Source organism: Caretta caretta, chromosome 2, assembly GCF_965140235.1.
Source record: "Caretta caretta isolate rCarCar2 chromosome 2, rCarCar1.hap1, whole genome shotgun sequence".
Taxonomy (NCBI): domain Eukaryota; kingdom Metazoa; phylum Chordata; order Testudines; family Cheloniidae; genus Caretta; species Caretta caretta.
Window position 1 is genome coordinate 228,302,948 of NC_134207.1, and position 241,888 is coordinate 228,544,835.

The following is a 241,888-nucleotide window of genomic DNA, read 5'->3' on the forward strand; positions in this document are numbered from 1 at the left end:
ACACAGAACAGTGAAGACACCAGGGAAGTCGACCTAAGCTACGTTGACTCCAGCTATGTTGTTCAAGTAGCTGGAGTAGTGTAACTTAGGTCGATTTACCCCCGTAGTGAAGACAAGCCCTAAGGCCCAGATCCTTAAAGGTATTTAGGCACCTAGCTCCCACTGATTACAATGGCAATTAGATACTTAAAAACTTTTGGGGATATGGGCCCATATGACCTGCTCAGTGTCACATAGAAAGTCCGTGGTGGAACGAGGGAATTGAACCGGAGTCATTCAAGTCCCAGGTTAGCATCCTAAACCTGACCATCCTGCCAAAAATCTTGTCTACAGTAAATAATGTGTACAAGCAATAATAATTTTTGAGTCTTGGCTGCAGCTACAATTTTTTTACTTCTTTAACTTTTTACTTGCTTATAAGTTAGGTAGAGAAATTATAAGACGAATGGCCTTTAACTAGGGATGAAAGCAACTTAAGGGAGTTCTTGGTGTGCAGGGTGGCCAAGGTCCTGCGTGGGGGGCGGAGGGCTCAACCGGAAGAGGCGGGGCCTTGGGTGGAAGGGGCGGGGCAGGGGGCTGATTCCCCCACTCAGCCCTTCAGCACAGCCCGGCAGTGGGCCGGCAGCGATTTAAAGGGCCCGGGGCTCCTGGCCGCCGCTAGTGCTACCCCAGGGCTCCAGCGGTGATTTAAAGGGCCTGGGGCTCTGGCTGCGGTAACGGCAGGTGGGTGCTCCAGGCCCTTTAAATCACTGCCAGAGCCCCATGGTAAGGGTAGCAGTGGCTGGGATCCCCAGGGCTCTGGCCGCTGCTGGGAGCCTCAGGACATTTTAAATTGCTGGGCCATGGGGAAGCTGCTCCTTTTGGCCCCCCTCAGCAGCCCTGCTGGTACGGTCGGCTGCGTACTGGCTCTTGCCAGTACGCTGTACCGGACTGTACCAGCTTACTTTCACCTCTGCCTTTAACCTAATTTCTATCATAAACATTAGTTACAGGACATTTTAAAATAGGTTTGCTTAACATAGTACTAAATTTATGAGAGCAGTTAGTGATAGTGAGTATTGCCTTTAATGTGCATGGCACCTCTGCCCATTAGGACTACAAATTGTTTGGCAGAAAAAAGAGATGATCTGAGTAAATAACTGAAAGGTTATATGGATATGCTGTTCCTGGTTGATAGGAACTCGAGAACTGTGTATTTTTAAGATTTAAACTCGAACATCTGTTAAGAAAAGGAAAAAAAAAAAGAGGTTACTAAAAAAAGTAGAGATTAGCTCAGACATTGCCTGTCAAATGGGGCCACCATGTGGCAATTTAAAGACATATGCCACAAAGGGAAAATGTACGGGTGGCTTTTCATAATCTAACTAATTACAACAGAATATGCTCAATAGTTTAAGTTAATTTATTCAACTAAGAAAATCAAAACCATGGTTTTGCACTAAAAAAATATTAAGTTTACACTTTCTATTAGTGTGATTTTAATCAAGTTAAGGAACAATGACTGAAGATGAACTACTAAAATAGCTTTTAGAAAGATACAACATTTTAAAGGAAAACAGAATAGGAACATAACACAAAATTGGGGTCCTGCATGTAGATTCTTGTGGTAACTAACCACGAAACTAACTAGAAATTCACAGAAAATATTTACTGCAGCAGCACAGACAACTCAGTAAAACTAACATATTTTTACTTTTCCATTACTGTGTGGATTTGAATCACTCCCATGGTATGTAAGCATGGCATTCAAGAGCTGTCTGCAAGAAAATACTTCAGCCAGTTTGTCATGGTACATGAAAATGTGTAAATATTCCTTCTCCATTCCTTTTAAACAAACAACTTCAAACTGCAATTTGAAATTGTAAACTTTTAGAACTCTTAGATTGAACTTTTTTATCCCCCACTTCAATTGACTGGTTTTATATGGTTCATATATAACAGCTAGTTTCAACTTCAAAATCGCCTGATTCTCAAAATTCAGGTTATGTATCTTCTGTCATTTGATCTGGAGATGTCTAGGCTAAGATTGAGTGCTGTAGTCAAATATGTACAACAAGACAGACTTAACAAGAACAGGAGAAGAGGAAAGGCTTAAGAAACTCTAATATATGATAAGATGATCTAAAGTCATTGATACAAAGTCCAGATGTCTTACACGCTAGGCACAGAGCGGCCACATCCTATTCACTTCCAGAGAAAAAGGGGATGCTGAAAAAAACCACAGGAAAAGAGAAGTTAGAAAGAGATAAGAAAAGAAAGATGAAAGGTGAACTGACAACAGGCATTGTTCAAACTCTTTCCCCCTTCTCTTTGGTTTAAAAAAGAAAACACAACTGAATATACTTCTACCATATTTCCATAATTTATTATCTTTCATCTCTAATTTATCATCTTTCAGTCACTCATTCTTTTTCTGTTACTCTTTCACGTTCTTATTCTCTTGCCTTCCCGTTTTTCATATTTCATTTTCTGTTCTGTTCTTCCCTGATTCTGCACTCTTCTTGCCTTTATTCCTTTTGTAATATTACTTCTGCATGTGCTTTAATTAGCTACCTGGAAAAAGGATAATTTTTCCTTACCTGTATATTGGTTTTCTTGAGAGTGAACATCTGCCAATTCTAGGACTCTATCAAACCAACTCCTGTCTCAGAGGCAGTCCACCTAAAAACATTTCTGTGTTGGTGCCTAAATCTGGCTTCAGAGAGCATTTCCGAAGTGTAATACCAAGATTTACAAAGAGAAATACCAAGAATTGGTAGCCCTGAATAAAGTACCAAGAATAGCCCTGTGGTGGTCTGCTTCGTCCTGTAACTCAGCCGTATGTCTGGGAGATCTTTAGTCCTACCTGCTGGGATTTCCTCTGAGACCGCTTCCCAAACATTCAGATCGACTTCAGATTTTGTCACTCAGATATCTTTATTTGGCATGCAGCAAGGCTCCGCTGAGTTGATCAGACGCAAATGCTGGGAGTGGTTGCACGGTACATCACAGATCCAAAGTTACACAGAAACTTTCTTCCTTTATATACCTTTACATGTCACATTGAATTTACTATATATTGTATCACATGTGTTTGGAGTAGTTTGGTTACTTTGTAGGAATCAATACTTGTACAGCATCCTCTGGCCACGCACTGTCCATGTACGATCTACTCTTTACCTCATCTTTATGTTCCTAACCTCTCTGGTCCATAGTTATCTCGTTCATTGTAAATAGTTCCCTGGATGTTCCCGCCCCTTATCTTAGCTAGTACAGATATTGTGTCTCTTAGTTTACTGCCCCATTTACCTATCTCACTTAGCACAGCCATTCTGTTTTCAGTTGCTAATCTATTTACCTCCCTAATCCTGCCTCCCAACAAATGAGAACTCACCCATGTCTAATTACTCACCTCAATCTACGTTTATGCTGCCCCTTCTGAGGAAACCTGAGTTCAGCACACCACTGGTCTGGCAGTATCATGCGGGAGGTTTGTCCCAACATCAGTCCTTGGCTCTGGGGTCTTTATGCCCCTACCCCATGTGAGCTGGTAGGGGAACCCAGGCCCAGCTTTTACTCTGGGTTCAAGCCGAAGGACCCTGCATGAAGCAGATGAGGTCTGTTCTCTGGGCTACTTCCTACCATGACCTGCAGCTAGGCCACTATCACAGTCTCTTCCCCAGCTGACTTTTCTGCAGGACTCAAAACAAAGGGGATCCAAACTACTTGAGGACCTGTGTATGCAATCGGCCTCATTAACTCCTTCAGGCCCAGTATAGAGTTGACATACCCCAGCATACTGAATATCTGGTGTTCCTGGGCTGCCAACCATTGGACTATTGTGTCCACATTTACTTTGTAACAGTGGGAGAGCAAAGCCCCATTTCTTTGTGGATAAAAGTTGTTAGCTGCCCACATACCTGAAAAGGAAATCTTAAAATTAGGAAATGATTCCCTGTAAGCTGCTTAAATGGATGACAAAATACTAGCTTTAAAAGCCCTTGCCACCTATTCTATCTTATATATAAATAAAAAGGCATCCTATTTTCAAAAGAAACCATCCATTTAAATAAATCTTGATGGTTTGGTGACATGAAGAGAATGGAGAATAAACTCTACTGGGCAGGATAGTTTAAGAGAGAATAATAGAAGAGAAATTTCCTGATGGAATTCCATTTTCCCTTTAATTTTTGTATGGAATTCTAGAGCTGTTCTAAGGGCAACTTCATTGATAAAGAATTGCAAGAGTAATCTTGATATAATTTTCAGCATCCGTTACCAGTTACACGATAGATTAATCAGTAGATCCAACACTATTCAGGGAAGTACAATCCAGGTACTGATCAGTTGAACTCCCACATGGAAAAAACTGAACTCACAGATTTTCCTTCAATTAGTTAGATCACATAGATTTGTTTTAAGATGATGGAGATGAAAGAGTTCAAATATGAGCATTGAACTATCAGCTAAAGAGATGGTATATGATGTTCAACTACTCCATGATAAAGTAAACCTGCAGCCCAACAAACTTGGATAACATTTTCCAATAAACCAGAATTGATTAATATGATGTAATGGGTGTATAGAAGAGTGTGTGAACCTGTTTGTATCATAGGACTATAGCTTTCTCTGAGTAATCATCATCTATGAACTAAAGTCTGGACTGGTCGCTAACAACTGCATCTAAAGTAGCAACCACCTGATTGGACTCAGACTATCAGAGTTGGAAGGGACCTCTGGAGATCATCTAGTCCAACCCCCTGCTCAAAGCAGACACAATCCCCAATTTTTTTTGCCCCAGATCCCTAAATGGCCCCCTCAAGGATTGGGCTCACAACCCTGGGTTTAGCAGGCCAACGCTCAAACCACTGAGCTATCCCTCTCCCCCCCATGAATAATCCTAGAATACTCAAGAAGCTGACAGAAGAAATATCTGAGTCATTAGTGATCATCTTTGAAAAGTAATGAAAGACTGGAGAGATTCCTGAAGACTGTAAAAGGGCAAATATAATGCCGATATATAAAAAAAGGAAATAAGGACAATCTGGGGAATTAGACGAGTCAGTTTAATTTCAGTACCTGGAAAGATAATGGAGCAAGTAATTAAGCAATCAGTTTCAAACACCTAGAAGATAATAAGGTGATAAGTAATGGTCAGCATGGATTTGTCAAGAACAAATTCTGTCAAACCAACCTAATAGCTTTCTTTGACAGGAAAACAAGCCTTGTGAATAGCGGGGAACTGGTAGATGTGGTATATCTTGACTTTCGTAAGGCTTTGATACTCCATGAAGGCATGACCGTCTCATAAACAAACTAGGAAAATACAACCTAGATGGAGCTACTATAAGGTGGGTGCAAATCTGGTTGGAAAACCATTCCCAGAGAGTACTTATCAATGATTCACAGTCAAGCAGGAAGGGCATATCAAGTGGGGTCCCACAAGGATCAGTTCTGAGTCAGGGTCTGTTCAATATCTTCAGTGACTTAAATAATGGCATAGAGAGAACACTTATAAAGTTTGCAGATGATACCAAGCTGGGAGCGGTTGCAAGTGCTTTGGAGGATAGCATTAAAATTCAAAATGACTCCAAGGGATATTGGCCCGCCAAGCTTTGTCTGGGCAGGTAATTCGCCAGGACCAACCAGCGTCCTAGGCACACCACCTCAGAGTGCCTCGGGCACTCCGCCCTACTCTCTGCTGGCACGTGACCCTCATAGCCCGCACCTCCCTCCTACCGACGCCCCGCCCCCGCGGCGTCCCGGCCCCGCCTCTTCGCCTAATTCCCCACGCGCCCCAAGCCGCATCTTCGCGCACTTGACAGTTGGCTCTCTTAAGAGCACGCGCCCCTTTAAAGCATCTGCCGCCCTGGGCCCCGCCCCCTCCTGCTTTTTGATTGGCTGGCGGAGCCGGTGCTCTGCGGTCCTGGCAGCTGCGACTCAAAGGCGCCGCGGTTGCTCCGGCTGCCGAGGGCGGGGGACCCCGGCTCCCTCCCTGCCTGTGCCGGCCGGATGCGCAGCAGCACCTGCCGCTCAGACAGCGGCACCAGGAGGGGGAGACACGGGGGCCTCGTCCTCCCCTGGGGTGGCGGCGGTGGCAGCCCGGAGAGCAGGAGGCCGGGAACAAAGGCTCCGCGCCAGCCCCTGTGGCTCCACCTGCCGCCCGCGGCGATGGCTTCCCTCAGCCTGGGGGGGCTGAACGTCTCGGCCCGTAGGAAGAGCGTCCAGTCCCGCAACGCGGCGGTGGAGAGGAGGAACCTGATCACCGTCTGCAGGTGACTCCCCAGCCCCGCGGCTCCTCCCCGCTCCGCCTCTGTCTCGTGCCCGCCCTCTGGGGAGGCGAGTTCCCCTCCTTCGCTGCCCCCAGCGCCGGGCTGTGCCCGCCTCCGTCGGCGCGGCTGAAATCGCTTTCCACCCCCGCGCCCCGCCTTGGGCAGGTGAATCCCCTGCTCCGCCCTCTGGATCCCAGCCCCTGGGCGCGCAGCTGGCTGGTCCCCGTCGCCCTGGGCAGCGTGTCCGCCGGGCTGAGAGGGGGACTCTGCGCGTGGCCTGACCCATGGTGGCCCCTGGCAGCACGGCAGGCTGTGCGCCCGCCCTCGGTACGGGGAGGGGGTTGCCTGGCTTTGGGGCTGCAGTAGGATTAAAAACGAAGGATGGGAGTCTCCCTCCTGACTCAGCGCCTTTAAAAAATGGCTGTTTAGCAGCCTCCCAAGGACCCGGCCTAAACTGCTTGCTGGCTTTCTTCTTCTTGGCTTTGACAAGGCGGTGTGTGTATTTACCTGACTATAAAGTTAACGCTATTTAAACAAAATATTGGGACTAGTTCAGACTGGTAGCTTGAGACAAGAGGTTTGTTTTTTTGGCAAAATGTACTTGTTAGAGATTTTGCTGTACAATGTGAATATTTGTCAGTTCTATGTATGTTCACAACAGTTGAAGCAAGAACCAAGATGGTTTTTAAACTCTTGAGGATGTTTAATTAAAGTCTTTTTTTCTTCATTCAAGCATGTAGCATCTTACAACTTAAGATATAATTTAGTTTCTCCATATATATGCCAAATTAAAAACAAAAAACAGAAGACCAAAACAATGCCCCTAAGGATAAACAACAGAGGGAAAAGGGCAATTAGAGACAAAACAAATCATTACAAAATTGGAAGTCAGTCCTGTTGAGGAAAATTGAAATGAGCATAAACTGTGGCAAGTAAAGTGTAAACGTATAATTAAGCAGGCAAAAAAAAGAATTTGAAGAGCAACTGCAGAACACACAAAAATAGCACATTTTTTAACTATATCAGAAGCAGGAAGCCTGCCAAACGCTCAGTGGCGCTGCTGAACACTCAAGGAAGAAGAAAAGGAGTACTTGTGGCACCTTAGAGACTAACCAATTTATTTGAGCATAAGCTTTCGTGAGCTACAGCTCACTTCATCGGATGCAAGCTGTAGCTCACGAAAGCTTATGCTCAAATAAATTGGTTAGTCTCTAAGGTGCCACAAGTACTCCTTTTCTTTTTGTGAATACAGACTAACACGGCTGTTACTCAAGGAAGACAATGCCATTGTGAAGAAGCTAAATGAATTCTTTGCATTGATCTCCACTCCAGAGGATGTGAGGGAGGTCCCCACGCTTGAGCCAGTCTTTTTAGGTGACAAATTTGAAGAACTGTCTCAGACTGAGGTGTCAATAAAGGAGGTGTTAGTGCAAATGGGTAAATTTATCAAGACTAAGTCACCAGGACCAGGTGGTAATCCCCCAAGTGTTCTGAAGGAATTTAGACATAAAAGTTTAGAACTACTAACCAGTGCTGGGTTTACAATGGCACCAGTATTGCCATGGAGCTGGGCCCATGGAGCTGGGCCCATGCTCAGAAGGGGGCCTAGCCTACTCCACTTGTACTGCACCCCGAGACCCTGCTGGCTCCCCTGTCCACCACTTGCTCCTCTCAGCCTGCCCGCCGGCTGGCTGAGGGCTCCTCTCTGTCTCCGTCCCCATCCCCACCCCCCTGCTTCTCTCTGCCCCCTGGACAGACCCCAGTGCACCTCCGGCTTCGAGCAGTCTCTGCTCCCCACCACCTGTGGGGCCTTTCCGGAGATGAGCCACCTGGGACTGGTGCAGAAGCCTGGCCGGTCTCAGCCAGTGGGGCAGGACAACGGTGCGGGGGGTGTGTGTGCATTTGTGGAGGGGTCTGGGGTGGGTGCTGGGCATAGTGGGTCCGGGGGGCTCTGGCCATAGGGAGTCGGGGGAGCGTTGGGGTCTGTGTGGTGCAACATGGGCCCACCCCCCGAGGGGAAGGGGTATGCTGGCAGCACAGGGCCAGGCGGACCACTGTGCGTCTGGCAACTGCCGGGTTGTAAATAGTGCCCTCGTACTGGGCTGGGCATAGTGGGGCTGCCCATGCCATGCCCCATTGCCCCTGGCTGGCCCCTTGCTCTGGGGACTGACTTCCCCGTGCCATGCTACATTGCCTCCATGGGGGCCCACAAATGTTTGGCATCAGGCCCACAAAAGGTTAATCTGGCCTGCTACTAACTGGTATATAACCTATTGCTTAAATCATCCTCTATACCAGATGACTGGAAGATTGCTGATGTAATGCAGATTTTTTAAAACAGGCTCCAGAGTTGATCCTGGCAAGCCTAACTTTGGTATCAGGCAAATTGGTTGAAATTATAGTAGAGAACTGAATTACAGACACAGAGATGAACACAATATGTTGGAAAACATCAACACAACTTTGGTGAGGCATGATTTCCCTTTACAAATCTACTAGAATTCTTTAGGGTGTCAACAAGCATGTGGATATACTGTACTTGGACTTTCAGAAAGTCCTTGACAGGGTCATAGAAGATTAGGTTTGGAAGAGACCTCAGGAGGTCATCTAGTTCAACCCCCTGTTCAAAGAAGGATCAACCCCAACTACATCATCCCAGCCAGGGCTTTGTCAAGCCAGGCCTCTCCCATACAAAATAAGCAGTCATGGGATAAGAGGGAAAGTCCTCACATGGATCAGTAACTGGTTAAAAGATAGGAAACAAAGGGTAGGAATAAATGGTCAGTTTTCACAGTGGAGAAAGGTAAATAGTGGGGATCTGTACTGGGACCAGTGGTGTTCAACATATTCATAAATGATCTGGAAGAAGGGGTAAACAGTGCAGTGGCAAAATTTGCAGACTATACTCAATTAGGTGCCTACTAGATAACATGATGTGAGGGTTAAATTAGATTAGTATGTGCCATGCTGTTGCTGGCAACTGCCATACTATCCTTGGCCAATCCCACAATTGCTCTGGAGAGCTCCCTGTCTGTTTCTGTCTCTGTCCTCTAATACAGCCTCCCCCTGCCCACTATTTTTGAGGGGTTTGGGGACTCTGCAGTGATATCCGCAAACATTTCATCATGAATTTTCTCTCTTCTCCCCCTCAAGTTAGCCAGCTGCTCAACCACAGATAACAGGCCTGGTCCTTGAGGGTCTGGCTGGCTGGTCAGGTGGTGTGGCTGGGTTTTTTTCCCTATTCCTACAAAGTGGTGATTGTTCATATTCCAGCATTTCTGACTTTGCCTTCCTAAGATTCTTCCCAGTTTTGGAGAAACCTCAGAGATAAGTGGTGTGTGCATGAGGAAGGATGCACTGGGATTTTTGTCTATGCAGTATATAATATTTGACTTTGCTGTGGTACTTTGGAGGCTGGGGGTGGAGTTGTGAATTTATGTTCCTAGTCTAGCTTTGCTTTGGAAGTGTTTAAATATTGTTGGAAGAGTTAGCAGAGGGAATCTGGGGGCAAGCTGGGTAGTAATCCCCTCTACATCCCCTTTAGGCTGTCCTGACTCTCAGTGATATTGCATTGAGGCAAAGAACTAGGAGGAAGAGAATGGCCTTTTTCAAAAAGGCAAAAGACAGACCAGTGAGATATGCTATGAAGTTACTCATCAAGATGGTCACCCAGAAGTGCTGCAAGAGTTGAAGGGAGTTGCATGCTACACTGGGAGGAATGACCATAATTGAGCAATTTTTCAGTTTTAGATTCTGCTTTATCTCCCCTACAGACATAGTGAAAGAGCAGTAGCGGGGGAAAGATAGGGTTCTGCAATGATTTTGTGAAGCATTCGCTCTTCCCAGTCTTTCTCTATGTAAGCCTGCCAAAAGCCATTAGGAGCTTGGCAATCCCAACGGTAAAGCTCTTTTCCTGTAACAATGCATTATTACAGGACACTTTTACCGCAATGGGGAGTGTATAGTCTCTAACTTTCCGGCCATGCAATTTTCATGTCCACTTCATGTAAACAGAATACTAAGTAAACTTCTTTTCCTGTAACCATTTTCTCAATAAACTTTTGTGTTTTGCACAAAATGTATGTTTTATTTTTCAAATCTGCCACATGAAGGTGGTGGGGTAGATGTACCATTTTGAGCTGAGAAGCAGTGTGTGTTTCGGGGGGTGGTGGGAGGGGTGTTCATGGGCAAGACCACGTGACAGGGTGTACCAGCCGCACAGTGGTTCAAGAGGGATTAATCTTACTTTGTGGGCTGAGGAGGTTCTGCTGGGCATGCTCCTGTTGGAACATAGATCTGAAAGGGAGCAGCTCAGCTCATTCAGGGCTAACTGCCAAAGGGAATGGAGATGTTCTCAAGGTTCCTGTGGAAGGACTGCTAGCACTTCAGGATGAGGAGACCAGCCAGACGATGACTACCTACAACCCCCAGGCACCCAACACTGCAGAGGGAGGAGAGGCTGTGGGAACCCCGAGACACAAGTCAAGTAGGAAGTAATCCAGGGGAACTTAATGGGGAATTGGTCATAGAACTGGGGCTTAGCCTGATGTGTTTAGTAGGCCATGCAGTCCTAACCGAGAGGGCAGATTTATGGACTCTGGCCATTAGGCCACAACAACCCCCGCGGCCAGAGCCCTGAGATCCACTTGCCCCTTGCACCCGGAGCCCCAAGACCCCCTCCCCAACCCCCCCGTGGCCAGAGGACCACCTTGCCCCCCACCCATGTGGCTGGAGCCCTGAGACCCCTTTGTCCCCCTCTTCTCCACCCCTCCCCTCCCCGCACGGCTGGTGTAGTGTGAGAAACTATCTGTAGGAATTTGTTTCATCAGATAGCAGTTTTTCACAATCTTCTACATATGAGTAACTGCTACAGGTAGCAAATTCCTACAGATAGCAGTTTCTCACACTACACCAAAGCCCCAGGGTTCCCCTGGCCCAGCTGCAACCCCTCCCCCGCCCAGGAGTCCCAGGCTGGCCGCCCCCCCGCCCCTCCCCAAGAGGGCTGTTCTATAGACTCTGGCCATTAGGCCACGCCGCCCTGGTAGAGAGGATAGTTATATGGACTCTGGCCTTTAGACCACGTAGTCCGGCATAGGAGGACTATCTTGACGGATCCCCAAACATTAGGCCATACTACCCCGAGACTAGGGGCAGTCATTCAAACTCAGCCATGGGGCCATAATGCCCCTTCACCCCTTCCTCAAAAGGTGACAGAGTGTACCAGCCCTGCAACAGACACATGGGGAAGGGAAAGGAAAATAGTTAGATGGGTGTGTGCCCTCTGTGGCACGGGTCTAAAAAAGCTGATAATCAGGGCTTTAGCAAAAGACAGAGGCTGACGGCTTGGTTGAAATAGCTGCCATTCTGGAAATATGTATGGGGGCTGAATGGCCAGCATGGGCTGAGGGACGCAGAGAGGTGGGGACCTCACAGTCAGAAAGGCTCCTAACTCACATTGTGCCAGCAATGCCCCTTTGCCATGTACGTTGGCCAAACCGGACAGTCTCTACGTGAAAGAATAAATGCACACAAAGCTGACATCAGGAATTATAACGTTCAAAAACCAGTAGAAGAACACTTTAATCTCTCCAGTCACTCAATAACAGACCTAAAAGTGGCAATTCTTCAACAACAAAACTTCAAAAACAGACTCCAACTTGAAGCTGCAGAACTGGAATTAATTTGCAAACTGGATACAATCAGATTCGGCCTGAATAGAGACTGGGAGTGGCTGGGTCATTAGAAAACCTCAACTTAATTTCCCCAATACTAATTTCTCCCTACTGTTACTCACACCTTCTTGTCAACTGTCTGTAATGGGCCACTCTCTTACCACTTCATAAGTTATTTTTCCTCCCTTGGTATCCTGCTGTTAATTGATTTATCTCATTAGACTGACTTCACACTTAGTAAAGCAACCCCCCATCCTTTCATGTATTTATACCTGCTCCTGTATTTTCACTCCATGCATCCGATAAAGTGGGTTCTAGCCCACAAAAGCTTATGCCCAAATAAATTTGTTAGTCTCTAAGGTGCTACAAGGACTCTGTTTTTGGTTACACTCTGAATGTGGCCCTGAGACCTGAATATTAGTTTGTCTCGTGAGGTGCCGGCAGGTTTTGTGCCCACCTCCTCAGTCTGTGGGGGCAGCCTAGAGAGGGCCGCTTCAGCTCCCTGCAGAGCAGGTCTATCCTTAGGTGACTGGGAAGGAAAGCATCCCAAGGTCACCAATCTAGATCCTTTGGAAGGGGTACCCTGGGCCTAATGGTAAGCCCAGGGGTCCAAAAAGGCCATTGCGCAGGGGGTTGCTACTGTGGCTGCCAAGCTGCATGCACATCCCTTTGGTGCCTGCTTGACCTGTGCTGACTGCACCTTGAATAGTAGGAGTCTCTATCAGACTCTAAAGAGCCTGAGGACGAAGACCATGACAGTGCCAAGGTGCCATGGATTGGCCATCGGTGCCTCAAAGAAGCAGCAGGGGACTGGTGCTGCAACGATCTTGCTGATGACCGGCGCCGACCGTTTGGTGAAGGAGACCAGTGCCGGCTATAGGCTTCGGCGCTCTGGTGCCGATGTGTGCTCAGTGCCAGGGAAATGGAGCATGGCGCTGCCGGTGCCAGGCATGTTCCCGCTGAGCACAATGCTGGGGAATGATGTGGCGGTGGCGATCAGGAGCAGGGCCGGGCACGATGTTGGTCTGGCGGCTGAGAGCACCACATCATTGTGGGCCTGCCTCTGGATGGTGCTGGTCTCACCGGAACTGGAGACTTGTCCCTGATGACCGGGGGCTGGGCTGCAGTCATCTCTAGGAGCTCCCTTGCGGCCTCAAAAGCGTCCGGGGTGGAGGGTGGCTCCAATACCTCCACCTGGCACTGCCTTTGACAGTGCCTTCTGTGGTGCCGGAGTCGACAGCGCCGACTCTTGCTGCCTTGGAGCTGGATCGTTGCATGGATTCTGTGAAGTGTCCCCTGGCAGTCTGGGAGCTCTGTGAGGGGAGCATCCGCTCTCAGGCTTTTTGCACTTGTGAGGCACTGGAGAAATGGAGCATTGCCAGGGCGCTGCGCCTTGTTGTGGTGCTGAGAATTGCTGGTGCCGAGGGTCTCCTGCAGTAGAGTCCTTCCTCGGCACCGAATTGTGAACCGACAGTGGAGTGCTCCGCACTGAGGCGCTCAGTCCCAAGCCATGGTGGTTCGCAGGCACTGGGCAAAGTGCGAATTCCCTGAGCAGCTGCCTCAAACAGAAATCCCGCTCCTTGTTGGTCCTGGGTTTAAACGCCCTGCAGATCTTGCAGCGCTCGGACCAATGTACTTTCCCCAGACACCTCAGACAAGTTGTTGGGGATCACTATTTGGCATAGGCTTAAAGCCTTGGGCTTGTGGCATGCCCCAGAGCCCCGAAAGGGGTGAGGAGATGGGAACTATCCTGCTCACACCCTCTATAATAACTAACTATAACTACGCTAATACTACAACTACAAAACAATAAACCAAGAAGAACAAGTATCTAGGCTAAGGGAGCACTTGTGAAGCAAGCAAGAGACTGTTCCAACGCTGCCATGGATGGTAAGAAGGAACTGAAGGAGGGTCAAGTCGGCAGGTTCATATATTGAGTGCCATAAAGACACCACTCCAGGGGTTCCCTAGCCATCCCGACAGGAGCTGCTAAGGGAAAAAGTTTCTGACGACCATGCACGTGGCGCGTGCACACCTGATTGGAATCAATGTGAACAAGCACGTGAAGAAGAACAGGTACATTTCCCACAATGTGATAATATCAGCAGCCTACCTGCTGGGCGTACACAACACACCAGTGGACAACCTCAGCTGCAAGTTCCCACTCTACCACGAATGGGAAATAAATTCGATGTCCTACACGACATATTCCAGCAATGAGGGACACCGACAGTAGACCTGATCGTTACTTACCAGAACAAAACCTGGTTTCAGAGTAACAGCCGTGTTAGTCTGTATTCGCAAAAAGAAAAGGAGTGCCACAAGAACAAAAACTGTCTTCAGTACTGCTCCAGAGTGGGGATTGGACAATGCTCCATGGGGGATGCTTTCCTCTTCCCATGGGACAAGGGTCTTCTTTTCACCTTTCCCCCCATTCCCTCTAATACTGAAAGTCCTATTGAAAGTGAAAAGAGAGAAAGCAAACATCCCACCTTGTTCCCACCTGGCCCAGGCAGATGTGGCACCCTAACCTGTCACAACTGACACTATGTCCACCGATTACTCTTCTGATCACTCCATACCTGCTATCGCAGAACGAGAGACACACACTCCTTCCCAACCTGTGGATTCTTCGACTCAAAGCCTGGCTCCCTAGTGGTTCCAGCACATAGAGAAATCTTGCTCTGAAGAAGTACAGGAGGTGTTATTACACAGTAGAAAAGGAGCTACTCATCTTACCTACCTTCAAAAATGGAAAAGATTTCAAATCTGGTGTCAGCCCAAAAGCATCACCCTACCAGTAGTCCTGGACTACCTATTGATTCTCAAGAAATCGGGTCTCTCTATCTGCTCGCTAAAGGTTCACCTAGCAGCAACTGCAACCTTCCACCAGGAAGTAGAAGGATATTCAATCTTACCTCTTCATGGTCAGATGAGAAGTTTGAAAGGCATAGCGATCCTCCTTCCCCAACCCAGACTTCCCACTCCTCAATGGGATCTCAACCTAGTGTTCAAAGGACTGACTAGACCACCATTTGAACCCATGGCCACTTGTTCATTAACTCACCTTTCAGTGAAGATGGTGTTCCTGATCCCTATCCTTCTTGCGGAGATAATGGTGGAAATAGCGGCCCTGCTGGCACGTCCCCCCTTCATTGTGTTCTTCCCCAACAAAGTCACTCTTAGACCATATCCAAAATTCACTCCTAAGGTGACTTCCGCTTTTCATATAAATCAACTTATTCAATTTCCAACCTTTTATCCCAAACCTCATCAGGATAATAGGGAAACCATCCTCCATATGCTTGACATGAGGAGAGCCTTGGCCTTCTATTTGGACAGAACAAGAGCTTTCAGAAAATCTCAGAGACTCTTTCTCTCTGTTTCAGATACAGTAACTCCTCACTTAATGTTGTCTCAGTTAACGTCATTTCATTGCTGATCTATTAGAGAACATGTGCAATGCTCCCTTATGACGTTGTTTGGAAGCCACCTGCTTTGTCCACTGCTTGCAGGATGAGCAGCCCATTGGAGCTAGCTGGTAGGGGCTTGGAACCAGGGTGGGCTGGCAGCCTCCCTATCAGCTCCCCTAAGTTCCCTGTGTGGCAGCCACCCAGCAGGCTATCAAGTGCTGGGCAGTTCAGGTGTCCCTCCCCCACTGCCCTGTGTTGCTTCTGCCCTCTCCCGGGAGCCTCCTGCTTGCTGTGCATCAGGGTTGGGGGAAGAGGGATGCTGATGTCAGGATGTCGCCCTCCCCCGGCTCCTGTACCCCATCTCCACAGAGCAGTGGGGAGTGTGCGGGGGGGGGGGGCAACACGACAGGGCTCAGAACGGAGGGAGCTTGCTGGCAGCAGCTGCTGTCTCAACTTGCTGATATACTTAAAAAGGCAGTGTACTTAGAGTGGAGTCAGCATACTTAAAGCAGCAATGCGTGTCTGTCTCACACATTCTGGTTCCTTCCCCACTCTGAACTCTAGGGTTCAGATGTGGGGACCTGCATGAAAGACCCCCTAAGCTTATTCTTACCAGCTTAGGTTAAAACTTCCCCAAGGTGCAAACTTTGCCTTGTCCTTGAACAGTATGCTGCCACCACCAAGTGATTTAGATAAAGACCAGGGAAAGGACCACTTGAAGTCCTATTCCCCTACACCCCCTTTCCTGGGGAAGGCTTGATGATAATATCCTCACCAATTGGTACAGGTGAACACAAACCCAAACCCTTGGACCTTAAGAACAATGAAAAATCAATCAGGTTTTTAAAAGACGAATTTATTTTATTTGTTTGTTTGGTAAAAGAATCACCTCTCAAATCAGGATGGTAAATACTTTACAGGGTAGTCAGATTCAGAACACAGAGAATCCCTTTAGGCAAAACCTGAAGTTACAAAAAGACATAAAAACAGGAATATACATTCCCTCCAGCACAGCAAATTTCACAAGCCAAAAAAACAAAAGAAAATCTAATACATTTTCTAGCTAGATTACTTACTAACTTTACAGGAGTTGGAAGGCTTGCATCCTTGATCTGTTCCCGGCAAAGTTATCACACAGATAGACAAGCCTTCCCCCCCGCCCCTGTCCAGATTTGAAAGAATCTTGTCCACTCATGGGCCATTTTGGGTCAGGTGCCAGCGAGGTTACCTTAGCTTCTTAACCCTTTACAAGTGAAAGGATTTTGCCTCTGGCCAGGAGGGATTTTATAGCACTGTATACAGAAAGGTGGTTACCCTTCCCTGTATGACACATGCACACACACGGTGTCTCTCTGTCTCACACATCCATGCACCACCTGGCACTTTGGAAAGTGGAGGGAGTGGTGTGCTCCAGTGGGATAGCATGGGTTCATCATCATGTTCAGTTTCTGCGGGGAATGTTTGCAGCCACTGCCATGCATCTATTGTGTCTCCTCCCTCCATTCGTGCTGCCTTATAGAGTATGAGGCTACATTATGGATGAAGGGAAAGCAGTGGATGTATTGTTTCTTGACTTTAGCAAAGCTTTTGACACGGTCTCCCACAGTATTCTTGTCAGCAAGTTAAGGAAGTATGGGCTGGATGAATGCACTACAAGGTGGGTAGAAAGCTGGCTAGATTGTCGGGCTCAACGGGTAGTTATCAATGGCTCCATGTCTAGTTGGCAGCCGGTATCAAGTGGAGTGCCCCAAGGGTCGGTCCTGGGGCCGGTTTTGTTCAATATCTTCATAAATGATCTGGAGGATGGTGTGGATTGCACTCTCAGCAAATTTGCGGATGATACTAAACTGGGAGGAGTGGTAGATACGCTGGAGGGGAGGGATAGGATACAGAAGGACCTAGACAAATTGGAGGATTGGGCCAAAAGAAATCTGATGAGGTTCAATAAGGATAAGTGCAGGGTCCTGCACTTAGGACGGAAGAACCCAATGCACAGCTACAGACTAGGGACCGAATGGCTAGGCAGCAGTTCTGCAGAAAAGGACCTAGGGGTGACAGTGGACGAGAAGCTGGATATGAGTCAGCAGTGTGCCCTTGTTGCCAAGAAGGCCAATGGCATTTTGGGATGTATAAGTAGGGGCATAGCGAGCAGATCGAGGGACGTGATCGTTCCCCTCTATTCGACATTGGTGAGGCCTCATCTGGAGTACTGTGTCCAGTTTTGGGCCCCACACTTCAAGAAGGATGTGGATAAATTGGAGAGAGTCCAGCGAAGGGCAACAAAAATGATTAGGGGTCTGGAACACATGAGTTATGAGGAGAGGCTGAGGGAGCTGGGATTGTTTAGCCTGCAGAAGAGAAGAATGAGGGGGGATTTGATAGCTGCTTTCAACTACCTGAAAGGGGGTTCCAAAGAGGATGGCTCTAGACTGTTCTCAATGGTATCAGATGACAGAACGAGGAGTAATGGTCTCAAGCTGCAGTGGGGGAGGTTTAGATTGGATATTAGGAAAAACTTTTTCACTAAGAGGGTGGTGAAACACTGGAATGCGTTACCTAGGGAGGTGGTAGAATCTCCTTCCTTAGAGGTTTTTAAGGTCAGGCTTGACAAAGCCCTGGCTGGGATGATTTAACTGGGAATTGGTCCTGCTTCGAGCAGGGGGTTGGACTAGATGACCTTCTGGGGTCCCTTCCAACCCTTATATTCTATGATTCTATGATTCTATGATTAACAATGTGTTAACCCTTGAGGGCTCAGCTGAGTGTTAGTTCATCATTTAGCACCAAGGCATTCCCTGGGAAATATCTCACCCTCTGACTCCACCACCTCAACCAAGCTTCACAATCATCATTGCTGTGTACAGTATTAAATTGTTTGTTTAAAACTTATACTGCGTGTGTGCGTGTATATATAATGTCTTTTGTCTAGCAAAAAATTTTTCCCTAGAACTTAACCACCCCCGCCCATTTACATTAATTCTTATGGGAAATTGGATTCAGTTAACATCATTTTGCTTAAAGTAGCATTTTTCAGGAACATTACTACAATGTTAAGCGAGGAGTTACTGTAGGTCAAAACATACAGCGATTTCAGCTCAAAGACTCTCCAAATAGGTCTCAAGCTGTATCAAGCTCTGTTACCAGATGTGTAACGTTGCACCCCCATCTTCAATATGCATGCATTCTAAGAGATGGGTCTCCTCTTCCATCGCCTTCTCCAAGGATATCCCTGTATTAGAAATCTGCAGAGCAGCTACCTGGGTATCGGCACATACCTTTGCAGAACATTATGCCATCCTTGGGGACTAGGCTGCACATGCCAGATTTGGTGCCATAGTGATATAATCTATAACGGACTTGACTCCAAAGCCCCAGCCTCTAGGGGTGGGCACTGATCAGGAGTCACCTACAGTGGAGCACCCATAGGAGGAAGTTACTCACCTTGTGCAGTTACAATGGTTCTTCGAGATGTGTGCCCCTATGGGTGCTCCACAACCCATCCTCCTCCCCTCAACTTTGGAGTTCTTGGCATTGATTCTGCCAAGAAAAGGAACTGAGGAGGGTTGCCCGTGCATGCTGGCTAACCTTGTGGCAGGTGAGGAGCAGTGTGTGTGCGGTCTGAATGGACACTGCCACCAAAGTTCTCTGATCAGCAGCACAGGGATGCACACACCTACAGTGGAGCACCCATAGGGGGGACACATCTTGAAGAATCATCATTACTGCATAAGGTGAGTAACTTCCTCTTCTTAACTGTACTTACTGCTCATTCCTTCCTCATGTTTCCTTATGGAGAGCCCTCTGCAAAGTCCAGTGAAAATGGAACAATGCTCTAGAGGCAGCTGATTCCCTTTCCATGCAGGAGGAGAAGATCCATGCATGGACATTGGAAATACAATCCAAGCCTGTATTAACCCTGTAAAATGTTTTGGATTCAATTTGTATGCAAGATGCTAATAATACATACTACTGTTTTATCTTAGCCACAGGTAAGTACAATGAATCAAGCCAAGCATCACTCAAAGAGGCAGACAGGAAGATAACCTTTCAAAATATTATTTATACAAAGACAAATGGGTACATAGCATTGCAGACAAAGATGGGCAAGACTTTGCTCCAAGGAACTTACCATCTAAATAACATATCTAATTTTTAAATAATGATAATGAAGTGTCAGAAAAATTCTGTTAACGTTTACCAGGAATCACGGGTTTGACATGCTGATTGTCTGTCTGCATATACAGTAATGATAATTGTACTGTAATTTAATTTGAAAAAAAACTTTAAAGCAGGATTGCTTTTGTATGCAGATCAAGAACATCAAAAGTGACTATTGATATTTAGTGCTTAACTTGAGACTCTTAAAGGGGCCTAATTTACAGAAAGTGTTGAACACCCACCCTCTGGAAATCAAACCCTTTAAGGGGATCTGAAGCTGGGCACCCAAAATCACCACTACTTTTGAAAAATTGGCTTTATGTTAAAACTGGTGTGAAGTAGAACTAGCAAAAATTTCAGTGTTTCCAAACTAGTTTTTTTACTCTGTTAATTTTTGAAACTCACAAAACGGGCAAGATCATGGTGGTACTGAACTCAAATGGCAAAACTCACATTGATTTAAATGGGAGCAGGATTGGGCCCATTGCTAGTTCTCTGTACGTTGTTTTATGCTCTGTCAGAATTCCCCTAAAAATTGATCAGATGTTACTATTTCAATTATAGGAACTATTTGGTGGCAACATAGCATTCAAAGAAGTGATGTTTAACTATCCAACTTGACCAGATGTTCAAGTGCTTCAAGGCTTGAATATTAATGTAGAAAAGGGACAGACCCTGGTGCTCATAGGCAGCAGTGCCTGTGGAAATAGCACTGTTATTCTATTGCTTGAGAGATTCTATGATCCTCTTGGTGAAGAAATGGTAAGTGATTCCTTGTGAGAACCTGATTAAATGTTAACGTATCTATCCCATTCTTGTTAATATAATAGAATGTAATAGGTGATTTTTTGAATTGTTTGTGAAGATTAAGGGGAGGCACTAGTGAATTTTTAGGGTTCTGTATATATAATCATAGCAACGGTAGGCAGAGTGCAAAATCTTCCTTACCTCAAAATGACAGGGGAAGTGTGGAAACACAATCTATGAATGAAAATTGCAACCAGGGCTTCATCCAAAGTCGACTGAAGTCAGTGGAAAGACTCCCATTTAATTCAGTGGGATTTGGATATGGCTAATGAATTATTAAAAATCCATAAATGTTTAATTAGTAATGCAGATACTTCTTTTGTGACCGGGGTAGTCTGTCCCTTTAAGATTAGTTGGGCCTATGGGTCAGCCCACCCTTCTCTCATGGTATGGCACCTTAAGATTTTGGAGGTCTGTTGCATGCAAAGGCCTAGGAAATAGCAGCTATTGGTAGAGAGGAAGTGGCCTCAGGAATTGGTAGGATTTGGGAGGGAAAACACGATTACTTCTTTCTTTATGGAACCTGGACAAGGAGCTTTGAAGAGTGGGCAGGGCAAGGCTCCCCTCTCTCTCACGGCCAGTAGTGTTGAGCTTTAGGAAGGGGATCAGCATACGTGCTGCCTTCTACCTCATAGCAAGAGACACACCAGCAGGAGGAGCCTGCCTGCTGAATCTTGAAAGCCTAAATGTGAAAAGACTGGGGGTGGGGAGGCAGCTAAAGGAGAAGCTGGCTGAGGCCCTACAGCTGGCCTGATGTACAACCCAGCTCCAGGAGGACGGCTGAGGGTTCCTGCCTTGAGGAGAGAGTCAAGTACCGGGAGAAGGGCTCAGGCCTCCTGAATGTGGGCAGGCTGAAGCCTGCCTGGGCTCTTATATGGACCCTGACCCTGTGTGAAAAGAGACCAAAGAAGTGATTGCACTCTGTGAAAAGAGTGGTAATGGTGGGAGGGGGGGGGGTTGTTTTAAGTAATTTGGTTTGGGTAATTGATTGGAAGAACCCAAGCAGGCGCTGAGGATAGCACCCTGTCCCATTTACACTATCCCAATATAAATCCATCTCCATCCTGTGTCTTAAAACTATGGGCAGCAGGGAAGTATGGTGTTTTTGATCCTCTTACTTTTAAAGAGCCATTTATGCCATTTAACCCAGTGTCTAAGACAGATTCAAGACTCACTGACTTTGTCAGACCACTCTGTTTATTAGCAAAGCGCTTTGCCAATGCACCCAGATATATGTGAGCCCCCTGCAAAAGCTCAAGCTAACTTATTTATACGGATAAGCCAAAGCCAGTTTAACATAGGAGACAAAAGGAAGCAGAAACTGACAAATATACATACATATCTTATTTGCATACCAACATTTACCAGTCTCCTAGCTCAGTAGGAGCTCTAAGTTAATTAGTTTGACGACCCATTATCTCACGCTCCTTAATGTTTCTCTTCCTGACAACTATATTTCAACAAACCTTTCAAGCAGCATTTCTTTAATGAATTATAATTTCAATATAATTCATTCTACTTTCACACCAGATACCATCAGGATGGATGCTTCCTAAATGCTTACAATAATCTGGGTTTGGAATAAATGCAAGGTGAACAAAAAGCCTCACACTACCTACTTAACATTTATAAAGCACTTTTATATTAATTTTTATGACAGCACTATTGTTTACCACCATGATGCTCTGGAATTTTATCAGATTTTGGTATTTTGATTTTTTTGGCACTTTGATGTAGGTAATGAGTATTTTAGATGTCTATCATCAGCTTTCAGTGACCATACAAAATTGCTATATCTAATAAAGACTGTTATACCCCTCTGCGTCAAAGGGAACTTTTTCAAACTGGCTATTATTTATAAAGCACCCTGCCCCAAAGCTAAGAGCTTGACTACATGGGAAAGTTTTATACTAGTATAGTTAAACTGGTGTAACTGCCTGTGTGAACACTGAGTGCCTTTTTGCAGTTCAGCTTGTGTGGCTTTGGAAGGGGTTTAAGCTAAACCATAAAAAGCCACTGTGTGTCCACGTGGGGCGTTATGACGGTATAACTAAAGTGGCTTACATTAAGACCATAGCTTATTCTGCTGTAACTTTCCCTTGCCCAAAGGCTGTAATTTTACTCTGTTTTGTAGGGTTTGCTTTGTGTATCTTTTTTTTTTAATTAATATGCAAAGTGTTAGCAAGAATAAAGCTCATGATTGGAAAGCTAGTCTAAGGAAGTGGGATTGGAGATTTGAATTGCCTTCTTTGAGGAGATGGCCTTACAGATAAACTGAAGCCACCAAAATCATTGTATATTTTGCAAAGAATTGGTAATATTTGCTATACAGAATGGAAAAGTTGATACTGTGATATTTTTCATGTAAGCCAAAGCCTCACTGCATCTGAAATTTAAATATTCTTACTTTTTAGCTGCTGGATGGCCAAAATGCAAAGGTATTAACTATCCAATGGCTTAGAGCTCAGATTGGTATAGTCTCACAAGAACCAATCCTATTTGTTTGCTGTATTGCTGAGAACATTGCATATGGAAATAACAGCAGGGAGGTATTACATGACGATATTGTAAAGGCAACCACAGCAGCCAACATATATTCCTTCATTGAATCTCTACCAAATGTAAGTTAAACCTTTGTTTCGTAAGGAAAATAAAAATGGGTTGTGACCTTTTATGCTTCTCTGGGATGTAAAAATATCTAAAGGTTTGGGTTTTTTCCATACTTATTTATAACATTAGAAATTGAAGTCTTGTTTACCCTGTTGTTGTTTTTTTCTGGAAGACTCTAGGCAAGCGGAGAACTAGAAGGTTTTAAGTGAAATCTGAGTAACAGAGGAGGGAAGCACTTTTAATTGACTTCTTAAAATATTTTTTTTGTTTTTTGTTACCCCCTATTTTTCTCAAACATTCAAACAATCTTTGTTAAGGATTCAGTTAAGGGCTCAGAAAACTGACAATCTAAACTGAAGTAATCCTAGGGATCCTTGCTAAACCTGGCAATCCAAGAAGACTTGACTTTCAGATATTTCTAAGATTACAACAACAAAAAAGAGAGCAGGTCTTCCTTATACAGTCGCAAGAAATACCCCGCCCCCCCAAAAAAACCCCAACTTTTACAGGTCACCTTTAAATTCCATTGTGAAGAATCTGTCCCTAGACCTGCAATTTCCTGAAGCTATATAATGAAATATTGTAACAAGATGATCTCAGAACATCTAAAGCAACATTTTTTTTCTTCAGATGTTCTAAATTAAGCAGCAAGATGTAGTGTGTATCCCACATTACTATGCCCTCCAACCAGAGTTTGCATTAGTGTGGATTGAATGAACCAAGCTTTACTCTACGTTCACAGCCCCCCACTCCACCAGCCACATGAGCAGTGAGGAGGAGAAGCTGCAGCACCTCTCAGGGCTGCTGTTGTGCTTCCCCAAGACATGTCCCTTAGACTCCCCAGAAGCACAATCAGAGCCTCGGAACATGCTGATATTAGGGTGTATGCTCACCCTAATATCAGCAACGTTCTGTTCAGGTCACAACACTCCTCCAATCATGGAGTCCTAGAGCATCATCCCCAACCCTACTCCTTTCCCCACAGAAGAATGGCTAGAGTGACAAACTACACAGTGCCCATGTCTATATATCTCTATGGCAGCCAGCAGGTTGGGGCTAGTACTATAGAAAGTATCTCTGTAGCTACAGTCCTCCAGAATTCTAATCAGAGTAGTGGATCTGAGAATTGAATCAGGAAATTGAAGCAGCTACTGTGGAGTATGGGGGAAGGTGCTAGAAATCAGGAGTCTCCTGTGTAATCTGGGAGACTGGGCAGCTCTGCCACGTTTATTTCTGTGAAATTTTAAGTCTGTTTTGACAATTCTTTTTTTCACTGTACTCTTTGCTTCCTTTTTTCCATACTTCCCAAGAATGATCATGGCTGCCAATCAAATCTGCTATAGCTCTTGATACACTGAATTGCTTGTGGCATCATCAGTACAATTTGGCCAATGAGGTACAGTTATTACCAACCCAAAATCATGAGTCAGGCATCCCCCTAAATCATGAGATTGGCTTAAAAATCATGATTTAAAATAAATTCCAGGTTCTTTTTGTTTGCTTTCCTATTTTTGTGCCTTTACGATGCATTTGGGTCTCATTTTCAAGCTTTTTTCCCCAGCAATGAAGGCCAGACACTCTCATTTAAAAAAAGCCAAACTAAACCAAACAACTTTGTGAGAATCTCATCTTAATCACTTTTCTCCAGGAGCTTGGGCTTTAAGAAAAACAATCATCACAAGACGTGCCATGTTTCTGAGTTACTCACGTAAAACAACAGGGAATTTCTTAACGAAGGGTGAGGCACTAACATCCTTGGAGATGTTAATTTTGCATTAAGCCACAGTGAGCATAAGCATAATGCAAACTTTTCTAATCTATTCTCAATGGGTACACAACTTCAGAGTTCTAATTGAGAAATTTATTTTTTTAACTTCTGTATGGGAAAAAAAATAGCTTGAAAGGCGGCTAGAAATGTCACTTTGGGAACTGTATAAGATAAAACAGAATAAAGCATTCTTATTCCAGAATAAGTGTGTCCACATGGTGAGTTGTACCAATATAACTCTGATATAATTATACCAGTATAAATTTCCCCATGTAGACAAGCCCTACATTTTCACTTGTAACCCCTATTTTAGTCATTTTCCCCTTTGTGGTGAAGACAATGCAATTGGGTACACCGCACAATTCCTGGGACTAAAATAGGAGGAGTTTTGTAGGTCATGAGTCTGGTACGGTAGAAGAGGTGTGGAAACTTTTGCCACCCCCCAAATGCTCTCTGCATAATACACCCAACAAGTAATATTTGTTTGCCAGGAAAGATTTGATGTTTTCAACTCTCACAATTGTATTGCAAATCTTTCAGTATTTGTTCTTGATCTTTTAAGGTCCAGCTTCTGGAATCATGCAATTATGTGAAAATTCAGCTGTCATATTTTTAGAAAAAAAGAAGGAAAAAAAAAAGCTTCTAGCTTCCATGGTTGGGGAGAACAGCTTGAAAATGTGACCAAGTGCACCCTAAATGCTCAGAAACCTCCTGACAAAAAAACTCCCAATATTGAAAAATCTCATGAATGATAACTTCATGATCAAGATTTTTGACCACTTGGAGTTGGCAATATTGAGATGTGGCCCACTGCTGTCAAGACAGGTTTCTATGTTGTTTTAAGGTGAACTTAATGCTTGTGAAAGATATCAGCCTGACTTCCTTAGAACAATGGCAATGCAAGCTTTCCATCACTTCTTAAAACTGTCCTAGAGGAACCACTGAGGTTTGGTCAGTTGCTGTGACCCTACAATACTTGGTCACTCTGCCAAGACTGCCAACAAGGGTGCAAGCTGTGATGATGATTTTGGTGACATGGACACCTATGCACTAGCAATTGGCCAGAGACAACCACATTAGTTCAAAAGTTCAAACATTCATCAATATTAACAGCTCTCACTCATCATCAACACAGGCTAGATTTAAACCAGGAAGCTATACATTCATCCCATTGAGCTATCCAGCCTCACATTTCTCACTGGTATATTTTAATTAAATTGTAAAATATCAGATTAGATACCTCACTTACCGACAGTTGTATGGGGTTTCTTTGCACTACATTTTTAATTTATTTGGCAAGTATGTTCTGCTTTGGTAATTGAACAGGTTGTCCAAAAAGCACTGGATAAAGCAAGACAAGGTTGCACCTGTATTGTAATAGCTCATCACCTGTCCACTGTCCAGAATGCTGACAAGATAGCAGTAATCCAGAATGGAAGGATTGTAGAACAAGGAACACATCAGCAACTCTTGGCTGAAAGAGGTGTCTACTATTCTTAGTTCAGTAGTTTTCAAACTTTTTTTTTCTGGGGATCCAGTTGAAGGGCAAATGGTTGGGGTGTGGGCTGCAGGGTGAGGCCAGGGATAAATGGTGCAGGAGGGGGTTTGGGCTGGGGCTGAGGGGTTTGGGCTGCAGGAAGAGGTTCTGGGTTGGGGGGGGGGCTCAAGGCTGGGGCAGGGGATTGTGGGGCGGGTTTACCTCCAGCGGCTCCTGGTCAACAGCACAGCCGGGGTGAGGGAGGCAGGTTCCCACCTGTCCTGGCACCGCAGACTGCTCTGCGCCCCAGAAGCAGCCAGCAACATGTCCGGCTCCTAAGTGGAGGTGCACAAGCAGCTCTGCATGGCTCTCGCCTGCAGGCACTGCTCCCCCCAGCTCCCATTGGCTGGTTCCCGGCCAATGGGAGTGCAGAGCTGGTGCAACACACAGATCCCTGTGGCCCCCCTGCTAGCTGCATCCGGGGCACAGTACAGTGTCAGAGCAGGTAGGCCCTAACCTGCCTTAGTTAGGCAGCACTGCCGACGGGACTTTTAACATCCCGGTCGGCGATGCTGACCAGAGCCACTGGGTCACTGAGGAAGGTGATCCAGTGCTTTACATGCTGCAACCCAGTACTGGGTCGTGACCCAAACTATGAAAAAAAAAACCTGCTCTAGTTAATGTTCAAGCTGGACTATGAAACATGAATTAAAGGCAGTGCCATGTTTCTGAAGTGTGATGGTACATTTGTTTCAGTACTTTACAAATTACAGTATTACCAATCAGTCTTAGTATCTTTGTTTGAGGAAAGGCCTGTAAACAGAAGAGGTCCTGTTAAACCCTGGAAATCCAAGAAACACTGAGCTAAGCATATACCAAAGTCCTCAATTATTTTATAATCTAAACATTTAGGCCGGCAGCTCCAGCCACTAAGAGTTCTGTTACTGGTTCTGTCACTGTCTTAACCTGTTGTCACAACCTGGCCCTGTTTCCCTCTGGATGGACACAAGTTTGTTGTGAATGGATCTGACTCCTAAATAATATGTGCTTCTAAGCCTCCCTGAGTTGGGTAGTGACTGATCACTGTTCCTAGCTCTGGATCTCTCCGGCACACTGCCTGGTACAGACCTTGTATGTCACTCTTCCTGGACAGGGGGACTGCAATCTGGCCACCTAAACCTCAGAACCAGTGCCCCAGCTCTCCCAAGCCTCCTGTTACCTTCTGAGTGCTCTGGTTTTCTAGTTTTCAGGGACAACCTGGCAGCAAAGCAATGAACACAGGCTTAGCAAAGGAATTCTTAACCACAACCACTTTATTCTTGAATTTAAAAGCACAAGCAAATTACAGATCTATGGAAATCAACAAACAGTCCTGAACGCAATCCCCCTGGTCCAATCTGACCCTGGCTGGGAGTCCTGGTTCTGGTCAGCGTCCTCAGGCAGATAATCTGCTGCCGTCACTCTCTCCAGCAAGTTCTGCTTACAGGTGTGAATGGTATGGTCTTTTGTTAGCAAAGCAGCCACCTTTTCAAAATTGTCTCTATCCCATTTCTATCCATGTGTTTTGGCTGGTGAAGTTCCCAGCTTCATTCCCCACACCTCCCCCAACTTGTATAGATAGTCAAAGTCAATGGCCTTGCTGATAGAAACCCATTTTTCCAGAAAGGAAAAGCCATTCAACATTGATGGCTCTCACTGTTTACCCTTTTGAGGTGTCCCATAATCTAGCATGAGCACAGAACGTCTACAACAGCCTGATCTTGTCAAGATTAGATTGGTTTTCAACACCACCTGGATTTCTTAACCCAGTATGGAAGTTACAGTACAATAACAGTTGCAGTAAAGGTTACAATCACAAAATAGATTCACAAAACATAAAGTTTTCAATTTGACCGGGATAAACACTCAATCTGTTACACCAAGTATTCTAGCAATTGTAGTGTCTGCTTGCAAACAACATATGGGTATGAACATATCACAGTGGTCTAACGAATAGGCACTGAACTGAATGTAAGGACCTGGGTTCTGCTCGTGCCTGATTGTTGATCTGCTGTATAAACTTTGGCACGTCATACACCTCGCTTTCTACACAACCATTTTGTCTGTTTTGACTAACTCCTCAGAGCAGGGATAGTCTCTTCTAATGTTTATTTTAGAGCACTTAGAAAAAATTGGCTATTAAAGAGTAAGTTAGTGTCAATGTTAACTAAAGTGATGCTAACTGCAGCTTTGTAATATGGTACCTAGCACAATGAGGTTTTGATCTCAGTGAGAATTCTAGTTGCTCTATTGTAATACAAACAATAATAATTCCTGACTTCTCCAAGGGCCCCAATACCTCCAGAAGGGCAAACAGTGGGGATTTTAGAATCTCTGCTAAGTCTGTTTCATCCTCTGTACACAAGAAACTCCCCTTTTAGAAAGTTTGGTTGAAATGCATCAAGCAGTATAGATATAAACAAATCAACCGACATGAAACGAACTTTTTGGACTGTTTTATTTCTAAAAGAAGAAATTACAAAGTTTATCAAACAAAAGTCTTCTTTAAAATCCAAAGAAGGCTTAAAATCCTGAGAGTTTTATCAGACTATACTTAGTGCCAGCTCTAAATTTGCACTTTATTTCTGTGGAGCAGCAGTGATATTTGTAGTTATTTCATCACAAGTATGTCATCCATTGGAAACTTGCAAGTAGCCATCCTAGTTTTGTCTCTTTATTTTGAAAAGGAACCATCTTGAAATTAAAAGTATTTTTCAAACTATAGTGCCCTCAGCCTTCACCTGAGAAACTAGTCTTTATTCACGAATAAGCTCTTAATTTGAAATCATCCCAATGGTGAAAATGGAAGACAGCTAATAATAAAAATCATAACTTGAAGAGTCTATTGTTCTAATATTTCTCCTTGATTCTTTCACAAATGAAAAATCATAAAAACTGTCACCAATGTCCATTGCGAAAGCATCATCATGTATTAGCACTGGAATGGTTACTCTGAACTACAGAATAAGTGCACCACAGAAATAAACTTCACCGGATTATCACATACGTTATCAGCTACCATTAGGAAGATTATAAAAACAAGCCATCACAAATTCTCCAGTTTCCAAAAATCATGATAGTCTGATACATTTGCATTGTTGAGGCATTGTTTAATATTGCATAGTTCTACACTGATCATTTGCCATAGTTTGCATTGTTGGTGCAAATGGATATATTATTCTTAAAAGAAACTTGCATTGCTGCTGCAGTAAATCTCTTAAAATGGACAGGTTTTGCATTAGTTCTGCTTAGCGTCTGTGCTGAAGTATCATTAAGTGTTCTACATAGAGTTTAATGCTCTTTGTGACAAGCATTTCATTTAGCAAGTGCCACATACAATAATGCACAATATGTGAAGGCACAGTAATGTCACTATCAACTCTACAGATGCGCTGTGGCCATTAGTTGTATCATGTCCTGAAGAGACTGGAACAAGTTCTTACACAGCATTTCTGCATCGGTCTCTGGGCATGATTTCCAGGCAGTGCAGGTCACAACAATTCTATCAGTACAAAGGTTAACTAGTTATTTTAGATCATGAACTTTATGCACATCATCCCCACACAAACTGTAAAATTATTCGCTGAAATTTTGAAACACGGGTGTCTAAATTGGGCACCTAAATAACATTGTCTTGATTTCCAAAGCATCAAAACATCCAGAGCTCCCATTGACTTCAGTAGGACATGCAGGTATTCAGCAATTCTGAAAATCAGGCCACTGTAGTTGAGATGGATTTAGGTACCTAACTTTAATCACTTACATTTGTTGTCCAATATCTTCCTTTACTGCAACTAGCTTTAAGATTCTGGATATTCTCTCTCTCTCTCCCTCCTATTAGCCTTTACCTTTGTGACACTGATACAATCGGGCAACGTAAAAATGGGGAAGTTCAGATAACAGCTTTACAGTTTTCTTCTGAGTGATGCCAGGCCCAAGAAGGTAAGAATATATCCTTACCTGTCATCTCTGATTCTATAGAAAAAGCCATAGCCATGATGTATCATGGGGACAGCAGCTCCACCAATGTTAGTGTAGCCAACCAGGCTAGTGGAAAGCACAAAATTTCCACCTCCCCCACTGTAAAGTAAAAAAAAGCAAATTGTTTGATTTAAATTAGTATTAAAAAGTGGAGCTAAGAAATACATCGTTATTGGGATCAAGAGATTGGCAAGATGAAGGCAAATGTGATAAACCCATCACCACCCAGAGGTTTGACTTGCAAATAGGACAAGACTAATAATTACCTTCTAGTGAATGCAGGGTCTGTGAAGAGTTCTGGCACAGGGAGTCCTTCCTCTTTTGCTATAAGTAGGAGACCCAGAAGATGACGGTCAAATCCTGTCAAGACAAACAAGAAACGTCATCACTGAGAGAAATGTCTAGTTCTTCCTGGTCTGGACAATGGGAATTTCAAATGCTGGACCCAGAACAGATCATGGGAGAGTCCTAAAAAGAAAGGGATCCAGACTGAAGCACCCTGAAGCCATCTCCAAAATGTGGTGTCCAAAGAGGCCTTTGCATTCAGCCTACAATGGAGATAAAATACAAAGAGTTTACCTCATTACTAGCCCCATCCAGCTCCCGTGAGAAACATCTCCCCTATCACGCCAGGAGGCAACCAGTACCATCTGGGAACGGGCCCAAATGATCGAGAGCACAGACATGCTTTTCTGCACATGATCTGTTCTGACACTCCCTTCATCCATCTAGCAATGGATGCTTTGAAGGCCACAGCACTCTAGTTGAGTCCATCATACAGATGGAAAAGACTATCAAGAGCCCGCAAGCTGGGCTACTGAAAGGCTGTATCTAGAAAGGATGAGATTTCAGACTAGGCAAAAACTATTGTGCTGCACAAACCCCAGAAATCTACTTTGGGCTTCTGCTAGGTCTGGGTGGCTTTTCAGGCCTGGTGCCTGGCTAAGAAAACTAAAAATTATTGCTGCTGAGCATGTAGTCACTTAAGCTAACCTGTAGGAAATACTGAGGAGACTGGGATACTGCCCAAGCCATGCCCTTAATGGAAGTTAGGTGCCTAGCCTCAGGCCAGCACCATCAGCTCCTCCTCTTCTATATTCTGTGTGGGTCTTGACCTGGTAGGCACGCTCTAAGGTGGCCTCTGAGCATGCCAACCAGATCAGGTCATGAGCTAGGCTGGGGGCACAGCTAGTTTGAGCGTCCCACCAGGGCTTAGGTGCTGAGCAGGCTGATGGCGTCAGGATTTAGGCAGCTGTGTGCATGCCCAGCAGTGGATTTTCAGGCACCCGGGAGAGTTTACCACAGAACTTAGGCACTTACAGGGTTAGGCAGCAGCTGAGCTGGGTTTTGAGGATCTAAATCTTGGATTCAGGCACCTCCATGGCAGTTAGGTGCTTAAATCCCTTTGTAGATCTAGCCCCAGGGCACTGGAGTCGCTTAAACGTCCATAATTAGGACCCTCGCTCTTGCTCTCCTCCACCCCACCCCACCCAGGCACCACTCCCCCTTGCAGGGAGAAGAGAGGCAACACGTAAGCTAGAAGGAAATGCCAAGGGATATAAAAAGGCAGGGGCTCCCAGCAGAAATTCAAGATATTTCTGTTCCCGTGGGTGGTCTTAGATTATTCAGACTGACCCAGTAAGGAGCCAGAGAAATCATATTAGCACAAAGTAAAACTCCTTTTTCAGGCACAAGAGAAAATTAGTCGTTAGAAAGAAAATACCTTTTCCATTCTCGCACTCTTTCATCATCTTGTTGTGCTTTGCAAATGCCTTTAGCATCTGTTGCTGCCGTTTATGAGACTGTGTTAAATAAGAAAAACAAAACCAACCCAGTTGAATATTACACCAAGAGACACAGATAAGCAAGTTCCTTCCTTCCACAAGCTTTAGAGCTTAAGAAGAGACAAAAATGTAGGAGCATGGAAAAGCTACATTTGTGCCTTATGTCTCTCTCATTTTTTCAAATTCCCTGTGATTTATTTTTTTCTTGAACGCTGTTTCTTGCACATGAGTTCTTGATAATTTGTTTCCTAGGTCTTAGCCAGTCACCTTCTGTGCAGAACAGTTTTCTAAACCTTAAGCCCTTTCTCTCTTTTTCCCCACAAATGACAGAAACTGAAGGAATTGAAAATGGTCACTTTAAACTAAAGAGATTAAATACAATGGCTTTCCTACACTAGCACCAACTTAGAAATACATCAGACAGTAGCAAACATGACTGCATTTCACAGACATGGAACTGCATGTGGAAATTGCAAAGTGAAAAGAGAAAGCCATTCGGAAATAGTGAAGTGTCTCACTTCATTGCTCTTAAATTAAACACACGTAGCAACTAGATGCACAAGGAGGGCTTAAGCACCAAAGTAGCAGGCAGCTAAGTCCAATATATGGCTGCCACTGGCATTCACAAAACCACTGTTCAGCTGCTGCCTAATCCTATAAGCACCTAAGTTTCCATCAGTGAAGTCCTTAGACGGAGGGGGAGCCTGGCCAAACCTGAGAGGTGCTGTGACCCCATGCGCCAGGTTGCAATGCCCAGAGAGAGGAGCCAGGCCCAACCCCATGGGACAGGAGCCAAGTTGCCACTGTGGGGGAGTGCTTGGTCTCCAAACCCCTCACAACCACCACTCGCAGTGGTAATTTTTTTGGAAGGGTGGGGAGGACTCAGTTTCAGATTTTGCCTCAAGCACCAAAAACCTCTGTATGGCCCTGACTATGCATTCCCTTGCTTATCTCGCCTGGGGGCCCAATCCCATAGGCATGCTCAGAGACCACCTTATAGCACGCCTACCGTAGCCGACTCCGCACAAAATGACACTGATGGTGCCCCTCCCGCATGATACCCCATAGTTAGAGTACTCATCCAGCACATAGGGAACCCGGGTTCAAATCCCAGCTCCCAGCTGATTCAGAGCAGGGACTTGAACCCAGTTCTCCCTCATGAGTGCCCTAACCACTGGGCAGTGGGTTAGTCTGCAGTGGTCTCCCAATTTCTGCTGTTGAAGCTGTTCCACTATCATTGGGCCTGAGAGACAGAGAATGATTCTACAGCCTGGTGGTTCCACGTTCCAGTCCCTGCTCCACTAAATATTTAAGTCTTTCATACAAGTGGAATAGCTTCAACAGGAGACATTGAGAAAGCCACAGCCCAGTGCTAGGGGCACTCACCTAGGAGATGGAAAAACTGGGTTCAGGTCAGGCACAGCAGGGATCCAAACCCAGGATCCAAATCCACATCCTGGTAAGTGCCTTAACCACTGGGCATGGGGGAAGAGGGGCACCACCTCTGTTCTTCGGAAAGGGCTGATCTAGCCTAGGTGCCTAACTCCAGGAGAGGATTCATGGCTGAATCCCAAGCAGAGACTGGCACCCAACTCCCTTTGAGGAGCGGTGTATAGGCCACAGCCCTCACCTCAGCATTCCCTACTGGCTAGTTTATGCAGTGCTCAGCTAAGCATGCTAGCACCTGTGAATCAATTTTTTAGGCACCTAGCTCTCCCCACACACTGTAGAGGGAGCCTGGACGCCTAAATTGGAGTTTGGAGCGTTGCAGTGCTCTAGTCCCCCTTGTGAATCTAGCCCAGAGGTGTCGCTGTCCAGGTTAGTGAGACACTGAAAAGAGCTGCCATAAAGCTGAGTGTTACAGATTAAAAGGGGAGTAGATTGAGCTTTTAAATGGATGAGCACTAGGGAAGCTCTTAGCTTTATTACGTTATTAAAGATTGTCAGATAGACTGGCTCACTGCTAGGTCCCAACTCAATCTGCCTAGGCAAAGCCCTGTTAATGCCAATGGAGGATCAGATTGCAGGATCCAGGCCTAAGCTGTTGTAGTTAACAATGAGTAAATACAGAAATATAATAAAATACAGGGGGCAAAAGACAACAGCATTAGTAGAAGGAATTTACTGAAAGAAGAACAGAGAGGAGTAAGAACAAATAGCTAGAGATTTTAAAAAGTGTTTTGAGAAAAAAGAAAAGGAGTACTTGTGGCACCTTACAGACTAACAAATTTATTTGAGCATAAGCTTGCGTGAGCTACAGCTCACTTCATTGGATGCATTCAGTGTTTTGAGAAAGAATACTATCAAATTATATCAGAGGACAGAAAAATAAGAGAACCAATGGGCCCATTAATATGATAGCAAAGCAAGGTTAACTTGGTTATTGAAAAATAATGACTTCTTTGCATCAGCAGAATATTGGCAATGCATCCATAAGAACGGCCATACTGGGTCAGACCAATGGTCCATCTAGCCCAGTATCCTGTCTTTTGACAGCAGCCAGTGTCAGGTGCCCCAGAGGGGATGAACAGAACAGGCAATCACTAAGTGATCATCCTCTGCTGCCCACTTCCAGTTCCTTGAAAACAGAGGCTAGGAACATTCAGAGCATGGGGTTGAATCCCAGCCCATCCTGGCTAATAGCCATTGATGGACCTATCCTCCAGGAACTTAACTAGTTTCACAGATGGATTGCGTGTTGTGTGAAGAAGTACTTCTTTTTGTTTATTTTGAACTTGCTGACTGATGTACTTCTGAGTATTAATGAGAAAAGACTGGAAAAAACTGAGTTTATTGAAACAATGGAACAGCTATTTAGCTGTCATGTAAAATGAGGGGTTACTTTCATGGATTATATGAAATTAGGAGTAAGTCAAGGAGCTGGAACTGTTCAGTTACTTTTAGAAAATCTTTTCATACAAGACAGGTGTCATGTGACTGGAAAACAGTTCAAATGTTTGCAAGAGAGGGTTCTAGGAAAGAGGCTGAAAATGACAGATATGTATCTTTAACAACTATATAAAGAAAAGCTAGAAATTACACTTTAAAAATGCATTTGAAAAAGTTCAGTTCAGGAGTGAGACAGCACGGATTTGTGAGAGGAGAGTAACTTCAGAATAATCTAATTAGTTTTCCAACAATTATTGGTTTAGACAGATGAGAAAAATTAGGGTCAATATACCAGGTCTTTCTGAAAGCTTTTGACAATGCGATGGGGTGAGCAACTGCAAAAACACTCTAAACACTGTTTGACTCTAGTGATAAGTACCCCAACTGCATTTCTCTGGTCTTTACTTATTCTTCCCAGTGCAGAATTGCCCATTTGTAAGAACTTTTCCCCCAGCATGCATTTTCTGGAGCTGGCCCTTTAAATTTGGCAAAGGCAAACAGCTGTAGCCCTGACCGGGTTAGTTTGCAAATGGCTGCTGCAGCTTTCTGTTATTCAGTTAGTAAGTACATGTTGTTTTGTACACTCTCTCATGGGTTGGATAATAAGTGTAAGGGTAAAGTTAAGCCAGCCAGGGGTAGGAAAGAATTTTTCATTGATCATGCTCTCTCCTTCCTCTAGCTAGCTATAGGTTTGTTTGTTTGCCAATTAGTGTTGTTGCCCATCATCATGGTTTTAAAAGTACAAGAGTTTTGATTATGTTTAACCACAGATTTTAGAGAGAGAAATTCTACTAGTTAGTCTATTCTCCTGGCAATGTAAGCAAAAATATAAGTTAGAGGTGGCACGGTTGTCAGCAAACTGCTCCAAACACTAAGCCTAAGATCTGTTTCTACTCTGATGCTACATTCCATTTATTTATTTATGAAGCCCCTTTGAGCAAATATGGTGGATAATGGTAACAGAAGGATACAAACTGAAATGGTCAATAACTGATGGGCTCTTAGCAACAACAAACTATTAAACTTACAAGGAAAGGAAAAGAAGGGATGAGATAGTAAGGCTCTGTTTTTGCAAAGCTCTTAAGCACATGTTTAACTTTTAAGCACCTACTTAAGTGCACCCTATTCAGCAAAGCAGATAAGCATGTGCTTTAAGTCCCATGAAGTTCATCAAAAGTAACAGCATTCAGAAGTAGAAGAGACAGCAGCTGGGATGAAATTTAAAATGATGAAGGGAATCAGAAAAATGGAGAGGAAGACAGATCCCAAGGGATCAGTGCTAGAAACAGCAAAGTTCAATATTAATTGGCTGTATGAGTCTGACTGTAAGAAGATAATTGAAGACAGCAAACGGAAAAGCAGGGAGGAAGATAAGAAAACAAGGGGAAGTCAGATTTGAGTGATGGCATTAAATGTCAGAGTTTTAAAGCAGCAGCACAAATGGATAAGAAGCTAATGAAGTGAAGAGGAGAGAAGAAATAAGGATAGTAAAGCGAAGCATCAAACAGATGTGGTTTGGAGGAACACTGCTATGTAAGCCCAGTATCCAAGATGAAGAACATGAAGAGAAGCTTTGGATTTTTTCTAAAATATGTAAACACATCTTGCAAGATCCTTTCCCTGCTCATCTCCTCAGGCTCCCAGACAGGTGCAGTGGGAGAAGCAGAGAAAGAAACTTTCAGCAACAGCCTGCACCTGGGGAGAGAGAGAAGCAGGTTCTGCTGGTAAGCTAAACCTTTTGAAGCTTGGGGAGAGGACGGGACAGGGGGAAACAGAAGAGAAGAAAGGTCAGCTCCCCAGCTCAAGTATTCAGGAGATGAAAGACTCTTAGACTTTAGAATCAGTCCTGCTGACAGCAACTTCCCCGTGCAGATTTCACACACACAGACGAGTGCACCTCCCAGACTCCATGCCTCACAGTGATGAGTCTGCAATTGGCATAGCACTGACCACACTTAATTGGGAGGGGGGGAGCTGCATGTGTGGGAGGTATGACATAAAGCTGAGTTACAAACAAAAATAAAATTTAAAATTAAAAATAAAGTGGGGTCATATACTGCAGTTCACCTAAGATAGCAAAATTCTGAGAGCCAGCCCTGGTGGTGACATCCCCACTTGAATTAACTAGCAGAAGATGACTTCTTCTCCAGTTACTGACACAATTAATGGCATATTCTCTTATCTAAAGTAGATCAGATGGCAAGTCTTTTAAATACATTACAGCTAAAGCAGATTTTCAATACTTACACTGCAAGATGGATCCAGCATGGATTTGCACCACTCCACGGCTTCCACTGTACATGGTCTCATAGTCTCTGTGCGTCCATGGTAGAAACGTCTGGTCATAGCAGTTTCATAACAGCAGCCTGGGCTAAGAAGGCAAATTAGGACAGAGTGTCTCACTACAATGATAAATCTTTTCTCCACTCTAAAGGAAAAATGTCATATAAAAGATATTCTATCCCATTACACTCAATTACAAGCAAGAGTAAGCCACTCATTTTCTTTTAAGTGTCTGAAATGTAATACAGATTACTCAACCATAAGGAAGTTTTCAAGAGGCAAGTTAGGACTAAGAAAATTCAGATGCCATTATAAAAAAAATCTGGACTGTTTTATGAGCTGCTTTTTGTAAATTCTAAGGCTTCCATACCCCATTATGTAGGTGAGTGGAAAGTAAGCAAGCTTCAATTTCCTATGTATTCTTCCATCAAAGTTAAAGGAGAGAAGGCATCTGCCCCACACAAGTCTCACAGATTGGGAGAATCCACTAGTAACAAGAGGCATCTACAAACAAGTTTAAGAAGGGTCCCTACCCAGATTGTTTTTGTTGGGCAATTAATATAACCCAGTGTTCAATGACCTGTGCCAGGAATGTGCCTTTTTGCAGATGACACCCTCGGGCAACTATTTGCCAGCTTTGTGATGACTCACTTTTAAACTATTTTAAATACTAACAAATGGTAGTAAAGGCACGGGTAAAGGAGGGACATAATCACCAGCAAAGAGAGTCTCCAATAACCTTTAGCTGGGAGTACAAAATAAAACCTTCCTCAGCCACCTGCCTAGTGTGCAAGGACAGGAACTTGGTTGTATGCTATCTTTTCGTTATGCCATTATAACTTTTACAGGGAGCCTTTGTTGGTGATGGACAGGATGACAACAGAGAGTCTGCTAAGGCTTTTTACAGGATTGGGATTTTGGAAGAGAGAGATTTATCACCACAGAATGATGTTTAATTATAAGACTACAGATGAGGCTTTCATCTGCACCTGGGCCAAATCCCCTTATATAGGAATGAGCAATTAGTGAGGTATGCTGTGTTGGTCACAGGATATTAGAGACACAAGGCGGGTGAGATAATACCTTTACTGGACTAACTTCTCTGTTAGTGAGAGAGACAAGCTTTTGAGCTTACACAGACCTGAAAAAGAGTTATGTGAGTTAAAAAATTTGTCTCTCTCACCAGTAGAAGTTGGTCCAATAAAAGATATTACTTCACCCACCCTGTCTCTCACTTAGTGAGGTAATATAGATCCTTGTGGCCAAGTCTTTGCTTATCATTTACCCAGTACTTCCTATGTGTATGTTTTATGGAATGTTAATAAAGCTCTGGCTGGCTGCCCTCCATCTTACAGTACTTGCAGTATAGCACCTACCACACCGTGACATAAAGGACTTGCTCCTGCACCTTTTGAAGTCAATGGCAGAAATCCTGCTGACTTCAGTGGAAGAGGATCAGGTCCTGTATAACTAAATAAAACATTATAATGACATATTTCTTCATTCTTCTGTGGCTGCAGTAAAACATAAAATGGGATGCAAAGCCCTTTGTATTTGCCCAGATTTGTCAGTTTGTTCAACTATACATTTAATTGCTAGCCTGGGTAATAAACTTTTCTTACTGTCCATGAAGTTTATAATAGGCCAGCTGGAGGCCAAGCTGAACAAATGTATCAGGATGAAGTCCCTTCTTCTTGGTCAGTGCTTTGCCAAAGGATGTAAAGGCATAATTCACTAGCTGCAAGTCAGATACCTGACAAATAAAAAATTTGTTACCATAGGAGAATTCAGCAACTGCTCTAATCACAACCTGCTTCAGTTCAAATATAATGAACTGCACATTCACCTCACAAAACAATGGATCAGGTTTACCCTGATGTAACTCCCCTGGCTTCAGTGGAGCTACCTCAGGATTGAATCTGTCCCAGTGGTCTTTGTTCTCTGGCCTGGAGCAAGGCCAGCTACTAACGTTTAGAAAAAATGAAAGTCTCAGTCATCACTAAGAGATAGAGAAACTTCACCTGCTGAGAATACCGTTCTTTAGCATGTCCAATGTCATTTAGCACATTCTGGTTCAACGTGAAAACAAGTTCTTCTGGCCATGGGATGTCCCGTACTTTATCCGATCCCTGTTTTGTTTTTTAAATAAAAGAGGAATCAATATCCGTAAGAGAGGAAATGCTAATTAATAAGGATGGAAACTTAATGGATACATACCTTCCACCTTCCCTCACTTTCAATAATCCTCTGATCAACATAAGAGCACAGGACTATCATAGCCATGGCATCAAAAGGAGAATGCTAGAACACATGAGACAATATACTGTGATGGTTGCATAGCTAAAAGTTGATCGAGCCTCCTTATTTCCACCCCCATTCCTTCTTAATTATGCTGAAGGTTTTCCTGTGTTGTGTAGAATTCATTAAGAGATTACACTTCTAGCCCTTCTATCTGTACAGATAGAGCCCCAGTATTTATCTACTCTCTTGATAGCTCTGCAGCCAGATAGACTGGCTGCAGAGACACCGGGTAAGGCACAGATCTGGGCAGAAACAACGTCTTCCTATGTGAGAGAGCAGTGCTTAGCATGTTTTGGGCACTACTGTCATACAAGCAAATAATAAAGCTACTAACTTACAAATTTTTTTGCATGATATTTCCCTTCTCTTTGAACTCCTATTGATCAAATTCAAGAAACTCCCTCATTAAAAGAAAAGGAGTACTTGTGGCACCTTAGAGACTAACCAATTTATTTGAGCATGAGCTTTCGTGAGCTACAGCTCACTTCATCGGATGCATACTGTGGAAACTGCAGAAGACATTATATACACAGAGACCAGCAGGAGAGTGGGGTGGGAGGAGGTATTGTTTCATGGTCTCTGTGTATATAATGTCTTCTGCAGTTTCCACAGTATGCATCCGATGAAGTGAGCTGTAGCTCACGAAAGCTCATGCTCAAATAAATTGGTTAGTCTCTAAGGTGCCACAAGTACTCCTTTTCTTTTTGTGAATATAGACTAACACGGCTGTTACTCTGAATCCCTCATTAAAATATTTCTGAAAGTAAGCACTGCAATATCCTCTTCAGAAATGTACAGCACCTATCCTGGGATGCTTGCCAGATAAGGTGCCCTATATGTGAAACTTCACTAAAGAAAAACAAGTTTAAACCTGTAAAAAAAATATTCCATTGTGGAAGGGGAAAAACTGACAAAGGATCCCACTGTAAATAAGCTAGGAAAAAGGGAATCATATTTTACTTACATCACAGTTTGAACCAAATGTCCCATTGGAAAATAGTATGCTGTTGTAGGATTTGTCTCCCCAGCGTATGGTTGGATCTCCTGTTAGAGCCAACTTGATGATCTAAATCAAGAATTAATATCATGGGGTTTAGAACTATCTAAATGTGCGCCAGAGTCCTGTCACATTACACTGGAAGTATCTGGATCCTTTTTTTAATGAGTACCAACCTCCACACTTGAAAGCAGCTATGATTTACTGCACTGGACAAGACACTGTCCCTGCCCTAAGGAGTTTTTAGATGAGCCATGACTAAGAAGGCTCTCTGCATGACAGCAGACATGCCGAAAATGGAACAAATATATAGCCATCCGAATAAAAACCATCTGTACAAGTCTGGTGTTAGGTGTTTAAAAATAAAAGTCCAGATCCTGGTGGTCAGAGCTTCTGTGCCCTGTGAAATTCATGGGGGTGCAGAGGGGTTGAGGGTAAATGTATACCACATTTACACCTCCAATATCCTAGATGTGGCAGGCATTGGTCCAGTCCTGACCATCAACAGGAGGCAATGAATCACGGCCATGCCCATTTTCCTATGCTAGAGGGGCCAGGACACAATGGCGTAAGACCTTTTAGATTGCTAAGGGAATCTTCAGGCAGATGGTTAAGATGGCTTTCCAGAATATTTTATAAAAACAAATCACATATACAATGAGAGACAAAAGTTGGTTAAAGGGAGAAGTAAAATTATTCTGAAATCTGTAACTACCGGAGTACAATCCTCAGGGGTTCCATGGGGACTGGAATCATCCAGGGAGATCACAAACAAACTGCTCTGAATTTTTTCCAGTAGACAAAAGTTCTTTGGATCGAGATTAATTAAATATTCACGTGTCTAGAAGACAATGAAAAAGTGATTAAATAATTCAAATGTTGCAAATCCAGTCAATCAACATTTTTCTGAAAGACCACTGAAATTTTCCAACCTCTGCCCATTGGGTTCTCTCCCCACTTGTTAAAGCCGCCAGCCCTGGTCCATCAGGTTCATTATGGCACCTCTTTTGGATGTAAGCAAGTTGCCTTTAAGAAGATTTTTAAAATTAGTAAAATAGAATGAAGACAGACACTGGATAAAAGTTGTTCACTTTAGTAGGCCAGGAGTCTGGTTAATATTTCTTATTCCATATCTAATAATCAGATTAAGTGAACTTTCAAGAAGTGTATCAACCCTGCTCAGGACACATGACTTTTTTAATACCTTTTCTGCACTGGGGATTTGCCCTGATTTCAGCTCTGGGGACTGCTGCACCAATGCAAACCCATAGTTTAGACAAAGAAAAACACAATTTGCACCACTGACACTTAACTCCGTTTCAAACATGGTACACCTCTAATGGTGCATGTCACACTTTCCATATCCACACTAGGGGTTTGCATGGGTACAGTTATATTGGTGACTAGCTACCAGTAGCTGAATAAGGGCAAATCTCCAATCCACACAAGGCCTGAGAATCATAGGAGGGAATCATATTCCACCCCAGCCAGCTGAGATTGTATTATGCACCAAACCTTAAACAATGTAACAAGGTTTCTCTTCTTAATCTTTGCTTGCACCAGCACTTCAAAAAACTTCATTCAAAGCTTTGTACTCTGACAGTTTTACCTGTAAAAGTGACTCTTCACATACTGTACTTCATGTTCTCTGTCTACCTTTTTCCCCCTTTTAAAAAACCTCTCTCTGAATTTTTAAGAATTCATATGCAGTTATTTGGCACTTTCACCTATTAAACACTAGTACCAATCAGTATTTAAACAACATCTATACAGATGTATTCATCTATAGCAAGTGAAGCGAACCAGATATACCACCCTCAATATCAGGTTATCTGTAAACCAGAACTGTAATACCCATAAGTAGCAGCAGGTTTTTGTGTATCATTGAATTAACCTATTTGGCATTTCTTGTTAGGAACTTGTTTGATTTCTATTTGTTCCTTCCTTTAGTGTTTGCTTGATCCACCACAACTCTCAGTAAGTTGTTCCAATAGCTAATTACCCTCACTATTAAAAACTTGTGCCTTATTTCAAGTCTGATTTTTGTCTAGCTTTAGCTTGAAGCCATTTGTCTCTAGACAAGAAGCCATTATAAATATTTTTGTTGTACAGGTAGGTACTTATAGTCTGTGATCAAGTCCCCCTTCAACTGTCTTTGTTAAACTAAATAGACTGAGCTCTTGGAATCTACCCATGTAAGATTTCCAATAATTTAATCATTCTTGTGTCTCTTTACTGAACCCTTTCCAAATTTATCATCAACATCCTTTTTGAACTGTGGACTCTAGAACTGGACACAGTATTCCAGCAGCAGTCACACCAATGCCAAATACAGAGATAATATAACCTCCCTATTCGGTATTTCCATTTGTACATCCAAGGATCATATTAACCCTTTTGGAAACAGCAGCACACTGGCAGCTCATATTCAACTGATTATCCACTGTGACCCCAAGTTTTTTCGTAGTCACTGCTTACCAGGACACAGTCCCTCATCCTGTAAATATGGTCTCTATACTTTGTTCCTAGATATACAACTTTAAATTTGGCCAGTAATGACTTGGATAAGGACCAGGAATGGCTTGGATTGACTTGAGGAGTTACTCTAGATCTACACCAGCAGAATTTGGCCCATAGGGTAAACCAGCATGTGCACAGTCTAGTAATATTACCAGTCTGTAAAGTTAGCATCTTCACCTATTTTTCGGATTCCTCAAAACACTTCTGAGAAATGTGTAATGATTATATTAGTGGTAATCATTAATAATTATTGAGGAAATTCAGAAATTTCATGTGCTAAGAGGAAGTATACATATGGCAGCTCCTTGGAGAGAGAGAGTATCTGTTTTGACAATAAATACCTAGCAGTGTGCTCTAACACCGAGGCCTACAATATATAGGGCCACATTCTCTCTCACTCTCTCCACCCCTCTTCCCACTAATACAGCTCCTTTGCATTCCCTTAGTGGCACAAAAGTCCAAAAAGCAGGTCAGACTTTCCAGGCCTTGGTGTAGGGGTGAGATATGTGGCTGGAGTGCCGCTGTATTCCAGAAATCCCCAACTGGCAAAAAAGGCCCTTAAACATGTTACCAGACAACACATGTTACGGCTCAATCCTGCCTCTGTGGAGCTCAGCAGCAGGAAATATGGCCAATGTATCACTGCCAAAACGTGACTTCACATGCACAGCTTCGATTATGTTTAAAATGTGGTCAGGAGGGAACAAAGGGAGTGTAGTGGTGGGTTTTGTTTGGTTGGCTTTTTGTTAATGATTGATGAATATCTCATTGCTACATGGATTGGTTCTCAAAAAAAGATATCACATATAATCCTGATACAGTTTCATGAAATGAACCCCAACATGTAATTGATATTTGCTACCCAAACACCTTCACGGTATACTTTTAGCATCCTACATTTGCTTGTTGTTCCAGGCACCTTACCATATTTTGCAATGCCAAGTGCAGGTTCATTTTTCATGCCTATTACAAGCTTTCCTTCACCTTCCAAAACACTTTAAAAATGTATAAGATGTTCAGCTAAAGTTACTTAGTTGCACAGACTACCAAAATACAATAATGGAGGGAAAATTCCAATCCCGCCAAACTTCAACAGAAAATGTTTAAAGGGATTTGCTCAGCCTGAAAAATCGCATTTTTATCTGAAAAATAGGCACCTACTACAGTTTACAAGTAACAGAATTGGAGACGAGCATCCTGCCATGTTAAGCATTCCAATTTTGTACAGTCTGGACTTTCATGGAGTGCTGTTCTTTTGTATTTCATTGTGCAGCTCAATTAATATGAAGTAATTTAAAAACCTGAAAATCTCTGGGGGGCTCAGTATATGACCTTCATGTACAGCATCAAAAGCAAACACTCGACCTTGACACAGGACTATTAAGTGGGATGGGCATTCACCTTCACTCTCTGAAAGGAAGATAAAACAAATATGAGAACACAACACTTTTTGGAAAAAGTTATAATGTGAGTGAGAGAGAGAGAGGGGAGACAAGTTAGAGACACACTTAAGTGACCAGGTACAAATACAGCACATTATTTTGGCCTTTAACATTTAAGACTTTGTACATTTAAAAAAAGCAACCAAGACCAAACTGGTCATCTACTTTCAGAGAGCAATTCTATGTTTTTTCTGCAGTTTGGAAATAAGTCTTGAAGGCTGCATTTGCAAGATTATCTGACAGAATCCACAGACGCATGAACCTTGATTATTATTAACCCTCATCAATGTTTACTGCCATGTTCATAACTTTAACAAATTTATAAGTGGGGAGGCTATTCTTACATCAGAGAGCAGAAATACTAAATGGAAAATCACCCGCATACTGATGAAAGAAAAGATGACACTGGGTGAAGTTTTAGAGGGTGGGCATAGCAAGTGGCTCCAAAGATAAGCAAAAACACTTCACAACACGTTGTACACATTTTTGTCTATGCAAATCAGGAGTTAATGCACAAATGGATCAGCTAGTACCCAATTTGCATATGCAAATTTGAGCATTTGAGCACTGATACATGGATGTTTAACATTATGGAGAGATGTAGTTGTTGCACACACCACTGGAAGTCCTGCCCATAATTGCCTATACAATCTTATTAGTTATGCCACACACAAAAATTATTAACATAAAGTTAAAGTTTGACCAAGTTCAAGAATGTTAAGACAAAAAAAAGGTTAGAATTGCAAGGAACACAGAGCTAGCATTGCACTTCTCAAACTAGGCCTCTACACAACCTTAACTCTGCCCCATAGCTCTGCCTTAAAAAAATGAGAAATGTAAACTATATCCATAGAGCTCCATTTAACAAATGCCTATAAAAATGTCTTAATCTTAGTCATATAGTAATTTTGTTGGGTTACGTCTTTCTTCATGATCATATTGTAAAATACACAACGAAATTTATAAGTTCCTGATTTAAATAAATAGCAAAATTAAGGAAATCATTCCCCCTTAAGAATGTCATCTACAGAGATCATGAAATTACAGCACTTACATGAAAAGAGCAAAAACTAGTGGAGTGACAAATTATCACATGTATGAAAACTTACAAAAACAAGGTGCTGTCGTGAACATCTGAAATACACTACACGCCAAAAAGGGAGATAACAGGTTTTCATCTTCACAGGGACACAGCTGAGGTTCTTCGGGTGCTTTGAGAAATGCAACCATAACTCTGCATTCTCTGAGTTTCTATTGTTTGGATTTTCTTCTATGTTTTATTTTTAAACCAATGTTCTTGAAAGGTCATATACCCTCAAACCATTGTTATGTGCCTGCAACCTTAACTTTTCTTTAAAAAATGTAAGAAATTCCCATACATAAAAGTTTATTACAGTCCTAACAAGGGATTGGGAAGGGAAGGAGAATAGGGAAGGCCTCCCACTTCCTCTTGACTTCCTGAGCTCTGGAGGAGAGGCACCTCACTAATCCCACACCTCCTAAGGTCTATAGGAGGGGGGCTCCACCTCTGAGAACCTTAAGAGATATATAGGAGTGTACTGAGGTAAGTGCATCAACATCTTTCTGAGCCTTATGAGATTTCTCGGGGAATCCCCAATCTTTACAAGGCGCATTAAGCGGAGCCCCATGGCTCTTATGCTTGTCAGTTCCACAAAAGCAGTAGGAGTTTAGCGGGATGGATTACATGGGCCACTGGGGCAGGTGGACTTCTGACAAGAAGAAGTGAGAGCTGGATGGGAAGCTGAGAATTGGAGGGAGGGGGAAACATATCAGAACATATGGCGAGCATGTCCCTGAAAAATGGGGACAGGGATAGGATTTACAACTCCATATTGTAATTTTACAATACATGGCACGCATATTTACTATTGGCATATGTAAGTGTGATTAAGCTACAAACAAATAATTTTGAAATAACCCCTTTCATTCAACAGCAAGAAGGAAGCACTAAATACTGTACCAAAAGGGGCATGAGGGCTAAAGTAAGTTAGTCCATTCCTGATGCTCTAACTCTTTATTTGTATCTGACCTGATTCTTTTATCTTTGTCTGTATCCAACCTAATTATAAAGATCAATTCCAGTTTAGAAGGTGCCACAAAGGCATCACCTCAGCTGTGGGATGTACAGAGTGCATAGATTAGCAACCCTATAACACCAATGTATAGCTAATCAAAATGCTCTTCAGCTACAGGCAGGTTTTTAAAACAGACAAAAATATAGTGTTTGTTTCATGATTAACATGGCCACACTTTAGTCCTGCAACATAAAATCAGTTGTCTGTTATGCTAGGAAAGTTGTATATGTTTACCAGTTCTAAAATAGTTGCCTAAAGAATCTCTAGTAATTCCTGGAATCTTGCAAGTGCAGAACAGCATTCGGAATTGGTTCATGTCCAGAGGCTTATTTCCATGTCTATGCACAACCAATTTTTCCCTGCAGTAAACAGAATATACAAAAGCATAGATTCTGATTAACTTTTAAGCATGAGGTAAAAATTACACCAACAAATCAAATATGGCAAAATTCATCCCCGAGTACAGTGGAGTTACATCAAGGAAGAACTTGTCCCATATTGTTCATGACTGTAAGCATGCACAGTACACTGATATTTAGAAGCAATTATATTTTTTTTAAATGTCTTACGTTCTTATTAGTTCCCAGTATTTCAAGGTATGCCATATTGTTATGCATCCTCTTTCTATTTGAGTTCCTTCTTTTGGTGACCAATAGTGTTCAAGATAAGGGCCTGCGCCTCCAAAGTTATAATATATTTGTGTTGGTATGCGAGCATCAAGATAAGCCACATTCAGCCACCATTCTTCTAGCTGAAAAGGAATAGAGATTAGCATCATAATATATTTTAGGCATACCTCTATAATAATCACTTGATTGTTCTACTGTACCTATCTAATTTTTTGTTACTTTTTAATACTCTGAAATAGTTCCTGAACTGTGAAAGGCAGACTAGTGATCCACAAAGCACTTACTGATAGTACTGAGACAGCTACGTTACATTTCCAGGTGCTATGTTACATTACTTTCTTAATATTAATTTTCCTTGTCACCAGTTGTTGTAGCTGTTGACTGCTGCAGTTGCCAGAGATTATTTTCTGATGAGATTACAAATTTAGCTGACAAAGCTAAGTGTTAATGTAATAGACTTCTGTAAGATACCTGATTTGGTACTGCACAATATTTTGATTAACAAAACTAGAACAATACAAAATTAACATGGCACAAATTATATGTATTAAAACCTGGCTAACTGACAGGTCTCAAGAAAACCTGAAGACGAACTTTGTGTAAGCTTGTCTCTCTCTCAACAATAGACATTGGTCCAATAAAAGACATATTATCTATTATCTAACCCACCTTTTCTATCTAGCTCTCAACATATAATTGTAAATGGGCAATAATCATTGAGCAACTGTGTTTCTAGTGGGGTTCCTCAGGGATCATTTTTGGCCCTACACCAGTGGTCCCCAAACAGTGGGGTGCACCCCCTACGGGGGCACGGAGGAATGTTCAGCGGAGGCGCAGCGGGGCTTGGGCCAGTCCCTACAGGGTGCGGGGAAAGAGTGCCACCCAGCCCTGCTCTGTCCCCATCTCTGCTCCAGCCCTGGCCCCGACCGCGGCTCTGCTCCCAGCCCTGGGCCCAGCCTGGGCATAGCCTCGACCCCCAGCCCTGCCCTCAGCCCTGGCCTTGGCCCATGGCCCCACTCCCAGCTGCAGCACCATCCATCGCCATGGCCTGGGCCTCTGGCCCACGACCGCAGCTTCGGTCCCTGACTGCGGCTCCTGGAAGCACGGGCAAATTACATTAGCGGCAAGGGGGGCACAACTTAAAAAGTTTGGGGACCACTGCTCTACACTATTTAACTTTTTTATCAATGACCAGGAAGAAAACAGTTTGCAGATGACACAAATATTAGGGGTATGGTAAATAATGCAGAGGGCAGGTCACTAATACAGAGCAATCTGGATCGCCTGGTAAGCTGGGCATGAGTAAACAATGTGCATTTTAATAAGGCTAAATGTAAATTTATACCTCTAGGAACAAAGAATATAAGCTTTAGTTACAGGATGTATCCTGGGAAACAGTGACTCTGCAAAAGACTTGTGGGTCACAGTGGATAATCAGCTGAACATGAGCTCCCAGTGTGATACTAAAGGGCTAATGCAATGGATGAATAAACGGGAACACTGAGTAGGAGTAGAGAGGATATATTACTTCTGTATTTGGCATAGGTATGACAGCTACTGGAATACCATGTCCAGTTCTACAGATCACACTTCAAGAAGGATGCTGATTAATTGAAGAGGAGCCCCGAGAATGATTAAAGGACTGGAAAGCATGCTCAATAGTCAAAGATTCAAGGAGCGCAATCTCTTTAGCTCAACAAAGAGAAGGTTAAGAGGGTAACAATGTGTAAGTAGCTACACAGGGAACAAAAACTTGATAATGGGCTCTTCAATCTAGCAGAGAAAGATATAATAAAATCGAGTGGCTGAAAGATGAAGCTAGACCAGAAGTTCTCAAACTGGAGGATGGGCCCCCCGGGGGGGCACAGAATGTATTCTGCTGGGGCGTGAGAAGCTTTGGGGGGGGGAAATTAACTTACTGCACACATTTTACCCACAACAATGAACAACTAGCAAAGCCGATTCCTCCAGACTTATGAGGTCCTCAGATGGCGTTGTGCATTCCGACAGATTTCTGTTAAGCTTGCATAGCATTATACAAAGTCGTTGCCATCTGCACGTTAATCCATTTGCTATGGAGCGGTGTGCACGTTTAATTGTACGCATGGACCACAATCGCAGTTTTGCTTTTGCTTTTATTACAATGTATCGTTGGCTCATTTGTGCAACAGAAAAAAAATAAGTGAAAAACAAAGAAGCTAAAACTGATTCAAGTGAAGCACTGCAGCCACATATATTGGTGTTCAGTAGAACTTCAGAGCTCCGAATAGCAGAGTTACAAACTGACCGGTTAATCAAGCACCTCATTTGGAACTGGAAGTATGCAATCAGGCAGCAGAGACCAAAAAAACCCAAAAACTGTACAGTACAGTACTTTGTGAAATGTTAAGACAAAAAGGAAGTTTAAAAAATTTGACAAGGTAAGGAAACTGTTTCTGTGCTTGTTTCATTTATATTAAAATGGTTAAAGGCAGCATTTTTCTTCTGCATAGTGAAGTTTCAAAGCTGTATTAAGTCAAGTTCAGTTGTAAACTTTTGAAAGAACCATAACGTTTTGTTCAGTTACGAACATTTAGAGTTACAAACAACCTCCATTTCTGAGGCACTCGTAATTCTGAGGTTCTACTGTATGTACTTGTTTGGCGGTGGGGGGGGAGCTGTAAATTCCTACAGACACACAGAAAGGGGGCGTGATCAAATAAGTTTGAAAACCACTGAGGTAGACCAATTCAGACTGGAAATACAACACAGATTTTTAACAGTGGGGGTAACTAATAATTGGGACAACTTACCAAAAGTATGGATGGATTCTCCATCCCTGGCATTTTTAAATCAAAACTTGATATTTTTCTAACAGGAATTAATTCAAGGAAGTTCTATAGCCTGTGTTACCCAGGAGGTCAGATTAGGTCCCTTCTGGTTTTCTAATCTATGAATCATGAATGGGAGGAGAGGTGGTCTATCTGATTATTAGTGATGGGGGAAACAGTCCAAAATATAATTTCTCTGTTCAGAGGTGTTCAACACTATGAAAATTCTTCAGAATACCTGCTCTGAGATAATGTAAGTATAGACATGTTGGGACTGATGACGGTCTTATGAATTCCAAAGAGTGTTTGAAATTTACTAGTAGTTCCTTTTTCTCTTTCTTTTTTGCAAGGCCACCTGACTGTCAGATTGCCATCACCTGTATTATTGCTCTTCAGAAAAAGAAAGACTAGAATGTATGCTCTCTGGGGCACAAACCGTGGGTAAAATTTTCAAAAGTTCCTAAATGACTTAGGAGCCTAAATTCCTCTTTCAAACCTGACTTAGACAATTAGGGGCCTAAGGGCTCATCTACACAGCAAGTTACTATGTGGCTAGCCAGGGTGTGAATCTACAGTGCACCTGCTTGTCACACGCTCCAGGACTTTCATTGGAAAGTGTCCACACAGGGTATTTCTGTGTGGAAAGATGGTGCATCGTACAGTCACACTATGACTTGCCACGCAGTAACTGGCCGTGTAAACAACCCTTAAGAATCATTGCACATTAGTGGGACTTAGGAGCCTCAGTCACCTGGCTGCTTTTGAAAATTTTACTCTTGTGTTGTCTGATTTGTTCTTCAGCGTCTAGTACATTTAGGCTTCTGAGCACTATCACAATACAAATACTAAGTCATCTTCAGCCTGTCCAATACGGCAGAATATGATACCTCAAGATAACTGAGTTAAATCTAAGTTCTTATTTGCTGTAATCTTATTTATGTGATTGTTTACTGAGCCAGCCATAACAAAACGAGTAATAAAACTGGTCCCAGCAATTCATAAATATAAAAATGTTCAACAAAACACTATTTTCATAGATTCCTCCTCCTTTTCCAATTTGTTTAGCTATTAAAATATGTAGGCTTTGTTCAGTCAATAAACACTAGTACTTGTGGGTTTCATATGCAAACGTTGGGCCTGACCCTGAAAACATTCTTGTAAATAACCCTAGTCACATAATAAAGTTATGTAACAAGAATAAGGAAGGGTTGAGCCTAAAGCTCAGCACTTCACAAGATCAGGCCCTATCTAGCTCACTTTCTGATTGTTCTCTGCAAAAATACTGATGTCTTATACTCACAAAACTAGATGTATCAAGATGTATGAGAAACTCATAGGAAATATTTTACAACCTTAAAAAAATCATAATTCAAAACATACCCAATTCTTCTTCTCTTTAGCCCTTTGCAGTAACTTATGCTGCAAGAGTTTTCCAATCCCATGTTCAAACTTTTTAACTATGTCCTCAGTTCTTTGATATTCTTCTTGATTTAGGAATGGTTTTACTGTAAAAAAGGAAAATGTATATAAATACAGATTCATATCAACTCCCCCCGTGCCCTCCCCCATGCAGACCCTGAAGCTGACAGAACCCAAGAGAAATTTTTAAAATAAACACAGATGTCTTTGTTGGAAGAAAAATATATTTTAAAAAGGCCAGAGTAAGTTCTAGGAAATCTTAATGTAAAAATACATTTTAAAAAAATGTAAGTTAAATAAGACTATCACTCCTCTCAAATAAGAGCGGATACAAAAGGCCCGCAATATCAAATAAGTGATTAAATCAAATAAGAGACTGAAAACAGAAATATTTAGGATCTAAGCTGGTAGATACTATGGAGTTCTGTGACTTTGCAGCTCCCATAGAACTCATTCACTAATTAAACTTGTCTCTACTTTGTTTGTGGGCACAGTACCAGCCTAATACATTGGGTGAGTCCACACAGTTGAGAAACACACAGCTATCACATTATTGCATCAAACATAAGCTACTTATCTTCACCTTCAAAGCCCTTCATGGTCTAGCCCAGTGGTGGGCAACCTGCAGCCCATCAGGGTAATCTGCTGGCCACCACTTCCCATAGCTCCCATTGGCCGGGAATTGCAAATTGTGGCCACTGGGAGCTGCGGGCGGCCGTGCCTGTGAATGATCAATGTAAGCCAACTGTCTTGCGGCCTGCCAGGGGATTACCCTGATGGGCCACATGCAGCCCGCGAGCCACAGGTTGCCCAGAACTGGTCTAGCCCCAACCAACCAGTCATCTCTCAATTCACTTTCTAGATAGATACTTACCTCCAATTGGGCAATGATGCCAACCTCCATTGCCGCCTGGTTAAATTTTCAAATAAGCACCTTAGTGTTTTCTCCCTTGCTGCCCCTCATGCTTGGAAGAAGCTCCCTGTAAACATCTGCAAAGTTACCTCCTTATCCTACTTCAAATTCCTCCTTCAAACTCTCCTTTTCCATGATGCCTACAAAAACTTGGTAACGGGTGTGCTGAACCACTGCCTATTATGCTGACCAATACCATCTCACTGTTTTCTTGTACTCCTCCATTTGTATTGTATCATCTGTTGGATATTATACTCAGACTGGAAAGCTCTCTGGGACAGGGACCATCTTTTTTGCTCATACTCTCTTAGCAGCCATACGTAGGCTTTATAATTAATTAAATTAGATAACCTCTTTCTTTGAGTTCCTGATAGTCTCCTGCTCATCACAAAATCTCCTTGGTTAAAATCTAGGGGCCTGATTCTCCAATGTTTTGCACCTTTTGTAGACATTTACACCTGAGGGAAGTGAGTACAAAGTGGATATCCAACTCTGCTATCCTGATTTAGTAGCTCAATACTTCTGAAATACTTTGGGCAAGGCTGCTGCTTTTGTAAGTAAGATCCCTGTATTACCCTTGAGATTGCATGACCATTTATATTGGTTAATACTCTTCCAAGTTTACTTGTATGTTCATAAGATATGTTTAATGGAAATATAGCTATAATGGTCTTTAAAAACACTAAGTCTAGTTGTAATGTTTCCATGGGTCCAATATCTTTTTCTGGCATTCTTTTTCAGTTTTGTATAATTTAGGGTTGGTTTTTTTGGGGTGCTTTCAAATTTTCAATGTGTGTGGAAGGATTATGTCTTCATATAAAACTTTTTATATTTGTTTTGTAGGCTTTCCACCCCAGAGTTGTAACACCCTCACTTATATTTTATACAATATATTCCTTTATCTGGTTTGTCATTTGATGTTTTCAGAAAAGAACCTATTAGTATAGTGCTCATTCTTCATAGTCTCGTGAACAAGTTATTCTAGAGCACAGAACAGTGGTGAATGGTCTGCTGACACTTATCTATTTGTGCGATTAGACTGAATTTTCGACTATGTTCCTAGCAACAGGGAAAAAAGTCAATCCTTGTGTGGGGTAGAAGGTAGGATTTTGGTCTAATGGAGTCTTTCTCCAAACATCTATCCATATGGGTTGCTGAATTATATTTCTCAATCATCATATTTTGGGTATCTTGGAATTTGCACTGAGTAGCATGGGATCTGACAGATTTCCATTGTAACAACTGATCTCTCCTTAGTAATTATCCCTACATCTAAGAAGGTGATTTTTATGTAGCACGGCCAAAGTTTTTCACAGGAACTAGATGTTCTACGCAACACAAGTCTTGGGTATCCCATCTGGCTAACCATGAGCTTGTGCTGTTGTGTGTATGTATATATTTCTTATGGTGTTGCCAAAGTAACTTCTTGTTTACAAAAACTGTGTCTACACTACAGACTTCATGTAGCCACTCCATGCCAGGAGGAAAAACTACCCGCAACGAGCGGCGGTGGCTATGTCAGCAGAAGAGTGTCTCCCGCCGACATAGCGCTGTCCCCACCAGCACTTTTGTCAGTGAAATTTATGTCGGTCAGGGGGGTATTTTTTCACACCCGTGACCGACAAATGTTTTACTGACAAAAGTGCTAGTGTAGACAGACTGAGATTAAAGCTCCTTTTTTCCTCTCTGGTTTTGTGATGAGTATACACAACACACCCAGAAACATGGAATTTTTGCCCCCCCCAAAAAAAAAAATATCATTCTTACCTTTTATTTTATGACTATTTAAGACCATATTTGAGTTTGATTCCTTGTATAGTCCAACACCCACATATTTTACACCAGCATAATTTTGCTTAATAAAAACGTCAGTGTGGCTACACAGACTTAATCCAGTATAGTTTCCAATAAATTTGAAGTCAAGATCTTTTAACTCATTGGGCACAGTACTAAAATGGAGACTTCAACTCATCCAGAAATAAAAATCAGGTTTCACAAATCTACGAAATTGTATTCCCTCAAAGCCTGACCCTACAGTGAGTTCAACAGTGAGGAGTTCCACTGAATTCAATTTTTGCATTGACTTTAGTGGGGATCTGTGCAGGCATAGAAGCCTGCCTGTGTGACAACTGCCATCTCAGTCAATATACCAGGCATTGAATAGGGGACTTCCAGACAGGGTGGACCAATTTAAATCACCATGACGAAAGCCTAAATTTAAATACTCCATTTTAATCAACTCTTCCATTTGTACTTCAGTTATTTTTTAAAGAAAGATGCATTCTCATTGGTTAATCTAACCATTAAACATGTTGATTTACAAGTAAATAGAGCCTTTTAGACTAGATTTGGTACATCTTTTTGGTACCAAGGAGGGTACACAATAACTATATACATTTACTGAAGTAATGACATAACTTAGTATTTTCAGATTCTTATAAACTGTACATTTTTAGTATGCTAGAAAATAGAAAATGACAGATTACTTATTTACTAGATAACTTTTTGCTCATGATTTGTGTCAAGCTGCATTAAGATGGTAAGTGGAATATAATTAAATACGCAACACAGCATAAAATTTATTTTTATTAAACAAAACAAGCCTCTAATGCAGCACATGACCTGATGTGCCATATTCATAAAGCTTGACTTCAAAAGATAAATATTTTCCCCCTGATTCATTCTTTATTAGAAAAACAGTCTAACCTTGAGTCTTTAACGCAAAGTTTTTGATAGAGGCTTATGGATTCAGCATATATGTTTTATTTGAAATGTTTTACAAGATTATAAATAGCATAGGCATTAACATTTTGTATTAAATTTAGATTTCATTTTAAACAGGTTTATTGTTAAAAAGAAAATTAAATAAAAAAAATTATAATTTTTGTATCCACCCTACCTCCAGACCTGAGAGCTGTAACAGACACACATTTTGTGCAGCTCAAGCATAGAAAGGGACACTACACATATTGACCAGGATCCATGTCTATATGTGCATGGAGTTCATTGCAGGATCAGGACCTTAAGCTGCATCTTTCTCTCGAAGTCTTATCATACTAGATTGATAAATATACCTGTGTTGTTTGACCTTTTGGGATTTATGTGGGTGAGTGGGTGTGAGGGTAAACAGTTGAACTAACCTCATTAATAATGTTGAGACCTGCCAAGTTAAATGCAGGGCTGCATGTACAGTTCAAGAGCAAAAGTGTGTAAAACTCTCAGAGCTTTAATTCAGGTATGCTTTATTTATTAATTTGGAGAGATAGGTTTGATTTATAAAGTTCAGTTGTACAAAATCACAGCACATCTTTAATTCCAGTCAACTGCACTAGAGATAGAAAATAAAGTGGGGTTATTTTTGCAACAAATAAATGTTTGAGACACTTTTTTTTTAAAAAAAAACAATATACCCATTAATTTAGCACTCTGCATCAAAAAGAGTGACATAATAGCCTTAGACTTAGACCTTAGCTAGGCCCAGCTACATCACTCAGGGCTGTGAAAAATGTCACGCCCTATGTGATGTAGTTAAGCTGCCCTATCCCCCACCGTAGACTAAGCTAAATTGGTGGAAGAAATCTTCTGTCAACCTAATATCACCTCTCAATAGGGTAGATTTACTACAGTGACATTGCAGTAGTGTCTATATATACTACAGTGGTGTAGCTGGAGCACGGCAGCTGTGCTGCTGTAGCATTTGTAGTATAGATATACCCTCAATTAACCATAGCAACGTAGGGCTTCTCTTCATTGCAACAGTCAGCTTGAGTTAGTATACTCAAGTTACTTCACTCAAGCTACCCTAGCTCAAGTGAAGGTAATCACACAACAAAATAACATTTGAGCTACATAGTGATTTGATTAGTAGAATGATTGCATTAGCAGCTGATGAGTTGTAACTTGAGCAGCTGCATTTCCACTGCTTTACAAGCTAGAGTAGGGTGGGCAAACTTTTGCTCACAAAATTGGGGTTGGGGTATGGGAGGGGGTGAGGGCTCTGGTTGGAGGTGCAGGCTCTGGGCTGGGGCCAGAAATGAGGAGTTCAGCATGCGGGAGGGGGCTCAGGACTGGGGTAGGGGTGCGGGCTCTGGGGTGGGGCTGGGGATGAGAGGTTTGGGGTGCAGGAGGGTGCTCTGGGCTGGGACTGAGGGGTTTGGAGGGAGATCAGGGCTGGGGCATGGGGAGAGGCTCAGGGGTGCAGGCTCCGAACGGCACTTACCTCAAGCGGCTCCCTTCTGCAGCTCCTACATGGAGGCATGGCCAGGTGTCTCTGCACGCTGCCCCATCCCCAGGCACCACCCCTGTAGCTCCCATTGGAGTGCCAGAGGGGGCCATTGGAGCGTGTAGGAGCCGGAGCGAGGCCATGCTGCAGCTTCCAGGAGCCACGTGGAGCAGCCCCCGACCCTGCACCCCGGCTGGAGCGCCAGAGTGGGGCCCTGCCACGCTTCTGGGAGCCGTGTGGTGTAGCCCCCGACCCTAAGGAGCACCGGAGTGGGGCAAGCCCCAGCTTCCACTCCCCAGTGAGAGCTCGCAGGCCAGCTTAAAACAGCTCACGGGCTGGATCCAGTCCAAGGGCTGTAGTTTGCCCAATGCCCACCCCTGAGCTAGAGCATCAGAAGCACTCTAACTTCAGCCCACCTTCTGAGAGTATATTTATATTGCAATAAAACACCTGTGGCTGCCCCAAGTCATCTGACTCAGGCTGGAGGGGCTATAAAATTGCAGTGTAGAGGTTTAGGCTCCGAGCCCAGGCTCTGGGACTCTGAAGGGGAAGGGGAAACCTGAATCAGCTGACATGGGCTAGCCACAGGTGTTTTATTGCAGTGTAGACATACCCTGTGAGTGTCTCTACACTGCATACTAATCCCAGGCTCTGACTCAGGTTTGAGCCCAAATCTCACTTCTATTCACATGCAAATCAATCTGGCTCGGGTCCTAGGACCCTGCTAGAGGACTATGTCAGAGTCTGAGTCCCGCTGTGACTTGGGTCATTTTGTAGTGTGGATGTAGCTTAAGCCGCAGACCAGAGTCAGAAAGTCTGTGTAGTGCAGTCTGGATGCGTTAGTATGTCTGAGACACAGGTCCAGCAATTGTAAAACCAAGGTTACAATACAACATGAACACTCAAGCACAGGCTTGGAAACAACAAGTCCACAAGCCTGGGCCCTACAGTCTCGGGTTCACAACACAATGTAAACATACCCCAACAGGTTAGCATGTTCAGGCTTAAAGCACTGCTTTAGTGGAGCTAGAAACTTGTGTGTGTATATGGATGGGAGTCAGGTTAGGGGCAAAACTCATATCTTGAGCTAACAATGCAGGGAAGACACAGCCATAAGGGGGGGCAAGATCCTGCAACCACAAAACCAACTGGGACTTTTCCACTGATTTCAATGGGAGCAGAATTGGATGCAAAGTGAGTTTGGGGATTTGGGCACAGATCCACAAAGGTACATGGAGGCCTTAGTCTGAGTTTTAGGCACCACTGCATCCATGAAACTCTTGTTCAGCTATCATCTAACCTTGCTCGGTGCCTACATTTCTGATGTAAAAGTTCCTGAGGTGCCTAAGTTTCTGCCTCTGAGCACACGCACTGCTGCCTCACTCTAGGCATGCAGATGCTTATCTCCTCCCAAAGCCCCAGTGCAATCTATGAACTGGGGGTGAGGCAGGCTTCTGCCTATTTCATCCGAGGGCCCCAATCCAGTAGGTGTGCTTAGAAGACACCTACCAGATCAGGTCCCACTCCAAATCCAGCCACCAGAGGAGGTGGTTCCATCACCACCCAGCTTACAACTTTAGGCCACTGGATACAGCATTCACCTGGGATGAGGGAGTCCCAGGTTCAACAGCCATCTTGAACAAAGGCCTCCCAAACTTCTCAGGAGAGTGTTCTAACCACTGAGCTATGGGATAGTCTCTCAGTGTCTTCTGTTGAAGATGTTTCATTTTGGATAAATACTTAGAGTCACGGAGGTGAGGGGGGAGAAAGAATGAAGGACTCTATAGCCTAGTGGTTAGGGCAGCTGCTTGGGTTGTGGGAGACCCAGGGGCCACTCCAACTGCTCTCATTATTTTGCAGCTGTTCTACTGTATATAAATAATGAAAGAGTGAATGGAGCAAGGGAACTGGACTCTGGGTCTCCCACAACCCAGGCTAGAATGTCATTCTCTCTCTCACCCAATGACTAATTATTTATCCAAAGTGGAACAGCTTCAACAGGAGAGACTGAAGGAGACCCATACCAGAATATATCATAGCTAAGTGTGAGAGATCCCTGTTCAAATCGTTTCTCTCCATCAAGCAGAGGGGAAGCTGAACCACCTGTTTCTCCTACATCCCACGTGAGTGCTCTAACCACTGGGCTAAAAGTTATAAGGTGGGCATCTCCTCCTCCAGCCATTTTGGGTAAGGGAGGCAGGTACCTAACTCATGCTCACAAGAAATGGCTTAGACTAGGGGTGGGCAAACTTTTTGGCCTGAGGACCACATCGGTTTTCCGAAATTGTATGGAGGGCCGGTTAAGGGAGGCTGTGCGTCCCCAAACAGCCAGGTGTGGCCCGGCCCCCGCTCCCATCCAACCCCCCCCCATTCCTGACTGCCCCCCCGGGACCCCTGCCCCATCCACCCCTACCTGTCCCCTGACCACCCCTGGACCCTCCAGCCCTGACTGCCCCCCGCCGCCCCATCCAACCGCCCCTCTCATTCCTGACTGCCCCCCACAAGATCCCTATCCCCATTCAACCCCCATGTTCCCCGCCCCCTGACCGCCCCAACCCCTATCCACACCCACGCCCCCTGACCACCACCCTGAACTCCCCTGACCTCTATCCAACCCCCCCGTTCCCTGCCCCCTTACCGCGCTGCCTGGAGCGCCAGTGGCTGGCGGTGCTACAGCTGCGCCGCCCAGAGCACCAGGACAGGCAGCCGTGCCGCCCTGCTGGAGCCAGCCACGCCACCGCGCAGCACAGCACCGGGTCAGGCTGCAGCTCTGCAGCTGCACTGCCTGGCAACAGCTCACCACGCAGAGCATTGCACCAGCGGCACAGGGAGCTGAGGCTGCGGGGGGGTGGGGGGGGAATGGGAGGAAGGTCAGCGGGGGAGGGGCCAGGGGCTAGCCTCCCAGGCCAGGAGCTCAGGGGCCGGGCAGGAGGGTCCCACAGGCCAGATGTGGCCCACGGGCCATAGTTTGCCCACCTCTGGCTTTGACGTTTAAGCCACCTGACTTGAAGAGAAGGATTCCCAGTCATGGATCACAAGTAGAAATAGTTGCCTAAATCCAAGCTGCAGAGGGGCACCTATTTCCTGAGAGAGACGGGGCATCTCCTGTTAGCTAGTTTTTGTGGATCCCATTGCAAGGTGTCTATCTTTCTCAATTCATTGTATAGGGAACCTAGTCTCCTAACTCAGGCTCTGTGAATTGCACTGTAGTTCCTGTGATTTTTTTTTTTTTAGGTGTCTAAAAGTTAGGCTTTGCAATGCTCAGTGCCGCAGTACTTGATCCCTCTGTGGATCTAGGAATTATGGCATAATGTTTGTTTCTGGCTGGGTATAGCTGTCATAGCCCCACCTCCAAGGTAGTTGCTTGAGTAAAGTTTTTCCATTACAGGTGGGTTAGCAGGAGAAATTGAAGTAGTTGCAAAGGTTGCAAGGAAAAATTCAGAAGTCTCAGAATTCTGGGAGTGATTTAAAGGACAGAATTATTTAGAAAGAAACCACATATAGACAGCTCATTCCTATATCTGCAACTTGTTTACTATATAAGAGTCTGACATGATAGAAGCCTATGATTTAGGAATCAGCCAATTCCATTTGGCATAAAACAAAAGAAGAGCTTCTTCATATTTGTGTTGTCCCTGCCACCTTTTCCTTTGTGATATTTTGTTTACTAGATGGTAAGTTCTTTTGGGCAGGAGCCTTGCCAAGTCAGATTTTTCAAAAGACCCAAGCAGACTTTTGGAGCTGTATAAACAACAGTAATAAAAAATTGTATTTACAAATATGAAAAATGCCTTGAAATCTTTGTTTGCTTGTGGCTGCCTTTGTTTGTCCAGCATCCCCATATAAACAAACACCTATTTCCAACAATTTTTGGACCTCTCTAAAAGAGAAAAGTTTATTAAGTGACTATAACAGCTATACCTGCATCGAGGTATCTCTTTAAAGATTCATCAAGAGTAGGAACTGGCAGCGAAGGAAGAGAACTCTGGTACTGGAATGTTCTTTCTTCACAGGATTCAAACACTTGGTTTTCCATGATGTGGATCTGAAGCAAAATAATATTTACCAAGCCTGATTTAGATAGAATGCTTACGTATCCCCACTCCACTTTTATCTATTTTGCTTGGCTCTCTGCCTCTTATATTGTAAAACGTAATTACAGAAATGTAGGGACCTAGAAGAAGTCACCAAGCCCAGCTCCCTTCGGTAAGGCAGGACATATCTAATAGAGAAACCAACCAACACAATGATACAAAGCCAGAAAAGTCTCTTGGTGGCACAACACTCAGAACTGGGGGAGGAATGCCCAAAACAAGATGGGGAATCTATTACTTGGAGGCTGTTTACAGTTCCTCTGGTTACATCTCAGTAACTCAAACGCAGAGCCCCGTTGTTCTGCTTTTCAGGAGTATTGAATTGTCCAGTGGGTGCTTCAGTAATGAAATATGTAAGCAGTTAAATTTTAGAGGCTAGAAATGTATTTCAGGAAAGATGGAAAGCATCTAGCACTTACCCTTTGTGTTCATAATTCATATTAGTCTGTTTACAGTCAGATATTAATTGTTCATTACTGATTTTTGCAGTTTTACAGTCTAAACACCATCCATAACATTTTATATTTGATTTTTTAAAAAGAAGATATTGTTTTTTAAATGTGCACATAACAAATACCTCTTTGCTATAACCTTTGTACTACTGTAATTCCTTTATTATAGTGTTATGTCACACTTCGGCTTGATCAACACTATCAAATTATGTTTGTATAGCTACATTGCTTAGGACTTTCCACACCCGAGTGATGCATTTATACCAACCTAACTCTGGGTGTAGAAAGCACTATGCCAATGGGAGGGCTACACCCACATGGACTTAGCTACCCACTCTGGGAAGGTGGGGGTGGATTACCTATGTGGATGGGAGAGGCCCTCCCATGGGCATAAATAATGTCTTCACTGAAGTGCTACAGCCAGGCAGCTGCTGTCTTTTAACTGCAGACAAGCCCTTAGACCAGAGGTGGGAAAAGTACAGCCCATGGGCCACATCCGGCCCGCGGGACCATCCTGCGGGGCCCCTGAGCTCCCAGCTGGGGAGACTAGCCCCGGCCCCTCCCACACAGCAACACCAGCACTCTGGCCTGCTGCTCCTGCCCAGCAGTGTGGGCAGGGTGACTGGCTCCAGCGGGTCTGGGAGCTCCTGCTGCTCTGAGCAGCAGGGGGGGATTGGATAAGGGACAGGGTGTCGTGGGGGGCAGTCAGGGGGCAGTTGGATAGGCGTGGAAGTCCTGGGGGGGCCTGTCAGGGGGCAGGGGTGTGGACTGGGGGCAGGGCACTCAGGGGACATGGGGGGTTGGATGGGGTGGGGTCCTGGGGGGGCTTTCAGGGGGTGAGGGTGTAGATAGGGGTCAGGGGGCACTCAGGGGACAAGGAGCAGGGGTTGGGTAGATAGGGGGCAGGGTCCCGGGAGGCAGTGGTCCCGGGAGGGGGCGGTCAAGGGACAAGGAGCGGGGGGGAGGATTGGATGGGTTGGGGGGTTCTGAAGGGGGCAGTCTGGGGGGGGGGGAAGTGGGAGGGGGCAGGGGCCAGGCTTTTTGGGGAGGCACAGCCTTCCCTACCCAGCTCTCCATACAGTTTCGCAACCCCAATGTGGCCCTCGGGCCAAGAAGTTTGCCCACCCCTGCCTTAGACTGTGAAGCGCAGGGGGCTGCGGCCTGCTCCTTGTACTAGTCTGCAAACAGCAGGTACACCTAAGCACGGAACAAACAAGGAATCACACTCAACGGCGCGTCAGCCTAGCCTGGCACAGGACGGGGTACGCAGACTGGCAGCGGGGAGGGGACATTAGCATTACTCAGTGTGTTCCTGGGCCTGTGGCGAGCCACACGGAGCTCCCCCGTCCCAGCGGCCCTGGGGTAGTTTAGCGGGGGCAGCTGTGGGCAAGGTGCTGGGAGACCAGGGCACGCTGGGAGAGTGTCTAAGAGCTCTGCCCCAGCGGTTGTTTCGGGCACGGCCCCCCGGCCCAGGCACGCGGCGCTCAAGGGTGAGTACGTGCAGGCCGCTCGCTACGCCCCGGCCCTGGCTTTTCGGCCCCCCAGGCTCCCTCCCCGGGGCCCATCCCGCGCTGCGGATGGCAGCCGTGCCCGAGGGGGGGGGGGGGTCTGGCCTTGCTCCCCTGCAGCAGCCGCCGGCTCGGGACAGCCCTGCCGGCGGGAACTGCGAACGGGACTCTGGGCGCTGCCCGCTTGGCGCCGCAGGCCCCGGGCAAGGGTCCCTCCCGCCCCAGCGGGCCCACGGCCCGAGCTCACCTCGCCCCTGCGCGCCCGCCGCCTCCAGCCCCGGCCGCCGCACAGTGACGCGGAGCGCAGGAGCAGCGAGCGCCGCCGGGGCCTCGCCCTGCTCAGCCTAGGCGGGGCCGGCGGGAGGGCTGTGCACCGCGTCCTGTGCAACGTCCCTGAAACGCCGCCGCCTCTCCCCAAAGCCGCCCTCCCGGGGATTTCCCTACACCCTCCCCCCAGTGGGGTGTTTACCCCACCCCGCCCAAGTTTTGTGAACTAACATGCAGTGTTGCCAGTTTAGTGATTGGAAATTTGAATTGAAAATGAAACATTAATACACACTTTAAAAGCATATACAGTGTATCATAAAATACGTGCATTTGAAAAAGTAGCATAGATTTGAGAAGTATGAACATAGACGAGTTCCTTGTACAGCTGTTTATGACAATGTCAGTGCATTCATTTCAGTGATGTTGGCCAACCTAATAATTTCAAATTATGATTTGTAAGCAACATCTAATTTAGCTCTCCCTGACAGCTAGTGATGGGCTGGGGGGAAAGGCTTCAGGACCAGATTGTATTTACATTCACACTTAATCTACCTAGGTATCCAAAACAGAGCTGTGTTGCCCCAGTGATAGATTTTGGCTGGGGTTGGGTTACAAATCACTTGGGGGGGGGCAGTTGTAATGAAATGTTATTCTTAAAGTATGAGTAAAGGGCAGTAGAACTATACTTAGCCTGTACTGATTGAGGGCATCCAGAGAGAAAGGGTGAGGACAGGTGTTTTGCTTGATGGTCTGCCTGAGTCACAAGTACTATTAGACCTGCCCCTCTCTACTGTTTAAAGACAAAAAGAAAAGGAGTACTTGTGGCACCTTAGAGACTAACCAATTTATTTGAGCATAAGCTTTCGTGAGCTACAGCTCACTTCATCGGATGCATACTGTGGAAACTGCAGAAGACATTATATACACAGAGACCATGAAACAATACCTCCTCCCACCCCACTCTCCTGCTGGTAATAGCTTATCTAAAGTGATCACTCTCCTTACAATGTGTATGATAATCAAGGGTTCAGAATAACAGCCGTGTTAGTCTGTATTCGCAAAAAGAACAGGAGGACTCGTGGCACCTTAGAGACTAACCAATTTATTTGAGCATGAGCTTTCGTGAGCTACAGCTCACTTCATCGGATGCATCATAATCAAGGTGGGCCATTTCCAGCACAAGTCCAGGTTTTCTCACCTTCCCCCCCCTTCCAAAAACCACACACACAAACTCACTTTCCTTCTGGTAATAGCTTATCCAAAGTGACCACTCTTCTTACAATGTGCATGAAAATCAAGGTGGGCCATTTCCAGCACAAATCCAGGTTTTCTCACCCTCCCACCCCCATACACACACAAACTCACTCTCCTGCTGGTAATAGCTCTTCCAAAGTGACCACTGTCCCAGGGGAGTGAGTTTGTGGCGGGGGTGGCGGGTGAGAAAACATGGATTTGTGCTGCAAATGGCCCACCTTGATTATCATGCACATTGTAGGGAAATTTCAGAGCAACAGCCGTGTTAGTCTGTATTCGCAAAAAGAAAAGGAGTACTTGTGGCACCTTAGAGATTAACCAATTTATTTGAGCATAAGCTTTCGTGAGCTATAATGATGATGATCTGATGAAGTGAGTTGTAGCTCACGAAACCTTATGCTCAGATAAATTGGTTAGTCTCTAAGGTGCCACAAGTACTCCTTTCCTTTTTGCGAATACAGACTAACATGACTGTTACTCTGAAACTTGTAATTGTATCCAGTTTGCAAATTAATTCCAATTCAGCAGTCTCTCGTTGGAGTCTGTTTTTGAAGTTTTTTTGTTGAAGAATATTGTATTCAGAATATTGCAGAGAGCCCCACCAAAGGCCAAAACCCAGCACCCATTTTTCACAAGGGAGTAGACTTTTGAAAGCTGCAGTTTAATTCTTAGGAACAGAAGAATTTCCACCCCAGAATATACCTAAGGTTCAGCTAGTTGGCTTTTTTGTCTCCAACAGTAGCCATTACTGCATGTTATAGAGGAAGGCAAAAAACACAAACAAATTTTTAAAACTCCCACAAATGCATCCAATTATGCATTATTATCCTGGGCAGGGATGGGATTTCTTCTTTGTAAATGTGACACAGCCCTTGAAAATGCAGCAGGAGAGCAGCACTGTGAGATGTCTCTTTAACCAGCTGTGTATGCTTTCAATGAAAGAAATCACAGAACCCATAACTCCCCATAGCAAACCACTGGTCCACTGGACAGTGTTTCTGTGGAAGAGACGGCCCAGTCTGCACTAGCAGCGAGGTTCCCCCACTTAGAGCTCAGCTAAAATCACTGAGAGCTGATGGAACCTTAAGAGACCAACTCACAGAGGTCACAGTGGCAGGTGGCAGCAGAAGATGACGGCTCAGGGCCGTTGGCAACAGAGCGATGGAGTGAACGGTGGCACAACGAACAACAATGGCCAGAGCAAACAGTGAGCAGCTGGAGGAATGAGCAAGGTGCCTTCTTGCCCCCAACCTGTGAGATGAACTCATGTGAAAGCACCTCTGAACTCTGAGTCTCCACTGACAGGGACAACACCGGTGAGCGTTAATGAGGCTGTTAAGAATGTTGCAGACACAACACAGTTCATGTGAACAAACATGGCCCTGGCATCATACTTCCTATTTAAGCAAGAGATACCACACACTACAAACTGGAGGCCAATGTTAAGTGCATTGTCACTTGTTCATCCTGAAGTTGAACACTGGTTCCAAACAATACCAGCAGATGCTCACTATCTTTCTGCAAGAAACTCAACTGACTGTCTAGAAGCATGTCGTGCAACAGTGAAAGACTCAACAGTTGAAAAAGTGAAGAACTCTCTCACCACATTCAAAAAATTTGCGTACATGGCTGATGAATGCACCAATGCAAATGGTCATCAAGTATTAAGTCATTGTGTACTGTTAAGGAAAAGTTAGCATATGTGCATATGTGACTCCATTTTGGTTTGGGGCCCACCATTGTCATCTTGATGTCAGTCGTAGGCCAGTAGATGCATTTCTAGATGTTCAAGTTATAGAAGACAGATTGGCTGCATCTGTGACAACCTACATCTTAGAAGAGTTAAATGCTTGTCAGTGGGACCCCAGACAGATGGCTGCTTGTGCATTTGATGGAGCTGTAAACTTCTCTGGAAGACATGGTGGAGCACAAGCTTTGCTCAGAGAAAAGTGTAACCCTAGTCTCTCCTATATACACTGCAGAGGCCATCTACTCCAACTAGCGCTAGTACGAGCTGCAGATTCTTCAAAAGACATTTAAAAAAGCTATACATTCAATGTCTTCATTATATTCTTTTTTCAGCAAGAGTCCAAAATGACTGAATATCTTGGAAAATATAGAAGATAAAGTGGGACTGAAGTTCAAATTAGTTCAACCTGGGAAAACCCTCTGGCTTTCTCATGAGTGATCCTTGGCTGTTGTCTTAAAATTACTCCAGCCATTATTACTGGCTTTGGAAAGTATCTGCCAAGATGGAATGGATCTAAGTAGTGAGCCTGGTGAATTACTTTTGCTTCTACCTTCAGAGAAGTCTATTGCCATTCTCTCTCTTGTAAGTCTACTGTTGAAACCACTTGGGTCATTAAACAGTGCAATCCAGCAGTAAAAAAACCTCAGTTATTGTAAATATTGGTGTGCACACCACCAGCTCTATTGAGCTAGGCATTTCTATTAGGTTAACCAGACCTGCTGGCCTTCGGGAAGGTAGCAGGGGAAAGTGCATAAATTATGCTAAGATTACTAAAAATGACCAGGTTAACCAGACCTGCTGGCCTCCGGGAAGGCAGCAGGGGAAAGCAGGTTAACCAGACCTGCTGGCCGAGGGTAGCAGGGGAAAGCGTATAGATTAAGCTACGATTACTAAACCTAAATCCTATTGTTCACTGAGGTATCAGGGGCAGCAAGAAGGCCTAAGGGGCAGGCTAAGCTACTCGCTGGAATAAGGAGTAGCAGGTTCAGAGAATCTAGGCTGTGTCACTCGCTGACCTGTGCCAGGTGTGACAAGGAAATTTGATAAGCTATGATTTCAGAATCTAGGCTGCTGCAGTTTCCACGGTATGCATCTGATGAAGTGAGCTGTAGCTCACGAAAGCTCATGCTCAAATAAATTGGTTAGTCTCTAAGGTGCCACAAGTACTCCTTTTCTTTTTGCGAATACAGACTAACATGGCTGTTCCTCTGAAAAGAATCTAGGCTGTGTCACTTGCTAAGTAATACCAGGAGTGACAAAGAGATTGAAATATCCGTGTTAAAATGTTTAAAAGAAAAACAGGGTAAGCCAGTACCAGAGGGAGGAATGGAGTCAGAAGGAACTCCAACCTCACCTTTTGTTAAAAAAATTACACCTTTTAAACAAATCCTTCAAAAATTTGGGCACAGTCCTTGGACTAAACAAGCTCTAGCTGATGTCTGCACTATTTCGGACCTAGAGGATAGATTGGCTCAGTATATCCTCATATACAAACCTTGTAGTGCTGCCAAAAGAGATGCAACAGCAATTTGGTTGTTGTGGGAGGCATGTAAGGATTCTTACCTCTGCTTCTCTTCATGTAAAGAGGAAAAGGCACAAATGGAAAAGAGAGCAGACGATTGGAAGGTGCTGGCTACAAATACCCAAAGTCAGCTGAAAATTGTGAAAGAGACACTCCAGGAATGCAAAAAGAGAGAGATTCCTGGCAGACCAAGCAAAAACCTCTGAGAAAATTGAAAGAGAGAATTATGTGCTCCAGGGTATGGTAAAGAAATTAACCTTGAAGCAGGGCAGAGCACCTGCAAATCATAGTCACTGTGAATCACTAATTAAGAGTCTGAGACAAAAATTGGGCTTTGCCTCTAAACAGGTAGTAGCCATTACAGTAGATAAAGGGGGAGAAGGTCCTATGTATGGCACCCCCAGGCATAATTACAAAGAGAAAAGAGAGTGAAAAAGTTAACTCTGCGGAGACTGGAGGGAATTAAGCAGCTAAACTTTGTGAAAATGTTAAAAAGGAAAAGTGTTAGAGCATTCTTGGTTTCTTTGCAGCCATTCTGAAGGAAAAATGGGCCCTTTTCCAAAGGAATGTCTGTAAATTAGCCAGGCAAAAATAAACTATTTGATTAAAATCATTTGACTGGACAATTTAGTCAAATTTGCTAAAAGAACTTAAGAGGGTTCTATTGGAACTTAACTGCCTCAAATGTATAAAGGGAATGTAAGATGTAAAAAACAGAGCAGTGTGGAAGGGATGTTAAGGAAAAGAAAATGTGTATGTATCTATCTGTGTGTGTGTAAATATGTAAAGTTTTAAGGACCAGTTTGTTTTGTTTTTGTTTTAAATAATGCCATTAAAAATCCATTTGACTCTTTAATTCAAAGTTGCAAAACTGACAGACCTTTTTGCTCGACACAGGTAATTAGTGTTGTTTGGCTTTGGGATTTGGCATTTAACCCTTAAAAGGTAACTCAATGCTTTACAAAATTTAAAATGTTTTTAAGTTGTGGCTGCAGCAGGGCAGTCAAAATCAGGAGAATAGAAAAAAAATTCTGGATTCTTTTTGTTTGTTTTGTTTTTGCAACAAAATAGCAGATGAGAGCTGTAGTAAAAATAAATAAATAAGAAATTGAAAAAGACAGTGCCTCTCTGAAGCAACAGCAGGGGTGAGGTGCACAAAACAAAAAGACAGGTTTCAGAGTAGCAGCCATGTTTAGTCTGTATTCGCAAAAAGAAAAGGAAGACTTGTGGCACCTTTAGAGACTCACAAATTTATTTGAGCATAAGCTTTCGTGAGCTACAGCTCACTTCATTGGATGCATTCAGTGGAAACACTGAGTCTTAAAATGGCTCTGAGTAATCAGACTGTCACTTTGATAAAGCTACATGAAAACTCTATAAGCAAAAAAAGAAATAGTTACACCTTATGTAAAAATTGATATGGATAATGTTATAGAAGTTAAACTATGGAAGGAATGTGAATTTTCCCGAGAACATGTGCAGGGTATATTGTAGAAGGGGCAAAATAAGTGCAAACTTACATGCTACTTAATTAAAATGCTATTAGGGCTCCAAAGGGAGCCATAATAGGTTGGGTTTTCTTTTTCAGATTGCTGTGTGTTTTGGAAGCAGAAGTTAAAAAAGTAATCAAAACTCTGGTGAAAGTTGATTGTGTTCCTTTTAAGATAGAGTCTCTGAGCTGCTGATGGCTTTAAATCCAAAAGCAGGAATCATCTGTGAAAATGCAAATTACCTAATTGATAAAGGAAGGAAAGAACTAGCAGCACAAAGGAGCTGCAGATAAAGGACATACCTGGTCAGTAAACAAATTTGTTTAAATAAAAGGCATGGTATAACAAGATAATTTTAATAAATTTAATGATAATAAGTACCCCTGTAACAATGTATAGTGTGTATGATTTTTGGAAAAATCCTTTAAGGTCATATGGTAATGTTGCCGGTGGCAGCCTCGAGTCCCATCTGGGGTGCCAAGAATTGTTACTGGCACAGTGTTCCCGAGGCAAGCAACAGTTGGGTTCGTTGCCCAGTGTGCGTCGTGCCAATGACCACAACGGGGTGCAGAAGCAGAGAGTTTTATCTGAAGCTTCAAATAGGGCGCAGGGAGACTGAGATGTCTCAAATCCTGTAGACCCGCATGCAGATTGCAGTATACATTTATACCTTTGCCTACTTCACTACACAAGCTTATGCAACCAATTACCTGTTGCCCCGTACAATACCGTTTTGTCTTGTCTTGTTTTGTTGCTAGCACTGTTGTGTGTTTAAAAAAAATAATAATAAAAAATACTGCAGACCTGCAGGTAATTAAAAATAAATTAAGCTCTCTGCCCCAGCTACAGGACAGCCTGATACAAAAACAAGTACATGCCAATGAAGAGTTGGTCCAAATTGGTCTGGATAACCTAAAAGCCCGATGGAATCTTTGGCAATGACTTAATACTACCACATGGCTTATGCATAAGAAAAAATTTAGAAATAGGAAACTACACAGCCATAGCTATGGGATGCACTGAAATGCAGATACTTGCCCTAGCTACTTTGGAACATGAAATGTTCTGCGTCATGTTGGGAAATATTAAGGGTTTGATGCATTTGTTAAAACATTGTTTGACACTTATCAATATGAATGGATGGAATACGTTTCCAGTATTGTAAAACCAGACTTGTTAATGGGAGAAATTGTTGTCAAAATTGCACACCAACAGTCCCTGGAGGCAAAGGTATTGAAGGTTAGCCCACTCCCCATATTACACATGGGATCCTTCTGGCTATCCTGGACCTCGAGCCAGTGGACTGGGGAGGGAGGGATGCTATTGGACACTAGAGGTTGTACTGAATGGACTCCTCAAAAGTGGGTGTGCCTCACCTTGCCTGTTGCCCCAGAACCTTGTAGTAAAGATACATCACTAGGATCATGTATGTGGGATGAATTGGAATCACAAACTCAAATTGCCTCACAGTACCTTCTCTTGAATAGGCTACATAGAAAGTGACATTGATGATTATAAGTCTTAGTGTCAAAAGGGGGATTATGTTGGATCATATTAAAGAAGTTCTGTATTAAAATCACAAATGATAGATCCCCATAGTTTAAATTCCAGGTTATTACTAATTAAGAGGTCTCTTGGTTTTGGTAGTGTTTCTCTCCCTCTCTCTGTGAAACTTGCAAGCTGCTAATTGTGTTAGTACATTCTAAGGCAAAAAGAAAAGGAGTACTTGTGGCACCTTAGAGACTAACCAATTTATTGGTTAGTCTCTAATACAGACTACAGACGGCTGTTACTCTGAAACCATTCTAAGACAGAGTCTGTTCTCAAAGCAATTCTTTGTAACAACAACTACTCACACAGAGAGAGACTCAAAGCAATACTCTGTAACAACAGAAACAGCACCCAGAGACTCCCCACCCTTTTGTTGTATTCATCTCGCTTTGTTAAAAATTGTGATTAAAATAGAGATAGAGGATGTATGTGGATGGATGCTTGGTGTGGATAACTGAATGATCAGGGAGGTGCCAGCCTAAGAATCCAGTGTCCATCGGCTGAAGAAGGCATCAAGTGGAAATAACCAGAGGACCCCCAGAGGGCAGACTGGAATCCACCCAACAACCTCAAGGATGGGAGAACCAAAGAACAAGATAACATCTGGCAGCACGGAGCCGTCAGGAATGTGCTATCTGTTGATTGATTCAGCAACAGCATGATGAAGCAATTCCCATAGACTGGCATAGGAATAAATTCCTATAAAAATGGACTCTAGAAAATGAGAATTTTGGGGTCTGATTCTGCAAACCAACTTTCAGGAGTATCAGATGAGCATCTGACAAGGCTCTGCTCCCTTCTCATATCCAGGCCACCTGGCCAGTGGCTTGGCATGAGCAACTCTAAGGCTGGTAACTGATAACAACCTTGCAGAATCTGTGTGTGTGTGTGTGTGTGTGTATGAATGAATGCGTGAATAAATATGAAATTGAATGGAATGTTATAACTATAACTAACTGCTTACTATGATTCTTTCTGTATTCACAATAAACGTGGCATTTTGCCTTTTCCCCTTTAATAAGATCCTGCTGGTTTTTATTTTACTGGTATAACATCCAGGCATCTGCTACAACAGTAGTAGATCTTGTCCAGCAATGGAAGCTACATTTGGATCAATCAGAGAGCTATCCATTGAAAAAGTACTGGAAGAAACACGCTTCAGTCCAGAAGTTGACTAATGAAGGCATTTATATTGAATCCTTAAGTGAAGAGGACAAGAAGTGTTTGTTAAAACAACTGAAAATGTACACAGACTAGATTCTTAAAAATCTACAACAGCAACTTCTAGATTCTACTCAACCTCTAAGTAGCTTTTACAGATCCCTGTCCTATAGAACACCGATAGTTGAGTGGAGTGAGGCACTACCAGCAATGGTAGTGAATTTGAACGCAGAGTGGAATATCCTATAATGAATGAATGAAGATTTGACTTCAACTTCTTTTTTATCATCACTAGTGGCTTGACCTGATCTTTATGGTATGTTTCCTGGGATGAAAGAAGTAGGAATTCATCTCTTGCTTCTCCCAGTCACAACAGCTACAGTTGAGTGTTCTTTTTCATCATTAAATAGAATTTTGTGTTTTGAAAGAAGTCACCTTCTGCCTGATCATGTGAATGAACTAATGAGCATATCAATTGAAGGAATGGAAGTACTGGACACACGAGAAGCCACCAAAGATGAATGCATTGCATTCAAGAAGTTCATTAACAGAGTTGTGCAAAATTATAACAAGAAACCAAGAAGGATGTAGAAGTAGTGCTTCATAGAAGGCTTGAGTAGTCAACCTTAATCTGTGTGATGATTTTAAAATCTAATAAAATGGTCATGAAACATTTTTCAGTTTTTACTATGATGCCATACAGCCCACCTTCACCCTCACGGTCTCACCCCCATCGGCCCTGACCCCCATCTCCCCCACACACACACGCACACACCCCGGCCCTGCTCACCCCACTGGGACACCCCCACACACACACACACATACCCCAGCCCCGCTCACCCATGGGGGACATCACCCCGCACACATGCCCCAGCCTCACTCACCCCCGGGGACACCCCACCCCCCCGCCCGCACACACACACGCCCCGGCCTCGCTCACCTTACAGTGTTACCAGTTTTGCCCATTACTTTGGGGTACGCTTATTTATTAGGGTTCTGGGGGAGAGTACTGTAATTCTATCAATGTACTGCTTGTGTCACTTCTGTTCTTATATGGAGCTCTACTTCTCCCTTCTGCAAGTTCCCTCCCAATGGAGCTATCCTGCAGGCCCTAGGTTCCCCAGGGCTGGGTTCTTCCAGTCCCAGAATCAGACAAACACACACATTAACAGAGCACATCTGAGAGGACCAGGCTAATCAGCATTCCCACGCTGACCCCTTATATGTCCCTGGGCTCAATAGGCTGGGTCAAGCAGCATTTCCCAGCTGTCACATCATAGGCCCCTGGATTCAGCAGGCTGGGTCGAACAGCCCCTTCAAGCTGTCACCCTCATATGCCATGGGCACCGCACCGGAATAGAGTACACCTGAGCAGGCTGGATTGAGCAGCACTTTTAATTTGCTACCCTTATATGCTCCTGGACACAACAGGCTGGGTCGAGCAGCAGTTCCAAGCTGCCACCCTCCTATGCCCCAGGTTCAGCACGTCCCAGTCCCCACTTTCACGTTACAATTGTTCTAGTAGTAACCCACTTGATGAGCAAACCCCACAGGATTTTTGGGCACTGCAGGGATCTTTAGCTTAGATCTGAGGAGCACTGCTGCAGAGAGAGAGAGAGAGAGAGAAGCAACCAGCTTAACCATGAAAGTTATTTATTGCCCAGTAATAACCATACAAGGGGAGCCAAACAAACAAAACAGTTATAATAAATCTAACTTAACTTTGATTATAAAAGTCAGGTTTAGAGAACTATAATTGATCACGCAAGTCAGGGTCAGAAGGCGAAACCTAGAGAGAAAGAGAGAGAATTAGTTTCTCACCACTCCATGAAGCTTGAATTGATCGGGGTTCCCAGGTGCTGGTGGTAGCAGAGGGACAGGCAGAGCCCTCAGCACGATCAGTCAGGAGAAGATGAAGTCCCAGTGCAACTGATGCAGATTTTGGATCCAGGCATCAGAGCACTTACTTGAGCATAGGTAGGGGTTTTTGTAGGGAAAGAACAATGGTTCAAGGGAGAACACTAGATTTTTTGTGAGTAAACTGATGGCTCAAGGGAGCATACCAAAGTTGTTTTGTTCAGGCTAGACAATAGGAATTGATCATTCCCGGCTCTAGGTGGTATTCCTTCCAGGGAGCTGACAATGCAATCAGGCAGCTTGGTATTTTGGATACCAATAAAGGATTATTTACTAGAATTGGTCTGATAACTACTGAGCTGGGTGTGTGCAGGTGTGGGTTCATTAATATCTGGAGCAGAGATCCCCATCATGCAGTTCTTTCCTGCTTTTGTGGTCCCAGAGTTCAGTGCGGTTCTTGCCTTGGAATCTCTCTTCTCCATTCTGTATGCTAATGGAGATGCCTCCCTGTCCCATCTTCGATGCAAATGAGGCTAAGGGAGTTTCCTTAATTCTGTCACCCTTGTCCTGAGGGGTTTAGGTATGTCTTCTACCACCTTTTCATTGCTTTTCGTAAGTCTTTCTTCTGATCGGCTTTGGTTCAAGCAGAGGCTGGGGGCGGGAAAGGTCTTTTGTGAGTCTGACAGTCTGGGTACTGCGCTCTGGTTCCCCAAGAACACAGAGCTGATAGGTAACAAGTCCCCCTGTTGATGGGGTGCTTGAGCTGAGTGAATATCCCCATCACGTCCTTAGTCGTGGTACTAGGTCTGATCTTCAATCCATTGCAGCCGCCGCATTAGTTGTTGGATCCAGCAAACCAGTAGAACCAGACCAATCGCTAGTATAATTTGGAAACCGATGATCACCACAATGGGGTGAAGAATGATATTCAAAAAACCTGTTGCACTGGGGCTCCACCCAAGCAAAGTCTCCCACCAGGAGTGATGGCCTGTGTTTTTAACTGGAGCTTCTAGCCTAGAGATCTGCTGGTTGTGGTGTTGAATCTCAAGTTTGCTATTCTCGCGCAGTTTGGAGTTTCTGCAGCTCAGTTTGTAAGGAGGGTTGAATTAATAGTCCCTTAATGGCAGTGAGACCCATGCCCAGTGAAATGTGGGAAAACCTCCTTGTAGAACTCAGGACAGTCTTTCAAATGTTGTATAGTCCATATAGGCACAGTAAACTTAATATCACAACTAACAATAGTGGTTACATTACAGAAACAGTGATTAACATAAGGCACCATGGGTTGAATCTAATGTCCATTAATTAATACAATATTTACATCTCTTTCTTCCATACACACACACACATACACACACTCATGCTCTAACAACAGGGCCATCCCTAGCTATTCTGGGGCCCTAAGCAGCTCCCCCAGCGGGGCGGGGGGGTAGGCCTCTGCAGGGGGTGGGTGGGGACCGCCACCCAGCACTCACCAGCGGCACAGCTGGGGCCAGGTCGCTGCACTTCCCACCACTGGTAAGTGCAGGCCCGGCCCCGTTGCAGTCCTCAAGGGAGTGGAGGCAGGGTGGGGGCCGAGCACGGGCGGAGGCTTTGGGGAAGGGGTGGAGTGGGGCGGGACTAGGGCGGAGCAGAGGCAGGAAGAGGCAGAGCAGGGGGGGCATGGGGAAGAGGAGGAGCAGGGACTGGAGCAGCATGCAGTTGTGCAGGGCATCAGGAAATATGGTGCCCCAAATTTCCTGGTGACCTACATAGCTGCATATTTTGCATATGGGTAGGGATGGCCCTGTCTACCAACATAGACAGTAACAGACCCCTCTTCCTGAATAGCATTGAAGGAACAGTGAGACTTATTCCCAGGTTGTGGGAAGAAGCATTCATCATGTTCCTCCAATGCTTGGTCTTCACAGATATAGCCCAAATCTTCTTTTCTCCTACACCCTTTTACATTTACTGTGTTCCACACATTATCTTTCTGCCAGGCCCAACTGTTAGGATCTCTGGAGTATTTTACTGAGTTACCATTAATCTGTAATCCCAGTTGGACTACCGGGTGGATTACTCTAATTTCTTTGCCTGCCATAGTTATTAGGAATAACTGCAAGCTTTACTGGTGGTGATTGTACGAAGCGTTAACTAGTCTCCACAAGGGTCGGAGGACTAATTCTTCCTCTGTTACATGGAGTCGAATCAAGTTGATTGCCTGCATGGGAATTTGTCCTGTGATGGCTTTCCAAATCATTACCATGATTACATTCTGGGTGAGAGCCTGAGCTTGCTCAGATGCTGAGGTCAATGAGACGTTATTCTGGAAGGCCTGTATACCAGACATCATTAACTCTTCATCTTTTTCTATGAGTCTTTCCCACCCAGGAAATACCTTACTTATTAACTGCTGTTCCTCACTTAGCTGTTTAAAGATGCTGTTAACGGCGCCAAGCCGTTCCTTCTTGCTAGCCAAGAAGAGTGATTGGCAGGATGGAGAAGACAGTTATACTATTCCTTGTGGGTCAGGTGGTTTACCATTCCACTCTTCGAGCTGTGAGGAATGAAACCATTTCTGCCAAGGTTTCCCATTTTTCCATTCAGGATTTCTAACTGATAAACACTGGTGTGTCAAAGAGTGCTCCTCTGCTGAAAACCTTCTGTACATTATTGGTTGGCCTAATTCCCATATTAAAGGAGGTTTTACCCAGTCTAGTTTTTTGTCCATGTTTTGCTGTACTATGCCTAGCTGTGCTGCCACTTGTTTGGGTGAAGCAGCTATCGTCTTTAATAAATTTGTACCTGTGCATCTGTCACCACCTTCCCTTCCCAGGCACTAGGCAGTTCCATTCCCAACCACCAACTTTCAGGCATTTGCCTTCCAATCATAATTCAAAGGGAGTGTACCCATTTATTGCCTTAGGGTCTCTTAGAGCCATTAAGATGATTGGTAGTTTTTCATCCCAATCCTGCCCTAAGCTCTTTACTTGTTTTTTCAAAGCTTCCTTTAGTGTCTGATTGGTTCGTTCAACTTGTTCAGAGGACTCAGGATTTTCCAGCTATGTGGAAATGTTGTTTAATGTCTAAAGACTTACATAGCTCTTGCATAATATCTCCCACAAAATGGGATCCCAAATCTGAATCAATTACTCTGGGAATTCCCATTCTTGAGAAAACTATGTTAAAGGGCTGCTTAGCAGTGACCGAGGCAGTGTTGGTTTTAGTAGGGATGTCTTCCACCCATTTGGAGAAGGGATCTACTATTACCAGGCAGTATTTATTCCTTCTACTGGTGGTGGGTAAAGGGCCTATGTAATCTATCTGAATCTGGGACCAGGGACCCTCTAAGCTTTGGTGCCTCAATGCATTTTTTTTTTAACCTGGAGATCAGCATTAACCATGGTGCACTGCAGACCACTGATCTATATCCGCTTTCATGCCTGGCCACCACCCTGTCTCTTTAACTCTATTTAAAGTATCCTGTTTTCCTCTATGCCCTTGCTCATGCACAAACTGAATCAGGTCCCCCCCGTACCTGACTGGGGACTATCCAGTGCCTTTAACCACCTGCATCCATTGTCCATCAAACATCTCCAACTTGCTCAATTCTGAATTTTCCTGTGGGATCTTTCCCTGTCTTGGTTAAGGACCAGATTTCTGTATCCCCGTCTTGAAAGGTACTTAAGTCCAAGGTATCTATTCCTTTGCCTAAAGTTTTTCCCCGGGTAGTTACTGCCTCTATTTGTTCTACCTGGTCTGTGTCTCTAGTTTCAGAGTGGTAGCCGTGTTAGTCTGTATCAGAAAAAACAATGAGGAGTCCTTGTGGCACCTTAGAGACTAACACATTTATTTGGGCACAAGCTTTTGTGGGCTAGAGCCCACTTCATCAGATGCATGGAGTGGAAAATACAGTAGGCAGGTATATATACATAGTACATGAAAAGATGGCAGTTGCCTTGCCAAGTGGGGTGTCAGTCTAATGAGACAATTCAATTAACAGTAGAATATCAAGGGAGGAAAAATCACTTTCGTAGTGGTAATGAGGGTGGCCCATTTCAAACAGTTAACAGGAAGGTGTGAGTAACAGCAGGGGGAAATTAGTATGGGGGAAATTAGTTTTTGTGATGTAGTGTCTCTAGTGTGGTTACTAATAGCAGCAGCTTTGGCTAAGGCATCAGCTCTGTTGTTCCAGTGTGCTTCTTCTGAGTGATTTTTCTGATGCCCCTTTTGTGTGAGTCACCCAGGTGTCCCCAGTTCTTTCCTTGATAACCTGTTTATCAGTGGGTCTCCCTCCGGAGATCCACCAAGGACTTAGAATGTTTACTAAAGCTCCAGTGTCCACTACCAATTGGGCTAATATCCCTGCGTTCCCCACTGTAGCCCTCACAGTGGGGAACCCATACGTTGCACTGAAGTCCTGCGAGCAGCTGGGGAAGCCCACAGGGAACCAGGCACCCCTACTGATTGGCTGACTCCCCTGAGTGCCTCCACTCAGAAGAGGGGGCAGGGATCTGGTTTTGACTGGAAGTGGGCATGGGGGACACACTCCGTACTGGAGCAGTGGGCCGAGGGGGGGGCTCCCTGCATTAACTTTGTTCTCCGCATGACCTGAGACAAAGCATTAATCAGTATGCTGAGGGGCTGGCAATCATATTTTCCCATATACTCCCCAAACTTCACCAGCTCCTCCCAAATTATGTTCCTAAAGGTCTCCTTGGGTTGGCGCTGCCCAGGGTTTTGGGAGGTAGGGGGATTATAATTGGGAGGGCGACTGGCAGAGTGAGGACCATTATTCTCAAATGTGATAGCCTGTACTGGCTCTGAGGTAATCTTTTTGCTGATATGTCTTTTTAAGACACCAGTCTCTTTCAGCAAATCCCCTGCCTGTTTGATTTTTGCCACTAGTTCATTCCAGGTTAGGTGTTCTATATCCACAGCCCCCATGGTCATTTTTGTCTGAGAATTTAGTCCTACATAAGTGCTCTGTATTAATTCAGGCCCCTGATAATGGGAAGTCATAATCCCATTCTCTTCTGTTGGGGCAATGAATCAGAGAGAGCTGCCAGCATCTTTTTTCGAATTAGGTAAGCTTCGGGGGTCTCTCCTGGTTTCTGCTTTTCCATTATATACAGTTTCTTGAGGGAAGAAGCAGGCAGTAATATTTTGAGAGCACTTATCATCCATTTCCAGAGTCCAGTGGCAGTCCACTCCCAAGAACCTATGCTTATGTCCAGAGCATCTGCATCACAAGGAGAGGCATATAACTGAGCCAATTGGGTTAAGTCCATGCAGTCAGCAGAGGGGTATATTTGCCAAATGCGAGCCAGCCATGCCACGGCAGTGACACGGTTCGGTGGCCCCAATCTCTCGGCAATAACCTTGGCCTGACTAGGAGACCATCTTACTATGTCCATGACCAGCTTCATCATGGGAAGATCGGCTCCTGCAACTATGGGTTTAACCTCCATTGTGGAAACGGGTGACATTATGCATGTGTGGCCAACTGGGATTGAACGGGTTTGGAGTCAGCATCAGGGGGTATCTCTATTTTCCCAGGGACTGCCAAATCGCAATCTTCTCTCAACCTTACAGCCGCTACCACCCCCTTATGGATGCTAAATTGGGCACGCAATTTCTGATAGTTTGCTGCTGCCTTATTCTCATCTACAAGGAAGCGAGTTGCTGCTCTTGCTTTTTCTAATGAATTTTTTGTGTATGTTGATTCTTTCCTATATTATTCTGCATCCCTGCTGGCCTTGTCTCTCTCCTTTTGCATATTTCTAAGTACAGCTCCAATTCCTGCCTTCCTTTTACCATTTCAGACATGTCCAAACATGCATAAAATAATGCCCATGCATCCTTTGCGCTACCCCATGGCTTAAAGGTTGTGGAATATTGTTCAAATCTCAGACTCGCTTCAATCAGGGGATTTTCCCCTTAAAGCACCCACTTTCCCAGGGGCATTTCCCCTTCTTCATTACCCAGGTCTCTAACCTGTTGGTTTTCTCCCGTCTCAAGCGAGCAGCCAAGGTATTTTTCCAGCCATCTCTAATTCCCTTATCTCACTAATGAGCCAAAAGCCTTTTTCACACACAGTATTGCTCTAAAATCTTTACTTTTAAGGCATAACTCTAAACTCCTTATTGCACGGTCCTACAGTTATTCTAAGCATGATTCTTAACTTAGAAGTTACAGGACATTACCAAATATTTTATGAGAGAAAGACCTTGCTAAAGGAGTTTAGTGTGAAAAAGGAAGAGACAGTTTTCTCAGGACTGTGCCTTAGTTTTCCCATTCTGCAGCAACTACTCAACAAGTACCACATGATGAGGGTCACGCGCTGTCCACATTCTCCACCAATTTGTTACCAGATTTGCCCATTACTCTGGGGTATGCTCATTTATTAGGGTTACTCTTCGGGGGTGGGCGCTGTAATTCTGTCAATGTACTGCTTGTGTCACTTGTGTTCTCATATGGAGCTCTACTTCTCCCTTCTGCAAGTTCCCTCCCAATGGAGCTATCCTGCAGGCCCTAGGTTTCCCAGGGCTGGGTTCTTCCAGCCGCAGAATCAGACGAATACTCACACTGCGCCCTGGTTCCCCAAGAACACATAGCTGACAGGTAACAACAGGGACACACACACACTCTGCACAAACTCCCCAGCCCTACTCACCCCACGGGCCCCCCCCCGCCACACATACGCCCCAGCCTCACTCACCCCATGGGGAGCCCCCCCTACACACATGCCCAGGCCTCGCTCACCCTACTGGGGCCCCACCTGCACACAAGCCCCAGCCCCATTCACCCCACGGGCACTGACTTCTACTGGCGCTGGTAGGTGCTCGACCCCTCTCTGACCCCAACCCCGTCCCAACTCCACTCCTGCACCGCCCCCTCCCACCCCCATTCCAACCCCTTCCCCAAAGTCCCGCCCCAACTCCGTCCCCTCCCTGCCCCTATTCTGACTCCTTCCCCAAATCCCTGCCCCAGCCCCACTTCCTCCCCTAAACTTGCTGCATTCCCACTCTTCCCCCCTCCTTCCTGGAGCTTGCTACAGCTGTTTGGCAGTGGCAAGCACTGGAAGGTAGGCAGAGGAGCGGGGACGCACTGTGCTCAGGGGAGGAGGTGGAGGAGGAGATAGGGGTGGGGCAGGGTGGGACAGGGAGCCTGGCTGCCAGTGGGTGCAGAGCACCCAGTAATTTTTCCCCATGGGTACTCCAGCCCTGGAGCACCTACGGAGTTAGTGCCTATGTCCACGGGGACCCTGCCCGCACACATGCCCCGGACTTGCTCACACCACGGGGACCCCCTGCGCACACACCCTGGCCTCGCTTACCCCATGTGGACCCCCCTGCTCACACGCTCTGGCTTGCTCACTCCACTCATGGTATGAGGATCTCGGCCTCCAGAAGGAGGCAGCAGTAGGTTCCTTATGCCCAGCTCCTTATTCAAAGGTCAAACTTATTTAAAAATACCTCAATGTAAGATTAAAGTTTTAAAAATTTCATCAAATTAATGCACCTGACACAAATTTAATTAATTATTTGTATGCAGTGTAGTTGTAGCCACGTCTGACCTGAAGAAGAGCTTGCTATTTAAATAATGAAATAAAGAGCTGGGTTTCGCCTGACTCTGCAACAAAATAAGCCTGGGATTTCCCCAAATGATAAGTCCCTGCAACCGTTGGACTGTTCTGAAGGTGCTGGGACTCACTGACCTGAAGCTGTGTTCTTAAGCAATATGTTCCAGCCCCACCCCACTTCCATATTGTATGCAGGGCTTCAATAAGGAGTTGGGTTTTGACTGGCTGTATGTGAAAAATATATATTGAGCAGAGGTGAAAGTAAGCCAGTATGGCATACCGGTAAGAAAGTGGCCACCGGTGCAGGCCGGTACACAGCCGACGTTAAAGCTCTGCCACCGTACTGTACCACCCCCCAACCCTTGCTCAGGAGCCCGGCCACCCTGCTTACCAGTAAGTCCTTTAAGTTACTTTCACCCCTGATATTGAGTCTCCCCAAATGATACGTCTCTGCAACCTTTAGTTCATTATGAAGAAATGATAATATGCTCACCCCAGAAGTTAACTTTTATTTTGGTCTCACAAATATTTTACCTCGGTTTTTATGTTCTGTTTTCTTTGTTAGTGAACATGCAATATGCAATATTCATGTAAAAATCGACAGAAAGCAATATTCAATCAAATTGCAAGTCCAGGTGCAATGTTTTCACAGAAATTACATTATAGTTACAAATGAAGAAATCGCTAGGAACTTTGGTTTGTTAGATTAATTAAGAACAGGAAAAATGGTGAAATTAATGAAAATTTGTTAATTGTGTTACAGATTTTAAAACATTTGGTTTGATTAGAAGTGTGTGCTTTGCTTGTTACACAACAAAAAGAATAAGATGACACTTTCAGCCTTGTTGGCTCCCAAATAATCATTTTTATTAATTATATGCAAACATATAAGGCCTAACTTAATGCATACTGCTGCTCTGAATAGTTTTTGATGGCTTCTAAAATACAGAAAACGGAAAACCACTAGAGTGCTCACAAACTACTTAAAGGAAAACTACCCTATTTCTAAACAGTGCAATTAGTTGAACCAGCTAGTGTCTTTTGTCTTGCTGTGAGACTCATACAGCAGCAATGTGGCTTGATACACTTTAATGGAATTTGAAGAACTGTATCTGTGGCTAGAATATCTCCATCTCCATTACCTTTTAATTCCAAAATTCCATCACAAAAATACCAACCCTCAGTGGAAAATTACAAACTGGTTCCTAGTGTTGCCTGTTATCCAGACATCTTTGTACCAATAATGACATGCTTTAATAAATAATAATAATGACTTTGCTTTAATAAATTCTACTGTATGCAAATATTTTTGATGACTTCCATTGAACTGATCAATATTTGAAACAGTATTAATGCTATATTCAAGTTACATGGAAAAGTGCTAGGGAGAGGGCAGATGAAAGTTTTTTTCCAGGATCGGGACATTTCAGTTTTGTCTGAATAGTCAGCAGATGACATTTGAGAAGATTCAGGTCACTACTTTGAGATGCATACACCAAAATGCATCTTGTTTTCTTTCAATTTATGTGCTATCATGCACAGAAATCTCTGATGGAAATAGCCAACAGTCAAATTTTTGAGTCTTTCTGTGATCGGATGTAACTGCATGTGTAATGAGTAAGATGAATGGTTCACCATTAATGAAATGACATGTACTCCATTGATGTAATCCATTACCCTTTTTCACTTTGATTCTGAAATTATAAAATAAGTAAAGAAGGTGATATTTATTATAACAACATTTTTTAAATTAATTGAGCAATTGTTGCTGTTGTTTGTGCTGATCACTAGTGACACCCATTTTTAAACATTCCTAAGGATTTGTATAAGACCCTGTTTTTCACAGAATGGAAGTTTCTTCATGAATTTCTGCATAGAATTTCTGTATAATTTGGTGCTCTCTACCTTTCCATAAGCAAGGTATATGGTCTGTAATCCATGACCAATTACTGCACCAAATATCCACATTGAGGGGAGAACTTTGATAAATGTGTATGCGCAGAAGGGCCAGTAATAGGTTTCAGAGTTTTCTGGCCAGAAGGGACTATTAAATCATCTAGTCTGACCTCCTCTATAACATCATCCAATTTCATCCAGTTACTCCTTTACTGAGTCCAGTAACAAGTTGTGTTTGACTAAAATGTATCTTCTAGAATGGCATCCACTCTTGATTTTAAGATATTAAAAGAGGGAGAATCCTTTACTTCCCTTACTAGTCTCTTCTGAAGGTTAATCAGCCTCACTGTTAATAAAAAGGAATACTTGTGGCACCTTAGAGACTAACCAATTTATTTGAGCATAAACTTTCATGAGCTACAGCTCACTTCATCGGATGCATCAAGGTACCACAAGTACTCCTTTTCTTTTTGCGAATACAGACTAACACGGCTGTTACTCTGAAAACTGTTAAAAAATGTATCTAATTTGAATTTGTCTGGCTTCAGCGTCCAGCCATTGCTTCTTGCTCTTCCTTTCTCTGCTAGATTAAAGAGCCCTCTAGTACCTGTATTTTGTTCATGTGAAGGTATTCATACACCACAAACAAGTCACATCTCAATCTTGTTTTCAATAAGCTAAACTGATTGAGCTTTTTAAAAGAGGTAAAATCACCTCCCTACTCATTTCTCCCATTTATACAGCCAAGGGTCACATTAGCCCCTGATGCCAAAGCATTGCACTGGGAGCTCATGTTCAGTTGCTTGTTCGCTTCATTAATTACTTGTTAAATGGAGTGGGGAGTATACTTGTAAAATCTGTGGCTCACACCAAGCTCTTTGGCAGACAGGGTTACAATTCAAAATGAACTTGACAAATTGGAGAACTGGTCTGAAAGCAACAAAATGAAATACGATAAAGACAGGTTCAAAGGACTACACTTAGGAAGGAAAAATCAAGTGCACAAATATAAAATAGGGAATAACTGATCAGGCAGCAGTACTACAGAAAAGAATCTGTGGGTTATAGTGTATCACAAATTGAAGATGAGCCACCAATGTGATGCAGTGGCCAAAAGGCTAGTATCATTCTGGGGTTCAAAGGGCTATATTGAAAAAGTGCTCCACACGAATGGACTTTTGGGACAATAAATGTTAAGTGCATTTGCTGGGGAATACTCAGGGAGCGGTTAATGTAAATTGCCCACCTCCAGTTATGCAAAACCCCAGCCTTTTGAAGCTACACCCTGAGGAGAGGGTGATTGTCTGCTGATTATCTGTTTCCGGAAACTGGCGATCCCAAGATGCATAAAGAAATAGGTTGATCTGCCTAGCCTCTGTCCCGGTTCTGAATCTGAGACAGTTAACCACTGGGAAAACCTTGTTTTGAAGGACTGACACCCATCAGACACTCAAGGTTGTAGTTGGGGGTGACTTCTAGGAAGCTTTTTTAGCATGGGTGTAGGTCTCTTGTTTTTAATATGTTTTCTCTATAATGCTTTCACTTAAAGAATAAATGTGCTTGCTTAGAAAGAGCCATGTATTAACTTGTAACTATGGGCAGTTACACTGTTCATAGCCTTCAGAGAGAAAGCAAAGCGCAGACGCTAACCTGTTTAGGCAGTCTGGGAGTACGCTAACCTGTTTAGGCAGTCTGGGGGTATCACAGTGTAGGCAGGAAACTGTGCAGCCTGGAAATACCCTGGTCAGGAGGAAGTGGAGACACCGGTCTCTGCCAAAAGAGAGCTGATGAGCAAGAGCCAGAAGCTGAAAAGTTGGTGCCCTTCATGGACTACAGAGGGAGAATACAGGTGCCATTGCCCTGAAACTGTGAAATTTAGTCTTGAGAAAAGAAGACTGAGAGGAGACTTAATAGCAGTCTTCAGATATGTTAAGGGCTGTTATAAAGAGGATGGTGATCAATTGTTCTTCATGTCTGCTGAAGGTAGGACAAGAAGAAATCAGCTTAATCTGCAGCAAGGGACAGGGGCAGCAGGCTTGTATAATTTTTGGTGGTGCCCAGAAAATGGTCCAAGTCCCCCCCCCCCCACCCCAGCCACATCTGCCTTGTAAGCCAATATATATATTGTGAAATAATGTAAAAATGTCAGGGCTCTGGGATGGGGTGGGGATGAGTGGTTCAGGGTGTGGGAGGGGCTCGAGCAGAGGGTTGGAGTGCGGGGGTGACAGCTGCGGGGTGGGGCCAAGGATGAGGGGTTAGGGTGACCAGACAGCAAATGTGAAAAATCATGACAGGGGGTAGGGGTTAATAGGAGCCTATATAAGAAAAGACCCAAAAATTGGGATTGTCCCTATAAAATCCGGACATTTGGTCACCCTATGAGGGGTTCACGGGGCAGGAGGGGGCTCAGGGTTCGGGTGCGGGGGGGGGCTGAGGGCTCTGGGGTGGGGCAGGGCCGGGGATGATGAGTTTGGGGTGCAGGCAGGCTGCCCCCTGTTAGGGGGCTTATTCCTTCACCCACTTACTTCCCTGGTCCTTCTCGCATGAACAGAGAGCAACAATACCCGAAGTCCAAAGGTGCAAACAATTCGATGTTTATTGGGGTGAACTTCCAGCAAGCATGATTCCAGTTTCCTTCCTTAGTATCCTCCTTCCCAGCTCTGACACCACAGAGCCTTACACCTGTGTCCCTGTTCCCATTCCTGCCCTTAGCCAAACATGATTCCAACTTCCTTACTCCCATTCCCTGTTCCCATTTCCCCCTTTAGCAAAACATGATTCCAACTTCCTTACTCCCATTCCCTGTTCCCATTTCCCCCTTTAGCAAAACATGATTCCAATTTTCTTACCCCCATTCCCTGTTCCCATCTCCCCCTTTAGCAAAACATGATTCCAATTTTCTTACCCCCATTCCCTGTTCCCATCTCACACACCCACATGCCCACCCCCACCCACCCCCAGTCACTTCCTCATTGACTACAGATTATATAGTAAAACTTGAGTTCTGCTTAGCTATACCTTAGCCAATCATTTTCCTGAAATTTAACTAACCAATCCTAACATATTGTAACATGATTATGTAACCAATTATATCCCACCACCTCAATTAGTTTACACCCAGCAAAATTACTTATACAGCAGACAGGAACAATCACAGAACCAGACAGAGATTATACAGACAAACAACAGCAAAGTGGGAACTATAATGACAAAACAATACAGAAGTGAGGATTTCACATCCCAGCTATTGATAAGTGAGTTCTTGCCAGACAGGATGCTATCAAACTAAGTTTCCTTTTACATTTTCTAGGCACTTCCCTTTCTCTGGAGGTGATAGGAATACAATCCTGTCCTGATAGTGCCTAACAGCCCAATAGCACCTTATTTCAATGTGACTAGTTTGGAATGTGAGGATGTGACTGTTCGCTTCCCAGCTTATGGCTGCCTCTGCTGCTTAGCCAAAGGCCTGAGCCTAAGCACAGGGCCACAAACTGTCACAGTAAGAGAAGGCCCTTACACCGGCAGACAGTGGTTTTGATTCTTTCTTTTATACCTCTATCACTAGCCAAGTGATAAGAATACACCTAAATTCTTAGAGTATAGGCCTTTACAGACAGGCCTGAATATCTATATCCTAACACCCCCAGCTGGGGCCAGAGAGGAGGACTCCCCTCAGCCCTCCCCCCGCCAGCAGCAACAAGCTCCGAGGGAGGGGCCCCCTCTCCCCAACCCCAGCAGCACACTCACCTCGAACCACTGTTGCTGCACGTGCTCCTAGGGCCCCTCTCAGGTCCAGGAAGCTCCCTCGCCTCCCCTCTGGTGGGTGCGGGAGGAGGGGAGCTTCCATCACAAGTGTGCCTCCTCCCCTGCTGCTGCCCCTCACTAGCCTCACTGGGGGTGAGGGATTGGGCTGCCCCTTGCCCAGCATGGGGCAGGAGTGATGACTGCGGGCAGTGGGAGGCCCTGTGCTGGTGGAGGGTCCTGCCGGAAAAGGGAAGGGACAGGGTTAGGGTCAGCCTGGGTCAGCCTGCCCTGGCATTAGTGGATGGGGGGCGTTGGGACCCTCCAATAGCAATTGATGCTGGGAGCCCTCAGAGCGGAGCGCAGCATGGAGCTTCAGGGGGCAGCCACCCACTGCCCAGGGCACAGGGAAGGACGCTCAGGGGAGGCGAGCGAGGGCAGCAGGTGTGGCCAGGGCTGGGAGAGAGACCTGTCTCCGAACATTGGTGGAGCCGGGCCACCAGGCCCTGAATATTGCTGGAACCTGGGCACTATGGGCCCATATAATTCACCACCCCTGGCAAGGGAGATTTAGTTTAGATATTAGGAAAATGTTCTAACTATAAGGGTAAACTTCCAAGGGAGGTTGTGGAATCCCCATCATTGTTAAGACTAGATTAAAGAAACATCTACCCAAGATGGTCTAGGTATACCTAGACAGAGGGGCTGGCATAGATGACTCTTGAGATCCCTTTCATCTCTGTATTTCTATGATTCAAGAAGGCAAAAAGTCAAGAAAGTGGAACAGTTCACTTACGTGGGCAGCATCATACTAGCCAGTGGAGACCTCAAGAAAGAAGTAACATCAAGGGTAGGTAAGGCATCCACTGCATTTGCTAAGCTCCTCAACATATGGAAATCACAGATAAACAGTACCAAATAAACTGAGAATTTTTAACTCAATCATAGTGCTAAACATAATCTTAATGGAAATCTATTCAAATGTTAGATTAGAAAACTAAATGCCTTTGAAAATAAATGCCTATGAAAAATTCTAGGCGTTGGATGCAAAAACTTTATTACAAACAAAGAAATCTGAGAAGTTACCAAGCAGCATCTTGGCTCCACTAGAAATAAAAGGAAGCACTGGACATATTTGGCGAATGTAGTCTGGAAGCCAACATACCATCTGATTTTTATATTAAAAATTTGGGAGGAAGATTTTAAGCTTATTAGTGTTCTTTGGTATTTATTTATTCATTCATTTCTTTATTTGTTCATACAATGCCCCAAAGCATGCTACTAAGACAGGTCCCTGCATGAGGGCCTTGCAATCTGAGTAAATAATATACAGACAGAGGACTGGATTAGGAAGCAACACTGCACTACTTAATCCTATTATAGTTTGGTGAACCATGCCTGACTGTCCCAATATACAGTACTTTAGCCTTTAGTGTTTCCTATTTGGTCTGCTCTATCTTATTTTTACCACTGATAATTCCAGACAACCCTTGTCCACCTACTCACTGTCTTATTCCAAACCTTGTCAACCCCCTGATTTTAACGCTTTCCTAAATTCAGTCCTTGCTCACTTTGTGAAACTCTAAAGGAAAAGGTAATATTGGGGCAGTTAGGCATAGCTTCGGTAATTAATAAGGATAGCTGTGAGGCAATGTTGCTTCCTTCTTTATTTCTTTGTCTGGTTGCCCCACTCTAACTGTCCACATTGTTGCTCCTACTTGCAGCACCTACTTCTTGGGTGGTGTAGTCTCATGCTCTTCCCCTCCACCCCACTTGAATAACATCTTTGAAAAACTGAAGAAAATCTCAGTAAGCTTGGATTGTCTGAGAGAGACCAATAAGGCTGAAGACTTACAATATAAATCCTTTCTGATTTTGAGTAACATCCTTCAAGCACATTCATAAACGGCCTGATTATCAATTATAAGCAAGTAGGACTTCCCTTCACCATTTAAAGCACATTGGCCCCTACCTCCACCTTTCAAGTGCTGCGGTGTGGGTCACAGGCCTCTAATATAAGAGGCTCTATTCTCTGATATGAAGGGCACAACATGAAACTTCATTCTCCTCACAGTGTCCCTTGCCTCCATGATTCCTTTCCTGCTCTATTTCCCTCATTCCACATCCTAATCCCTGTTACCTGCTGTCTTCTTTAGGGGAAGAAGTCTTGTATTCTAATTCCCAGTTGGTGCTGGATCATTTGAATATTGCTGCAATATACTGTGGCCTATTGTCTGAGCATAATGTGCCAGGTATGCTAGACCTTGCAAAATGACCCTTCAGTTTCCTGATCACAGTGTCCGTCAGATAGTCCACCTCCCAGAATTTGGAGTAGTAATCTACTGTGACCATGTAGTTCCTGTTATTGACAGTGAACAGGTCTGTTCTGACCTTCTCTCAAGGTTGGGTGCTGACTTCATGGTGCTGTAAAATCTCTTGAGTCTTCTGTTGTTGATCACTATAATCTTTGCATATCTCACACTGTTCCATGTATGCTGTCAATTGGCCATTCATGCCTGACCAGTAGATATACTCCCTGGCTCATCTCTGAAGTGCCTCTATATCTAGGTGTGAAGCATGGATCTGTCTCGTGATGTCATCTCTTAAGTCTGTGGGGATTACTGCTCAGTCCACTTTAAACAAAATTCCATATTGCACACACAGCTCATCCCTCATGTGGTGGTAGGGGTTAACCTCCTGTAGCACTTGCTCCTAGCAGTCTGGTCAACTCTGGAGTATGAATCGTTTTACTACCTGTTGTGCCCCTTTCTGGTCAACTCTGGAGTATGAATCGTTTTACAAACCTGTTGTGCCCCTTTCTATGCCTGTCAAGGTTCTACTCGCAAATGTGGGCTGCCAGCTTTGCATTGTTGCTGCTCTTAGGCCTCCTTCTGAGGCATCACACTGTAATTCCGTGTCACAGGGTTGTAGTACTTTAGGTTTTTATGATTTTATGATTTTTGTTACTCTTTCAAATGCCATTTCTTGGGTCTGTGACCATTCCCATGCTGAATCATTGAGTAATAACTGTCTCAAGAGTTCACAGTCTTCTAGTAGGTACATGCAGAATCTGGAAGGATAGTTGGTCATCCCTATAAATCACTGGACTCCTTTCAAATCCTTTGATCTGGGCATCTTTTTTAATGGCTTTCAATTTCTTGGGATCTGACCAGAGTCCCTCAGAGGTAAACAGATGTCTGATGCAGGTGACCTCAGTTCTCCTTATCTTCAGTTTGTCAGCATTCAGCCTAATATTCCAGTCCTGGCACTTGTTTAGGAGTTGCTTCAGCTTGGTATCATGTTGTGAATTGCCTCTTCCTTATAATTTCCTTTTCCTCTAGTGCCCAGTATAGTTTAAACTGGAACACCTCTGAGGCTGGGATGATGCCCATAGGCATTCATACCCAGCAATATCTGCCAAAAAGTGCGCCAAAGGTTGTCAAATGGCTGGACGGCTCATCTAACTCAATATGCCAAAACTCATTCTTGATGTCACAAACACTGAACACTTTTACCCTGGATGAATTGATAGTAAGTCTTCAGTCATTGGTAATGGGTAGCAACTCCTTTCCCATGCTTGGTTAAGTAGATCAATGCAGAAATGTTTACCAGTTTTCTTACTACTTCGATGCTACTGATCCACTGTGTTCTAGTTTCAGCTGTTGGAACGATGCTTTTAGTGTGCAGCTTGCCAGTTCCTTCTTCAGTGGCTCCAACAGGGCTAATGGAACTCTGTGTATCTGCAGTCTCATGGCTGCCCATGCAGGGGGTCTATTTCTAACTTCAACTTGGCCCCTAGGCATCCATTTCTTAAAATATGGCCTTATCCTCTGCTAGAATGCTGGCCAGGGACCATGGTGACTGTTCTCCCTGCTTTCTTAAGTTGAGAATATTGTGATCTTGCCCTACCACAGTGCATAGCAGTGGATGGTACTCCTGTATGTCAACTATTATAAATTCCCAGACATAACATCACTTGTTTCCTGGGTTTCTTAGCCACACAGCCTGCATTTGCCCAGTAGTCCTCAGAATGGTTTTATTGTACATCACCAGTACTTGGTCACATTTGTGTAGTCCTATCTTGATCTGTATCAGTGTAGCTGAGATTACATTGAAGCAAGCTCTGCAAGCCAGATGGAATTGAACTAATCACTGATCCAACAACACAGTTATGAATATGGCCGTTGAATGGCTGGAAGTCGTCTTCTGCTAAAGTCGTACTGCAGACATCCTCCCGTTCATTGGAAATCTCTACATCCTCAATCGCTGTCTGCACTACTTATTTTTTCTTATTGGGGTACCAGTGGCATTAAGACATAAAGTGTTTTATTTCCTATAGCTCTTACACAGTTTCCTATAGGGGGGCATTTTTCTTTCTGACTCTTGGTAGGCAGAAAGGTATATACACCGAGCCATGGTGCCTGCATTCTCAATCAGTCTGTGTCTGTCCTGCCTCCTGGGTTCCTTTAGCTTGAAACTGTGTACTTGTTCTGTGCTAACGTCAGTCATTGTTTTGATTCTTTCCCTGGACAGTTCAGCTGCCCTTACTATTTGGAGGCATTTCTCTAGATTAGATCTGTTTCTTTCAATTATCTCCCTTGTTAGCCAGAATCACATGGTCTGTAAACCATAAACTATCCTGTCTCTAATTAGTGAGTGATTTATGTCTCCAAAGTTACATTTAGATGCCAGATGTATAATATTAGTATCTGTTCCCTATTCTGTTTCTTGGTTTCAGATTAAAACATAAACCTAGTATCCCGCTACAGTCTCATACTGTCTAGGGTCACAGAACTCCTCAAGCACCTTGATTAGCTGTTCCAGTGTTTTGGGCATTGTTCCTAGCAATAGTGTCTCACTCACTTCTCATCTTTTTGCCCCAATGAAATAGTAAACAAGCTTTAACTTCATTATTTTATCTTTATCCCCCATAGTCAGCTCTATATACAGAATCAATTTTTGCTTCCACTGCTTCTGTGCTTGTGCAAGGTATTTTGTCTGTAAATCCAAATTTCCCAGTGGTCCAAGTCCCTTTATGCCCCCTGCCTCGCTTTCTTTCTAGATGGTGTTTTGTATTCCTTTTAATCACATTCTTTTCCATATGGTTGGTCTCACAAGACTGACCGCAACCACCATGTTTCTTGCACCACATGTTGTGTGATAACTTAGAAGACTGTGCTTGTAAAACTAAACTGGCTCTTTATTAAGAGAACTATTTACAGAGGTACAGGAACTACAGCTAGCATTCAAGCCATGTGTATACAGATCGATTTCCTGGTGCCTCCCCCAAACTCTTCCTTCTGCAACCTGTGCTCCTCCCTCCAAGTTCCATGCAGGTTGCTACATCTGAGATCAAAGTGTATCCTTTAGAACCATAAGTACCTATATTGTGGGATTTTGGTGGGACTCTTTCCTGAAATAAAATCACTGGAAAAGTGAACCTAAATTAAGGGTTATTTAATAATTGTAGGGTTTTTTTCCAGGAAAATTTATATAAATTCAATAAGTCATATCTGCAGAATCCTCCCTTCTGCCTTGTCCTATACTATATCTGGCATTTTCAGAACATGTGTGGCACTACAGTATTACATCCCATAATATACATAAGTTATATGTATATGGACTTATTAATGTACATGATAATGTTTGTTATTGTTTATGCAAACATTTGTTTTACTCTCTAAAATTTGCAAAGCTTTATCTATCTAGATTGGACAGTAACATTGGAAATCCTGTATGCTATAAATCAGTGCAGCATGCATACAATTACAATGACCACTACTTAGTATTGTGATGACCAACCTGCTATTATTTTTATTATTCATATCATAGTAGTGCCAAGAGGCCCTCGTCAGGATCCACGGTCCATTGAGCTGTGTGCTAAATAGACACATTGTAAAGAACTATCTCTGCCCCAAAAAGTTTACAGTCTTGAGCTGGGGACGACTGCCCTTCATTTGGTGGAATCAGAACTGATTATACTAGCTCAAGAGGCAGAAGCCAATTATTTTTGGAGCGGGAGGATTTGAGTTTTATCTCCACTATCACTGTGAAGTTAAGTGGCCATGGTATGTAGCATAGTTGCAACCATGACGTTTCAAATGGCCACAGATTTTCTTTGAATAGTAAACAGTGAACAGCAAGATCCAGTCCATACTTCTGTACCTCTGTGCTGAGTACAAAGCAAATACTATTTTGCAACACATATCAGTGATTTCTAATCTTATCTAGTGTATTTAACAATCAATAGTATGACAGGAAAACATTTGACAAGCAACAAGGATGCAAACTTGAAATAGACATTATTTGGTAGCAAGTCTGATTTAGTAAATTGAAAATCATGGACTTCCCTGTTGCTGCACTTCAGAGATCTGTATGTGTTTGTATTACTTGCCAAAATAGGTCACGGTACATAACATCAATGAAACATAACTACTGCCTCATCAAAAACTGTTAGCTCTACAGTGAATTACATTGACTGGTTGTTAAATAATCCTTGTGGATTATTTAGTCTAAATTAATGGAAGAATCCACTTAATGGGCATCCTGGAACAGTTTCACCAACTCTTAATTGTGATAGTTGCAATGCATTTTGATCGCTATGAACCATGGACTGCACACTTACTTGTGGAAAGTCTGTTTAAATGGCCTGCTAGCTGTTGTTTACAAACCATTTACAGCAATTACAAATCTAAATTCCATTTTTTTAAGAATGAGGACATATCCTAGTCCATCTTAAATCCCTTTTGTGCCACCCTGATGATGCAAAAGGTACTTAAAGTTGCCCTAAACAAGAAGCTGAGGAGTCTTTTGATGGGAAAACTTTAACTGATACAGAGTTGGTGTAGCTGGCTCTCCACCCCACACTCCTGCCTTCCCTCCCCTGGAATTGGAGGAACATTGGTGAGTACTGACAATGGGAGGGGGATGGCCAGAACATGCTGTGCTCCAGTTATTCTCCAGCCAACTCTGTGGTCTCCAAGAGGCTATTACAACTGTCATAATTTACAGCAGCCTGCCACTGAATCAGACCCCAGACAGCCAACAGGATTAGGTATAAAACCATTTTTATTCCTGTCCTTCAGGTACACCAAGTACAGCTCCAACACACAAGAGAAATTAGCCCCTGGTGTTTACAAGTGTGTTTACATTATTGTTAATTTAATATACTTCTCTGTCTGTATACCTATAGTAACTCAGTGTTGCCAATTCATGTGATTTTTATCACAAGTCTCACTATATTTGTTGTTTTTCTTAAAGTCCTAGCTCCAGGAATCAGGTGATTATGTGAGAAGCTCAGCTTTCATTTTAAATAAAAGTAGGGCTGTCAAGCAATTAATTGCGCAATTAATCACACTGCTAAACAATAATAAAATACCATTTATTTAAATGTTTTGGATTATTTCTATGTTTTCAAATATATGGATTTCAATTACAACACAGAATACAAAGAGTACAGTGCTCACTTTATATTTATTTTTATTACAAATATTTGTGCTGTAAAAAACAAAAGAAATCGTATTTTTCAATTCTCCTCATAGAAGTACTGTAATGCAATCTCTTTATCATGAAAGTTGAACTTACAAATGTAGAATTATATATAAAAAAAACCTGCATTCAAAAATAATACAGTGTAAAACTTTAGAGCCTACAAGTCCAGTCAGTCCTACTTCTTGTTCAGCAGGAAGTTGGGGTGTGGGAGGGGTGTGTCAAATCTGCAGTGAAAGTGTTCTTAAAACGAACAACGTGTGTTGGGTCATCATCTGAGACTGCTATAATATGAAATACATGGCAGAATGTGGGTAAAACAGAGCAGGAGACATACTATTCTCCCTCAAGGATCTCAGTCAAAATTTAATTAATGCATTATTTTTTTAACAAGCGTCATCAGCATGGAAGCATGTCCTCTGGAATGGTAGCTAAAGCATGAAGGGGCATACGAATGTTTAGCATATCTGGCATTGCAGTGTTAGCTACAAAAGTGCCGTGAGAACGCCTGTTCTCACTTTCAGGTGACATTGTGAATAAGAAGCCATCAGCATTATCTCCCGTAAATGTAAACAACCTTGTTTGTCTTAGCTATTGGCTGAACAAACAGTAGGACTGAGTGGACTTGTAGGCTCTAAAGTTTTACATTGTTTTGTTTTTTAAGTGCAGTTATGTAACAAAAATCTACACTGGTAAGTTGCACATTCACGATAAAGAGATTGCATTATGATACTTGTATGAGGTGAATTGAAAAATACTGTTTCTTTTGTTTATCATTTTATAGTGCAAATATTTGTAATGAAAATAATAATATAAAGTGAGCACTGTACACTTTGTATTCGGTGTTGTAATAGAAATCAATATATTTGAAAATATAGAAAAACATCCAAAAATAGTTAATACATTTCAATTGGTATTCTATCTTTTAAGAGTGATTAAAACTGTGATTAATCACAATTAATTTTTTAAATCACAATTAATATTAATATTTTTGAGTTAATCGCATGTGTTAACTGAGATTAATCGACAGCCCTAAAAAAAAGCAAGTTTCTAGTCTTATGGTTGCAGAGTAAAGCTTGGAAATGTGACATCCTCATAGCATAAAGATTCAAAAGCTAAAAGCCAAATAAAAAGAGCCAAACATTATTTTTTTAAACCAGTTACATGATTTTGGGGACCTGACTCATGATCTCTGAACATCTGGGGTTAATAATGCTATATTTACTAAAGTTTAAGGGCATGTATGATTTTGCGGATTGATGTAAAACACTGCTTTTTTTAGCAGGGAAGGTTGTGTAAATCTGGGATAATAAGAATGTTAATATAAACATAGCAATAACAAATAAAATGAAAGATTAAATTGTCAGGTCTTCTTTTCATGTCCTTCCACCACAATCATAGGTTTTTCCAACTCTTTCTCATTGGAGACCCTTCCCCCCAAAGGGGTATGTCCAGTTCACTGGGCTTCAAGAAGTACCTCTCCTGCAAAGAGGCAATCCCTGTTGCAGACAAGCACTCCTGGTGCATACACTTCCTTGGGGAAGGCCACATTTCTCAAAAGTGTGGTCTCTGCAAACAACTCAGGCCCAGGTCTCGCAAGGACAGGGAGTTGAGACAGAAGATCATCGTCATGGAGGCGGCTCTCCGGACCCCTGCCAAGAGTCACCTGGCACACGTGAGTCTTCCCCACAGCCCTCAACATCTAAAGGCTGTGGGTGGAAAAAAACAGCCACTGACCCCCCTCAGAAGTCATCAACAAAGAGAGCAGGAAGTCCCCATGGTGAGCCCAGAGCTAGCCGCAAATGATCTCCAGCATGCTTGGTATCCTCGGTACCATCGCCATCAAGATGATCCCAGCCTGGTACTCACGGCTAATGAAGATCTACAGCAGCAGGTACTGTTGACACGCCTACGGCAGAGAGTTCCAGGGGTCCCCACTGCCACCTGCAGAGGCAGAGAGCTGCAGGGGTCTCCCTGCCGCCCATGGTGTAGCCTCCAGCCAGCGCTTGCTGAAGCCATGGAGGTCTTTGGAAGTCACGGATCCCATGACTTCCATGACTAAATTGCAGCCTTAATGATGATCACTGACATTTGTCATTTACAAGGTTATATGGGTGTGACCAAAAGCACTCCTATATTCACACCCTATACACTCTTGTAATAATCTTTGTACCAATTGTGCCTAGTGAGATATCATTTGAAAGCTAATATCTCATTGGTAAATAATACCATGGTGAAATGTATGTAGCAATATTATGTGTAAAGTTATTAAATTCCCCTGTATGATGTTATTAGTACATGTTGAAAACCACACAGCCCTGCCTAGGCAAAAGTTGTTAAACAGGTCTATCTGAAGCAAAGGAATGTGTGTTTGCCTCATGTTAAGCTGTTTAGAGCATAAGTACCAACCCCAGCGCAGACTGTTAAGAAGCAGAGCACAAACCCCAAACTGGTTGTGAGTTCTGTACTTAGATTTCACCAACCATGGGTCAAGTATGAACTCCTCAGGCTCTACAACAGCCTTAATATGTCACAGTCAGTCCCCTTGGGTACTCCGATCTATCTTGCCACCCAGGCAAGCTTGCCTTTGTGATAGATGTTCCCTTGCACCAAACAGCACAACCATATTCAGGTTAGTCCCAGTGCCAAAGGACCAATGGCTTATTCTTTCCTGTTTCATAACTTACACAAGTCAGATGATTACAATGCAAACACTTAATATAGCTTTATAACATGGGGTACAGATGGTATAAATAAGATCAATACGAGCGTTGCCAGGTGTCCGGTTTTCGACCAGAACGCCCTGTCAAAAACTGACCCTGGTGGCTCCAATCAGCACTGCTGATTGGGCTGTTAAAAGTCTGGTTGGTGGTGCACTGGGGCTAAGGCAGGCTCCCTGCCTGCCCTGGCTCCGCTTGGCATCTGGAAGTGGCTGGCATGGCCAGTCCCAGGTGCAGAGGCAGCCACGGGGGTCTCTGTGCGCTGCCCCCACCCTGAGCACTGGCTCTGCAGCTCCCATTGGCCATGGTTCCCAGCCAATGGGAGCTGTGGGGGTGTCGCCTGCGGTCATGGGCAGTGCGCAGAGCCCCCTGGCCCCTCCGCCTAGGAGCCAGCCATGCCAGTTGCTTCCAGGAGCTGCATGGAGCCAGGGCAGGCAGGGAGTCTGCCTTAACCCTGCTGCGCTGCTGACCAGGAACTGCCTGAGATAAATGCTGCCTGGCTGGAGCCCGCATGCTGAACTCCCTCCCTCACCGCAACTCCCTGCCCCAGGTCGGAACTCCCTCCCACACCCTAACTCCCTCCCAGAGCCTGCAACCCTCATCCCCTCCCTCACACCAACCCCCTGCCCCAGCCCTGAGCCCCCTCCTGGAGCCCACACCCCTCCCACACCCCAACTTCCTGCTGTACCGCCAACACACTGCCTCAGCCTTGAGCCCCCTCTGGCACCCCAAACCCCTCAACCCTAGCCCCATCCCAGAATCCACATCCCCAGCCGGAGCCCACACCCTCTCCTGCATTTCAACCCCCTGTCCCAGCCCTGAACCCTCTCCCGCACTCTGAATCCCTCATTTCTGGCCCCACCCCAGAACCCACACCCCCAGCCGGAGCCCTCACCCCCTCCCACACTGCAACCCCCTTCCCCAGCCCAGTGAAAGTGAGTGAGGGTGGGAGAGAGCGAGTGATGGAGGGATGGGGGATGGAATGAATGGGGGTGGGGCCTCAGAGAAGGAGCGGGGCAAGGGTGTTCGGTTTTGCGCGATTAGAAAGTTAGCAACTCTAATCAATATATGCAGCATCCTCCAAGCATTTCATAAAGTCTAAACACTAAACACATTCTTACAAATGTAACATCAATTTTAATAATACTAACACACAGGTGAGCCAGACTGGTTTCTAGCTATGCATATGTCAGTGTTCAGTGAGGCCTAGGGGCCTTGGCATGAACTGGCACCTGGTCTGCCGGTGTCACAGTTCAACTTACATATAAGTAGTAAACAGGGCAAGCAGGAAAGGTGGGGGAGAAGATGGCAGAAGACAGAGCAAATTTGCATTTCAAAAAAGACTGGGGAGGAAGAAAGAGCCTGGAGCCTCCTTCACTACCAGACTCCATATCACTTCTTTGAGTGTATTAATAAACTTTACTTTGAAAGGTAACCCCACAGAAGAATCCACTTCAAAGTTTCACTGGACTATAAAAGAAAGGGGCAGAGAACCCCAAGTTCTCCCTCTTTCACCTAAGAAAACAAAGGCACCAGCACTTTTGGGCTTCTGGGAGAAACCCTCACCAAAGAAAGGGTGAGTCACCATCTTGCTGGAAGACTGTGGTGAGAAAGGCCATCCTACACAAAGTCTTGAACCAAAACTTGCTTAAGTTTTAGACTTTTTAGATGCATGTTTTCACTTTTATTTGCTTGGAACCATTTCTAACTTTATCTCTTATACCTGAATTCACTTCAGATCCTCTCTGCTTTTGTTAATCAACTTGTTTATTTTTTTAATCTAAAAACACATGCTGTGTTTAAACTGAACTGTTTGGTAACTCTGGTTAAACTAACAAACTGTTCAATATTGATTCCTTACAGAAGCAACGGACCTCTAATATCTGAACTGCCCAGAAGAGGACTGGGCAGTGCAGAACACATATTTTTGGGGAAATTGGAAACTGGGAGTTTGTTGGAGTCACCCTGCAGGTAGTAACCAAGGGTGCTAAAAGCCAGAGTGTGATTGGTGTGTTGACAGGCTGCTGGGGACAGAGCTGCTGAGGCAGGGCTGTAGCTATATACAGACACTCAGGGTCTGACTGCATCTGGTAGGCTGTTTTTGACTAGCCCAGGTTTGGAGCTACAAAGCAAAGCATTGAGAGGCACCCAAGGTTGCGTGGCAGGTGGTGACACAACCCTTCACTACTCCGGATTGCACTTTGGAATGTGACAGTGGGCTAGTGAACATGAATTGTTTGCACAGCAGTAGCCATAGGGGAAATGCCAGCGATCTCCACAGTTAGGACTTCAGTGTCATCATTATTGGTCATAGATGTTGTGTTGGTGAGAAGATCAGGTTTGCCAAAAATGGCAGTGCCATATCGCTTATGTGGTCTCTTGATGGCCAAATTCATTCTGAGAACTGAGGCCAGTTGTTAGTCCCAGTGTGTGTCTCCTGGAGGTATAATACCTGACAGTTATAGTCAGCGCACATTTTGGCTATAAAGTCCTGTTTGGCACCTGAGAGCCCTTCGACATTTGCTGATATTATTGTTGATGAGGAGCTTTTTGAATGACACTGATGACTGTGTTGATCTTCAGGTAGAGACAGTCAGTTATGCTGATGAGACAGCAGGATTCGTGGATTCAGAGAATCTGGCAGGGGCTGCAACAAACGCCCCTGCTATGACCCTGGATTATCTAGGTTATATAAATTTATTTAAAACTCTTGTTTACACATAGTCATGATGTTTTTACTTATTCAGACATTAGACCCAGGTCATGGGACCGCATCTGGGAAAAGGATGCAACCCCATGTGTACTTTAAAAAATAAACAGCTATAGAGTCCGGAGGCCCCAGTCAAGATCAGGGCCCCCCTGTGCTGATCCCTGAACAAACTTGTACAATGACATAATCAGTGGAATCACTAGGTTACATACTGTTGGTTACAAGGTTACATACTGTTACCCGTTTTTGACCGAATGATTAGCCAGTTTTTGGGGTCTAGCAGATTGTTCCATTTGGAGGAGAAATGGTTGGTGGAGTCAGGTATTAAATGAACCCATTGCTGCCCCATTGAAGAGGAAACTGAGGCAGGCCTCAGCAGAGTCACAGGGTGGGCATGATCTTTTACACTTGGGAAGATAACATCACTTAATTCACATTTGAAAGCTTATGTTCACAGCTAGGAGGAATAGCAGCTCACTTTTTTTTTTTTTTTTTTAAAAAAGGAAATGAGAGGAGAGGAGAAGAGAGCAGAGAGGAGAGGAAGCTTAGACCTGGTCTAAACTTTAAAAGTTTTGCTGGTATTACTATTTCAGTTAGGAGTGTGAAAAAAGTCACTTCTCTAACTGATGGAGCTATGTTTGTGAAAGCTCTAGTGTAGACACAGTTATACTGGCAAAAAAGTCCTTTTACCAGTATAGCTTATCTCATTTGGGGAGCTGGTATAAGCTATACTGGCAAAGAAAAGTTTTGCCAATAGAGGCGGCATCTCCACTAGAAGAGTAGCGTATAGCTATACCAGAAAACACTTTCTAGTGTAGGCAAGGCCTAAGATTGTGCAGAATCTGACTATGCCACTCAAGTCTCATAAATGCATCAACCAGGCAAGCCTGTCAGATGGGTACAAGGGTGGGCAGTAGAAGCTGACATTATTACAAACATTTGAGTAGGTCTCAGCTTCCATCCACAATGGAACCTGTGGGCTTACCACAAAGGAACTTTCCAGTGGCACTAGGTAATCCAGTACATTAGGAGCCTGAAAGTCTGCAGAGCAGGGGTATCATAGAACCTATATGCATCATGGGAGTGATAAAAAAGCCATTAGGCAAATTATGCATCTGCATAGACCTAAAGCCACTGAACCAGACATTGAAAAGATTCCAGTATCTGCCCAAAACTGATGAAAACTTGCCAGAACTTTCCAAAGCCAGAATCTTTATTGTTTGAGTTGTAAAGAATGGGTTTTTGGCATCTGTGATAGTCCAGGGTGCATTCCAGACCAGTGAGGGGCTGAGTCACCACTGCCCTGCAATCTGGGGTGTCTTGCAATGCCTTGCTCCTGTAGCTCCCAACCTGGACTGTTCATAAACAACCACCAGCATGCAGGTCACACCAAGATGTGCCTATGTAAAGCCACAACTTGGCCCAGCAGTTCTGAACCCAGCAGCCTGTCAGCACACGCCAGAAACACTCTGGCTTCTAGCAGCCTTGGTTACCATTTACAGGGTGACCCCAACACACTCCCTCTCCCAGTTTTTTCCACAAAAATGTATGTTCTGCACTGTCCAGCCCTCTGCTAGACAGTCCGTTCCTCTAGGGGAACCATATACAACAGCTTATCACCTTAAATGAAGTTACCCAAACCATTCACAACCCCAGATTGATTTTGATTAAAGAATAAAATAAATTAGGTTTTAAGTGAGTTCAAGTAATGAGGCACAAAATTCCAAAATGGCTACAAGGAAAATAGAGATAAAACTCTTTCTACTGCCTAACTTAACAAACTATACTTGATTCAAAATAAAGTCCTTACTGCTTCCTTCTAACACATTATTGACCAAGCTTTCAGATCAGGCCTCCTTCCCTAAAGTCCAGTGCTGTTTCTTTTGTCTTCCTAGGTACTAAGAGGAAGATGGGCAGGGAGAAAGAGGTAACTTGGGGTGTTTGTCCCTCCTTTTATAGTTTCAGTGCCCCTTTTCAAAAGCATTTCCAGGTGAGAATAAGGAGACAGCATGTCTGGTGTGGAAGGGTGACTCCTGCTGAATTTTTTCACCTATGTATGCTCACATGCAGATTTCCTTTTGTTTTCTCCTTTCCCCTTTTCTGTCTGATGACTCTGTTTTACTGCTTAAATATACATTAAGGCAAACACGCATTCCTTTGTTCAGGACAGACATGTTTAAGGACTTCTGCCTGGGAAGGGCAGTGAGGTTTGGAACATGTACTAATAACATCATATAGGGGAATTTTATAACCTCACATACAGTGTTGCTACATATATTTCACTATGATAATATTGACCAGTGAGTTATTAGCTTTTAAGTGATACCTTACAAGGCATATTTTGCACAAAGATTATTACAGTAGTGTGTAGGGTGTGAATACAAGGTTAATTCCGTCACAGTACATAAACAGACCATCAGACTGATAACCTTTGCAGCGCCTATTGGTCACCACAGATTGCTGCATGTGTGACTCTCATCTGTGAGTATGGAGTTGCACAAAACTTGGCAGTTACACCATATAAAGTTAAAGAGACACTGTCAATTTACAGATCATATGTTATATGTAAACAGCGGACATGCCTGTGGTACATATTACACCTTACATGAGAGAATTAAAAGAATGACTGTTAAAAATCCAGCATATTTCACAGTTTGATCTTTGTTTGCATTTTGCATTTCTCTCAGCTTGGAATATGAAACTCAATTAAGCCAGTTTCATTTGTGTTTATAGAAAGTTTCACTTTCAGGTTCTTGGTGCTGTTTCAGTGTTTGTTTGAACATAACTATTTTCATTTTTTTACATTATGGAAACATTTATATTGGTCATAGGTTTAAGAACACTTACATTATGGACCAAATTTTATAAATTGGTGTGTCAGGTCCCTGGGTAGAACCCAACATTCAGGTATGAGTATTTTCAAATTATCTAAATATAAAATGCACATTGTGAAAGCAGGCACCTGATTGCCTAAAGTTCCAATATGCAGGCAAAACTGTGCCAGTTGGGACTAGTTAGTCAATTCACTCTCCCTGGGATCAGACACCTGTAAAAGCTAGGTGTGGTTTAATGGATTCCCTACGTTTTTATCAAAAATAAAAGCACTCTAAATAAAACTGCATGGAAACTGTTCACTCCCAACCTTCTGTGTATGAGCTGTTTGAAACCAACATTTGCAGCGCTCAGTATTAGCAGCCATTGCCAAAGTTTATCCATTCCTGCTCCTGTCTCCATGGAACCTGAAATAGTTGGTAGAAATGGGGTAAGAGGCTTTAATATAATCACCTTCTTGATTTGCTTCTGCTGGTCTGATACAGGAATAGCAGGTGGCAGGGGGGAAAAGGCTGGGGCTCTCTTGTGGATATCAGCTGTGCTTGTTGGCTGGGGTTTCCCATAATGTGCAAGTTCCTAAACTCCACAGAGTGTTGAACTTCCTAGAAGTGGTGGAGAGAAATGTAGGGAGAATAATGGAAAAACTCTTACACATTTTAAAACGAACAAAACAGATATCGGTTAAAATAGTTAAACTTGGGTGTCTTAAGTTAACCATCAAAATCCACAGCGGCTTGACCATTTTGACCATTAGTTTTAAATGTCCGTACACTTAAATTCTTCTTCTTTGTTGGCTTCATTTATTTCTTACATAGTTATATTGAAAAGAAAAAATATTCTAAAATCAGGAACAGAAATGAAGTTCTAACAGCAACTTGTATTTCTGAGGTAATTATTGGCTTTTGGCCATTAGCCACATCACATACTGGAGAATATGAGATTATTACATATAAATTTAGGGCATTACTGCTCGTTCTCTTTATTGCACTGTTTCAGCACTTAGATGATATATGTTATAATCCCTCTGTTAACTAAAGGTATTATTTGACTTAATTCATGTGACATTCTTCTATATTATTAGCTGTGTGTGTGTCATGTGTGCTTTTAAAATACCTTGGATTGAGACTGAACATGATTCTGACCCCAGGATATCCCTGTCACATGCTTCGTGTTATGTGGGGCGCTGCACATGTGTTTGCTATTTGAGGATGGTCTGCTTTTCCACCCCTTGTTGCATTCCCATTTGTGGTGCCATTTGTGAGCATTCTGGCTCCTCCCCTGAACTACCTAGACAGGACTTAAAACCAGGTGCTGTGTCAGCTGAACACCATCTCCGTCTCTTCCTGGGTAGGCTAATCTTGCTCCAAGTGCTTGTCAGTGCATCTCTGGGCTTGTTGCTGCACACTGAAAATAAAGGCAATCCCCAGGCTGCTGTGTACGGGCTTTTCAAATCATCTTGCTAATTTAGGTATGATTGGGTTAAGGGAAACCGGAGGGTGGCAAATCTGTGAAATGCCTGAGCAGAAGGCAGAGAGCAGGGTGAAAGCCTACGACTGGAAGATTTATCTGAAGTGTCTAGTATTGCAATGGTAAAACAGCGGAAGGATTCTGACTAATGTGGTGTCTTAATAACATGTAAACTGTGTGCCAGGGCAGCACAACTTAAATCATTTGGAAGAAGAGGCATGTTTCCCTTTGTTTGCAGGAGAGGGACCTGACTGATCACTGGGGCTGGAGCAAGGAGTTTCCCTGAGGGAGGGGGCACAGTTGTGGGGGTATGTGATCAGTTTGTGGGAAGGTTGAAGTAGTGTCCCCTTCAGGAGGTGATGACTGGGAGAGGCAATCAGCTGGGAGGGCTGAAGGAGGTAGCAACTACTCTAGTTTCTTTATATGAAACTAGAATAAATAATACCAAATGTGCAGGTATGTGCATTTAATGCAGAAAGATCACAGGGACTTTCCCAGCATGTTGTCTTCCAGTAGTTAGCTCTGCAGTAGTTATTCTGCAGCAGTTTGCATCTCCCTGACTCCCAGCTAATGTTTTATTTCTGTTAAACTTTCTCTTGGCTTTGCTTTTTCAGGTTCCTGTTGAGGTGGCCCATCCTCAGAAATATTAATGGGATTAAGGATTAATAATTTTGTCAATTTAAACATACATGAAAGTCAAGATAACTGCAGCCTTCAGTCACACTCTGGGCAGATTTTTCTACTGCCTTGCATCATGTGTAGTCATTCACGTGTTCAAAGTGGATGTAAAATGCCACCATTCTGATTTGGGTGCACTTGGTGAAAATATAAATGTCTGCATGGGTTGCACATGGTGCAAGGCCATGGAGAATCAGGACCTGTGTATATCAAGTTGTATTAATAGTTTCAACAGATCAGAAATTGAATTTTGGTTTGCCACGTTATAACCTCTTTATTATTCAGTTGTCATAAACATTAACATGAGCAAAGCTTAAGTCCAAATGGTTGTGGGAAATAATTTTGGGCCTTTAATAACTAGACAATTTTTGTGTCTAGCAAAGAAGTAAGGTAGCAGCCATCTTACAGTTTTTTGTCTGAATGGTTTGTGGATGGAAGAGGAAACATGGTAAGAAAGAGGGACAGAACTGGGGGGAGAATAAAAGAAGAGAGACTGACATGGGGAGATGGAGGAAACAGGGAGGAGATGAAGGAAAGACAAAGAAGAAAGAGGATGATGGAAACAGGAGTGGGAAGACTCACTCCCCATGAAGGTATCTTCAGGGAGAAGGTCTCACCTGTCACCACTTCTGTGAGAGACAGCTGAGATGAGATCCTCAGGGACAAGGGTACTTTGCACTGTGCACTCCATTGCACTTGTCTAGCTCCAGGCCCTGACGAAGGATGCTGCCCCTCAACAGCAATGGCAGGCATGGCACCTGGCCTGAGGGAAGCAGTGTAGATCCCCTGAAGAGGGAGAACATACTGCAGGCAGGGACCCGCTTTATCCTGTGTCTTCAGAGGGAAGTTGGCTGCTGTTCTTGCTGAGTTCATTTGGGGCTACTAAGAGGAGAGGACCCTGGAGAAAGAAACTCCTTGGGTGGCAGACAGCCTTTTAATTTTGATGAGCCAGTCATCAAGGGTGAAAACAGTCTTCCGCCTCCATCAACATACCTTCCTGCCTAGTGGGGAATGCTGTTGCCTCACACCTGGAAGCTTCTGTTCCCTGAAGTGATCCAGGTCACAATCTTTCTCTTCTGACTCTTCCTCCTTGGAGTTGGAGCATGCTAGCCAAGTGTGAGGGAAACACACTGTTTTTGTTAGGTTGCTCTTCTATAAATCATTGATAACATCTAATCTTCCTTTCAGGCCCCTGTAGGGTGGAACTTCCAAAGAGATGAGTATGAGGATGTTCCACCCCCAAAAATATCTTGTTGTACTTTCCTCTTTAAGGGGGTGTGGCCACCACTGTGATTTTTCCCCATTGCCAGTGTGTGTTTTTCTACAGTGTGTGTTATAGAAATATAGTTGATTGATAGCTGGGCTTTGTGTAAAAGGCAGTGACAGGATGATAATAAAATCTTTATACACAAACCCAAGTGGCTGCCTCCTCCTACATACAGGATGCATGTCAGATAATCAACATTACTCAAACACCCCGTGGGTGCTGAAGAACACTATCATTTATATGGACAAACGTCTGCCATATCCCTTGTGTTTATTTTAAATAACAAAGGTGCTTGACTGTCTGCTTGTCCCAGGCACTAGTGCAAAATCAGCTGGTATTTCTTTAGAGCAGCCAGCTGTGGCCTGCATGCCAGGTTGTGAAAACGAAGCTCTGATGCTTGTGACTTCCCAAGAACTGCTCTCTCCCAGCATCCCCACAGGGTGCGAAGCATGCCTTTTAGGAGGACCCCCTTCTCCCTCCACAGCCACTTGCAGTCTCTTGTGGGTGGATTTCAGGGGGGAGAACAAGGCCTATGAAGCACTTAAATCCCATTCAAGCTCTAATTTTACAGTTTAAATGGGATTTAAGAGTTGTGCAAATCCTATTGTGCAGGGGCTAAATTTTCATCCTATGTAAACTGATGTTCAGCAGTGATAGTTACAGAGTGACCCTTAATTAGCACAGCAGAGGAGCAGTCCTATTTAAATCTTTAAAACTACTTGGCAGAGCTCTAACTGCACCCTTCCCCAATGGGGCTGCGGATATACAGGATCACCACAGTTACTGTGTGCCAGAGATCAGGATGAATGCTGAAGATCAGAAAACTAAAAATCCTTGTGATTAGTTGTAGAGTAAGGCACTACTCATCACAATTAAGGGCGGCAGAATCTAGCCCTTGATATTGTAGTAACATAATTGTTTGCATTAAGTTTTTTACATGTTTTTTCCTCTCAGCTCAAAACAAATACACTGGCTTTTTATGTTTTAAGCATCCTTTTACTGATATTTGAATATAAAGCGATTTCAAAAATTGATCTTCCATCTCCCTTTTCTCGGTTGTCTAAAAAAATTAAATCTTTTTTCCTTCCCTAATGGATGGTGTGCATGGGCTATCTTCATTCAGTGGGCTTTATACTTGAATATGTGGGTTAGCGTCAGCCACTTGCTGGGTGTATTCTGTAAGGCATATTTCGTTTATATACCTTAGAAAGACAGAGATGTGCACGCTCTTACATACACACACTCACAGAGTAACTCTGAGCAGAAAGCCGCCACCTGCTTCTCAGCCCTCCCAGGCTTCCCGTGCAAACAGCTGATTCGAGGGAAGCTGGGGCGGGGGGGTGCGGAGGAGCGGGGCGGTGCGGTGCGGTGCGTGTGGAGGCGGAGGTGAGGTGACGTGAGCTGGGGCTGGGAGCGGGGCGGGGAGCTGCCGGTGGGTGCTCTGCACCCACCAAATTTTCCCCGTGGGTGCTCCAGCCCCGGAGCACCCAGGGAGTCAGTGCCTAAGGCACCACTTTTGATGTGATTGGTGCGGGGAGCGGCCCCTCCCCCAGCTATGCTCCCCCGCTCCTAGGAGCCAGAGGGACCTGCTGGATGCTTCCTGGGAGCTACCCCAGGTAAGCACCCCCAGGCAGGTACCTCTGGCTCTTAGGGGTGGGGTGGGTACCCACTACGGTGGCCCACGAGACCCTCCTGCCTGGTTCTGGGGGCAGTCAGGGGACAGAGGAGGGGGGTGGATGGGGTAGGAGTCCTGCGGGGGGGCATCAAGGAAAGCGGGAGGTTGGATGGGGCAGGAGTCCCAGGGGGGAGCGGGGGTGGGCAACGACCTCCTCATGGGGTGACGAGAGAACCGATTGTTAAGATTTTGGCAGCTCATCATTGGGCTTTGGTTTTACTCATCACTCTGCCACTGACTTGTGTACCCACCTTTTGTAAAGAACTTACAGATCTTTGCATGAAAGATTTTAAAAAAGGGAAGAAGGAGGATCCTGGGAACTACAGGCCAGTCAGCCTCACCTCAGTCCCTGGAAAAATCATGGAGCAGGTCCTCAAAGAATCAATCCTGAAGCACTTGCATGAGAGGAAAGTGATCAGGAACAGCCAGCATGGATTCACCAAGGGAAGGTCATGCCTGACTAATCTAATCGCCTTTTATGATGAGATTACTGGTTCTGTGGATGAAGGGAAAGCAGTGGATGTATTGTTTCTTGACTTTAGCAAAGCTTTTGACACGGTCTCCCACAGTATTCTTGTCAGCAAGTTAAGGAAGTATGGGCTGGAAGAATGCACTATAAGGTGGGTAGAAAGCTGGCTAGATTGTCGGGCTCAACGGGTAGTTATCAATGGTTCCATGTCTAGTTGGCAGCCGGTATCAAGTGGAGTGCCACAAGGGTCGGTCCTGGGGCCGGTTTTGTTCAATATCTTCATAAATGATCTGGAGGATGGTGTGGATTGCACTCTCAGCAAATTTGCGGATGATACTAAACTGGGAGGAGTGGTAGATACGCTGGAGGGGAGGGATAGGATACAGAAGGACCTAGACAAATTGGAGGATTGGGCCAAAAGAAATCTGATGAGGTTCAATAAGGATAAGTGCAGGGTCCTGCACTTAGGATGGAAGAACCCAATGCACAGCTACAGACTAGGGACCGAATGGCTAGGCAGCAGTTCTGCGGAAAAGGACCTAGGGGTGACAGTGGACGAGAAGCTGGATATGAGTCAGCAGTGTGCCCTTGTTGCCAAGAAGGCCAATGGCATTTTGGGATGTATAAGTAGGGGCATAGCAAGCAGATCGAGGGACGTGATCGTTCCCCTCTATTCGACATTGGTGAGGCCTCATCTGGAGTACTGTGTCCAGTTTTGGGCCCCACACTTCAAGAAGGATGTGGATAAATTGGAGAGAGTCCAGCGAAGGGCAACAAAAATGATTAGGGGTCTGGAACACATGAGTTATGAGGAGAGGCTGAGGGAGCTGGGATTGTTTAGCCTGCAGAAGAGAAGAATGAGGGGGGATTTGATAGCTGCTTTCAACTACCTGAAAGGGGGTTCCAAAGAGGATGGCTCAAGACTGTTCTCAATGGTAGCAGATGACAGAACGAGGAGTAATGGTCTCAAGTTGCAGTGGGGGAGGTTTAGATTGGATATTAGGAAAAACTTTTTCACTAAGAGGGTGGTGAAACACTGGAATGCGTTACCTAGGGAGGTGGTAGAATCTCCTTCCTTAGAGGTTTTTAAGGTCAGGCTTGACAAAGCCCTGGCTGGGATGATTTAACTGGGATTTGGTCCTGCTTCGAGTAGGGGGTTAGAATAGATGACCTTCTGGGGTCCCTTCCAACCCTGATATTCTATGATTCTATGATTCTATGATTATTATTGGAAATCTCAGAAACCCAGTGTGAGGAGGAGAATAGTAACACTCCTATTTCACAAGTGGAGGAATAGGTACAGATAGGACAAGTGACTTCCCCCAAAACCACACAGCATGTCAGTGGCAGAGCTGAGATGGGATGTCAGGAATTCTGGCTTCCTGTGCTCTTGGGAAATATGAAGCCTTTAATCACTGGAAGAGCCTGAGTCTTTGAAACAACATTCATTTGAAACAACATTAAAAGATGGCAGAAGTTCAGGCTAGTTCCCATTGTGACAAAATGAGTTTGCCCATCCTAATTGGAATCTCTGTGTGTTGGAGCTTTAGGTATGGGTAGTTGTGTTAGTTATTTTCTAATTAGAAGCCATATGCTTCCGTAATGCTTCATAGACCTAAAAAAAGGTCCCAGTCCCATGGACCTTACAATTTAGCAAAACAGAGAAGCAAAGCCTTTATGAACCACTATGTCGGCAGTAAGGTGACAAAACAGGAAGAGGGGGAAATGTGTTTAAATTGATTTTTACGCTTCTTTGTTACAGCTTTGTTTTGTTTTAAATCCATTCAGGATCAGGTGTAAGCTCTTTAGGGGCACGGATTGTCATTTATTATTTGTGTGTACAAAGGCCAGCACAATGGGACCCAACCTGGTAGAGGCTTTTAGGAGCTACTGTAGTATGAAAGTTAAAAAGTGTGGGAGTAACAATAGAGGCCATCCAAACAGAGATTAGTGGTGGAATTACAGATCAAGAAGTGCATTTTGAAGGGTGGGTTGGAGGAGGAGAGTGAGAGTGAGGTTTCCAAGAGTGTATGGAGGAGGGAGGCTGTTCCAAGTATCAGAGTTTGGTGGATTCTCTGCTTTCCAAAGCATCTTCAGCAGGCTGCAGGACCTTTAATATCTTGTCATTTGATTGCTATCTGTGTCTCGCTCACATAGCAACTGAGATGCCTTCCTAATCATTAGAATCAGAGATTCAAGTTGACCTGAAAAAGTTTTTAATTGCACTTGTGCCCTTTTTAATTTCTCCAGGGTGTATAAAGAAGCCTAAAACATTTTGTCAGTGTATTCCCTGTCTGATCAAGTCTGATCTTTCCTGATTTTTGGTGGAAGGCTCATTAAGCGTTTTCAGATCTGGACTCAGAGCTCTTTCACCTCTTAAATCATTAGGACAGGCAGTGGAAGAAAGTTAAAAATTCAGCAAGTGCTTATTTGACAGAGAAGATGAATAAGTGATAAGAAAGGGAACAAAAGGCAAAGTTTTAAACAGTCTTACTAAAAATCACTTCCAAGCTCATTTGTTTGGCTTTCAGTTAATTGTCTCTTGTGATGTCATAATTGCACCAGTTCTTCATTCTTCCATAGAGATTCAGAGCAGACAAGGCAAACAGAAAATAAAACTTTAAAAATCCTTTCCCCCAAAACCCCAGCCAACCAAAAACACAGAAAACAAACCAAACAAAAAAACCCAAACATTCACCGTAAAGAAACATAAAAAAGCATGACCCCAATTCTTTTTCATTTGGTGATTTTTCAGCTTAACATCTCATTACTTACCTAGGCTATAAACAGTCTAACAGACCAGTATAAATACTTTTGGAACCAGTAAACTTTTTTTCTTTTTCTTTTTTTTTTCTCCCAAGCATTGATCTTTGGTTGAAGAAACAGTGGAGAAAGCCTGGTTCTTCTGTCACCGACTCCTGTGTAAATTGGGAGTAACTCCATTGAATAGAATGGGCATATGTTGTTACAAAAGTGGTGCAAAAAAGAAGAGAATTGGACCCTATAGTTGGCCTCCACAACAACAACTGTACATATGTCCAGCACACAAGTGTGTTCTTTCATCAGTATAGCTTCTAATCTATTTCTCCTTCATAACAGGTGATGCTCCAGTAGCATGTAGCTGTAGAAGGTCCTTACATTCAAAGATATCCCCCTGTTCTTGGATATTGGTGGAATTGAGGTATCAAACTGGGAGAAGTAAATAACACACTGACGGAGCATTCCCCTTGTACACTATATCTAGTGCGCAATCATTAGTTGGGGACTGGTCCTGCTTTGAGCAGGGGGTTGGACTAGATGACCTCCTGAGGTCCCTTCCAACCCGGATATTCTATGATCACCCTCACTACTGATGTTCGCAAATCTAAGCAGCAAGAGTAGAGATGAAGAAATCAGAAAACAAAAGTAAGAATTGTTCCGATGGTCTTTACACTCAGTGCTAAAACCAGCTAATTTTCCTTCTCAATAATACAGGAAATACTCATAACAAATATTCTTCGAAGTTGTGCTTAGTTTGCAGGTTGATCAATGTGTCTGAGTGTAACTTAATCTTTACTAGCCTTTGGTATTTACTAAGCATGTATACCGTAGGCCTGATCAATGGACTTTGGACTGTGAAAGGTGATGGATATGCTTGCTGTCCCCTTCCATAAGGTAGAGAAATAAATAAACAATTGTTGTCACTCACTGTAGTTATTAAATTAATCTTCATGTTCATTCATTAGCTCAGACGTGCAACTGATGACTACTTTAGAGCAATCATCAACCAATGAACAAAGATTATAAAGCTGGTCAGTGGGGCAATTAGTAGAAATGATTAAACTAAAACTTTTTCCACTTTCATCCTATTATCAAGACCTGGAATAGAAAACATTACCTTTGTTGCTTTTTTTCCACCAGGGGACTGAGAGGAAAAAATATGGTGATGTCGATTTCACTTCTACTAGAGGCTAATCTGTATCCATCCCTAAGAAATGGAAGCTTGAAAATGTTTTGTATTGATTTGGGCTTTCAAATAATGGTTCAGGGATTCCAGTTTAGATTTCCAATGTGTATCGATGCTATTTTTCTTTTTTACTAGTGCTACAGGTTATTTTAATAGGACACAACTTCCTGTAAAAATAGGCAAAATAGGCAACTGAGAAATTCAGGTGGTCTTCTCCTCTTCCTTGCACGTTGACAAATGCTTTAGGATCAGCCTGCTGGAATTTTTTCAAAAAATAAAAAGACTTTTTTTTTTTTTCCCCAACAGGCAGGTGACACAGTGCTAGCAGTTTTGACAATGGAAAATATAGGCCTATTTTGAACTAAATGAAGTCTAGAACCACACTCTTTAATTTAAAAAAACAAACGAATGTGATTTCTTTTTGTTTTTCTCAAGAATGGAGAAAGTTTGTTGCTTGTCTATACAGAAGGCCTAAGGCGCTTTACAGGCTGATTTGCTTCCCCTGGGCTGGCAGTGGTGCCACCCATTTTGCACAGTGGGGCAAACGCTTTGACAACGCAATAGAAGGTCAGTAATTTTTGTGTATGACAAGTACAATTTAATAAAGATGGGCCATCTGGACAGGATACTAACATGCAGAGTTGTAAGATCTTAAACAGAATATTCTCAATTCTGGTAAAGAGAGCTGAGTTATCTTTCTAATAATGTTCTTACCATGGCTCCCCCTTGCAAGGTGCTGAAAACCTCCATTGGGATGTTGAGTTCCCTCAACTTCTGTGTCACCGCAAAGCAGGTCCCAAGTGCCTGGGTTCAATACATGAATATATCTACCTTCAATTAAATTTCTTTCTCTAAGCTAAAGCAGGCTTGACTGGTTTAGAAACAGATCTGTTAAATGGGTCAGCAATACAGTAACGTTTGGTTATATTTTAAAAAATGTACATGCAGCAAAAATGCTCAAAAAGGAACATTTAAAAATTCATTTCAATATGCTGGGAAGCTGCAGACCCTTTTCCTGTGCAGAATGAATTGCAGTTAGCTACACTTCTCTGCATGATTCTCCATTCCCTGTATCAAAACCAATGTCACTCAATGGCTTTGTAACAGTAAAATGGCATTTAGTTACAGAGTGAAGTAATTCCCATGGCTATCACTTGTATCAGCCCTGGAAAAGGTTCATACTTGCACTTTTTGAAGGGGAGAAGCCATGGCTATTTTCCAGACCTTTCACAAAGAAAAGAGAATAATCTGGCATTACATGAGAGCATTAGCATTGAAATAAAACCAGTCCCCTAACTCTGAATACCTCCAGTGAATTGTTGTGCCAGTCACATCCAATTTTCCTTGAAGTAAAAAAAAGTTTTTTGTTTTGACGGAAATACTTCCAGAAAAGCTACTGGGAGAGGGGGCCCTCAAAACAATTGCAGCTACTGTTGAGTAAAATTCAGAGCAGCATGCACTTTCAGAACTGTCTTAACTGTGCTCATAAAAGTTATAAAAGGCCTGACCCTATATTTTTGTCCTGCTACCTATTGTATTATGTGGTGGCTTATTTTAAATACAATACTTTTTTGTTCTTGGTGGGTGTGACCCTCCTGCTTCCATGTGACTTTTGAAGGACACAGCCTATGAAAAGGAGAATGAAGAAACAGTAACATATTTTTACAATCTATCCCATTGTTCAGTTGCCCTATATAACAGTCCAGTAAAAATCCAGGGATGGTCCTTTGAAGACCAAGCTTCTGAAAGGAACAAACAACCATGTCAATAAATATCATGATTCCAAGTTCTACTGTGGGGAATAAGGGAAAAGAAAAAAAGATTGCAATAAAGGGTGTGCAAAAGAGTTACCAATGGAGTTAGGATTCTAGCGAGAAGGTATTTTATAGAGAACATTCATACTAGTTATTCTTCAACTATAATGTTGATTATTATTTATATTACAATAATACCTAGAAGTCCCAACTAAGATGAGGGGCCCATGTGCTAGGAGTGCTGTCAAGACCCCTAGTAAGAGAACAGTCCCTGCCCCAAAGATCTTACAATCCAAGTAAACTGGACAAATAATAGTTGGGAATAAAAAAATTAATACCAAGCCCTTGAGTGAAGCCCTTTTCATTTTGACCACAGGGCTAAAACTTCACCTAATCATTATTGTCACTAATGTAAAAAACCTTCCTTTTATGTAATTGGCTGTTAATAGTTGCTTTCTGCAAAGTAAATTAAAAAATGTGTGGTTAATTTCTGTTTTGATAATTTAAAGGCATGAATTTTAGAGTCATCTGAAATGACTATAATTTTCTTTCCCCCTCTAGTGTATTCTATAAGGCTTCCTGGAAGAGAATCTCGTGTTAATGAACCTTTTGCAAAAGACATGAAAACGATCATTAATGACATTACTAGTGTTTTGCTTCACGACTTGCAAGAGAAACCTTTTGCATTTTTTGGTCACAGGTAAAAACATCTTTTTAAATATGTGGCAAAGGAGCCTAAAATCGGTTGCTGGATACTTAGGCTTTGTCTACACTGGCGCTTTTGTTGTTAAAACTTTTGTCACCCAGGGGTGTGAAAAAACAACAAACGGTTTAATGACGAAAAGTGCCAGTGTGGACAGCGCTCTGTAGGCAGGAGCCCTGCTTGCGGCGATGAACCTATCCCCCCCCTCCCCTTGTTGGGGGTGGTTTTATTTTGTAAAGAACAGGTACACAGCGCACCTTACAATGGCGTGACTACAGCGGCACAGCTGCGCCTCGGTAAGGTGCACAGTGTAGACAGTGACTTACTTAGCTCTTTCCCCAGAGGTGAGTGCAGAGTGCTGGACTGGCTGAAACAGAATCATAGGGTAGATCTACACTAGCAATGCTACAGCAGCACATTTGTAGACACTAGAGCTACGAAAGGGGTTTTTCCATTGTGATTCATATTCAATTCGTGGTCCACTACAACCCCCAGCTCCCTTTCTGGAGTACTACCATCTAGCCAGTTATTCTCTATTATGTATTTGTTCAATATCCTGTTTGCTGATAGTAAGAACTGTGCTTAGGTATTACCTAGACTTGGACCTCCCTTTTTTGATAAGACATGGTGCCTGAACTGGGTGTACTTCATGAGCATATGCATGGAAGGGGACTATTTGTTATATACCAGTCCAGTTGGGGCTGTGGTATAACCAAGTGGTATGTAGTGTCTGTCATTTCTGTGAAACAGTCTGATGTTACCCGTAGAAAAATCTGCTGAGTACTTTTGAAACCATCAACCGGAAGAAGCTGTTTGTCCTACTGTGTGGAATAGCAGAGGAGGACAGGACTGTTCCAGAGTAGATCTACTTGTAGATGTGGGGCTTGGGTGATTACACGCCTACCCTGAAATTACGTCTATATGGATTCTAGTGGTGATCATTTGTCATCTTTGTTGTTCTGTGTACAAGTGGAGCCACTCGGAGAACTGATATGATACCCACCCTGAGATATCTGCAGTATGCCTAGATCTACATTACTGTATTCCTGCAGCTGAGCAGTTCCTTTCCTGCCTAGCTGAATTTGAAAGGATGGATATGGGACAGTGCAGATAAGACTGAGCTATTGCTTCTCAATACTGGAAAACTTCTGGAGCATATTGCTTCCTCAGTAGCTCTCCTCTCTCTTAATGGGATTTACAGAACTGGATTCATGGCTGGGCAGTCAGTTATGACCATAAGTGGAATATGGAGGCCCATACTGTGGTGGAGGTCAAAAGTGGCTTTTTCCATTTTCAAAATATTTGGAAGTTTACTTGTTCTGAATGGAGATCTCTCCATAGTAATCCACACCTTGCTATTTTACTGCAATGACCTGCTTTGGGATATCCTTGAAAGTCAACTGTCAGCTAGTATATATTACAGAGCTTATGCCTGTCAAAGCACATATAACATAAAGCCTTAACTAATAAATGACCACACTCTGGGCTGCACAGTGTTCGGCCTTCTCTCTGAGAGTGGCATGTGAAACAAACAGACTTGGAACTGCTCACTGTTTCACCCTGCAGGCCAGACCCTCTGCTGGTGCACATCGGCACAGTCCCATTGAGGCAGAGTACTTTCAGTCAGCAACTTGTCTTTAGAATGCGTGGCACACGAGATGCCAAAATACATCAGTGGCACTGATGAGGGGGGGCAAATTATGCCACTTCTGAGATCTGTTTGTTTATGGCCATGATCTCTCTCTGGTATCTATATAGGCCCCCATCATTGTAGCACTTCATAATCTTTACCGTGTTCAACCTCACAACACCCCTGTGGGTCAGGGAAGTCTACTAGCCCCATTTTACAGAGAGGGAATGGACACACAGAGAGACTAAATGACTAGGTCAAGGTCACGCCATCTGTGGGAGAGCAGGGACTAGCGCTCACGCTAAGCTAGTGCCCTAACCACTGGACCATCCTTCCTCAGTTGCTTTTTTGACATTCTTGTTGATTATGAGTATATCGGTCAGGGTCAGAACCTTTCAGGTACAGATACCTTCCAAATAAGTGTGTTAGTGTAATAATCATTACTTATGACTGTTTACTCCTAATAGTAATATTGCTGCTTACACTAACAATGGACGAGCAAATGGATTTTGAAGGTTACTTAGTTTTCAAGGAATATTCAAAGCATTCAGTCATATTGTAAGCAAAGTGGAACAGTGAAAGAAGCAAAAGTGCTGTATTAGGTCTGATCTGCAATCTGATTTCACTTTTACATGTGAATTGACTAGCATCATTACTCTTTAAATTGTTGTTTTCTAAACAATTTACTTCTAGTAATTAGGGACCTATAACACACTGCACCAAGGTACTATTTTATTGTTTCAAAGAATGTTTACCACAGTAATTGTACCTTACTAGAGTTGGGATTCTAACTGCGTTTAATTGTGTCCTGAAAGATACGTTTTTAGTCAGATTAATTTGGCTTCTCTTTTCAATGCAGTTTTGGATCATATGTTAGTTTTGCGGTTGCAGTACACTTGAAAGAAAAATATGGACTACAACCAGTGCATCTTTTTATATCAAGCGCAGGTGCTCCACATGTAAGTGATATAATCTTTGATAATATGAAATAAAATAGTATTTAGCTATACAATCATGTATAAAGTACCGGCTTTGGCCCTCCAAAGTGCAGCTGACTCTACTCTAGTATGCAGAGTTTAGTAATGTCTACAGAGAAAAGACAACCACTGCACATGAGGATTCATGCATATATATTCCATTATCTGTGGGGAGCTTAAATTGAGGTTGTTAGAGCATCGCACATTACTTGTTACGGTGATGCACTTACTAGTCAGATAGGCATCCAGGCAAAACCTAGCATACCCTTCCTCCCAGAAATGGAAGTGTACATCACCCTCCTAACACATAGTACCCTCTCCTGGACCTCCTGCTAAGTCCTTGGTACCTTTGCCTTCTGCTTAATTCCCAACCCCATTCTTTGGTGGCTTTGCCTCTTTCCTCACCGCTCCTTAGTTCCTGGTGGTTCTGCCACTCTTCTCAGGGGACCAGCAGGGATTTGGCCATTTTCCCCATGCAGCTGCTTCTCATGCACCAGCTACTGCTTCTCCCTCCAGGCTATTTAGAAACAGTGTTTTTGGATGATGTCTCATACCTCCATGGAAACAATGTTTCCTGCAAGGTTTCTGGGCCCTGGGGTCTCTCAAGCCCACTGCAGCTGGATTTATATCCACAGTTCTGCTTCACTGTCTGATAAAGACATTATTTTGGTAGTTTGGTTTCAGCATTTAGAATAAAAAATTCACAGCAAAAATTGAATAGCCTTTATATTTCTGTCTCCCTCACAAGTTACATTTTCAGAAACTACTGTCTAGCAGCAAGAGACAGACACAAAGCTTTAGCAATGCCTTTTGTTATAATCCATTGAATAACCAGTACAGCGTGTTCTACAGAAGTATTCGGGCAGCCTCTTTTCCACTCCAAGATTATCATCTCTATAAAGATTATGTGACTTCTGAAACCAACCAGCCACTAAATCATAATGCCACTATTATATTACTATGCTATTGGGGACAGGGGAAAATACTACAGGTTAGATGTTCTTTAAGCTTCTTTCCTAAGACTTAAATCTTTTAGGGACAGTTGTTTACAGTGTATTTTATGAAACACCTAATATATATTGTATGATGCTTTCAGGCAACATTTTGTTACCCTCTCCACACAGTAAAAGACAAAGACGAAGACGAAATTATCAAAAAGATACAGTCTCTTGGAGATACACTTCCTGAGTTTCTGCAGAACAAAAATGTTATGAAACAATATATTCCTGCATTAAGAGCAGATCTTGCAGTTGTTCAGTCCTTTCTGTAAGTAGCACAGTTTTACAGTATATTCTGAGAGTCGGATTATTCATTCATAGTCTAAAATAGAACATTCACCTCTACTGAGACCTATCACACAAGGATCTCCCATTTTTGTCCCTGAATCTTTGTTTTCATGATAAAAGCATTTGTGTAATAGAAACAACAGCATTTTTAAAGATCCAGCCTAGAATCTTAAAGGTAGAACAACTCTCTCTCCTTCAGTTCTTCCCCATCCCATTTATAGGAAGTAAATGGCAGGTTGCATTCTGTACTAAAGAGTACATTGGCAAAGTGTTTTATTATGTTTTAGAGGGGGAAGAGAAAAAGATATTTTGCATGTGGAGGGGGAATCTAGAGTGGAAAGATTCAAGCTCTCCTTTCTATTCACAGCTTTGAGGAACTGGTAATAGATGGTCTCTCTTGTGGCCTTACATGCTTTGGTGGGTCTGAAGATTGGCCATTGGATTTAGAAGGTATCTAGTAGTGTGCTTTGCCTCTAATATTTAGCTGTACTTCTGTTGAATCAGGTTAATGAGCAGCTCTGTCTATAATCTCATTTTAATTGATATGGAAATATGAAGGACTCTTGCAGTATATGAGCCAGAATGATTCATAAGGAATTAGTAATAATCTTGAAACAAGTTACGTAAAACAATTACACAAGCTGATATTTCTCTCGTGCTTTACATATTTATTTCTTTCAGCATGGAAGGATGTAACAAGTGGAGATACCACTATTCACAAGCTTCCTGGAGGACACTTTTATCTGCTGGACCCTGCTAATGAAATGTTCATGGCAGACCACATGACAAAATGTATAGAAACTGCTGATCTCTGAGTATTTGTCTTTATTTTGTTGGGAGGGGGTCAAAGATTAGTCCAAAGCAGTAAATAATAAGGAATATTTTCTATACATCTTTTCAACTACCACAATGGCAAGGTAAGCAACTTTCTGTAGCAGTAGGGCTAAGAGTTGATGTATTAATATTGGTGAATTTCTACAGCCAAAGGTTTCTCCAAGATATAATTTATGACAAGACTTAGGAAAATTCTGATTCTTAAAAGTAAACAGCCAGTACATTAATTTGCTTCCCTGTGGTAGTTAGTTTGGGGCTGGTGGGAGGATGGTAGGCTAAAAGCATTGCAAACTTAGTAAGTCGGGCTTCAGTGGCTTCCCTCTGCCTTTACCATAGTTTTTCTATACCAGCATTTCTATGACTGTAACAGAAGAGAGATATATTTGTGCAAATATTTTTATCCATTATTGGATCCAGGAAGTAACTAATGTTTCCTTTAAATCTGTACTCTTTGAGACCTCATTAGCCTGACTCAGCTGTCTTAAAAACTACTCTTCTTTTTCTTTCTTTTTAAATCCCCCTGTATCCCATTACATCTTTTGGGGAAAAAAGACAGGTAAGTAGTTTTGTCTTCAGAATTTACTTTGGCTGGATAGGAGGAGGAATCTGATCTTTCTGCCTTCTCAAAAAAAGGGAAAAAGAAGAGTGTTTAAAACCCTAAATAAATCTTGTAAGTAAAAATTTATTTCAAATAAGTACAGTTAGTGTCTGAAGAAGTACAGTGCATGTGTAAATACTCCCTTGTAGGTAAATAGCTCATGTTGGTAAATCTTAGTGTCAAACTAAACACAAAAATGTTAGTATTGTATTTTTTTCCTCAAAAGAGTTAGTTCATTAGCTACTGAAAAGTTAATGAATTATTTAGGGGAATTACTGTGGAGTATTTTAGATCCCATATTTTTCTATCATCTCTCTTGCTTTAGAAATATAGGCAGTCATGGCGTCCTCCTTTGATAAACCTGCAAAGGAAAACAGTAGTCGTTACCTTTCCTTATTTGGTATTCTAGAACATTGATTACTTAGTGTCAACTTAATGGTAAAAACACCTTTTTTAAGGTTCCATGCTTCCCATTTGGCTTTGGCTTTCAGATCTAGCATTCCTGGACACTCTGCCAAAAACAAAAAAAAACCCCCACAAACATTTGTTGGTTATTGTACCATTTTACATAAAGACTGTTTAGTTGTAATAAATTTACAGAATTAAATGTGTGTGTTGTGGTGGTGGTGGTGGTGGGGGGTTGCGTGCGCGCACACACACACACACACACACACACACAGTACCAGTATCAATGTCTCCAACAGTAGACTGTTTGTAGAGTCCATATAGTTCCTTCAGCTCATCATCGCTTGGCCTCGTTTTTAATTGTTTTACATCTTCTGCAGCACTGTCAAAATCAGCCTGAAGAGAAGGGAGGGAGAATCAAACAATGGAGTATTAGACATTTTAACTCCTATGTTGTGTGCTTTAGGCTTTGTAGCATCCTCATAAATGTACTAATTGCTTCCCTGTCATCAGTGATATGTAAAGGTAAATGCCTCTCAGTACTTCCCTAATCAAATTACAGTTGGCCAGAATTTTGGCCAACTTGGCTGATAAATCAATACTGTTAAAAGAAGCCAACCCTCTCCTCCCAAAAGAGAATACATATTTTTTACAGCTAAATAATTGGAACCATATACAGCCTGATTGGTGTAATGGAATGTCACAGGTATGATCATGCAAGCTGCTTATAAATTCTATGAACTACAGGTCTGTCATAAATATAAAGGGAAGGGTAAACCCCTTTGAAATCCCTCCTGGCCGGGGAAAGCTCCTCTCACCTGTAAAGGGTTAAGAAGCTAAAGGTAACCTCGCTGGCACCTGACCAAAATGACCAATGAGGAGACAAGATACTTTCAAAAGCTGGGAGGAGGGAGAGAAACAAAGGGTCTGTGTGTCTGTCTATAGTCTGTCTTTGTCGGGGATAGACCAGGAATGGAGTCTTAGAACTTTTAGTAAGTAATCTAGCTAGGTATGTGTTAGATTATGATTTCTTTAAATGGCTGAGAAAAGAATTGTGCTGAATAGAATAACTATTTCTGTCTGTGTATCTTTTTTGTAACTTAAGGTTTTGCCTAGAGGGGTTCTCTATGTTTTTGAATCTAATTACTCTGTAAGATATCTACCATCCTGATTTTACAGGGGGGATTTCTTCATTTCTATTTACTTCTATTTTTTATTAAAAGTCTTCTTGTAAGAAAACTGAATGCTTTTTCATTGTTCTCAGATCCAAGGGTTTGGGTCTGTGGTCACCTATGCAAATTGGTGAGGCTTTTTATCCAACATTTCCCAGGAAAGGGGGGGTGCAAGTGTTGGGAGGATTGTTCATTGTTCTTAAGATCCAAGGGTCTGGGTCTGTAGTCACCTAGGCAAATTGGTGAGGCTTTTTACCAAACCTTGTCCAGGAAGTGGGGTGCAAGGTTTTGGGAAGTATTTTGGGGGGAAAGACGTGTCCAAACAGCTCTTCCCCAGTAACCAGTATTAGTTTGGTGGTGGTAGCGGCCAGTCCAAGGACAATGGGTGGAATATTTTGTACCTTGGGGAAGTTTTGACCTAAGCTGGTAAAGATAAGCTTAGGAGGTTTTTCATGCAGGTCCCCACATCTGTACCCTAGAGTTCAGAGTGGGGGAGGAACCTTGACAAGGTCTTTCATATCCATAGTCTGAGTTGAGGGCAGGGATGCAGAGGAACTACCCTGGGTGGCGGCTGAAATTTCCCCTGGGGAAGACTAGCTTCCGCTTCCACCCACGGCCCCACCCAACACTCTATCCCTGCTCTGCTCCAGGTCCCAACCCCACATGGCCCCCTCCCCACTCAGCTCCCTCTGCCACTGATCGCTGCCTTCTCCTCTCCTCCCCCCTCCCCCTGCTGCTCCCCGCGTCCCTCCTCTTCTCCATGCTCCCCCTCCACCGCAAGGCCCCCGCTGCCCACAGGGATGTGGTGAGCAGCAGGGCCTAGTGGGGGGGTGGAGTGCAGGAGAGGAGGGAATCAGCCACGCAGTGGCGGGCGGTGGGGGCCTCCGGGATGAGGCAGAGCAGGGACAGGAAGAGGCGGAGCACAGATGGGGCCACCATGGTCCAGGCATCCGGTTGCAGAGCAGCAGCGGCTGCACCAGGGGAGGCTTAGCCTCCTCTGGCCTATTATACCCCCCGCTTATGGGAACTGCACCCACAAAGCAGTTCCTGGAGCTGTAAAGCCCTTTGAAAAGATGCTGAGTACACTCCCACTTTGTTTTCAATTCTTTGCTGCCAGTGCAACTGTGTGTGCGTGCGTGGCAGTGGTGATGAAACTGTATGGGGGGGGGGGGCTGGGCTAATCCATTACATAAACACAAAGGGGGCGATTTGGGTTTGAAAGTCTCTTTTCACCTTAACCACACTGAGCTAGCTGCTATCTGTCCCTATGTTACTGGTCCCAGGCGAGTCCTTAGTTCAGAGTTCTCTACCCTTTTCCAAAACCACCTACATATTTTTCTGTGACTTCAGAGCTTCCGGTCTTTTGCACTCGGTTAGCCCCGAAGTCCAGATAATGTAATTCACAATCTGTTAGTTTCAATTATTTGTAAAGCAAATACATAACTCTACATAACAATGCAAAATATTACTACATGCATTTTTTTTGAAAGTTTCATCTAAAGTTTGCTATATTTGCAAGAATGACATTGTAAAACACTAGGGTGTATGTTATACATATGTTTAGTATTTGTAAATTAAAATGTTTTCCCTACAAGTTTGTGCTATAATATGCTATGTATTAAAGTCACACAGTGTTCCTTTAGCTGTCAATTTGACTTCTGTGGCTTGGTCTCATCAGCAGGGATTGGGGAATTGCCTTTGCATTCTACCCAAGCAGGATGCAAACAGCCTCTCCATACTGGTTAAGAGCTCTTATGATTCAGGTGAGAACTTCCCTTGCAAGGAGAGAAGTCAGCCCCACCCCCATACTTTAGAACACATCCTAGCACATATCTGTGTCTTAACCCTGAAACCGTCCTGGGCGAGTGACTGTACTGGCTGGAACAGGCCCCGGAAATAAACAACTAAGGAGCAACTTCTGATGCTTTGTGCTTTTACTGTCACCTACTTGAGTGTTCTGTCCTGCAGTCCCCCCGTGAACAAGGAGTAAAAGAAACACAGATTACTGTGGCTAAAAAATGAGGGTTAGGGAAATGGAAAAGAATTAATGAGAGGCTGCATTCTTGTCCTATTCTTTCCTTTCAAAGGACCCATCATGCGATCACAAAACTGAGCGCTCATCAACTTAACGATGCATCAGCTGATGCTAGCGCATTCAGGCAGTAACGTCATGTAGAAGTATGCAAGGACAGTTAGGTAGCTGCATTGCAGTGTTTATCCACAGAGGCCTGGCCCTTTTCCACCTTGTGAGTTAATTGCTGCTGCCTGAGGTGGAAAGAACGTTTGATTTTTTCTGGAAATGGATGGATGGACTCTAAGAGGGCGGAGATCATCTTAGCTGATACCTAGAAGACAGTTTTGAGGAGTCTGCAGGTGAGACAGTCCTAGGGTATATCTACACTGCTATTAAAAACCCATGGCTGACTTGGGCTTATGGTTAAGGGGCTGTTCAATTACAATGTAGAAGTTCAGGCACGGGCTGGAGCCTGCGCTCTAGCACCCTGTGAGGTGGGAGGGTCCCAGGGCTCGGGCTGCACCTGAGCACTAATCTACACTGGGTAGCATGGTACTTTTATTATCTGGGGGGTTCTATTTTTTTTTTTTTTAACTAGAAGTAAAAGCATCTGCGTGGCCAAGCCCAGGAACTCTGCTAGCTAGAGATGTAAATGGTAATAAAACAAGGTGATTGGGAAGGATAATGCCAACTGGATGTGGAAGAGGCTGGCCAGAACACTGGAAAAAATCTTCATTTTTGACTAGGTCACACAGGCAGGAGCGGTCAGAGATGCGGTTTTAACCCTGGGGTGTGTAGCTGTGCAAACTTCTGATTTGAAGTTATGGTTTCATACCCAGTAGGGATCAGGTTGGGACAGTGCATTTCATTTACTTCTAAATTTAGACACTTGGACACAAATCTCCATGAAAAGGGTTTTTTGACATCTAATCTTCAAGTGCTTTGCAGTGGTTGAACATTCCACCCTAACTCTCCTAAAAGGATAAAAAAGTGGACACAACAGACTCACTGATAGCTTCTGCTGAACTACCAGGTGGACCGTTGACATCAACCCTTGTTATTCCAGCCCTCTTTAAAATGTTAATTGAGACATGCTTGTTCTGACATTGTTCACAGTTAGGTAAAATTTGCAGATGATACAAAACTACTCAAGATAGTTAAATCCAAAGTTGACTGCAAAGAGTTAGAATGGGCTCTCAGAAAACTGGGTGACTGGGGGACAAAATGGCAGATGAAATTCAATGTTGATAAATGCAAAGTAATGCACATTGAAAAACATAATCCCAACTATACATACAAAATGACAAGGGTCTAACTTAGTTGTTATCATTAAAGACAGAGATCTTAGCATCATCTTGGATAGTCCTCTGAAAACATCCACTCAATGTGAAGCGGCAATTAAAAAAGCTAGCATGTTAGTAACCATTAGGAAAGAGAGAGATAATAAAGCAGAAAATATCTATATATCTCTATATCCATAATATGCCTACACCTTGAATACCTTCTATACAAGAAGGAATTAAAAAGACTGGAACTGTTCAGTTGAGAAGAGAGCCAACTAAGGGTGGGGGGAGGGTATGTGATAGAAGTCTATAAAATCATGGATGGTGTGGGGAAAGTAAATAAGGCAGTGTTATTTACCCCTTCACCTAACACAAGAACTAGGGTGTTACTTGATTAAATTAATGGGCAGCGGGTTTAAAACAAACAAAAGGAAGTATTTCTGCACACAATGCAAAGTCAACCTGTGGAACTCATTGCCATGGAATGTTGTGAAGGCCAAAACCATAACTGGGTTCAAAAAAGAATTAGATAAATTCATGGAGGGTAGGTCCATCAATGGCTATTAGCCAAGATGGCCAGGGATGCAATCCATGCTCTGGATGTCCCTCACCTGCAATGGCCAGAAGCTGGGACTACAGGACAAGGAATGGATCTCTTGATAATTGCCCTGTTCATTCCCTTTGAAGTATCTGGCACCGGCCAACCGTGCTAGACAGATACTGGGATAGATGGACCATTGGGCTGTCCCACTATGTCCATTTTTATGTTCTTAACTATATAACAGCAACTAAAGTTTCCAAACAGATTTCTACCTAAAAAAAGACAATAACCTGACCAAAGACTGGCCAGCAGATTGAGATTTTTAGATGTTAAGTAACAATGGTAAGGCAGTGTTCAGCCAAGTCGGATGTCCCGGATACGTGTTTGGAACTGAAACAAACTCTCAGCCTGCCATCACTAAGTTACTGTGAAGTTCTGAGATGCAATCCAGACTGGTGAAGAGTTGGTGTCACCTTTTACCCTGTAACCCTGAGTACCTTACAATGCCTTACCGCTGCGGCTCTCTGCCTTGGACACCCACAGGCAGCAACAAGCATGCACTTAATGTCTATGTCTTGGATAGCCCTGGTCCAGTGCTTTGGATATAGGAGCCTGCTGGCAATACCACAGACTTCCACTGGTCTCCATCTGCCTTGGTTAACCACTGGCAAGGTGACTCCACGCTCTCCCCAGCCCTGAATTTCCCTAAAATGTATGTTCTGAAATGTTTAGCCCTGTACTGGACCAATCAGACAAAATAAGGTTAGTTGCTCTTGTAAAGAGTTAATATTCCACAATTTGTTACTTTAATTGGTGTTACTAAACAGTTCAAACACAGTATTGGATTAGATTAAAAAAAAACAAGTTTATTTAACTACAAAGAGAGAGATTTTTAAGTGAGGACAACTATAAGGTAATAAATTCAGAAATGGTTACAAGAAAAATAAAGAGAAAATGCTTTCTAGTAGCTAAAACTTAACAAGCTATGCTTGGCTCAAGGTAAAATCCTTACCATATGGTCCCAGAACATGGCTGACCAAATTCCCAGGTCAGGCTTCCCCCCCTCCACCTCAAGTCAAAGGGCTGGCTCCTTTGTCGTCTTAGGTGAAAGAGAAAAGAATTGGGGTGTTTTGCCCCTCCTTTTATAGGCTACCCTTTGAAATGCATTTTCTTGAGGGTTACCCTTAGATAAAGTTCATTCCAGATGCAAGGAAGGAGACATGAAGTCTCATGGTGCACGAGGTGCCATGCTGTTGTTTGCTAAAATGCAGATCAATTTGTTCTGCACCCTCCCGCCATTTGCCAAAGAATAGCCCCTTGATATGTGATTGCAAATCAACTTTGACTACCCCTGACTACAGGCGTCTTTTGTTTTTGAGAAAAAGGTTTATCCACTCCCCAGACTTGCCTGGTAAACACATTTTAGTCATAATTTCAGCTTATGTTCATAATGCTGAATATACATGTTGTACAACATTACCCAAGAAACTTAATGATCAGTGTGTTACTAGTTTTTAAAGGATATCTCACCAGGCATATTTTTCACAGAGATGATTACAATAATGTGGAGGGGGTGAACACAAGGATGCATAGGGTCACAGTTACATGATTATTTGACTACTCACATTCACATTTATTTCTGTAAGAAATAGTTATTTTCATTTATACAATATTTTGCACACTATCTAATACATGCATTTAAATCACAGTTTTCCCTTTTGGTTGGTGTATTTATATTGCTATGAAATTATTTCAATGTACTGTAATAGTTAACTTGAAAAAAAAATATCCATCCTGCTGTTGTTACAAGTAACCCATAAGATTGCTACAACAGGAAGAGCTTATCTGTTTGTGCTGCTCTTTGGTCCTTACAATTGTTTTTCAAAGTAATGTTTTTAAAATTCATGATGTGCTATTTAATGTGTGTGCTAAAAGAGAGATTAATTCCATTGAAATAGTAATTAAATAAATCTCACACTGAGTGTTTCTTTACATTGCAGTTCACAGATTTTAAGGGCAGAAGGAACCATTATGATAGTCTAGTCTGACCTGCTCCATAATACAGGCCGCATGTCCCTTTAAAATGCAGTTAAGGGAGCCCTCTCTAGAGGGTATCTTCCTTGGCATTAATACGGGAAATGAATCTCAATAGCACAGAATGTTAACAAACAATTGTATAGTTCAACAAGATGCTTGGGACTGACTCAATAAGCCATCAGAGGATTATAAAGCACCCCCGCCAGCACAGTGCAGAACCAGCTGCATAGTAACTGACACAGGAAACACCCACTCAGGTTAGGATTGCAAAACATTTCTATTTTGGGTACAGCAACTACAATTGTTATGTGGGTTTCTTAAACATAATAATGGACTTCCTTCTGTCCCAACTACAATGTTAATGATTAACTAGAGTCCAGCTGCCACTAGTTTGCTTGCAACTTTGAAGAGTGTTAATTGGACACAGTGTGACAGATATAGCATTTTCCCGCAATATCACTGAAAAACCTTGTTGAATTAAGTTTAAGGGTCTTTGGAGTCGAGTGTACTAAATGCAAAGGTTATGTATTACTGTGGGCCAGGATTGTATGTAACCTTTCTTTAGGGGGAACATGGGATTTGAACACTGGGAAGTTTTATGAATTTCAAAGGACTATACTGAACAATGTTCCAGACAAGAGTGGACTTTTGGAACAAAGGGCGTCAATTGGTTTGCCTGGGAAATCTCTAGAGGGAGCTGAATGCAAAACCCCAGCCCTTTCAAGCTACATCCCGAGGAGAGGTCCACAGTCTGCTGATTACCTGTTCCTGGAGTCTCAAGATCAAAGGCCCAAGCTCTGTAAAGGAAAGACTAACCTATTCATGCAGGTGCTACTTCTGAGCTGAGGCTGTTATGAACTAGTAACCACACACATACACACACACAAAAGCGCTTTGTGGGATTTGAAAGACTGATTCCTACTAGAGCTCTTGTTGGAGCTGGATGTGATCCCTGGTAAGTTTATTAGCATGCATGTAGGTTCTTTTAATGTTTTAAATGTTTTCTATGTAATGCTTTCACCTTAAGAATTAATGTGCTTGCTTATAAAGAGCTATGTGGTAACTTCTAACTGAGGGCAATTACATCTTTTCATAGTCTTTGGAGAGAAAGCAAGACACAGATGTTGGCTTGTTCAGGTAGTCTGGCTTGCTGAGGAACTCACAATTTAGACAGGGAACTGTGCAGTCTCAAAAAACCCCACTCAGGAGGGAGAGAGATATTGGACTTTGCCCAAGAGAGGTAACATCAAGGGAGCTGGGTTTCTAGAGTGGGTGGCCTTGATGGACCACATGGGAGGAATGCGGTTGCCCTGAACTGTGCTACACAGAATGTGATTTTTGTAGAGTTACTGCATTAAATTCTGTATCAGCCGGGAGTGAAATGATTTATATATTTTAACTCAGTGATTTATTTAATGTGAAAGTGCACAAAGTAAACAGATTTTATTTTGGTGGCATCAGTTGTGGTGAAGGGAAAGTTCATGGTTTTCTTAGAATAATAAGTTAGCGGAGTATGCTATACCTAACTTGGGCACATCAAAAATTATGTCTCCAAATACAGCCTCATCAGGCTCCAGAATACACAAGAAACCTGTATTTCTAGTGTTAAAATAATTATACCATGGGATCTTTTCTTACTGTCAAAGCTAAATATGTGTTGCTTTTCAGTATATTCTGATTGTTAATTGAACACTGTAAATTGAGTGTCCTCGAGGGAGTTAAATTGACCATGAAAACTGCTTTAAGTTGACTACGGCTTAATTAAGAATTAAAAGTGACTTGCAAAGAGGGAAAAATGTACTTATGGCTTTTTTGTTTATTTATGAGGTGTGACAGTCTATACCGTCACATGAGGTATAAAGCAAGTATGAACATTTTGTTCTGCAAAGGTGTGGGGGTGGAGGCTAGGAGGGGAGGGAGGTCATGTTTAGAAACACCAGGTAAGATTACTTTTCTAGTCTTTCGGCAAAACAAGTAAAGTGCAAGCTTTCTCAGCTCTCGGGGTGGAGTTGCTGAATATTTCATAAAGAATCTTCCTTCCAAGTTTTTATCAGGTGTTTGGGGTTTTTTTTTTTGTTTTTTTTTAAGCATAATTAAGCCTCAATTCTGACCAGCAGCCAAGATGAGCTCAAACCTTTCACCAGGACGACCACGTGAAAGTTATAATCTACATTACTATCGGTCCTATAATTTAAGTGCACAATCTGGAGTAAGTGGGATCACACTAGTTATTATATGCTCCAGTGTCAGAACTTGTACCCACTGTAGGGTCTCAAAGGTAGCTTTCATGTGGGTTGCAGGCTGAATTTCCCTGGTGCTTGCCTTTGAAGACAAACTACAATTTCTGTTGGACTCTACATCCAGACCCAGTCATACCGGTAGAACTTGTGGGTCACACCTCTGAGGTCTCATGAAAGTTACTATTTAAAAACAGAAGCTACATTAGCATCTTAATGACTTAGTATCAATTTAAAAAAAATCTCAGGCCCAACCTAATTAAAATACACCCAGACTTAATAAGTTAAATAAAACTGAAGAAATTCTCAATTATTTTTCCATGACTAACCTTATCTCTACCCATCCTTTCCTGATCAACTGGGGTGAGACACCCTCCCCACCAGCTGCCTCATGAAAGAGATTTACATCTGTCCTGTTGCACATATATAAATAAATGAGAGGGTGGTTGTTGGATAGCCAACACTACCTACCCTGGACGCTTATACCAGGGCTGTATTAGGAAGGTGTATGACGCATACTGTAAAGGGATGGAGCCACGATGTATACTGTAGATTAATAAAAAGAAAAGGAGTAGTACTTGTGGCCCCTTAGAGACTAACCAATTTATTTGAGCATAAGCTTTCGTGAGCTACAGCTCACTTCATCGGATGCATGTAGCTCACGAAAGCTTATGCTCAAATAAATTGGTTAGTCTCTGAGGTGCCACAAGTACTCCTCTTCTTTTTGCGAATACAGACTAACACGGCTGCTACTCTGAAACCTGTAGATTAATATAAATTTGATCTATGATCTATAAATGGAGAGAGGAAATATAGATTCATAGATTCATAGATATTTAGGCCAGAAGGGACCATTATGATCATCTAGTCTGACCTCCTGCACAATGCAGGCCACAGAATTTCACCCACCACTCCTAAAAAAGACCTCACACCTATATCTGTGCTATTGAAGTCCTCAAATTGTAGTTTGAAGACCTCAAGGAGCAGAGAATCCTCCAGCAAGTGACCCGTGCCCCATGCTACAGAGGAAGGCGAAAAACCTCCAGGGCCTTCCAATCTGCCCTGGAGGAAAATTCCTTCCCGACCCCAAATATGGCGATCAGCTAAACCCTGAGCATATGGGCAAGATTCATCAGCCAGATACTACAGAAAATTCTTTCCCGGGTAACTTGGATCTTACCCCATCTAAAAACCCATCACAGGCCATTGTGACCCATATGGAATGGTGAACAGGTTACAGAGAGGTTTCCATCATGGACATTCTGATAATGGATGGTGGCACCATAGTGCATCTAGCTTGACTGTAGAGGTTACCTACATAATGGTGAGACAGGTGGCTTCCTGCCTGATTGAAGGGTGAAGTAAGGAAGAATCTCTGCTCTGTATGTGGCAGGTGGGTTTGCAGTTTAAAAGCCATTGCCTAGTATTCTCACTAACAGAAAGAGAAGATTTGTCTGGAATCCGAAAATATACGGATTATTTTAAAGCACTAAACTCTTTGGAACAAGCCCTGCATGTCACTGTATGTCTGGATAGCACCAAGGAGATTTGGGGAATTTTTCTTAAAAAAAAAAATCAGTTTAATTTAACTGAGATTCTAGTACTTTGACTATTCTTTATTACACAGTAAGTCCCAATATGCAGATCCAGATTAATCAATGGTCAATTGCACAGGGCTCCCATTTTAAGGGGGCCTCCTAACCCCTTGATTTGGGCGGGTGGCATTGCTACCAAGCACATGGGATCACAGCACCACTCAGGTTTGGCCCTGACACCCCTCCTTCATGATGGAGAGGTGGCTGGCCCACATTTGAGTGATTGGTGTTGCGCCCTGGCGTGTGGAGTTGCAGTGCTGGTCAGGTTTGGCCTGCCTGCCCCTCCATCATGACAGGGAGGATGGGGAAGAGGCCCCCAATTTCCACAGTGCACACGGCCCCAAAACTCTTTAATTCAGAACTGCCAGTATAGAAACTGATTTTTACTGAATTTTTACAGGGACGGGCCAAGTACTACAACAATGACTCATGTAGTGTCATCTGAAATGAAGGGGGGAACAGTAACAGTGGTAGCATTTGCATGTCTTCTAAGATGCTTTAGAATGCAAGCATCAAAGTGCAGCTAGAAGCATCTCCAGTTATGTAATGCCTCACCTTATTTAAATACTAATACATTATACAGCACATTACTCATTCAAATCACTGTACCAACTTTAATCCCATGAGGCCATTGTGGTACATGTACTAATCACTGATACAAGTTTTAAATGTATTTTAAGGCAGTTTAACGTATTAGATCGGGACAAATGGCCGTAGTATTTACCACATAATGTTAAAAGTTATTTCACCTATATCCTTTCCAAGATCTGACTTATTTGTCCATGTTAAAATGAAACAAGTAACCATTGTTGAAGCTAGATTTAATCAGGTAATAATAATCTATACTGAATTTAAGCAAAGATGGGACAAAAGAATTCTGTAGATTCTAATACTGGTCAGCAAGTGCTAAGACTTTAAAAAATCTCATACTTGCTGATCAGATTTGAACAATGCGCACCATGGAACAAATTCATCTTTTGTGAAGTCATTGGAGTTTTGCCAGGGATGAAGATAGTCTTTATTATTTTTTTTTAACCATGGCCCAGCTGCTTCACAGCATTTACAGGGGGTAAAGGATGGAGATTTTGTGTTATTTAGTTTTTCTCTGAATACTGAAGCTGCTGATCAGCAGATTAAGCAGAAGCAAGAAATGGTACAACAAAACACAACTGAACTAGCTCTTTCTTTCTAAGTACTTAGACGGCACAATTTCCTACGCTGGCTGGCAGAACTTCAAAAAGCTTGCAGCATAGATTGTAAGCGTACTCGGCCTTAGAATCAGTTGCTAGGTTAATGTGCAAGCTACCCAGGCATTACAAGGAGGGAGGGATAGCTCAGTGGTTTGAGCATTGGCCTTCTAAACCCAGGATTGTTCAATCCTTGAGGGGGCCATTTAGGGGATCTGCTTTGAGCAGGGGGTTGGACTAGATGACCTCCTGAAGTCCCTTCCAGCCCTGATATTCCATGACAACTGCTTGTTCCTAGTGCTATAAAAACAAACACATAATTTCAAATTTGGCACACGGATAAGATAAATAAGTTATCTTTTCTTTATCCAGAAGTGACAGGTTTGATAGTTTCTCTTCATAAAAAAAAGGGGGGAGGGGGGGACCTCAAGTACAATATAAACCCTTTTTACTGAGCTCACGGTCCTGTCCCAACCTGCATCTTCCCTAAATGTTAGCAATGGGAAAATCTATGGTAGAAAAGAGTATACTAGTTATTAGCCATAATCATTTATTATATTTTATTACTCAAGATGCTCAGTACATTTCGTAATATTTCACTGTGAGAAAGTAATTCATAATACTTCTGTATCTGACAGCTAATCTTTTTCTTGATAGGCTTGGGGCTTTTATTTCTTTCTCTTTTTTAATGTTGTTCTTCATTCTTCTTTCAGAGCAATGCAAACACACATTAAATGATCAAACAAGTACAGATTACAGGTCTAGTCAGATAATATCTAGTTCTTTGCATCTCCACTTCTCAAAGTGTTTTACAAAGGAGGTAAATAGAATTACCCCCATTCTACAGATGGGGAAGCAGGCACAGAGGAGTGAATTGACATGCCTGAGGTCAGCTAGAAGGCCAGCAGCAGAGCTGAGAACAGAACCACATTGCTGGAGTCCCAATCCATTGTGCTATCAGTTAGGCCACACTGCCAAGCACCTCCTGTTTGAAAGTAAGTGGGATATGCTCAGGTGGTTCTCTGCACAGCGCAGCATCAGACTGTTGTAATGCAAAGTTTTTCAGGATTCACAAAAAGAGTTTTGCACGCATGTAACTAAACATCATTCCTACAAAGCACAGACACCAATACTAAATATATTTTTAAAATATTAACATTTACACATTACATGATCAGTGTAAAAAAACTGCAGCAATGCAACCACCATATAACTGGATCTAAAATAAGGCCAGAAATAAATATGCGTGCTCAGCACCTCTGAAAAATCAAAGACACTACTTGTAAGCAGCTAAATTTGAAAATTTTGGCCTAAATATATAAAAACGACATTCCCAAGGGAATTTACCTGTCTTTAAGGAAGTAAATCTGAGGGCCTAAACAGCAAGCATATTCCTTTTAAGGATAAAAATCTGTTTTTTAAAAAACATGCGCCAAAAAACCAAAAGACCCCACAGACACAAATATGTATGGGATTCAAAGCACTGGGGCAAAACTCTCAGAGTGTACTTATATGTCCCCCATCACAGACATCTCTGAGCACCATCTAAGCACTTAAAAATAAAAATAGCATTTATCTGTTACAAATCAGACAAAGGTACACACCAATGATAACACATCAACTGAATTGTCATATTTGGTTACTAGGACAAACAAATGAAAATGTTCTATCTAGGTTCTTATAGCATACCCAGCAGTGTCATTCACTTGAATGGGCTTTGGATCAGGCCCTCACAGTGCAGTGAGATTGCGCTTGGAATCAGACTGTCAGAGGAGAGGGAACATAAAAATTAATTTGTGAAATTAAGTTAATACACCTCTAAATGATCTTATACTGCATATAATTGTAGTTTAGTGGGCTGCATATGCAAACGTAAAAATAGATATTACAGGAATAGCATATCATGATGTATGCAAAATGCATTCCCATCTGCAATAAGAACTGAATAGAAGGGAAAGGAGTACTTGTGGCATCTTAGAGACTAACCAATTTATTTGAGCATAAGCTTTCGTGAGCTACAGCTCACTACATCGGATGCATTCAGTGGAAAATACAGTGAAGAGATTTACATACACACAGAACAGGAAAAAATGGGTGTTATCATGCACACGGTAAGGAGCGTGATCACTTAAGATGAGCTATTACCAGTAGGAGAGTGGGGTGGTGAGGAGAAAACCTTTTGCAGTGGTAATCAAGGTGGGCCATTTCCAGCAGTTAACAAGAACGTCTGAGGAACAGTGGGGGGTGGGTGGGGGGAAATAAACACGGGGAAATAGTTTTACTTTGTGTAATGACCCACCCACTCCCAGTCTCTATTCAAGCTTAAGTTAATTGTATCCAGTTTGGCCCCCAACCTGAAGCAAATACTCACCAGCAACCACACACCACACAACAGAACCACTAACCCAGGAACCTATCCTTGTAACAAGGCCCGTTGCCAACTGTGTCCACATATCTATTCAGGGGACACCATCATAGGGACTAATCACATCAGCCACACTATCAGAGGCTCGTTCACTTGCACATCTACCAATGTGATATATGCCATCGTGTGCCAGCAATGCCCCTCTGCCATGAACATTGGTCAAACTGGACAGTCTCTACGTAAAAGAATAAATGGACACAAATCAGATGTCAAGAATTATAACATTCATAATCCAGTCGGAGAATACTTCAATCTCTCTGGTCACTCGATTACAGACCTAAAAGTTGCAATATTACAACAAAAAGACTTCAAAAACAGACTCAGAGAGACTGCTGAATTGGAATTAATTTGCAAACTGGATACAATTAACTTAGGCTTGAATAGAGACTGGGAGTGGATGGGTCATTACACAAAGTAAAACTATTTCCCCATGTTTATTCCTCCCCCTCCCCCCACTGTTCCTCAGATGTTCTTGTTAACTGCTGGAAATGGCCCACCTTGATTATCATTACAAAAGGTTTTCTCCCCCCCCCACCCCCGCTCTCCTGCTGGTATTAGCTCATCTTAAGTGATCACTCTCCTTACAGTGTGTATGATAACACCCATTTTGTCATGTTCTGTGTGTATATAAATCTCCTCACTGTATTTTCCACTGAATGCATCCGATGAAGTGAGCTGTAGTTCACGGAAGCTTATGCTCAGATAAATTTGTTAGTCTCTAAGGTGCCACAAGTACTCCTTTTCTTTTTGTGAATACAGACTAACACGGCTGCTATTCTGAAATCTGAATAGAAGGGAAGACTTAACCTGCCTAAGACAGGTAAGTTTAATATAAACACACATTGTTTAGCTCTTCAGCACCCCTACATAAGTCACTGTTCATGGAATGTTGCGTAGGAGCTAGTTTCTTGTAAAATAGGTAAACTTTGAATCTAAAAATATTAAGTGTCCCTTAAATACAGTTTATTTTAATCGTGTATTGACTGAAATTCCTTCTGAGTCCTCCAATTAGAAGCGGTAGAATTTTCTACCATAAGTAAACTTTACACACATTCAAAACCACACATACACAAACCCATTGGCTATACTTTAATGCACAAATTACTATTGCATCACCACCATGTAAATTAAATGGTAGAGAAACATAAGCTTAAATGGCTTCTTTGGGGTAAAGCAAACTGTCTCAAAGGATTTAGTTACTCTCCTCTGTTTATGCCATGTTTCCGCGGTTTACAAAACTGAGTTCTTGGCTACTACGTAGACTCAATTGCTCGCCACTCCTCTCCAACTTGATTCTGAGACTCTTTGGGAACATGATTAAGTTTTTTCCACATTGTATTATTGCTGTTTAAACGCTGAGCTGAAATGGTTCCCAGCCAGAGTATCTGATCGTTGTATAGAACAAGGGGCATTGTTGGTGGAGGTGGTTTATCATGTAATAAATGTGCAGTGTTTTACCCCAGCTAATGTCACGCAGTGTTGGTGTCTGTTTTTAAAATCTCAATGCTGACAAAAGTCTACAACAAAAGGCACTCCAACTTTGCACATTCAAGGGGGAATTAAAACAAAGAGAAACAAATTTAAGATCCTACTGGACATTTAACAAAACCTGATTTGAACTAAAACTGGAGCAAGAGCTGGGATTTGGCTGTTCTGTTCCCAGCCCCTTTGAGAAGGGTCTGAGTTTTGTTTGTGAAGTGACACACACAAATCTCTGTGCTGTTAAACTATAGTCACACAGCAGCTCATGCCCCTTTGGAGATCAAGCTACCTCAGAGGAGATTAACCCTCTCTCTGGAGTGAAGCTGCAGTTACTGGCAATGTACTCCCGACATCTGGGTCATGCAGGAATTAGGAGAGAGCTGCCATCACCTCCCCCTGGAAGCATCACTCACACCACCACAATGCTCCTCCCTACACAAAACAGACACCAACCCCCGCGGAGAACAAGGCAATGGAACAGGCTGGGAATGGGTTGGCAAATCTTAAAATGGGAGAGAGCCAGTTTTCTCCACAGCAGTCACATTAAAATTCTAAGTTGCTCAGTATATAGACAAAAAAAAGGGAAAGTGCTCCTTCCACCTTGCTGCAAGGATTGAGGGCTCAAAACCATCACCAGGGGCAACGCTTCAAATCCAACTCAGAGACAAGGCAACTAGTTCCTCTAGCAGTCTGTACGCAGTTGAACTTTGCCAGCAAAATGCATGCAGCCTTCAACACAACCCCCCTCCCCAGAAAATAATGAATGAACCCCCAATAGGGCATCTACCATTAACTGGCCCCTCATGGTCCCAAAAATGTATGTACTAATAATCTAGATCCTGGGAAAGGTGCCCCTTTTTATTTCTGCATCAATCTAATTTAATTCATTAATTAATCCCACCCTCAAACAATAATGCATGCATCCTCCCAAAGGCATGTACCCAATTATAGTGCCATTACAACCACATACACTAAGAAAAATAATGCATATACCCAATCAAAATGCATGCAGCCTTCAAAGCAGGTGCCCATCCACCCTCTGAAAATTTCATGAACTAAATAACAGACTCCAAAGGGGCAACTCTTTGCTCCCTGCAAAAATTCATGTACCAATTAAGCATCATATACTAAAAAAAAAAAAAATTATTTGCTGTTCTGCAAGACAGCCTAGATCATGCAATAATCCTAGCTCTGTCTTGTGTTGCCAGGGCTGGGCATTGCCCAGTGATGCTACAATACATCCCTATCCTTATCCCTTGTTCTCCTGCACTGACCTTCTTTTTGCCTCACCTAGCAGCAGAGTCCCCTCTTACCTGGAGAGTCATGATGATGAAGCAGCAAAAACGAATTAACTTCTGCCAGGGCAGAGATGCCGTGCTTATATGCTCAACTCCCCAGTGCTGCCCTGCAGCTCCAGTTATAGTCCCGGGCCACACAAAAGAGGCTGTACTTCGCTTTCCTCATTGGACCAGGACTGAAATGACATCAGCTCTAAGGACTTCTCCCTCCTGGCTTCTGTGTATGAGCTAAGACTGTCAGAACAGCAAAGCTAAAGCAGCTTGGTTACAGAAGGAGCTGGATGCAGAGAACAGCTCCTAACTACTCGTTTATCAAAGGATGCACTGGAACAAGGACACCCTTGGAAACAAAGCCCAAATCTGTATCCTTTTTGAAACTGCTCATCAGAATGATAACTACGAATACACACTGGCTCATTATCTATACTCCTGCGTGATGGGCTACTGGCAACAAGAAAAAGGACACTGCAGCATTTAACAAGTTATTTTGTGAAACCAACACTTCTGCCTTGCTGCCTACTGTGAATCTGATTTGTATTAAAACCTCCATGTTTGCTGTTACCCTTCCTGTGGCCCAAGGACCTCTTGTTGCCAACTGGCAAAGAGATCAGGGGTACGTAAGGGTTTCAGCGATCCCCACAGTCTGATATCTGCATACTAGTCTGCCAAAGAATGTCATGTAAGGTCTCAAATGTCACACTGGTCATCATAAGCATTGTGAGATGTGTGTACGGAAAATATGTGAAGTGTTATGAATATATACTAAAAATTATGCTCCTTAGGTTTGTGAGTTAAGACAAGTCACCAAAAGGTGATCTACATACTCCTGGTAAGCAGTGGGAAAGAGATGATTATCTCACTCTGACTGGTCACATGCAAATTATGTACTATATGATTCACAATGCCTCCCTCCCCCCAGTTGCAGTCTGAGCAAAATGCTAATCAATAGATTGCAGAGGTTGCAGGAAAAAACAACAACAGACAGGGTTATTTGGTTTAGAAGGCAACAAACTTTTGAAACTACCTCTGGGATGCAGATGAACCCCCAGTTAGTCCTTCAGTCTGTGAGAACAAGCTGGCAGCCGAAGGGAGCTCAACCAACCTGGTTCAAAATGCTGGGAAAAGAACTTGGGGGAAGCTATCTTGTAGGAAATAGGGAATGCCTTGTTAGTTAAGTTTAGGCTCAAGAAAGTGTGTTGTTTTTTGTTTTATATTTAACCATTTGTTTCCAATATTCTCACTATTACTTGAATTTCTGTTCTTTGATAATAAAATTATTTTTCTTTTCATATATATATGCTGGGTGTTAAGCACAGTGGGGAGCCTGAGCTGAATCTTGCAAACTGGCATGTACTATTCCTTTGGGAGTAGCAAATCTGAGAATTCTGTGAGTGTTCAGAGGAACGGGCTGAGCACTCCAGAGAGACACTCAGAGGACTGGGGGAGGGGGAAGAAGGTGTTGGTGTGTGCCTATCGCTAACTTACACAGAGAGCCAGGCCTGCAGAGGCCCAGAAGGCAGTGCTTGTGCTGCCAGAGGCTGATGGTTTCAGGGAGCTGATCAAGAGCAGGCACAGACAGGACTTCCTCATGCTAAGGGCAGGGTGTCTCACAACCTGGACCCCCCTCGGAAGCATCACCCTTCCCCTAACCTCTGCCTGTCTGTCCTCAGACTGTGAGATACTCCGCAATGATCCCATCTTTAGTGTCTGGATAGCACCTAGGGCATCGTGGGTGCTACCACAGACAAATCATAAATACAAAAGTTATACAACAACAGTCAATATACTGAGAGTTCCAGGGATCATTTTCACTGTTTTGCTAACTACAACACTTCCAGATTGTCATTCTCCATGATGCTTTTAAGAGTCTGAGCCTGCAAGATATGGAGCATATCCTGAAAGGTACTAAGCACCTTCAGCTCCCAGCTGAAGTCAGGATGCTTGCTGGGTTGGGCATGTATTTTAAAGGCCATTGTTACCTAGATTTTCCGTGATTGCATACTATTTTTTCCTCAGGATCACTGCCTTATTCACTACACCAGATGAACAGTGCTCTCTAAAGGGGTATTAGGTTGATATTTCTTTTTGTCCTCATCATTCAGTGTGTGACCCCAGCCTTATATACTGCACACCATCCAAATCCTACACTGAATACACAATTATTAATTTTGTCCCGGGCTTGTTTTTTGGAGCTCATCACTATACTGTCTGTGTACTTCAAAAATGAAGTTAATGAATGCCTCTACACAGTGTTTCCCACACACTCTACAACACTCTACTTTTGCCCTTTCATTGACTCAAGGGGTTACCCAGTTAATTTAGGCACCCGCACCCTTTCCCAGATCCTAGGGCTCTGGGTGAAAGGCACCTACCCATACCCCATTCCTAGGGCTCAGGGCCACTCCTAGCCCATTCTTAGGGTGTTAACTGGTTAATTTAAGTACCCACCTTTACCCTGTTCCTAGGGCTCAGGGCATAATCTTCCGTGGATTTGCAGGGTCTTTTACCAGTGAAAGAGCCTTACACAGTAATATCCTTATCCTCTATTTATTAACAGTTACCAAGATAGAATGCACACGCTAAGCATACAATGCTCACCACTCCCAATAAAGCAGACAAACTTTTTCTGGTGGCCAGGTAGGATCAGGTCATCCAGCTACTCCAGCTGCTGCACAATACAGTACTTGAATCCTGCTTAGCTGTACCTTAACCAATCATTTTACTAGAGTATTACAAAATAATTCTTTTATCAATCCTAACATACAGGGAAACAATTCTTTACCCAATATTTAGTTGATTTAAATCTTGCAAAATTAGGTACGCAACAGACAGAAACAATTAAAGAATCAGACAGAAACAATACAGATAAACAACAGAGAAGTAGGGAGCATAAAGGTAAAACAATAAAGTATAGATTTCACAATCACAACGGTTAAGTGATTTCTTGCCAGAGAGAATGCAGTCAAACAAAGTTTTCTTTAAACATCTTAAGATCTGTTTCTTTATCTGGTGATGGTGGATACTCTTAGGACAGGATTGCCTTCTTAACAGCCCGATAGTACATTGTTTTGATATAATTTAGAGGGAATGTGCGGATGTGACTTTCTGCCTCTTGGCTTATAGCTGCTGCAGTTCTGATATGGCTGCAGAAAAAGGTCTCAGACCTTACACCTGAGTGAGATACACGGTTGCCAGGTCTCCGGCTTTTGACCAGAAAGTCAATTTGAAAAGGGGCCCTGACTGTGTCCAGTCAGATCTACTGATCGAACACCCCAAATCCTGTTACGGTGGGCAGGTGAGGCAGGGAGATGCTGGGTCATCACCTGTGCCATCCCCTACTCAGCTGGGGCCACCTCCTACCTACATCGAGCAGATGCAGCTACCAGCCCTGGGTTGGGAGGGGAGGAGAGGGGAAAAGCAGTGAGTGACAAGGGGAGGAGGGAAGAAGAGCAAATGGGGGTGGGGGTGAGGTGCCCACTTTGAGAGAGTGTACACGGCATTTTATATATTCAGGCATAGTTCCCGTTGACTTCAGTTGTAGCTGTGAATGTTCAGCACGTCTGCACATCAGACCCCAGGAGTCTCAAGCTGGGCACCCAGAAAATAAGGAACATGCTGTTAGCAGCCACCTGTGAAAAATGTGGTTTGAGTGACTTGTCCAGCCTCATTCTGGAACTCTGTGGCAGAGGCAGGGATAGAATCCAATCCTACAGGTTGGTATTCAATTACTTAAACCAGAAGACCATCTTTCTCTGTGGTTTTGGGGACTGTGCCTAAGGGCTGAACTTCCCAGACAGACACTGGGCAGGGAGCCCTGAAGATCTTTTTGTCATGCACAGCCCGCTGGAACTGGGTATAGTAGGAAGAGAGCCTCAGACATAAGACCTTGTATCAGAGGTCTGGTATGAAGCAGGACCTGCTCCCAGAATCTGGCAAGAACAGGGCTGATATTGCAGAAATACACATTCCTAAGAAGTGCTAAGCACAGAGTACTCACGCAAACACATCCAGATATCAAGTGGTACCAGAACATCCTGATATCAAGGATGGTACAAAAACACTCCCCAAGGATAATAGGAACACACAGTATCTTTGTCCAGCCGAGGGGGGAATGGAAAGTCTTGCCATTCACTGAGCCGCATCCATTGTCACGAGCATACATGTCTTTGTATCCTTGTAGAGTCTACCAGGTGCTATTACCGTGTTTGTCGACAATAAACCTGGCCTGGTGCCTTCGTACCTTAATGGATTCTGTGGTCATTGGGTGGTTCGCTCGAGGTCTGCTCTGCCAGCTGTCTGTGCAGAGCTGGGGAGCACATAGGAAGAACACACACACACACACACACAGCCAAACATCTAACAACACTGATGACCCACGACTTCTGATCTGGTAAGTAAGCGAGCTGTCCTCTGTAGAAATCGCAATCTAACATGACAAAACACTACGAGCTAGGGAAGCCCCTTATCCCTTCCCTGCAAATCCCCACAGAGTTTGATGAAATTTGGAACCACTGGATTGCCATCAAGGGGGGCCCATAGGAATTTTAAAAAGAAAGTGGGGAAACATGAACTGGAATATGTAAAGCAATGGCAGAAACTGAAACTTTGAAAAAACAATAACAAAAATAAAAAATGTACAATATTGCAATTAATGGCCCTGGTAGTAAAACGGCTTAAACAACATGCCACAATACTGGCCAGGCAAGTAATGGAAAAAACCAGGGAAGCAGAAGAGGTAACTCAGGCTTTGAAGACACATCCCAGGCTGTTGAGCACTGGAAAGCCCAAGCTCTTCTAGCAGGGCAGCAGGCAGGTCTCTTGTATGAGATGCTTAAAAGACCACAATGGACTGGGACAGAAGAAACAGCTAGTGCATGGGAAAGCTTGAAAAGGAAGTTAATGGAAGCACCTACTTTGGACACTCCTCGCAATGAGTTCCCCTTTGTGTTGTATCCTAGTGTTAAAAATGTCTGTATTGTTAGTATGATCACTCAGGATATTGGTGCTGGGGGAAGACCTGTTGCGTATTATAGCAGAGTGTTAACAGCTCCAGAAAGCAAACTGGGAATCTGTGAGTAAACTTCTCTTGTTGCTTACTGGACACTACAGAAAGCCCAGACAATTGCTGGAGCAAGTAAAGTAATTGTAAAAAGCCATCATGCTCTGGGAAAACTACTACGTCACGAAAATTTATCCAAAGGGCATGTGAGAGTGAATAAGGCTATACAGAAAATGTTCAACTGGTCACCCAGAAAGACTCTAAAATATCTGTATGGGGTCTGACCTTAAATGGTCAGGAACATGTTTGAGAACCCCAAGAGGAATCTAAAGTCTTTAGGCAACTCTGGTTGGAGAGGTAATTGGGAAAACAATCTGGTTTGTGGATGGCAGCTCATATTATAAGGGAGGGAAGCGAATTACAGGATTTGCAAGGGTATGCCTGACTGGAAACATGCAAATAATTGACTTTTCCCAGTACAAATTAGGAAAGGGAGGAACCCAGTCTGCAGAAGTGTTAGCAGTTCTAGAAGTGTTAAAAAGAATGAAAAACAAACAAACTGAAATAATATTAGTACTGATTCTGATTATGTTTACAAAGGTACCACCATTTACCTTCCATGGTGGAATACCATGAGCTTTATGGGAACAGATGGGTCTGAAATTAAACACAGAATCCTTTGGCAGCAGTTAGAAAAATTGGCAGTACAATTTAGCAATGTCAGGATCATCAAAATTAAAGTGCATAAAGGGAAAGGCCCATTAAAAAAGGGAAATGAACAAACAAATAAATTCGCCAAAGAAGCCAGCACTTACTGGAACCCTATGGGAACATATGCCTGTGGCAGTAACCAGCCAGGCACAAGTAAAACAAGAAAAAACAGTTGATAAAAATAACTAGGAAGGACTGCAAGTATTACAGAACATGCAGGCAAAAGATGAGCTAAGACAATAATAGTTTGTGGAGTGTCCTTCAAAATGGAAGGGTGTGTCTCTGAGAAAGGAAGAGAATTTAATTCTGGCAAAGCCAGACAATGAATGGGTTTTAGCCATACCTTAGCAAATGCAATACGTCCTTTTAGAATGGATACATGGTTCTGTTGTTGGGGGACACTCTAAACTAGAAGAGGCCCTAGAAAAACTTAAACAAATGGGTTGGTGGCCTGAAATGAAAGAGGATTTAAATGTGCATATTCATAGCAGCTTAACATGTGCAAAGCAAGACCCTGCTAAAAGGAAAAGGAGGGGAGAATGAATGCACCAGGCTTTAAAGGGTCCCTTGCCACACTTGCAGGTGGATTTTGTGGGGCCACTGCCCACCATACCAAGAAAGAACAGATTTTTATTTGTAGTGGTGGACACCTTCAGTAAAGGCGGAGGCATTTCCCACCAAAAAGCCGTTTAGCTGCTAAAATGCTGATGATGGAAGTATTTCCCAAATGAGGACTACCACATAGTACTGATTCTGACAATGGACCTGCATTCACTGGGGAAGTGTACCGGAACATGGGTATGTGGGCTGGTATCCCCTTACTATTGTATATTCCATACCACCCTCAAGCTGGAGGTCAAGTGGAAAGAATGAATAACTCTCTTAAAATTGAATTATCCAAGGTGTGCAATGAGCTGGGAACAAAGTGGGACATGGTACTCCCATGGGTTCTTATAAGGATCTGGAGACGTCCAAACTGCATGACAGGATTAGTCCTTATGGGGTGCTCTTTGGGAGACCCATGGCTGGCTGGGAAAACTTGCTGTATCCCCAGTTTGGGAGACTATAACAGCACTGATAACAACAATCTGAATGAACAGTCTTAAACACTGGTTGGGTACAGTCCAAGAAGCAGCTGCAGCACAACAAGCTGCAAAACAGCAAAAAATGAAACAAGCATTTGACAAAAACAGTGATATTAAGCAGTGGCAAACTGGAAGCCAAGTAACCAGCATCTAAAAAAAATTTCCAAAGGTGGAATGGCAAGGTCCATGGCCAAACATAAACAAGCTGGGACCCTCATTATATCCGGTTAAAATAAAAGAATGAAATGGTCAAAACATGCCATGCAGTTAAAGGAATATAAGGGTTAAACTGTATACTACATGTTCTGTGCTTCTTTGCAAATTAAGTGTAAAAATAACTGGTTAAGGTAAGCACAATGGATAATTTCAAATGAATGATGGAGGTTTACTTAAACTTAAATCTCCGGGCCATATCCACACCTCGGATATTGATTCATATTGCCTGGAGTCAATTAAAAAGATCTGAGGTGTCTAAACCTTACCCCATAAGACAATTGAGTGCAAAGGGACAAATTGAGTGGGGCAGAGGTAATGTAATCACCATCTGGTGGAACGACAGACACACCTCGATATGGAAATTGTACTAAGAAGGAAAGCAGTCTATTTGGTTGTTGGGTCCAGGAATCGGATGAATGAATACAACACCCACTCTTCCCCTATGCACAAAATGTCTGTTTTTTAAGTCCCTGAATGACCAGAAGATTCTGGCTATACTGGACTGGAATTATTGCCCAGAAGATGGTGTGACAAAGAAACCCAAAAATAAAAGCAGGCTAAAAGGTATATTATACATAATACTATTGCTGCCTGGAAAAAAAGAAGAAGAGATTGTTGATGTATATTTTCACAGGTTATGATGCCATCCCGGATATGCAGACTGTTGAGTGTAGTGGTAATGATCCAAAAAAACAAAAGGACTGTCAAATACCAAAAAGATAAACCAAACACATTTTGTAACCAAAAATGTGTGGACGGAGATTCCAAACAACTCTACTGCACTGGCTGTGGCGAGCCAAATCCATCCTGCTGGAACTGTTTTGAAATTGGTCTGTGAAGCAGAAGGAAAACAACAAGCAAAACACATCCTTAAAGAATCAACTGTAGCCATACTGTTGGCCTGGGCATGGAGTATCAAAGGCACAACCCAGATACAGCATATTCCCACAAGACACATTAATAAAGTCAAACGAAGAATTGAAAAGGAATTGACTTTAACCAAGGGACAGTATGCTTGTTGTTGGAAGGTGAATGAGGAGGTTAATTGTGAACAACTCATTACCCTTACCATATCCCCTAACACCAGTTCTAGTAATAGACCTGAGAGGGGCATCCATGGACCATGAACCCACACAGATTAAGAAACGAAAAACAGAAACACCAAAAAGAACACAAGTTTTATTAACCACACAACAAATAATGGAACATCACTTAGTGGCCCTGATAGGACATAATCTGGCTTTACCATGTAATATTCAATAATACCCAAAGGGAAGAGCGAGGGTATGAATTGATTGATTTAGAGCAACTGACAGTAATTAGTTTTAGCAAAGGAATTGTTAAAACACATAGGGTATGGTCAAATAGAGCCACCTTTGTTAATTTGGAGGATAGTTGGAGTGCCTCTATTAATATAAAGAACATTCAGCTAGAAGACAAAGGTACATACACAGGAATTTGGAAAATGGCCTCAAATATTAGGAAATGCCTTTATCATGGACAGGTGAAGAAGCCTGTCCAACTCCAACACCACCCCATCCCCATCCCCATCCACTCTGTTCACCACAGACATTCCCCACCAATGGAATGTCCAACTCTAGAACCTTGGCCTGCAACAGGAAACTTCCTGCACCCTACCACATAGTATATGGTAGAAAATGTGGGATAAATGTATGTGATACTAAAACTAAATTTTGCTAGTATAACCCTGCCAATACAATGCCCCCAACAATACAAAGACTGGTTCAATTCAGAAATTGAAATGCAATTGCATTTTTGGGAGGGTTTTCAAAATCCCCTACTAAAACAGCAAAGACAGAAAAGAAAAAAAAAAGAGGTCTTATGGGAACTGTATTGGGAGGCTCAGGCCTTGGCATGTCCATCTGGAATTCAGCAGATATCAAAAATCTCAATCTAAAAATAAACAGCATCATTAATGGAATAGGCAAGGCAGTCAGAACAGGAGAAGGCATTAGTAGCCTATTGCAAAATCAACATGCAATTACCATTGATGACATACATTCAATTGCTCTAGGGTTCAGTCACCTAAATTGTACTATCCTGTCAATTATTAACAGCATAAAAAAATTACGTTTCACTGACAGTTGCCTGTGTGGCCTATTGTGATAGAGTAATTGAAATCATCAAGCAAAGCTTATTACAATTAAAGTTACAAGACTGGCCACGAATACTGGACCGCACAGCCATTTAAAACAAATACAGGAGCAAGGAGTAAATAATATTGCGCCAGTGTTTTTACAATTTGCTAAATTTGATAAGGTTTGAAGTTTGCATCATAACTACAGTAAAAAGCCTTCATATCATAATGGCCATCCCAAGGTGGATGCAAAATCCAGTCGAAGTGTACTATGCCAGCTATGTGGGAACTTTGGAAAATGATACTTATTTACAGCACTATCCTACTGTGCACCTAATAACTGAAACTGGCTTAAAAGTTAATCAGCCTTGTTGTACAAAACATAATGAATGGTGGCTGTGTGAATGCTAAGCTACAACTGATAGCAACAACACAAAAAGAGGCTGGGCCAAACTGGTACCAAAAAAATTAGTCAATGATGTAGCATGTGCTCTGAGATATTCCAATTTTTCTGCACATGGAAACATTTGTCCTGGAATCAATGTAGGATTTTGTGTGCAAGTCACTAGCACAGTCCAAATCGAAACCCATTGTGATATGTTGGATCACAGAACCCCCCTGGGAGCTGCCACCTGATGTGCCAAGAGTACTTCTGCTCTTGCTTTCCCGCCTTGTCAGCTTAGGACTTCAGTGCTGACTGGTTTGAGCCAGACCCGCTAGCCTGCTGCAAACCCAGACCCAGGTCTGAACCACATCCTCTAACAGCTGTAGGCTTAACTGTAAGCAGCTTACAGAAGTATTGTATAAAGGTTATACAGGGTAAACTGATAAATTGTTTGCCCTCTGTAACACTAATACAGAGATATGCACAGCTGTTTGCACCCCCCAAACATTAATACATACTCTGGGTTAATTAATAAGTTAAAAGTGATTTTATTAAATACAGAAAATAGGATTTAAGTGGTTCCAAGTAGTATCAGACAGAACAAAGTGAATTACCAAGCAAAATAAAATAAAACCTGCAAGTCTATGTCTAATAACACTGAATACAGACAAAACCTCACCAGTTCCAGTAAGCTTCCTTTTACTGAGAAGGAAGTCTAGTCTGGGTCCAGCAATCACTCACACCCCCTGTAGTTACTGTCTTTTGTTCCAGTTTCTTTCAGGTATCCCTGGGGGTGGAAAGGCTACCTCCTTAGCCAGCTGAAGACAAAATGAAGGGGTCTCCCATGAGCTTAAATAGACTTTCTCTTGTGGGTGGAGACCCCCTCCTCTCGCCTATGCAAAGTCCAGCTCCAAGATGGAGTTCTGGAGTCCCCTGGGCAAGTCACATGTCCATGCATGACTCACAGTTTTTACAGGCAGAAGCCATTGCCCACATGGTATCCTGACTGTCTCCAGGAATACTTCTTATGTGAATTGGAGCATTCCAAGATGCATTGTTCCTTAAGTGCTTCTTGATTGGGCACTTAACTTTGCGAATTCCTTTCTCCAGGAACTGACCAAATGCTCTACTAAGGTTATTTAGAAATCAAGCCAGTACACGCCAATATTCATAATTTTGAATACAAAAATGATATATGCATACAAATAGGATGAATAGATTCAGTAGATCATAACCTTTACATAGATATGTTACATGGCATATGTAGCATAGAACATATTCCAGTTATGTCATATATTCATAAGCATATTTCCATAAAGCCTTACGGGAGGCACAGTCACACCCATGTCTTTTGGCCAACAAGTAGTGTCAGCACTGTCGCTGAAATTATTACTCTTCCTGGCAACCTACAAGATTTATTTTGATTGAATTGTTTCCCCCAGTGGAGAAATTACAATTGAACATACATAAGCTGGTGGCGAAAACTAAGGAAGTCTTAATACCCACAGCTCATTTTATCGAACAACAAATAAAGAAGCAGAAAGTGTGCAAAGAGAGCTAAAAACACCTTGGTGGCCAATCCCAGAGAATGTTACTCTACACCCAAACGCTTAGTGTAATACTAATGGGAATACAAGCCATAACAGTAATTGCACTAATGGGAATGTGTTGCTACATGCAACATCAAATTAAAAAAAAAAGCCAAATTAGAACACTGGGTTCAGAAAGGAATGGAACTAGCTAGCAACACTGCCACAGTAATGAATAGGAGGACTTGTGGCACCTTAGAGACTAACCAATTTATTTGAGCATGAGCTTTCCTGAGCTGCTGTAGCTCACGAAAGCTCATGCTCAAATAAATTGGTTAGTCTCTAAGGTGCCACAAGTACTCCTTTTCTTTTTGCGAATACAGACTAACACGGCTGCTACTCTGAAACAGTAATGAATACTCACTATAAGGAATAATCAAATGCTTATTTATGTTTTAAAAGCAAATGTTTGTACTTACACAGTTTGTAAGGACTGTTGAGCATCTGTATACTTGAATGCTCTGTGCAAACTAAGGGACAAATGGGGCATGAATGTGTGGATGGAAAAGTAAGGGGGCACACAACAGTGTTTAGCTCACTGGACAATCTTCAGTCCATGCATTATGCTTTTCCAGGACGGTGGGTAAACATCCTCCCCATAAAAAGACAAAAAGGGGGGGGGGGGAACTGTAGTAGGAAGAAAGCCTGAGACTTAAGCCCTTGTATCAGAGGTCTGGTATGAGGCAGGACCTGCTCCCAGAATCTGGCAAGAACAGGGCTGATATTGCAGAAATACACATTCCTAAGAAGTGCTAAGCACAGAGTACTCACGCAAACACATCCAGATATCAAGTGGTTCCAGAACATCCCAATATCAAGAATGGTACAAAAATATTCACCAAAGATAATCAGAACATACTGACCCCTCCTAAAAGATAAGGTTAGGATAACAGTACGTAATAAAGATGATTTAATTGAACCAACGTGTACAAGGTGATGGGTAATAACTAGCCACTGTCAGAGACAGTAGGTAACTTGTTTGTATCGGTATAAAGATGCATCTCAGAGGGAGTATCTTTGTCCAGCTGAGGGGGGAATGGAAAGTCCCACCATTCACTGAGCTGCGTCCATGTCTTAGTATCCTCGCAGAGTCTGTCAGGTGCTATTACCGTGCTTTGTCGACAATAAACCTGGTCTGGTGCCTTCGTACTTTAACGGATCTTGTGATCATTGGGCGGTTTGCTCGAGGTGTGTTGTGCTGGCTGCCTGCGCAGAGCTGGGGTAGCACACAGGGAGAACATGAACACACACACACACCGAACATCTAATAACACTGAGAACTGAATAAATCAGATCTCCTGCAAGCACCTTCAATGCTGACTGATCACTGAACACTGCATGGTACAAAGAGTAAAAAGAAATTAAGAAAATACCCTGAGTGGAAGAATGGAACAGTTGAAAGCTCCACCAGAGCTGAAACTCTCTGGGAATGTGGAAGACAATTGGAGGAAGTTTAGAGACTGCTTCACTCTGTATCTGTAAGTAATGGGTGTGAGCAAAATAGAAACATTTAGCAGGTTGCCTTGTTTTTGACAGTGGCTGGTTCTGAAGCACCTGAAGTCCTTTAATAGTTTTCAGTTAACTCAGGCAGAGCCTCTAACTATAAAACTGTAGTACAGAAATGTGAAGAATACTGCACTATACATGAGAATGAGACACATGAAAGATGTTTATAATTCCAGGGTACAAAAGGAAGGTACAAGTTTCTGACTGATCTGAAGCTGGAGAGCCAATCTTGAGATATTAGGGGGGCTAAGAGTCTCTAATAAGAGACCAGATTAATGGAATCTGGAACAAAATACTCAGAGCAAGACTAATGGAAGATCCAGAATTAACCCTTGACAAAGCATTTAGAATTTGCCAGGCAATGGAAGCAAGTCACCCAGTCCAGAATGAAGCTTATGGAGGGTGGACACTGTAACATGATTGGTTTCAGAGTAGCAGCCGTGTTAGTCTGTATCCGCAAAAAGAAAAGGAGTACTAGTGGCACCTTAGAGACTAACAAATTTATCTGAGCATAAGCTTTCGTGAGCTACAGCTCACTTCATTGGATGCATTCAGTGGAAAATACAGTGGGGAGATTTATATACACAGAGAACATGAAACAATGGGTGTTTACATACACACTGTAATGAGAGTGATCAGGTAAGGTGAGCTATTACCAGCAGGAGAGCGGGGGGGGGGGGGGTGGAGGGGAGGAGGGGGAAGAAATGCTTTTGTAGTGATAATCAAGGTGGGCCATTTCCAGCAGTTGATAAGAACATCTGAGGAACAGTGGGGGGAGGGGGAGGAATAAACATGGGGAAATAGTTTTACTTTGTGTAATGACCCATCCACTCCCAGTCTTTATTCAAGCCTAAGTTAATTGTATCCAGTTTGCAAGTTAATTCCAATTCAGCAGTCTCTCATTGGAGTCTGTTTTTGAAGTTTTTTGTTGAAGAATTGCCACTTTTAGGTCTGTAATCGAGTGACCAAAGAGATTGAAGTGTTCTCCGACTGGTTTTTGAATGTTATAATTCTTGACGTCTGATTTGTGACCATTTATTCTTTTATGTAGAAACTGTCCAGTTTGGCCAATGTACATGGCAGAGGGGCATTGCTGGCACATGATGGCATATATCACATTGGTAGATGTGCAGGTGAACGAGCCTCTGATAAAAGAAAAGGAGTACTTGTGGCACCTTAGAGACTAACAAACAAATTTATTCGAGCATAAGCTTTCGTGAGCTACAGCTCACTTCATCGGATGCTCATGAAAGTTTATGCTCGAATAAATTTGTTTGTTAGTCTCTAAGGTGCCACAAGTACTCCTTTTCTTTTTGCAAATACAGACGAACACAGCTGTTACTCTGGAGCCTCTGATAGTGTGGCTGATGTGATTAGGCCCTATGATGGTGTCTCCTGAATAGATATGTGGACACAGTTGGCAATGGGCTTTGTTGCAAGGATAGGTTCCTGGGTTAGTGGTTCTGTTGTGTGGTTGCTGGTGAGTATTTGCTTCATGTTGGGGGGGTGTCTGTAAGCAAGGACCTGTCTCCCAAGATCTGTGAGAGTGATGGGTCGTCCTTCAGGATAGGTTGTAGATCCTTGATGATGCGTTGGAGAGCTTTTAGTTGGGGGCTGAAGGTGATGGCTAGTGGCGTTCTGTTATTTTCTTTGTTGGGCCTGTCCTGTAGTAGGTAACTTCTGGGTACTCTTCTGGCTCTGTCAATCTGTTTCTTCACTTCAGCAGGTGGGTACTGTAGTTGTAAGAATGCTTGATAGAGATCTTGTAGGTGTTTGTCTCTGTCTGAGTGGTTGGAGCAAATGCGGTTGTATTGTAGAGCTTGGCTGTAGACAATGGATCGTGTGGTGTGGTCTGGATGAAAGCTGGAGACATGTAGTTAGGCATAGCGGTCAGTAGGTTTCCGATATAGGGTGGTGTTTATGTGACCATCGCATATTAGCACCGTAGTGTCCAGGAAGTGGATCTCTTGTGTGAACTGATCCAGGCTGAGGTTGATGGTGGGATGGAAATTGTTGAAATCATGGTGGAATTCCTCAAGGGCTTCTTTTCCATGGGTCCAGATGATGAAGATGTCATCAATGTAGCGCGAGTAGGGGCATGAGGGGATGAGAGCTGAGGAAGCATTGTTCTAAGTCAGCCATAAAAATGTTGGCATACTGTGGAGCCATGCAGGTACCCATAGCAGTGCCGCTGATTTGAAGGTATACATTGTCCCCAAATGTGAAATAGTTATGGGTGAGGACAAAGTCATAAAGTTCAGCCACCAGGTTTGCTGTGACATTAATGGGGATAGTGTTTTTGATGGCTTGTAGTCCATCTTTGTGTGGAATGTTGGCGTAGAGGGCTTCTGCATCCATAGTGGCTAGGATGGTGTTTTCAGGAAGATCACCGATGGATTGTAGTTTCCTCAGGAAGTCAGTGGTGTCTCGAAGATAGCTGGGAGTGCTGGTAGCGTAGGGCCTGAGGAGGGAGACTACATAGCCAGACAATCCTGCTGTCAGGGTGCCAATGCCTGAGATGATGGGGCATCCAGGATTTCCAGGTAGCAGATAGAATACCCCTGGTCGGAGTTCCAGGGGTGTGTCTGTGCAGATTTGTTCTTGTGCTTTTTCAGGGAGTTTCTTGAGCAAATGGTTTAGCTTCTGTCGATAACCCTCAGTGGGATCAGAGGGTAATGGCTTGTAGAAAGTGGTGTTGGAGAGCTGCCTTGCAGCCTCTTGTTCATATTCCAACCTATTCATGGTGACGACAGCACCTCCTTTGTCAGCCTTTTTGATTATGATGTCAGAGTTGTTTCTGAGGCTGTGGATGGCATTGTGTTCTGCAAGGCTGAGGTTATGGGGCAAGTGATGCTACTTTTCCACAATTTCAGCCCGTGCACATCGGTGGAAGCACTCTATGTAGAAATCCAGTCTGTTTATTCCTGCCCCCGCCCCCATTGTTCCTCAGACTTTCTTGTCAACTGCTGGAAATGCCCCCCCCCCCATCAGTTCCATTGGGACTTCATCTTCTCCTGACTGCGTTGGGGGCTCTGCCTGTCTCCAGCATTCCAGACCCTCAGCTTCCACCACCACCTGGGAACCCCGACTGGTTCAAGCTTCTCAGAGTGGTGAGAAGCCAACTCTCTCTCTCTCTCTGTTTTTTTCCCCCTACTCTAGGTATAAACTTTTTAACTCTGACTTGTGTGATCGGGTATAGTTTTCTAAACCTGACTTTTGTAACCAAATTTAAGCTAGATTTAATATTGTAACTGTTTGTTATTACCTGGCAATAAATAACTTTTATAGTTAGGCTGGTTGCCTCCCTCCCTCCCTCTCTTTTTGTGTTTTTGGCTCCTCTTACCTAAGCTAAAGATCCCAGTAGCGCCCAAAAATCCTGTGGGGTTTGCTCGTCAAGTGGGTTACTACCAGAACAATTGTAACATGAAAGTGGGGATAGGGACGTGCTGAACCTGTGGCATAGGAGGGTGGCAGCTTGGAAGAGCGGTTCGACTCAGCCTGCTGAGTCCAGGGACCTATAAGGGGTCAGCTTGGGAGTGCTGATTGACCTGTCCATTCAGACGTGCTCTGTCAACGTGTGCGTGTGTGTGTGTTCATCTGATTCCGGGGCTGGAGGAACCCAACCCTGGGGCACCTACGTCCTACAGGATAGCTCCATTGAGAGGGAACTTGCAGAAGGGAGAAGCAGAGCTCCGTATGAAAACACAAGTGACACAAGCAGTTCATTGATAGAATTACAGCACCCCGCCCCTCAGAACAGTAACCCTAACAAGTGAGCATACCCCAAAGTAACAGGTAAATCTGGTAACATGCCTATGATCATGGTGATACTGAAATGTGTACATTATAAGGTTTCTTTATTTCAGATTCTTCAGAATAGTAGAAAACTATTTTCTCCAAAAGCGCTGTACTAGGCAAAAAATTAACTTTACTACAAATCATTATGGCAGGTAAGGAGAGGGTTTCCATATCTGTTCTGTTGTTTTCTGAACACATCATCTTCAAGCACCCCTGATGGTGGGTTTTGATCTTGTAGGTGATTATCTCAAACGACATTTGATCTGCATCGATCTACTACAGCCAGATTTTGTAAACCACAAATACATCAAAATTATGCACATAGCTCCAATTTACTTATGTCTCTCTTGTGATTGGCCTATGAATAGAACATAAGAATATAAGAACAGCCATACTGGGTCAGACCACAGGTCCATCAAGCCCAGTATCCTGTCCTTTGACAGTGGCCAATGGCCGGTGCCCCAAAGGGAATGAACAGACAGGTTATCATCAAGTGATCCATGTCCTGTCACCCAATCCCAGCTTCTGGCAAACAGAGGTTAGGGACACCATTCCTGCCCATCCTGGCTAATAGCCATTGATGAACCTCTTGTTGATTTTGGCTTACCCTGTTTATATGTCTGCAATGTATATGTCACAGCTACTAACTGAAATGTGATTATTATATATTAATATAATATATATTATTGAAACTACATGTTTGCACTTACATAACTGTTTTTTTCTGTGAACAATACTCAGGGAAATCTTTTGAGGAAAAAATTGCAAAATGTTTTTCCATATATGAAGAGTAACACATATCCCGAAGGAATGAATAAAGCAGGCAGACTGAACCTGCATCGATTTAATGTCAACTTTTCTTTGGAAGGCAAGGAATATTTTTTTTCATATAATACAGATACATTACACTGGAATCTTCAGTATATAAATGATGGTCCGAATGTCCCAACACTGGAGTGTTAACCTTACCTTCAATGGGACCGGGATTAGGATCACTGGTTTTATTCAAATTTTCCAGAAAAATCTCCTTTGCTACCTTTGTTTGCAACAAACAAATTTGTCAGTTATATGAGAAATGAGTATAAATTATAAATGTTACCAAAAACCCCTATAATTTTGCTTCGTTTCTCAAGTAGGTTATCCAGGGTATCCTGCGAGCAGCAACAACAATCACTATATGTTCACTGAGCAATGATTTCTACTTTTGTTTAAAAAAAAAATCAACATCTAGTTCTAACCATACACTGAAATACCCCCCTTGTACTCAAGACATTCTGACCCTTACAGTATACAGATAACTTTGATATGCTTTTGCCTTATAATTAATCAATGGCTTGGAAAGTAACTGGTAATACCTTAAGTGCAACATTTGATTTCATCATCACGTTTCCCTCAGTGCCATCAACATTAGGTACTGAAAGCAGATCAGAGTAAAACATTGAAATGGAAATCGCTGTGGGTGACACTGAAAAAAAACCACCCTCAGAAGAGATTGGAAAAATGGGTGGTGATGTATCTCACAAGTCTCATGACAGCACAGTGATAAACATGGAGCTCACAGCAATGGAAGAAGAGGAGTGCATAGAAGAAGAAGTTGAAAGCAACGATCCAAGTGATGTTGATGACATGCTTATGGAGGATGGGGAAGACAAAGAATGGTTTCCGAAAGGTAAGTGCTTATCACACCTTGTTTCAAAAAAACAAAACAGTTTGTTAACATACTTCCATTTTTGAAATGTTAAAGGTTTCATGTAAAAAGTGGCAGCATTCACAACAGTAAAACAGAGAAAAAGGAAACTGTATTACCATGCACGTAATATGTGTTACTTTTTTTTCTAGTCAAATTTGCAATGACTCCCAAGCACAAAAAGAGACTGGAGGCTAAAGTGAGAAAAATCGAATTGTATGGCTCTTTATTTCGTCGCCTAAAACCAAGAGGATGGCTGAGTGATGAGGTGCATTTAAGTAGCAGTAAACATGGATGGTGACTGGATTGATTCATCAAATATTATTTAAATTGTACCCATTCTTTCATCATGTGTTGTAGGTTATTGATGAGTATTTGAGCTGTGTGGTCAAGAAAGCAGGTGGAAAGATAGGCCACTTATTATGATGGTACATGAAAGTATCAATTATATCAGTAAGTAAACCATCCGATGAATATGTGGTACAACATATTGAAGTCCGAATAGCCTTGAAATGTCAATATAAACCTGTAATTGCAACATTTCACTGTATTTGCTGCTGCCAAACATGTATTGAAACATATTTTGAGGTGTATAACTGACACAATCCTTGACATGTTGAGGGCCACATTAGTTTTGCTATATAGCTCAGTGGGGCCATGACTTAAACACAAGTATGTGCACAGGTTAGTCAGTTTTTAAAGCAAGAAAGACAGAGCACATGAACTCTTAAAAAAAAACATAAAGGTGTGTAATCCATCTTACAGATCTTATTTGTAACACTAAGGATCCCTTTTATGTATGTATATATGAAGTGCATTGTGTTTTTTATGTGCCAGAATGATTAATCCATTAAAAACTTGCTTGACTGTGAACACATACAAGCGGTCTTGTCGGCAGTTTCCACTGTCATTCTGGCAGACAGAGCAACACAAATGAAAGTGAAGAAGGTAAATGCTAACAAGCTTTCATACCCAACATGGGCAAAGCACATTTTCATTCAGTCAGTTAAACACAGTGTGAAACAGCAAATACAATGCTATGTTCGGTGGGAAAGGAATAATATTTATCATGTAATGACATTGCGAAATACGGTATAATCTGTGTTGCATGGTTTGCTTCACTGGCAACTATAACTGCATTTCTACATTTTTTTCCTGATGAACACAGTGTAGATTTCTGCAGTGTGATACATTATTGCTTCCTTACAATGTACCAGGTCATGGGGCTATTGTGGTAAGATGTTTTCAATTGTACTTTGGGATTGTGGGCACTAAATGTGGCATTACATAACAGTTTCAAACACAGCTGTGTAGCAGTGATATAATTTCCTGTATTGTGGGTTTTCAGTAAGTTCAATGCACAGAAAGGGAAATGGAATTTTAATGTAACTCTTGACATTTTGAGGACTGGGTTTTAAAAAATAAAATGCTAGTGTGAAGACTATTATGTTGTTAATTTAAATTTGAAGAATATAGTCTAGTGATTTGATCAAGGAATTCACAATATGCTTTTCTCTTGTGTTAGTGAGACATTACAAATTAATTGAGAAATCATATAAAATTGCTGAAATCATCATATTACCAATAATATTTGTATATATATTTACTCTTGCAGATAGCATTGATGGATACAAAAGAATTGTTAATAATTGACCCTTGTGTTGTGAGATGACACACATCAAAGAAAATTCCTGAGGAACTGGAGGTGATTTTTTAGATACTTATTTTTCCAGTTTACATGTAGTGTTACTGTGAAACTATATTCAATAGATGTAACAATAATGAGGCAAATACATTCCTGATTGCTACCAAGAAAAATGAAAACAGCATGTACTTGTACTGACTATACTTACTAATGGACATTGAGTGAACTTGTGTGATTTGAGCATGGCTAAGTACTTCATAGAATGTGGACACAAAACAGCAAGATGTAGCATGAGTGAGAAGGTGTTATTAGCAACACAGGACAGCAAATCAGGTGATATCTAGCAGAAGAATGAGACAATAATATCAAACCAAGTGTATATATATGAGCACTAAGTCGTTGCAACCATTAATTAAATAGAGAAGGAAAGGATTACTAAACATGCTCAGAAACTGTAAGAAAAAGCAAAAACCCATTTATATAATCAGCTACTGTACTCTTTACAAATTTCATATCCTTCATCTCCCGAGTAACTGGAAAATCCGCAAAGTGTTGCAGAACTAAAATTGTTGAACGTAAGAGACAAACTGATGGCCACAATTGCAGACCACTCATCTTAAAGGTACTGAATACCAAATTGTCATTATCATTTGTTACTTATGTGTAATTATGATGTGTTTTCTGAAGAGCAGTTTGCAGAAACATATTTGCAGCATAAAGACATCAGTACTGTGGAAACCACACAAGACGCTATGACTTTGTCCCATATACTATGGGTTCATTAGGTATACGTGAAGATAACAGGAAGAGTGGAATTATGCCACATAACAAATCATAGATAGTTATCTTAATACCCCTACAGAGGGGTATGTCACAGGTTTGGTTCTGCAGTTTCCACGGTATGCATCCGATGAAGTGAGCTGTAGCTCACGAAAGCTCATGTTCAAATAAATTGGTTAGTCTCTAAGGTGCCACAAGTACTCCTTTCCTTTCTGTATGAATAACGTCTTTAAGTATAAAAAATATGTGAGTGGGATGAATGGGTGCTATTAATAACGTAATGAGATGAAATTAGATATCTTTATATCCAGCAGCAGTAAAGTAAAAGTTTGAGAAACATAGACTACAGTACCCAGTATAATTTAAAATATGACCCACAGAAAGAAAAAACATTTACAAACCAGTAACTGAACTGAAATAATTGACAGTAATTAATAAATCAAGATTTCTGTTTAGAGATTTGGTCATAACGTAATCCTCATTTGAGTACATTATATTGATTTTTCAGAGAGCGCAGAAGAGTACTGCATATACTGCAACTTTGTCACTTGTGCAAAAAAGTGAAGATTGCATGATGGCATGAAACAGAATTGTATCAGAAACACACACCAAATGTTGGAGCAGATAAGCAAGCAGAATATGCTTGTGTGTAGTAAAAAGAACAAAAGTCACAGCCCAACATCTAGCCAGTTGAATACAGATCCAATGTAATAACCTGCCTAAGGATCAGGATTCTTGTAATAATTCCACAGCAGTAAACATTTTCACCAATGCTGATAGTCAAATCTTAGGTAATGTTTAATGTGGAAGGAATAGCATGTTATCAGTGAATAAAAATTATGTGTAGCATTATTAATTCTGTGATTTCATTTTCTCATCTGTTACTTGTAAGAGGTGGGCGCATATTCCCTGCATTCCAGATGGGACAAATGAAGAAAAAATAACTGATGAGGAGAAAGCATAAGTGCAAAAAGTGTGCACAGTTTACAAAAAAATTACATTGTGTTATGGTTTTCAAAAATATTTTTGTTTTTCCTGGAATAACACAGCTGGAATATAAACGAGTAATCGAGACGTTAAGTTTTACTGTCCATTTCGGTACAGACAAAAAGGGGTTCATAACTCTGTATCTATACATACGTTTAGATGCTTGTTTTTGAAAACACCTCGGAACAAAAAGCAAACTGTTTCTGTTCATACGCCAGCTTAAAATAATAAAGTTTCTGAAAGGTTTAAAAATACCTCTCTCTACTGGTGCCCAGGGGCGTACAGCGTACGCCACGAGCTATCAAAAAGCAAGGGCTCACAGCACAGCCTCACCGGCAAATCGCTCGCCCCTGGAAGACCTGGAGCAGAAGATGCGAAAGGTCCAGGGGCAGCAAATCGTGACACCCCCGCCCCTCAGACGTCGCTACTCCGGGCCCGGAGGCTGCCACGGGTACCCCGGGCCCGGAAGACGTGACACGCGCTTGAGACGCGCCGAAAAGCGGAGCGAGAGGGCGAGGCCTACCGGGGCCCGGCTGGGCTGCGGCGCGGCCGCTCTTGCAGCGCCCCCCGGCGGCACGTTGCGGGCGCACCGCGGCCTGCGAGCCTCTCAGCGCCGGCAGCCGGGCGCGCCGTGGCCTGGTGGGAGGGGGCGAGTCTCGCGGCGTTGTCCCTGCCGAGAGGCCCGGCCTGCCCGCGGCGCGGCGTCAGCCAGAGGCGGCGGGGCCCTCGGAGGCTGGATCAGGCAGCGGTTGAGGCACGTGACTGGGGCCGGCGGTTTGGTCCGAGGGTGAGGAGAGGGCCCGGTGCGAGGCGGGAGGAGGAGTTGGGGTGCAGTTCTGGGTCATGACGGGGGGGGGGGTAAAGGGTTCCCGCCCCTCTGCGGGCTAGAGGGGGCTTGGGGGTTTCTGGGTCAGGTGGGGGCGGGAGTTTGGGGCAGAGGGATTGCGGCTCAGGAGGTGGCTGGGGGGAGGGGCCGTTCTGGGTCAGGTGGGGGGGGGGGAGTTTGGGGCAGAGGGATTGCGGCTCAGGAGGTGGCCGGGGGGAGGGGGGGTTCTGGGTCAGGTGGGGGCGGGAGTTTGGAGGAGAGGGATTGTGGCTCAGAAGGTGGCTGGGGGGAGGGGGGGTTCTGGGTCAGGTGGGGGCGGGAGTTTGGGGGAGAGGGATTGCGGCTCAGGAGGTGGCTGGGGGGAGGGGCCGTTCTGGGTCAGGTGGGGGCGGGAGTTTGGGGGAGAGGGATTGCGGCTCAGGAGGTGGCCGGGGGGAGGGGGGGTTCTGGGTCAGGTGGGGGCGGGAGTTTGGGGGAGAGGGATTGCGGCTCAGAAGGTGGCTGGGGGGAGGGGCCGTTCTGGGTCAGGTGGGGGCGGGAGTTTGGGGGAGAGGGATTGCGGCTCAGGAGGTGGCCGGGGGGAGGGGGGGTTCTAGGTCAGGTGGGGGCGGGAGTTTGGGGGAGAGGGATTGTGGCTCAGAAGGTGGCTGGGGGGAGGGGGGGTTCTGGGTCAGGTGGGGGCAGGAGTTTGGGGGAGAGGGATTGCGGCTCAGGAGGTGGCCGGGGGGAGGGGGGGTTCTGGGTCAGGTGGGGGCAGGAGTTTGGGGGAAGAGGGATTGCTGCTCAGGAGGTGGCCGGGGGGAGGGGGGGTTCTGGGTCAGGTGGGGGCGGGAGTTTGGGGGAGAGGGATTGCGGCTCAGGAGGTGGCCGGGTGGAGGGGGGGTTCTGGGTCAGGTGGGGGCGGGAGTTTGGGGGAGAGGGATTGCGGCTCAGGAGGTGGCCGGGGGGAGGGGGCGTTCTGGGTCAGGTGGGGGGGGGAGTTTGGGGGAGAGGGATTGCGGCTCAGGAGGTGGCCGGGGGGAGGGGACGTTCTGGGTCAGGTGGGGGCGGGAGTTTGGGGGAGAGGGATTGCGGCTCAGAAGGTGGCCGGGGGAGGGGGGGTTCTGGGTCAGGTGGGGGCGGGAGTTTGGAGGAGAGGGATTGTGGCTCAGAAGGTGGCTGGGGGGAGGGGGGGTTCTGGGTCAGGTGGGGGCGGGAGTTTGGAGGAGAGGGATTGCTGCTCAGGAGGTGGCCGGGGGGAGGGGGGGTTCTGGGTCAGGTGGGGGCAGGAGTTTGGGGGAAGAGGGATTGCTGCTCAGGAGGTGGCCGGGGGGAGGGGGGGTTCTGGGTCAGGTGGGGATAAGTTAAGATGAGTTGGGGTTGGCCACCTGCTGCATGGTTCCAGGTCTGTCACTGGAGTTGGATGTTGTTCTTAGTTTCTGAATAGAGAAGTGGCAGGTTTTAAACGTTAGTCCAATGGGGAGCAGATAAGCAAGGCTAAATGTTGATATTTTGCCCATAATCACAGTTTACCATTATTTCTTAGGTTTGATGTTCTGAGGTATCTACAGGGCTTCAGATATTTACCAGAACATCTACTGTTTGGACAACTAAACCTACTAGTCAGAGGTAAATATAAAAGCTATAGGTGATACGTGATGGTCTCCACCAGATTAGTCCAGGGATATAATCCTAGTCTGTTACTCCTGGTGATTACCACTATATTCCTCCTTTAGCTATGGTAGTCATCCTATCTTCCTTTTTTTGATCACCTTATCCAGTGAATAATTTCAGTGCCTGCCTCTTCTGCTCAGATCTTTCCAGGGCAGCAAACATGAAAATGCATCATTACTCACAGCATCACTGTTGTCAACAAGTTTCTTAGAAAGATCTTGCAAAACTAACTAGATACTTGCTAATTTCACTCTACTGCTGTTGCTTATAGCTTTACCTAACAGCAGTAGTGTTGAAGGTGTCTTTCAGCACATGTTATACGTGGTTCATGTTTGTGATATTACATTTGCATGCATAAGGGCTGAAAACTTATTTTAAACAATTCTACAAAAATTGAAGCCATAACCCGCACATTCCCCAGGAAAGGCTTCCCGCTCACAAGTGTATTTTTAAGCCCCATTTATGTACTCGCTTTTAAAATATTCATCTTTATAACATCTAGGATGATCTTAGGACCATGGGCCCAATATTAAATGAGACCTGAACAAAAACAATACGCCTGTATTACATAAAATTGTGGTACAAAGTACACACAATGTAGAGAACCCATAGGAAATTTACTTTTACTATCCCTCTCCCTTAATCTGATTATTTGGGAAGGAGAGAAGAGAAATCAAATCTCATGGAGCAAAACCCCTTCCACACAATGAGATCTGAGCCTGGCTAATCTCTCTTTTCTGTCCTACTAGTTTTTGTGTACTACACTACTGCTGTCTTCTTTCTTGGTCTCTGTCCAGTATGAAGGGTATGCATATGCCATAAGGTCCCTCATTCAAAGTCTTCAGATGAAGAAAATCCAAAAGGTAATTCTCATTTTGCCCCACTCCATCATAGGCTGTCATTTCTCGTCTTAGGCTGTGCCCTTGGGAAACACATTCAGCCTCTCCAGCAGTAGCATATACTTACCTTTCTGTTTTGTAGTTGCTTCAGCCTTTAGGTTGCTCCTTTTATGAGACATCTTACAAATTAATTAGTTTTAAAAAATTATATCTTCTAAACGCCAATAAACAAGAACACCTGCTAATGTGAATTACATCACAAAAGGGGAAAGATTGAGGACTGCTAATCAAAGTAAAGATACTTCATGAATTCAAGAATATAAAATAGTTTGCTACAGTTGAGATACTATAGGTTCAGAGCATTGTTCTCTTGATAGTGTTTCCAAAATAGAGATGCGCAGCAGTAAAAATTAAATGTATTTGTTTCTTACAACTTCAGCAGTTTGCTTTGACTTAGTTTTTCAATCTGTAGAGCCTCTAGCAGCCTCTGTGCAGTTTCAGATGCATCACTTTTGGCACAAGTCTTGACTTGTTGCTTTTTCATTAATGAATGGAGCAGGTGCTACGGTGCTAAGTAATTACTGAAGTCTGATACTACATAAGAACAGCCACACTGGGTCAGACTAATCCATCTAGTCCAGTATCCTGTCTTCCGACAGCAGCCAATGCCAGGTGCTTCAGAGGCAATGAATAGAACAGCTTCTGGCAATCAGAGACTAGGAACACTTAAAGCATGGAGTTGCATCCCTGACGATCTTGTTCTTTTTTTGAACCCAGTTATGATTTTGATCTTCACAGCATCCCCTGGCAATGAGTTCACAGGTTGACTCTGTGTTGTGGAAGAAGTACTTCCTTTTGTTTTAAAGCTGCTGCCTATTAATTTCATTGTGATTCCTGAATGTACTTTTTGTAAAGATTTTTTTAAAAGTGGTACTGCGCTGGTGTGAAACAGGCTCTAAATCTCTTAAAACATTAGGAAAAGTACTGAGAAACAGAGATCTGTTGCAATAGAAAGAGTTTGGCTTGCACGCCCAAGAGAGGCACTTTTTAAAGACTGTTCACTTTGGGTATCTTTAAAATATTAACTAGTAGTTTCCTCTTTTCTCTTATTCATAGCTGAAGTGTCAAAACACAGAGAAAAGCATCAAGATGTCAGTTACTCAGGCCAGAGGTGGATCAGTCCGTAAAGCAAGGAAAATTACTGTAAAAACATCTTTAAATAACCCATATGATATCAAGTGGAATACCCTAGAAGGAGATGATATGCACTTTATACTCCAGACCTTGGAAGAAAGGATTAAACATATTGGACTTAAAAAGATTGAGACTCGAAGGAGGAAAAAGCGTTCTATTGCAAAAAGGCAAATTAAAGAAAAATGTGATGCTAGTGATTGTAGTGTACTTCCACAGGAGAAGGAAACAGACCATATTCAACAAGAACAAGGATGGACTGACTTAAACATCAGGAATCAGCTTGCTATTGGAATTAATGAGGTTACTAGATCTTTGGAAAAAAATGAACTACTTCTTGTGCTGGTGTGTAAATCTGCAAAACCTACTATGATCACCATGCACCTTATTCAGCTCAGTGCCAGTCGAGCAGTCCCAGCTGGCCAGGTTCCACGTCTTAGTGAAAGCATAGCACCTATGCTTGGCTTAACATCTGTTCTAGCACTGGGTTTTAAAAAGAATTCTGATACTTTTACTGAAGTAGTAGAAGCTATAATTCCACGGATACCTAGCTTGGATGTGCCCTGGATTCGCCAGAGAAGTGAGCAACCTATGGCAGAGGCATATACTGATCCTTTGGAAATTCAAGATACTGAGCTTATGGAGACCTCAGTGGAGGAGTTCTCCCAAAGCCGTAAGTGGAAATGTACTGAAAGCAATAAGTCGGATTCTTCAAATGTAACTTTACAAGCTCTCAGAATTAAAAAGCTTGTTCCAAATCCAAATAAGATACGGAAACCCCCCAAAAAGAAAAAAGCTGCTTCAAAATAACTTAGTTTAGTACAGGTCTTTACAGTGGAGTAAAGTGATTATTATGCAGTATTGGAAACTGCCTGATGTAACTAAGTTAGATGCTTTTAAATGTCATGGCTTCACATGTAAAGTCAATTGACCAACAGAAGATGAACTCAGATTTGTTTTATTCTGACATTAAAGCATGCAATCTATAAAAGTGTGCATAAGTGTAACCACAGACTAACACAGCTGTTACTCTGAAACCTGTCACTTTCCTAAGATGTGCTTAATTAGTGTTTAGAGAGCCTGGGCTTAAAAGTATGTGGTATAGTTCTAGAATGTGCACCTGCTATTAATGAAAAGCATCAAGCAAATTCTTTTGTTTTTAGGGAATGAATATACTTAGAACAAAACTCTAAAATTAAATGTAACTATTCAAACAAATGAATATCAAAATTGAAAGTTTATTCAAACAAGTGTCCATGCTGGTATAAACTTTGTTTTTTAAAAGCTGGTCGTCTACAAGATGTTTCAAGCAAACATCTGTAACTGGTAGGCACACACACAGGCTCTGTTTTTGAATGTCAATACTCTGCTCTACAAGGTTGGTTTTGGTCAAGAGATGCAAGCTAAACTGGTTTCCAGATATATTTGGTCTCTGATATGCTAAAGGAAAACATTAGTCTTGATCATCATCATGAATAATTAAATACTTCTGTTGCAGGAAAAATGCATTTTAAAAAAAGACTGCTGTATGCAAACCGTGACATTCTCTCACACAATCCACATAATACAAAGTCGAAGTTAAGTGTCAAAACTATTTCCAATAACTTCAGATATATTCTATGTACTGTTGTATGTAAAATGGCAGGTAAGAATTGTAATCGTACAATCATAGAATATCAGGTTTGGAAGGGACTTCAGGAGGTCATCTAGTCCAACCCCCTGCTCAAAGCAGGACCAATCCCCAACTAAATCATCCCAGCCAGGGCTTTGTCAAGCCTGACCTTAAAGTAATAATTCCAAGTAGCTGAAAATGGTATGATACTTAACTCTTGAAGGGAAATGCACTTTAAGAAACTGCCACAGTAAACAGTAAAATTAGTAAGTGCACACCAGATATTTTGCAGGAAATTGTGTAAGGATGTTTAGAAGCAGGGAACAGTGAAGCAGCTCAGACTCCAATAAAAAAAAGTGTATAACTAATCTCAACAAAATAAAGTAGTTTACTTAGAGCTCACATTTTACTCAAAAGTTACTCCTCTCCTTCAGGAAGAAAGCTAGCAAAAACCTCTTTCTTTAAGTGAGCCTGTGTTTATTTTTTTTTAAATAGGGGAGAAACTTCCATGTTCCAGGTCAAAGATTATCTAGGCTACCTGTATTCTGGATTCCGCTTCACCCTGCACTCATGTACAAGTTAAGGGAACAAATTAAAAAGGTCAAAAGCAGTGATTCCATTGTAATGAGGCTATCGGAAGCTTAAATGTAGCAGAGGCTTCTAATAGCAAAATGCCCACAGGCCCCTGCCTGGGGAAAAAAAAAAAAGAGGCAGATACTAATTTTTAGCCTTGCTATGTGTGTTCTTGGGGCTTGTCACTCAGGAAAGTTAAGGTGAATCAACTATATTAAAGCACATTACCACCCTTCCCCCAATAGCTGTTCTCATTCAGGAATAAAATGGCCTTGTAGTTTAAGACCGTGTTTCCCAAGCAGTGGGTTGCCGTGTCCAGGATCAGAATAACCCATTGCTGAGCCCAGATTTAGGCTAATATACACTTTTCCCAGTTTGGTGCAGATGGGAGGCCCCAATATGGTAGGGGTGTTGGAGGGAAAACCTGCCCAGCTCTTGTCCTGTGGGACTTGGTCCAGTTCCCCATGCTGGGTGTTGCAACTTGATCCTTGTGGTTACAGTGGCACTCAAGTTTGGTGCAGCTACTCTATTATGATAGAGGAGTAGAAGGGCCAAACATGAGTGGCATTGCAACCCTGTGTGCCACGATGCAGTGCCACTCAAATTTGCTTGCCTACCAAAGTGGTACTGCAACCCCATTCACTCAAATTTAGCCTGGCCATCCCTCTGTCAAACTTGGGGGGCATGCAAACCTGATTGGTGCTGCATCCTCATGCACCACATTGCAATGCTCAGAGCTGGGGCCAACCCTCCTCCTCCCCATCCCCCCAGGACAGGAACTGCCACTGTGGGGTGAGTCCAGGGTGAGCTCAACTCTCCAAACCCTCCCCCCACCTCCTCTGGACCTAGATGGGATATAGGGTTGCAGTGCTGGGGCTGAGGGTAATGGTAGGTCCAAAAAAGATAAAATGCAGTTTGTGGCTCACATTAATAAGTTCAGGAACCACTGGTTTAATCCTCAATCTTTAGCAGAGAATTAAACTAGCGGATTAAGGCTGCTTTATTCTTGCATGAGAGCATCTATGTGAGTGGTTAATAGGCTTTAACTTATGCACATCAATGCAAGGTTAAGTTGATCTGTCAACTTTCCGGGATGTGCCTGTGTAGACAGCCTTGTGTTCTTCAGGCCAGCAATAGGCCCTCACTGACTCTAAGGTACAAACTATTTTAGCTTTAACAACATAAGTGGCCAATAAAATCCTACTGTAGATAATTGGAAGCTAACTATGGGGTGTTGGAATGTACTACCTTTCAAAGTCTAATGTAGACAAGGGCAGTGTGCTTTAACTTGAGCACATATTGAAGCAGACTGCACTGTGCACACTAGAGTAACTGTGTATTAGTATGGGTTAGAACACATTTAGCTAGCAATATACCTTTAAATCACAGTTTAGACAAAGCCTGAGAGCCTGTTAGCCCTGTACATATGGGGTAGAGTCCCCTTCCATTATAACAGAATGACTTTTGTGAAATAAGCTGCCTTACAAGACATGTTAAGTCCAGTGATAAAGAGGTACAACTAAATATCTCTATCTACATGGCTAATTTCAGACAGCTCCTAATGTTGAGCAAAATTTGATCTCACATTTAGAATTATGGGGGTGTTAAAGCCAAGTTTATCCATAAATATTTCACCAAATATTCAAGTAATGTCCAAAATACCTGCACAGCATGTAACCTTCACCGGTATTTGGCACTTCCAGCTAGAACTGTAGATTTTGCTGCTCATGTGACTGTAGCATACCTAAACTCTTAAGAACTGCCATCACAGTTTAAGCTGTGAGTATGGCATTATGGAGTGTATACCAAATGCTTCTGGTTGCAGAGCATTCATGAGGAAATAAAAATCAGGTTGTTGCATTTAAGTTAAGGCCAGTACATAGTCTTTCCAGGGGAGAAGGAGAAGCATGTATCTCTCTCGATTACTGGCACTATGTACAGTGAAACCTATTGTTCAAAATTCAGGATAAAAACACTACCAGTAACAATTTATGAATACTTATTTACACAAGATACTTTTCGTTAGAATTACAGACTTCAAAGTAAACAAAGGAATATGTGCAATTTTGCAGAAGCATTGAAAACATTCAAAATTATAAATATTTTGATAGCATTACCAAAATTCTTAGTTTTACACACAGGCTGATGTTGATCTACTGAGGAAAAACTAAGGTTTTGTGCCACAACTGTAAATTAAGTACAGTAATTTATAATCATTCTGGCAACATAGGTATCTGCACTGAACAGTGCAATACTACTGAATCAATCCACTGATCTATTGAAGATCAAAGTACAAATCTGTATTTTTATTGATTTGGCAGCGTTGCTTATGGAGAAACAAATGCACTAGTCAAACCAGCACATTTTCATACTGCGCCAGTTACAAAAACATCAAAGACTTTCATATTAGCTACAAATGTATCATAACTCCATTATTTTACCCCAAATGATGACATCCATGTGAATTTTATAAGCAAAGATACTCCGTTTGGATCCTTCATTCTGTTACACTGACAAACATACACCACCACTTAATAAATAGAAATGCAGCAGTTCATTCACATAATAGCAAGATTTTCATACCCTAATCCACCACTGCAGTTCAGTTTGTACAAAACAGTCTTTTCTACAGAGTGGAAAAAATACCTTCTTTTTATCAAGGTGCGAGCTAAGCTTTGAAAATTAAATGAATGTGCTTTTATTCTTTTTATGGACAATAAAAGTTTCATGAACTTTTTCCATTCCATCTGAAAATGTGTAAAAGGTCAGATATGGATTTCTTCATTATTTTAGGTTTGATGGATTATTTCAATTTCACCGACGTTGTGCTTGTACTCCTCTTGAACAATACTGTTCCAAGAACGGTTATGTAGATTAAATCAATCCACATGACAACTTCAGAGTTCTAGAAACACAAGGGTACTCCTTATTGTAATACAAGACCAACCTAAAGGAAGGGGCAAAATGCACTAGTTAATGCAACTATAGCAACAAATACTGGCTTTTTGAACTTAATTATGAATCTTAGATGTTCAATTTAAAACAAATATTTAAAAGTTTTGTCTGTTTTGACATTCTTAAGTTAATTTATTTTTATTGTTAAGTGTGCACAGAAGCTCTTTTTTCGCTTACCTTTTCGGATTCCATACCAGGACACCGCCAGTTGTACAAATAATACTGCAAGTTCCCATCTCCTATCCCAAACTTGAGTTTTTCCAGGAATGTTTTGTTTTCCATCAAGTCTAGTGCATTGAACACATCAAATCCTTTCTGGAAATATCAAAATGTTTTTGAAATTTTATTTTGATTTTCAAATGATACTTTATATATACACATAATGGGTATAAATGTGTCCAAGAGTCTAACAATTTTCACTAAATAGACATTAGATCTGATCCTGCATTCTGATATGCATGCAGAATAGAAGATTTTTCCAATAGGATGTAATTCTGTCTGCATATCACACAGAGGAATTTAGACTGAAGGTTATATCTCTAGAACAGTGGTTCTCAACCTATTTACCACTGTGGGCCGCATATAGCTCTCTCTGTGTTACGTGGGCCCCATCCACAACAGGGATTCTCAAACTTCTTTGCATCGAGACCCCCTTCTGACAACAAAAATTACTACACGACCCCAGCTGGGGGACAGACGCCTGAGCCCCCCTCAAGCCCTGCTGCCCTGGGCAGGGGGGGCCACAGCATAAACCCTGCTGCCCTGTGTGGGTGTGAAGCTAAATGGAAGCTGAAGCTTAATGGAAGCCAAAGCTCAGGCTTTGGCTTCAGCCCCAGGACCCAGCAAGTTTAACACCAGCCCTGGTGACCCCATTAAAACAGGGTCGTGACCCACTTTGGGGTCCCGACCCAGAGTTTGAGAACTGCTGCAATACAGCTACCAAAAAAAAAAAAGATTTAGTATTTGTTATATGACAGCAATACAATTCAAATCAATTTAGCACCTTTCATTTCAATACTGGCAAATGTCTACCAAGAGCATTTTAAATTAGCAAAATAAGTCAAAACATTAACTTACCATTAATTTATTGGAGGGGTGGCATGACATGACACGCTGCTGCTGGCGGTGTGGCTGGGCTTGGTGCCTGGAGAGCATGGCTGTGGAGCCCTGCCCGGTGTGGGGTGCTCACCCCAGCCAGGGACTGTCCTCCAGGCACCCAGCCCCACCACCCAGGGAATACCCCCATCACTCAACCCTCCTGGAACTGTCCCCCCAGCATCCAGCACCCCCCCCCCAACACTGGTCTGGCACACGTGCCTGCCCTGCAGAGACAGGGTGCCTGGTCCAGGGCAGAACAGCACCGCAGGGATTGCCCCCTCCAGCATTCAGTCCTCCACCCAGAGACTCCCCCACCAGTATCTTCTCCCAGCCCTCAACCCCTCCATCCAGGGACTGCCACCAGTCCACACACCTACAGTCTGTCCCCCATACACTGGCTGCACCCGCCTTCCCACGCCCCAGCCCCCTGCACCCCCTCCCTAGGGCCCTAGCCCCCAGAACCTCACTTCCCTTGCCCACTGGTCTCCTACCTTGGTTACACATAGCTTAGCCATGCAGCTTGCCCTGCCTGCCTGCAGTCCTAGTGCCAGGGAGCAGGCTCCAGCCAGGGTCACTGGACGCATGGGGTCAGGGTGGGGTGGAGGGAGGGGCACTCAGCACCCTAGTTTCCTGCTGATGCTGCTAGGCCTGATCCTGTGCTGCCCCATTTTTGCACCCCCCTGCTGGCCTGTGCCTGGGGCATATGCTCCTGCCATAGTTAGAGCCCTGAGAATGTCACAACATGGGCCGCAGCTGTGTGCTGATTGGTCTTCAAGTGGCCCACGGGGTGAGAACCACTGCTCTAGGAGGTAGGACACTGTCAGGTGACATTCCGGGGTAAAACATCAAAATAATCCTAATGCAGTTTCAATGTTATAGGTTTGTTTCTTTGCACAATAGTCAAGATTGATCTTAGTTTTTAGTCTACATTAAACTGCATTTGAGCACGCACAGTACTAGCTGCTATAATTGAGGCTGCATAAACACATCAATCCTAACCTGTTTTCAGTCATTTATATTTTTTATATTTTCAGGATTTAATTTGTTCAAGTTTGGTCCCTTCCTAAAAGTGATGCAAGAATTTGATCTCCGTCTATGTCTTCATTGCATGTGCGCCTCTCTTGCTCACTTGCCCTCTGCCAACTGTCTCCTCCCTCCCTCCCCCAAATCCATTGCCATTACAGAAGTCTCTTTACCATCAAGATGCCACAGAAACTGAGTACTCTTGAGTTTCTACTGTAAACTGGCCTTTTCACATCCCCATCCACCCAATTCCTTTCCACTCTTCGTTAAACTGACTCATTATTATTATTTGTATTACTGTAGTGCCTAGGAGCCGTTGTCTTGAATTAGGCTCTGATATTCCAGTTTGTCACACACTTGCTGCACTTTTGTCATGCTCCACTGAATTCACTGGGGCTCCCCTCTGTGTGAGTGGAGCACACCATTAGGCGCAACTGTAATACAACTTATTAGTAACAGCAGCAACAATGTTCAACTGTTTGAGCAAGAAGAGACTGAAGGCCCCCCCCCCCCCCCAAAAAACCCATTTCCCCATTATAAAGAAAGTGATTAAAAAAACAAAACAAAACAGATTAATGCTGGAATAGCAGGAAGCATAAAGCTGAAATTTGGCATGCAAACAGACTTCTGCCATAATAAGTACCTTTAAATATTTTGGTGAAAATATTTTTGTTTTGACCAAGTTACTGCCCCTTTAAAAAAAAAAAAAACACAGACACATACCATATGTACATTTTGCACAGACTTCTCACTACGTTAGGCTACTAAAGAAGTTCTTGCCATGCATACATGTCTAAGTTAGATGTGCTATGAAAAAATGTACAGGAAGTACACAAAAAAAGAGGCAAGGCCTCTGCATCAGGGAAAGTAAAAGCTGAACTACTTCAAAATTAGCAGCACAGAGCCTTTCTCCTGCAGAAATTTCATCAGAACTAAGAGAAAAGAACAGTAAAGCTGCACAGTTAAGCTCTCAAAAGTCAGGAAATGACGAAGTTAAATCTGCACATACAACCTTAACGCTACACCCTACACTGTAATCTAATTATCACATCATTTCACATATTATAGAATTTTTTTTATAATTTTAGATACACACATGTAGCAACTTGTAATTCTTCATTCTTGAATATTTATTCCATTTTTATTAGAATTATGTATAGTCCAGTATATTTTTGTTGATTTAAGCCACTGACTTCAATAGAAGCTGAAAAGTGCTCTGTACCTCTGAAAAAGTCTGGCCACTTGCTTAAACATAGATTTAGGTATTTAACTTTACACATCCAAGTTTGAAGCTCCTGGTCTACATGAATATATGTATTTAGAACAATTCATATTAAAACCACTGTTAAATGAACACTGAACTTACAATTTTGAAAGTCTCATGCCATTTAATAAAGAGTTGCACTTCCTGTACCACAAATTACCGACAAAAGGACAGCTTCCTGTTTTCCTTTTATTTAAGAGCGATTTTTGTTGTAATTAGCTCGTGATTAGCTGATATTTTACATTCCCTCTCTCCCCCTTCATCTAAAACACTGGGGACCAGATTTGTAAAGGTATTTAGGCACCTAAAGATGCAGATAGGCACCTAGTGGGATTTTCAAAATTGCCTGGGAATCAACTTTCAATGGGATCTGGACACCTAGATGCTTTTCAGAGGAACAGCCGTGTTAGTCTGTATTCGCAAAAAGAAAAGGAGTACTTGTGGCACCTTAGAGACTAACCAATTTATTTGAGCATGAGCTTTCGTGAGCTACAGCTCACTTCATCAGATGCATACCGTGGAAACTGCAGCAGATTTTATATACACACAGAGAATATGAAACAATACCTCCTCCCACCCCACTGTCCTGCTGGTAATAGCTTATCTAAAGTGATCAACAGGTGGGCCATTTCCAGCACAAATCCAGGTTTTCTCACCCTCCACCCCCCCACACAAATTCACTCTCCAGGGTGAGAAAACCTGGATTTGTGCTGGAAATGGCCCACCTGTTGATCACTTTAGATAAGCTATTACCAGCAGGACAGTGGGGTGGGAGGAGGTATTGTTTCATATTCTCTGTGTGTATATAAAGTCTGCTGCAGTTTCCACGGTATGCATCTGATGAAGTGAGCTGTAGCTCACGAAAGCTCATGCTCAAATAAATTGGTTAGTCTCTAAGGTGCCACAAGTACTCCTTTTCTTTTTGCGAATACAGACTAACACGGCTGTTCCTCTGAAACCTGTCATTATGCAAGGCACTGCATTTAGCTGTATGGAGTGGAAATCTATCAACTGCATGAAAAAACTTGTACAGATACAGACAGACATCATCTTCCTTTCCAAATGCAAACAGATGGACATCGTACCAAAAGGACTGAAGGTAAAAAATCCATTACAATCTACATACCACACAGACTATGCTGACAGCTTGTGCCTCACGCTCTCCAAGAAACTGCGGAATCACCTGATCAAGATCCTCTACAGCAAACAGGGAAAGATTAAGAATGAGCTCTCAAAAATGGATACTCTCATAAAGAACCAACCTTCCACACAAACTTCCTCGTGGCTGGATTTTACTAAAACTAGACAAGCCATTTACAACGCACACTTTGCTTCTCTACAAAAGAAAAAGGACACTAAACTTTCTAAACTACTACATGCTACAAGGGGCCACAGCAATGGTTCCCTCACCCCACCTAGCAATATTGTTAACCTATCCAACTATACTCTCAGCCCAGCAGAAGCAGCTGTTCTATCTCGGGGCCTCTCCTTCTGCCCCTCCACCCCCACGAACATGATACAGTTCTGTGGTGACCTAGAATCCTATTTTCGACGTCTCCGTCTCAAGGAATATTTCCAAAATACCTCTGAACAACATACTAATCCACAGAGGTCTCCCTGCCAACACTACAGAAAGAGGGATTCTAGATGGACTCCTCCTGAAGGTCGAAACAGCAGACTGGACTTCTACATAGAGTGCTTCCGCCGACGTGCACGGGCTGAAATTGTGGAAAAGCAGCATCACTTGCCCCACAACCTCAGCCATGCGGAACGCAATGCCATCCACAGCCTCAGAAACAACTCTGACATCATAATCAAAAAGGCTGACAAAGGAGGTGCTGTTGTCATCATGAATAGGTCGGAATATGAACAAGAGGCTGCTCGGCAGCTCTCCAACACGAGTTTCTACAAGCCATTACCCTATGATCCCACTGAGAGTTACCAAAAGCAACTACAGCATTTGCTCAAGAAACTTCCTGAAAGAGCACAAGATCAAATCCGCACAGACACACCCCTGGAACCCCGACCTGGGATATTCTATCTACTACCCAAGATCCATAAACCTGGAAATCCTGGGCGCCCCATCATCTCAGGCATTGGCACCCTGACAGCAGGATTGTCTGGCTATGTAGACTCCCTCCTCAGGCCCTACGCTACCAGCACTCCCAGCTACCTTCGAGACACCACTGACTTCCTGAGGAAACTTCAATCCATCGGTGATCTTCCTGATAACACCATCCTGGCTACTATGGATGTAGAAGCCCTCTACGCCAACATTCCACACAAAGATGGACTACAAGCCGTCAAGAACACTATCCCCGATAATGTCACGGCTAACCTGGTGGCTGAACTTTGTGACTTTGTCCTTACCCATAACTATTTCACATTTGGGGACAATGTATACCTTCAGATCAGCGGCACTGCTATGGGTACCCGCATGGCCCCACAGTATGCCAACATTTTTATGGCTGATTTAGAACAACGCTTCCTCAGCTCTCGTCCCCTAAAGCCCCTACTCTACTTGCGCTATATTGATGACATCTTCATCATCTGGACCCATGGAAAAGAAGCCCTTGAGGAATTCCACCATGATTTCAACAATTTCCATCCCACCACCAACCTCAGCCTGGTCCAGTCCACACAAGAGATCCACTTCCTGGACACTACAGTGCTAATAAACAATGGCCACATAAACACCACCCTATACCGGAAACCTACTGACCGCTATTCCTACCTGCATGCCTCCAGCTTTCACCCTGACCACACCACACGATCCATCGTCTACAGCCAAGCTCTGCGATACAACCGCATTTGCTCCAACCCCTCAGACAGAGACAAACACCTACAAGATCTCTGTCAAGCTTTCTTACAACTACAATACCCACCTGCAGAAGTAAAGAAACAGATTGATAGAGCCAGAAGAGTTCCCAGAAGTTACCTACTACAGGACAGGGCTAACAAAGAAAATAACAGAACGCCACTAGCGGTCACCTTCAGCCCCCAACTAAAACCCCTCCAACGCATTATTAAGGATCTACAACCTATCCTAAAGGATGACCCAACACTCTCACAAGTCTTGGGAGACAGGCCAGTCCTTGCCTACAGACAGCCCCGCAACCTGAAGCAAATACTCACCAACAACCACATACCACACAACAGAACCACTAACCCAGGAACTTATCCTTGCAACAAAGCCCGTTGCCAATTGTGCCCACATATCTATTCAGGGGACACCATCACAGGGCCTAATAACATCAGCCACACTATCAGAGGCTCGTTCACCTGCACATCCACCAATGTGATATATGCCATCATGTGCCAGCAATGCCCCTCTGCCATGTACATTGGTCAAACTGGACAGTCTCTACGTAAAAGAATAAATGGACACAAATCAGATGTCAAGAATTATAACATTCATAAACCAGTCGGAGAACACTTCAATCTCTCTGGTCACACAATCACAGACATGAAGGTCGCTATCTTAAAACAAAAAAACTTCAAATCCAGACTCCAGCGAGAAACTGCTGAATTGGAATTCATTTGCAAATTGGATACTATTAATTTAGGCTTAAATAGAGACTGGGAGTGGCTAAGTCATTATGCAAGGTAGCCTGTTTCCTCTTGTTTTTTCCTACCCCAGATGTTCTGGTTTAACTTGGATTTAAACTTGGAGAGTGGTCAGTTTAGATGAGCTATTACCAGCAGGAGAGTGAGTTTGTGTGTGTATGGGGGTGGGGGGGGATGTGAGAAAACCTGGATCTATGCAGGAAATAGCCCGACTTGATTATGTAAAGAGTTGTCACTTTGGATGGGCTAGCACCAGCAGGAGAGTGAATTTGTGTGGGGGGGTGGAGGGTGAGAAAACCTGGATTTGTGCTGGAAATGGCCCACCTGTTGATCACTTTAGATAAGCTATTACCAGCAGGACAGTGGGGTGGGAGGAGGTATTGTTTCATATTCTCTGTGTGTATATAAAGTCTGCTGCAGTTTCCACGGTATGCATCTGATGAAGTGAGCTGTAGCTCACGAAAGCTCATGCTCAAATAAATTGGTTAGTCTCTAAGGTGCCACAAGTACTCCTTTTCTAGATGCTTTTGAAAGTCACATTAGGCACCTATCTGAATCCCCAGGTGCTTAAATACTTTTGAAAATCTGACCCTGAACCTCCAGTAGCATGCTGGCCCCTGAACACCATGCTGGGACGTACAGTATTGACTTGGATCATAAACACTACTTCCTGCATCTGATGGGTATCTCCCATTCAAGTTCCAACCCAGCCCAATCCTGTTTAGTTTAAGAAATCCATCAGGACCATGATCAAGGTACAATACCTCATATGATTAAAAAATATTAGAATGATCATGATACATAGTTAGTCCTTCTGTTACCATAAATCTGTCTTTGTGAGTTGTTTCTGATTTATATACACAATGTAAAATATTAAGTAACTGTACATACTACTGGAGACCTCTGTCTTAGCTTCAAGTAAATAAAGGTACTCCACTTGCATATAAATCTATATAACATTCTATTTTAAGAAGGTACTAAGTGTTTTTCTGAATGAGTATAATTTATAAAACTAAAGCAAGTTTACCCACTTTGTTCATTAAATGTGCCACTGGCTTCTCAGCAGAAAGAAATATTTGCATATTTCAAGGAAGTTTATCATCAGTCTCTACAAAGGAACATATTATACAGTGCTCAATACTTATCTACAGCTTTCCCTCCCTTTCTTTTGCTGTCAGCAATTTGAACAGGGCACTAATTAAAACCAGACCATCTGTTCTTTGAAAAGGTATATATATAAGTTGTTAAATTTCCATTTCACTTTTCACCTTAGCTAACCTTATTTTGTTATAGTCTTAAAACTTCATGCATGGAAGAAGAGCAAAAATACTACACATTGCTTTCAGTTCACAGAGCTGATTTGTACTCTATATTACTTCTGAATTGTTCACCTTTTTAAAAATGAAAGTAAGTATGTGAGTATTGATTCTGTAGGTCTATATCACCAGATACATCCATATCAATCACTTACAAATATTTTACAAGGGTAATGCACGGTGTCTACTACTTTTAGTGCTAGATGGCATTGAACCCATGAGAATATGTTAAATTTACTTCTGAACCCTTCATTTGTAATGGCTTCCCCTCCATTTTCCCAAACTGCGTCATTAATGTTTTTCTCTCTGTGTGAGAAAGTGTGTTTAAAAATTAGAATTTGAAAATACATTATTTAAACACTTCACATCTTTTCTTTGCTTCCATATACAATACCACTTTTGTAGCTTTAAAAGGCAAAAACAGTTAATTACTAGCTGTAATTTCAACTAATTCCCAACACAAAATAAACCCTTCCATTTTACTAAACAAATCCAAACTAAATTATTTCTGCAAACCTTGATAAGTTGTCCAAGCCCATCAATGAGTCACCATTTTAATTATACTATACACTCATCTAACATTGAATATCCAGTGCTTACTGTTAATTTGGATACTAAGGGCCAGATTTTCACTAGTATGCTCCAGATCAGTGGTGGGCAACCTGCGGCCCATTCGCAGCCTGTCAAGGTAATCCACTGGTGGGCCGCCAGACAGTTTGTTTACATTTCCACGCAGCCCGCAGCTCCCAATGGCTGTGGTTTGCTGTTCCTGGACAATGGGAGATGCGGGAAGCGGCACAGGCCGCAGGGACATGCTGGCTGCCGCTTCCCACAGGTTCCACTGGCCGGGAACGGCTAACCGCGGCCACTGGGAGCTGCGGATGGCCATGCAAATGTAAACAAACTGACTGGCAGCCCTCCAGTGGATTATCCTGACAGGCCGCAGGTTGCCTACCACTGCTCCAGATGCTTTGCATGGCTTTAGCAACACTCAAACTGTGGGTTTCAGTTATCACATTACCAAACAGGGTAATAAACCACTTGCTTTGAACTTACTGATAACAGAACATTGTTCAAAATTAGTGCTGTCAAGTGATGTAAAAATTAACAGTGATTAATCGTGATGAATCGCGTGATTAAAAAAATTAATTGTGATTAATCGTGCGATTAATTGCACTGCTAAACAATAATAGAATACCACTTATTTAAATATTTTGGATGTTTCTTACATTTTCAAATATATTGATTTCAATTACAAACACAGAATGCAAAGTGTACAGCGCGCAGTTTTATATATTTTTTTTAATTCCAAATATTTGCACTGTAAAAAAAAACAAAAATAGTATTTTTCAATTCACCTAATACAAATACTGCAGTGTAATCTCTTTATCATGAAAGTTGAACTTACAAATGTAGAATTATGTACCAAAAAACCCCTGCATTCAAAAATAAAACAATGTAAAACTAGATCCTAAAAGTCCAATGAGTCCTACTTCTTGTTCAGCCAATAGCTCAGACAAACACGTTTGTTTACGTTTTCAGAAGATAATGCTGCCTGCTTCTTGTTACAATGTCACCTGAAAGTGAGAACAGGCATTCACATGGCCCTGTTGTAGCTGGTATCACAAGACATTTACATGCCAGATGCACTGAAGATCCAAATGTCCCTCGATGCTTCAACCACCATTCCAGAGGACATGCATCCATGCTGATGATGGGTTCTGCTCAATAACGATCCAACGCAGTGCGCACCAATGCATGTTAATTTTCATCATCTGAGTCAGATGCCACGAGCAGAAGACTGATTTTCTTTTTTAGTGGTACTGGTTCTGTAGTTTCCACATCAGAGTGTTGCTCTTTTAAGATGTCTGAAAGCATGCTCCACACCTCGTCCCTCTCAGATTTTGGAAGGCACTTCAGATTCTTAAATCTTGGGTCGAGTGCTGTAGCTATCTTTAGAAATTTCACATTGGTATCTTCTTTGCATTTTGTCAAATTTGCAGTGACAGTGTTCTTAAAACAAACAACGTGTGCTGGGTCATCATCAGAGACTGCTATAACATGAAATATATGGCAGAATGCAGGTAAACAGGAGACACAGAATTCTCCCCCAAGGAGTTTAGTTACAAATTTAATTAATGCATTATTTTTTTAACCAGCGTCATCTACACGGAAGCATGTCCTCGGGAACAATGGCCGAAGCATGAAGAGGCAGATGACTCTTTAGAACATCTGGCACGTAAATATCTTGCGACGCCAGCTACAACAGTGCCATGCGAATGCCTGTTCTTGCTTTCATGTGACATTGTAATTAAGAAATGGGCAGCCTTATGTCCCATAAATATAAACAAACTTGTTTCTCTTAGCGACTGGCTGAACAAGAAGTAGTGCTTGTAGGCTCTAAAGTTGAACTTGTAGACGCTAAAGTTTTACATTGTTTTGTTTTTGAGTGCAGTTATGTAACAAAAAAAATTTGTAAGTTGCACTTTCATGACAAAGAGATTGCATTATGGTACTTCTATGAGGTGAATTGAAAAATACTACTTCTTTTGTTATCATTTTTACAGTGCAAATATTTGTAATAAAAATAATATAAAGTGAGCACTGTACACGTATTCTGTGTTGTAACTGAAATCAATATATTTGAAAATGTAGAAAAGCGTCAAAAATATTTAAAAAATTTAAATTGGTATTCTATTGTTTAACAGTGCAATTTATCGCAATTAATTTTTTTGAGTTTATCACATGAGTTAACTGTGATTAATCAACAGCACTATTCAAAATATATTTTGTAAAAATAGTGCAGGCTTATGGGAATTTTTTCCTTTTTCTCTAGTCTGTTCAAAGTGAAGAGAAAAGCTAGTATAGATTTTTTTAAGTTCTGCAAGTGCCTTAAAAATCCCTTTTAAAAGTAAAAGAAAATGGAATGTTACACATTAAATACTTCCTTTCATTTTTTTTTTAATTACCCTACTTTTCTGAGAAAAGTAGGGAAAGTAAGTTACTTACCAATTTAGCTATAATGAGTGCATCATTCATTAGATCCAAGAGAGGAGTCTCTGTATGAATATTGTAGAAGGAATAGGCAGCTTTGAGGCTTTTATGTACAGGATGATGCATAACTGTTGAAGGTAACGTGTAGAAACTCAGGAAATCAGTTAAAATGCCATTTGAACTCTGGGGAAGAAAAAAGTCATTGAATGAAGAATCAACTTGTAATTAATTAGCTACAGTTTTAGCCACCTCCCTGAGCAGCAGATATTTTGGGAAATTACAAATACTAGCTGCCAGAAGCCTACCCTTCAAGTGGGCATGGCTATCAGCACTGGTCTCTATACAGCGCATTCATCACAACTTCAAAAATGGTTAAAATCTTGGTTAAAATCAGATGCACAGAATTGATGCCCTCGGAACATCTTAATTTCATAAACAGAAAGGCAGGGTTGGAGGGGACCTTGAGAGGTCATCTAGTCCATCCCCCCCATACTAAGGCAGGACCGACCAAGTATGCCTTGATCTTCCCTTGCAGGTTTTTGTCTAACCTGTTCTTAAAAACCTTCAATGATGGGGATTCCACAACCTCCCTTGGTAATCTGTTCCAGTACTGAACTACCCTTGTAGTTAGAAAGTTTTTCTAATATCTCATCTAAATATTACCTGCTGTAAAGACAATTACTTCTTGTCCTACCTTCCTCCGAACAACTGATCACTGTCTTCTTTTGTAACAGCCCTTAACATATCTGAAGACTTATCAGTCCCCCCTCAGTCTTTTTTTCTCAACATTTTTCCAGTTCTTTGAAAAAGGAATTTTTTTGCTTTTTGACAGCAATTTTTTTGTGGAAAATATGTAGCATATTTAGATCAGCTCTAGTGATTCACGTTGAATGAGTATACCAAATTGCACCAGAGTAGCTCAAAAGGGCACTTGAAGTGTGATAAGGGGGATGTCTTTTTTAAGGACCTCTGATGTAAAGTTCAAATATCAAACATGAGGATATCTCTGCTGAGCTCTGTATCACAGAGGTGAATTAATTATGGACCTTAAGAAAACACCTCCAATGACTCTGCACGTTCACCATTAAGGATGCTAGAAATGTTAATTCAGGGATTATGAGCTTTATTAAGGTCTCCCCTTTCATTTTGCTATGGTCTTTAGTACCAGCATTTTGAACTGAAAACAAAACAAAGCCTTTGGCCATTTGTGCTGTGAAGGCAGCCTTCTTAACGTAATTGCAATCTAACTTTTCTGTAGTTTCTTTCATCCTAAAAGGATTTCTAAGCACGAGCAAACAAATTTAACATAGTGACTAGCAGCTTTCAATGGAACGTAGGTTCCTAAGCTACATGGGTCATTTTTAAAATTTTACCCACAAATAATAGCACCAAGAGGTGTGAACTTAAACTATTAAATTGAGTATCAGATTACATTTGAAGCAGGTTTATCCAATACTGGGACTCTCCACATAAATAGGTGCACCTGAAACCAGTTAAGCGGGATTTAAATTTTGTGCTGGCCTGCTATGGAGTTCCTATTTGACATCTGAAGGAATGACATCAAACCCCAATCAGATTCTCATTTCCTCATGTCAGTCATTTTAGCAGCTCCTTTCTTTCTGGAAAAGCAGATTCAAATATTAATACTTGTAATCAAATTGTTTTCTTCCAAAAAGGGGTGGTGAAAAGCAAACAAGATTTTTAAAAATGTAGAGTGCCTCCCAGATGGTCATCACTTTCAGAGTTTTAGAATTCTTATTTAATCAACTTGTTACATTACCACTGCAGTCCATACAGACTCCAAAAATAAGTGTTTTCTTATCATGCGATTAGAATATTAGAATGTACAATAATGTTTACTGTTCTCTGTTTAATATAAAGAGCAAAATGGAGAAACTATGTCAAGCTCCACAAATGCTACAATGCAAGATTAAGTATAGATCATGGCTCTGAGTGCACTAGAAAGCCCTCTTGCTTCTCATGGTAGTTATCTTGATGCCATCAAAACCCTAATGTCAATATAGCCTTACACTGAATTACTTGTGTAATATTACTGGGGAGGCAAGGGTGGAATTTACATATATCTTATTTACATTGTTAACCAATGTTTTTACCTCAACTACAAAGGTGTCAATAATATGATCCTGAGGCAGGAACCAGTGGGCTACCTCTTCTTCATCCATTACAGGAGCAAGATTAAATTGCTTCAAGTAACTGTTGATCAGTTCTTGCACTGCTTTAATGTCTTTTTGTTCCATTGGTCTCAAACCTAAAGTCTTTGTGGCCTTGTTATAACAAAAAGAAAAAAAAAAAAAGATGTTGAAAGGAAGAATTTATTTACAAAATATGTGAAAGTAGGTTACAAAGTACACTCCATAGAATATTCATTATTAGCCTACTTTACTCTAGCATTATAATTCATTATGCCACTTTACAAACTGCCTTCAATCAATATTTCCTACCTTCTAATTACTGAGACAGTCTGGGGCACTTCAAGCTTTACATACTAATACTACTTCATTTCTCCAGGGAATCAGACACTGTTGCCTGTAGCCTAGACTTCAAACATTGTGTGTTCTTTTTTTAATTTGATCATTTCTTTTCTTCTAAATTACTTAGGGCCCAGAAAAAACCCTGATCATCAGAAACTGACCAGAAGACAAAAATATGTTGGATACCAAGTAAAAATCATTTTCTCGTGTGTGTTTATATTTGGTCAGCAAATATTTAACATGAAAATTTCCAGCTACTTTTACCCCTCCAAACTAGCTTGTTGTCTAAATTTTCTATGCAGACATAACCATTTTTCTACTCATGAGAAAGCCCCTCTCATATAAATTAAGGCCACCCTGGAATTACTAAGCTAAATATATTTTAGAAAATAACATATTTTACAGAGGGACTTTATACAATGGAGAAAAAATATTTCTAATATATTGTAATTAACGTTTAGATATGTGGAAAGCAACTGAATCTTATTTTCTCCAGCAAATTTTTGTTGATTATCCAGTATATTTCTTCATTAAACAAAGGTTCATTCTCTTTCAGAGCTTATCTGCTTCACCATTCAATGAAGTCATATAATGAATTTGTTTAACATGTTAGTCATTTTCATGGTAATGTGGCAAGGTCAAATACAGGGGTCCCCAATTTTCAGGCTGGCTCTGACAGCTTTGCCCAATTCAAGCAAAGTAGTCAGAAAACTAGCTTACCGGATCCCTGAGGATGCCCCTTGTGGAAGATGGATCACTGGGTGGTGTAGAACTAGTGCAGCTGCCCATATAGGGAGTGTGGCTGGGGGGAAGGAAGCCTGGCTGGGGTATCCTTAAGTCCCAGAAATCCTGAGCTGCCAGAATAGCCTGAGGCAGTTTGGACATGCTGGGGAACAGTCCAGTACACAGCCAACTCCAGGACTAGGGAACAATTTCTGGCTTAAAGCCACTTGCCTCCTACCCCAATCAAGCTGCTCTGAGCGTATCCCAGGTCAAGCAGCAGCTCTAGCCCAGGATTTTGATCTCCTGGCAGGATCAGGCAGAAGAATGTATGAAAACAAATGTCTGAAACAACAACAGGTTGGCAAGATACGTTCCTTTTGGTATACTTTTTCCTCAGTTAAATTTGTCTTAAAAGTCCCCTATTAAGTAACTATATACTTGGAAAGTGAAAAATACCCAAGAAGCTTTGTTCAGAGTAACATTTTGTTAATATAATCACAATATTCTTATATGATTTCAAATAGATCTTCAGAGTAGACAGCAAGAATTTTCAAGAGTTGTGTTGCTAACTATGCTGAGGTCCAGGCCACCACCTCATCTTCACCGCTCATTTTAGCTGCACTAGTTAGATTAAAGCTAGTGCTAGGCCTATCTGAGCTGCAATCAGATGTCCAATTACAGCATAGACATACACCTTTAGGTACAAGGATCTTAAGGTCTCTTGACTTTCTGAGAGACATAGGCTCCTAAGTGCTTCTGTCACTTAGGTGCTTTGGAAATTTTACTCAGAAGTTATTGTGTACAATGCTGCATACAAATCCTACTCTCTTCCTAGGTGTGTTTCTGGGGCTTATTTTCCCCTTCCCCATACTTTATTTTTCTTCTACTGTAGTCTGTAACTTATGAATTAGCAAAGATTAGTTAGAATTAGAGTTGTATATTTTCTAATAAACCCAGTTCATTTATGAACCTTGTGCTTTAAATCGTACTAGGTAGAGATGGCAAATTTTCTTTTCCTGTATTGGCTCTATGAGACAGAACAGAACCCTATATCTGAATTATCTACTAGTTTTTAGGATCTAAAAATTATTTCAAATTTGATTAAAGGTAGACTTAGTTCTTTGGGCCTAAAAACTAAATTAATTTAGTTATTCATTTTAGGCTCTGCCAACTACTGCACAGTATACAAGTGAGAGAGCATGTGTGTGCAGCATGGGAAGTGGGTCACACGGATAGCATTCCGTACTGAGACACAAACAATGGACTGTGCTGTGCAGGGGAGCATCTAGTATGGTGTTGAAGCTATAAAGATAACGAGCATCTGAGACATCAGACCAAACAACGATAGCGGACATAGCTGTCCAAAGGCAGGTAAGTCATTATGGAAAAACTTGAAGGGAGGGAAGGGGGGGCAGATTTTTATCTGAATAAAAGACATGCACAGTACATAGCATTTCCTGAGCTACAATTTGCTGAAGCAGGTCACCGTATGGAGAAAACGTTCTCTGGCAAACTGGGTTAAAATGCTTCTCGGCATTGCCTTATCAACATTTTAGGATGCCTTCTTTGTAAGAAAGGTCATAAACTGTGAATTTCCTACTCCATTAAAAATGATACATTAATTGGATAAAAAATTAACTGTATACAATTGTAAAAAGTGTGTCTCTTCAGTTTGTGGTTGAATGGGATTGAGTTGAAGTTTACTTGGGGAGTTTTGTGAGTTTTTTAAGGTCTCTGGTATTTCTAAATAAACTCATCTACACTCTTGTAATCCCCTTCCCAACCAACAAATATGTTTTTACATCATGTAAATGCTTTCCTTCCAAAATGAAAAGCTTGCCTTGTCAGAGACAGATGGAAGGGTATTTTGGGCCTCACAATAACTGCGAGGGTTCTCTAGGCAGATACATTGCTTACATCGGGAAGTCTGTAGAGCTTCATTGTTCTTTGTAAAGTCATATTTCTACTCAAATGTGAAAATTTCACCTCTACCAATTTTCTGGGGTTCAGTGATCGATGCCAATACCTGGAAATACAATTTAAAATACGTTAATATAATTACTAATTTTAATAATATATGTTTTATAAATATTTCTTTCAATCCTGCCTCCCAAAATTAAATAATTGCATCTAAGGAGCAATCCTATACTGCTATCTATAGGGGGCTTGAGCAGTAACTAAACAGGCCAAAAAAATGTTGACACTACACCTTTTAAATTTGTTACTGACTATGATATGGTTGGCTATCATAGTTTGTACCCACACACATTTTTAATATTTAGATTAGTAATCAAGGCAACTGTACTTCACCCTTGTCATAGCCTTGGCTGTCTTCACAACACTCATTTTGCTATATGGACAAGACCTCTGCTTGTCTGTGTAAATAGTTTTTTGGGACAGCCTTCTCCTGCCAGCTGTCTCTGTGATAGAACATCCTTGGATACCCAGCATTAAGGGAGGGAAAATTATGGTGAGGGATAGAAAAACCTATTCTTCCCCCGAAAAAGACTCATGGTATTTCTGATGTCCATAAACTGCAAACAAGATTTCAGCTTTTAATATTTAATCCAAAGATTCAGAGAACTGCACAGAGCTCGGTTATCTACCAGAAGGATTAAGGGCTGAGCCAACCCTACAGTGATTTGAACTTGTGGCAGCATAAGCAATATTAAATCCACTCCACGCAAACAAATTTATACTGAACTTCACACAAAACTTTTCTGACAGTACAGTTTTCCCATCACTGTAAGATGCACAACAAGCCTCCCTTTCTGCAGAGAACAGACCCTACAGAAGGTGTTTAAAAAGTAGTACCATATTATTCCCAGAAACTCTGTTCACCCCACCAGTCAAGAAATAGGTCACTTGAAAAATGTATGTACCTAAGTATACAACCTTGTCAATGCTAGCACAGTGCAGGCAGTGCCCCAAACAGAACTACATGTTACTGCAAAAAATGTCTTTGTCCAAGGCATCACAAAGAAGTTGGTCATGTCCTCTGCATTAGAATCAAGTCCACAATGTTTACCAGAAGTTTACAGCAGAAAAATGAACATTTTTATTAGCTAGTTTGTGAAAATGACAAGGAATCCTCTTTAAAATGATCATTCTTGGGAGCAATGTTACTATGAATACCACCTAGGTTACCTGCATGTGGCCACAGGCTTGGGGAGTACCACTCCTGCAGTGTAAACTGCCTGAAAAATCCCTTCCAGGTTTACTCTTCTGGTTATTTCCCGAATCAGTACAGGTGCTACTCGTTTAGATCTCAATTTCTTGTGGACACAAAGAAAATTGATTTCTACCATTTTCTTCACACTAAAAGCAATTTAAATAACAAAACAATTAGAAAACCCACTAAAACGTAGTATAGTCTTATTTATATAGTTTTATTTTCCATGTTGGTAGTAGAATTTCAGGTTATACAAGATAGCTTCTCAAAAACATAAATAACGCTCATTTTAAAGTCTTCAATAGAAGAACTCAATTATGTAACAAAGGACTCAGATAAATCATTGAGATTTCTTATCCAGTGTTGGTATACGCTCTTTGTATTTTACATACTTCTAAGCATATAGATCCAAATTTTTAACCTGGCTGCCTTAAGTTGTATCCTCAAAGTATACAACAAATTATTCAATATTCTGTACTGCATCTGGCAAGATGCCTAGGTTGGAGAAATTGCTTTTAATACCCTTTAGATCAGCACCATGACCTGAATTGTGGCCTGGATTTAAGAGCCTGGAAAGCAATCAAAGCAGGAGGAAAGACGTATCAAAAGGTTCCACAGCTCATATTCACTGATTAATTATTCCAGTGCTCCAACCCTACTGAGAGAGCCCTGGTAACCAGTCTAACTGACTGAATATCCACTTTACACTTTCCAATAGGCCAGATAACATCAAGCAGCTCTCCACACCTTCTATCAATAGAATGTTTCTGAGGTGGACATTTGTTTGCCATTAGTTTTAATTGGAAACTTCCAAAAGCCTTGTGAAAAATTTCAGACCCGTGTAAGGTTTCTTCTCCCTCTACAGTCAATGAGGCCTAGCACTCAGGTCTTCAATCAGACAATCCCCACCACGAAAGACAGTTCAATATTTATCATTTGTTTTTATTTATCTTTATATTTATCTATTTATATTTACCTGTCATAAATCCGAATGTGTGCAGGGATGGCGCTTATGAACCCTACCAGTTTTTTGTTTGAAGTTACTCTAACTCCACAGTGCCACTGGGGTAGCCAGCCTGGAGGACGTAGTGCCCTAGAATCAGTGGCAGAAACAATCACAGATTAGTACCCAAAAGAATGTGATCAAAACACCCTTCTTTGCAATCCAACGCAGAAATTGCTACTCACCACATAAGAAACTCAGGTGAGTAGTCAAACCTAAACATGTTATCATCATCTTCTACGTAATTCTCATTTAATAACGTGTACAGTTCCTTTAGCTGAAAACACACAACAAAAAAGGAAGAATTTTATCTCACACATATCAGCCAGAATGTTTCATCAAGGACTGTGCGTACACACACACGGTTTTACTTACAACTTCAGCATTGCTCAGGTCCAAAGTGTCCCACATAAAACCCTGTGGCAAAGAGTATGGCTCTAGGCGGACATTGTCCTTATCTGGTTCAATTGCACCATGAGAAGTTATAACCTCATCTGTTATAGAAAGGGAGAAAAAAATTACATTGCTAGCTAATTTTAAAATTAATCATTTTTGAAGTCACTTTACACAAGGTGTAATGTACAATTATGAAATCAGAATCTGAAGCCTTTTTAAAATGTTGAAAATAAGCTTTTGTTTGCTTACATTATTTTTCTGTTTTACAACTCACTCAAGTCAGCTAATACTTCAGCAGAGCTATTGTACAGAGGCTCAGAGCTATTCTACTGCAGTTTATATCTTAACATTTCATAACAGAGCACAATTGAATAGCAAATTATCAGCATGTATGTATCACTTAGTCAACTACTGAAAGCTATGTCTGGGGAGGAGTTCTGCAGTTCAGCAGTGAGATTCACAAGCTATGGTGCTGATCTTGCAAACACTGACTTATATGAACTCAATGGCACAACTCACATGCATCACATGCGTTTGCAGGATCAGGGCATTTTACAGAATGGCTGCTGATGAAACGAAAAAACTTTCATTTGTAAATTTTAAATTAAAATTGTGGTCACATCTATAGTTCTAGACTCGCTGTTGGGTAATCTTGTCTTTCTTCACAACTTCAGAAGCAGGTAGACTAAAGATACTTTTAAAAATATAAACAGGAGCCACGCACTCTTCCTCTGTTGGACGGCTATTACACAGCAGCCAACCACCCCACAAGAGGCTTCCAAAGCTGAACAACATTAGGAAATATATTAGAACACGTTAATCATGTTTGCACAAATTATTGATAGCATGTCAAGACTATTGCAATCTTAGTTCTCATTAATACACCTGAATGACCAGTAGGGTGCACTATGCAGCTTCTTTTGCAAAAAGAGCTTCTGCCAGGAGATTGCTCAATAGTGGTAAACAGAACAGGAGTACTTGTGGCATCTTAGAGACAAACAAATTTATTAGAGCATAAGCTTTCGTGGGCTACAGCCCACTTCATTGGATGCAAAGAATGGAACATATAGTAAGAGATAGATTATATATATTTTTCACACACATACAGATAAGTTGGAAGTTACCATACAAACTGTGAGAGGCTAATTAGTTAAGATGAGCTATTAGCAGGAGAAAAAACTTTTGTAGTGATAATCAAGAAGGCCCATTTAGACAGTTGACAAGAAGGTGTGAGGATACTTAACTTAAGAAAATAGATTCAATATGTGTAATGACCCAGCAGCTCCCAGTCTCTATTCAAACCCAAGTTAATGGTATCTAGTTTGCATATTAATTCAAGCTCAGCAGTTTCTCCTTGGAGTCTGTTTTTGAAGCTTTTCTGTTGCAATATTGCTACCCTTAAATCTTTTACTGAGTGGCCAGACAGGTTGAAGTGTTCTCCTTCTGGTTTTTGAATGTTATGATTCCTGATGTCAGATTTGTGTCCATTTATTCTTTTGCATAGAGACTGTCCGGTTTGGCCAATGTACATGGCAGAGGGGCATTGCTGGCAAATGATGGCATATATCACATTGGTAGATGTGCAGGTGAACGAGCCCCTGATGGCATGGCTAATGTGATTAGGTCCTATGATTGTGTCACTTGAGTAAATATGTGGACTGAGTTGGCATCGGGCTTTGTTGAAAGGATAGGTTCCTGGGTTAGTGTTTTTGTTGTGTGGTTGCTAGAGAGTATTTGCTTCAGGCTGGGGGGCTGTCTGTAAGTGAGGACTGGCCTGTCTCCCAAGATCTGTGAGAGTGAGGGATCATTTTTCAGGATAGGTTGTAAATCTTTGATGATATGCTGGAGAGGTTTTAGTTGGGGGCTGAAGGTCACAGCTAGTGGCGTTCGGTTATTTTCTTTGATGGGCCTGTCCTGTAGTAGGTGACTTCTGGGTACTCTTCTGGCTCTGTCAATCTGTTTTTTCACTTTAGCAAGTGGGTATTGTAGTTTTAAGAATGCTTGATAGAGATCTTGTAGGCATTTGTCTCTGTCTGAGGGATTGGAGCAAATGCGGTTGTATCTTAGAGCTTGGCTGTAGACAATGGATCATGTGGTGTGTCCTGGATGGAATCTGGAGGCATGTAGGTAAGTATAGCGGTCAGTAGGTTTCCAATATAGGGAGGGGTTTATGTGACCATCACTTATTAGCACAGTAGTGTCCAGGAAATAGACCGCCTGTGTGGATTGATTATCACTACAAAAGTTTTTTTCTCCTGCTGATAATAGCTCATCTTAACTAATTAGCCTCTCACAGTTTGTATGGTAACTTCCAACTTATCTGTATATATGTATCTATATCTATGCGTTCCATTCTATGCATCCGATGAAGTGGGCTGTAGCCCACGAAAGCTTATGCTCTAATAAATTTGTTAGTCTCTAAGGTACCACAAATACCCCTGTTCTTTTTGCGGCTACAGACGAACACGGCTACTACTCTGAAACCTGTCAATAGTGGTAAGTTAGTATTGCCTGCTGTCCAGGTTGGAAGGCCAAAATCACCAGCAGCTCCATGAAGACTCTGGGTACAGAGAACCCTCCAGCTACCATTGCTACAAAATAATAGTCTTGATCCATTATGGTATACTACTTATAGGACTGCTGCTGGCAGTCTCGTACAAGGAGGGAAAATTTTGAAGTTTATGAACGCAAAGATTCCTGCAACTATTTCTTGAAGCAGAAAGACTAAATGCTTCTATCTGAAGTCATAATCTTCAACACATTGAAGAAAGAGCTTCCTTGCCCAGTCCACTCACTCAGCACCTCAGGAGGAAGCTGAAAAATGTAAAGGTGTAGGCTATTTCCACTTCTCACAAATAGGAAGTAGAAATGATTCAGACAGGCTGCTTAACAGAATATTCAAAGACCACTCATATTCTACAAACCCCATTTCTATTAAGCAGCCATTCAGAATCTCTTCTAGATTCTATTTGTTGGTAGTTGCCCACACATTTTTTTCCTCATCCTCCTAGACTGGTGAGTGACAGGACCAGCAAGCTCTCATCTCTCAGCTGGTGCTGAAGGACGGTCAAGGTATGACCTCACTAACTGCTGCCTAGCAAAATACATTCCCGTGGCACATGTAGAGTAAAAGGACTAGTAGTTGGAGGTGTTCTGAAAAGATGGCTAAAATTCCAAAGGCTGGATTTAGAGTCCCTTGGGGAACAATGTTGTGACACTATTTTGTTAAGTTCTCAAGAATGCTGGAGAGCTTTACATAGAACGCTACTTGGAGCCATCAAACAGCACTTTGGGGATGAAGTCTATGGACTTGTCTACACTACAGAATTAAGTTGACCAAAGTTACGTCGACATAGAGCCACCACAGTAATTATTGTAGTTTTTCCATGTCCACACTAGCTCCTTCTGTCGGCGGTATGCATCATCACCATTTGCACTTCCACTGAGTGAAGTGGGGCATTGACAGCTGGAGCCTCCCCACCACCATGGCTGACAGTCCAGAGTCCTGCCAGGAGGGGAGGTGAGCCCAGGCCCGGCTGCCTCCCAGTGAGGGGAGAGGCCAGGGAGAAGAGCCCAGGCCTAGACGGTGGCCAGGCTCAGGCTCTCCCCCTTCTCAATCCTTCACTGGGAGGCAGTAGCAGGACTCCGGGCTGTCAGTCCCATGCAGGTCTTACAGACAACAGGCGATATCAGTAACGCAGTGTCTACATAGATACTGCATCTCCCTAACTACATTGACCTAAGCGTGACGCCTTTTGCAGAGGTAGAGTTATTAGGTCGATGTAGTGGGCGACTGACATTGATGGGAACACTATTATAGTGTAAACAACTACAGTGTTAGGTCAACATAAGCTGCCCTAATTCTGTAGTGTAGACAAGGCCTATAACCAGCACCCTAAGTAAGCTATTAGTTTAACTTGGAAAGTGCAGTGAATTTTGTATTGTCACATGGATAATCATAAATAAAAGAGTTCCTGGGTGTTTCTTCACCTTTCCTGATTCTCTCCTTAACTTCCCATTTTTGGAGTGCACAACTTGAGCAGACCATGAGAGCAGGTGTTTGGACTGTGGCTATTGGGGCCAAGAGGCTCAGAGGCCATTGGAGACTAATTCAAGGCCTTATTTTCTTAACAGTAAATTTTGTTTTTGCTCACAACCATCTAGAGTTAAGCACCAGAAAGGAGGAACTGAGCTTGAGGACAGGAAAGAGTTTGTCAGCTTTGCTTTAGTGCAGTGTTTTTTGATGCTCTGCTACTTAGATGTTTGTGACCACCATGAGTCCATGTGGAGTAGACTATTTTCTCAAAGGACTCAGATGTTATGATGCTTCATCCTGAGTAGATTTTTCTTAGTCTGAGGGCAAACAAATTCTTCAATTTCTATGGTAGTGTGGACCAGGTCAATTTAACACATCCATTTTACTGGAGTTAAAATGTCTTCTTAAGTCATGTGATTCTGGGAGATTTTGCCCTTCTTAAGGGATGAGGCACCCCTGGTATGCCAGAGGTGGCCCCACAGAGGAGTGGGAATCCTAAAGGATGGTGATGTGGCCTCTTGACACTTCTAGTTTCTGTTGGATTAATTTTTCCTGGGTGCAGCAGCAGGGAGAAGAGAGGTGCTTGGTTTCTTCTCCAAATGTGAGGTGACTTCCCTGGATCGCAGTCTGTGATGAGACTAAAAACTCTGTTTGGGAAGGAGACTCATTCAGTGTAAGAAGTCTAGAAAATTCTGTTTAGGTTTATGAGGGAGATGTTATCCCAAAGAAGAAAGGTCTTCCATACTTCTTAGGATCCAAGGCCTCCGAATTCAGACATGGTGCTAGATTAAAGATTCAAATATTTGAGTCCTTTTAGTCTGTGTACATTTTGTTTTCTTTTTGGGCATCGGTGCCAGGGGTGCGCTGTGCAGCGAGGCTAAAGTACTAGGCGAGTCTTGGCGGGACGGCTTGGAAGCCAGATAGAGGGCAGCCTCCATGAGGAAAGCCTGTAAACTAATATCCCATTCTTTCTGAATCCTGGGTTGAAAATTTTTACAAATACAACACTTGTTGTGCACTTGTGATTCTCCCAAGCACTTGAGGCAGCTACTGTGGGGGTCACTTATAGGCATAGGCCTGTTATAGTCCGCACAGAGCATAAACCCCGGAGACCGAGGCATGCCCTGCCTGGGGCAAAGTCCCCTCTGGCACTCTAACTTCTAACTACACTTAAAAACTACTTACCACTAACTACAATAAACAAACTATTTACAAGGCCCTAAGTCTCAAAGTCAGAAGAGACGAAACCTCTAGACCTTGCTATTCAAGGAGAGGCACTCCAACTAAACACCACAAGTGGTAAGAAGGAACTGAGAGGGCATAGGGCCAGCAGTGCCCGATATACCGATGCATGAGTGTGGCATTCAAGGGGATGCCACAGCTGGCCCTATGGATACCGCTAAGGCAAATATCTCCAATGACCGCGCACATGGACGCGCATGCACCCAGAATGGAATTGACATGAGCAAGCGCTTGAAGAAGAACTCACAATTCTGGGAACCTCTGCAGATTGTCCAACTGGCTGACAGTTTTGGAGAAATTTAGGACTGGAAGGATGTTGGGTTCACTCTGCAAAAAAGTAAGTGGGTGGCAGAAGCCAGGGTGTGACCTGCATGCTTGTAAGGCTGGCTGGTGGTGTCAGGACTCTGAGACACAGCAGTATAGCATTTAAGGCATGCAGAGTTGCAGGGCAGGCAGTGATACAACCCCTTACTGGTCTGGGTTGAACCCCTAAGTGTTACAATAAGTAGTAATTTTAAGAGGGGTCTTCTGCATCATACCATTCGGAAGGAGAAAAGGGTCAAAATACCAGTCAAAATAACAAGGCTATTGAAATAATGAACTATTGGGGAAGAGGGAGAACAGTGTGTGAGGAGAACTCATTTAACCTGTGGCATAGGGGTTAGAGGAAAAACCCTTCCTGCCTCAGGCACTAACCTTTTTGCTGGGCTTCCACTCCATGCCTGTGGGAGCCTGGTAGCCAGGACTGGTGACATTAACTTACTGCACTGCTGCCTGGAGGGGATCTGGCTGGAGAGGTGCTGAGGTGGTGTAGTTCAATCCCTCAAGAATGCTGGAATGGGGAACCAGGCTCAAGAGCAGGAAAATAGTCAGTGGAAACCACTGCTGAAAGAGATGGTAAAGACCGCTTCACTTGCAAGGTCCCCAAGCTTCCCTGCCACTGAAGAGTTCCTGGTATTACCAGTATTGTCTTACAGGAGACTAATGAAATAGGGCTTTCCTCCAAGGGTGGAGGAGTCAGCAACTGCACTCACCCATGGCAGCATTGAGTGGGTGCTGGAGATAGGCAACACCTGTGCAGAAGACAGACACTGGATCAGTTTAAAGAAGTCTTCAATCAAACTGTCTCCAAAACCATGAGGAAGGGAAACACTGTCATATATAGGATGGACTACGGATAAGAACTGTATGCACTGAAGGAATGCATGAATTGTATACAGTGGAGGAAGCGGGTGAACAAATAGGAACAAAAATAGTTATGCATGGGAGAGATGTGTAATTAGCATCAATTTATGCAAAAACAGTGCATCTCACACCAGCATAGTGTGGGTTTTTGTTCCTCTCGGACACCTGGCTCATAACAGTTTAAAAGTCTACTACTGCTACCAACTAATAAAGTTATCCCTTTCACTGAAGTGGTAGAGACCTTTCTTCCCTGTAGTTCTCACGTTCAAACCCCAGTTAGCCCAAGTGGGATCATTGTAATAGCACATTTCCTGTTTTCATACATGAAACTCATTCTGAGATTTCATTTCATGACATACCTTTTTTTCCCCCAAACCACCCACCTCAGTAGTTTATCAGTAATTTTCAGATGGCAAAGAACAGAAGTGACTACTGAATCCTAACACATTTTGATAAATCCAAGCAGTCCAATTTATATCTGTGTTACAGAACACTCAGTAAAATGTCAACATGCTCCTTTTAGCTACTGTTAAGGTCAATTTTGTACATAGGCTCAGTTAAACTTACTAAGTTTGGGTACAGGTTGCGTATCCCAAAACTGGTATTTACGTTTGGTCGCTTCATCAATGTTCTTTGCTGGTCCCTGGCATGCAGACAGCAGCTCCATAGCTCTCTGAATGTCTTGCAGCTTCTGCATTGGAATGGCTGGATTCTGTACAGAGAGACAATAGGGGAGAGAGGTTTGTTTACTACATGCACACTGAAAAAGTAGTGCATACACCATATTCACGTCACTTGCTTCAACGATATTTTGATAGTATTTTGTATATTTGCTCCCACCTTAAGCAAGGCACTGCCAGGGAGTTCAGGCCCAACATGTAGGTTTTGTTAGGGGAAAAACAGTTTTATAAACTTCCACTGTTTTAGAAGTAGTTTAATTATTTTTAAACTTCCTCAAAATAGTTTGTTTACATTTAATAATGAACTTGCAGTGTTTGTAACACAAATACTGCATCATTACGCTACTGTAGGAGGACCACAGCGTGAAGCTAACCATTCTTTTTTCCCCACTGCTCTATCTGAACAAAGCTGAAATGGTAAAACAGAGTAAACCGCTAAAAGCAAAGATGACTTTTAAAATTCCTTCAGGTTTAACAATCTAAGGTGTTATTAGTAATGCACATAAGGGTAGTTAAAGTATATATAGATATAGATGTATAAAATACATACTGTAAAACATCACTTTAAAAAGTCAGCACTATTCCATATTTGTTATGCTATTTTGCTACATATAGCAATGTTTACTGAAGTTCTATCAGATGTTGTTTATTAATTCTTGCTTTACTTTTCAGTGTACAGAAAATGCATGTTATAAGTCCATTCTGCCAAGTGCTATAGCTAATGTTGTTTTGCAGATGTTAGCAAAGTTTCAAAATGAAGAGAGCATTTAAGAGTAAAGATAAAATAAGCTAAAATTCTACTTAAAGAGGAAAGAGACTTTTACAGAACCATCTCCCCATCCAGACAGCCTAAAAGTTAGGGCTAAACTTTCCCAACTTTGGTGGCTAAAGGTAGGCATATAAACCCTCATTTCAGAGATAAAGCTGAGCACCCACAGCTTCAATAAGAATTTTGCCTGTGTAGTGTATACAGACTGCAAACCAGTGATAGGCACAGTGAGTCATAAATCTGAAGGGATATTTCTATTTTTGTTTCTTAAGAAAAGTCCCATCCTGGAGCAGATTTGGGAGTTTTGCCATCAACTTCAGGAGGCCAGGATTTCACCCTAGGTTTTCTCCAAAGCAACAGATACATTCTTTAGACTACATTATATTACATATATTATTTAAAGTGTTCTATCCCAACTGTTGAATACACAAGCTCCCTGCTTCTCAGTTCCATATTAATTTGTCATCCGTTGATTATTTCACTTCCTTTCTAGGACTCATCTAGAGAAAACACCACAAACTACAACTAATATGGACAAGCAGCAGGCTTCAGTACCATCCATCTCAAAGGCAGATCTACTGCATGTAGTTTAAGAACTTTCAACTTCAAAGAAGTCTGCATGTCTTATCATTTAATATATATTTTTATTCTCTAAACATTATGCAGTTTCTCTAGTTAACTAAAGTATTGCAAGATTTCCCTATAAATATAATACTATGAACATATTAATAAAACTGTTCTCTGGCCTGAGAGGTCAGTGCATTAACATTTATTTACTTATGGGCTTTGGTTCACTCAGTTATGTCAACACTGTTACAGCAAGAAAAAAAATAGCCTATTTCTAGATCCAAATCATGGTGACACGGGTCAGTGCTCTCAACTAAAAATCAATACATATAGTTCCCATTGGTCTAGTATGAAGGATTCTAAGGAAGTAGAGAGATTTTTAATGCTTACCAGTACATGGACTAATCAAATATTAATTCTGATGTGTCAATATTAGTATTTTGAATATTTTTAATTTTAGCAGTGTAAGCAGTTCCACTTACCACTGTAGCACCCCTTTGGTATCAGAAACTGCTACTGTGTGCAGTGGCGGCCTCCTCTTAACCACTGCTTTAGCCTTGTGATGGCCTAGCTCTCTGGCCAGGTGATCTCTTAAGTTCAGTTCTGTCCCATTATGGGGTAATAAAGTCCAACTACAGAATATACACCATTATCCAAGCAAAAGATCCTCCTGCTCCTCTCAGGCTTCACTGAAGTTCCCTATTCTTCACCCGTACTCCTGGGGACTGCAGATTTCTTTCTTTGCTCCGTTGGCTGAGCACTGCCTCCCAGGTCTCTTCACCTGGAAGCCCTTCTTCCTAGCCCTTCCCCTCTGCTTCCCTTCCTACTCTAGCAGCTTCTTTCAGGGTCTTCCCTGCTTCTTACAAGCTCTATCTCAGGGCCTCTCACAAGAATCTAACCTGCTCCTCATGGTTTTCTCCAGCCTGCCTTCATTAGGCCCTTTCCAGAAAGAGGGGGTTCCCCAGGATCCTCTCTCCTGGGTTTCTTCTTTCACTGAGTTCTCATCCCTCTCTGTGTAGTTCTCTCTGAGCCTTTCACAGCTTAGATCTCTAATTGTAATTGAGCTACCAGATCAGGATCAGCGGGGGGTTACTTGCGAACGTCACAGGCAAGGCTGAGCCCAACTCCTCTTGACAGGCTAGCCAGCTTGTGAATAGGGGATCAAAATATTATTCTATTTCTATGCCAATAACAAATGACCATTATAAATAAGGCATCTGTCCACATAATATAGAAGAAAAGGGGAAAAGGTATATATCATTCTGACGTTAACCATGACTAGTCTATGGATGATGGTCCTTCTTCCTGAGGGAGAAGGGTTCTTCATTCCTTGCAACTAATTCAGAGATAGGTATGTGGTATGAAATTTGTTTTCAGTTCCTTTTTATTTCTCCAAAAAGAGGAGGAAAATTTTTTGAAGAAACACACGTAAGCTGGAAAGCAATATTTGCTTTCTCAATTTAGAGGGAGTTCCTGCAGTTAAGAGGGACTGGCTAAACCCTCTGGAGGAATGGCACAAAGACTGAAAGAATAAAACAAAATGTACAATTTTATGTGATCCAAGGGAAATTTATCTGATGTACAGAGGGAGCTGGTGGCCTTTTCTGCATAAAGTGAAGCTTTGTCAGTGCCTAGAGTCCTCTCTTACGTCACAGGAGGAGTTGTGGAGGAAGTTCATTCTGTTACATGTGCAGATACGCTGAACAGATGAGGGACTAGTTGGAAAGAATAGGGAACCAGAGACATTTTAAAGAATATTGATATCACACTTCCTTTTGATCCGTAATGGCTTTTTTTGGCAAGACTGTTACCAGGGGGAAGTTTATGCATTATCCAAAATCCAAGTAGCCACCTGTTACTGATGGAATAAATGGGCCAAAATTGGAAGAGGGCTACCACAAGGCAGCTGTAATCGTAAGTTCAGTTACCTGACTATTCAATTTAAGGTGTTCCATCATTTAGAAAAGGCCTCTAACTACTTACTATCTAGATAGTTGTTCAAATGCCATTATCCTCAAGTCTGACATTTTAAAACACAGAAAACAGCTGTGGAAATGTCTGTGATTAGAACAAACATTGATAATACTTTAAGACAAACAGATTAAGACAAAGACCATCCTGGACTAGAACATGGACAGGGCTTACTTACAGCAAAGAGACTATGTCCAATTTTGCTTGGCAAGTGAAGACAGAACAAAGATGTAGACCATGGAGTGGAATTACCAATACAGAATATACACACTATACTTTACGTTTACACTTCAAAACAGATATTTTTGTTTTTTTGCCTTTGCTCACACATGTATTAGTTCTTTGTGGCTCTCCATTTGTCTGTTGGGGGGGAAGGGGGAAAAGACTGCCTTTTGCCATGCTCCTTGTCTGTGTTCTATGATATTTCCTCCTGCTGCTTTGTTTCTATGTGTTCGCACATACTGCAGACTGAAAAATAAAAGACTACAAAGTTAATTTCACATTGTAGCCTGCAACAGACACAGAGTACAACGATAGACACACTGTTTGTAGGTTAGAGAGGCAAAATGCAAAGATGACATTTCAGAAAGCAAGGCAAGCTGTGTAAGGATTGCTACATATATGCCTAGACAGCAACTGCTGGGAAAATGTCTCTGCTGTACAAAAGTTCCCAGATGGAAGTGACAATATTCTGTCAATTCAGAGAGTTTGAAAACTGAGTTTCATGCACACATGCCCTTCCCTGTATGTATTTGCACCAATAGGATATTAAACAAGATATTTTCCACGTCGAATAGTTGTTTACAGAATTAATTCATACTACAAATGAGAGACCAGAGCATTCAAAAATATTTACAAACACAGACTGACTCAAACTTTAAGATATAACCTAATCATTAGCTGCCTGGGGTTAGGAAGAAACTCACCCCACAGGCATGTTATTGCTTAATTATCCAGTTATAGGGGTTTTATACTTTCCTATTCAACATTTTCGTCAATGATCTGGAAGTAAATGTAAAAATCACTGCTGATTAATACTTGTGGGCAATGCATAGATTGGTGGAGTGGTAAATAATGATGAGGATAGGGCAGTCATACCAAGTGCTCCAGTTTTCTCTGTAAATTGGACAAAACACATTTTTAATATTAATAGTAATTATTTTCAGGGAGTTCTATGGCCTTGTGTTACACAAGAGGTCAGACTACATGATCACAATGGTCCCTTCTGGTGTTGGAATCTACGGGCATGGCTACACTTGCAGATGTAGAGCGCTGGGAGTTAAACCAGCCTTCGGAGACCGCAGCAGGGAAAACGCTGCACTGGCGTGGCCACATTAGCAGCTCTTGCAACGCCACAAAGAGCAGTGCATTGTAGTAGCTATCCCAGGGTGTAAGTGGCTGCAAAATGCTTTTCAAATGGGAGTGGGGGGGTGGAGTGTGACAGGGAGCATGTTGTGTGTATGTGGGGGGAGAGAGAGTGGGTTTTTGGGGGGCTGAGAGCATGTCAGCATGCTGTCTTGTAAGTTAAGACAGCAGCAGGACATCCCCCCGCCCCTCAAAACAATGTGGCCACTTGACTTCAGGGGATTATGGGACATTTCCGGAGGCCAATCGCAGCGCAGTAATGCAACACCTCATTCACACTGATGTCCGGGCGTTTCAGCCAGGGCGCAGCAAGCTTTATGCTTGTCTTGGAGGTGGATTACCAGGAGCGCTCCAGCTGCAGAGTCCAGGCGCTCTACGCGCCTTGCTAGTGTGGACACATTGGGAGTTAGGACACTCAGGGAGGCTTTCATGTGCTCTAACTTGCAAGTGTAGCCAAACCCTTTGAATATAGCCAAATGCAAAGTTATACATCTAGGAACAAGGAATGCAGGCCACACCTACAGAATGGGGAAGGGGGAACTGTATCACAGAAAATTGTGACTCTGAAAAGGATTTAGAGGTCACAGTGGACATGCAACTTAACATGAGCTCCCAGTGTGATACTGTACAAAAAGGGCTAATGTAATCCTTGGGTCTATAAACAGGGAACTAGTAAGTAGGGATAGGGAGGTTATATTACCTCTGTTTACAGCACTGGTGAGACTGATAATACAAAACTGCATGTAGTTCTGGTGCCCATATTTTAAAAAGGAGGTTGAAAAGTTGGAAAGGGTGTAGAAAAGAGCTGCAAAAATTATGCCTGGGTCTGAGACTTGGTGCTGCAGGTTTTTTGTTTTTTTTGCAATGCAGACATACCCCAAGAGTCCCAAAGTCCCAGTGAAATAAAATATTGCCAGATCCACCACATATTTTACTTAGGCAAATCTCCAACTAAAACCAGTCAGAGCTTCACCTAAGTAGTTATGCAAAATCAGTTCAGAACTCGGAAACTTAATTCTCATTATCTACAGGACAGGAAAGAGTTTTCTGATTTGGGGGAAAACTGGCAGCAATGTCTTCGCTTCTGTCATACATAATCTAGATTGTACTGATTAGACCTATTCAGAATTGCTGTTAGCCCTACATAAATTATATTATTTGCTCTTAAAAGCCATGGTCCATGCCGGTAGCTCAATAATCTCAGCCTGTCTTCAAGTCCCCCTTGGCTGTAGCTGTCTTTGTATTCATGTATTCACAAATACAAATGCCTAGCAGAATAGGATTCCTGTAAATGTCAACACCCTGTTTGCTCATGAGAACAGCGAAGGCAGGCACAGTGAGAGTGAACAGGGAAGTGCTATATGTACACTTTAGGTCATAAAAAACTAATACAATGCTAGGGGCGAGAGGAGTTATTTTGGTTTTACTAGTTTCACCTGAAGTCTAATTTTTAAATGTAGACGATGTTGCAACCCTTGCATGTTAATCTGCAATTTTTAAGTAGTATATTAAAATTGAAGCCATCTGTATCTCTGGTCCTTTAAAAACTTTTAAAGTTCACTGGAATATTTATTAATGCATTTATAAAACAGGGAGAATGGAAGGAGAAATCTGAATAACTGCAGTTTATCCCCCTGTGATTATGGGACACCAACCATCTGACACAATTACTTAACCTAAACATTTTTCCAAGTTAAAAATGACAGCAGTACCTTCCTGTAAGTGAAAAAACATCACAGTTCTAAGATAATGGTACTTCTCAGATCCTAGAAATGGCCATCAGCTTCATTACATGCCTGAGATGAGCAGTTATATCATGACCACATGCCTTGCTATGCATTATTCCTTACATAAAGAATGTACTGAATTCAAGAACCTGCATGTACTGATATTCAAAGCTTATTCACATTTATTTTCAGGCAGAAAATTTCAAACGCACCTATGGGAGTTAGGCACCCATCTTCAATAGAAAACCAATGTGAGTTGGGCACCTAAATGTTGCCAGCCTCAAACATGTTACTACTGCCAATCATTACTGCTGGGAACCCACCTGCATCAAAATGTTCAAAAGGTCAAATGTGTCAGACAAAAGAGGAAAAAGTCATATGAGACTCAGAAGTCTTGTATTCCTGTGGTCTTCTGACAGCTGAAGCTGCTTACATCGCTGTCCCACCTCATCATCCACCTTCAGCCCCCACCCTCACCTACACCCAACAGCACTCTTAGATGATCCTGTATGTTTATCTTCGAGGAAAGACACACAATACCCATCTCAGCTAAAATACCTGCAAACTCCCTTCACTTAAGAGTGAAACAAATGCCAAAGGTCACAGTATAATTTATAAAACTCAAGAATCACAAATAAGGAGAAACACACATTTTCCATGACTAGTAAAGAAAATTAATATTGCTCAGCACTTGACCAGCTTGACAGTCCAAAACAGCTCAGAAATCTAGTTAGAAAAGCTCCATTTACTTAGCACTTGTGTGGACAGGAACAGAGCTGGTGAATGCAAAGGCAAGTGAACTGGGTACCTGTATTTGAATCTGAAATTAAGGCCTCTTGTTTTAATCACTAGAGGTTTGGAGAGGGGCTTTTTATTAGCATATATATTTAAATAAAAATAAAATCTCACATGTGAGCTACAATAAAAATGGCTACAAACATAGTGGAATTAGTGAGGCTTTGTGCCTGTGGTGACCATCATATCATCAGGTGTTTCAGTGAGCGTAAGTAAACAACATATGACAGAGGTGTGTATATCGCACCTGCAGTATAATGTGACCCTGTTACATTTGCCAGAAAAAGAGTGCATACAAAACTGCAAGTGCTGAGCACCCCCAATCCCCATGAACTTCAAGAAAAGTTGAGGGTATTCATCAGCACTTTGCATGATCCATCCAGTTCTCTGGTGAATAGTGAGCAAACATAATTCTTGGCAGAAAGGCAATTATCCACTTTCCCTGGCCATCATACACAGGGCTTAACTGTGTTTGCTGCTGATATAAACCAATTTGTGAAACATGGTGCTACAGATTTGATGGACACCTAGCATCTGGCTATTCTGATTAAAGTTAGTTTCCCTAGAAAGTGGAACGAGAATCTATGTAACATGAGGTCAAAGGCCAACTACTTCCTGACATCCTAAAAGTGAGGCTGCCAAGATTAGTGAATTTACAGAATCTTTATTTTATAGTTTAACAAACGAATTCTGATCCATGGGTTACAGTGTCAATGACAACTCATACTCCCTGGTTTAGAATCAGATTACTCTCCCCAATATCATTTTATTATAAAAAGTGTTAAATCTTTCAGTTACTTCTGTGGTATCCATTTCCTCATTTGAGGTAGAGAGCAATTTTTACTTAGTTGACATTTAAAAAATATTTTGTATGCACTGAAATGTACTTAAAATAGTTTTAAAGGAAGATGCTCCTGGAAGAGTCAACTGAACGAGAAAAAATAAAGCATTTTCACATTAACACAACCATTAAACCCTGCTTGGAGTAGCTGAAAAATTAACGGCTGGCCAGACTTACCAAAATAGGAGTATTAATGATTGGCTAGAGATTCTCTTTCTTGAGGGAAAAAACTCTATACATTAATTTGGATTAACGAAGTATTATTGTAATTCATCAAAAAGGGATTTAAAACTTTATGTATTCTAAAATACACAGTTCAAAACATAATAAAAAGGAACTACATCTTTACTTCAGAAAGGTAGTAAAAATTCTAACATCCTTTTAGCTGACCTTACTATAAGCAACTAACTTCAAATCTGTTTACTGTCTATTATATTGCAGATCCATGCCAAATAGCCCATATTCTTTAAAGAAAAGCAAAATTAAAGAGCATGAGAAGTCTAAAAAGTGATCACTCTTGGTCAGACTGTATGTTCTTGCTACACATTTAAAAACGTGACCTAATGCAAAAGCAGTACACACATAGCACTGGAGGTGACACTGAAAAAGCCCTAGATCAGGGGTTCTCAAACTTCATTGCACCACGACCCCCTTATAAGAATACAAATTACTACATGACCCCAGAAGGGGGAACTGAAGCCTGAGCCCAAGGGCTTCAGCCCCAGTCAGTGGGCTTTGGCCTGGAAAGTGGGGCTTAGGCTTCAGCTTGGTCCCGGGCTTCAGCTCAGCCCCAGGCTTCAGCTCTGGGCCCCAGAAAGTCTAAGCCAGACCTGGCAACCCCATTAAAATGGGGTGGGGACCCACTTTGGGGTCCCAACCCAGAGTTTGAGAACCACTGCCCTAGAGAGTGGATAATACATAATGTATCAGCATGCCAGCAAAACAGAACACAATTTCTCCCCTGAAATAAACAGCTTACACTATTACACTTGACAGATCTTACAGGGGGACTAATGGCACGAGGATGAGTTTCTCTGCATTAATCAGATGAGACAACCTCCCTACTTGGGCACAATCAATGGTCGTGCTATGAAGCTCACTCCTCAGCGTAAGGTTTCTAAGTTGTATCACTTGGAATTCTTAATTGAAGCCACATATTTTTAAGAGTCATGTTTTTCCCCGTTTACTTAGAATAACGTGGTCAAAGCATGGTCGATAGCCCAAATGTGCCTCACAGCCAATATCATATTTAACACAGAGCGTTGGAGGATACATATCCCATTGTGTGATGGGACATTCTGATTTAAAGCAGAAGACTTTCAGGTGAAAATGGACCATCACATCAGAGGCGGATTAAGATGTATTGGGGCCTTGGGCACAAAGAACATTTGGTGCCCCATACCATGGGGGCCTAGGAGTGCCAGAACTGGGAACTTTTTAAAAATGGGAGGGCCATGCTTGCCCACTTTTTAACATCGGCATAGTAGCCTCGGGCAGGCATGGCATGGCAGCGGCATGGGCGCAGTTTGGGAAGGGCAGGAGGGCACTGCCCCCCCAAACTGCAAGCCTTGGGCCAGAGGCAATAGGAGGAGCAGTGCCACACATGATTGCTGCCTTGGGCTCAAAGCCCAGGTGTCTGCAGGGGCAACCTGCCACCGGAAGCAGGAGGAAAGCAACAGGAGCAGCCTGACATTGGGAAGGGAGGGGGCAGGAGGCCAGACCAGAGTCCCTTCCTCTGGGTCCCACCAGCAGCAGCGTGCCCTGGAGGGTGGGGACACGGATTGGGAGCTGCTCTTGGGTACCCTGGGCCCGACACAGAGCAGGCGGAGGATCCAGGGTTCCCCCTACAGCAGCCCAGGCTCCCTGGAAGGCTCCTACCACTGTCCAGCACTGGCTTTCGGCCTGGCCAGGGGCAGTGCCCTGGGGGAAGAGGAGGAGCAGGGGGCAGGGCCACAGTTACAGCACCGGTGGCCCCCACACTTCTACCCAAGTTACGGGCTCCTGCTAGGGGCCCCCAAATTGGGCCCCGGGCACAGATCTGGATGGATCTGGAGCCTCCCCAGACAGTATCTCAGTACTAAAGAGGACAAGTGCAACTTGCTCCATTTTACGCTAATTAGGTGTGGACTTCAAGGCAACAGGCTGCTTGTTTCCACACCTGAGGCTTGCATTATCAAAGTGTGGATGCCCATGACACAGAAGTTTCCTCAGACCTTTTGTTTGGTATTTCCTCTCAAAAATAAAATCATAGAATCATAAGACTGGAAGACACCTCGAGAGGTCATTTAGTCCAGTCCCCTGCATTCATGGCAGGACTAATTATTATCTAGACCATCCCTGACAGGTGTTTGTCTAACCTGCTCTTAAAAATCTCCAATTATGGAGATTCCACAACCTCTTCAGCAGCAGCTGCTGAAGACAGATCCAATTCAAAGTGCAGCAGTCAGCATAGACTTGCCTCCCTGCTCTGAAATCCACTACCAGATGGCACTGCACTGTTCAAAAAATTGGGTATAAATCCGGACAAGTTAGAATGAGGCTAAATTAGAGGCAATTTATCAAACACAAAATATGCTACTAAAACATTACAAGTGCAGATTAAAATTCTCTGCTACAAGGCCACCACCAACCTGAATGTTAACCGACTGAAAAAGCTGTCCCCTCCTCCCTCCACAGAACACATCTCCCTGGTAATCACCAGCATACCAAAGGCAGCTTTTTAAAGGCTGCCAACTACTGAACATATTCACCTTCTCATATAGTTCCTTGTCCTTTCGTTTTTAATCATGACAATAACCCAAACTACCCATGCCCGATTCAAATGAGTGTTAAGGCAGCACTACCCACTTTCACAGGAAACCACAGAAGTTAAAATAAAACAAGGCTCTCACTTTTGAAGGCTGTTGAATTTTAATCTCCTGGGAGTCAGATGCAGAATCTGATTTGGTGCCACCGGAGTTTGGTTTCTCCTTTTTTCTCTTCTGTTTCTTTTTTTTCTTTTTAGCTCCCAAATCCCCTCCAGGACTTCTGTCAGGAAATTCAGAGAAGGTAAAATGAGAAAAATCAATACCACAAAGCTTGAAGTACATGAAAGTTAAATTTAGAAAAACCACTATTCCTACATATGAAAACTAGTAACAGTCAGACATGACACAAGGAGGGAAAAAAATCAGGACAAACAAAGGAGTAAATTGCAGAAAAGTTCTCTATGTTAACTTGATCATTTGCTTTCCATTCAGTCCCCTAATTTACAGGGCATTTGGGCACCATGTAACAGTCAATGCCATCCCCATGGCTTTTATTTCGCAGAAACATGAAGTGGCAGTTTTTACATATACAGCAGAAGTTGTAATGTCTCGCTGAACAATTTTATTTAGCAGGAGTCATTTTGCAGAAAGAAAGGGGCAGGAGACTTCAGGGAGGAAGAGAAATATAGTACTGTAATGCACTAGAGCTAAAACTTGCCTTATGTATGTCTGCAGAAGTAATAATTGAAATTTCAGAATATAACTCTGCATTGAACTAGAAACACTATAACCACAAACACAACATGAACATTTCTGATATTTCCAGCAATGAATCATGGGTGGGATTTTCTAAAGTGCCTTTGGGATTTAGGTGCACAGGCTACACTGAAAGTCAATGGGACTTCTGTTCCTAAATACCTTAAATGCTTTTGAAAATCTTTCCCCATGCCCTCAGATACTCTTGATGTTTATCAATAGCCCACAAAAGGATTTGGGAAGAATGAATGCATCATTCAACCATGGAGCAACCACACTGTGAGATGCAGGGAGCTGAGTGCGAGGTGCAAAGTACGTCTGTGATTCTGTGTGAGCTGGTTGGGATGGAGAGAAAGTGATATGGGAGGTTGAACTGACAGCACAAAAAGGTCAGAAAGCCAACCCTCCTTCAGCCATGCTGGGGCAACGAGGATGAGTTTTCAGCTTGAGGATGATCTGGGGAATGATCAGGATCAGAGGAAAAGCGTACAGGAAAACCGACTGCCAGCTGAGATGGAAGGCATCAGTCAGGGAACCTGGACTGAAGCCCTTGAGAGCAAAAGAGATGGCATTCCCTGTTGTCCCTTATAGCGAACAGATTGATCATTGGGATGCACCACGCTGCAAAGATGACTTGCAGAATGCTGGGCTTCAGAGACCATTTGTGGCTCAGTGAAAAATTCCTGCTAGGTGGCCCACGAGATGATTCTGGATCCTGGCAAGTGAATGGCTATTGGAGTGATACTTTAGTCAATGACAGGTTTCAGAGTACCAGCCGTGTTAGTCTGTATCCTCAAAAAGAAAAGGAGTATTGTGGCACCTTAGAGACTAACAAATTTATTTGAGCATAAGCTTTCGTGAGCTACAGCTCACTTCATCGGATGCATTCAGTGGAAAATACTCTCGTCAATGAAGAACTGCCACAACCTGATCGCTTCTTGGCAGAGATCCCTGAGCATGCTCGCCCTTGCCTGTTCACATAATAGATTATGGTGGTATTGTTGGTAAATATGTGAACTACCAACCCCTTGATGTGGTCTATGAAAGTGAAACAGGCATTATAGATGGCTCAAAACTCCAGGACACTGATATACAGTGGAGCTTCCTGCTCTGACCACAGGCCCTGAACTTTCAGTGACCCCATATGTGCTCCTCAACCTATCAGGGAGGCATTGGTGACAAGTCCTGGTTGGTAAGGGCTGGGAAAAGGGAACACCTTGATATACATTGCCCTGAACCAGGCACCACTGCAAGGAGTCCAGGATCAATGGAGGAAGGCAGATCAACTTGTCTAGGGGGTGAAGAGTTGGATAGTGAACAGTCCTGAGCCACATATGAAGAGGGCAGAAGTGTAAACTCGTGAACTGAACCACCTGCATACATGTAGATATGTGGCCTAAGAGCCTCAGGCATATGCAAACTGTTATGGAAGGTTGAGACAAAGACAGCAGACCGAGACAAAGACAGCAAGATGTCTGGAAATGGTCAGCTGGCAGAAACGCTCTCTAACTCGTAGAGTCTATTAGGGCCCCAATGAGCTCCATTTATTGAATGGTACTTTCTGGAATTTAGGATGAGACCCAGATGGTTGAATAAACACAGTGTAATGCATAAACAAGAAAGGACTTCTTCCCTGGGCCTACCCTTGAGTAGCCAGTCGTCCAGATCTGGGAAGACATGGATTCCATTCTTCCTGAGGTACGCAGTCACCATGACCATGCATTTGGTAAAAACCCAGGAGGCACAAGACAGAAGGGAAGGTCTGCCTCCTGAAAATGACAGTCTGCCACAACAAACTGGAGAAATCTTCTGTGGCTGAGGTGAATCACTGCATAGAAGTAAGCGTCCTGAAAGTCCAGAGCAGCACCCCAGTCATCCAGACAACATGAGGAGGTTAGCTGATAGGGTGACCCTATATAACATCATGGATATGATATATTTGTTGATGATGCGGAGGTGGAAAATAGGTCTTATCCTTCTCTTGGATTTGGGAACCAGGAAATACCAGGAATCGAAGCCTGACCCCGGTGTTCTGAAGGTAAAAACAGTCCTGGTTGGTAAGGGCCTGGCAAAGGACACTGCTCCTATGGCCAGTAATGAGTAGACCTGCTCAAGGAGGGGATCCTGTGAGGGGATCCCTAAAGAGGGACAGGGAGGGAGGTTGCGGGGGGAAGAGTAGAAAGGAACTGGGCAGCATAGCCCAATCTGACAGTGTTTAGGACCCAGGTGTCAGTTGTAATCAAGCCACAAGCATCATAAAAGCCAGTGAGCCTGTCCCTGAATAGAGATGGGTCAAGGAAGTGATGATCAGACCACCACTCTGGACCAAGGAGTCAAAAACGCTGCTTGTGGGCAGGGTGACCAGCCAGACCTGACTGCCTCCTCCTCTAGGATCTATGTCCTTGTCTGGGGTAATCCCACTGTCTCAAGGGAAGAAAAGGCTACCCAAAGATGTGTTATGGATGGTATTGTTGCTGCTGCTGCTGGCCAACCAAGTGGCGCCTCTGCACTGCCAGTGTATACACCCCCAAGGAACATAGGGTGGACCTAGAATTCTTGAAGGAATCCAGGGTCTCATCCGTCTTGTCTGAAAACAACACCCAGCCATCAAAGGGTAAATCCTCTATGGCCTGCTGCACACTGAAAGCAATGCCTGAATTCTGCAGCCAGGACACCCTTCTCATGGTCACTGCAGAAGCCATCACTCTGGCCAAAATGTCTGTGATATCCAGCATAGACTGCAGTGACATCTTGACCACTAAGCAGCCTTCATTGATAAATGCCCGAAGTTCCTCTCTGGAGGTTTCAGGGCAGCTGGTCCACAAACTAAGACATAGCTGTCCAATTTAAAAAATCATACAAGAATGCTTGCTGGTTCCCAATCTGCATTTGCAGAGAAGGAGGAGGTGTAAATCTTCCTGACCATTAAATCCATCCTTTTGGAATCCTTTGTGCTTAGGAGTGGTCTTAAACCTGCCCTGCCAGGCCCTATTGTTCACTGCAGTTTCAACTAGGGAATTTGGGTCTGGATGGGAGTAAAAGCTCTCAACCAAAGATGGTGTACTCCAGAGGATCTTTGCAGCTCTAGGAGCACATCGTTGACAGGGAGAGCTACTCTCCCAGGAGCAGACGGCTGCAGAATATCCACTAATTTATGGGTTTCCTCCTGCAGGAATTCTGCCTGAATGCCCAGGGAAGCAGACAAATGCTGCAAAGGGTCTGCCGCAAAAGGTCTTGATAGGCCTTGAAATCTTCTGGTACTGGAGAAGAAGAAGTCACTTGCTGGAGGATTCTCTGCTCCTTGAGGTCTTCAAACTACAATTTGAGGACTTCAATAGCACAGATATAGGTGTGAGGTCTTTTTTAGGAGTGGTGGGTGAAATTCTGTGGCCTGCATTGTGCAGGAGGTCGGACTAGATGATCATAATGGTCCCTTCTGGCCTAAATATCTATGAAAAGAAGAGCCAGACTGAATCACCTGGGGACGAAGAGAAGGTGGTTAATGGGCTCTCATTCCAGGACTGGTGGAGCTGGAAGGGGCAGCTCCATACAGGGAAGGCTCACTGGTGCCTGAATCTGCGGTGGGTCCACAGTTCCCACCACCGATCTGGCTGGCGACCTTGTCTTAGAGCAAGCCGAGAAGCATGACCTCCACAATCCAGGAGTGTCCCATGGATTCCATAGAGACCACGGGTAAGGATAGGGCATTGGTGGCCAGTAGTCACCCCTTCCCAACTGTGAGATGAGTGCCAATCCCAGTGCCCATAGTACTCCATAAATGGTCTCCGAAGTGGGTCAGGTGATGAAGAATGGGAGGAGAAAGAACCTGATCCCAACGCCGAGGCACCTCAGGTTTCCAGGCACAAAGGTGGATCCGGTCTTGAGGGAGCAAGTAACTGGTCTGACTCGTCCATCACCCAGAACGAGGCAGGGACCAGGACTGATGATGGAAGCACTACTGCTGGCACCAAATACACCAGTGCCAGAAGTGGTGTCAACCCCAAAGTCAGTGGCAGTACCGAAGCAGATGATGGTGCCCAAGTGGAGAGAGGTGAGAGCCGCCATGGTAACATGCACCGATGCCAAGGAGTTTTCTGGTGCCAAACTTATACCGAGTCTGGTACCGGTCCTTCTTCCACAGGCTGTGGAAGGGAACATTGGGGTGCAGTGCCAGCAGACCCAAGAGTTTAGAAGCCTGCCCAGCCAACTGGGTTATAAACAATGCAGACTTGGCAAAGTCCTGGGCCAAGGGAGAGGAAGTCTATAGCTGCCTGGTACACTGCTAATGTGGAAAGAGTTGGTGTCAGCGTCACCCTTGTCAGTACCAGACCCAATGGACCCCCAGAGCCAGAACCAGAGTAGATGGTGCAGGGTCTCTACCTCCCTACTGGATACTAGGCACATCCTGAGAACTGGCACTAGCCTCGTGCCGGTCCACGCTCTTCCTGGGGAAGTTGGAAGAGACCCCACAAGACCTGGAGTGGTCTCAGTTGGTCTTATGCAACCTTTTCCTCGGCACACTCAACAGGGAACAGCTTCTCCATCTCTTTGGAGAGGCACCTGCTCCAGAGTGCAAAGGGGCACCACCCCCAGAACCTGAGGGTGACCTCTGATCCAACAAGGGCCTTGTGCCGAAGCCGGCTACATAGTCTATTTGAGCAGGTGCTGCTTTAGGTGAAAGTCCCTAGCTACCTGAGTCAGTTTCATGAACAATCTACAGATCACACACCACTCCTTGACGTGGGCCCTCGCCAAGCACAGCAAGCACCGTGTGTGGGGATCGTTGCTAGGGGTCGCTCCCGCACAGGACATACAATGTATAAATCCCAGTGAGGGCTTGCACTTAACTAAGTGCAACTAACACTAACCTAACACTAATGACAGGTTTCAGAGTAACAGCCGTGTTAGTCTGTATTCGCAAAAAGAAAAGGAGTACTTGTGGCACCTTAGAGACTAACCAATTTATCTGAGCATGAGCTTTCGTGAGCTACATGCATCCGATGAAGTGAGCTGTAGCTCACGAAAGCTCATGCTCAAATAAATTGGTTAGTCTCTAAGGTGCCACAAGTACTCCTTTTCTTTTTTCTAACACTAATGGTACTACTAACTATATACAACTAGAAGACACTAAAATAGTGAGAAATTATGAAGTTAAGACCACACAGAGTTCTGACTCCTGCTACAGGTGGAAAGAAGGAACTGAGGAGGGTCAGGACAGTGCCACCGCCTCATACAACCAGGGGAGGGGCTGTGGCCACAAGGTGCAAATGCTGCCCCTCTATGGGTACTCCTTGGCAAAATTCACCATCTCCAGTGCCTGAGCCATACACACACCTACGTGTAATACACGGCTGCATCTACTCAAAGAAGAAACAGGAATTTGAGCTGCATAAGTGAGGCACAGAGAGAATTTTTAGTTCTGGAATCATGTTTATTACCTGCATCAGCCTAGACAGTTAAAAGATATACTTGTTTAAAAGAATCATACTTAAAATTACTTAGTATGCCTGGGTGTTAAGTTGTTGGTACGTGTACGCTATAATAAAAGAACAGTCCTAAAGGTCCACATAGAGGTTATAGCTATGAGTCAGTTGAAATGTGTGCAAGCAGACCTAAGTTTTCAAGGACTTCACAACTATGGCAAAAGCAAAACATTTGAGTGCCTTACAGTTTTAAACAAAATTAAGTCATTTTCTATATTGTTTATATTAATAAACACACTCAACTAAATCTAATGTTTCTGTTGGTTTGATCTTTTCCACTAAACTTTGATTTTCCCCTCAGCATCTTACTGATGACAGAAGAATGATGCTAGTTGATCCCTAAGCTGAACTGCAAAAGTGGCATTACCCCTGAATATAGCTCTGGTACGTGGGACTACAAACACTGTTCTTCTAACATGCACTTCCACTGGGCCCACTTATCCCAATTCACTCTGGGATAAGTGGGTGCAACTCACATACTTTTCAATGGGAGCTACTCTGACTTACACCATGGCGGAATTTTGCTCATTAAGATCGTTAAAAGGTCAATGTTTTATTTGGTTTAGTTAAATAATGAAATTACTACACTTCAAAAATGTCACTTTGGTAATGATGGGAAAGAATGGTGCTTTGTCAAGTCTAACTAATGTTCTCCCTGTGAAATCATGTTTATACCAGGATACTCAATTTGGTTTTTTGGCCAGGAGAGGGTTGCTTTTTTTCTTCTTAAACATGTGTGACTCCATATGAAAAGTTAGACAGCTGAGAACAATACTTTGTGGTGGTGTTCAGACCCATCTTTTTAAAACTACTTCTGATTTTGTTTATGATTTCAGCTGAGGGGAAAATAAAGCAGATCAGCAACATTAAAAGTGCTAAATAAACATTTTGTTTGAATAATCCCTCTCCCTACCATTTCTAAAGTATGCCTCTACTCAAATCCCAGTTTCGGTTCACAACCTTCAATTTTAAAATGTTCACAATGCTTGGTCCAAAAGAAATATTCTTCTCTCTTTGACAGGGTGTCCGCTCAACAGGAATGTTCAGAAGCAGAGATGCTCTGTAGAGTCAGCTGCTTAAATCGGCCTTTCATTACTATTACATTTCACAGAATATGAAACATTTTAAAAGACAGATCTGTTTGTCCTTCACTTCACTTTTCTTTAGGCATGTTTGCGGCAGAAAGATTCAGCAGTGGTCAGCGACTTTTATTGACTATGGAGTCAAATTAGAAACAGTGACTGTGCAGAGCTGAGGGCAAAAGCAATAAAAGACAAGCCCCAACCTTCAATATTTCTAACTCTCTTCAGTTACTGAACTGAAAGGACTATAGGAGTTTTACAGCTGGGGTTGGCGGTGGGGAGAATATTAGACTTTCCTTCACTAGTCCAGCACATAAATCACTTTCAGATTGTAGTAGCTGCATGTGGGCATAAGAAGGAAGAATATCCTATAAGGTAGACGTTCAAAGGGCATGCTACATACACTACATATTTGTACCTGAACAATTGGTCATTTACACACCATGTTTAACTGTCCAGTTTTTGTAGTCTCGTAGATCTTGATTCTGCACCCATTCAACTGAGACACCAATTAGGAGGAGTTGCAGGGTGTAAATCCCCCCCTCCCAAGGTTTTTGCACTTGCTTAAGGTTCCATAGGCTACAGAGACAAGCAGCCATGGCCCTGACCACTTTTAAACAGGGATCCTGCTGCCAGAGCACTGCTCCAGGTACATAGTCACAACAGCAGTGAAATCTGACCTGGTTGCCCCTCCATACTGTACCTGCATAGTTAAAGAAGTACAACTGTGTGGACACAGCTATACAGATATAAAGGGGAAGGGGAAATAGCAATTCTGGTATAAGACACCATTAACTACATCCACATAGTGGGTTGTACTGGCATATCAGTTAAAAAAAAATGGTATCCCTAACCAAAATATTTATACTGCTACAAAAACTGTGTAGACCAGGCCTTACTTAAAGTAAAAGCAGAGTCAAGAGACCTGGCTCTGCCTCAAGATAGACTAACTTTGCCACAGAAACAGACTATGTGTGTGACCTTGGGCAAGTTATTTAGGCCCACATTTTTACAAATGTCTGCAACAGTTATGCATGTATATCTGTAATTCCACCCACATATTCCTTTCTACTTGTGGACGCACATCTGCTGTTTTACATGAGTGTGAAAAAGTGCATTCACATTTTTATAAGGGTGAGTCTTAGCCTCTCTGAGCTTCTGTTCCATCCTCTCAGAAACAGATTTACTTTCCCTATATGGCTGTTGAGAAGATTAATTCATTAAAATCTGTGCAAAGCTTTCAGATTCTCAGATGGAAGAGGCTAAAGAAGTGCAAAGTATTATATATTATCCCCAGTGCGGCAGTTGCTGTTTTTCCTTTTATGTTTGAATGGATCTTAACATCTTTCCCAAAGCACATCATTGAGTGTTATTTTAAACTGTATTGCTGAATACCCAGTATCCCTTTAACAAAACCAGCTTTTTCAAACACCAACATCTCTATTAAAAGTTGCCACTACCCATAAATTTAAGTAAAAAAATTCTGAACTTCAGAAACAAGCCCATCTTTCAGGTGTTTAAGGTCATTTTGGCTGCCAAGCTCTTTACCTGCACAGCTCTTCCGAACAGTGGTTTTTGGCTCTGCATCTGTCAATAACAGTGTACAAAAGCATTTTTTCAGGGGACCACAAAGATTTTTTAAATGGTTTCTGCGATATAAGACCAAATTCAGATCTGATGTAAATGGGTTTGATTTCATGGAACTCAGGAGTTATAATATTTACACCAGGGCTATATTTGGCTCAGAGTTTCTATATTTTTAAAAAATCAATATTAAGATTCTGGACGTTTCCCCTCTCCTATTAGATCATAACTATATCAAGAGAGAAAATATTTTGAACCAGAAAGCCTTGATAACGTCCTTTGAAGTTCACTGTTAACACAACAGTAGCTAGGTGAACATTTTTGGGCTAATTTTTGGAAACACACTGCTTTCTTCAAGAATTATAGTTTAGTAATAAACCAAAAGTGCCATACTTACAGCATGCCAACATTCAGAATGTTAAACTAATGTGTTTCTTCTGTCCCTTTGCTCTACAAATCTCTTTTTAAGAATGCACTTCAGGACTCAGACTTTGTATGCCAAGTTCTGGACTAACACAGTTACACATTTCTTTAAAAACAAATTTGAAAAAATTCTTAGACAAAAACATGTTTATAAAGCTGCCATTCAACAATGCTATATCTTAGTGTTCTATTACAGTGTTTTTAAAAAAAACTCATACAAGCATTTCATATTGATGTTTACAATCTTTCTGAAGCTGTCTATTGAAAATTCTGTGCCCTTTCTATCACAGAATTCCTATGCAAAGAGCCATTGAGAATTGACTGAAAGACCCTACAGAGAAAGGGAAATGCGGTGTCAAGTAAACTGTATTTAAAAACACTGAGTTAATTTATTTAATCCTATTTTAAAGTACATTTACTAATGGAGCCGTTTTGGAAACAGTCTTTTCCTATGAAGTGGAACAGAGTGTAGCAGACAGCAAACTTAACAGATTTCAGAGATGAGGGAGAAAAAGGAGACTAGCACATGAGAATCACAAAACATACATGATCTTGCATCCTGAAAATGGGACCAGATGTGTAGGGCACAGACACTTGCATCCTAGAGAGTTCTGTATTATTTTCTATTGAATACTTATCCTGTGGTCTGCTGTCCACAGCATATTAAACACACACGCATGCACACACACAATCCACCATCACTATGTCACAGCACTATTTATGGTCAACAGTGTATGACCCAATTTTAAATGTCAAGCTACAGTTTGAAGAAGTGATTTAATTTCCATAGTATTCACACCAAAGACTGACACACGATAAACAATACCTCTCCCTATAAGAAAAGTAAAGCCTGAGACAGAATAAAATTAAATATTCAGTACCACTAATGCAGACTATTCCAACCTCAGCAAGACACTTGCCATGACCATATTTTAAAGCACCAAGTTAGCCTGTAAATACTCCATGGCATATCTGTGCAATAGGAACTAATCTGAAATCTCAAAGAAAATTTTAAAGTAACATCAAAAGCAAAAACATCACAATGGGAGCAGAGGAGGGAATTTGTACGGGGATGTTGAATTTTTCAGTTCTGGAGCAGAATGCTAAAATGCTGTTATGTTTTGCTGTAATCTACTGAATAATATTCCAGGATTGTCATTCTGAATCCTATACATTCTGTAGAGTCAGTGTGATGCAATGGAAAGAGCTACAAGCATGGCTATTAGCTCTGTTTGTTCAGAATATCACCAGGTTCAATTAGTGGGATTCATGATATGTTACTGTCCAATTTTTAAGTTCTCTGCCATTTTGACTTTACAAATTACATCCATGTGACAGTAAGACATGTATCTATGCCATGCCAGGAATCCTAGACCTTTGTGATATCAGAGGTAACTCAACCAACTATCACCCTTACTCTACAGCTAATTTGCATGCAAGAGTGTCATTGGTTGTATGAGTGACATTACCCAGATGGCCCAACTGCCACAATTCTTCAAAACCACCCACACAACAGTACAACCAGCACATATAAAAACCCCAAATGCATGTAGTGCCTCACGTGTCATTCACCACTCACATAAATCTCCCAGCACAACACAATCCGTACACAAATCAACACAACAACCCAGAACATTGCTCTGAAGCACAGAATGTCTGTTGAATCAGTGAGGCAAAGGAAACAGCTACAAGCATGGTTGACAGCTCCGTTTAGAATATCACCAGGTTTAATTATCACTGGAAATCACTGTTTGTTACTCTCCAATTTTTAAGTTCTGAGCCATTTTCAGATTGTTTTACATACATGACTTTACAAATTACATCTATGCAACAGCATGGGTTTTCAGTTACTAGTTTCTGACATGGCTTTTCAATATAATAACTGTTGGAATTTTTGATTGAGTACCTCAACTGACAAAAAGTGCCAACGTTACACAAAACTTCCAATTAATAGCAGATATTGTGCCAAAAAAAGATGATAAAACACAGCAGTAACTCAGAATTTCATACCTGACTTTGTATATTACAAGTCCTATGAAACTAACAACACCCATCATTTATTTGTCTGGAGTGATCTGGATTTACTGGAGTGATCTAGCCACTCATTTTGTTAAACTTTATAGTATCTGAAAGTATCCTATTTTTCATTTATTGCTCACCCATAAAAACTGGCTTCTGTGGAGAACTCATCATAATACTTAACAGATTGCAAAAAGAATTGTGTATAGCCCATGACCATATTACTTCTCATTTAAAGACTGCAGTTACCTTGCTTTGCAAGTATTGCTGCAAGTTATGTATCACCATGTAGGGATGCGTAATTGTACCCTTGCTCCTTCTTAAACACTGCTTCTTGCACTCACTATGCCTATGAAGAAGCCTAGTTCAATGGCTTGGAAGGCTGGACTTCTATTATAAGGCAGAAATAGATCAATCAAGGAAAAGTAATAAAAACAGAAGAAAAGAAGAGAAATTGGACTTCAAACAGTTAAGTTACCAAGCATAAATTCTAGACAACCATTAGCAGGCTATTGAACTGGCTTGGAATGTCAGTGTGACCCATTGGTGACAATAATGTAAAATCATACTGTATTTTCAGTGGTACTAATTTAATGTATTTAGAAATTAAGAAATGCTGGAATTTTCTTTCAAACAAACAAAATTAAAGCTCCAAGTTAGCACAGCACAATTTCTTCCTTTTTTAAATATTCCAAATTTATATTACTATAATTATTTTCGACACAGCTATTTTAGTATGCAAGGCATGAATATGCTGAGGAAGTTGCAGTACAAGAAAAACTGGAGTCGGTCTTTGTAAATCTTAAATTAAAGACTTTTTACATCACACTTAAGGTACAGAGCAGTTTGTTGCCAAGCAAGTCCTGGGGGACAGCAGACAATAAACAGCATACATTCTCAAACATAATCACCTATGGAAGTGAATAAGTCTCCCTAATGAATAAGAAATTAATGACTAAGAAGATATTTATATAGTTGTTTATAAGCTAACCTATTTCTATTTTAGGTCACCATGGCCACTCCTAGTTGCCACAGTATTTTCCCTTTGCTAACATATTTCTAACCCTAAAGATAAGAATATAAATTTGAATGTAATTAACTCTTAAAACATTGTTTCCCCCCAGTGCCTCAATCCAGCAGCGAGAACCACAAGTGGTCCTTTATGTCCACACTGAGACCCACTGAAATCAATGGGACTCTGAGCATGCGTAAGGGGGTCACACATTTGGATCCCTTTGCAAGATCAAGGCTGTATATAAGTAGACAGACTGTCCTGTTTCTCATCCAGAAACAGGAGACAAAGTTTAATCCACAGTAAGATGAGTTTTTAGAAAGTGATTAAGAATAATAAGGAGAAGGGACTACTACTAAAATATACTTGCTGTATTAATGACTTTAGACACTCATGCCCTACTCCAATTACAAGTAGATTTATACACGTTTCTTTTTGGACAGTAGGTGGTGTTGAGAGGAGGAATATTTTCATTTAATGAATGACAAGACTGAGGTGGATAATTCAAGAGTCCTTAAAATATCTTCCTATTTTCTCCATAGAGTCTATCCTGATCATTCAGGAGATCTGTATATTTGCCATTGTTTGAAAGCTATAAACAAAAAGACTTAAGGGAAAATAGAGGGGCATCTTTTAACTTCACAGAAATACAGTGAATTAGAAGAGCTTTGGAGAGGTCCTAAGTAGAAAAATCATGGTAAATAAAAACACAATAGATGCTATCCCATTCCTTCCTAAACAGGAAGGCAATAAAATGCCACCTTTTACCGCCCTGTTTCTCTCACAGGGCTCTTGTATATATGGGGAAATGTCTGTGGTATCAGGTTGATTTTTAATGGGGGGTCGCGTGTAAGTACGGATTTGCCAGTATGTGACCTCCTTCCCCCGAGAGTTATCCTAGGGACAATGCTTCTTCACAGACACGCTGCTGGCTACACCCTCTACTCAAGGCCTCCTCTTGCTGGAAACAAGGGCATCTCACCGCGCTGGGTGAGTCGGGGCTTACATACACACAAAAACTGCAGCTCACCTAACTCAGGAGACGCTGCCGCCAGCTGCAAACAGGGTGACTGATCTCCAAGCACAAGCCCTTCGTGCCTCCACTGAGGGCTGGGACAGGAACAGAGCCCACCTCCCGCCAAGGGGCTCAGCCGGCCGGACGCGATGCCCACAGAAGACCGGCCCGGCCCCAGAGGAAGCTGGGGGTAGGGGCGCTCCCACAGCCAGGCTCACACGCTGGCGCGGTAGCAAGCATCGCCGAGCAGGGCAGCAGAGGGGGGCTAGGCTCCGATTCCTGTCACCTCCCTGGAGGCCCCGCAGCGCGGAACCTGCCCGCTGACAGCTCCCCGCCCCACGCCGCCGCCCCCTGCAGGAAGGCCCCGCTTCAGGCTCCCAGGAGGCGCGGGGCGAACGGCTGCCTCCCGCCTCCCGCCTCCCAGCGCCCTGCACAACAGCTACGGCGATCCCGCGCTGCTCCAGCCCAGCCAGCCGCAGGGCCCCTCTCCGCACCTGGGCCACCGCTCAGCCTGGCCCCGCGCTGCCTTCCCCGCCCCGCCGGAGCGGCCCCGGGCCCCGCTGCAGCAAGGGGCCGGGCCGGAGGGAGCCCAGCGCTTTTCCTCGCCCCCGCGCCCGGGGCCGTGCTACAGCCGGGGCCGGACGCGCCGGCTCAGCCGCGAGCGCTGCCGCCTACCCCTTGGCGTGCTCGGCCTCCTCCTCATTGTCGCCGTCGATGCCGCAGGTGTCCTGGTCATCCAGCTCCAGGCTCTGCTGGCTGGCCGCAGACTCGCTGTCCTCCGCCATCACGGGGGAAGGAGGGCGGGGAGGAGGGACTGGAAGCCTATGAAAGGAACCGGGGCGCACAGGCAGAGGCGGCCCGGAGGAGCTCCCTCTAGCTGCTGTCCTCCCCCTGCTCGGGGAGCGGGAGCCCCCAGCCCGGCTGCCACCCCCGCTTCCCTGGCCGGCAGGTAACGGCCGCACGAGCCCTGCTGACTCATGGAGCCCACACCGCTGGTGCCACTTCCTAAATAGCTGATTCAGCCCCACAGCAGCCCTCAGAGGGGGGCCTGAGCTGGACGCAGGCCCCTGCCAGTTGGGGGCGGATGGCAGCCAAACCTCAGGCTGGAGCTGGAATTCAGACTGACCTGAGCTGGCCGCACCGAACACCTCCAAACTGCTGGGAGAGCTGGGAATCGGGATCTTGAGGTTGGCCACTTGGCCTGGCTCTACCTGCCCCCCTTGCATCGAAGGGGCTGCATACTGCACCTGGCTGCTCTGACTGTTTGAAATGTACCAGCCTGAGGGTCAGTGGTAGCTGGGCCTCAGTCCTGCAGCAAACTCAGGCAGGGGAGCAGTGTTCTGCCCCTATGGAGCTCATTGCATGTGTGACATTTTGGGGTTCACTCAGGCCAGTAAAGGGTTCAGTCAGCATCTTGTAACTTGTGCAGCTTGGGCCCAGCGCTCTGACCCTAACTGCCTGCCGGGAGCCCACAGCCTCACCCTGGCTTTGCCCAACCTGGTTACTCCTTGCAGGCTGACCTTAGTACCTTTCTAGCCCTGAATTTGCCTCCAAATCTTCCTACTGCAGGGACCAGTCCCTCTCCCTGGCACTCACAGAGAAAGTGTTACGTTAGGTGCCTCTACAGAGACAGTAAAGCACTCCAACCTATTAGCTTTCTAGAAACCCACATTCCCTTGTCTAGGACACCTTATCATCACCTTTATCTAGGCTAGACTGTTTGGTTGTAAATGTGTTTAGAAACATCATACAGAGGAAGTTCATAACTTCACATATAAAGTTAACATGTATTTGGCAATGATATTAATAACCAGCGTGTTATTAGCTTTCATATGATACTTAACACAGTGTTGGATGTAGTGAGTTGGTTGGGTCTGATCAGAGACAGTATGGCCTATGCCAGTGGGCATTAAGGACTTAGGGTCACAGAAGGATTGGAGTCTTGCTGCCTACAGCCATCCAAGAAGTGCCCCAATGCCTGAATGATAGATATACTGTCTGATATGGCTTAATGCTATCATAGTGGCTCATGAATTTTATAGTTCTGTTTTAATAAAATCAACCCAAATACCCCTATACTAAGCCCAAAGTCTTTAGTTAAGACTTTTCAGTCCTCAGGAGACTAAGGGTATGTCTACACTAGAGGCTATGATACTGTAGCACCTTACTGTAGATGCTTCCTACGTTGACAGAAGTGTTTTTTCCATTGATGTAAGTAATCTACCTCCCCAAGCTACAGCAGCTAAGTCAATAGACAGATTCTTCTGTCAGTCTAGCTGCATTCCACACCTGGGGTTAGATTGGTTTAGCTACAGCTCTTGGGTGTGAATTTTACACATTCCTGAGCAACATAACTAGATTGATTTAAATTTAAATGTAGACCAGGGCTAAACTGTTGTGTGTCACTGAAAAAGAACAGAGGAGACCAAGGTGCCCCTAAGAACATAAGAACAGCCATATTGGGTCAGACCAATGGTCCATCTAGCCCAATATCCTGTCTTTGACAATGGCAGTGCCAGATGCTCCAGAGGGAATAAACAGAACAGGGCAATTTTGAGTGTTCACCCCTTCTTGCAGTCAGAGGTTTAGGGACACCTGGAGCATGGGGTTGCATCCCTAACCATCTTGGCTAATAGCCATTGAAGGACCTATCTTCCATGAATTTATCAAATTCTTTTTCTAACCTACTTATACTTTTGGCCTTCACAACATTCCCTGGCAACGAATACCACAGATTGTGCATTGTGTGAAAACGTACTTCCTTTTGTTTGTTTTAAACCTGCTGCCTATTAATTTAGCGGGTGTTCCCTCGTTCTTGTGTTTGGTGAAGACATAAATAACACTTTCCTATTCACTTTCTTCATACTATTCATGATTTGAAACACCTCTATAATATCCCCCCTTAATCAGGGCCATCCCTACCCATATGCAAAGTACGCAGCTGCGTAGGGCATTACGAATGGGCCGCCAAATTTCCTGGTGCCCTACGCAGCTGCGTGCTGCTCCAGCCCCTGCTTCGCCTCTTCCCCATGGCCTCCGTCCCATCCCCACCTCTTCCCACCCTTGCTCCGCCCCAGCCTTGCCCCTACTCCCCTAAAGACTGCAGCAGGGGATGGGCCTGCACTCACCAACAGCGGTAAGTAGAGTGACCTGGCCCCAGCCCGTTCTGTGCCACCGGTGAGTGCTGGGCGGGTGGTTCCCCCCTGACCCAAAGCCTGGGAACCAGGGGAGCAGAGTGGAGCGGGCTGGGTCGGGGCACTCCACTTCCTGCCGCCTCGTGAGTGCGGGGTCGGACCTGCCCTGCACTCACCGGGTGGCAGGAAGTGGAGCGACCTGGCCCCAACCCGCTCTGCTCGCTCATGCTGGGGGGCAGTTTCCCCACTGCCCCCCAAGCCTGCTCCTGCCCTCTCGCAGAGGCCTGGGGCCCCCCACAACCCTGCCCCCCCATGGGAGGGCTGCGTAGGATACCAAAATGGCTAGGGACAGCCCTGCCCTTAATCTTTTCTTTTATTAGCTGAACAGTCCCAGTCTTTCATCTCTCCTCATATGGAAGCTGTTCCATACCCTTAATCATTTCTGTTGCCCTTTTCTGAACCTTTTCCAATTCTAATATATTTTTTTTGAGATGAGATGATCTGAACTGCATGTGGCATTCAAGGCCCTGCAATGGCAGGGAATTCATTAGGACAGCAGTTTTCAATTTGGGGTCCACAGACTCTGTCTAAGGGGTCAAAAGAACATAAGAATGGCCATACTGGGTCAGACCAATGGTCCATCTAGCCCAGTATCCTGTCTTCTGATAGTGGCCAATGCCAGGTCCTTCAGAGGGAATGAACAGAACAGGTAACAGAATGGGTGTCCCCAAAATATTGTTGTTACAATAGAACAGTGGTTTTTCAGCCCACAGGGCTCTGCAGATTATATCTAAGATTTCCAAAGGGGTCCACACCTCCATTCAAAAAATTTTAAGGGTCCATAAATGAAAAAAAGGTTGAAAACCACTGTAATAGGGAAATGGCAGGGAATTGATATGTCCAGATGATCCTAGCAGGCGAACCATGCCCCATGCTACAGAGGAAGGAAACTCCCCTGCCCCCAAGGTCCCTGCCAATCTGACTTGAGGAAAAGTTTCTTTATGACCCAAAATATGGTGATCAGTATGATCCTGAATATGTGAGCAAGACACACCAGTCAGGCATCTCTACCTCCTCAGAGCACTGGTCCACCCCATCCAGTGTCCCTGTCTTCAGCTACAGCCAACCTCTGAAGCTTAAGAGGAAGATGAAGGGAGGGGGAAAGACTATAACTGGCCAATTGTGCATCAAGGAAAATATTCCTTCCTGACCCTGTAGGTGACCAGAAAAGTCTGAGATTTGATTATAGTTATCATTACCTAATGCAGAACTACAAGTGTTATGAGCATGTTGAGGGAAATGCAGGAAATCCTCCCCATGACCCATGCAGGAACATAAGCTATTTGGGGATATTTACTTTTCAGCTTTTCAGTAGGAAAAGGAGTTCTTAGAAAAAATAGCATGAAAAAGGCTTTAAACACCATTGCCCTACCCTATATGGAATATGTTTGATGTTTATTATATTTTAGGGTCTTTGACCCACTTAAGCCCTTTGTCCCTCCTTTTTTCTTCCAAAGTCCAGCTGTGCCTTCACAAGAGCTTCACCACTTACTGCTCTCCAACTCGGCGTTGCTAATTTTTGCAATAGTTGATGTATTTCAGAAATCCCCAGCTCCTGAATTCATGTGATTAAATCAGAATCTCAGATTTTTTTTTTAAGTAAGTTTCTAGTCCTAGTGGTTGTAGAGAAAAGCTTGAAAATGAGAAGCTAGTGCATTCTAAAGTTCAGAAACCAGAAAGCACATAAAAAAACCCTCAACCTTTATTGATTTTTTAAAAACCTCTTGATTTTTAATCCACATCATAATTTTGGGGAGGCTGACTTGTGATATTTGAATACTCAGGTTTGGCAATGTTGCCAGTTGCCTTATAGAATCATAGAAATGGAGGACTGGAAGGGACCTCGATAGGTTATCTAGTCCAATCCCCTGCACTCAGGCAGGATTAAGTATTATCTAGACCACCCCTGACAGATGTGTATCTAACCTGTTCTTAAAAACCTCCGGTGACAAAGATTCTACAACTCCCCTCAGTAATTTGTTTCAGTGCTTAACTAGACTTATAGTTAGGAAGTTTTCCTAATGTCTAACCTAAATCTCCTTTGTTGCAACATTATTTGTCTTGTCCTCAGTGAATATGGAGAATAATTTATCACGCTCCTCTTTATAACAGATTGTCCTCTGATTGCTCCTCTCTGTTTCTCCCAGATAGAAAATGAGTGTGTGGGTGTGTGGTGGGGGTGCAATGGTTCTAATGGGGCTTCATCTCCAGTCTGCCCCTAAAAGGCCTCTGGCAGATCCTCTCTTCCTCCTGCAGAGGGAGCCATTTTCCATAGGTACTCTGGGCACGGGGCTTTTCTCAGCCTCCACCAGGAGTATCATTCTTGATGGTTATTGTCACAAGCATTATAATAGTATTTTGCAATTTTATAGCACCTTGCATCTCAGGTTCTCAAAACACTTTACAAACACTGCTGAAGTAAGCCTCAAAATACTTAGCTGAGGTAGTAATATTATTATGAAGAAGTGGTAAGGATAGAAGCAGCTTTCATTATAGCAGCCCTGTTTTAGGACCCCCTTACTGCCAATCTTGTCTTAGAAAATTGGTGTGCTGGAAAATTGCCAAACTTGCTCTAAAACTGAAGGTGAACGTTCCAGCAAAGTCTGAGGCAAACTTATCAAACCAAACCAATTTGGAGTTACATGTTCTTAATGAATTACTCTGATTCTAAATTTTGACTTTTGTCTAAGATTTCTGCATCTTCTGACTCCCATTCCCTCACTTTAATGATGAGAAAACAATTGATTTAAAAGACCTCTGAAGGGAGGAGCTCAGAAAAAGAACCTCTGCGACTTCTTTCACTGTCCTATGAATGTGTGCACCATGTCCTTGCTTTGTTGGTAAATCTTAATTTTACCATAATGTGTGACTGTAGTTCATTCCAGGTTGCTAGGAGGGCAATTAAAGAAGAAAGGGAGGCAGCAAAGAAGGTGTGGGAGCTTTTGCTTTTTTTGGCATTGACATTATCCATCTCCCTTGAGGAAAATGAAAAAATTTATGTTCTAAAAACATTTTTTAATGGAAAAATGACGTGTGGCTTTAGTACACTTATGATCAAATAGAGTATTACGAACAGTAAACTCTGGTAAAATCACCTGTGAGGGACTACATCCTATGCTTGCAGGAAGCTGCACTTAATAGTCTAGGTCTTCTCCATCTCTTCATCTTGTAACTCCTCCAGAACAACTGGAAAAAGTCATAATAAATCACCAGTACTAGAAAGTATTCATCCAAGGCTTCTAAAGAGGAAGTGGGAAATAGCAGCGATATTGACAAGGAATATATCTTTAGAAAAAGCAACTATTCCTGAATATGGGGAAGTTGTTCATGTGGTGCTTATCTTCTAAAAAGGAATTGAGAGCGATCCAGAGAATTATCGACAGAGGGTTTAATACTTCCAGCAAAACCGATGAAGTGTGTAATTAACACTTGGACAAGTATAACCTGACAGAGTCAAAGCATCACTGCTGCTGTAAGGGGAAAATATGCCTCACTAACCTGCTAGCATTCTTTGGAAAAGTCAGACTATACAGAGGTGATCCTCTTAACGTTATTTATTTGTATTTTTTTAAAAGATCCTGTATGAGAGAGAAGGGAAAATAAGTACAGGATAAAAGGACAAAACCCTGTTGTGAATTAAAAACTAGTTAAACAACAGGAGGCAGGTTCTAGTGAACAGCTTCACCTCAGAGTGGAAAGAAGTTCACCCCATGGTTAGTAATAGACCTGTTTTATTCATTATGTTTACTAATGCTGAGTGGGAGGAAGTGAAAAACTGTAGGTGAGTCATTTGGTAAAAATACCCCTGGTTCTAACCATCTTCTGTTAGGTCTGATTTTTCTACGCTTCCACATGATTTTCTCCACTTCACATAGAAAATGGGAGTGCAGGTAAATACTACAGCCATGTAGATCCTTAGCTAGGACACTGTGGATTTTGCCAACAGGCGGCCCAGATACTGACCCCACATGTGACTCCAGCAGCATACAGGGTCCATAAAGAAGCTGGGATGAATCCCTGTGCTGTCATCCCTTGCAGTACTGAGCTTAGGGCCATGTTGGAGAGGGGGACCGGAGGGAGTGCAGCTGCAGTGCTTTGTGCTCCTGCTATTCTAGGCAGCAGAGCAGCTGCATGGAGGCTGTCCTGGGGTGCTCTGACTTGTCTCCTGAGAGGCACAGCATAAACTCAGGTCCAGCTGTAAGGCTGAACTAAGGAAATTCTGTAGCTACGAACGGACTGTTGTGTTTGATGAATCCATGACATTTGAATATACCATAGGCAGGTCTTTTCTAATAATTTACAATTGGGGAGGAATCAGACACTCCAGCTGGGTTTAATCATGGTTTTGCAGAGCAGGAGGCTATAAGAAACAGCATGATGGCAGATGAAATTTACCTTAGAGAAACATGAAGTTGGGCAGACTAGTCAATGGTACGTTTCTCATCCACAGTGATGGTTTCTGATGATGCAGGATCCTATCTTGTGTAAACTGGCTCCATTTACTTCAGTGGTGCTGCATCAGTTTAAATTAGTTGCAGCTTGGCCTTCATGCTTTGTAGCTGGCACAATTACAGATGCTTCCCACCCGGAGTGCAGCAGTATGATTAAAAAAAGTACACAAAAGGGAACCTGCACTCCAGGATAGTGATGGTGATTATGAAATGCTTAGGGAGATTAGAGAGGCTATAAAAATAGAAATTAATAATAAAGGATTTCAACTATCCCCATATTGACTGGGTACATGTCACCTCAGGATGGGATGCAGAGATAACATTTCTAGACACCATTAATGACTGCTTCTTGGAGCAGCTAGTCCTGGAACCCACAAGGGGAGAGGCAATTCTTGATTTAGTGCTAAGTACCACACTAGATGTAGTCCAAGAGGTGAATGTAGCTGAACTGCTCGGTAATAGCAACTATAATATAATTAAATTTAACATAATGGAGGGGGGGAAAAGAGGGGAAATACCAAAGAAGCTCACCCCAGGAATAGCATTTAACTTCAAAAAAAGGAACTACACAAAAATGAGGAAGCTAGTTAAATAGAAATTTAAAGGTACAGTCACAAGAATGAAATACTTGCAAGCTGCATGGATACTTTTAGAAACACCATAATAGAGGCTCAAATTAAATGTATACCCAAATAAATAAAAATAAAAGAGGACCAAAAAAATTCTACTGTGGCTAAACAATAGAGTAGTGAGGCGATTAGAGGCAAAAAGGCATCCTTTAAAAATTGGAAGTCAAATCCTGAGGAAAATAGAAAGAAACAAACTCTGTAAGCCAAGTGAAGTGCTAAAGGAGTACTCAAGGAAGACAAGGCCGGTGCAGAGAGACTAAATTATTTTTTTCTGATTGTATTCACTGGATGTGAGGGAGAGTCTCACACCTGAGTCATTCTTTTTAGGTGACAAATTTGAGGAACTGTCTCAGATTGATATGTCTCAGACTTTAAGGTCAGAAGGAACCATTGTGATCATCTAGTCTGACTCGTGCATTGCAGGCCACAGAACCTCACCCTGTAATAGACCCCTAACCATTACTGAATTCCTCAAATCATGGGTTAAAGACTTCACATTACAGAGAATCTATCATTTACACTACTTTATACATGCAAATGACCCCTTACCCATGTTGCAGGGGAAGGGGAAAAAAAATCGCACAGGGTCTTTGCCAATCTGACCCAGGGGAAAATTCCTTCCCAGACCCAAATATGGTGATCAGTTAGACTCTGGGCATGTGGGCAAGACCCACCAGGCAGATACCTGGGAAAGAATTCACTGTAGTAACTCAGAGTTTCTCCATTTAGTGTCCCGTCTCTGGCCATTGGGGATTTTTGCTACTGGCAGTTAACTATGAGCCACATGCCACTGTAGGCAGTCCCATCATACCATCTGTTAGAATATAGATATTCAGGCCTGTTGGTAAAGGCCTGTACTCGAAGAATTTAGGTGTATTATTATCACTTGGCTAGTTAGAGGTATAAAAGAAAGAATCAAAATCACTGTCTGCCAGTGTAAGGTCTTTCTCTTACTGTGACAGTCTGAGGCCCTGTTCTTAGATTAAGGCCTTTGGTTAAGCAACAGAGGCAGCCATAAGCTGGGAAGTGACAGGTCACATCCTCACATTCCAAACTAGTCACATTGAAATAAGGTGCTATTGGGCTGTTAGGAATACAATCCTGTCCTGATAGTGCCTATCACCTCCAGAGAAAGGGAAGTGCCTAGAAAATGTAAAAGGAAACTTAGTTTGATAGCATCCTGTCTGGCAAGAACTCACTTATCAATAGCTGGGATGTGAAATCCTCACTTCTGTATTGTTTTGTCATTATAGTTCCCACTTTGCTATTGTTTGTCTGTATAATCTCTGTCTGGTTCTGTGATTGTTTCTGTCTGCTGTATAATTAATTTTGCTGGGTGTAAACTAATTAAGGTGGTGGGATATAATTGGTTACATAATCATGTTACAATATGTTAGGATTGGTTAGTTAAATTTCAGTAAAATGATTGGTTAAGGTATAGCTAAGCAGAACTCAAGTTTTACTATATAGTCTACAGTCAATCAGGAAGTGAGTGGGGGTGTGTGTGTGGGGAAAATGGGAACAAGGAATGGGGGTGGGGAAATTGGAATCATGTTTTGCTAAAGGGGGAAATGGGAACAGGGAATGGGGGTAAGGAAATTGGAATCATGTTTGGCTAAGGGCAGGAATGGGAACAGGGACACAGGTGTAAGGCTCTGTGGTGTCAGAGCTGAGAAGGGGGACACTAAAGAAGGAAACTGGAATCATGCTTGCTGGAAGTTCACCCCAATAAACATCGAATTGTTTGCACCTTTGGACTTCTGGTATTGTTGCTCTCTGTTCATGCGAGAAGGACCAGGGAAGTAAGTGGGTGAAGGAATAAGCCCCCTAACACCATCCCCTCCATAAATTTATCAAGCTCAGTCTTGGAAGGCTGTTCCAGAATTTCGCTCCTCTGATGGTTAGAAACCTTTGCTTATTTTCAAGCCTAGACTTGTTGATGGACAGTTCATATCCATTTGTTCTTGTGTCCACACTGGTGCTTAACTGAAATAACTCCTTTCCCTCCCTGAAATTTATCCCTCTGATGTATTTATAGAGAGCAATCATCTCTCTCCTCATCCTTCTTTTGGTTAGGCTAAACAAGCCAAGCTCTTTGAGTCTCCTCTTATAAGATAGGTTTTCCATTCCTCAGATCATCCTAGTAATCCTTTTCTGCACCTGTTCCAGTTTGAATTAATCTTTCTTAAACATGCGAGACCAGAATTGCACACAGTATTCCAGATGAGGTCTTAACAGTGCCTTATATAATGGTACTAACACTTCGCTGTCTCTACTGGAAATACTTCGCCTGATGCATCCTAGGACAGCATTAGCCTTTTTCTCGGCAAAATCACACTGATGCCTCAGTCGTTCTGTGATCAACCAATATGCTCAGGTCTTTATTCTCCTCTCTCTCTTCCAACTGATATGTCCCCATTTTATAGCAAAAATTCTTGTTGTTAGTCCCTAAACGCATGACCTTGCACTTTGCACTATTAAATTTCATCTTATTTCTATTACTCCAGTTTACAAGATTATCCAGATTTTCTTGTACGATATTCAGTTTTCCTCTGTATTGGCAATACCTCCCAACTTTGTGTCATCTGCAAATTTTATTAGCACTCTCTTTTTGTGCCAAAGTCAGTACTAAAAATGTTAAATAAGACTGGTCCCAAGACTGATCCCTGAGAAACTCCATTAGTAATCTCCCTCCAGCCTGACAGTTCTCCATTTCAGTATGACCCTCTGTAGTCTCCTCTTTAACAAGTTCCTTATCCATGTTTTAATTCTCATGTTAATCCACATCTTCTCCAATTTAATTAATAATTTCCCATGTGAAACTGTATCCAGGTAGATTAGATCTACTGTATTTTCTTTGTCTAAAAATCAGTTAATCTTCTCAAAGAAGGAGATCAGGTTGGTCTGGCATGCTCTACCTTTTGTAAAATTATGTTGTATTTTATCCCAGTTACCATTCATCTATATGATCTTAACTACTTTCTCTTTCAAAATTTGTTCCAAGACCTTGCATACACTCCAGGTCAAACTCAGTCCTGTAGTTTCCTGGATCACTTTTCCTCTCCTTTCTTAAAAATAGGAATCATATTAGCAATTCTCCAGTCATAGAGTACGACCTCCTGGGTTTACAGATTCATTAAAAGCCTTGCTATTGGACTTGCAATTTCATGTGCCCGTTCCTTTAATATTCTTGGATGGAGATTATCCATGGTCCCCAATTTAGTCCTATTAAGATGTTTGTATTTGACTTCCACCTTGGATGTGGCAATTTCTACCTCCATATCTTCATTGCCATTAGTCACTCTGTCACTACTCCTAAGCTCTTCATTAGGCTTATTAAAAACTGGGCAAAGTATTTGTTTAGGTGTTGGGTCATGCTTAGATAATCTTTAATCTCCACTTTGCTCCATCCTCAGTGCTTAGCAGTCCCCCTTCTTTCCTTTGTTTTCTTATTGTCACTATAGGAGGTTTTGGAACAAATAGATACATTAAATAGTAATAAGTCAGCAGGACCAGATGGTATTCACCCAAGAGTTCTGAAGGAACTCAAATATGAAATTGCAGAAAAACTAACTATGGTATGTAACCTATCACTTAAATCAGCCTCTATACTATATGACTGGAGGACAGCTAATGTAATGCCAATTTTAAAAAAAGACTCCCAAAGCAATTCTGACAATTATAAGCTAGTGAGAGTAACTTCGGTACTAGGGAAATTGATTGAAACTATAGTAAAGAACAGAATTATCTGACACATAAATGAACTTGATTTGTGGGGGGAAGAGTCAACATGGCTTTTGTAAAGGGAAATCATGCCTCATCACTCTATTAGAATTCTCTGAGGTGTCAAAAGTGGACAAGGATGATCCAGTGAATATGGTGTTCTTGGACTTTCATAAAGCATTTGGCAAGGTCCTTCACCAAAGGCTCATAAGGAAAGTAAATAGTCATGGGATAATAGGGAAGGTCTTCTCATGGATCAGTATCTACTTAAAAGACAGGAAACAAAGTGTAGAAATAAATGGTCAATTTTTACAGTGGAAAGAGGTAAATAGTGGGGTCCCCAAGGGATCTGTACTGGGACAAGTGCTATTCAACATAGTCATAAATGATCTGGGAAAAGGGGTAAATAGGGAGGTGGCAAAGTTCACAGATAACTATCATTAGTAATTTTATATTAAGTCCAAAGCAGACTGTGAAGTATTACAAAAGGATCTCACCAAACTGGGTGACTGGGCATCAAAGAAGGAGATGAAATTCAGGGTTGATAAATGCAAAGTAATGCACTTGGAAAATAATCCCAACTATACATATAAAATAATGGGGTCTAAATTAGCTGTTATCACTCAAGAAGGAGATCTAGGAGTCATTGTGGATAGTTCTGTGAAAACATCTGCTCAATGTGCAGCATTAGTCAAAAAAGCTAACAATGTTAGGAACCATTAGGAAAGAGATAGATAAGACAATAAGTATCATAATGCCAGTATAGAAAGCCATGGCACGCCCACACCGTGAATAGCGCATGCAGTTCTGGTTGCCCCATGTCAAAAAGGATATATGAGAATTGGAAAAGTTACAGAGAAGGTGTAGCGAGGCAGCGTAGCCTCCCTCAGATGCAAACACAGAGGGAACACAGCAAGTCACCGGGTGGGTGGAGCCAGGAGGGACATGCCCCGCATGCCAGAAGCAGAGGGGCAGGGCAGGAAGGGGAAATATAAAAGGCCAGCCCAGCCGCTCAGTTGGGAGGAAGCTGCTGGAGACAGATGCTTCTTCCCTGCTGCTTGAGTGGAGTCCCAAGGAGAACTGCTGTTGCCCCAGGGACCAGCGTGAGCTTCCAGGGAGCCCTGATGCTCTTGATGTGAAGGAACTGCTACCCTTGGCAGTGTACCCCAGGGATATGGAGGAGTAGTTAAGGAAGCAATCCAGGGGAACCAGGCAATAATCTGGTGGAGAGAGAGCCTGAAATCAGGTCAGTGTGTTGTGGGTGGATCCCTGCTGACCCCTGAGTAGTGGCAGACTACTAAACCATTGTTAGGGCCCTGGGTTGGAATGTGGTGGAGTTGGGTGGGCCTATGTCTCCCCCCCGCCATCCCACTCCTGGGGTGGCAGTGCTCCCCCTCCATAGGCCAGAAGGCCTGTGCTCCTCAGCACACCCCAAACCTGAGTCCCATAGACTGTTTACCCCATAGATAGTTAAGCCACTTCACTGTTAAAAATACCTTATTTACTATTTAAATTTGTCTGACTTCAGCTTCCAGCTATATGTTCTTGTTATGCCTCTCCAATTGTTCAACATCCTTTTTAAAATGTGAAAACCATCCCTGCAGGCAGCATTCCAGTATCTGTGTCACCAATGCTGCATACAAAGGTAAAATCACCTTCCTACTCTCTACTCCCCTGTTTATACAGCCAAGGATCATATTAGCCCTTTTCGTACAGCATTTAGCTGGGAGCTTATGTTGAGTTGTTTGTGCACCAGGATCCCTAAATCCTTATCAGAGTCACTCCTTTCCAGGATAGTCACACATTCTGTTGATCTGCATTCCTTATTCTTGGATGTATAACTTTGCATCTGGTTGTATTTAAAAACATTTTGTTTGACTGGATACATCTTACCAAATGATCAAGACAACTCTTTGTGGTGGCCCTGTGCTCATCGTCATTTACCACTGCACCAATCGTTTGGGTCATTCACAAATTTTATCAGCAGTGATTTTAGATTTACTTCATAGAATCTTAGGACTGGAAGGGACCTCAAAGTCATCTAGTTCAGTCCCCGGCACTCATGGCAGAAATAAGTATTATCTAGACCAGCAGTTCCCAAACTTTAAGAACTGTGAACCCCTTTCACTCAAATGTCAAGTCTTGCAAACCCCTTCCTAAAAATGAGTATTTCCAGGGATTTTCTCCTTTACCTGAGTATAAATTATAAAAGCAGTGATCTTGGAAATATAAAATTTGTTTTTATGACAGGTTTATTACACGCTATATTTTTATCATTACAGTATTTTTATTACATTATGAAAACAGCAACACTCTTCCAAGATCTCATTTTCGTATCTTGTATCACTTTGAATAAGCCTGTTATAAGACAAGGCTCCTGTGTTTCATCCAGGAGTATCAGATGTGAAACAGCATGAAGGTATTTAAGAAGCCAACTCAAAGAGTTCCTCCTACAAGCATTCAGGTCTTGAGCAGTCCCGGCAAACAAACAAAGATTAAACTTGTTCTTCATAATAATTTTAAAAACAGCAAAAAATATCCACCTCCCTTTCCATTTCTTATAAGGAGTCGAAGTTTAAATCTCCTTAGTGTGATAGATATGCTTGCTTTGATCTGCTTAGCTCTTGGAAGCCCAGGGCTCCGAGCTGCTGGCCCCATGCTGCCCAGGGTTCCTAGGGACAACTCTGTCTGCCCTTCGGGAATTTTTTCCTGAGAAACCCCTGTAACATTTTGCAAACCCCCGTTTGGGAACCACTGATCTAGACCATCCTTGATAGGTCTAACCTGCTCTTAAAAAATCTCCAATGATGGAAATTCCACAATCTCCCTAAGCAATTTATTCCTGTGCTTGAACACCCTGACAATTAGGAAGTTTTTCCGAATGTCTAAACCTAAACTTCCCTTGTTGCAATTTAAGCCCATTGCTTCTTGTGCTATCCTCAGAGGTTAAAGAGAACAATTCACCTTTTTCCTCCTTTTAACAACTTTATGTACTTGAAAACTTATGTCTCCTCTCAATCTTCTCGTCTCCAGACTAAACAAACCCAATTTTTTTTTCCACCTTCCCTAATCGATCATGTTTTGTAGACCTTTAAACATTTTTGTTGCTCTTCTCTGGACTTTCTTCAATTTGTCCACCTCTTTCCTGAAATGTGACACCTAGAACGGAACACAATACTCCAGTTGAGGCCTAATCAGCATGGAGTTGAGCGGAAGAATTATTACTTGTCTGTCTTAGAACACTCCAGGTAATACATCCCAGAATTGTGGTGGTGTTTTTTGATTGTTTGTTTTGTTTTTGCAACAGTGTTAGCCTGTTGACTCCTATTTAATTTGTGATCCACTGACTCCCAGATCCCATGCTGCAAAACTCTTTCCGAGGCAGTCATTACTTTCAGATCATAGATGAAAAAGTTGAATAGCATCAGGCTTGGTACCAATACCTGGGATACCTCACTAGAAACATCCCCATTTTTTTTCAACCTTCCCTAATTGGTCATATTTTCTAGACCTTTAATCATATTTGTTGCTCTTCTCTGGACTTTCTCCAATTTGTCCATCTTTCCTGAAATGTAGTGTCCAGAGCTGGACACAATACTCCAGTTGAGGCCTCATCAGCGCAGAGTAGAGCAGAAGAATTACTTCACGTCTTGCTTACAATACTCCTGCTAATACATCCAGATTGATGTTTGCCTTTTTTTTTTGCAACAGGGTTACTGTTGATTCATATTTAGCTTGTGATCTATATGACCCCCAGATCCCTTTCCGCAGTACTCCATGTAGGCAGTCATTTCCCATTTTGTATGTGTGCACAAAGAGGTGGGGAGACAACCTAAAAAGCTCGGTCCTGCCAAGTAATAGAGCAACCTCTTGGAACTAGATCTAAAGTATGTAGCTTCTTTTATCCCAGCACCAAATGTGGTTTCAGGAAGAAGACTGGCAGGTTAATTGATTCGGGTGAAATTCTGATATCACCTTAACAATGAACTTAGGGTGCGAGTCTCAGCACCATAGGCACTGACTCAGTGGGTGGCTCCAGGGCTGGAGCACCCATGGGGGGAAAAAAATTAGGTGTTTAGCACCCACTGGCAGTGAGCTCCTCCTTCCCCCAGTACCTCCTGCCTGCTGGCAGCCCTGCTGATCAACTCCTCCCCCTCCCTCCCAGCTCCTCCAGCCTGCCACAGATCAGCAGTTCTGTGGCATGCAGGAGGGAGGGGGGGGTGCATTCTGGGGAAGGGGACTGAAAGAGGCAGGGAAGAGGTGGGAAAAGGTGGGGTGGAACTTGGGGGAAGGGGTGAAGTGGGGTCTGGGGATGAGCAGGAATTGAACACCCTGGGGGAAAATTGGAAGCTGGCGTCTGTGCTCAGCACCATCTTACCCCTTTTCATAGGAACATAAGGAGATACCACAAGAGCTTGTAGCTCATTGACGCACAAAGCTGAAATGACAGCAACCAGAAAAATGTCTTGAGCAATCAGGGGCTCAAAAGGAGGCTCCATGAGTTTCTGGAGGACAATGCTGAGATGCCATGTAGGAATCTGGTCTTTAGCAGGTGGGTAAGTATGGAAGAGGCCCTTGAGGAACTTCGATACCGTTGGATGTGCGAAGACTGAGCACAACTGTATCAGTGCAAGGATGGGAGGCTGATTGGATATTTGCAATAGGTCCAACAGCCAAAATTGCCCTGACCGGTAAGGAACTATCAAGATCAGCGTGGCCCCATCCCACCTGATTTTGGATATTTCCTTAGGGATCAAGAGAATCTGTGGGAAGGCATATAAGTGGCATTAAGTCCATTGTAGCAGGAATGTGTCTGACAAGGAGCCTGGGCTCGTGCTCCCTTTGCAGCAGAAGTTTGAACATTTAGTGTTTTCCTCTGTGGCAAATAGGTCTATTGTGGGAATCCCCCATTGGATGGTGTATCAGCTCTATGATGGATGTCTGCAGTGACCACTTATGGCTGGCTACTGCATGTCTGCTTAAGAAATCCAGTAAATTGTTGCTAGCACCTGGAAGGTACCAAGCCAGTGTGATTGCCCTCTCCATCATGTGATAGTTTCCTTGCAGACACGGCAAGAATGAGCACCTCCTTGTTTGTTTGCAGCACATTACTGATGTGTTCTGCTGAACAGATTGGCTTGCACAGAATTCCTATCTGATAAGCCTGAACTCTGAGTTTCATATGGTGTTTCACGTTATCCTGGGACCATGTCAAGTGCATCTGCTCAAGATTTTACAAGACAGAATGCTTTGAGAGTGGTGAAGGTTTTAAGAACACAGGAATTTTCATACTGGAGCTAGACTGTCTATATTTCATCTAGTTTTGTATCCTGTCTCCAACAGTAACCAGTACTAGATGCTTCAAAAAAAAGGGTCAAGAAATTCCTGAATGTGATAATCTGCCCATAGGGGAAAAGCCTTCCCTAGCCCTGTTACACTCAATGGTTGTCTTATATCCTGAAGGATAAGGATTTATATTCTTAATACACTTCTTAATCCTATCTCATGTAACTGTGAATGTTCTCACTGTGCATTAAGTGTATAACCCCTTTCCGAGCCCTCCTAAGTTCTTGGCAGTAGCGAATGCAGGCACTGGTGTGGGGCAGTAGATGACCGCTTCATGGCTGAAGATAACATAGAAGAGATGGGTTGTGAGCTGCATTTTAATACACAATTGAGGGTCAGTGGGAGTGTTTCAGATTGCTGCTACACCAGCTAAAAACCTACCACCAACACAGGACAGAAGAGCATGGAAGACTGAGGAGGTTACAATCCATGGAGGTGAAGAGTTCAGAGGTAGATTTAGAGATGCAGCCAGTAGGGAGCCTACTCACAAAGAGCAGTGATGCTGCTTCACATTTAATATGGTATATCAGATACAGGTCATAAGCTCCTTTCATTTAATAACTGTCCATACATATTCTAATACTAGTTTTCACAAATACATCAGCTCTTTTCAATATTTTTGCTACAATATTTCATGTGATTTGAATCTGTCGTCTTTTCATCAGTGTTTCTGCAGGTGGGCTCTCCAATATACCCTGACGTGGTTGTGACAAGTGTCATTGTTGGGGTGGGGCAAGGAATGGAACCCCTTTTTGCATGTTCTCTGGGTCCAGCCACTGACTTCAGATGACTTGGGGTTGCAGACTCTCCTGCTCTTGTGGTGTCTGGATGGGGCGTACACCCACCTCAGCCATTGCTGTAGCAGCCACAGGAAAAGTCTGGCAAGCAGCATCTCTCATGTAAATGTCCACACATGACCCAGTAGCTCTAAATAGGTACACACTTGTCATTGGGTTTGATTTTACATCTTTGCCATGGACTCGAGAGACTGGAATCTGTCATCTGGGAGATAGGCTCCTGCTGATCAATACTCCTGTTACCTCAGTCTGTGACTGGATAAGAGAGGATTTCTTCTAGTTCACAAGGCATCCTAGTTGGATCCAGCCATGGTGTCTGAGGTATCTATTGCTGCTTGTAGGGGTGTTTCACCAACTATCTCCTTGAGAGCTTCCCTGTTCTCAGGCATAATCTGTGGCAGAAAGGGTGTCACTCTGTCCCAGGTCAAAAAATTATATTTGACCAGCTGGGCCTGGTGATTTGCCACTTGTAGTTGGAGGCAGTGGAGGAGTAGAATTTCCTTCTGAACAGGTCGAGCTTCTTTAGGTCCTTGTCTTTTTAGGTGCTTTTGTTGGACGTGGATTTCACCTACACCATTGAGGCAACCACAGAACACGGGTTGGGATGGGCATAGAAGTAATCAGACCCTTTTTGGAGGGATTTGGTACTGCTTCTGTAACCTCTTTGTAGTGGTTGGTGCTTGACACATGCCCTTAGGGACAAACAGTCCTTCATTTATTGGGAGGGCAATCCTGGCTGGGTCTGAAGTTAAACATGTCAAACAGCTTATGCAACGTCCTTTGTCTGAAAGGCATCTCTATTTCTAGAGCATTTTCAATGCTCACAAGCAATTCCTGAAATGACTTTAAGTCAGTCATTGGTATCATTGCAGGACCACCCACTTCATCAGATGATGAAGATGGAAAGACCTGGGTGGTGAAGCAAGATGCTACTGATGCTTCTCAGGTGCCATAGCCAGATCTTCTGGGCATTCTTTCCTGTCAATTGTCAGTGGTCTGGCCAGGGATGTCCCTGGGGAGCGCAACCTCTTCCAGGAATTGGACAGGTATTGGCTCCCAGACGTGTGTGAAGGCAGACCCCAGTAAGCTCAATAAATGTATGGCTGGCTTGTCTGATATTGGCCAGCCCAATGTCATTCCTGATGGGTTGCAGTTAAGCTCTATAAGGAGAGCCACTTGTTTTTTCTGCTGGCTTGCCCATGGATCTTAGGGAAGCGGGTTTTCTGCTGGTTGGAGGTGAGACCTTTATAGATGATCCAGCAAGTGAAGCAGTCAAGTGGCCCATGACTCGATAGTTCTCAATGAGAGATGCTCAATATATCAGTTATCTGGTAGATGCCTCTTCTGTTTAGGCAAGAATAATCTGCTATGCCCATCCTTTAATGAGAATCCCGCTGTAGGAAGGGTAAAGTTGAAGCCTGCAGGCTGAGAGTCCACCATGATAAAAGGTTAAAAACGTATGAAGAAAAGGTTTAAAAACTAGGCATGTTTAGTCTTGAGAAAAGACTGAAGGGAGACCTGATATGCTAAGGGCTTATAAGAGAATGGGAATCAATTATTCTCCATGTCCACTGAAGGTAGTATAAGAAGTAATGGGCCTAATCTGCAGCAAGGGAGATTTAGGTTAGATATTAGGAAAAACTTTAAGGACAGTTAAGCTCTGAAATAGGCTTCCCAGGGCAGTTGTGGCATCCCCAACATTGGAGGGGTTTAAGAACAGGTTGGACAGGGATGGTGTAGGTTTACTTTGTCCTGCCATAGCACAGCTTGATGGGTTTGATGACTTCTCAAAGTCCTTTCTAGCCCTACATTTCTATGATTTTATGAAAATTCCCTGAACAGATGGGTATGTATGGAGGGGGAGAGGGTGTCTGGGGGAATCTGAGTCAGAAATCAGTTCAGGCAGATCTAGTTTGTTCACTGCAGTCTTCATAAGGTAAAACAGAAGAGTTCTGAAGACTTTTGAAGAGTTTTATCTAGAGTTCAAGATTAGTGAGACAAACACGCACCAGGTTCTGTCTCTGCCATGGATGGTAAGCAGAAACACAGCCTTTCTGCCCTTTATGCCATTGCATGGGACCATGTGGAGGCACATAGTATATACACAGCCTCAGCCAGTTCTGTTGAGAAGAATCCAATCTTTTGTACACAAGGTGAATGCACATCTACCAAAGGATCCACAGTGACACATACTTGAAAAACAAGAAATCTCATACCAATTAATTCTGTAGGGCAGAAACTTTATATTGTAAAACATAGTTACATAGTAACTACAGATTTATTGTTACAGATTTACATATAGCAACTGAATCTGAAATTATGAACTCTAACTCTGTTATAATTTTATCAGGAAACTTGATCCCAAACTAACAAGGTTCAGTGACAACTGCTTCTTTCAGTTGCTAGGGCATGTTACATGGCTTTGAGCTTGAGAGGGTTTCTATAACATCTTTTCTTTGGTAACCTCCTTGGGATAGTTGATGCCATAAGTGATTGAATTTGAGATTGCATCTGTCATGTAGGGGTCACTGCTATATCTGGGTCTTGTCATGACCGTGCACATCTATATTACTGACAAACCATTTAAAAACAATTCTTAAAAATGAGTCCTGTCAAATAGTTTCCTCCAGCTTCAATCATCCAAGGTGCTGAACATCTCATGGGTAAGGACCAGCTGATCATTTTGGGAGAAGAACTCAACATCCACAGCAGACTTTTGAGTACCATTGCACCTTTATGGTGCAATACGGGCATCCCCACCCCTCAACAAGGCTCAAGTCAGCACTGTGTGTGCAGCCACCTTTCCTTACATACAGTCTCTCTACCATAATTAGAGAAACTCATAACAAAGAAATTAATTTACACCTGCCTTTATTATGGAGGTTAAGCCCAGCCCACCATTTCTATGATTCTACGAAATTCTATTCCCCTGATTGTGTAAATGTTCAAGGCATCTGGGGATATTTAGTGACTAATCATACTATCACTAAATCAAAAGGAAATCATGGCAATAAACCAAGATGTACCTTAATTAAGGGATAATAGAGCAAGTGCCACATTTTACAAGATAATAACCTGGTTCTAGGTGGACAACTGAAGGTCACTGCCGAAGAAAACTGGGCTCCCATCCTATCATTAACTACAAATGATGTCCCTGATCACAGTTTCTAGGTCAGCATGAAATCAAACAAACAATATAACCACTTCTTTATTCTTACATTAGCACTTGTCTTCAGCCAAGTGTCAAGTTCAAACAATTCCTAGGGCTTTGCAGCTCTGAGGTGACAAGATCAAGAAAATGATGAGCTGGCTAGTGCTGAACACGTCAGGTTTAAAGTGACAGCAGGCAACAGAACTGGAAAAGAACAGGGATTACAATGTTTTCTCTAAACTGATCTTGGAAAATGAGTAGCTATATTTACCGAAGGAAAGAAAGCTGAAAATTAAAGTAGGATTAACGTAACAAGCTGAGAGAGGAAAGTGCAGAAAAATTCACTTTAATGCATTAAAATGCTGTTAGTGATTAAAATGGAAAGTGAGCAGGTTGGACTGTATCCCAGCTATTCAGCAGGAATCACTAACTGCCAGGTTTCAGAGTAGCAGCCGTGTTAGCCTGTATCCTCAAAAAGAAAAGGAGGACTTGTGGCACCTTTTTGTTCGTCTCGAAGGTGCCATAAGTACTCCTTTTCTTTTAACTGTCAGTAGCTCTGTGCTTGGTTTGGCTGTCAACAATCAGTTTTGACAGGGTTTCTGTTAAATATCTGCTGCTCTGAAAGGACAGATTTGCTGTGTCTATATATGCTGCTTAGATTTCTTCACCTCCTAAATTCTTTCAAAAAAATGCTGTCTAGTGCTGATAGCTTAGTCTCACTAGTCGATAAAACTGTTTGCCACTAGGTGGCAGGCATCAAACTTTATTTTTGAGAGCACTGTAGTTTGTGGATACTTTTGATCCCCCACTGACTCAAGATTACCAATCTATTGTACATTACTGTTAGAAAAACAAGGTTATATTCTTTTCCTCATTCAAACATGTCTAAGGATATTCTCAAAATTACTTGGCTGGTTAACACAGTCAGGGCTAGAGCCTGTGTATGCAGTTTAATTGGGACTATGTTATAGCAAGGTTTAGTCTAATCTATACAGACAATACTGAGCTGCCATGGAGGGAAGGGAGCTGCCTACGTTGTTCAAGTGAATGTTAGCTGGTTACAAATCTCACCCTCCAGTTCCACCAGGGACTGCAGCAGAAACAGTGACTATCATCATCTGATCCATTTACATGAGGAAAGGGTTCCACATCCATCTCCATTATCTTGCATGGTGAAATCTGTTCCTGCTAGTTCAGTAAGATGGATGCCTGTGACATGTAGCCTTCGAGGATAAATTAAAAGAAGAAGCTAAGGGTAGGAGAAAATTTGAGGACTCCTTAAGACAGAAAACATGCCCAAGGCTATTTTAACTGTCATTTGCTTGACTCACTTTCCAATACTGGTCAACTCTGTTACTGCCCTGATAAAGAGGGTCACAGCTTTATCTCAACTATTTAAAAAAAATTTTTTTTTTTTTGCAAACCAACTGCACTTGTTACCAGAATATCTTTTACTTCTAGAATGTGTGTCAGACTGCAAGCTCCTTGGGGCAGGGACTGTCTTTTGGTTTCATGTTTCTACTGCACCTTGAACAGTGACATACAGACTGAGGCTCACGAGTCACAAGTGTCTCTAATATGTCTCCTGTGACGCTTTGCAGCACATGATATTAAAAGTGTATGATTTAATTATTAATCAGTTATTAACCAATCAAGATGCTTTTACTTTATTATTAACCAACTGCAGTCACAGACTCAGTGACATTTTTCCGCTTCAGCCCCAAGGCAACAGGGGGACCCCACAGCTCCCAGCCACTGTGGATGGTAGGTGCTGGACCCCACCCTTCCTCCCACAGCAGGACTTGGGCTCTCAT

General features: G+C 42.8%; 5 protein-coding genes and 3 long non-coding RNA genes across 20 annotated transcripts; 3 read left to right on the forward strand and 5 right to left on the reverse strand.

Moving 5' to 3' along the window:
• Positions 1 to 5,882: 5,882 nt before the first annotated feature.
• On the forward strand, positions 5,883 to 119,583 carry OLAH (oleoyl-ACP hydrolase). Of its 7 annotated transcripts, XM_075125878.1 has the most exons (9): positions 6,166 to 6,254; positions 20,059 to 20,256; positions 22,716 to 22,922; positions 52,708 to 52,812; positions 114,159 to 114,297; positions 116,790 to 116,889; positions 118,004 to 118,173; positions 118,561 to 118,643; positions 118,875 to 119,583. In XM_075125878.1, exons 5-9 carry the CDS (start codon positions 114,218 to 114,220, stop codon positions 119,006 to 119,008), a joined length of 567 nt encoding a protein of 188 aa, XP_074981979.1. In that variant the 5' UTR covers positions 6,166 to 6,254; positions 20,059 to 20,256; positions 22,716 to 22,922; positions 52,708 to 52,812; positions 114,159 to 114,217; the 3' UTR covers positions 119,009 to 119,583. The 7 variants fall into 7 exon arrangements, with proteins under 7 accessions (XP_074981977.1, XP_074981982.1, XP_074981979.1 ...); XM_075125880.1 differs by lacking the exon at positions 52,708 to 52,812; XM_075125879.1 differs by lacking the exon at positions 20,059 to 20,256 and having other exon boundaries at positions 6,168 to 6,254.
• CROT (carnitine O-octanoyltransferase) lies at positions 27,452 to 62,936 on the reverse strand. Of its 2 annotated transcripts, XM_048838050.2 has the most exons (17): positions 62,783 to 62,936; positions 60,403 to 60,526; positions 51,308 to 51,432; positions 47,058 to 47,239; positions 46,723 to 46,847; positions 44,252 to 44,360; positions 41,363 to 41,456; positions 41,146 to 41,271; positions 40,398 to 40,499; positions 39,350 to 39,433; positions 39,154 to 39,261; positions 38,755 to 38,885; positions 37,097 to 37,220; positions 31,900 to 31,978; positions 30,443 to 30,536; positions 30,156 to 30,275; positions 27,452 to 29,697 (listed from the first exon to the last, which is right to left on the reverse strand). In XM_048838050.2, the coding sequence occupies exons 2-17, from the start codon at positions 60,515 to 60,517 to the stop codon at positions 29,577 to 29,579; spliced, it is 1,839 nt and encodes a 612-aa protein (XP_048694007.2). In that variant the 5' UTR covers positions 60,518 to 60,526; positions 62,783 to 62,936; the 3' UTR covers positions 27,452 to 29,576. The 2 variants fall into 2 exon arrangements, 1 of the variants encoding a protein (XP_048694007.2); XR_007354939.2 differs by lacking the exons at positions 27,452 to 29,697; positions 31,900 to 31,978 and having other exon boundaries at positions 62,783 to 62,913.
• LOC142071202 (uncharacterized) lies at positions 62,051 to 71,390 on the forward strand. The gene is made up of 2 exons (XR_012667247.1): positions 62,051 to 62,517; positions 68,917 to 71,390. It is a non-coding gene; the product is annotated as an uncharacterized LOC142071202 (long non-coding RNA).
• ACBD7 (acyl-CoA binding domain containing 7) lies at positions 119,004 to 137,472 on the reverse strand. The gene is made up of 4 exons (XM_048838051.2): positions 137,317 to 137,472; positions 120,309 to 120,426; positions 120,074 to 120,136; positions 119,004 to 119,986 (listed from the first exon to the last, which is right to left on the reverse strand). The coding sequence occupies exons 1-4, from the start codon at positions 137,326 to 137,328 to the stop codon at positions 119,913 to 119,915; spliced, it is 267 nt and encodes an 88-aa protein (XP_048694008.1). The 5' UTR covers positions 137,329 to 137,472; the 3' UTR covers positions 119,004 to 119,912.
• Positions 132,642 to 134,023, reverse strand: LOC125631399 (uncharacterized). Its single transcript, XR_007354940.2, has 2 exons — positions 133,786 to 134,023; positions 132,642 to 133,081 (listed from the first exon to the last, which is right to left on the reverse strand). It is a non-coding gene; the product is annotated as an uncharacterized LOC125631399 (long non-coding RNA).
• Positions 137,473 to 153,730: 16,258 nt separating the features above from the next.
• On the reverse strand, positions 153,731 to 159,266 carry LOC142071203 (uncharacterized). 2 transcript variants are annotated; one of them, XR_012667249.1, is made up of 2 exons: positions 159,043 to 159,266; positions 153,731 to 154,724 (listed from the first exon to the last, which is right to left on the reverse strand). It is a non-coding gene; the product is annotated as an uncharacterized LOC142071203 (long non-coding RNA). The 2 variants fall into 2 exon arrangements; XR_012667248.1 differs by having other exon boundaries at positions 158,941 to 159,266.
• Positions 159,267 to 159,418: 152 nt separating this feature from the next.
• On the forward strand, positions 159,419 to 168,222 carry RPP38 (ribonuclease P/MRP subunit p38). 5 transcript variants are annotated; one of them, XM_075125884.1, is made up of 4 exons: positions 159,419 to 159,541; positions 161,139 to 161,221; positions 162,016 to 162,129; positions 163,222 to 168,222. In XM_075125884.1, the coding sequence occupies exons 3-4, from the start codon at positions 162,112 to 162,114 to the stop codon at positions 164,104 to 164,106; spliced, it is 903 nt and encodes a 300-aa protein (XP_074981985.1). In that variant the 5' UTR covers positions 159,419 to 159,541; positions 161,139 to 161,221; positions 162,016 to 162,111; the 3' UTR covers positions 164,107 to 168,222. The 5 variants fall into 5 exon arrangements, with proteins under 5 accessions (XP_074981985.1, XP_074981986.1, XP_074981988.1 ...); XM_075125885.1 differs by having other exon boundaries at positions 159,420 to 159,574; positions 162,064 to 162,129; XM_048838045.2 differs by having other exon boundaries at positions 159,421 to 159,574.
• Positions 164,515 to 219,681, reverse strand: NMT2 (N-myristoyltransferase 2). The gene is made up of 12 exons (XM_048838043.2): positions 219,459 to 219,681; positions 205,554 to 205,689; positions 194,515 to 194,659; positions 187,464 to 187,582; positions 187,274 to 187,365; positions 187,062 to 187,178; positions 186,061 to 186,231; positions 184,831 to 184,939; positions 181,813 to 181,983; positions 179,714 to 179,881; positions 168,614 to 168,751; positions 164,515 to 168,428 (listed from the first exon to the last, which is right to left on the reverse strand). Exons 1-12 carry the CDS (start codon positions 219,566 to 219,568, stop codon positions 168,408 to 168,410), a joined length of 1,497 nt encoding a protein of 498 aa, XP_048694000.1. The 5' UTR covers positions 219,569 to 219,681; the 3' UTR covers positions 164,515 to 168,407.
• Positions 219,682 to 241,888: the final 22,207 nt, after the last annotated feature.

Bases quoted from the DNA above. Each gene is read 5' to 3' on its own strand.
- OLAH (XM_075125876.1), top strand. From the start codon at position 5,992: ATGCGCAGCAGCACCTGCCGCTCAGACAGCGGCACCAGGAGGGGGAGA. The intron at 6,255-116,789 runs GTGACTCCCCAG...TTTTCAATGCAG, and splicing joins AACCTGATCACCGTCTGCAG to TTTTGGATCATATGTTAGTT. The intron at 116,890-118,003 runs GTAAGTGATATA...TGATGCTTTCAG, and splicing joins CAAGCGCAGGTGCTCCACAT to GCAACATTTTGTTACCCTCT.
- CROT (XM_048838050.2), bottom strand. From the start codon at position 60,517: ATGGAAAACCAAGTGTTTGAATCCTGTGAAGAAAGAACATTCCAGTAC. The intron at 44,361-46,722 runs GTAAACATATAC...TCTTCCTTTCAG, and splicing joins AGGCAACTATTTTAGAACTG to AGAGTGAAGGTGAATGCCCA. The intron at 39,434-40,397 runs GTAAGTAAAATA...CATGTGTTCTAG, and splicing joins CATTTGGTTCAAACTGTGAT to CATTCTCCTTTTGATGCCAT.
- ACBD7 (XM_048838051.2), bottom strand. The intron at 120,137-120,308 runs GTACTGTGTGTG...TGTTTTTGGCAG, and splicing joins TGTTGGAGACATTGATACTG to AGTGTCCAGGAATGCTAGAT. The intron at 119,987-120,073 runs GTGTTTTTACCA...TTTCCTTTGCAG, and splicing joins AGCATGGAACCTTAAAAAAG to GTTTATCAAAGGAGGACGCC.
- NMT2 (XM_048838043.2), bottom strand. From the start codon at position 219,568: ATGGCGGAGGACAGCGAGTCTGCGGCCAGCCAGCAGAGCCTGGAGCTG. The intron at 184,940-186,060 runs GTAACCTAGGTG...TTGTATTTCCAG, and splicing joins AAGCCTGTGGCCACATGCAG to GTATTGGCATCGATCACTGA. The intron at 179,882-181,812 runs GTAAAAACATTG...TTTCTTCCCCAG, and splicing joins TTGACACCTTTGTAGTTGAG to AGTTCAAATGGCATTTTAAC.